This window comes from Hypanus sabinus, chromosome 20, assembly GCF_030144855.1.
Source record: "Hypanus sabinus isolate sHypSab1 chromosome 20, sHypSab1.hap1, whole genome shotgun sequence".
In the NCBI taxonomy this organism is placed as follows: Eukaryota; Metazoa; Chordata; class Chondrichthyes; order Myliobatiformes; family Dasyatidae; genus Hypanus; species Hypanus sabinus.
Genome location: NC_082725.1, coordinates 1,203,683 through 1,492,040, shown reverse-complemented (window position 1 = coordinate 1,492,040; position 288,358 = coordinate 1,203,683). Strand labels below are relative to the sequence as shown.

Here is a 288,358-nt window from a genome sequence, read left to right as displayed (position 1 = left end):
ATCATGGCTGATCATTCACTATCAATACCCAGTCCCTGCCTTGTCCCCATATCCCTTGATTCCCCTATCCATCAGATATCTATCCAGCTCCTTCTTGAAAGCATCAAGAGAATTGGCCTCCACCGTCTTCCGAGGCAGTACATTCCACACCTCCACAACTCTCTGGGAGAAGAAGCTCTTCCTCAACTCTGTTTTAAATAACTGACCTCTTATTCTCAATCCATGCCCTCTGGTACTGGACTCTCCCAACATCTGGAACATATTTCCTGCCTCAATCCTAAAAAAATCCTTTAAGTATCTTAAACGTTTCAATCAGATCCCCTCTCAATCTCCTCAATTCCAGCGTGTACAAGCCCAATCTCTCCAATCTCTCTGCGTAAGACAGCCCTGCCATCCCAGGAATCAACCTAGTGAATCTATGCTGCACTTCCTCAATTGCCAGAATGTCCTTCTTTAAACCTGGAGACCAAAACTGTACACAATATTCCAGGTGTGGTCTCACCAGGGCCCTGTACAAATGCAAAAGAACATCCTTGCTCTTGTATTCAATTCCCCTTGTAACAAAGGCCAACATTCCATTTGCCCTCTTCACTGCCTGTTGCACTTGCTCATTCACCTTCATTGACTGGTGAACTAGGACTCCTAGGTCTCTTTGCATTTCTCCCTCACCTAACTCGACACCGTTCAGACAATACTCTGCCCTCTTGTTCCAGCTTCCAAAGTGGATAACTTCACATTTATTCACATTGAATGACATCTGCCAAGTATCTGCCCACTCACTCAGCCTATCCAAGTCTCCCTGTATTCTCCTAACGTCCTCTTCGCATGTCACACTGCCACCCAGTTTAGTATCGTCAGTTTAGATCTGTCTTCACCAGGGAGGACCAGCAATCTCCCAGATGTATGGATGGGCCAGGGTCATAAGATATCAGAGGAATTGAAACAGATTGACATTAGGAAAGAAACTGTGATGAGTAGACTGGTAGGACTGAAGGCTAATAAATCCCTGGGTCCAGATGGTCTGCATCCGAGGGTTCTAAAAGAGGTGGCTCAGGAAATTGCGGATGCATTGGTAATCATTTTCCAATGTTCCTTAGATTCAGGATCAGTTCCTGAAGATTGGAGAGTGGAAGGGAGGGAAGGAGAAAACGGAGAACTATCGCTCTGTTAGCCTAACGTCAGTCGTGGGGAAGATGCTTGAGTCCATTATTAAGGACGAAATAGTGGCACATCTAGATGGCAGAAATAGGATTAGGCCGAGCCAGCATGGATTTACCAAGGGCAAATCATGCTTGACTAATCTGTTGGAGTTTTTTGAGGGTGTAACAAGGATGTTAGACGAGGGTAAGCCAGTAGATGTTGTGTACCTAGATTTTCAGAAGGCATTCGATAAGGTGCCACATAGGAGATTGGTGAGTAAAATCAGAGCTCATGGCATTGGGGGCAGGGTTTCAACATGGATAGAAAACTGGTTGGCAGATAGAAAGCAAAGGGTAGCAGTGAATGGGTGTTTCTCAGACCGGCTGGAGGTGACTAGTGGGGTAACACAGGGCTCTGTATTGGGACCACAGCTCTTTACGATTTATGTCAATGATTTAGATGAGGGCATTGAAAACTATATCAGCAAGTTTGCTGACGATACTAAACTGGGTGGCAGTGTGACATGTGAAGAGGACGTTAGGAGAATACAGGGAGACTTGGATAGGCTGAGTGAGTGGGCAGATACTTGGCAGATGTCATTCAATGTGAATAAATGTGAAGTTATCCACTTTGGAAGCTGGAACAAGAGGGCAGAGTATTGTCTGAACGGTGTCGAGTTAGGTGAGGGAGAAATGCAAAGAGACCTAGGAGTCCTAGTTCACCAGTCAATGAAGGTGAATGAGCAAGTGCAACAGGCAGTGAAGAGGGCAAATGGAATGTTGGCCTTTATTACAAGGGGAATTGAATACAAGAGCAAGGATGTTCTTTTGCATTTGTACAGGGCCCTGGTGAGACCACACCTGGAATATTGTGTACAGTTTTGGTCTCCAGGTTTAAGGAAGGACATTCTGGCAATTGAGGAAGTGCAGCGTAGATTCACTAGGTTGATTCCTGGGATGGCAGGGCTGTCTTACGCAGAGAGGTTGGAGAGATTGGGCTTGTACACGCTGGAATTGAGGAGATTGAGAGGGGATCTGATTGAAACGTTTAAGATAATTAAAGGATTTTTTTAGGATTGAGGCAGGAAATATGTTCCAGATGTTGGGAGAGTCCAGTACCAGAGGGCATGGATTGAGAATAAGAGGTCAGTTATTTAAAACAGAGTTGAGGAAGAGCTTCTTCTCCCAGAGAGTTGTGGAGGTGTGGAATGCACTGCCTCGGAAGACGGTGGAGGCCAATTCTCTGGATGCTTTCAAGAAGGAGCTGGATAGATATCTGATGGATAGGGGAATCAAGGGATATGGGGACAAGGCAGGGATTGGGTATTGATAGTGAATGATCAGCCATGATCTCAGAATGGCAGTGCAGACTCAAGGGACCGAATGGTCTACTTCTGCACCTATTGTCTATTGTCTATTGACAGACTGACTTGCTGAGGGGGTGGGGTGGCTCTGTTGGTGAGGAATGATATTCAGTCCCTTGCAAGGGAGGACATAGAAACAGGGGATGTAGAGTCAGTATGGATAGAACTGAGAAATTCTAAGGGTAGAAAGACCCTAATGGGAGTTATCTACAGGCCCCCAAACAGCAGTCTGGATGTAGGGTGTAAGTTGAATGAAGAGTTAAAATTGGCATGTTGCAAAGGTAAAGATACAGTTGTCAAGGGAGATTTCAACATGCAGATAGACTGGGAGAATCAGGATGGTACTGGACCCCAAGAAAGGGAGTTTGTGGAGTGCCTCCGTGATGGATTCTTAGAACAGCTTGTACTGGAGCCTACCAGGGAGAAGGCAATTCTAGATTTATTGTTGTGCAATGAACCGGATTTGATCAGGGACCTGGAGGTAAAGGAACCATTAGGAGGTAGTGACCATAATATGATATGTTTTAACCTACAATTTGAGAAGGAGAAGGGAAAATCAGATGTATCAGTATTACAGTTGAACAAAAGGAACTATGGAGCTATGAGGGAGGAGCTGGCCAAAGTTCAATGGAACAATACCCTAGCAGGGAAGACAGTGGAACAAAAATGGCAGGTATTTCTGGGAATAGTGCAGAAGGTGCAGGATCGGTTCATTCCAAAGAGGAAGAAAGATCCCAAGGGGAGTAAGGGGCAGCCGTGGCTGACGAGGGAAGTAAAGGGCAGTATAAAAATAAAAGAGAAGAAGTATAACATAGCAAAGATGAGTGGGAAACCGGAGGACTGGGAAGCTTTTAAAGACCAACAGAAGATAACAAAAAAGGCAATACGCCAAGAATAAATGAGGTACAAAGTTAAACTAGCCAAGAATATAAAGGAGGATAGTAAAAGCTTCTTTAGGTATGTGAATAGCAAAAAAATAGTTAAGACCAAAATTGGGCCATTGAAGACAGAAATGGGTGAATTTATTATGGAGAACAAGGAAATGGCAGATGAGTTGAACAGGTATTTTGGATCTGTCTTTACTAGGGAAGACACAAACAATCTCCCAGATGTAATAGTGGCCAAAGGAACTAGGGTAAAGGATGAACTGAAGGAAATTTATATTAGGCAAGAAACGGTGTTGGATAGACTGTTGAGTCTGAAGGCTGATAAGTCCCCGGGACCTGATGGTCTGCATCCCAGGGTACTTAAAGAGGTGGCTTTAGAAATCGTGGACGCATTGGTAATAATTTTCCAATGTTCTATAGATTCAGGAACAGTTCCTGCTGATTGGAAGGTGGCTAATGTTGTCCCACTTTTCAAGAAAGGAGGGAGAGAGCAAACAGGGAATTATAGACCAGTTAGCCTGACGTCATTGGTGGGAAAGATGCTGGAGTCAATTATAAAAGAGGAAATTACGATACATTTGGATAGCAGTAGAAGGATCAGTCTGAGTCAGCATGGATTTTATGAAGGGAAAATCATACTTGACTAATCTTCTGGAGTTTTTTGAGGATGTAACTATGAAAATGGACAAGGGAGAGCCAGTGGATGTAGTGTACCTGGACTTCCAGAAAGCTTTTGATAAAGTCCCACATAGGAGATTAGTGGGCAAAATTAGGGCACATGGTATTGGGGGCAGAGTACTGACGGATTGAAAATTGGCTGCCTGACAGGAAACAAAGAGTAGCAATTAACGGGTCCCTTTCGGAATGGCAGGCTGTGGCCAGTGGGGTACCGCAAAGTTCGGTGCTGGGACCGCAGCTGTTTACAATATACGTTAATGATTTAGATGAAGGGATTAAAAGTAACATTAGCAAATTTGCTGATGACACAAAGCTGGGTGGCAGTGTGAAATGTCAGGAGGATGTTATGAGAATACAGGGTGACTTGGACAGGTTGGGTGAGAGGGCAAATGTATGGCAGATGCAGTTTAATGTGGATAAATGTGACGTTATCCACTTTGGTGGCAAGAAAAGGAAAGCAGATTACTATCTAAATTGAATCAAGTTAGGAAAAGGGGAAGTACAACAAGATCTAGGTGTTCTTGTACATCAGTCAATGAAAGCAAGCATGTAGGTACAGCAGGCAGTGACGAAAGCTAATGGCATACTGGCCTTTATAACAAGAGGAACTGAGTATAGGAGTAAAGAGGTCCTTCTGCAGCTGTACAGGGCCCTGGTGAGACACCACCTGGAGTATTGTGTGCAGTTTTGGTCTCCAAATTTGAGGAAGGACATTCTTGCTATTGAGGGAGTGCAGCGTAGGTTCACAAGGTTAATTCCCGGAATGGCGGGACTGTCATATGTTGAAAGATTGGAGCGACTGGGCTTGTATACACTGGAATTTAGAAGGATGAGAGGGGATCTGATTGAAACATGATTGCACACATTGGAGGCAGGAAGCATGTTCCCGCTGATGGGTGAGTCCAGAACTAGAGGCCACAGTTTAAGAATAAGGGGTAGGACATTTAGAACAGAGATGCAGAAAAACTTTTTCACACAGAGAGTGGTGGATATGTGGAATGCTCTGCCCCAGAAGACAGTGGAGGCCAAGTCTCTGGATACATTCAAGAGTGAGTTAGATAGAGCTCTTATAGATAGCTGGGTCAAGGGATATGGGAAGAGGGCAGGAACGGGGTACTGATTGTGTATGATCGGCCATGATCACAGTGAATGGTGGTGCTGGCTAGAAGGGCCAAATGGCCTACTCCTGCACCTACTGTCTATTGTCTATTACACAGCTTTCTTCAGTCTGAAGGGAAAGAAAGCCAGTATCTCATTTTCAAAGATTGCAGCCACTTTACAATGCTGACCAAAGAATTGTGCAGATGAAGAGACAGTTTAAGACTCAACAAACGGTAACTATGATCAATCATCCATTAAAAGAATGCATAAAAAGAATGTCCCCAGGGCTGTGTGCTCAGTCCATTGCTGTTCACTCTGCTGACCCACAACTGTGCTGCAACACACAGCTCGAATCACATCAAGTTTGCCGATGACACAACCGTGGTGGGTCTCATCAGCAAGAACGACGAGTCAGCTTACAGAGAGGAGGTGCTGCAGCTAACAGACTGGTGCAGAGCCAACAACCTGTCTCTTAATGTGAAAAAAACAAAAGAGATGGTTGTTGACTTCAGGAGGGCACGGAGCGACCACTCCCCACTGAACATCAACGGCTCCCCGGTAGAGATCGTAAAGAGCACCAAATTTCTTGGTGTTCACCTGGTGAAGAATCTCACCAGGTCCCTCGACACCAGCTCCATAGCAAAGAAAGCCTAGCAGCGTCTCTACTTTCTGCGAAGGTTGAGGAAAGTCCATCTCCCACCCCCCATCCTCATCACATTCTACAGGGGTTGTATTGAGAGCATCCTGAGCAGCTGCATCACTGCCTGGTTCGGAAATTGCACCATCTTGGATCACAAGGCCCTGCAGCGGATAGTGAGGTCAGCTGAGAAGATCATCGGGGTCTCTCTTCTTGCCATTACAGACATTTACACTACACGCTGCATCCGCAAAGCTAACAACATTATGAAGGACCCCACGCACATCTCATACAAACTCTTCTCCCTCCTGCCATCTGGGAAAAGGTACTGAAGCATTTGGGCTCTCACGACCAGACTATGTAACAGTTTCTTCCCCCAAGTCATCACACTCCTCAATACCCAGAGCCTGGTCTGACACCAACTTAATGCCCTCTACTGTGCCTATTGTCTTGTTTATTATTTATTGTGATGCCTGCACTGTTCTGTGCACTTTATACAGTCCTGGGTAGGTATGTAGTCTAGTGTAGTTTTTTTTCTGTGTTGTTTTTACATAGTTCAGTGTAGTTTTTGTACAGTTTCATGTAGCACCATGGTCCTGAAAAACATTGTCTCATTTTCACTGTGTACTGTACCAGCAGTTATGGTTGAAATGACAATAAAAAGTGACTTGACTCGAGAAAGAGGTGACATAAGGTCAGAGAATGTCGAAACTTTGTCGGTGGAGTTACGAAATTGCAAGGGTGAAAAAAACATTATGGGAATCATATATAGGCCTCCAAATAGTAGCCAAGCTGTTGGGTTGAGATTGCAAAGGGAGATGGAAAGGTCATGTATTAAGGGTAATGTCACAAATGTAATAGGGAGCTTCAATATGCAAGATGCAGTTTCTTTCCCCCAAGCCATTAGACTCCTCAATTCCCAGAGTCTAGTCTGGTACCAACACACACACACACACACACACACACACACACACACACACACACACACACACACACACACACACACACACACACACACACACACACACACACACACACACACACACACACACACACACAGAGTGAAGGACCCCACATCCCTCACACAAACTCTTCTCCCTCCTGTCATCTGGGAAAAGTTACTGAAGCATTCGGGCTCTCACGACCAGACTGTGCAACAGTTTCTTCCCCCAAGCCATCACAGACTCCTCGATACTCAGAATCTAGACTGACATCTACATCATTTATTATTATATTGTAATTTGTCTTCTACTGTGCCTATTGTCTTGTTTATTAATTATTGTTCTGCCCTGCACTGTTTTGTGCACTTTATGTGGTCCTGTGCAGGTCTGTAGTCTAGTGCAGTTTTTATGTTGTTTTACATAGTCTAGTATAGCCTTGTGCTGTCTCACATAGTCTAGTGTAGTTTTATGTTTCATGTAGCACCAGGATCCTGGAGGAACGTTGTTTTGTTTTTACTGTGTACTGTACCAGCAGTCTATGGTTGAAATGACAATAAACTTGACTTAACTTGACAAATAAATTAACACAGCCTAATCAGGCATCACAAAGTGCCAAAGTTGTCTTGTAGTATTAGCTGATAAAAAAGGCAATACATGGCAAGTTCATCACAGCCACATCAAACCTTTCAATTCAGATTTCATAAATTATAAAATGTGATTTGTAATTTTAAAAGGAATTTTACCAAGGGGCATTGATTAACATAATTTTCTGCTACCTCACAGTATATAGTATTGACTGGAAATTTGATAACTTCATTGCTATCTAGAAGTTTCTAAGGAAAAATGGCATTGCTCAAAACAAAAACACTTGGAATAAGATAAAAAGCAGAGGCAGAGACGTTCCAATGTCCACTGGATCACTCTGGAAGCTGAGCTGATTTCAAGAAATCGAGAGAGGCTTCAGGCTGGGAGACAAAGTTTGGGTCCGGAGTGAGTTGTTGGTTAGCATGTTCTAGGCCTGGAGCCTTTTGTGGCAATGGTGCCCAGGTCCTAGTGCGGGGTACGATACGCTGATTGGACAAATTAAATGATATACTGGAAAGACAGGGCATCGGGATTGGAGGCGAGAGACAATTTCACTCACTGTCCCGCAATGTTCACTCCTCTCTATGGCGCTGAGGCAATGAGGACTGCCACTGTCTGCTGTACTCCATGCTCGCTAATATGATGAACTGATACCGAGGTTCTGGGCCTACTCTAGGCTGCCCCATGGTTCAGATCTAAGGACTCATTTTGGTTCAGAACGTGGTGCTCGCTTCTACTGCTTGCAGATTTGTGCTCCCCCCAACCCCCACTTCTGTGCATCAGGCATTGGTCTGTAATTTTTTTAATTGGGTTCTTTCAGGTTTCTTGCTTTGTGGCTGCCTGTAAGCAGACAAACCTCAAAGTTGTATAATTTATACATTAGAAACATAGAAAACCTACAGCACAGTACAGGCCCTTCAGCCCACAACACTGTGCCAAACACGTACTTATTTTAAAAATTACCCAGGGTTACCCATAGGACTCTATTTTTCTCAGCTCCTTGTACCTATCCAGGAATCTCTTAAAAGACGCTATTGTATCTGCCTCCACCACCAGCAGCCCATTCCAAGCACTCCCTGACATCCCTGAAAACTTACCCCTGACATTTCCTCTGTATCTACTTCCAAGCACCTTAAAACTGTGCCTTCTTGTGCTAGCCACTTCAGCCCTGGGAAAAAGCCTCTTTCCATCCACACAATCAATGCCTCTCATCATCCTATACACCTCTATCAGGTCACCTCTCATTCTCTGTCGCTCCAAGGAGAAAAGGCCAAGTTCACTCAACCGATTCTCATAAGGAATGCTCCCCAATCCAGGTAACATCCTTGTAAATCTCCTCTGCACCTTCTCTATGGTTTCCATGTCCTTCCTGTAGTGAGGTGACCAGAACTGAGCACAGTACTCCAAGTGGGGTCTGACCAGGGTCCTATATAGCTGTAACATTACCTCTTGGTTCTTAAACTTAATCCCATGGTTGATGACGGCCAATGCACCGTATGCCTTCTTAACCACACAGTCAACCTGTACAGCAGCTTTGAGTGTCCTATTGACTTGGTCCCCAAGATCCCTCTGATCCTCCACACTTACCATTAATACTACATTCTGCCATCATATTTGACCTACCAAAATGAACCACCTCACCAACCTCCATGCAGAATATGACCATATGACCTGTCTACAACTGCTCTTTGCATTCTGTAGGCAAGCCAGTTCTGGATCCACAAAGCAAAGTCCCATTAGATCCCATGACTCCTTACTTTCTCAATAAGCCTTGCATGGGGTACCTTATCAAATGCCTTGCTGAAATCTGTATACACTAGCATCCACTGCTCTACCACCATCAATGTGTTTAGTCACATCCGCAAAAAAATCAATCAGGCTCGTAAGGCACAACCTGCCTTTGACAAAGCCAAAGTACATTATCAAAGTACATTCTTTGATAATATACTTTGAATCTTGAAAAACAGGAATCTATGAGCATACAAGATCCCTCATGACTGACAGACTGATGGGGCAAAGGTATAAAATGATTCAGACCATTTATATAGAAGATAGAATGAATCAAGATGCTGCAGGAGGAAAGAATGGAATTTACAGGTAAAAGTTCATTGTCAGGAAGTTTTCAATAGCTCAGTGTTGTACTCCATGCTCTCTGCCATTCCACACAGGAGGTGTGGAGAGGTATGAAGAACATCACTGGCTTCAATCAGCCTAGCTGTAGAGCCTCGGAATGCAGCTGTGAATGGCCAATGAGTTAGGCCAATTATTCAGTAGGAATCCCATTCCGACATGTCCATCCATGGCCTCGAAGATCAAACTGGTTTTATTAGGAATCGATATTCCTTTTTTAATATTAGAAAATTGATTAACATAATTTATACTTCATCACCTACAACCCCAGAATGTGTTATCTCATTAGATGCTGAAAAAGCCTTTGATAGAGTTGAATGGACATATTTATTTAATGCATTGAGAAACTTTAATTTTAGTCCTAATTTTATATCATGGATTAAATTAATATATTATAAACCTGTTGCTTCTGTTCTTACAAATAATTATAGATCCTCTTTTTTTCAATTATCTCGTGGTACGAGACAAGGTTGTCCTTTAAGTCCTTTATTATTTAATATTGCATTAGAACCTTTAGCTATTGCTATTCGTGAGTCTCCTAATATTTTTGGTATTACCCGTAATGAGAAGTTATACAAATTATCGCTTTATGCTGATGATTTGTTGTTATATATTTCTAATCCTAGTAGGTCTATTCCTGCTATTTTATCCTTGTTGGCTCAATTTGGTAGTTTTTCTGGTTATAAGTTAAACTTAGATAAGAGTGAGTTATTCCCTTTAAACGCGCAAACTTTATTGAGTGATAGGATGCCATTTAAAGTTGTTACTGATAACTTTATCTATTTAGGTATAAAAATCACCAAGAAATATAAAGATTTATTTGGACTGAATTTTTTACCTATGCTTCATCAAATTCAGCAACTTACTACTAGATGGTCTCCCTTATTTTTATCATTAGTTGGTCGGATTAATGCTATTAAAATGATGATTTTACCGAAATTTTTATATTTATTCCAAGCTTTACCAATTTTTATTCCTAAATCTTTTTTTGATAATATTGATTCAAAGATTTCCTCATTTGTTTGGCAAAATAAAAATCCTAGGTTAAGCAAAAGGCAATTACAAAAGTCTAAAAAAGATGGTGGTCTAGCTTTACCTAACTTTAGATTTTATTATTGGGCGAATAATATTCGTAACCTAATGTACTGGAAACTAGATTTGGATTCACCTGTGTGCCCACAGTGGGTAAATTTGGAATGTAGTGAGGTTAAGGGATATTCTATATTTTCCGTTCTTGGTTCTTTTCTTCCTATTGATTTAGCCAAATTCAATAAACAGATATCTAACCCTGTTGTTAAACATACACTACGAATTTGGTTTCAATTTCGCAAATTCTTTAATCTGAAAAACTTTGCTTTGGACAGCCCTATTTTATGTAATTTTTTTTTTAAACCTTCATTGACAGATCAAGCTTTTAGTATATGGAAAAGGAAAGGTATAAAATGTTTTCGTGATCTTTTTTTTGAAGGTACTTTGATGTCCTTTGATCAACTATCCAACAAATTTGAATTACCTAAATCTAATTTTTTTAGATACTTACAAATTAGAAATTTCTTACATAAAATTCTTCCATCTTTTCCTAATTCAACTCCATCGGATTTTTCAGATTTGATTTTTACTTTTAATCCTTGTCAGAAGGGATTAGTAGCTTTTATTTATAACATGATTATGAAGATACAGCCAGAAATATCGGATAGAATTAGACAAGAATGGGAAAAAGAACTTCGATGTAATATATCAACAGATAAATGGGAAAAAATTTTACAAATGGTTAATTCCTCCTCTATTTGTGCTAAACATGCTTTAATACAATTTAAAATTGTACATAGAGCTTATATGTCTAAAGATAAACTTGCCCGATTTTATTCGCATATCAATCCTCAATGTGACAGATGTCACTTAGAAGTGGCTTCATTGACTCACATGTTTTGGACATGTCCCACTTTACATAACTATTGGAAGGACATTTTTGATGTCATTTCCTCAGTATGGAATATCGATTTACAACCCCATTTTATTACTGCAATTTTCGGTATACCAAATGAAGATGGCAATCAACTTTCCCCTTCAATCAGACGAATGATTGCCTTTGTAACATTAATTGCCAGAAGGTCTATATTACAAAACTGGAAAGAAGTAAATCCTCCTACTACATTTCAGTGGTTCTCCCAAACTATTTCTTATTTGAGTTTGGAAAAAATCAGAAGCACTATCTTTGATTCTTCAATTAAATTTGAAGAAACCTGGGGACCATTTATTCGACACTTTCATATGAATTAATTTGGCTTATTTCAGATCCTTTTCTCTACTTATACTTGTTCAGGTATGGAGTTCTGGAGTTCTTTTCTTGACACCTTTATATATTTATAAAGTGTTATTATTGCCCATGTTAGTGTTAGTTTAGTATTTTTTTTCATTATATATTTTTTCTCATATATAATTTCAATTTTTTTTTTCTCTTTTTTCGACGATTATTTTTGTTTTTCATATATATTTACATAGACTTGATTGATTTATGCACCTTTTGTTGATGGATGTTTTAATAGGATATTATTATCCTATTACTAATGTAATCTCAAGTTTATTGAATCTGTAATCTATTCATTATTTTGTGTTGTTTTTTTTTATATATGAAATTTAATAAAAAGATTGAAAAAGAAAAGAAAAAGTCCATCCATGGCCTCCTCTGCAGTCACAATGAGACCACACTCAGGTTGGAGGAGCAACATCTTCTATTCCATTTGGTTGGCCTCTAACCTGATGGCATGAATATTGATTTCTCTAACTTCCCTAATGCCCCCCCTAATAAAATCCCCATTCCCAATTTCCTCTCTCTCCTTATCTCCATATCTGCCAATCACCTCCCTCTGGTGGTCCTCCTCCTTCCCTTTCTTCCATGATCTTCTGTCCTCTGCTGTCAGATTCCCCCTCTCCAGCCCTGTATCTCTTTCACCAATCAACCTCCCAGCTCTTTACTTCACCCCACCCTTCACGATTTCACCCATGAGCTTGTGGTTCTTCTTCCCCTCCCCCAACTTTCTTACTCTGACTCCTCATCTTTTTTTCCAGACCTGATGAAGGGTCTTGGCCTGAAACATCAACTGTACTTTTTTTCCACAGTTGCTACCTGGCCTGCTGAGTCCCTCCAGCATTCTGTGTGTATTGCTTAGATTTCCTACATTTACAGATTTTCTCTTGTTTGTCTACAATAGGTTTGGAAATTACCCTCCCGTTCACAACTCATTGCCCTGCCATCCACACTTCCACATATCAACTGCTATCATCCTGATCTTCACCTTCTCCAACCCTCATCTACCACCAACTCCCCAGTCATCCTAGGCTCACCTTCACTACTGAGCAGATGCCAATGGCTCTGGGGAAACTCAGACATGGCAAAACATTGGGACAGGATGGTGTGAACCCCAAGTGTTGTAATGTGAGTATTATTAAAAGTAAGTTAATACTACCAGGGTTGGCGGGGTCTTTACTTCCGCTCTTTTTACTCCCGGTGTGCATTGTATATAGTTCCTCCACCCAGGCCACATGAGGTACCTGGAAGCCTCTGTCTTGTAAATATCATTTGCTGTCCCAGATAAAGATGCTCTTTCGGCCATTAAGTTGTCGAGTGGTCTTTTTGTAAAGTAGAAGTTACCACATATTTTTGGCAACAAGGTAAACTGGTTTTGTGGACAGGTTGGCCCCGTTTTTGAATGGGAGCTGTGAGCGGGCGACGAGCTTCGTGTTCGGATGGCTACGTTTGGAACAGTCAATGTGTTCGACGAGCAAATCGAGGGGTGGCCGGAGTACAAGGAAAGGTTGGGCCATTTTTTCTGTGCTAATGGAATTACTGAGGAGGCTAAGAAGCGCTCTATTCTCCTGAGTGTGTGTGGGGGGCAAGGACGTACAAGCTGATACGGAACTTAGCTACACCGCGGAAACCGGGAGAAATTCCGTAAGACGAACTGGTCAAGCTCGTGGGGAACCACCACAATCCGAAGCCTTCAGTGATAGTTCAATGGTTCAAGTTTCACAGCCGTGTCCGGAAGCCAGGTCAGTCTGTAGGCAATTTTGTGGCGGAGCTTTGGCAGCTGTCAGAGCATTACGATTTTGGAGCCGTGTTGGGTGACATGCTCCATGACAGATTAGTATGCGGCATTATAAAGGCCAGCATACCAAAAGCTTTCTTCACCATCCTATCCATATGAGATTCTACCTTTAGGGAACTACGCACCATTATTCCTAGATCACTCTTCTACTGCATTCTTCAATGCTGGCGGAGGAAGCTTTTGGTATGCTGGCCTTTATAAATCAGAGCATTGAGTATAGGAGTTGGGATGTAATGTTAAAATTGTACAAGGCATTGGTAAAGCCGAATTTGGAGTACTGTGCACAGTTCTGGTCACCGAATTATAGGAAAGATGTCAACAAAATAGAGAGAGTACAGAGAAGATTTACTAGAATGTTACCTGGATTTCAGCACCTAGGTTACAGAGAAAGGTTGAACAAGTTAGGTCTTTATTCTTTGGAGCGTAGAAGGCTGAGAGGGGACTTGATAGAGGTATTTAAAATTATGAGGGGGATAGATAGAGTTGATGTGGATAGGCTTTTTCCATTGAGAGTAGGGGAGATTCAAACAAGAGGACATGACTTGGGAGTTAGGGGGCAAAAGTTTAGGGGTAACAAGAGGGGGAACTTCTTTACTCAGAGAGTGGTAGCTGTGTGGAATGAGCTTCCAGTGGAAGTGGTAGAGGCAGGTTTGATATTGTCTTTTAAAGTAAAATTAGATAGGTATATGGACAGGAAAAGAATGGAAAGTTATGGGCTGAGTGAAGGTCAGTGGGACAGGGTGAGAGTAAGCCTTCGGCATGGGCTAGAAGAGCCAAGATGGCCTGTTTCTATGCTATAATTGTTATATGGTTTATTGGCTATAGCTCAGCGTTCAACACCATCATACAAAATCCTCCAAAACCTGGACCTCTATACCTCCCTCTGCAACTGGATCCTTGTTCCTCACCGGAAGGCCACAGTCTCCGTGGATCAGAAATAACATCTCCTCCTCACTGATAATCAACACTGGCACACCTCAAGGATGTGTGCTATTCTCTCTACACCCACAACTGTGTGGCTAGGCACAGCTCCAATGCCATCTTTAAATTTGCTAATGACACAACTATTGTTGGCAGAATTTCAGATGGTGATGAGGGGGCGTAAAAAAGTGAGGCATATCAACTAGTTGAGTGGTGTCACAGCAACAACCTTGCACTCAATGTTAGTAAGACCAAAGAATTGATTGTAGACTTAAGGAAGGGTAAGATGAGGGAACACGCACAATCAGAATTGTAAAGGGTGAGCAGTTTCATGTTCCTGGGTGTCAACATCTCTGAGGATCTATTGATTTAATTACAAACAAGGCACAACAGTGGTTTATAGTTCATTTGGAATTTGAGGAGATTTGGTATGTCACCAAAGACACTTGCAAAATTTCTACAGCTGTACAGTGATGAGCATTCTAACTGGTTGCATCATCAACTGCTATGGTGGGTCAACTGGACTCAATTGGAAAAAGCTGCGAAGGTTGCAAACTCAGTCAGCTCTATCCTGAGCACTGACGTCCCCAGCATCCAGGACAGCTTCAAACGGCGATGCCTCAAAAAGGCAGCACCTATCATTAAGGACCCCCATCACCCAGGACATGCCGTCTTCTCATTGCTATCATCAAGGAAGAGGTACATGAGCCTGAAGACATTCACTTAATGTTTCAGGAACAGCTTCTTCCCCTTTGCCATCAGATTTCTGAATAGACAATAAACCCATGAAAATTACCTGTGTATTTTCCCCTCTTTTTTTGCACTACTTATTTAATTTATTTTTTATATATACTGTACTTAGTTTAGTTTTTATTATAATGTATTGCAATGTACTGCTGCTGCAAAACAATAAATTTCACAGCATATGCCAGTGATATTAAACTTGATTCTGATAAATATGTGTTGGTATTTATGTACATTTTATTCCATGTTCATACTTTAACCTCTAACTTTATTTTTGTATAATTCTCTTATTCTTTATAATTGCCAAAGGCTGTGGTCTGACCAACACACCACAGCAAATTCATAATACATGTAAATGGTGAATAAAGTTGATCCTTGATCTTTGACCCTCTGATATACAGATAGAAAGTGGGTGAGCAGACTTTGACTAGGGACACCAGCAATCAATATTATTGCAGGACAAATCAGCTTTCCTATCATTGGTTTGGTTCTTTCATTTATTTACCCATGTTATCTACAAACACATACAATGGAACTTCATCATTTCCCATGATTTGAATACAAAATTAAAATAAAACAGTAGTTATTACTGTACCTATCCTCATTCTAGTTGTTGAGAGAGATAGATGAATGATGATTCACACTTCATTTCCAAATCATTTGCTTTATGCCAGCATACAAGTACAGAACCTTTCCTGTAAGCACAAAGTGGAAGAGATCCATTTGTAACAGGCTGCAGAGTCTATCACGGTGAATTATTTTACATTTAATATACACAAGTTCTGACAATTCTGAATGTTGTTGTCCTCCTATGTGGTCAGGCTGACTCAACCAAGGCAGACTAATGGACAAACGCTCCCTGGATGCCTCTTACACCTGTGACACAGTGGCCTCAGGCTTTTCTTAAGAGCTGCATGAAGAGCTAAGATAGGTAGCTGTCATCCCGATGACAGATGCCTTAGTCAGATTCGGCTCTACAATGTTCAAAAGATTTTAAACTAAAATACAGTATATGTTTTTATTATTTATATATTCCACTGCCCATAGAGTATAAGACCAAAAGACAAAAAAGCAGGATTAGGCCATTTGGCCCATTGAGACTGCTCTGTCCTTCATCATGGCTGATCAATTTCCCTCTCAGTGCCCATCTCCTGCCTTCCCCCCAATAACCCTTCATGCCCAGACTGATCAAGAGCCTATCAACCTCAAATACAGCCAATGACTTGGCCTCCACAGACACTCGTGGCAACAAGTTCCACACATTCACCATTCTTTGGCTAAAGAAATTTCTCCTCATCTTTCTAATTGGGCACCCCTCTATTCTGAGGCTGTACCCTCTGGTCCTAGACTCTCACACCATAGGAAGCATCCTCTCCACATCCACTCTATTGTGGCCTTTCAACATTTGATCAATTTCAATTTGATACACCCCCACACTCCACCATTCTTCTGAATTCCAGTGGGTACAGGCCCAGAGCCATCAAATACTCCTCATTGGTAACCCTGCCACGCCTGGAATCAATATTTTACAGCACATTTCACTTAGCCTTCATGCTCCCCACCTTCCTCCCTGACCCACATTGACTCCTAGTCTTCAAAACAAGTTTAAATATTTAGAGCTGGTGTTGAAACTTTTCCTATCCATGTGACTAACTCCTACCTTATGAATTGTCCCTTGCTGCATGTGTCACTCCACCAACAGCACCCCTGTAAAGAATTAAGGTCACTTGCCACTATAGAGAAATTCTATTCACAGCCTACCTTATTGTCACCTTGTACCTTTATTGTCTGCCTGCAGTGCACTTCCACTGTTAACTGTTGCATTGTTATTGCTTTTCCCTTTTATGACCTGATGCACTGATGTCATAGTCTTACAGTCATAGAGAAATACAGCACAGAAACAGGCCCTTCAGTCCATCTAATCCATGCTGAGCCATTTAACTGCCTAATCCCATCAACCTGCACCCGGACCATAGGTCTCCATACCCCTGCTGTACACGTCCCTATCCAAACTTCTCTTAAAAGTTGAAATCAAGCTCATTCGCACCACTTGTACTGGCAGCTCGTTCCACATTCTCACGTCCCACTGAGTGAAGAAGTTTCCCCTCATGTTCTCCTTAAACTTTTCACCTTTCACCCTTAAGCCATGAGCTCTGGTTATAGTCCCACCCAACAGCAGAAAAAGCCTGCTTGCATTTACTCTATTTATACTTCTCATAACTTTGTAACCCTTATCAAATCTCCTCTCAATCCAAGGAATTAAATCCTAACCTATTCAATTTTTCCTTGTAATTCAGGTCCTCCAATCTGGCAACATACTTGTAAATATTCTCTGTACTCTTTCAACCTCACTAACACCTTTCCTGTGACCAAAACTGCATTCAACCCTTCAGATTAGGTTTCACCAGTGTTCATACAACTTCAACACAATCCTATCTCCTATACTCAATACATTGATTTATGAAGGCCAAAAGCTTTCTTTATGATCCTATCTACCTGTGATGCCACTTCCAATGAATTATGTACCTGTATTCCCAGATCCCTTTGTTTTACCACACTCCTCAGTGCCCTGCTGCTCACTGTGTAGGACCTAGCCTGTTTGGTCCTACCAAAGTGCCATACCTCACATTTGTCTGCATTAAATTTAATTTGCCATTTCTTAGTCCATTTTTCCAGCTGATGCAGATCCCTCTGCAGGACATGATAATCTTCTTCATTGCCACCCACCTGCAGATTTGCTGATCCAGTTAACCACATTATTATCCAGATCATTGATACAGATGATAAACAACAAAGGACCCAGCAACAATCCCTGCAGCACTCCACTATTCACAGGCCTCCAGTCAGAGAGGCATTTGTCTACTAATACTCTCTGTCTTCTCCCACAAAGCCAATGTCTAATCCACTTTACTACCTCATCTTGAATGCCAAGGGACTGAGTCAAATTCCTTCCTAAAGTCCATGTAGACAACATCCACTGCCTTGCCTTCATCCACCTTCCTGGTAGCTTCCTTGAAAAACTCTATAAGATTGGTTAGACCTGAGCCACCACACTCAGAGCCATGCTGACTATCCTTAATTCGTCCATGTCTATCCAAATACTTATAAATCCAGTCTCTTACAATATCTTCCAATAACTTTCCCACAACTGATGTCAGATTCACCAGCCTATAAATTCCTGGTTTATGTTTAGAGCTTTTCTTAAACAGCAAACTACTTCGGCTATCCTCCAATCCTCTGGTGTCTCTCCTGTCGCTAAGGTTGTTACTAGCGCCTCAACAATTTCTGCACTTGCTTCCCTTAGAGTTCCAGAGAACATCTTGTCAGGCCCTGGAAATTTATCCATCCTGATTTGCTTCAGGACAGCAAACACCTCCTCCTCTGTAATCTGTACAGGGTCCATAAAGTTGATGCCACTTTGCCTCACTTTAGATTGTATCTATTTCCTGCGGAAATACAGATACAAAATAAATATTAAGATCTTCCCCATCTGTTTTGGCTCCACACATGGATTATCATTCTGATCTTCAGAGACCAATTTCGTCCTTTGCAATCCTTTTGTTCTTAACATATCTGCAAAATCCCTTAGGATTCTCCTTCACCTTGTCTGCTCGGGCAACCTCGTGTTTTCTTTTAGACCTCCTGATTTCTTTCTTAAGTGCTCTCTTGCACAGGGGCCACAAGAGACAGATAAATAGGTGACTGTCAGGAGAGGGAAGGGAGAGCACCAGGTAGTGGAGAGCACTCCTGTGGCCGTTACCCTTAACAGTAAGTGCTCCATTTTGAGTACTGTTTGTGGGGGGGTTGGTGGGAGACCCTGCCTAGGGGAAGCAAAAGTGGTTGTGCCTCTGGCACTGAGTCTGGCCCTGTGGCTCAGAGGGTAGGGAACAGAAAAGGACGGCAGCAGTGATAGGGGACTCTATGGCCAGGGGAACAGATAGGCAATTCTGTGGGTGTGAAATGAAACACAGATGGTAGTTTTCTTCTCAGGGTGGTGATGGTTTGGAAAACATCCACAATATCCTGAAATGGGAGGGTGAACAGCCAGAGGTCATGGAACATATTGGTACCAACGACATAGGTAAAAATAGGTAAATAGGTCCTGAAAGCAGAATACAGGGAGTTGGGAAGGAAGCTGAGAAGCTGGACCTCAAGGGTAGTAATCTCAGGATTACTGCCTGTGCCATGCAGCAGTCAGTACAGGAATAGAAAGAGGTGGCAGACAAATGCATGGCTGAAGGATTGGAGCAAGGGTCAGGGATTCAAATTCCTGGATCATTGGGACCTCTTCTGGGGCAGGTGTGACCTGTACAAAAAGGATAGTTTGCACTTGAATCCGAAGGGGAAAAATATCCTGGTGGGTAGGTTTGCTAAGGCTATTGGGGAAGGTGTAAACTAGATTTGCATGGAGGTGGGAACCAAAGTGAAGAAACAAATGATGGGGTGGTTGGCACACAGGTAGAGATAGTCTGTAGGGAGTTTATGAGGGAGGATAGGCAGATGATAGAGCAAAGATGCATTCAGCCTGATGGTTGGAGATATGTTTATTTTAAGTTAAGGAATATCATTAACAAGGTGGATAAACTTAGAGCATGGATCAGTATGCGGAACTATGATGTGTTGGCCATTACAGAGACTTGGAATTCTCAGGGGCAGGAATGGCTACTGAGTGGGCCAGGCTTTAGATGTTTCAAAAAGAACAGGGAGGAAGGCAAAAGGGGTGGGGGCGTGGCATTGCTAATCAGGGACAGTGTGACGGCTGCAGAAAAGGAGGAAGTCATGGAGGGATTGTCTACTGAGTCACTGTGGGTGGAAGTCAGAAACAGGAAAGGGGCAAGAAGTCTACTGGGTGTTTTTTATTGAACCCCCCAATAGTAACAGAGACATCAAGGAGCAGATAGGGAGGAAGATTCTGGAACGGTGCAATAATAGGACACTCAAAGCTGCTGCGCAGGTTGACTCTGTGGTTAAGAAGGCATTGGCCTTCATCAATCATGGGATTGACTCCAAGAGTCATGAGGTAATGTTGCAGCTATATAGGACCCTGGAGAGACCCCACTTGGAGTACTGTGCTCAGTTCTTATCACCTCACTACAGGAAGGATGTGGAAACCATAGAAAGGGTAGTGAGGAGATTTACAAGGATGTTGCCTGGATTGGGGAGCATGCCTTATGAGAATAGATTGAGTGAAGAAAGCAACCCAAGTTTGTTCAGCCTCATGATAGCAATTGCTATCTAAACCAGAAAGCATCCCAGTAAACCTCTGCATCCTCTCCAAAACATCAATATCCTTCCTATATTGGGGCAACCAGAACCATAGAAACATAGAAACATAGAAAATAGGTGCAGGAGTTGGCCATTCGGCCCTTCGAGCCTGCACCGCCATTCAGTATGATCATGGCTGATCATCCAATTCAGAACCCTGTACCTGCTTTCTCTCCATACCCCCTGATCCCTTTAGCCACAAGGGCCATATCTAACTTCCTCTTAAATATAGCAAATGAACCGGCCTCAACTATTTCCTGTGGCAGAGAATTCCACAGATTCACCACTCTCTGTGTGAAGAAGTTTTTCCTCATCTCGGACCTAAAAGGCTTCCCCATTATCCTTAAACTGTGACCCCTCGTTCTGGACTTCCCCATCATCGGAAACAATCTTCCTGCATCTAGCCTGTCCAAACCATTTAGAATTTTATACGTTTCAATAAGATCCCCCCTCAATCTTCTAAATTCCGGTGAGTATAAGCCTAGTCAATCCAGTCTTTCTTCATACGTAAGTCCTGCCATCCCAGGAATCAATCTGGTGAACCTCTATTGCAAGAATGTATTTCCTCAGATTAGGAGACCAAAACTGTACACAATATTCTAGGTGCGGTCTCACCAAGGCCTTGTACAACTGCAGTAGAACCTCCCTGCTCCTGTACTCAAATCCTTTTGCTATGAATGCCAACATACCATTTGCCTTTTTCACCACCTGCTGTACCTGCATGTACCTTCAATGACTGGTATACAATGACACCCAGGTCTCGTTGCGCCTCCCCTTTTCCTAATCGGCCACCGTTCAGATAATAATCTGTTTTCTTGTTCTTGCAAACAAAGTGGATAACCTCACATTTATCCACATTAAATTGCATCTGCCATGAATTTGCCCACTCACCTAACCTATCCAAGTCACCCTGCATCCTTTTAGCACCCTCCTCACAGCTAACACCGCCGCCTAGCTTCGTGTCATCTGCAAACTTGGAGATGCTGCATTTAATTCCCTCGTCTAAATCATTAATATATATTGTAAACAACTGGGGTCCCAGCACTGAGCCTTGCAGTACCCCACTAGTCACTGCCTGCCATTTTGAAAAGGTCCCGTTTACTCCCACTCTTTGCTTCCTGTCTGCCAACCAATTCTCTATCCACATCAATACCATACCCCCAATACTATGTGCTTTAAGTTTGCACACTAATCTCCAGTGTGGGACCGTGCCAAAAGCCTTTTGAAAATCTAAATATACCACATCCAATGGCTCTCCCCCTATCCACTCTACTAGTTACATCTTCAAAAAATTCTATAAGATTCGTCAGACATGATTTTCCTTTCACAAATCCATGCTGACTTTGTCCGATGATTTCCCCTCTTTCCAAATGTGCTGTTATCACATCTTTGATAACTGACTCTAGCATTTTCCCCATCACTGATGTCAGACTAACCGGTCTATAATTCCCCGGTTTCTCTCTCCCTCCTTTTTTAAAAAGTGGGGTTACATTAGCCACCCTCCAATCCTCAGGAACTAATCCAGAATCGAAGGATTTTTGAAAAATTATCACTAATGCATCCACTATTTCTTGGGCTACTTCCTTAAGCACTCTGGGATGCAGACCATCTGGCCCTGGGGATTTATCTGCCTTTAATCCCTTCAATTTACCTAACACCATTTCCCTACTAACATGTATTTCCTTCAGTTCCTCTATCTCACTAGACCCTTGGTCCCTTACTATTTCTGGAAGATTATTTATGTCCTCCTTAGTGAAGACAGAACCAAAGTAGTTATTCAATTGGTCTGCCATGTCTTTGTTCCCTATGATCAATTCACCTGTTTCTGACTGTAAAGGACCTACATTTGTCTTGACCAATCATTTTCTTTTCACGTATCTATAAAAGTTTTTACAGTCAGTTTTTATGTTCCCTGCCAGCTTTCTCTCATAATCTTTTTTCCCTTTCTTAATTAAGCCCTTTGTCCTCCTCTGCTGGTCTCTGAATTTCTCCCAGTCCTCAGGTGTGCTGCTTTTTTTTGCTAATTTATATGTTTCTTCTTTGGACTTGATACTATCCCTAATTTCCTTTGTCAGCCATGGGTGCACTACCTTCCCTGGTTTACTCTTTTGCCAAACTGGGATGAACAATTGTTGTAGTTCATCCATGCGATCTTTAAATGCTTGCCATTGCATATCCACCGTCAACCCTTTAAGTATCATTTGTCAGTCTATCTTAGCTAAATCACGTCTCATACCTTCAAAGTTACCCTTCTTTAAGTTCAGAACCTTTGTTTCTGAATTAACTATGTCACTCTCCATCTTAATGAAGAATTCCACCATACTATGGTCACTCTTACCCAAGGGGCCTCGCACGACAAGATTGCTAACTAACCCTTCCTCATTGCTCAATACCCAATCTAGAATGGCCTGCTCTCTAGTTGGTTCCTCGACATGTTGGTTCAGAAAACCATCCCACATACATTCCAAGAAATCCTCTTCCTCAGCACCCGTACCAATTTGGTTCACCCAATCTATATGTAGATTGAAGTCACCCATTATAACTACCGTTCCTTTATTGCACGCATTTCTAATTTCCTGTTTAACCATATGCAATACTCCATGTGGCCTAACTATAATTTTATAAATCTGCAATATAACCTCTTGACTTATAAACTGAGTGCCTCGACTAATAAAAGCAAGGATTCCATAAGCCTTCTTAACTGTCCTATTGACCTGTGTAGCCAATGTCATGGAGCTATGAACTTGGACCCCAAGATCTCTCTGCTCAAGGATCTGTTGAGGATCTTGCCTTTAACAGAGTACTGTATCCTTGCATTTGCCCTACAAAGGTGCAACTCCTCATACTTATCTGGGTTAAATGCCATCTTCCACTTCTCTGCCCATATCTGCAATTGATCTATATCGTGCTGTATTCTTTGCCAGTCTTCTACACTATCCACAACTCCACCAATCATGGTATCGTCTACAAATTTACTAACCTACCCATCTACATTTTCATCCAGGTCATTTATAAACATTACAAACAGCAGAGGGCCCAGTACAGATCCCTGTGGAAAGCCATTAATTACAGACCTCCAGCTTGAATAAGTCCCTTCAACCACCACCCTCTGTCTCTATGTGCAAGCCAGTTCTGAATTTAAACAGTCAATCTGCTGAGGACTCCATACACAATGCTAACCATTTAACCTACTCTAAGATCAATCTAACCCTTCCCTCCCATATCACTCTCCATTTTTCTAACATTCAGGTGCTTATCTAAGTGTCTCTGTAATGTCCCTAATGTATCAGCCTCCACCATGAAGCCTAGCTGTGTGTTTCACACACCCACCACTCTCTGTGTAAAAGCCTACCTCTGACATTCCCCCCCATACTTTCCTCCTATCACATTAAAATTATGCCCCCTTTTATTAGCCACTTGTGCTCTGGGAAAAAGTCTGCATCTATCCACTCTATCTATGCCTTTCATCACTTTGTATACTTCTATCAAGACGTCTCATCCTCCTTCGCTCCAAAGGGAAAACCCCTAGTTTGCTCAATCTTTCCTCATAAGACATGCTCTCTAATCCAGGCAACATCCTGGCAAAGCTCCTCTGCACCCTCTCTAAAACTTTCACATTCTCCTATGATGAAGTGACCAGAATGGAACATGGTTCCTTAAGGTATTGTAATTATAGTCAGGGGTAGTAATGGGGACAAGCTCCCACTACCTATTAAATGCTCCAAATGTCATGTACCTCAAACAGCCTTTGACAACTAAGTCCAGCTCCTGGCCGTCACGTGTGGCTTAGCTACTAAGCCCAGTGGAACTGTTTCTAGTGACAGAAGGGGCAAAGGCGGGTGACTGGTACCTTAAAATCGGGCGCTTCAGGCATATGGGGTTCATCAGCCGCGGTTGGCAGCTCATCTAGGAGAAGGAAAACTCTGATCTCAAACCTCCTCTGCTTTGTGGCTACACTCATTCATGGGGAAGGCTTCAGGAGTAAGCACTGATGGAAAATCCAGAGTTGGAGTCCCTAAGACCATTCTATATTGAGTTCAATGTTCACTAGCAGCTCCTGCAATGCTGCTGGTGCCGAACTGTATCAGTCTCTGACATCCCATTGGGTTCCTCAGATGTGTAGAGAGGGGGAGCTTGCTACATGAGCAACAGTTTGCTCTCCTTATCGTACTGCCCATGCTTGCATACCTAGAAAGCCAGGGTGCAACATCCATGGTCAACCCTGACCGACGGAGACCTCACTCAGAATGGAACATAATATTCCAAGTATGGGACTCTTGCCCACTTTTCATGCAACAGGTCTCCATCAACCCTCACCTGGCATATGCCAGCTTGCATTCCTCCTCCTCCTTCTCCCCCCACCTTCTTCTACCCATTCCTTTCCAGTCCTGATGAAGTGACTCAATCTGCTTATTCCTCTCCATAGATGCTGATTTCCCCCAGCACTCTATGTGTATTACTTTGGCTCTCCACTGCTGCTGACTCTGCATTCTCTTTGCATTTAGCAGCAAATCTGAGCTGTAAACTCCTCACATCTCCTCTGTGCTAAATAATGGAGTTTAGCTGTGTTATTGCAGGGACTAGCATAGATAAAATAATTCTATAATCGTTATTCAAAATATAATTATTCATGAATAAGAGGCCAAGGGAATCACTGAATTGAAACAATAATTATGCCTGTCCTTTTATGAAGCACAATTACTGGTTTTGGAATGAATTATCAGTGGGCTTTTTTCTATTTGTCAAGTTACAATTTTTCTGCAAAATTCCTATCTGTGCTCATTATTGTGCAATAGAATGTGGCCCTAGAATTATAAGAATAACGTTGTTACATCATAACAAAACTGGTCCTTAAATACTTCATCTGTGCAGCAAGGTGGAGTGACAATGTGACAGTCAAGGTGAATATGAAAAAGTTTATTCAGAAGTTTTTTTCCATTGAGAGTAGGGGAGATTCAAACAAGAGGACATGAATTGAGAGTTAGGGGGCAAAAGTTTAAGGGTAACATGAGGGGGAATTTCTTTACCCAGAGAGTGGTAGCTGTGTGGAACGAGCTTCCAGTAGAAGTGGTCGAGGCAGGTTGGGTATTGTCAGTTAAAGTAAAATTGGATAGGTATATGAACAGGAAAGGAATGGAGGGTTATGGGCTGAGTGCGGGTCAGTGGGATTAGGTGAGAGTAAGTGTTCGGCATGGACTCGAAGGGCCGAGATGGCCTGTTTCCGTGCTGTAATTGTTATATGGTTATATAAGTTAAACTATGGAAGATCCCAAAATTAAGAACAATAGCAATTGTGGAATAATTGTTTAGCTGTGGAAAATTACATTTCCATATCTTTAGGAAGATATATTCTGGTTATTTTTCTGCATCAATATCATATTCATTGAATGTATTTTTGAGTGAAATAGTACAGGGCATGTTTATTTGTGTTTAAGAGGCAATCACATAACTCACTGATCTTCCATATAAATTAGTTACAGACAGTAGCAACTGATATAAGGTAATTTGGGTGAAACAGATCCTTTAAACTCCTGACTATAGTTTAAAATTGTTAAATATTTTACTTCAGTTTTTGTACAAACATAATCACTTCCAGTGACAAGGTTGTGCCTGGTTAAACATTTCAAATCCATCAAGAATAAACTGAAATATATGTAGCTCTAAAGAATATATAGGCAGCTCAGCATAATTATTTTATCATGCTCGACCAATATATAAATTGATAAATTAAAGAATAAATATTCAGATTTTATAAATTAGTGTATGAATGTTCAATGTAAATTTACTATCCAAGTACATATATGTCACCCATGTACAACCTTGAGATTCATTGCCCTGCAGATATGCTCAATAAATCCAAGAAACATAATAGAATCAATGAAAGCCTGCACTAATAGGGCGGACAAACAACTAATGTGTAAAACACAACAAACTGTGTAAATACTTTTGCCCTAGTGCATTGGATGTCTATCAGTCTTTGTGTGTAGTTCTTCATTGATTTGATTGTGCTTCTTTGTTCATTTGTGAATGGTTGCAAGAAAGAGAAAAAAGGGAATAATAATAATAATTATTATTATTTTTATAAATACCAGAACTAGAAGGGTTCCATGGGAAATACAGAACCAGATGGTTAACACAAAAATATCAAAAGTACATAATAAAAGACCAATAAATTCAATACAATAAATGCAGAAAATGCCAAGAGAAACCAGAAATAGTCCAACACATTACAAGATCCTGCAGCAGTTTAACTCAATCTGATTATTTACACTGGAACAATCAAGTTGCAAACAATATTCCCCAAAATCTTGCATTAAAATACCAATTCATAAAAGAAACCATATCTTACTACAAATATAAGCTTCACAAATTATATTATGACCAATGCCTTATTACGAGGACAATCCATAATTATAGAGGATTAACTAGCAACAACAATTTACTTAATATATATATAGTCATTCCAAACACACATAACATACAGAAATCAATGTGACAAACAACAGAAATATGCTGAAATAAAAGATGAAATTGAAAGATTTTGGAACATGAACAGGGTGTGTACCTTGCCCCAATGGTAATATCTACAAATGGTATCATCCCAAAGTCACTACACATTAGCATTAAACAATTAGGCCTACACAGCAATATCTATGTAAATGTCCAGAACCCACAATACTAAACACCACCAGAATAGTCCGAAAGTTCCTAGCAGTTGGGTAATGATTGTACTTGGCTATGCCTGTACCTCAGGTTTTACCAGCTTGAGCTGGAAAAATATAATAATAATAGCAATAAATAAATAAATACATTAATAAGCAATAGGCATCAAGAAAATAAGATGAAGAGTCCTTGGAAGTGACTCCATAGGTTGTGGGAACAGTTCAGTCATGGGGTGAGTGATGTTATCCCCACTGGTTTAGGAGCCTGATAGTTAAGGGGTAATACTGTTTCTGAACCGGATGTGGGACCTGAGGCTCCTGTATCTCCTTCCTGTTGGCAGCATGAGAAGGGAACATGGTCTAAATGGTGGGTCCCTTGATGATGGATGGTGCTTTCTTGTGATAACATTTCTCATAAATGTGCTTAATTGTGGGGAGAGCTCTGCCTGTGATGGACTGGGCTATACGCAAGACTTTCTATAGATTTTTCCACTGGTGTGGAATACATTATATACATATACATTACTCCAAAGACTTCAAATTATTGATGTTTTGGGCTATAACCCTGCCTTGGGAAGACGTTGGACGGAATCTTCAGTCTGCAAACAGAAAACATTTGTAATGATGAGTCATCACACTTCTGTTTTACATGTCAGTAAAAGCATCAGAATTAGATTTTTTATTCATAGAGCAAATATTATATTGATTAGCTTGTTCAAGTAATGAGCAATTGAAAGAGCAGCAATAGATTACAATAGAAAGCAGAGACAAGCATTAAATAATGACCTACCAGGATGTACAAGGATATCAATGTGATCCTGCCCTCTCTCCATCTGCTAAAAACAGTGCAAGTACTTTAAATTATACAGTTCTCATTATGCACTTGGGACATGTACACCTCCAGTTATGTGTCACTGGAACCTTTAATTTATCACACTTGCAGAAATTTTTGATCATTGAGCTCACTTTAACAGAAAAAATAATGGTGTTGAACAGAAAATACTGATATGTAAATACACAGCATACAAGCATTTAGTAGAACAGAAATTAATCAATATATGATGTGCAGTTTTGGTTGCACCAGTATTGAGTAGATTAAAAGGTCAGAAAACATTGTTGGCTGAATGGCCTGTGCTGTGCTGTGATGTTCTGCATTGTGTGTATTTCAAACAACAAACAGCACACTGGAGCAAGTCAGCAGGTCGAGCATCATCTGCAGGAGGAAAGAAATTGTTGCCATTTTGGCCAAACATCTACATCAGGAACCATATATCTATTTTTTTAATGTATTTATTTTTATTTAGCGATACAATGCAGAGCAGGCCCTTCTGACACTTTGAGCCACACCATCCCAGCGGGGCCCAACAACCCTGAAACCATATGCTATTCATGGGACAATTCACATTGAACAATTAATCTACCTGGTGCATCTTTGAGCTGTGGGAGGAATGGGAGAAAAAACACACACATTCCACAGGGATGACATACAGAATAACTCTGCAACTGAACTCCAAACTCCAGAAAGCACCAAGCTGTAATAGCGTCACGCTGTTTTTCAGTGAATCTACTTTATTACTTTGTTCTACTGTGAATGCCCACAAGAAAATGAATTTCAAGGTTGATAATAAATTTATTTTGAACTTTGAAATATGAAATACTTTACCTCAGTCCAGATTCAGTACATTTATGATATTGAGCACATTGAAACTTAGCCTTACTCATTGCTCTGGCATTTACTGGAGTATGTTGGTGAAGGCTGACATTTAGGAAGTTTACTATATATAATCAAAACCATCAAATTCAATGCTTAAAGAGTGGAACCTAACCTTCTGCTGACACACAATTATCAATCCTATTTATTTAATTCATGATACCACTCAGAGTTGGCCCTTTCTGCCTTTCCAGCCAGGCTGCTCAGCAACTACTGGCAAACCCGATTAACCCCAACCTAATTATAGGACGACTTACACTGACTAATTCACCTATTCAGTACATCTTTGGACTTGGGGTGGGGGGGGGGGACCAGAGCACCTGGGGAAAATCCATACAATCCACAGCAAGGACATGCAGGCGTTCAGCAACAAACTGAAAGTTTCTTAAAAAGCGTTTTATGGTCGGATCCAACATGGACCAGCTTTCTGTCTTCCAGTTAATTCATATATACTCTGCTTTTATTGTGTGAAATCTTCCAGCTCATGTTTGTTATTAATATAGATCCTTGTGTTTATTATTAACATAGATCATTATTGTGAAGTTAAAGGATGTTTACATGAATTGCTATGAAGAATGTTGCACCTGTCCTTACGAGAAATGAAATTGAAACACTAGTCTACACCGACTGTTTCCTGACAAGTTGATGATGACCATGCATTAAATTTGAGACTTTATAAGGCATTGGTAAGACTGCAGTTAGAGGATTATGAGCAGTTTTGGGCTCCTTATCTAAGACAGAATGTGTCGGCATTGGAAAGAATTCAAAGGAGGCTCACATAAATGATTCAGAGAATGAATGGGTTAACATACAAGGAATATTTGATGGTTCTGGGCCTGTACTTGCTGGAGTTTAGAAGAATGAGGGGCAGGGGGTGGGGGGGGGAATCTCATTGAAACCTATCAAATATTGAAATACCATTATAGAGTGGATTTGGGGAGGATGTTTCCTACAGTGGGGAGGAGCAGCGGGCACAACATTAGAATAGAGATGAGGAGGAATTTATTTTGCTAGAGGGTGATGAATCTATAGAATTCATTGCCACAGTCAGCTATGGGGACCAAGTCATTAAGTACATATATTTAAAGTGGAGGTTGCTAGGTTCTTGATTAGTCAGGGTGTCAAAGGTTACGGGGAGAAGGCAGGAGAATGGGGTTGAGAGGGATAATAAATCAGCCATGATGGAATGGTGGTGAAGAATCAATGGGCTGAATGGCCTAATTCTGCTTCTATGTCGTATTTGGTTTTAATTTAATGTGAGAACGATGTCAAATAGCACCATTGAAGGAGTCCCAAATGAAAACAGGGTCTGTAAGGAGTCCGAGCACTGGTTTGCTTTCACAGAAGTACATAAGAATGGTATGAACCAGGCATATCCTAGTCCAGGGGTCGGCAACGTTTACCACTAAAAGAGCCAATATGGACCCATTTCCCACAGAAAAGAAAACACGGGGAGCCACAAAATGAAATAACACTGCATACAACGGGTTTTTTTTTGCCTTTATGCTATGTATAAACAAACTATAATGTGTTGCATTTTTGAAATTGATGAACTCCTGCAGAGAAAACGAAATTACATTTCTGCATGCAACAAAAACATTTTGAACTCCGAAAAAAAGACGTTGGGTTGAAGGTTACTACATAGTTAGCCTACCTTGGATCGAAGAATTAAAAGAATGCGCGCACTGGCGAGTGTCAGGCATTGGCAGTTGTGATGTATATTAATAGCGATAAAAAACACGTTGTAGCGGTGTAGCGCTACACGCAGCGCTAAAATAAAGACTGCAGTCAAAGGTAACTTTATTCGAACTAAACAGCCTTGCTTTAAAGCCTCGCTCAACCCGTCCCCGTGGGCGCGGATGCTCCAAAAGACACGTACTCACAAACCCCCGTAGGCTATCTCCCTTAGTCGGAACGGTGGCTAATTGTGAGCCGGATCGGATGTGCCAGGAAACGGTGTCTCCGCAAAGTTTTCATATTGTACAAGATCACCATAATCTTCAAATTTCGAATTACATTTCAAAAGCTAACAAACCACGGGGAGCCGCATCACAGAGATCAAAGAGCCGCATGTGGCTCTGGAGCCGCAGGTTGCCGACCTCTGTCCTAGTCTATCAAATGTCCTGTGCCTGAGTTGAATGACAAAAGGCACAGTATCTGTGAGACAAAATCTTCATCAGTCAACATTCCACAGCGAAACTTTGCATTTGCTCTGCCTGTGGTTTATGCATCTCTGGTAAAGTATACAGATTCAGAGATCAGTAGGAACTTTATTCACCATATTATATACAGTTAATATAGAGAGGGTGCAGAGGACATTTATTAGGATGCTACCTAGATTAGAGATTAGGTCTTAAGAGAATAGGTTCATTTCTGACACCTTCCTCCCCTTTCTCGAGCTCTCTGTCTCCATCTCTGGAGACAAACTGTAGACAACATCTTTTATAACCATATAATAATTACAGCCTGGAAACAGGCCATCTCGGCCCTTCTAGTCTGTGCCGAACGCTTACTCTCACCTAGTCCCACCAACCCGCACTCAGCCCATAATCCTCCATTCTATTCCTGTCCATATAGACAATAGACAATAGACAATAGGTGCAGTAGACCATTCGGCTCCTCGGGTCTGCACCACCATTCTGAGATCATGGCTGATCATTCACTATCAATACCCAGCCCCTGCCTTGTCCCCATATCCCTTGATTCCCCTATCCATCAGATATCTATCTATCTCCTTCTTGAAAGCATCCAGAGAATTGGCCTCCACCGTCTTCCGAGGCAGTGCATTCCACACCTCCACAACTCTCTGGGAGAAGAAGCTCTTCCTCAACTCTGTTTTAAATAACTGACCTCTTATTCTCAATCCATGCCCTCTGGTACTGGACTCTCCCAACATCTGGAACATATTTCCTGCCTCAATCCTATCAAATCCTTTAATTATCTTAAACGTTTCAATCAGATCCCTTCTCAATCTCCTCAATTCCAGTGTGTACAAGCCCAATCTCTCCAATCTCTCTGCGTAAGACAGCCCTGCCATCCCAGGAATCAACCTAGTGAATCTACGCTGCACTTCCTCAATTGCCAGAATGTCCTTCCTTAAACCTGGAGACCAAAACTGTACACAATATTCCAGGTGTGGTCTCACCAGGGCCCTGTACAAATGCAAAAGGACATCCTTGCTCTTGTACTCAATTCCCCTTGTAACAAAGGCCAACATTCCATTTGCCCTCTTCACCGCCTGTTGCACTTGCTCATTCACCTTCATTGACTGGTGAACTAGGACTCCCAGGTCTCTTTGCACCTCTCCCTCACCCAACTCTACACCGTTCAGACAATACTCTGCCCTCCTGTTCCTGCTTCCAAAGTGGATAACTTCACATTTATTCACATTGAATGACATCTGCCAAGTATCTGCCCACTCACCCAGCCTATCCAAGTCTCCCTGCATTCTCCTAACGTCCTCTTCGCATGTCACACCGCCACCCAGTTTAGTATCGTCAGCAAACTTGCTGATATAGTTTTCAATGCCCTCATCTAAATCATTGACATAAATCATAAAGAGCAGTGGTCCCAATACAGAGCCCTGCGGTACCACACTAGTCACCTCCAGCCAGTCCGAGAAACACCCATTCACTGCTACCCTTTGCTTTCTATCTGCCAACCAGTTTTCTATCCATGTTGAAACCCTGCCCCCAATGCCATGAGCTCTGATTTTACTCACCAATCTCCTATGTGGCACCTTATCGAATGCCTTCTGAAAATCTAGGTACACAACATCCACTGGCTTACTCTCATCTAACATCCTTGTTACACCCTCAAAAAACTCCAACAGATTAGTCAAGCATGATTTGCCCTTGGTAAATCCATGCTGGCTCGGCCTAATCCTATTTCTGCCATCAAGATGTGCCACTATTTCGTCCTTAATAATGGACTCAAGCATCTTCCCCACGACTGACGTTAAGCTAACAGGGCGATAGTTCTCCGTTTTCTCCTTCTCTCCCTTCTTGAAAAGTGGGATAACATTAGCCACTCTCCAATCTTCAGGAACTGATCCTGAATCTAAGGAACATTGGAAAATGATTACCAATGCATCCGCAATTTCCTGAGCCACCTCTTTTAGAACCCTCGGATGTAGACCATCTGGACCCGGGGATTTATTAGCCTTCAGTTCTACCAGTCTACTCATCACAGTTTCTTTCCTAATGTCAATCTGTCTCAATTCCTCTGATATCTTATGACCCTGGCCCATCCATACATCTGGGAGATTGCTTGTGTCCTCCCTGGTGAAGACAGATCTAAAGTACGCATTAAATTCTGTTGCCATTTCCCTGTTTCCCATAACAATTTCTCCCAATTCATTCTTCAAGGGGCCAACATTGTTCTTAACTATCTTCTTTCTCTTCACATAGCTAAAAAAGCTTTTGCTATCTCCTTTTATATTCCTGGCTAGACTGAGCTCATACCTGATTTTTTCTCTCCGTATTGCTTTTTTAGTTAAGATCTGCTGTTCCTTAAAACTTTCCCAATCATCTGTATTCCCACTCATCTTAGCCCTGTCATACTTCTTTTTCTTTAATGCTATACAATCTCTGACTTCCTTTGTCAACCACTGTGGCCCCTTCCCCCTCTTTGAATCCTTCCTTCTCATTGGAATGAACTGCTTTTGCATCTTTTGTATTATGCCCAAGAATATCTGCCACTGCTGATCCACTGTCTTTCCTGCCAGGGCATCCGCCCATTTAACTTTGGCCAGCTCATCCCTCATGGCTCCGTAGTCTCCTTTATTTAATTGCAACACTGACACCTCTGATCTGCCCTTATCCCTCTCAAATTGTAGATAATACCTATCCAATATACCTATCCAATCTTTTTTTAAATGACAATATCGAACCAATTCCCACCCTGTCTCCTGGAAAAATGTTATTTCTTTTAATCAGTTTCTTCATCTCCATCCCATCTGTTCCCAGGATGAGGCTTTCCAGTCCAGGACATCAGAGATGTCCTCCTTCTTCAAAGAATGGTTTCCCTTCTTCTACCATAGATGCTGCCCTCACCTTTATCTCCACCATTTCCAAAACATCTGTGCCCACCTCATCTTCCTTCTGCCTTAATAATGATAGGGTTCCTCTTGTTCTTACCTACCACCCCATGAGCCTAAGGCAGAAGGGATGAGTTCTACAGCTCTCATTACATGCACGTGCAGTTCAACTCTTTGAGTGAAAATGCAAAAGTTTCAAGTTAATAACTCATCTCTTTCTACATTAGGCCATGAACTTATCAATTACCCCTCGTAAGAACAAATTAAAGGAAGCATGGGCAAGTATAGCACCATCATCTGAGTCAACAGAGTCAGAGTGGTGACCTTAAGGCTTAGCTCTTTGAGGCCTCACTCAGAGAAAGCAAAGAAATGAAAAACTGAAGTTTTTCCCTCTCTTCTTTATATCTGTTCAGCTAGGACAGCAGAGATGTCAGGCAAGATAGTGTAATGCTCCTCTTGATGAAGGCAGAGAGTCTTCCAGTGTCCCCGACCACTACAACTGTGAGAAGTGCATCCAGCTGCAGCTTCTAACGATCCATGTTAAAAAGTTGGAGCTGGAACTGGATGAATTCCAGATCATTTAGGAGGCTTAAGGGGTGATAGATAGGACATATAGGGTGGTAGTTACACCCAACGTACAGAACAATCAGGAAGGGGAAAGGGTTTAAGGAGCCAGTACAGAGTATGCCTATGGCCATCCCTCTCAACAATATGCATCACACTTTGGATACTGTCGTGGGGGGAGGGGTCAACCTAGCAGAGCAAAGTCACAGTGGTCAGGTCTCTGGCACTGAGTCTGCCTCTCTGACACAGAAGGGAAGGGGGAAGAAGAGGCACACTGTGGTGATAGGGGATTTGTTAGTTAGGGGAACAGACAGGTGGTTCTGTGGGTGGGAACAAGACAACCAGATGGTATGTTGCCTCCCAGATGCCAGGGTCTGGGAATGGGAGGGTGAACAGCCAGAAGTAATGGTCCATGTAGGTACCAATGACATAGGTAGACGAGTGATGAAGTTCCACATAGAGTGTTCAGGGAGTTATGTGCCAAGTTAAAGGACAGGACCTCCAGGGTTGTGATGTCAGGATTGTCACCCATGCCACATGCTAGTGAGGCCAGAACTAGGAAGATTATACAGCTTAACATGTGGCTAATGAGTTGGTGTAGGAGGGAGAGCATACAATTTTTAGATCATTGGGCTCTCTTCCTAGGAAGGTGGGACCTGTACAGAAGGGATGATTTACACCTGGAGGGGGACTAATATCCTAGTGGGAAGGTTTGTTAATGCCGCACAGTGGGATATAAACAAGTTGCAGGAAAATGGGAACCACAGTGCCAGAACAGTTAGTGGAGAGATTGTGGAGGTAGATGTAGGTCAGACCTTGGACACAGTTAGGAATCAAAAGGTTGAGCATGGTGCAACAAAATTGAAAAGGGTAAATAGAGGATTGAAAGTGTAGTATTTGAATGTGCACAGTATATGGCATATGGTAGATGAACTTCAGCACATTGCAGATTGGTAGCTATGATGTTGTAGGCATCACTGAATCTCGGCTAACGGAAGATTATAACTGGGAGTTTTATATCCAAGGATACACCTTGTATCAAGAAGACAGACAGGAAAGCAGAAGGGGTGACGTAGCTCTGTTGGTAAAAATTAAATCAAATCATTAGAAAGAGGTGACGTAGGGTTGGAAAGTGTTGAATCACTGTGGATAGAGCTAAGGAACTGGAAGGGTAAAAAGACCCTGACGGGAGTTGTATACAGATACCCAAACAGTAGTAAGGATGTGGCTTACAAATTACAGCAGGAGATAGAAAATACAAGCCAAAAGTGTAATGTTACAATATTCATGCAGGACTTCAATATGAAAGTAGATTGGGAAAGTCAGGTTGGTGCTGGATTACAGAAGTGTTATTTCTAGAATGCCAATGAGATGGCTTTTTAGAGCAGCTCATGGTTGAGCCCACTGGGGGATCAGCTATTCTGGATTGGGTGTTCTGCAGTGAACCAGAATTGATTAGAGAGCTCAAGGTAAAAGAACCCTTTGGGGAAAGTGATCATAATATGATCGAATTCACCCTGAAATTCGAGAAGGAGAAGCTAAAGTCAGATGTATCAGTATTACAGTGGAGTAAAGGGAATTACAAAGGCATGAGAGAGGAGTTGGCCAGAACTGAATGGAAAAGAACACTGGCAGAGATGATGGCAGAGTAGCAATGGCTGGAATTTCTGGAAGTAATTTGGAAGGCACAGGATATATATATCCCAAAGAGGAAGGAGTATTCTAAAGGAAAGATGACTGTGATTAACAAGAGAAGTCAAAGCCAACATAAAAGCCAAAGAGACAGTATATAATAGAGCAAAAATTAGTGTGAAGTTAGGTAATTGGGAAGTGTTTTAAAACCAACAGAAGGTAACTAAAAAAGTCATTAAGAAGGTAAATATGAAATACGAAAGTAAGCTAGCCAATAATATTAAACAGGATACCAAAAGTTTCTTCAGATATACAAAGGAACTTCTGCTCAAGAAGGTGTCTGAATACAATGCTCCTTTGGTTGACATCTTCTGGATAGATCATGAAACCAGCTTTTCACTTCTTTTATGTTTGTTTCTTGACTTGAATATGATTCTGGAACTGTTGGAGCCCATGTTTCACATGGTCTTCTACACCACCTCCAAAGCCAGTATATATTTCCTCAAGTAAGAAGACCAGAACTGCACACAGTACTCCAGGTGTGGCCTCACCAGTACCCTGTACAATTGCAGCATAACCTTCCTGCTCTTAAATTCAATCCCTCTAGCAATGAAAGCCATCATCCCATTTGCCTTCTTGATAGCCTTCTGCACCTGCAAAGCAACCTTTTGTGATTCATGCACAAGCACTCCCAAGTCTCTGCACAGCAGGATGCTGCAATTTTTTTTACCATTTAAATAATAACATGATCTTCCATTTTTCCTTCCAAAGTGGATGACCTTGCATTTATCAACACTGTACTCCATCTGCCAGACCCTTGCCCACTCATTTAATCTATCAATATCGCTTTGCAGACTCTCCATATCTTCTGTACAATTTGCTTTTCCACTGAATTTAGTATCATCAACAAACTTAGATATACTATACACAGTCCCCTCTTTCAGATCACTAATGTATATCGTCAACAGTTGTGGACCAACTTCCACAGCACACCACTCACCACTGATTCCCAACCAGAGCAACAGCCATATATCCCGAATCTCTGCTCTCTATTAGCTAATCAATCCTCTATCCATGCTAATACATTGCCCCTAACTCTATGCATCCTTATTGTATGGATAAGTCTTTTCTGTGGTACCTTATTGAATGCTTCCTAGAAATCTAAGTAAATAACGTCCATCTGTTCCCCTCTATCCACTGCACTTGTTATATCCTCAAAGAACTCCAGTAAGTGGAATGAGCTTCCTGTAGAAGTAGTAGAGGCCAGTTCAGTTGTGTCATTTAAGGTAAAATTGGATAGGTATATGGACAGGAAAGGAGTGGAGGGTTATGGGCTGAGTACGGGTAGGTGGGACTAGGTGAGATTAAGGGTTCGGCACGGACTAGGAGGGCCAAGATGGCCTGTTTCCGTGCTGTGATTGTTATATGGTTATATGGTTATATGGTTAAGTTTGTCAAACAGGATCTGCCTTTGCTGAATCCAAGCTGCATCTGCCTGATGGATCCATTTCTTTCCAGATGCCTTGCTATTTCTTCTTTAATGATAGCTTCAAACATTTTCCCAACTACAGATGTTAAAATAACTGGTCTGTAGTTACCTGCCTTTTGCCTACATCCTTATTCTGAACAATGGCATGACATTTGCCATCTTCCAACCTGCCCAGAGTCCAGAGAATTTTGATAACTTATCACCAAAGCCTCTACTATAATTTTTGCCATTTCTTTCAGTATCATGGGATAAATTCCATCAGTACCAGGGGACTTGTCTATCTTCAGGCCCACAAGTTTGCCCAGAACTACTTCTTTAGTGATAGCTATTGTATCGGGGTCCTCACCTCCCATCCCACCCATAATATCTCTTGGGCATGTTAGACGAGTCCCCCACTGTAAAAAAAATTGACACAAAATAGCCATTCAAAATCTACATTCACTTTAGCCACCTTTTTCCGCTTTATATAATTATAAAAGCTTCTACTATCCATTTTTATATTTTGTGCTTGTTTATTTTCATAATCCATCTTCCCTTTTTTATTGCTCTCTTAGTGATTCTTTGTTGCTTTTTAAAGGTTTCCCAATCTTCCAGTTTCCCACTACTCTTGGCAACTTTGTACGCATGAGCTTTTAGTTTGATGTCTTCTTTTATTTCATTAGTTATCCAAGGCTGGCTTTCCTCACCCTAACTGTCCTTGCTTTTAACTGGAATATACTTTTGTTCCATTGTTCCTCAATTGCCCCACCATATAGCCTGTGTTTCCAGTCTACACTGGAAATCCAAGTGTAATCCAAGCCAAATCCTCCCTCATCCTGCTGTGGTCTCCATTGTTTAGACATAATACACTGGTTTTCAATCGAACTATTACACCCTCCATTTGTATGAGATTCCCAGTTACAAGATCACTAATTTTACCTGTCTCATTGCACAGGACCAGACCTAAGATAGCACATTCCCTTGTAGGTTCAATAACATGCTGTTCAAGAAAGTCACACACACAATACGTGTGGGATGTGATGTTGAGGCTCTATAAGGCACTCATGAGATCACACTTGGAGTATTATGTGCAGTTTTGGGATCCTTATGATAGAAAGGATATACTAACATTGGAGAGCGTTCAGAGAAGATTCAAGAGAATAATTCCTGGAATGAAAGGGTTACCGTGTGAGGAACGTCTGGCAGCCCTTGGGCTGTATTCCCTGGAGTTCAGGAAAATGAGGGGGGGGGGGGATCTCATAGAAACATTCTGAATGTTAAAAAACCTGAACAGATTAGATATGGCAAAGTTATTTCCCATGGTAGAGGATTCTAGGACAAGAGGTGATGACTTACAAGAATGAAGGACATCCTTTTAGAACTGAGATGTGGAGAAATTACTCCAGTCAGAGGGTGGTAAATCTGTGGAATTTGTTGCCACAAGTGGCTGTGGAGGCCAAGTCACTGGGTGTATATAAGGCAGAGATAGATAGGTTCTTGATTAGCTAGGGCATCAAAGGGTATGGGGAGAAGGCAGGGGAGTGGGGATGATTGGAAGACTTGGATCAGCCCATGAGTGAATGGTGGAGCAGACTCGATGGGTCAAATGGCCCACTTCTGCTCTTATATCTTATGGTCTAATACACACACACACACACACACACACACACACACACACACACATAAATATACACTTTGAAACAGGCATTCAATGGGCCAATTGGCCTTCCACATTGTTGGCAAAAATGAGCAACAAGTTGTCCCAAGTGACACAGAGAACAAACTACCAGCACTTATGTCACATTAAATTGATAAATAAACTTTACACATAATTATAAAAAATATTTAGAAGAATGATCCATACAATGCATTTCATTCTTGTATTGACAGTTAAGGCATTACTATGTGTTCTATTCTATTCCTTAACATCAATCGGACTCTTGTCAGTCATGTGACCCCGAGATAATACAGTACAACAATAATTGACAAGACTCCACTCTCCAATCCCGCACCTTCCTCTTTAGGAGAAGAACCATGTACTGCGGCTCTTCCCCACTGAGCTTCTGTGTGTTCCTCAGCACATCTTCCTTCGCTCTGGAATGTGCCGTCAGCAGCTTTCCTCTACAGAAATCTTGACGTACTGGCACATCAACAAGTTTCAGGCAGTTTAAAGGGGGTCTTAAACTGCATTTGATGATCTGTCAGCAACACTTGATGTCCATTTGTGTGTGCCCCTGGGAGCAGTCTGTAGATCCGAGAGTCCGTTGTCACACAGCTGCTTGGGATGTACAGTGGACAGGCACTCGATGGGCTGAATGGTCTTCTTCCACATTGATGGCAAAAATGAGCAATAAGTCATTCAAGTGATAGAGGACAAACCACCAGCACTTAAATCATATTAAATTGATAAGTAGCATAAACAATCTGTAAAAACAGCATAAATCTCATACAGCGAGGATTGTGGCTGGAAATTCCTTCAGATATTCTTTAATTGAGAGTCTCATTTGCTTTTCAATTTTTCCATTTGCAATCGTAAATTAACTACACAGCAACAACCAATTAACCAATTAACTGAGGCCCCAGGAAATGAAGTGACACTAGATGTCATGTTGAGTCCCAGCACCACAGCTACATTTTCCAAAAATTAGCTTCACTGGAAGTGTACAGTTGTTAAGCCAAATATGTGGCTGCAGACTGTCGAAAATCATGTTCTGGAACTAGAGGATTTGAAATAATGGCCCAAAGGACACACAATTTGATGCAGTCATCCAAATGAAAACATTTTTGCTTGCTATAAACATTTAACACCGGACAATGTTAAAATTATGCAAAGTAAGTTCAAGTTCACGTTCACATTTGGCAGTCATTCAATCTCACACACACGAATACAATCCAATGAAACGGCATTCCTAAGGGGTCAAGCTGCTAAAACGCAGTACTAACAGTCACACACAGAACTATAGTTACCATAGCAGAAAAGCATACAATTATAAACAAATAATCTAGCCCAAGTCCCTGAGTGGCACAGCCTGCACATTAATGGTGCATGGGATGCTGCCCTGGATCCATATCTCAAAGAACAGGCAACACAACAGTTCCTCATCTCACACAGGGTCAGTTACAGACTAACTCAACCCAGTTTGCATACCCACACATTAGTGCAGATTACTACCTTTGTCATCATTATCTGATCATTCTGTTATTACACACAATGAACTAGACTAACTGAGGGTACACAATGAAAATAGGATCACAGAAAACTCACCTGGAACGTCAGCTGGCCAAATTTCCTTCTGTTTTAAAATAAATAAAAATAATCACTCCTCGACTGTGGATATTGTTGGCATGGCTGGGACTGACTGCAAATCATAAAAACAACTCATCTGCAGGTGTGTTCCCGTGACACTGCAGTCGATGCATTGAACAGATACTCTCTGAACTGTTAGATAAGGGGTAACTGAAACTTAACCTAATAAACAGAAAGATTTGATGGCGACAGTGAATTAACCCTGAGACGAGGACACTACCTATTTTACAGGAATTAACCCGGAGATGAGGGCACCACCCATTTTACAGGAGTTAATCTGGAGATGAAGGCACCGCCCATTTTACAGAAATTAACCTGAAGACAAGGGCACCGCCTATTTTACAGGAGTTAATCCGGAGACGAGGACACCACCCATTTTACAGGAATTAACCCGGAGACGAGGACACCACCCATTTTATAGGAGTTAATCTGGAGATGAAGGCACTGCCTATTTTACAGGAGTTAATCCGGAGACGAGGGCACAACCCATTTTACAGGAATTAACTGGTAGATGAGGGCAGCTTCTATTCTACAGGAATTAACCCTGAGACGAGGGCACCGCTTATTTTACAGGAGTTAACCCGGAGATGAGGGCACGGCCCATTTTACAGGAGTTAATCTGGAGAAGAGGACACCGGCCATTTTACAGGAGTTAATCCGGAGTCGAGGACACCGCCCATTTTACAGGAGTTAATCTGGAGATGAGGGCACAACCCATTTTACAGGAGTTAATCTGGAGATGAAGGCACTGCCTATTTTACAGGAATTAACCCGGAGACGAGGGCACCACCCATTTTACAGGAGTTAATCTGGAGATGAAGGCACTGCCTATTTTACAGGAGTTAATCTGGAGATGAAGGCACCACCCATTTTACAGGAATTAATCTGTAGACGAAGGCTCTGCCCATTTTACAGGAGTTAATCTGGAGATGAGGGCAGCTTCTATTCTACAGGAATTAACCCTGAGACGAGGGCACCACCCATTTTACAGGAATTAATCCGGAGAAGAGGGCACCGCCCATTTTAAAGGAGTTAATCCGGAGAAGAGGACACGGCCCATTTTACAGGAATTAATCTGGAGACGAAGGCACTGCCTATTTTACAGAAATTAACCTGGAGATGAGGGCACAACCCATTTTACAGGAGTTAATCTGGAGACAAGGGCACAACCCATTTTACAGGAATTAATCTGGAGACGAGGACACCGCCCATTTTACAGGAATTAATCTGGAGACAAGGGCACCACCCATTTTACAGGAATTAATCTGGAGACAAGGGCACCACCCATTTTACAGGAATTAATCTGGAGACAAGGGCACCACCCATTTTACAGGAATTAACTGGTAGATGAGGGCAGCTTCTATTCTACAGGAATTAATCTGGAGAAGAGGACACTGCCCATTTTACAGGAGTTAATCCGGAGACGAGGACATTGCCCATTTTACAGGAATTAATCTGGAGACAAGGGCACCGCCCATTTTACAGGAGTTAATCCGGAGACGAGGACATTGCCCATTTTACAGGAGTTAATCCGGAGACGAGGACACTGCCTATTTTACAGGAATTAACCCGGAGACGAAGGCACCACCCATTTTACAGGAGTTAATCCGGAGACGAGGACACTGCCTATTTTACAGGAATTAACCCGGAGACGAGGGCACTGCCTATTTTACAGGAATTAACCCGGAGACGAAGGCACCACCCATTTTACAGGAGTTAATCTGGAGAAGAGGACACTGCCCATTTTACAGGAGTTAATCCGGAGACGAGGACACTGCCTATTTTACAGGAATTAACCCGGAGACGAGGGCACTGCCTATTTTACAGGAATTAACCCGGAGACGAGGGCACTGCCTATTTTACAGGAATTAACCCGGAGACGAGGGCACTGCCTATTTTACAGGAATTAACCTGAAGATGAGGGCACGCCCATTTTACAGGAGTTAATCCGGAGACAAGGGCACTGCCTATTTTACAGGAATTAATCCGGAGACAAGGGCACCGCCCATTTTACAGGAGTTAATCCGGAGACAAGGGCACTGCCTATTTTACAGGAGTTAATCCGGAGACAAGGGCACTGCCTATTTTACAGGAGTTAATCCGGAGACAAGGGCACTGCCTATTTTACAGGAATTAATCCGGAGACAAGGGCACCGCCCATTTTACAGGAGTTAATCCGGAGACAAGGGCACTGCCTATTTTACAGGAGTTAATCCGGAGACGAAGACACCGCCCATTTTACAGGAGTTAATCCGGAGACAAGGGCACCGCCTATTTTACCGGAATTAATCCGAAGACAAGGGCACTGCCCATTTTACAGGAGTTAATCTGGAGATGAGGGCAGCTTCTATTCTACAGGAATTAACCCTGAGACGAGGACACTGCCTATTTAACGTGAATTAACCTGGGGAAGAAGGCACCGCCTATGTTACAGGAATTAACCTGGGGAAGAAGGCACCGCCTATGTTACAGGAATTAACCTGGGGTAGAAGGCACCGCCTATGTTACAGGAATTAACCTGGGGAAGAAGGCACTGTGTATTTTACAGGAATTTATCTGGAGACAAGGGTACCACCTATTTTAGAGTAATTAACCCAGAGACAAGGGCATAAATGGGTACACTGGAGCTCTACAGAAGAAGAAGAAAACCTTTAACTCTGAGTGGAGTCATCGGGATGCCATCGTGATGGCACTTTTTTTAGCAGGCTTTTTTGTTTTTACAAGGCCGAGCATGGGAGCCTTCGCTCCGAAGTCCGGTGCTGATGCCACTATGCCACCAGCCGGCTATTGGAGCTCTATGCTGAATGCAAGACTTCACAGTAACTACCAACATGTGCCTCCGACGTTCCCAGAGAAAATGGAGTCATTGATTTGTTTATGAATATAACAAGTGCTAAGGTACAGGGAAAAGCCTATTTATGTTTACTCCAGCTATACACCTAATTTTTAATATGTCTATCAAATAAGGCCACTGACCATAATACATAGGAGCAGAATTAGGCCATTTGGCCTGCTGAGTCTCCTCTGCTTTTCAATCATGGCCGATCCTCTTTCTCCCCTCTGCTCAACCCACTCCCCACCCTTCTCCCAGTAGCCTTTGATGCCATGTCCAATCAAGAACCTATCAAACTCTGCCTTGAATATACCTGACCACGGCCTCCATAGCAGCCTGTGTAATAAATTCCACAAATTCACCACCCTCTGGTTAAAGAAATTTAATAGACAATAGACAATTGGTGCAGAAGTAGACCATTCGGCCCTTCGAGCCTGCACCGCCATTCTGAGATCATCTACTATCAATACCTGTCCCCATATCCCTTGATTCCCCTATCCATAAGATACCTATCTAGCTCCTTCTTGAAAGCATCCAGAGAATTGGCCTCCACTATCTTCCGAGGCAGTGCATTCCAGACCCCCACAACTCTCTGGGAGAAGAAATTTTTCCTTAACTCTGTCCATAATGACCTACCCCTTATTCTCAAACCATGCCCTCTGGTACTGGACTCTCCCAGCATCTGGAACATATTTCCTGCCTCTATCTTGTCCAATCCCTTAATAATCTTATATGATGCAATCAGATCCCCTCTCAATCTCCTTAATTCCAGCGTGTACCAGCCCAGTCTCTCTAACCTCTCTGCATAAGACAGTCCAGACATCCCAGGAATTAACATTGTGAATCCATGCTGCACTTCTTCTACAGCCAGGATGTCCTTCCTTAACCCTGGAGACCAGAACTGTACACAATACTCCAGGTGTGGTCTCACCAGGGCCCTGTACAAATGCAAAAGGATTTCCTTGGTCTTGTACTCAATTCCCTTTGTAATAAAGGCCAACATTCCATTAGCCTTCTTCACTGCCTGCTTGCTGCACTTGCTCATTCACCTTCAGTGACTGATGAACAAGGACTCCTAGATCTCTTTGTATTTCTCCCTTACCTAACTCTACACCGTTCAGATAATAATCTGCCTTCCTGTTCTTACTCCCAAAGTGGATAACCTCACACTTATTCACATTAAACGTCATCTGCCAAGTATCTGCCCACTCACTCAGCCTATCCAAGTCATCCTGAATTCTCCTAACATCCTCATCACACGTCACACTGCCACCCAGCTTAGTATCATCAGCAAACTTGCTGATGTTATTCTCAATGCCTTCATCTAAATTGTTGATGTAAATTGTAAACAGCTGTGGTCCAATACTGAGCCCTGTGGCACCCCACTAGTCACCACCCGCCATTCCGAGAAACACCCATTCACATCTACCCTTTGCTTTCTATCTGCCAACCAGTTTTCTATCCATGTCAATATCTTCCCCCCAGTGCCATGAGCTCTGATTTTACCCAGCAATCTCCTATGTGGGACCTTATCAAATGCCTTCTGAAAATCGAGGTACACTACATCCACTGGATCTCCCTTGTCTAACTTCCTGGTTACAACCTCGAAAAACTCCAACAGATTAGTCAAGCATGATTTACCCTTGGTAAATCCATGCTGGCTCGGCCCAATCCTATCATTGCTATCTAGATATGCCACTATTTCATCTTTAATAATGGACTCTAGCATCTTCCCCACTACTGATGTTAGGCTGACAGGACGATAGTTCTCTGTTTTCTCCCTCCCTCCTTTCTTAAAAAGTGGGATAACATTAGCCATTCTCCAATCCTCAGGAACTGATCCTGAATCTAAGGAACATTGGAAAATGATTACCAATGCATCCGCATTTTCCAGAGCCACCTCCTTTAGTACCCTAGGATGCAGACCATCTGGACCTGGGGATTTGTCCACATCCCTGTTTTAAATGGATGTCCCTCTATCCCGAGGCTGTGCTATCTTGTCCTAGACTTGCCCACCATGGGAAACATCTTTTCCATATCTACCATGTCTAGGCCTTTCAACGTTTGAAAGGTTTCAATGAGATCCTCCTCATCCTTTTAAATTCCAGCAAGTACAACCCCAGAGCCATCAAACGTTCCTTGTATGATAACCCTTTCATTCCTGGAATCATCTTTGAGAACCTCCTCTGAACCATCTCCAATGCCAGCACATATTTTCTTAGATGAACAGGCCAAAACTATTCACAATACTCAAGGTGAGGCCCAACCAGTGCCTTCTAAAGCCTCAGCATCACATCACTGCTTTTTTATTCTAGACCTCTTGAAATGAATGCTTACATTACATTTGCCTTCCTCACCACTGACCTTACCTGCAAGTTAAATTTTAGGCTCTGTTGGTTAACTTTGATGACTACTGGTGTTCCACAGGGTCTGTGTTGGGACCAATTCTTTTCTCATTAGATGTCAAAGATTTGGGTGACAGAATTGATGGCTTTGTTGCAAAGTTTGCAGATGATATGAAGATGGATGGAGGGGCAGGTAGTTTTGAGAAAGTAGAGAGGATACAGAAGGACTGAGACAGATTAGGAGAATGGACAAAGAAGTGGCAGATGGAATACTATGTCAGGAAGTTTATGGTTACGCACTTTGGTAGAAGAAATGAAAGGGTTGACTATTTTCTAAATGGAGAGAAAATACAAAAAAAAACTGAGGTGCAGAGAGACTTGGAAGTTCTTGTGCAGGATTCCCTCAATGTTAGTTTGCAGGTTGAGTCTGTGGTGGGAAGGCAAATGTTAGCATTCATTTCAAGAAGACTAGAAAATAAAAGCAAGGACATAATGTTGAGACTTTATAAAGCACTGGTGAAGCTTCACTTGGACAATTGTAAGCGGGTTTGGATGCTTTATCTTAGAAAGGATGTGCTGAAACTGGAGAGGGTTCAAAGGAGGTTCATGAAAATTATTCCAGGATTGAATTGCTTGTCATACGAAAAGCGTCTGATGGCTCTGGGCCTGTATTCACTAGAATTCAGAAGGAATGAGAGGTGACCTCATTGAAACCTATTGAATGGGGAAAGACCTTGATAGAGTGGATGCATAGAGTACGTTTCCTGTGGTGTGAGAGTCCAAGACCAGAGGACAGCCTCAGAATAGAGGGGTGCCCTTTTAGAATGGAGATGAGGAGGGATTTCTTTAACCAGAGAGTAGTGAATCTGTGAAATTCTTTTCTACCGCAGCTGTGGAGGCTGAGTCTTTATGTATACTTAAGGCAGAAGTTGGTAGATTGTTGATTGGTTGGGGCATGATGGGATCCCAGGAGAAGTCAGAAGATTGGAACTAAGAGGAAAAATGCATCAACCATGATGGAATGGTGGAGAAGACGTGGTGGGCCAGACTTAAAAGATCTTAGAGTAATTTTTCATGCTTTGCACTCTACTGCCACCTCAAAACAAATTTCACAACATATATCAGAGATATTAATCCTGATTCTGTTTTTGAAGACAGAATCACACTTGTGATTTCAAGTGTCAGTCAGCTGAGATAAAGGCTACATATAGAACAAGCCACTTGATGATTATTCACTGGATTCACATTTATATGACCTGATTCACATTGCTCTCCATCCCCAGTAAATGCATTCAACATTATGATCTAACACATGCAATCATTTTTGCTATTCAGAATCTGGACAACACCTGAGTGCTCAACAATTGTGACACCGTTTGTGAAAATTCATTTAACAGATCCATTCCATTTAGATGGACTGTGATCTGCTGTCACTCTTTCTGCCAATACACTGTTTGACAGTCTTTGAGTTTTAACTCCCTTCTGCATCAGGTAATAAACCGTTGTTTAGTTTGATCAATTCCACTTTCTGCTTCATCAGATCACCAGATGATCAGAGACAAGTATCGGACAGTGTACAGTGCAACTCTCTGCTGTAAGCCCTTGTTAGTCACCCCTCACTGATGGGCTCTGACAACTGATGGTCACAGTTCTGAAAGAGAAGCAGCAGCTTGCCAACGTCAAACCACAAAAGCAATTAAATGCCAAGAGGTTATTACGTTAGCACACAAGATGTCACATCACATAATGTTTACAATTAATAGTAAATAGATACTGATATATGATTTTTTCAAGAGTCAAAGAATACTACAGCACAGAAACAGGCCCTTCACCCATCTTGTCCATGCCAAACTATTAATTTGTCTCATAGACTCACACCTGGACCATAGTTCTCCATACCCTTCCCATCCGTGTACTTACAGTGCCTATAAAAATTGTTCATCCCTTCTTGGAAGTTCTCATGTTTTATTGTTTTATAACATTGAATCACAGTGGATTTAATTTGATTTTTTTTGACACTGATCAACAGAAAAGACTTTCTATTCAAGTGAAAATAAATTTCTACAAATTGGTCTAAATTTAGTACAATTATTTAACATGAAATAATTGATTGCTTAATTACTCACCCCCTGCAAGTCAGCATATACCTTTGGCAGCAATTACAGCCTTGAGTCTGTATGGATAGGTCTCAAACACCTTTGCATATCCGGACACTGCAATTTTCCTCCCATTCTTCTTTACAAAACTGCTCAAGCTCTGTCAGATTGCATGTGGATTGAGACTGAACAGGCTTCTTCAAATCCAGCTACAAATTCTCAATTGGATTGAGGTCTGGACTCTGACTTGGCTACTCGAAGACATTAACTTTTCTGTATTTAAGCCATTCTTGTGTAACTTTGGCTTTATGCTTGGGGATCATTGTCTTATTGGAAAATAAATCTTCTCCCAAGTCACAGTTCTTGCAGGCTGCATCAGGTTTTCCTTCAGGATTCATTGCTGCATTCATTTTACCCTCTGCCTTCAGAAGCCCCACAGCATGATGCAGCCACCACCACGTTTTGTGGTAGGGATGGTGTGTTGTGTATGGCTTATGGTAAACGTAACATTTAGTCTGATGACCAAGAAGTTTCATCAGACCATAGAACTTTCTTCCAGATGACTTTTGGCAAACTCGAGCAGAGATTTCATTTAAGCTTTTTCCCAACAGTGTCTTTCTCTTTGCCACTCTCCCATAAGGCTGCAACTGGTGATGCTGCCAGGCAACAGTTGTATGCACAGTCTCTCCCATCTCAGCCACCGAATCTTGTAACTCCTCCACAGTTGTTGTAGGACTCTTGGAGGAGTGACTCTTGTGGCCTCTCTCATTAGTTCCCTTCTTGCACAGTCACTCAGTTTTTGAGGATAGCCTGCTCTCAGCAGATTTACAGCTGTGCCATATTCTTTCCATTTCTTGATGATTAACTTAACTGTACTCCAAGGGATACTCAGTGACTTGGAAATTTTCTTGTACCCATTTCCCGACTTCTGCTTTTCAATAACCTTTTCGTGAAGCTGCTTGGAGTGTTCTTTTGTTTTTGTGGTGTAGTTATTGCCAGGATACTGACTCATCACCAGTTGGACCTTCTTCTGACTTTTAGTGGTGGTTGGCAGTCCAACTTAAGGTGCATTAGCACCACCAGCTAGACTGCAGTGTGGTGTAGAGAGTTGGGAAATAAACCCCTCCCCCTAGTTCTTTATCAAGTGAAAACTAAATTACCCCAAAAAGCCCTATAGATTTTAAATAATGAAAGACAATATTGTGAATTAAAGTCACTTCCATAACTTATTAAAGATTTAAAATGAAAACTGTCAACCCCCAGTAAGACGTTTATTTATTGCTACCTGTAAATCAGATACAAGAACAGCCACGCCAGCGTTGCCCGTTAAATTATCTTTTGATCCATCAGTAAAAATGGTTAGCATCACAATCTCCTTAACATACTAATGAATCAACAAACTCTCAGGCGTATCAGCGTCTTTGGATTTCATTAAACCTAATGAAACCTAAACCTAAACCTGCAACCTAAAATCATCTAAAGCCAATGGAAAAGAACCATGGTGGGATTACCAAAAAAAAACACCAGTGGGACAAATTACATAATCCATCAAACACATATTCTTAGCATAGAAACATAGAAAACCTACAGCAAAATTCAGGCCCTTTGGCACAAAGTTGTGCCAAACATGTCCCTACGATCAGAACTGAACACAATACTCCAAGTGGGTTCAGAACAGGGCCCTATATAGCTGTAACATTACCTCTCGGCTCCTAAATTCAATTCCACGATTGATGAAGGCCAATACACCATATGCCTTCTTAACCACAGAGTCAACCTGCGCAGCTGCTTGGAGCGTCCTATGGACTCGGACCCCAAGATTCCTCTGATCCTCCACACTACCATGAGTCTTACCATTAATACTATACTCTGCCATCATATTTGACCTACCAAAATGAACCACCTCACACTGATCTGGGTTGAACTCCATCTGCCACTTCTCAGTCCAGTTTTGCATCCTATCAATGTCCCGCTATAACCTCTGACAGCCCTCTACACTATCCACAACACCCCCAACCTTTGTATCATCAGCAAACTTACTAACCCATCCCTCCACTTTCTCATCTGGGTCATTTATAAAAATCACAGAGTAAGGGTCCCAGAACAGATTCCTGAGGCACCCCACTGGTGACTGACCTCCGTGCAGAATATGACCCGTCTACAAGCATTCTTTGCCTTCTATAGGCAAGCCAGTTCTGGATCCACAAAGCAATGTCCCCTTGGATCCCATGCCTCCTTACTTTCTCAATAAGCCTTGCATGGGGTACCTTATCAAACGCCTTGCTGAAATCCAGATACACTACATCTACTACTCTTCGTTCATCAATGTGTTTAGTTATATCCTCAAAAAATTCAATCAGGCTTATAAGGCACAACTTGCCCTTGACAAAGCCATGCTGACTATTCCTAGTCATATTATACCTCTCTAAATGTTCATAAATCCTGCTTCTCAGGATTTTCTCCATCAACTTATCAACCACTGAGGTAAGACTCACTGGTCTATAATTTCCTGGGCTATCTCTACTCCCTTTCTTCAATAAAGGAACAACATTCACAACCTTCCAATCCTCTGGAACCTCTCCCGTCCCCATTGATGATGCAAAGATCATCGCCAGAGGCTCAGCAATCTCCTCCCTCACCTCCCAAGGTAGCCTGGGCTAAATCTCATCCGGTCTCGGCAACTTATCCAACTTGATGCTTTCCAAAAGCTTCAGCACATGCTCTTTCTTAATATCTGCATGCTCAAGCTTTTAATGACGATGAGCTAGCCACCCAGATCTAAAAACACTCTTGTGATGTTCCCAACAGTCTTCCAACACTATTCCTCTGCCCCCTCAAGTTAACCCAGTATGTTAACAACAACTTCATCCTCTGCAACTGTAAGGGTAATGTACCATCTCAACTGGTAATGCTGAAACAGGAGATGACCTTACTGCACAACACAGTCTTAAAGCCTGAGCTTGTATCACATACATTTTAAATTTGAAGATGAAGCTGATCCATAAGCCATAATCAAGTACTGATCTAATTAAACAAATATATAAAGTCAGAGATTTTGATGTAGCACCCCAAGAATACCCACATAGACACCCAAGGATATTTAAGGCCCCTTTACATTTGTCAATTACATTACTGATATGGTGCTTCCATGTCAGCTTATTATCCAGCTTCATGCCAAGAAATCTGACACTTGATGAGTTTGACTACACAATTTCAAATTGAGTGCAGGTCTGTTGATCAACTTTGTAAAACATACAACTTGTGTTTAGCTACTGAAAGCTTAAAACCCCATTTATTTTCCCATCATTTGATCTTATTAATTGTTAATTGCATCCTATATACAGTTAAATTGAAATTTTTTCTTCTGATCTGTAGAGCTCCATCATCTGCAAGAAGTGATTTACCCACCCCAGTGTCTATCTCGAAGAAAATATTGTTAATCATAATATTAAACTAATATTGCCTTGTAGAGTCCCATTTTCTATTTCATAGAAGCCTAAATATACCTCTCCTACCCTTACCTGCATAGACTGTCCAAATAAGCTACCCAGAAAAAAATTATATAGCCTTCCTCCCACTCCTTCCATAATTTAATCAAAAGACCCTCCATCCATAACATATCATACGCTTTTTCTATATCAAAATACTGCTGTTGCAACTTCTTCATTTACCTGCACTTTCCTAATATCATCTTTCAAACATAAAACTGGATCCAATGTCATTCTCCCCCTCCGAAATCCGCTCTGATAAAACGCCATTATCACCTCTTTTTAACAAAATGTAATTCAACCACTCTTACCATATGTTCCATAAGTTTACACAAATTGGATATTACAGATAGTTGTCTATAACTAGAAGGATCCGATGGGGGTTTTCCAAGTTTTAGAATATGCACTAATACTGCTATTTTCCATGAGGAGGGAAGATGGCCTAAATTCAAAATATGATTCAGAAATTTCAATATCATCTTGAGAGCTGTCAGCTATATGTTTAAATATACAATAACGTATATCATCCTTTCCTGGAGCCATCTAACCTGTACTATTAATAACTTTCATAAACTCTCACAGTGAAAACTCTGCATCACTAATACCATCATTGCTCTAGCTGGCTTCCAACACATTGGGGTTTATCCCTACATTGTTCAGCCTCTTCACTTAAATTATCTTGATGATGAATTGCAGCAAATGACTGAGCCAGTAACTCAACCTCGCTGTTTCAGTAACAATCATATTACCTTCTTTAATCAATACTGGAATGTTATTAGCTATGAATCTTCCTCATTTTTTAAAAATCATTCCCCAAACATCTCCAAGTTTAATACTCCTTCCAATCCTATCACAATATGACCTCCAGTAAAACTTGTTCGCAACCGTCACTACTTTCTTCACCATGGCCCATGCCCTTTTATACTTAATGCCACTTGAAGACTGATACTTCTTAACTTACCTAAACATTTTATTTCTCTCATTAATTGTTTTTGCACACTCTTCATTTCACCATGGTACAGCCTTTCTCCTATTAGTCCCCTCTGAGTCTCCAGAGGGTTCCTGTGCTGTGGAAGACGTCCTGCCTCATCCCTGTGCTGAAGACGCTGCGCCCCAGTGGCTCCAATGACTACAGACTGGTGGCATTGACCTCCCACATCATGAAGACCCTTCAGAGACTTGTTCTAGAGCAGCTCCAGCCTATGGTTAGGCCACACTTAGACCCCCTCCAGTTTGCCTACCAGCCCCGACTAGGAGTTGAGGATGCCATCGTCTACCTGCTGAACCGTGTCTACACCCACCTGGACAAGCCGGCCAGCACTGTGAGGGTCATGTTTTCTGACTTCTCCAGTGCGTTCAACACCATCCGCCCTGCTCTGCTGGGTGAGAAGCTGACAGTGATGCAGGAGGATGCTTCCCTGGTGTCATGGATTATTGATTACCTGACTGGCAGACCACAGTACGTGTGATTGCAACACTGTGTGTCAGACAGAGTGGTCAGCAGCACTGGGGTTCCACTGGGGACTGTCCTGTCTCTCTTTCTCTTCACCATCTACACCTCAGACTTCAACTACAACACAGAGTCTTGTCATCTTCAGAAGTTTTTTGATGACTTTGCCATAGTTGGATGCATCAGCAAGGGAGATGAGGCTGAGTACATTGCTGTGGTGAGAAACTTTGTCACATGATGTGAGCAGAATTATCTGCAGCTTAATGTGAAAAAGACTAAGGAGCTGGTGGTGGACCTGAGGAGGGCTAAGGCACCAGTGATCCCTGTTTCCATCCAAGGGGTCAGTGTGGACATGGTGGAGGATTACAAGTACTTGGGGATACGAATTGACAAAAAAACTGGACTGGTCAAAGAACACTGAGGCTGTCTACAAGAAGGGTCAGAGCCGTCTCTATTTCCTGAGGAGACTGAGGTCCTTTAACATCTGCCAGACGATGCTGAGGATGTTCTACGAGTCTGTGGTGGCCTGTGCTATCATTTTTGCTGTTGTGTGCTGGGGCAGCAGGCTGAGGGTAGCAGACACCAACAGAATCAACAAACTCATTCGTAAGGCCAGGGATGTTGTGGGGTGGAACTGGACTCTCTGACGGTGGTGTCTGAAAAGAGGATGCTGTCCAAGTTGCATGCCATCTTGGACAATGACTCCCATCCACTCCATAATGTACTGGTTAGGCACAGGAGTACATTCAGCCAGAGGCTCATTCCACCGAGATGTAACACTGAGCGTCATAGGAAGCCATTCCTATCTGTGGCCATCAAACTTTACAACTCCTCCCTCGGAGTGCCAGACACCCTGAGCCAATAGGCTGGTCCTGGACTTACTTCCACTTGGCATAATTTACTTATTATCATTTAATTATTTCTGGTTTTATTTTGCTATATCTCTACTCTATTATTGGTTGGTGCAACTGTAACAAAACCCAATTTCCCTCGGGATCAATAAAGTATGTCTGTCTGTCTGTCTGTCTTAATAGGAATCACTTCCACTGCAGTTTGATGAATAATATGACATAATCTTTCTTTGCAGAAATCCACATCTTCCTCATCATTCATCCCTGACAGATGTTCATCACATAAAACCTTAAACCTCTCCCAATTTGCTTTACCAAATTCCACCTCCTAAAAGCTGCCTCTTGTCCCCTATGTAAATCCAAACCCAAGCTTATAAATACAGGAAAATGATCACTCCCCAATGTTTCAACCCTCATGACATTCCACTCAAACACTCCAGCCAGAATGCTTGAAACTAAAGTTAAATCTGTAGCAGTTTCAAAACTATTAAGAACATTAAATATCATGCCTCTCCCATCATTAAGACATGCAATATGTTAAATATGTAAAAATTCTTCTACAATAAAACCATTACCATCATTCTGTGAACAACCCCACAATGAACTATGTGCATTAAAATCCCCACTCTATACAACCCTTAGTGAGATAGAGCTACATATGCTGTCGAACAATTCAATCAAGAGCTTTCCACAAGCGTTATAATAATTTACCACTTTAATGCCCCTACCTGTTGAATGAAATACTTCTACAAGTGCCTCATATACTTCACTTATATCCACAACTCTATGTCCTATCCTTTCCTCATAAAACTTGCAACACCACCCCCTCTGCCAGATAATGTATCACACCTAATTACAATATAATCCTGCAAAGAAAAACTTAACAACCAGGCTCCCTGAATACAAGTGGATTTGATAAATCAGAAGCAAATTTCTTAAAGTCTTGACCATTAGAAATCAAGCTTCTCACGTTCCACTGCAATATTCTGATACCCATTATGTACCTTCACAAGGAGACTGAAATACAGATACCCCACCCATCAGAGCTTCATTTACAGATTCCCAATATCACCTGTTGTACCCAGATACTTTACAGCAGCTTTCACAACAATTTTAATTTTCTCAGTACAACTAGATGTTTGAGCAGTGCAACTCGCCGCACCCATTATAAACATCACAAACTTAATTTTATCAACTAGTAAAGTATATTCAGTAAGAGAATTATGGTGCCAACATATAGCCTTGAACTTCACAGTCTATTCTCTGACTAATAATTCTTTATCAATATTCGGTTTAACTTTTTTGCATAGCTTCTGTATAAGACACTCCTAACTGTACTTTAACCTGTTGAACTTCAGCTGCCTTATTAAGCACTTCACATCCTCTATAAGCTGCACTATGTTCTCCTTTGCGATTACAACATTTAAACTTTACGCTTTCACAATCTTCATATTTATGTTCCCCACCACACTTACTACATCTTAGTTTCCCACTACATACTGCTGCAACATGTCCAAACCACTGACATTTGTAACATCTAAGCGGGGGTGGAATATAAGTTCAAACACAATAACTAACATAGCCCAAACTAACTTTATCAGGGAGCTCCACTTCATCAAACCATATCAATATAGATAAACTTTCCATCCTTTCCCCATTTCTGACTACTTGCAATCTCTTTACCTCCTTAACCTTGTCTCCTAATAAATGAGATTCAACCTCTTCTATCGAAATTTTCACCAGAACACCTGTTATAACACTCCTAACACCTCTATTTTCATTAGGCAAAATAGGTACTATCTTTTTGCCAAGTAAGGTCTTCAATCATAATGACTTCTCACACTGCTTTTTATCCTTGCACACAATTAACACCTTCCCTCCTCTTAAAGTATGAGCACAATCCATATTCCCTATGGACACTTTTAGCTCAGTAGTTAATTTAATAGGATTGATGGAGGGCAGATGTTCCGGTTCAAATTTAAACAATACCTTGAAGTTTTCTTTCATTTTTTTTAAGATTAGATTAGATTCAACTTCATTGTCATTGTGCCAAGTACAGATACAAAGCCAATGAAATGCAGTTAGCATCCAACCAGAAATGCTAAGAATAGTGGTATTTGTAACTGCGAATAAAAAGTAAGTGCTACAGCACACAAATATTAAAGTACAGAGACAGTACAATATGGGTGCAATACTGCTTAGCACTGTGATGTGAGGTTCAGCAGAGTCACAGCCTTAGGGAAGAAGCTCTTCCTGAGCCTGCTGGTGCGGGAGCGGAGGCTCCTGTAGCGCCTACCGGATGGGAGGAGAGTAAAAAGTCCATGGTTAGGGTGAGATGCATCCTTGATAATGCTTTTCACCCTGCCCAGGCAGAGTTTATGGTAGATGTTCTCAATAGTGGGCAATTGGGTGTCAATAATCCGCTGGGCAGTTTTCACCACCCGTTGGAGTGCTTTGTGGTCTGATACGGGACAATTGCCATATCACACTGAGATGCTGTTGTTAAGTATACTCTCAATGGTACAGCGGTAAAAGTCCGTCAGTATCCTGGGACAGAGGTGAGCTTTCTTGATGCTCCACAGGAAATAAAGGTGCTGTTGCATCTTTTTGATCAGGATGGAGGAGTTCAGGGACCGGGTGAGATCCTCGGAAATGTGGACACCAAGGAATTTGAAGCTTGATACACGCTCCACTACAGCTCTGTTGATGTAGATGGGGACTTGAGTGTGGCTCCTAGCATGCCTGAAGTCCACAATGATCTCTTTGGTCTTCTGGGTGTTAAGGGCCAGGTTGTTGTCGGCACACCACGTGGCCCGGTGTTGGACCTCATCCCTGTCGGCCATCTCGTCATCCCCTCTGATCAGGCCAACCACCGTGGTGTCGTCTGCAAACTTGATTATGGAGTTAGAACCATGTACAGGAACGCAGTCATAGGTGAAAAGGGAGTACAGAAGAGGGCTCAGCAAACAGCCTTGAGGCACGCTGGTGTTCAGGGTGAGAGTGGATGAGGAGAGGTTGTCTAACATAACAGATTGGGGTTCTGTTAGTCAGAAAGACCAAGGTCCAATTGCAGAGGGATGAGCTGATACCAAGCTGGTGAAGTCTGGCGATCAGCTTGGAGGGAGTCACAATATTGAATCCCGAACTAAATGCCGAACAGCATTCTGACGTAAGAGTTGAGGCCGTCCAGGTGGGTCGGGGCAGAGTGAAGTGCTGTGGAGATGGTATCCTCTGTTGACCTATTAGTGTGATAGGAAAATTGATGGGGGACCAGGGTCGTGGGCAGACAGGATTTCAGATGTGATATTTTCAAAATATCTGTCTCTTTCTCTCCATCACTTGAAATTATTCCAATATTCTGTTTCCTTTCCCATTTTCCAGATCTAGATTCAACTTCCTTCCACCTCCACCAGCGAAACCCACTCTCACCCAAACCCTGCATTTGCAGTAACTTTTCCAGATCCTCCCCCGTACCTGAACGTACACGGTTTCCCAACATCCAAACACCATTCACAGCCATCAGCACCAACCATCACTCCTCAAACCTAAACTGAGCCATCAGCCCCAGCTCCCAACTCAGCCTATCTCATCACCAGCTGGACCTTCCAGATACACCTATATTTTTACTACAATCAATTGAAACACCTTGACTGCACACAAGCATTAAACTAAATGTGTGACTTCTAAAACCAATTGGCTGCACCAGTGATGATTTGGTGTGTCATATTAAAGGAGGTGGATACTTAAGCAATCAATTTTTTTTGTGTTTTATATTTGTAATTAATTTAGATCACTTTGTAGATATCTGTTTTCACTTTGATAGGAAAAAGTCTTTTTCTAGAGTAACCCTCTATCAGTGAAAGCTCATCTGAGCTGAGGCTACTAGGAAGCGAGTCTCAACAGTAAAATATTCTCATTCTGGCTATTATTGCCACACATATTGGAACTGAACAGTTTTGGTACTGGTTTGGATACTAATGTGGAGAACTAGTGGTAGACCATGTTAGTATTCTTGGCATTGAAATTGATTTATTATTGTCACAAATGTTGAGATACAGTGAGAAGTTTGTCCTGCAAACTGTTCATACAGATCAGATCATTACACCGTGCATCGAGGTAAAACAATAACAGAGTGCAGAATGAAGTGTAGCAGTGACAGAAAGTGCAGTGAAGGTAATCAATAAAGTGCAAGATCACAGTGAGGTAGATTGTGAGATTAGGTATCCATCACATCATACAAGAGGATCATTGAAGAGTCTGGTAACAGTGAGATAGAAGCTATCCTTGAGCCTACTTTTGGTGCTTTCAGGTTTTTGTATCATCTAGCTGGTGGGAGAGGGGAGAAGAAAGAGCGTCTGGGAACAGGTGGGGATTTTGATTATACTGGCTGCTTTACTGAGGCAGTGGAAAGTTTAGACAGGATCCATGGAGGGGAGGCTGGTTTCCCTGATGTGCTGAGCTGCGTCCACAACTCTGTCTAAACTTCTCGCTGCCTCAGTAAACCACAGAGTCCATGAAGGGGTGGATCTCTCCACAGATGCTGCCTGATCAGCTGAGTGCTCTGAGCATTTTCTATTTCTGTTAAAGATTTCCAGCACCTGGAGTGTTTTGCTCCAGATAGCTCTGATTCAGACATGGTTTGCAAGTGTGGCCAAGCTGAAACAATAATTTTAAAACCTGAATGCATCTTCCTTAACTTCACACTTTTTTACTCAGGATATATCAGCCTCTCAATATTAAGACATTGTTCTCATAGGGGGAGTTTGCAATTCCTGGTCTTTGTAATCATTTAATTTACATACATTGGAAAACATTGTCCAATCCAACATGCTTAGTAATGTCTGTACTCACTCACTCCAGAATGTACTCACTGATTCACATGGCATTCATTTAGAGAGGACTAGAATATCAAAGCAAGGATGTAATGCTGAGGTTTTATAAGGCATTGTGCAGGCCTCAATGGACAATGCAAATACCTATGTCAGGATCCTGATGAAGCTCAGTGTTTAACACAATCATTCCTACAGTTCCGATTGAAAAACTCAAGAACCTCTGTACCTCCCTGTGTAACTGGATCCTCAACTTCCTAACCGAAAGACTTACAACCTGTGCAAATTGAAGATAACATCTCCATTTTGCTGACAATCAACACTGGTGCACCTCAGGGACGTGTGCTTACTCTCTACACCCATGACTGTGTGGCTAGGTACAACTCAAATACTATCTATAAATTTGCTGATGATACAACCATTGTTGGTGGAATCTCAGGTGGTGACAAGAGAGTGTACAGGAGTGAGATAAGCCTATGAGTGGAGTGATATCGCAGCAACAGCCTTGCACTCAGCATCAGTAAGACCAAAGAACTAATTGTGGACTTCAGAAAGGGTAAGACAAGGGAACACACACCTGTCCTCATAGAGGGATCAGAAGTGAAAAGGGTGAGCAATTTCAATTTCCTGGATGTCAATATCTCTGAGGAGCTAACCTGGACCCAACATATCGATGCAACTATAAAAAAAGCACAACAGCGGCTATATTTCATTTGGTATGTCAACAAAAACACTCTCAAATTTCTACAGAGAATTCTAACTGGCTGCATTAACATCTGGTGTGGGGGGAGGGTGTTACTGCACAGGATCAAAATAAGCTGCAGAGAGTTGTAAACTAGTCAGCTCCATCATGGGTACTGGCCACCATAGTATCCAGGACATCTTCAAGGAGCGATGCCTCATAAAGGCGGCGTCCATCATTAGGACTCCCATCAGACGGGTCACGTCTTCTTCTCATGGCTACCATCAAGAAGGAGATACAGAAGCCTGAAGGCGCACACTCAATGATTCAGGAACAGCTTCTTCCCCTCTGCCATTTGATTTTTGAAAGGACAGTGAACCCATGAACACTACCTCACTACTTTTTTATTTCTATTTTTGCACTTTTTATATATATATAAAACTGGTGCACCAATCGTGAGTTGGAGAGCGAGGAGACAGGAGGTGGCGCACAGGTCCAGGAGCAAAATTTAAAAGGGGAAAGCTTCACGGGAACTCAGCTATAGCTGGCACCCCAGTTGTGAGTTGGAGAACAGGGAAGGTTCAGGCATATAAGGGAGACACTGCCTAGCGGAACAGTCATCAAAGGAGCGGTCTGAGTCAGAGTGGTAGGGCTTTGGCTCATTCGGACTTCGGCGAGGTAAGTGAGTCAGTGGACTTTGTTTTCTCCTTGCATTTTTTTTGAGGAATAGACAACATGTCTGTAGGGTTAGTGCTTTGTTCTGGGTGTGAGATGGGGGAAATCCTGGGAATCTTCCAGTCTCCCGGGTGGCCACATCTGCACCAGGTGCACCGAGATGCAGCTCCTGAGAGACAGTGTTAGGGATCTGGAGCTGTGGCTCGATGACCTACAGCTTATTAGGGAAAGTGAGCAGGAGATAGATAGGAGGTACAGAGAGTTTGCCTAACTCCCGAGGCTGCAGGAATTAGACAAGTGGGCATCTGTCAGGGAAGGGAAGGGAAGAGCTCAGATAGTAGAGAGCACCCCTGTGGCCATCCCCCTCGATAATCGTTATCGTGTTTTGGATGCTGTTGAGGGGAGTGACCTGACAGAGGACGACCATGGCGATTGGGTTTCTGGCACTGAGTCTGGTTCCATGGTACAGATGGGAGAGAAGAAGATAAAGAATGCCGTAGTGATAGGGGACTCCATACTGAGGAGACCAGACAGGAGATTCTGTCAGCCTGATAGAGATACCCACATGGTGTGTTGCCTCCCAGCTGCCAGGGTACAGGATGTCTTGGATTGGGTGCAGAGTATTCTGAAGAGCGAGGGTGATCAGCTGGAAGTCTTGGTACACATTGGTACCAATGGTAGAAAAAAGGAGGAGGTTCTGAAGAGAGAATTCAGAGAGTTGGGAAGGATGCTGAAAGGCAGGACCTCCAGGGGAGCAATCTCAGGATTGCTGCCTGTGCCACGTGCTAGTGAGGCAAGAATGGCAAGATCAGGCTGAGAGATTGGCGTAGGGAGCAGGGCTTCGGGTTTCTGGATCATTGGGGCCTCTTCTGGGGAAGGTACAGCCAGTACATAAAGGACAGGTTACACCTGAACCCAAAGGGTCTAATACCCTAGCAGGCAGGTTTAATAGGGAGGGTTTAAATTGTTAGAGCTGTCAGGGGGATGGGAACCGGAGTGATAGGGCTGAGAAAAGAGAAAACAGAAATAAATCAAAGATAGCATGCAACAGAGATTATAGAAAGAACAGGCAGAAGATGAGGCATAATCACAGCCAGTGGGATGATTTACAACACAAAGCAACAAATACTAGACTGAAAATGTTATATTTGAATGCACGCAGCATAAGAAATAAAATAGACAATTTTGAAATTCAGCTGCAGATTGGCAAGTATGACCTTGTGGCCATCGCTGACACTTGGCTAAAGGATGGGAGCTGAATGTCCAAGGATATACCGTGTATCGGAAAAACAGGTTAGTAGACAGAGGGGGTGGTGTGGCCCTGTTTATAAGAAATAATATTAAATCATTAGAAAGGGATGACATAGGATCAGAAGGTGTAGAGTCTCTATGGGTTGAGTTAAGAAATGGCAAGAGTAAAAGGACCCTAATGGCAGTTGCATACAGGCCTCCAAACAACAGTCGGGATGTGGATTACAAATTACAGCAGGAGATAGAAAAGGCGTGTCAGAAAGGCAATGTCATGATAATTGTTGGGGATTTTAACACGAAATTGGATTGGGAAAACCAGGCCAGTACTGGACCTCTAGAGAGAGAATTTGTAGAATGTCTAAGGGGTGGCTTTTTAGAACAGTTGTTGTTGATCCCACTAGAGGATCGGCTTTGCTGGATTGGGTGTTGTGCAATGATCCTGAGGTGATAAGAGAGCTTTAGATTAAGGAACCCTTGGGAACAGTGATTACAATATGATCGAGTTCACTTTGAAATTTGAGAAGGAGAAACTAAATTCCAATGTGTCGGTATTTCATTGGAATAAAGGAAATTACAATGGCATGAGAGGAGAACTGGCCAAAGTTGACTGGAAAGAGACACTAGCAGGAAGGACAGCAGAGCAGCAATAGCTAGAGTTTCTGTGAATAATGAAGGAAGTGCAAGACAGATATATTCCAAATAAGAAGACATTTTCAAATTGGAGAACACTACTGTGGCTGACAAGTGTAATCAGAGCCAAAGTAAAAGCAAAAGAGAGGGCACACAAGGAAGCCAGAGATAGTTGGAAGATAGAGGATTGGGAAGCCTTTAAAAACTTGCAGAAGGAAACTAAGAGGCTCATTAGGAAGGAAAAGATGAATTATGAAAGAAAGCTGACAACTAATATCAAAGAAGATACTTTTTAAGTATATAAAGAGTAAAAAAGAGTTGAGGGTAGATATAGGACCAATAGAAAATGATGCTGGAAATATTGTAACGAGAGATGCAGAGATGGTAGAGGAACTGAATGCATATTTTGCATCAGTCTTCACAGTGGAAGACATCTGCAGTATACTGGATGTATACTGGGTGTCAGGGAAGTGAATTAGGCACAGTGAAAATTACAACTGAGAAGGTATTCAGGAAGATAAATGGTCTGAGAGTGGATAAATCTCCTGGACCTGATGGAATGCACCCTTGGGCTCTGAAGGAAGTAGCTGGAGAGATTGCGGAGGCATTAACTATGATCTTTCAAGAACGACAGATTCTGGCATTGTACTGGATGCCAGATGCTGGTTACCAGTGGAGTTCCACAAAGGTCAGTGTTGGGACTGCTGTTTTTTATGATGTATGTCAAAAATTTGGACTATGGGATTAATGGATTTGTAGCTAAATTTGCTGATAATACAAAGATAGGTGGAGGAGCAGGTAGAGGAAACAGAGAGGCTGCAGGGAGACTTAGATAGTTTAGGGGAATGGGCAAAGAAGTGACAAATGAAATATAATGTTGGAAAGTGTATGGTCATGCACTTTGGTGGAAGAAATAAACGGGCAGACTATCATTTAGATGGGGACAGAATTCAAAATGCAGAGATGCAAAGGGACTTGGGAGTCCTTGTGCAAGATACTCTAAAGGTTAACCTCCAGGTTGAGTCGGTTGTGATGAACGCGAATGCAATGTTGGCATTCATTTCTAGAGGTACAGAATATAAGAGCAGGGATGTGATGTTGAGGCTCTATAAGGCACTCGTGAGACCATACTTGGAGGGTTCAGAAAAGATTCATGAGAATGATTCCTGGAAAGAAAGGGTTACCATGTGAGGAACGTCTGGCAGCCCTTGGGCTGTATTCCCTGGAATTCAGGAAAATGAGGGGGGGGGGGATCTCATAGAAACTCTCCAAATGTTAAAAGGCTTGAACAGATTAGATATGGCAAAGTTATTTCCTAATGGTAGGGGATTCTAGGCAAGAGGGCATGACTTCAAGAATGAAGGACCTCCTTTTAGAACTGAAATGCGGAGAAATTAATTCAGTCAGAGGGTGGTAAATCTGTGGAATTTGTTGCCACAAGCACCTGTGGAGGCCAAGTCAATGGGTGCACTTAAGGCAGAGATAGACAGGTTCTTGATTAGCCAGGGCATTAAAGGGTATGGGGAGAAGGCAGGGGAGTGGGGATGACTGGAAGAATTGGATCAGCCCATGAATAACGGAGCAGACTCGATGGGCTGAATGGCCTTCTTCTGTTTCTATATCTTATGGTCTTGAATACCACTAACTGTAATTTATAGATTTGTGCAATTATGTATTATATTGGAGAGGGTCCGGAGTAGGTTCACAAGAATAATTCTGAGAATGAAAAGGTTAATATATGAGGAGCATTTGATGACTCTGGGCCTTTACTCACTGTAGTTTCTAAAAATGAGTGGGGGGGGGGTGGAATCTCATTGAAACCTATGGAATATTGAAAGGCCTAGATAGAGTAGATGTGGAGAGGATGTTTCCTTTGGTGGGGGAGTCTAGGATCAGAGGATATGACCTCAGAACAGAAGGACTTCATTTACAACAGAATGAGGAGGAACTTATTTAGCCAGAGGGTGGTAAATCTGTGGAATTCATTGCCACAGACAGCTGTGGAGACCAGGTCATTGGATTCATTTAAAGTGGATGTTGATAGGTTCCTGATTAGTAAGGGTGTCAATAGTTATGGGGAGAAGGCAAAAGAATGGGGTTGATACTGATAATAAATCAGCCATGATGGAATAGCAGATCAAACTCGATGGACTGAATGACTAATTGTGCTCCTGTGTTTCATGGTAAACAATAAGGGAAAGCATGCAGAAAATGTTAGAGTTTGATTATTTTAAATTGTGTCAATGGATCAGCACAGATGGTGTGACAGGACTAATTCCTTCAGCATGTCTGTGATTACGTTAGCTCACTAGGACTTAATGAATTTTTCAAGTTCAGAAGACAAATGATCTAATATAGGACACAGAGATGAACTGTGAAAGAACAACTAAATAGTTCCTTGTGAAGTCTTGGAGTTTCTGCCCTTTCTAGTGCTGAGAGAGGAGGGAAATCAAGTCAAGTTTATTGTCCTTTAACTATGTACATGTACAGTATATAATGTATATAGATATGAAACAGTTTGTCTAAATTGGGGTGTGAAGCACCATAATAACACCCATTACACAAGGTAACTTATGAAGGTAAGGTTAAAATCTACACACGAATCACATATAGTTAACAAGCTAAAGTGCATAAATTAAATATTGTAAGGTATGGAATAGATTAACTAATGACACAGAATACCATGCAGCAGGGAGAATGGAAGAATCCAAGTTATTGTATAGGCAGCTATTCGATATTCCTATAACAGCAGGACAGGAGCTGTCCTTGAGCTTGGTGATACATGCTTTCAAGCTTTTGTATTTTCTGCTGATGGGAGGTGGGAGAAGAGAGGCTGTCCCAGGCAGGTGGGTCTTTGATTATGCTGGCTACTTTACGAGGGCAGTGAGAAATGTTGATAAAGTCCATAGAGGGAAGGCTTTGATGTGCTGAGCTGTGAGAACAACTTTGCAATTTCTTGCAGTCACATGCAGTGCAGTTGCCATATCAAGTTATTATGCCTCCAGGTAGGATGCACTTTATGGTCTGTCAATAAAAAGTGGTAAAGGTTAATGGGGTATTTAAGTCATGTTCCCAAGCCATTTTGATTTTATCCACAGGGGCACGCCATAAGGATACTAATTTATCACGGATAAAAGATATTAAGCCTTTACCCAGTGGATTAATAGAAAGAAAGAAATCCATAGCATTTTTCTCGGGCATTTCAGGGAAGCTGGGAATTAAAGGATTGATAAAGTGTCTGATTTGGAGCTATCTAAAGAAGTGAGCATTAGGCAGATTGAACTTAACAGAGAGCTGTTGAAAGGATGTGAAGCGATTATTGATAAAAAGATCTTCAAAATGCCTAATGTCCTTTCTATACCAATCATAAAATGTTGAATCATACATAGTAGATAGAAAAAGATGATTATGTAAGGTAAGACTAGAAAGGGAAAAACCATAAAATTTCCTAAACTGGGTCCATATTCGCAAAGTATGTCTAACAAAAGGATTAACAATTGGTCTAGACAAACTACTAGGGAGTGTAGAACCAAGAAGTGCAGAAATAGATAGATCTTTAGTGGAATTCAGCTCCATTGCTACTCAATTAGGGCAATCAGATTGGCTATGAAAAAAAGACCAGAAGATAGGGCAACAAATGTTAGCTGCCCAGTAGTATAAACGAAAATTAGATAAGGCCATGCCACCCTCTTTTTTAGATTTTTGAAGATAAACTTTATTAATTCTAGAACACTTATTCTTCCACAGATAGGACAAAATAAATGAGTCTAAGGAATCAAAAAAGGTTTTAGAAATAAAAATTGGAATAGATTGAAATTAATATAAAAATTTAGGGAGAACGTACATTTTAATAACATTAATATGGCCTACCAAGGACATAGATAGAGGTGACCATTGTGACAGACTCTGTTTTGTAGTGTATAAAAGATTGGCAAAATTTTCACGAAAAAGATCTTTAAAGTTCCTTGTAACTGTAATACCAAGGTAAGTAAATTGATTATGGTTTGGGACTCGATTCTCAAATCGGTTAATTCAACTTCTCTCTGTGCTCGCCACTGCCTTTTACAGTTTAAGATTGTTCATATGTCCAAATCTAAATTATCTCGATTTTACCCTAATATTAGTCCTCTTTGTGATAAATGCAAAAGTGGCAAGGCCTCTCTTATTCATATGTATTGGTCCTGCCCTGGCTTAGAGAAATTTTGGAAAGATGTTTTTATAACCTTATCCTGTATTCTGAATCGCCACTTAGAACCTAACCCTTTAATTGCTCTGTTTGGTTTCTTGGGTGAGACAGATATACGCTTGAGTTTGACTAAATGTTGAATATTATCTTTTGCTTCTCTCCTGGCTAGACGTCTAATCTTCCTTAGGTGGAGAGATGTTGCCCCACCCACGCATGCTCAATGGCTTAACGATATTATGTCCTGTTTAGACCTTGAAAAAATTCATCATTCAATTCTTAATTCGGATATAAAGTTTCATAAGGTCTGGGGGCCTTTTATTGAGTATTTTCATAATTTTCCTCTTAATTGTTTTTTCTCAGTCCCTTGCTTTCAGCTTTTTTTTTGGTAGTGGGCATTATTATCTTCTGTTTTCAGGTGTATTTACAGTTTTGGGGGTTTGAATGTTCTGATTTATATTTTCTACATTTTGTTTTGGCTGGTCTGGAGTTTTTTTTTGTTGTGGGGCTTGGGGAGGACACTAACTTTACATGACTTCAACTTGGGTGCTTTCTCAATTATCTTATTTTGTATTATATTACTATTGTATGTTTATCTTGCACTGTACTAGTTTCCTACTTTGTTTTTGGTTTTTTTTTGTTTGTAGTGTTGTAGAAAATGCATTAAAAAAAAGGTTAATGGGGGCATTCCAAATTTCTTTATCCTGTTAGCAAATGTAACCACAATAAAACAAAAGAAAACTGGTTCACCAATGTCCTGCAGGAGAGAAGCTCCTCCATCCTCGCCTGTAGGCAATTCCACATCCATCAAATAGTTAATTGCAGCTGCATTTTACATTGACTAAGCGAGCCACCTTGAAATGGGGGTTAAGGTTGGGCAACAAAATTCTGGCCCTACCAATGTTGCCCACATCCACCAAAAGTAATAATAAACAAACAAACATAACTGTAGAATGGTTTGCATGCTGTAGGGGATAGATTTGAAGAGACGTTGGACAGAGTTGTACAAGATCATACAAGCCAAAGATAGAGTGGATAGCCAGAGACCTTTTCTCAGGGCAGAAATGGCTAATTCAAGGGAGTGTAATGAAGGAAAGAATGGGGGGAGGTGGGGGTTGTCAGAAGTCGTTTTTTTTAAACTCAGAGAGTGGTGGGTGTGTGGAACGCCCTGCCAGGAGTGGTGGCAGAAGCAAATACATTAGGGACACCTAAGAAACTCTTAGATAGGCATATGGATGATATAAAAATGGAGGGCTATGAGGGAGGGGAGGGTTACATTGATATTGGAGTTGGTTAAAGGGTCAGCACAACATTGTTGGCCAAAGGGCCTATACTGTAATGTACTGTTCTATGCTCTATATTGCGGAGCAGGCTCAATGGGCCAAATGGCCTAATTCTGCTCCTATAACTTATGGTTTTGGGTTTGTGTGGTGAATATTGAAATATGAGCTGCTGTCAAAGCAGAGCAGAAGTGCATCAGGGTTTTTGATGCCACAGACACTCCAGTGCAGGAGAATCAGGTGAAGTCGACAAGGGTTGTCAGCTGTGCTCTCTACAGACCTTGAACAACAACTCTGGAGTAGCACACCAACCCTCCTCCCTGTGGTTGGTACTCCCTCCTGTATCATCTGGGGCTGAAGTTCGGAGAGTTCAACCGCACAGTCCCACCAATCTGTTAAACACAAGAGACTGCAGATACTGGAAATCCAAAGCAACACACACAAAATGCTAGAGGAACTCAGCAGGCCAGGCAGTATCTATGGGGGGAAATAAACAGTTCAGCAGGACATTGCTTCTCCTATTTTGAGAGCATGGTCACAGCAGGGCCTTCCTACCAAATTTTCCAATTCCCAACACCAACTGCAGGCAGCTGTCTGTGAGAAAATCCAGATCTATCTTCGACAGCAGCTGTCATTACAATATAGTTGCATGAAAAATTCAAAGCTTAGAATTTCTCAATGATGATAAATATGATCGAAAAGTCAAGACAAACTGTTTGATTATTACCATGGTAATAATGCTGTTGAAGAGATCACTGTTAGCCCAGCAGATGAACTAGTCAGCTCTGTCCACGCCTTTGTAGGCGCAATGTCAATGGAAAAATCTCAGCTCCATTCATTCTCATTTCTAACATGGCAGTTTCTGGGAACAGATGACAGAAGGACACAGATGGATGTTCTGCGTTTTCACTTTTGTTCAGTAAGAATGTATTGAGACTTTTATAATGAATATTAGCATGCTCTGTGTGAATTTCACTTTATTGAAACTGATGGAATTCTCTCCTGGTTTTATTAATTTGTGTCATCTAACCAAGGTTATCTTGCATTAGCAGCAACAAATATTGCTTTGGATTGTTTCAAGGCAGCTGTTGAGGGCTAGTGTGATTAGGTAGTGGTCTGTATGTATAGGATCGAGGTTGACAGCAACAAGTGCTTTCTTGCATCCTTCCTTGTGTAATCATTGCAAACCTCAACAATACATTATTGGTTACAAAATTAAGATTTACTGGCTGCCTTGTCAGGAAGCTTTGCTAAAATCTGGAGGAAATCAGCCCAATTTGGTGGTACCAACAGATGAGAATGAATCTTGCTGCTGGGAGAATTGTGGGATTGATCTATTGTTACTAGAAGCAGTACAGTTGGATGGACCCACCCTCCACACAATTATTAGAATGAACACATTTCTGAAGTCAGACTGAAGTGACTTTCAGCTCTATGTTCAAAACTGATCTCATTGTGTGTTAACTTCATCAAGGGAAATGAAGAGCTGCCAGGAGACATGACAATTGGCACCAACTCCAGAGACCAATTCCAAGTGCTCATTTAGAAATCCATTTGGGAGATGAGAATATTATCACCAACTTTACAGGTTCCTTGTCTTATTAAGAGGCCTAGATGGAGCAAACATGGAGAGAATGTTACCTATAGTGGGGGAGTCTCGGATTAGAGGGCACAGCCTTAAAATAGAGGGGTGTCTATTTAGAATGGAGATGAGAAGGAATTTCTTTAGCCAGAAGGTGGTGAATATGTGCAATTCAATGTCATAAAGTCATCAAGTCATTGAGTATATTTAAAGCAGAGGTTGATAGGTTCTTGATCAGTCAGGGAATCAGACATTACAGGGGGAAGGGAAGACAATGGGGTTGAGAGGGATAATTTATCAGCAATGACAAACTGGCAGAGCTGACTCAATGGGCTGAATGGCTTGTTATGTCTTGTAGACAAGTAATTTCTGAGGATCTCATTCACTAAACTAAGGACAATGATGAAGTTGCTGAATATGTCAAAGGAATATGCTACAGTGCTCTATGATTCTGTTTAAGGCAAATCCAAGGGGGAGCATCTTCAGTAAGAGGGTGGTATGAGCAGTGGAAATGGTGGATCTGGGTTCAATTATAATATTTAAGATAGATACAAGGTCAATTGTAATATCTGAGAAAAGTTTAGATAGGTACATAGAAGAGAGAGGTATGGAGGGTCATGATCCAGGTATAGATCAATTGAAACTGGCAGAAACCCAGGCAGGCATTGTCTAGATGGGCTGAATGGCCTATATCTGTACTGTAGTGCTCTCTGCCAAATTTACTGAACCAAAAATTGTACAGTAAGCTTTTAGTCATTCTTGAGAATATCAAAGGTTTTTCATAGCACGTGAATTACCTTTGAAATTTAATAAGAAGTATTGCATAGACCATCCTAACAACTTTTTCACACAAAGCATGGTTCCACAAACAGCAAACGACACACACTATATTGGTTCTGCTTATGGAGTTTCAGTACTAACTATATATGTATTTGGTTGTGGTACTGGAAAACCAGGACACAAGACAGCTCGCCATTTGAACAACTGCTGGCATTGTGTTGCGTTTTGCCCAATTGTGACCATACGGGAAACTTTCACTGACCCTACATTCTGTTGACATCAGTCACCAGCTGTGGTCACATGCGCATCATCCACCAAGACAGGATCTCATTTCATTCATTCAATTAGCCAGCGTGAGAATGATGTCAGGAACGTTTTCTTTGGAGTGGCAGAGCTGAAGGGGGATTATGAGAGAGATACAGCTAAGGTAGACAGACAGTATCTTTTCCCAGGTTGAAATACCTAATATCCAAGAGCATGTATTTAAAGTGAGAGGGGGCAATTTCAAAGGAGATGTGAGTGAGGGGCAAGTTTTTTTTTACACAGGGTGGAGGGTGTCTGGAATGTGCAGGTAGAGGCAGAAACATGAGGGACTGTTTCGAGACATTTAGATAAGTATTTGAATGTGAGGAAAATGGAAGGATATAGATGTTGTGCAGGCAGAAGAGATTAGTTTAGTTAGCCATCTGCTCAACATTAAGGGCCAAAGGGCCTATTCCTGTGCTGTACTGTTCTATGTTCTGTGAATTAAAGGGTTAATGTGTGAGAAGCATTCAATGGCTGTAAGCCTGAGTGTGGAAGAATGAGAGGGGATCTCATTGAAACCAATCAAATATTAAATGGTGGAGCATACTCAATGGGCCAAATGGCCTAATTCTGCTGCAGTGTCTTAAGGTTGTATCTCAGAGGCTTGGAAACTCTCCAGGAAAGAGTCAAGCGACAACAAAAGAGGACAGCTGTCAGGGCCAACATGACAAGTCAAACCCCAAGCATGTGGCCATTGTCCAAGATTAATGACTTCCTGCATGGTCAAACTTATTTTCAAATCTCCTAGCAGCTGCACAGTTAGCTTCACCTGAAGGTCATGTAATACACATCACCACTCAGCATTGTTCGGCTGAAATGTTACTGAAACATTCACTTTGTTTCTGCACCCTCAGACACTGAGTGACCTGGTAAGTGTTTCTAGCATTTTAGGATTCAGGATTGGTTAATGTCATTTCCAGCACACAGGTGGAAAGGAGAACAAAATAATTGTTACTCCAGATCCAATGTAGCACAAAAAAAACAAACACCATAATAATACAAACACATAATAACCATGAATACATATACACACATTGATTGTATATTTGTAAAGTAAGGCTAGGCACAGGAGTCTGTACATAAAGTGATTGACAGGAAATGATAAAGTTGTGGAGGGGTGGATTGACCAGCCTTACTGTTTGGGAAAAGTAACTATTTTTGAGTATGGTGGTCCTGGTGTGGATGTTCCAACATGTTATTGCCTTTTTCAAGTAACAGAGGCATTTCAATCCAACAAAAGTTAAGGCTAAATGACATCAGGATATAGTTGGACAAATGTTTGGTCAAGAATGTAGTTTTAAGGGCTGACTGGAAAAATTGGGAGGGTGGTTGGTGTAGGGAGGGACTACTGGACTCTACAGCTCTGGTACCCAAGGTGGAGGGGTCTGCAAGAGAGGAGAGTTTAAAGCATGAATAGTGATATTGAAGATCTGGAAGGTCTGTTGGTGTGGGAGTTAGGGAGAAGCAAGAGCTTGGATCAATTTGATGGTTGTTGAGAATTTTAAAAAATGAGGACCAATGTCTGTGGCCCGTGTGGACAAGGCTATCAGGATCAGATCTGTGATCTAGGAGTGTGGTCAGTTGTGTGGACAAGAATATCAGGATCAGATCCCTCAGAATGGGAGTGTGGCCAAGAGTCAGAATCGGATCTGTGATCTGGGAGTGTGACCAAGAGACATAAGGCAGGCTTTATACCTGAAATATTTTTACAATTCTTTTACCCCCCCCCCCCAGAGTTGCTCGACCCACTGAGTTCCTCCAGCAGATCGGTTGTTGTTTTGATGAGGGTACAGGGTCAGAGGAAATTTGGCCTCTGACAATGGCAGAGTCGAGTGAGCTGGTGTTTGCACAGGAGAGACAACAATGATCATTTATTCATGTGGACTTTGCAAGTTCCAAACATGTGATTAGAGAGTTTACAGAATGTGAGATATATTACTCAAGCTAACAGCTACTTTGTATGATAACCAACATCTCCAGTATATAGTATGTAGGTCATTCATGTCTAGTGATTTACTGCAGTGTGAATTATGGGATGCCTTCACCTTTAACCTCCTGGTGCTGAGATGTCACCTGCCAGATTTGACAGTTCTGGGCCTCTGCTCACTGGTGTTTAGAAGAATAAGATAATAGACCATAACACAGTGTTCCCATGGAACACTGCGAGTCACGGCAGTCAACCAGAAAAAGGTGCTTTATTCCCACTCTTTGCTTTCCTGCCAATCAGCTAGTGCTCTATCCATGCTAGTATCTTTCCTGCAACATCATGGGCACTTATCTTGTTAAGCAACTTCATGTGCGGCGCATTGTCAAAGGCCTTCTGAAAATCTAAGCACACAACTTCCACTAATTCTGCTTCGTCTACTGTGCTCGGCTTTCTCCAAAGAATTCCAACAGATTTGTGAAGTAAGATTTTCCCTCAAGGAAACCTTGCTGACTGTGGCCAATTTTATCACATTCCTCCAAGTTCCCGGAAACCTCACCCTTAACAATCAACTCCAACATCTTCCCAGCCACTGACGTCAGGCTAACTGGTCTAGAATTTTCTTTCTTCTGCCTCCCTCCCTTCTTGAAGAGTGGAATGACATTTGCAATTTTCCATTCCTCCTGAACAATTCCAGAATCTAGTAATTCTTGAAAGATCATTACTAATGCCACCAAAGTCTCTTCAGCCCTCTCTTTCAGAACCATGGGGTGTAGTCCAAATAGTCCAATCACAAACAAGAGAAAATCTGCATACTGGAAATTCAAGCAAACACACGCAAAATGCTGGTAGAACTCAGCAGGCCAGGCAGCATCTATGGAAAAGAGTACAGGGTCCTGATGAGGGGTCTCAGCCCGAAACGTCAACTGTACTCTTTTTTATAGGTGCTGCCTGGCCTGCTGAGTTCCTCCAGCATTTTTTGTTGTTTTTCCAAATAGTCCAGCTGACTTACCTACCTTCAGCTCTTTCAGCTTCCCAAGCACCTTCTCCCTACTAATGGAAACTTCACTCACTTCTGCCCCGACACTCTTGAACTTTCAACGTAGTATCTTCCACAGTAAAGACTGATGCAAAATACAGAATCAGTTTGCCTGCATTTTGTTGCCCCCCATTACTCTCTCCAGCATCATTTTCCAGCAGTCCAATGTCCACTCTTGCTTCTCTTTTACACTTTATTTGATAAAAAAAATTTGGTATCTTCTTTGATATTGTTGGCTGGCTTACCTTCATATTTCATATTCCACCCCCATGGCTTTTTAAGTAGCCTTCTGTTGGTTTTTTAAAAAGCGTCCCAATCTTCTAACCCCACTAATATTTACTTTATTATATGCTTTTTCTTTTGTTTCTATGCTACCTTTGACTTCCCTTGTCAGCCACTGTTGTATCATCCTGCCTTAAGAATACTACTTCTAATTGGGATGTATCTATCCTGTGTCTTCAGAATTGCTCCCAGAAACTCAAGCCATTGCTGCTCTGCTGTCATTCCTACTAATGTCCCCGTCCAATCAAATTTGGCCATATCCTCTTTCATGCCATTTACCCCACTGTAGTACTGATACATCTGACTTTAGCTTCTTCTTCTCAAATTGCATGAATGATCTCATTTAAACCTATCAAGTGTTGAAAGGCCTAGAGTGGATGTAGAGAGGATGTTTCCTATAGTGGAAGAGTCTAGGACCAGAGGACACAGATAGAGTGGATGTGGAGAGGATGTTTCCTATAGTGGAAGAGTCTAGGACCAGAGGACACAGATAGAGTGGATGTGGAGAGGATGTTTCCTATAGTGGAAGAGTCTAGGACCAGAGGACACAGATAGAGTGGATGTAGAGAGGATGTTTTCTATAGTGGAAGAGTCTAGGACCAGAGGGATGTCCATTTCAAAGACATGAGGAGCAATTTCTTTAGCCAGAGGGTGGTGAATCTGTGGAATTCATTGCCACAGACAGCTGTGAAGGCCAAGTCATTTAGTATATTTAAAGTGGAGGATGATAGGTTCTTGATTAGTCAAGGAGGAGGTAGGAAAGTAGGTTTGAGAGGGATAATAAATCAGCCAGTAACATCACGGAGGTGGAGACTTAATAGGCTGAATGGCCTAATGCTGCTTCTTTGTCTTATGGCTCTGAAAAGGAGTGAGGAGGAAGGAGAGAAATGTGGTGAATTTGGTGATCTGAAAAGCATATAGATGGGTTGGAAGTGATGCAGGAGGAGGAGGAAGGCACTGAATGTCTGCTATCTTCAACGCTGCCTATCTTTCCTCTGAGGCAACACACAATCTATAGTTGATCATAAACTATAGATTCTGCTGATGCAAGAAATCCAGAGAAACACACATAAAATGCTGGAGAAACTCAGCAGGTCAGGCAGGCTCTGAGATCCTTCATCAGGACTGTCAGTAGCTGATCCTCCTCCTGCAGTGATGTGTAGCATTCCCAATGCATCAGTTATCAGATGACGTTGTGTGGGTAAGAGTCCAATGTTCAGGCAAATTAAAGTCAAAGAACACGCTGTACATACATGTTTCAGCGAAACGTTGACTGCTCATTTCAACAGATGCTGCCTGACTTGCTGAGTTCATCCAGCTTGTTTGTACATGCTGCACATACAAAAAGGTGCTGGAGAAAGGGCCAGTAACATCATGAAGCTTCCCATCCAACCTGCTTATAAACTATCCGTCTCACTCCCATCAGCATGCACTTCAGGACCACTAGATTCAAACAGTCCCTTTCCCCAAGCAGAAAGGCTGATCAACACCTCTACCCACTGTCACCTGCACCCACCCATTCTCACTGCAGCTAGCTCAGCTGCTCAGAACTCTTCATCCACCCATTCACTGACACACCATAACCACACTGACAGTCACTGTTAGTGTTTCCAACTGTCCTACTGCTAACGAGAAGAGCATCCACGTTGATCCCCAACTCCACAACACCCTGCAGTGTCGATCCCCAACTTCACAACACCCTGCAGTGTCGATCCCCAACTCCACAACACCCTGCAGTGTCGATCCCCAACTCCACAACACCCTGCAGTGTCGATCCCCAACTCCACAACACCCTGCAGTGTCGATCCCCAACTCCACAACACCCTGCAGTGTCGATCCCCAACTCCACAACACCCTGCAGTGTCGATCCCCAACTCCACAACACCCTGCAGTGTCGATCCCCAACTCCACAACACCCTGCAGTGTCGATCCCCAACTCCACAACACCCTGCAGTGTCGATCCCCAACTCCACAACACCCTGCAGTGTCGATCCCCAACTCCACAACACCCTGCAGTGTCGATCCCCAACTTCACAACACCCTGCAGTGTCGATCCCCAACTCCACAACACCCTGCAGTGTCGATCCCCAACTTCACAACACCCTGCACACACATCAGCCAACAACTCCACAACGTCTTATTCCCACATCGATCCACAACTCCAACAACACCCTGCACCCACATCAGCCAACAACTCCACATCATCTTGTACCAACATCAACCCACAACTCCCTGCAGTGTCATTGATTCACAACAGATTGCATCCACATCAATCCACACAACTAACAGAACTCCACACTCAACGGCACATTGGATATACCCTGTACCCACACCCAATGGCACTCTGGGTATGCCCTGTACCCACACCCAACGGCACTCAGGGTATTACCCTGAACCCAAACCCAACTGCACTCTGGGTATACCCTGTACCCACACCCAAAGGCACTCTGGGTATACCCTGTACCCACACCCAACGGAACTCTGGGTATGCCCTGTACCCACACCCAAAGGCACTCTGGGTATGCCCTGTACCCACACCCAATGGCACTCAGGGTATTACCCTGAACCCACACCCAACGGCACTCAGGGTATTACCCTGAACCCAAACCCAACTGCACTCTGGGTATACCCTGTACCCACACCCAATGGCACTCTAGGTATGCCCTGTACCCACACCCAACAGCACTCTGGGTATACCCTGTACCCACACCCAATGGCACTCTGGGTATGCCCTGAACCCACACCTAATTGCACTCTGGGTATACCCTGTACCCACACCCAACGGCACTCTGGGTATTACCCTGAACCCAAACCCAACTGCACTCTGGGTATACCCTGTACCCACACCCAAAGGCACTCTGGGTATACCCTGAACCCACACCCAACTGCACTCTGGGTACACCCTGTACCCACACCCAATGGCACTCTGGGTATACCCTGTACCCACACCCAACGGAACTCTGGGTATACCCTGTACCCACACCCAATGGCACTCTGGGTACACCCTGAACCCACACCCAACGGCACTCTAGGTATGCCCTGTACCCACACCCAACGGCACTCTGGGTACGCCCTGTACCCACACCTAATTGCACTCTGGGTACGCCCTGTACCCACACCTAATTGCACTCTGGGTATACCCTGTACCCACACCCAACGGCACTCTCGGTATACCCTGTACCCACACCCAATGGCACTCTAGGTATGCCCTGTACCCACACCCAACGGCACTCTCGGTATACCCTGTACCCACACCCAACGGCACTTTGGGTACACCCTGAACCCACACCCAACGGCACTCTGGTTATGCCCTGTACCCACACCCAACGGCACTCTGGGTACGCCCTGTACCCACACCTAATTGCACTCTGGGTACGCCCTGTACCCACACCTAATTGCACTCTGGGTACGCCCTGTACCCACACCCAACGGCACTCTCGGTATAACCCTGAACCCAAACCCAAACCCAACTGCACTCCGGGTATACCCTGAACCCACACCAAATTGCACTGTGGACTACACCCCAAGGACTACAGAAGTTGAAAGTGGCAGCTCGTCAGTGCTTTCTCAAAGTGAAATCAGTGATGGATGAGATAGATAGATACTTTATTCATCCCCAAGGGGAAATTCAACATTTTTCCAGTGTCCCATACACTTATTGTAGCAAAACTAATTACATACAGTATTTAACTCAGTATAAATGTGCATCTAAAATCACCCTCCCAAAAAGCATTAATAAATAGCTTTTAAAAAGTTCTTAAATAGTTTACTAAAGTGCATTGAGTGGTAACTTAAGCTCAGTCCTAACCCCGGATGCTGATGCAGCCTGTGAAGCCCACCTCTCTTGAATGATCATCTAAAAAAATTTCCCATACCAAAAAGGGTGATTTCAGTGAACAGGTGAACATTGACACCTTGGTCACCAACTCACAACATTGATGTGATCTACCGACATAAAGTAATTCCAGGTTGGAATTACTCGTGCTCCTAGCCTGACATTTTCTGAAAAATTATTGTTTTATGTCTTGAAAGCCAAAATCATTTTTCAGTGATAATACAGTGATGCTCTGGTATTCTTCCCTAGCTTGTAATTTTTCATCCTCAACTGTGACCCTCAGCTGCCATTTATTCCCTCCTGCATGTTTGTTTGCTAACTGCTGTTCCTACCGTTTGTTAGGAACCCTTTACACCTGAGCCAAACATTACCTGTTACAGGTTAACTCCAGTTGTACCACTAATAGTGACAGACCACACGCACTCAAGATTTATTGATGTCATCACAGCAGTGAGCACATTTTAATTCTTTATTTGGTGTATTGCTAGAACTGAACAGGCAAACCTTCACCAAAAGGGACCAGTATAATTTTCCTTATAAAGTAACTTCTAGTTCTTTTTCTTCCTCCTCAATTTTGATCAGTTGGTTTTGTTTTGTATTACGATGTTGGTTCAGTGGTTGTAGAATATATATAGGTTTAAACTTTCTTCCTTGGTCAGTCAAACACTTGAAGGTGATGCACCTTTCTCTACACAGGCCGTATGTTAAAGCGCAGCGCCCTGAGAAACTACCAAAACAACTCACCTGAGTGCAGGCCATGAAAAAGAATGTTTCATCTCATTGTGGAAAAGATCACGTCACCAACAGTCCTGGCTTTACCTTACAAATGTTTATTTTCAATGAAAAACATCACCTACTGAACTCTGCCCATGTATTAGACTAGTTACACAGTTTTTTTGGCAGAAAATGTATTTTTCTCAAATTAAATAGCAATCCAAAGACAAAAAAAACTTGACTGCTGTTACTCACAAGAAAGAAAAACACAACCACAAATTTATATTACCATGAAAAGACATCTTAGGTCCTGCATAAACTTTTGCTAAGCCTAACAAATCATCTTAAGCCCAGGATGAAGCCAATCTTCACTGATGCAATTAATGAAAATGGAATGCTAAACAAATTCAGGTAAGGTTTTCTGTTGTCTTTTTAACAGGCAGCTCTAGATTGGTTTCATTGACAAGGATGCTGGTTGCATGGTTTTCCTCAAGTGTCGAAGTACTGACTTCCTGAATGGAGTCGGTTTTAATTGTCTGAAAATAGTCGTCCTCTATCAGCTGCTCGGCCCTCAACCTGTCAACAGGACTGCAACAAGTCAACCTCAATACCAGGCTCCACAGTTTAGGATCCTTCAAAGGGAAATGAGAGGCAGATTTTCAGTGCAGTGCTAGGAAATTTTTCAGCCAAAAATATTCTCAATCCATTTGGTTTCAGTATTTCCTGGTAACTCCCACCCCTCTCTCACTGCAAGTAATTCAAGCAATTCAGAGGAACTCAGGTCAGGCAGCACCTTTTCAGAACAATGAATAGTCAATGCTTTGGGCTGAGACCCTTCATCAGGATGTAACTTAAGTAATAATTATTGCAAACTCAGCTGCGAAAGGAGGAGGATTGGAAATGGGGCTCGCAACCCCATCCAGTAGAAATCCAGAGCTGCAGAAACAGCAATAGAATCTCCAAAGACCTCATCTATTAGTGAGGAGGGATCACTGATGGGCTATAGTTGAAAGTAGGGGTGATGGGTTCAAGTTTCACATGGGACAACTGAGCAAAAAGCAGCATATTGCGGTCCCAGAGTTAGAGATACACAGCAAGGACACAGGCCCTTCGGTCCATGTGGATATTCTAACACCTACCTTCAGACTAAATCCATGCCAATTTACTTTATTTCTCTACCCATCCCCTATTCTCATTACAGAGGGCTTAAACACTAAGAGGTTCCTTAAGGTTGTCATATCTCCACTACCCCCAGCTAAGCTCCCCTTATCTATTAAATGCTCCCAATGGTCTGCATCTCCAATAGCCTCTGACAACCAAGTCCAGCACATGGCCTCTGCATGTGATCCTAATACACAGGAGCAGAATTAGGCCATTTGGCCCATCGAGTCTGCTCTGCCATTCAATCATGGCTGATCCTTTTTTCCCCTCCTCAGCCCCACTGCTCGGCCTTTTCCCCGAAAACCTTTGATGCCATGTCCAATCAAGAACCTAACAAACTCTGCCTTACATACACCCAACCACAGCCGCCTATGGTAATAAATTCTGCGAATTCACCACCCTCTGACTAAAGAAATTTATCCACAGCGCTGTTCTAAATAGATGTCCCAATATCCTGAGGTTGTGCCCTCTTGTCCTAGACTCCCCCGCCATGGGAAACATCCTTTCCACATCTATTCTGTCTAGGCCTTTCAACATTAGAAAGGTTTCAATGAAATCTCCCCTCATCCTTCTAAATTCCAGTGAGTACAGACCCAAATGTTCCTCATATGATAACCTTTTCATTCCTGGAATCATCCTTTTGAACATCCCCTGAACCCTCTAGAAAGCTCACATCCCTACTCTTGTATTCCAGACCTCCTGAAACATTGTATTTGCATTCCTCACCACTGACTCTACCTGCAAGTTAACCTTTAGGTTATTCTGCAGAAAGACTCCCAAGTATATTTGCATCTCAGAGTTTTGGATTTTCTCCCCGTTTAGAAAATGGTCTGCACATTTATTTTTTCTACCAAAGTGCATTTGAACATTGTATTTTATTTACCACTCTCTTGCCCATCCTCCTAAACTGTCCAAGTCCTTCTGCGGCCTACCTGTTCCCTCAACGCTACAGGCAGCAATCCAGAAATTACTACCCAGTAGGTCCTGCTTCTCAGCTTTCTACCTAGCTCTCTAAATTCTCTTTTCAAGAACTCTTTGCTTTTCTTTCCCACGTCATCAGTACCAATATGTACCAAGACATCTGGCTGCTCTCCCTCTCTCTCCAAGATGCTGGCTTAGATACTAAGCCTGGCAGAACAGTTTCTACCAACAGAAGGGGCAAAGGATGGTTACTGCTGCCCTAAAACCACTCACTGGGCAGATGGGGTCTGTCAGCATTGATTGGCAGCTCATCTAGAACGAAAGTGCTCATCTGAAACCTCTGCTGTCTTGTGGTCATACCCATTCATGGGCAAAGCTATGCAAATAAACCCCATGTAAAATCCAGAGCTGGAGTCCAAAATTCTAGTGCCAGTATACAGAACAAGGCAGATGAACTTGTGGCACAGTTACAGATTAGCATGTATGATGTTGTTGGCATCAATGAATCATGGCTGAAATAAGATTATAGCTGTGAACTTAATGTCCAACAGAAACATTATATTGAAAAGATGGGAAGGAAGGCAGATGGGGCGGGCATTGCTCTGTTGGTAAAAAGAAATGAAATAAAATCATGGAGAAAGAGGTGACATAGGGCTGAAAGGTGTTGAATCATTGTGGACAGAACTAAGGAACTGTCATAAAAAGACGCTGATGGGAGTTGTATACAGACCCCCAAACAGTAGCAAGGATGAGGTCTACAAATTACATGGGAGATAGAAAATGCATGCCAAAAGAGCAATGTTCCAATAGTCATTGGTGATTTCAACATCAAAGCTTCATTTTACATACAAGCTACATGCAAAGTATGCATGTACAATACAACTCTCATACTTGTCTTCTTCAGATAGCAGTGAAATGCAGAAAGATGCAGGTAAATTGGGAAAATCAGGTTGGCGCTGGATTCCAGGAGAGGGAAGATCCAGAGTGCCTACGAGACAGCTTGTGGTTGAGCCCACTAGGGGATCAGCTATTCTGGATTGTGTCTTCTACAATGCACCAGAATTGATTAGAGAGCTTAAGAGCCCTTATGGGCAAGTGATCATAATAAGTTCAAATTCACCCTGAAATTTAAGAAGGAGAAGCTGAAGTCAGATGTATCAGTATTACAGAGGAATAAAAGGAATTACAGAGGCATGAGAGAGGAGTTAGTTGGCCAGAATTGATTGGAAAAGAAAACTGGCATGGACGACAGCAGAGCAGCAATGGCTGGAATTTCTGAAAACAATTTGGGAGATGCAGGATATATACATCCCAAAAGAGGAAGATGTATTCTAAAGACAAGATGACACAACTGTGGCTAACAAATGAAAGCCAAAAAGAGGCCATTCACTACAGCAAAAATGAGTGGGAAGTTAGAGGATTGGGAGGCTTTTAAATACCAACAGACAGTGACTAAAAAGTCACTAAGGCAAAGATAGAATATGAAAGTAAGTTAGCCAATAATATTAAAGAGGATACCAAAAGTCTCTTCAGATACATAAAGCGTAAAAGTGGTGAAAGTGTATATCAGACCACTGGAAAACAATGCTGGAGACGTAGTAACAGGGACAACAAAACATCAGACAAACTGAATAAGTATTATGCATTAGTCTTCATTGTGGAAGACACCAGCAATATGATGGAAGTGCCAGATGTGAGGGGCCATGAAGTGTGTGAAGTTACTATTACTAGAAAGAAGCTTTGAGAAACTGAAAGGTCTAAAGGCAGATAAGTCATGTGGACCAGATGATGCTTACTCCAGAGTTCTGAAAGAGGCGGCTGAAGAGTTATAAAGGCATTAGTAATGATCTTTCAAGAATCACTAGATTCTGGAATGGATCTGGAAGACTGGAAAATTGCAAATGTCACTCCACTCTTCAAAAAAAGGGAGAGAGGCAGAAGAAAGGAAACTATAGGCCAATTAGTCTGACCTTGGTGGTTGGGAAGATGTTGGAGCTGATTGTTAAGATTGAGTTCTCAGGGTACTTAGAGGCAATGATAAAATCGGCTGTAGTTAGCATGGTTTCCTCAAGGGAAAATCTTGCCTAACAAATCCTTTGGAATTCTTTGAGAAAATAACAAGCAGGATAGACAAAGATGAATCGGTGGATGTGATGCAGAAACATAGAAAAACCTACAGCACAATACAGGCCCTTCGGCCCACAAAGTTGTGCCGAACACATCAACACCTAACAAATTACTAGGCTTACCTACAGCCCTCTATTTTACTAAGCTCCATATATCTATCTAAAAGCCTCTTAAAAGACCCGCCACCACCATTGCCAGCAGCCCATTCCACTCACTCACCACTTTCTGAATAAAAAAACCTACCCGACATCTCCTCTGTACCTACTCCCCAGCACCTTAAACCTGTGTCCTCTTCTGGCAACCATTTTAGCCCTGGGGAAAAGGCCTCTGACTATCCACACGACCAATGCCTCTCATCATCTTGTACACTTCTATCAGGTCACCCCTCATCCTCCTTCGCTCCAAGGAGAAAAGGCCGAGTTCACTCAACCTATTCTCATAAGGCATGCTCCCCAATCCAGGCAACATCCTTGTAAATCTCCTCTGCACCCTTTCTATGGCTTCCCCATCCTTCCTGTAGTGAGGTGACCAGAACTGAGCACAGTACTCCAAGTGGGGTCTGACCAGGGTCCTATATAGCTGCAACATTACCTCTTGGATCCTAAATTCAATTCCACAATTGATAAAGGCCAATACACCATATGCCTTCTTAACCACAGAGTCAACCTGCTCAGCAGCTTTGAGCATCCTATGGACTTAGACACCAAGATCCCTCTGATCCTCCACACTGCCAAGAGTCTTACCATTAATACTTTACTCTGCCATCATATTTGACCTACCAAGATGAACTACTTCACACTTATCTGGGTTGAACTCTATCTGCCACTTCTCAGCCCAGTTTTACATCCTATCAATATCCTGCTATAACCTCTGACAGACCTCCACACTATCCACAACAACTCCAACCTCTGTGTCATCAGCAAACTTACTAACCCACCCCTCCACTTCCTCATCCAGGTCATTTATAAAAATCACGAAGAGTAAGGGTCCCAGAACAGATCCCTGAGGCACACCACTGGTGACTGACCTCCATGCAGAATATGACCCATCTACAACCGCTCTTTGCCTTCTGTGGGCAAGCCAGTTCTGGATCCACAAAGCAATATCCCCTTGGATCCCATGCCTCCTTACTTTCTCAATAAGCCTTGCATGGGGTACCTTATCAAATGCCTTGCTGAAATCTAGATACACTACATCCACTGCTCTTCCTTCATCAATGTGTTTAGTCGCATCCTCAAAAAATTCAATAAGGCTCGTAAGGCACAACCTGCCCTTTATAAAGCCATGCTGACCACTCCTAATCATATTATACCTCTCTAAATGTTCATTAATCCTGCCTCTCAGGATCTTCTCCATCAACTTATCAACCACTGAGGTAAGACTCACTGGTCTATAATTTCCTGGGCTATCTCTGCTCTCTTTTTCGAATAAAGGAACAACATCCGCAACCCTCCAATCCTTGGGAACCTTTCCCGTCCCTATTGATGATGCAAGGATCATCACCATAGGCTCAGCAATCCCCTCCCTTGCCTCCCACAGAAGCCTGGGGTACATTTCATCCAGTCCTGGCAACTTACCAATTTGATGCTTTCCAAAAGTTCCAGCACATCCTCTTTCTTAATATCTACATGCTCAAGCATTTCTTTAATATCTACGTGCTCAAGCTTGTAACTGAATTTTCAGAAGGCCTTTGACAAGCTGCCACACGAGGCGGCTTAACAAGCTATGAGCCCATGGTATTACAGCAAAGATTCTAGCATGGATAAAGCAGTGGTTGATTGGCAGGAAGCAAAGAGTGGGAATAAAAGGAGCCTTTTCTAGTTAGCTGCCAGTGAATAGTGGTGTTCCACAGGGTATGTGCTGGGACTGGATCTTTTTACATAAAATGTCAATGATTTGGATGGACAATGGCTTTGTTGCAAAGTTTGCAGACAATATGAAGATAGGTGAAGGGGCAGGTAGTTTTGAGGAAGTTGAGAGACTGCAGAAGGACTGAGACAGATTAGGAGAATGAGCAAAGATGCAGTAGATGGAATACAGTGTCGGGAAGTGTATGGTCATGCACTTTGGTAGAGCAAGTGAAAGGGTAGATTATTTTCTAAATGGAGAAAAAAATACAAAAACTGAGCCGCAAGAGGACTTGGGAGTCCTTGTGCAGAATTCACTAAAGGTCAATTTGCAGATTGAGTCTGTGGTGAGGAAGGCAAATGCAATGTTCGCAATCATTTCAAGGTGACTAGAATTTAAAAGGAAGGATGTAATGTTGAGATTTTATAAAACTCTGGTGAGGCCTCACATGGAGTATTGTGAGCAGGTTTGGGCCCCTTAGATTAGAAAGGATGTGCTGAAACTGGAGAGGGTTCAAAGGAGGTTCACGAAAATGATTTCAGGATTGAATGGCTTGTCATATGAAAAGTGTTTGATGGCTCTGGGTCAGTATTCACTATTCAGAAGAATAAGGGGGACCTCATTGAAACCTATCGAATGGTGAAAGGCCTTGACAAAATGGATGTAGGGAGGATGTTCAAGACACAGCCTCAATTGATGGGCATCCTTTTAGAACAAAAATGAGGAGGAATTTCTTTGGACAGAGTGATGAATCTGTGGAATTCTTTGCCATAGGCAACTGTGGAGGGGATGAGAGGAAAATGATGCCATGATGAAATGGCAGAACTGCCAAATGGTCTAATTCTGCTCCTATATCTTAAGGTCTTATGATCTTATAAGGTAATCCAACATTGAGATCAACACTGACTGGCAACTCCTGCAATGCCACTGGTGCCAAACTGTATAGTTGTCTGCCATTCCTATGGATTCATCAGCTGCACGGGTTAACAGCTTGCTCTCCCTATTGTACGGCCCTGGCGTGCGTAACAGACAGGCAGCTTGGACACAACACCCAGAGTTGACCCTGAGCAACGTAGGGCCAAAAAAGAAAGAGCTACAAGGAGAGACTGAACATGCTGGGACTGCTTTGCTGGAGTGAAGCTGAGTGGTGACCTCATGTTGGTTTGTAAAAACAGGAGGGATATGGATAAGGTGGATGATCATAGTCTTTGCCTCCAAGACAGGGGAGCCTGAAACAAGAGGGCATAGATTTTCAAGAGCAGAAAGAACTGCAGCCATCTTTAATATTTATTTTATTTAGAGGTACAGCACAGTAACAAACCCTTCCTGTCCAACGAGCCCACTCTATCCAAGTACACTCATGTGACCAATTAACCTATGAACCCATGGCACGTGGGAGGAAACTGGAGCATCCAAAGGAAATCCACACAATCAGGTCACGAGGAGAACATACAAACTCCTTACAGACACTTGGCGGGTGGGGAGGGAAGGGGGAGGGGGTAATTGAACCCGGGTCGCTGGGGCTGTAGTAGTGTTACGCTTACTGCTACATTACTGTCTGGAAAATTACTGTTGGGTGTGATGTACCTCTTGAATGGCACAAATGTTAAAATACTCTGAATTTAAACAGTGATATTCATTATTAATTCATATACACTATTCAGATCACTCATATCTACAATACCATCAGGATTTAAACAGTAATATTCAACACTAACATGAGAATATCTGCAGATGCTGGAAATCATCAGGAACACCAATTCACTTACCATAGTCAGCTCACTCAAATCTACAGTACCATCAAGATTTACTGTGAAATCATTCCTTGAAAAGTTCAACTGCAAAAGAAAGAAATGGTATTGTGGTTTAAAATGTATACATTTCTTGTCCCTTTCATTAGAAACAATCTACTTAACATCTCAAGGCTTTTCTGGCCTTCAGAAGGAATACTCTTCATTCATAGAGAGGATGCTTCCACTCGTGGGGGAATGAAGGTCCAGAGGGCACAGCCTCAGAAAAAGATGTCTGTTCAGAACAGAGGTGAAGCGAGGGTAGTGAATCTGTGGAATTCAATCCCAGTCAGCTGTGGAGACCAAATAATTGGGTATATTTAAAGCAGAGGTTTATAGGTTCTTGATTACTCAGGGTGTCAAAAGACATGGGGAGAAGGCAGGAGTATGGGGCTGAGAGGGATAATAAATGGTGGAGCAGACTTGCCGAAGGGTCTTGACCCAAAACTTTGATTGTACTTTCTTCCACAGATGCTACATGGCCTGCTGAATTCCTCCGGCATTTTGTGTGTGTTGCTTGGCTTCCAGCATCTGAAGATTTTCTCTTGGCTGCTCCCATGTCTTATGGTTTTCATTGGTATTCACAACGGAAGCAGATTGGTTGCTGAGGAATTCAGAGGAGGTAGTCGGTGCCTTGGTACAGTTGAAGGTAGATAAATCACTTGAGCAGGTTGCTACGAGAGGCTGTGTTTCAGTACAGGCTAAAATTTCTACACCTGGGTCGGACACAGGTAAGGTAGATGACTGAATGACAGCAAATATGACCCTCCTTTTCACTAAAGGTTGCAGGGAAAAACCTGGTACCTCTAAACCTGTCAGAAGTAGGACAGACAGTGTAACACATTCTGAAGGACAGGAAGAATGGTTAACTTGTAAAGGCCAGGGCAAATAAGATGGCTCAGTTGGGGTCAACTCCTGTCTGACTAATTTGATTAAATTCTTTGAAGAGGTCACAAAGAATATTGATGACAGTAGGTAGCAGATGTGATTTACCTGGACTTTATTACAGTTTTTTACAAGTTGGGAGACAAGTCTAAAAGGTTAGGGCTTATGGGATTCAGGGCAAAGTGGATTTGAAACTGGCGTAACAAAAGAACATGGACGATGATGGTAAAGAGCTGTTACTGTCTTGGTACCGCACAGTCATCAGTCATTGTGATGTATGTGAATGAAGATCAGCAAGTATGCAGGTGACGTGAGGATTGGTGGAGATGTTGGTGGTGTGGAGTGTAGTTTTAGGCTGCAGGGAGATATCTGTTTGGTGGGTGGAGCTTAATCCACACAAACATCAGGTGATGCACTTTGGGATCACTAATGAGACTAGGACACAAAACATATGGTAACATGTTAGGGGATATTGAGTTATAGAGCAATCTCAAGAAGACAAATTTGAGATCCTTGAAGGTGATGGTGCAGGTAGAAAGGCATATAGGATCCTGATTTTCACAAGTCTGTGAACTAACAAGAGAAGTTATTCCAATTTTATAAAATTTTGCTCAGATCTCAGCTGGAAAACCATGTGCAGTTCTGGTTAACCCATGTCTGCTGGAGCCTGGAGGCCAGTCCTGGGGTTAAGGGACCGTGTACATGTGTATGTGCATGCATGTGTGGGTGGGAGGGAGGAAAGGGGCTTGTTTTGTTGCTCTACCGAGCATCGTGGGCATGCTACATTGGTGCTGGAAAGTGCGGTGACACCTGTGGGCTGTCCCCAGAACATCCTAGGTGTAAACAGTCAATGTTTTGGGCTGAGACCCTTCATCAAGACTAGAGAAAAAGATGAGAAGTCAGAGTATGAAGGTGGGAGGAGGAAAGGAAGAAATACAAAGCAGTAGATGATAGGTGAAACTGGGAATGGGGGAAGGGTGAAGAGCAAGCTGGGGTTGATTTTGGTGAAAGAGATAAAGGGCTGGAGAAGGGGGAGTCTGATAGGAGAGAACACAAGGCCATGGAAGAAAGGGAAGAGGGAGGCACATCAGAGGGAGGTAGTGGGCAGGTAAGGAGTTAATGTGAGAAGGGGAAATGGGGGGGGGCATTACTGGAAATTTGAGAAATTGATGTTCATGCCATCAGGCTGGAGGCTACCCAGACGGAATACAAGGTGTTGCTCCTCCAACCTGAGTGTTGCCTCATCACAGCAGTAGAGGAGGCCATGGACTGACATGCCGGAATGGGAATGGGAAGTAGAATTAAAATGGGTGGCCACTGGGAGTTCCTGCTTTCTCTAGCAGGTGGAGTATAGGTGCTCGCGGAAGAGGTCTCCCAATGTAGCTTCCTGTAAATTGATCAGTCCACGGCCTCCTCTACTGCCGCAATGAGGCCACTCTCAGGTTGGAGGAGCAACATCTTGTATTCCATCTGGGTAGCCTCCAACCTGATGGCATGAACATCGATTTCTCAAACTTCTGGTAATGGCCTCCACTCCACCCCCCAAACCATTCCCCATTCCTATTTCCTTCTTTCACCTTAACTCTTACCTGTCCACTACCTCCCTCTGATGTGCCTCCCCCTTCCCCTTTCCTCTATATTCTATCAGCTTCCCCCTTCTCCAGCCCTTTATCTCTTTCACCAATCGACTTCCCAGCTCTTTATTTCACCCCTCCCCCCACTTCCAGTTTCACTTTTCACCTACTGCTTTGTATTTCTTCCTCCCCCCCCCCCTCCCTTACTCTGACCTCATCTCTTTTTCTCTAGTCCTGATGAAGGGTCTCAGCATGAAACATCTATTGTTTACTCTTTTCCATACACACTGCCTGGCCTGCTGAATTCCTCTGGCATTGTGTGTGCATTGCTTCGATTTCCAGCATCTGCAGATTTTGTCTTGTTTGTGATTGGACATCCTTAGGTGTGTTGGTTTAAATGCTAATGATGTATTTCCACTGTATGTTTTGGCATATACATGACAAGTAAACTTGAATCTTGGTCACCACATCGTAGGAAGGCTATAGTTTGTGCTGGAGAAAAGATTCATAAGGATGCTGCCTGGATGGAACAGTTTGGTTCCAAGGAGAGTTTGGAGTAGTGGGTCTCTTCTCCCTGGAGCAGAGGAGGATATTAAGGAATGTGCCTGTGACATGTACACAATTTTGACTAAAGGGAACTGCCCCCTCACATCAAAGGTAGATGAAACAAGAGGGGAGGGGAGAAATTCAGAGGGAGTATGAGGGGGTGGTCTTTCTTCACCAGAATGAAGTCTGGGAGAGTGGCTGTGAGTCACTGCAAGCAGGTAAGAAGTATCCGGGATAAGACTTGAAGGGCTTGGCCAAAGAGGGTAATGGACCAGGTGCTGGGCAATGGGGTTAATATGGAAGAATGCCCACTGGTCAGCATGGACAAGTTGTGCTGAGTTCATAACTCCCTGAAAGTGGCTATAGTGGTTGATAGTGTAGTTAAGAAGGCATATGGCATTGTTCAAAAGTCAGGAGGTTATGCTGCTGCTTTATTAAACTCCAGTTAGGCTGCATCTGGAGTACTGCATACAGTTCTGAGGAAGGATATTGAGGCTTGAGAGGTTTACCATGATGCTGCCTGGATTAGAGGGTATGTGCTATAATGAGAGGTTGGACAAATGGTTGTTTATGTGGGGCAGCAGAGGCTGAGGACAGATCTGACGAAGTTTATAGGATTGATAAAGTAGACAGACAGTATTGTTTTCCAAGGGTTGAAATGTCTAATACCAGAGAGGGGGTAATTTCAAAGGAGATGTGAGAAGCAACGTTGTTTATTTGTTTAAACACAGGGAATGCCGGATGTCTGCAATGCACTACCTGGAGAGCTGGTAGAGGTAGAAACATTGAAACATTTTAAAAGACATTTAGATAGGCACATGAATGATGAAAATGGGGGGATATTGACATTATGTAGGCAGAAGAGATTAGTTTAGCTGGGCCATTTGATTTCTAGTTTAACTAGATTGGGACAACATTTTGGGCTGAATGGTCTGCTCCTGGGTTATCCTGTGCAATGTTCTACAATGTAGAATAATTGGAAAGGTAGGGTATGGACTGAATGGAGCAGTGAATTCTGGGCCTGAAAGCGTATCGAAGCGGCAGGTCCCGGGTCAGAGATCGAGGGACAACCTGAGGTTTAAGTACCAGGTCAGACTGGAAAGGACAGGTATGGGCTGAATGATGGTGGTAGGGCCTGAGAATGAAAATAAGGAATGACCCAGGTTTGGCCGTTTTAAGTGCCAGACCAGATTGAAAAGCTCAAGGTGTCAGGTCCAGGAGCGAGGGATGGGTCAGTGTTCAGCTTGCTGCTCCACGAGGTTTACTTGTCTCTGTGCTGAACTGAGGCAGCAGCCTGCAACTACCAGGTTCCTGAACCAGCTACACTGATGACTGGCTTCGAGGCTGTGGACTCACTTTTGTGAAACTCAGTTCTGAATGTTATTTGCTTACACAATTTTTTTCCCTCTGCTCATTGGGTGTTAGACGATCTTTTTTGTTCCAATGGGTTCTATTGGGTTTCTTTGTTTTGTGGCTGCCTGTAAGTGGACAAATCTCAAGGATATAGATAGTATACATACTTGTAATATACCTTTAACTTTGATAACACTCCAGGCATGGTCTCCTTGGGCTTGACACAGCAGCAGAATAATTTCTAACTCCATGTATCCTCATGTTTATAACCTTTATTTCAATGTGGTTACCATCAGATGGGTAGAGCATGCACCTTTGATTGGGCATGGTGCTCTATACTGTACCAGGGAGAGTATTTACCTTCAATCAGGTACAGAGCTCTACACTATACCAGGAGTATTTACCTTCGATTGGATATGATGCTCCAGACTGTACCAGGTAGAGTACCTTAATTCAGCAATGGTGCTGTAAATTGCATTAGGTAGAAATTGGAATTTACCCAGAGGAGCTGGTTTCCGTAAGCAAACATGTCAGATGCAGAATCAGCAGAATGACCGCTCCGGATCTCCGGTGCCACAAGGTCCAGTTTACCAGCCACCATCCAACTGACTTCACTGCGCTGATCCTGCCGGTAAAAAATATCTGGTAACAGTCATAGATCACATATATAACTCTTTGAAAATCATTTAAATAATTCTTTTGCAATCTACAGTGATATACTAATTAATAAGCTTTAATACTTTACACCACTTGATCAAAAGATTAGCCTCATTTGGCACACCTACATTGAAAAACTGATAGAAAAGCGTCATTTTCAGATGCTCGGGCAGCTCTCAAGTTTTGCCACATTTCCCACGCCAACATAACATGCCCACAGCTTATTAACCCACACCTGTATGTCACTGGAGAATGGGAAGAAACTCAAGCACCTGGAGCAAATCCACACATCAGAGGGAGAACACAAGAACTAAACCCCAATTGACCTCCATTGATACCCCTGACCCCCACCCTTACCCCCATCCCTATTATTTTAGTCTGGTTCTCTTTCTCTCTCTTTCCCCCCCTCACTATAATCTCGCCCCCCCCCCCCCAGCCCTACCTTTCTTTCTCTTTTATTTCCCATAATTCTCCACCTTCCCCCTAGCCCATTTCCCTCCAGCCTATCACTTCCCAGCTCTCTACTTTATCCCTCCCCCCACTTCTTATCCCCCCTCGACCATCCCATGTTACTTCACTCCTGATGAAGGGTTTCGGCCCAAAATGTCGTTATTACCTTCTCCCATAGATGCTGTCTGGCCTGCTGAGTTCTGCCAGCATTTCGTGTTTTTTTAACTAAACCCCAATTGCTGGCTTTTTATAGAGTTACAATAACCGTGATGCTACCATGCCACCAATGCCTGTACAGTGCTCAAGTGCTCAATTTTAACAGCTTGTAAAAGCATCTGAAACTAAAGATATTCAAAAAAGTGCAGGTACATATCATGCCATGTTTGGCTCTGTGTACTGAGATAAAGCTATATATCTGATCAAATTACATTTAACCTGCAACAACAGACCAGTTGATTGACAACTTTAAGTTTCTTGGATAAGGAGTGATTAACTCATGATAGTTTGAATATTCTTTAAGCTTCTAACACCAAGCATCCTAGCTTCTTTTATAAACATTTACTTTATTTAACTTAACTCAGATTTGTTCAGGTATGGTGCTTTATACTGTACTGGGTAGAGTATTTACCTTTGTTTGGGCACAGTGCTCTATACTGTACATAGTAGAGTATTTAAGCAAACAGAGATATTTAGATATGAGAGATGAGAGTGGATACAGGACTGCTAGAAAATGAGGTCAGAGAAGGAATAAAGAGGACAAGGAGATGGCAGATAAACTGAGTATTTTGCATGAGTCTTCACTGTGTAAGACTCCAGCAGTGCGCCAGATGATGAAGGGTGTGAGAGAAGAGAAGTGAGTGCAGTTACTATTACAAGGGAGAAGGTTCTCAAAAAGCTGGAAGTCCTCAGGATACACAAGTCACCTGGACCAAATGACTGCATCCTAGGGGTCTGGAAGAGGAAGCGGTAGAGATTGAGGAGATATTAATGATTTTTCAAAAATCATTGAACTCTGGCATGGTGCCAGAGGACTGGAAAATTGCAAATGTCACTCCAATCTTTAAGAAAGTTGGAAGGCAGCAGAAAGGAAATTACAGACCAGCTAGCCAGACCTCAGTGGTTGGGAGGATGTTGGAGTCAACTGTTTAAGGATGAGGTTATGGAGTACTCGGTGACACAGGACAAGACAGGACAAAGTCAGCATGGTTTCCTTCAGGGAAAATTTTGCCTGACTAACCTGTTGGAAATATTTGAGGAGATTACAAGTGGGAAAGATAAAGGGGATGCAGTGGATGTTGTACATTTGGACTTTCAAAAGGCCTTTGACAAGGTGCCACACGTGAGATGCTTACCAAGTTAAGAGACTATGGTATTACAAGAAAGTTACTGGCATGGTTAGAGCATTGACAGATTGGTAGGAGGCAGAGAGTGGGAATAAAGGGATCCTTTTCTGGTTGGCTGCCAGTGGTTAATGATGTTCCGCAGGGGTTGGTGTTGGGACCGCTTCTTTTTATGCTGAATATAAATGATTTGGATGACGGAATAGATGGTTTTGTTGCCAAGTTTGCCGATGATATGAAGACCAGTGGAAGGGCAGGTAGTGTTGATGAAACAGGGAGGCTGCAGAAGGACTTAGATAAATTAGGAAAAGTGGCAAATAAAATACGATGTCCGAAAATGCATGGCCATGCACTTTGGTAGAAGTAGTAAATGTGCAGACTATTTTATAAATGGAGAGAAAATCCAAAAATATGAGATTCAAATGTTATGTACCAGCAGCAATAGACAACAAATGGAGTCTGGTTTTGATGTTAAAACCACTTTCTTTATTAGTATCTACTCAAAATTTAGAATATCAAACAAAATAAACAGAAGTTAACAATGCTATGGTATATATGTGTGAGCGGCTCCCAGTCAAACTTAGGAACAATTATTTAAGTCTTAAGATTCAGACGGCAAAGTAGAAAGGTTCAGTAATCCACAGAATAAATGATGGGAGTGATGCACCATCAATAACTCACTCTGAGACGTAAGGTGAGATATTGGCTTTTATTGACTGGAAGAAGGAACAAGCTGTGAGTGACCACCATACTACATCCTGGAGACTGAGAGGCTGGGCTCAGGCCTTCATCGCCTTTATACAGGGGTCTGTGGGAGGAGCCACAGGAGCAGTCAGCAGGGGGCGTGTCCAGACAGGTATATGTAGTTCACCACAGGGAGAGATTTATAAATCCACATTAAAATGCAGAGAGAAGGCAATTTTGAAGAATTCCACAGATTCCACACTGGGTGAACAAAATAACAGTCATTGAAGATCTTATCTGTCAAATTGTTCCAAAATATCACAAAGTGACAGTCACTTTAACATAGGTGGTCACCACAGCACACCTGAATCCAGGTAAGGGTTAACGAAAGTGGCCGTCACAGAATACTCCAAAAGAATCCACATATGGATCATACGAAGTGACTGTCACACATCCAATCTATTAATCAACCCAATCTTTTGGGCATGGGAAAGTAACAGACTTTATCCATTTACAAGAAGTGCTGGAGGCACTGGTGATCCAAACCCTCCTCTCTCTCTCCTTTCTTACTCCAAGTCTCAGCGGTCCATCACAGCTTGTTATACTGATAGCATAGTCCCGCCTCATCCAAGGTGACAGTCCACAGTGAAGGAAACCTGTGGTCACGTAACACAAAGGGACTTGGGAGTCCTTGTGCAGAACATCCTAAAGGATAACTTGCAGTTCAAGTTGATGGTGAGGAAGGCAAAATGCAATGTTAGCATTCATTTTGAGAGCTCCAGAATACAAGAACAGGGATGTGATGCTGAGGCTTTATAGGGCACTGGTGAGGCCTTACCTTGAGGTATTGAGAACAGTTTTGGGCTCCTCATCTAAGAAAAGATGTGCCGGCATTAGAGAAGATTGACAGGAGGTTCACAAAGGATGATTCCAATAATAAGAGGGTCATGATTTGAGGAACATTTGATCACTCTGGGTCTGTACTCACTGGAATTTAGGAAGATGGGTGGGGGGGATCTAATTGAAACCTTTTGAAAGTTGAAAGGCTAGACAGAGCAGATGTGGAAAAGATGTTTGCCACTGTGGGGGTGTCTGAGACAAGAGGGAACAAACTCAGGTTAGAGGGTGCCCAATTAAAACAGTGACAGAGAAATTTCTTTAGCCAGAGGGTGGTGAATTTGTGAAATTTATTACCAGAGGCAGCTGTGGAGGCCAGGTTGTTAGATGTATTTAAGACTGAGCTTGATAAGTTCTTGATTGGACATGACATCAAAGGTTACGTGGAGAAGGCCAGGGAGTGGGGCTAAGGAGGGGAAAGAAGGATCAGCCTTGATTGAATGGTGGAGCAGACTCAATGGGCGAATGACCAAATTCTGCTCCTATATTTTATGGTCTTAATATATTACATTCTGTACATAGCTCAGCATCTTGACCTCCAAATTTCATAGCAATAGTACGAGTGTCAAAGGCTATGGGGAGAAGGCAGGAACATGGGGTTGAGAAGGATAATAAGGGGAACTCTCAAGATGGCTCTCATGGTGTGAAGCTGAATTAGGCTTTGCTCCAATCCTTTTACTTCTTTTACCTGCAATCACCCCCCAACTGACTTATTTATACCTACATTAAAGGGGTTGATCATTTAAGATATACTTTTAGACTTTTTGAGTTTTACTTTCAATTTGTTAAAATGACTGGGAGACCACGAGGAACTAAAGCAGCAAAAGCAATTAAGGAACCATTAACTTTGGATGCAATCGGGAAACTTCTGGATGAGAGACTGGAGGAAAAACTTAGCCCAAAATTTTCCCAGCTTGACGAAACTTTAAAGACGGTCGACGTAAGTCTTCAATTGCTTAAATCGAAAATCTAACAAGAAGCAGCAAGAATTTCAGATCTCGATGAAGCCACTCATCAAAGCGATCGTACAATTGAAACTTTGGAACAAAAGCTGTCTTCGACTTCTCAAATGTTGGAACGCAACAAATACAAAATTATTGATCTTGAAAATTGATCTCAAAGACAGAACCTGTGGATAATCTGGCTCCTGGAAGATGTCGAGAAGGGCGATCCTGTTGAATGTGTTCGGCTCAAAGGTTCTGGATACCCCTCCAGTGATCGACCACGCGCACTGCATTTCTCACTTAAAACCAGTTCCAGGCGAAAGGCCAAGGCCAGTTATCCTCCGTCGTCACTATGCTCATATTAAAGATCGTCTGATTCGAGTTGCCCAACAAAAGGGGATGATCAACTTTCAAGAATTCAAATTTCGTATCATGGAAGATTTTAGTCCTGAAGTTTTGAGGAAAAGAATGGCTCTTAAATCAGTGATGTCAGAATTCTTTCGGAAAGGCTTCAAACAAGTGCTGTTATTCCCAGCGCATCTGAGAGTCGTTCTTCCGGATAATTCTCACCGGCTGTTTAAATCTCCAGCTGACGCCCAAAGATTTCTCGAGGAATATCATCCTTCTGCTATAAGCTGATTAACATATTGTATTTTTATTATCTGTCTTTATCTGTTTTTAATGTTTTTGCTTTTTTTTTAAAGCTAACAATTAGCTTATAGATTCGGACCTTTCATAATATGAAGATCTCTGTGTGTTGTCCGATAGTGCAACTACTTTTTACATGTCCAAGTAAATGTTTGTTTTTGGTCTCTTTCAAGACTTCTTTTGATTTCGAAAGCTAATTAAATGTTTTAAGTTTGAATTTATTTTTGTTTTATATCTTTTACGTTGGAGCATTCAGTCTTTTTTTAAATTTCTTTTTTCAAGATGTCATTTCTTCTTCCCATAAGACCTTAATTTCTTGGACATGTCACATCCATTTGGGTGTGTCTGTACAAGAGTGCTGGTGTCTTATTGAAATATTTGTATAATGTTACCCTGTTTTATGCTCTAACAGTTTAGTTTTTTTCTCTTAATCTTGTCTTTTTTGATATTAATTTTACAGTCTTCTTGTTATAGTAACCCTTTGTTTTTGAATAGGGGTGGTTTGTGTCTTTTTTTTCTTACTTTTTTTGAGCTGCCTTCTTGAGAGATAGGGGTAAAATTAGTGTTAGTCTGCTTGCTGGCCCTTCTCTGGCTCTTTCTTGGGTTTTTGCGGGTGAGGGGAGGGGTTTATCTTTTTTTTCGCTTAGTTTTTCCTTCATGGGCTGATTTGAAACTACCAAAATGTCTGAAGTGTCATAACTTCCAGTTCCTCTTTGAACCTGCTCTCCTCTTCTGGATTCATGAGTTTACTTTCTGTTTAACCTTGTGCGTCTATTACGATAAACATTACCAATATGGATAAGACTTTTAACTTTGTCTCTTAGAATACAAATGGTCTAAACCATCTGATTAAATGGAAAAAAATATTTAAAGTATTCCATAGAATGAATGCCAATATTATTTTTGCACAAGAGACTCATGTGAGGAAAGAGGATAGTCAACTTTTTTTAGGTTTTGAAAGGAACAACAGTACCATTCGAATTCCCAAGCTAAAGTGAGAGGTGTTTCTATTTTTATAGACTCTTCAACCTCTTTCATTCATTATGAAACAATTTCAGACCCACAAGGATTTTTGCTTCTCACTGGTTTACTTTTTAACCAAAAAGTTGTTTTGGTTAATGTTTATGCCCCGAATATTGATTGTCTTGAATTTTTTAAGTGTTTATTCACATCCCTTCCTAATTTAAATGAGTATATGCTGGTAATGGGTGGGGATTTTAATTGTTGTTTAAATCCCTTGATGGATAGATCCAAGTCTAACCAGGTTCTTCCAAATAAATCGGCCTCTCTCATTAACTCCTTTATGGTTGATTCTGAAATTTCTGAAATTTGGCAATTTCTACATCCTAAGGATAAAGAATTTTCATATTTCTCTCATGTTTATCATAATTACTCAAGAATTGACTATTTCTTTATTGATCATTGTTTACTTCCAGACATTATTGACAGTAACTATAATTCTATTACTATCTCTGACCATGCACTTTTGAAACTATCTATTAAGACAACGGATTCATCCTCAAGTGTTAAACCATGGCGATTCAACTCTACTCTACTTCAGGATTCAATAAAGCTCTAACTTTGTTAGACCACAAATTGATTTGTTCTTTTCAACAAACTCTACCGAAGAGCTTTCTAGTGGAATATTATGGGACACCTTTAAAGCATTTATTCATGGCCAAATTATTTCATACTCTGCTGGAGTCAGAAAACAAATTAACACTGAAATACTTATGTTGGTTGATAAGATTAAAGAAATTGATAAGACGTATTCTGTGACTCCTAGTAAGGAGCTTTATAAAAAGAGAGTTCAACTTCAAATGGAGCACAGTTTGCTATTATCCTCTTTGATTGAAAATCAATTAATTAAAACTAGGACTCAGGTTTATATACATGGGGATAAATCTGGTAAATTATTGGCTGATCAATTGAAAATTGCTTCAGTTAAACGTCAGATCATCAAGATCCGTAAATGAGATGGTACTCTGATGGTTGATCATAAAGAGATAAACAAAGCCTTTCAAGAATTTTATAACTCTTTATATCAATCAGAATTTTCTGACGATTCTTCCATAATGAATGAATTTTTAAGGAAACTGAATATCCCGAAATTAACAGCCGAGGATTGTGTATCAATAGATGCACCCATTACGGAAGATGAAATAAAAGAGGCTATTTTTTCAATGAATTCAGGTAAAGCCCCTGGTCCGGATGGTTACACTGTGGAATTTTAAAATCTTTTTCTTCTATACTTTCTCCTTGGTTATGTAAAATTTTTAAAGACCCATTACCTGTAGGTAAATTACCACAATCTTTTTAAAAGCTTCCATTTCTCTAATTCTTAAAAAAGACAAAGATCCTATTGAATGTGCATCATATCGGCCTATATCTTTGCTAAATGTGGATTTCAAGATTTTTACCAAAATTTTGGCCGCCAGATTGGAAATTATTTCCTCAAATTATTTCTGAGGACCAGACTGGATTTATTAAAAATCATTATTTATCTTTTAACATTAGAAAATTAATTAATATAGCTTATACTCCTTCAACTAGGATCCCAGAACGTGTTATTTCCTTGGATGCTGAGAAAGCGTTTGACAGAGTTGAATGGCCATATTTACTTAGTACGCTTCAGAATTTTAATTTTAGCCCGACATTTATATTGTGGATTAAATTAATATATTATAAACCTTTGGCTTCATTTCTTACCAATAATCAAAGATCTCCCTTTTTTCAGTTGTTTCGTGGCACGAGGCAAAGCTGTCCTTTAAGTCCTCTACTATTTGACATTGCTTTGGAACCCTTAACCATTGCTATTCATGATTCACCTAACATTTTTGGTATTACCCATGGGGAAGGGACAGATAAGCTATCATTATACACTGATGATTTGTTACTATATCTCTCTGACCATGAGAGATCTATTCCTGTTGTTTTATCTTTGCTTGCTCAGTTTAGTAGCTTTTCTGGCTATAAACTGAATCTCAATTAGAGTGAATTATTCCCATTAAATGCGCAAGTTTCAATTTATAAATATCTACCATTTAAAGTAGTTACAGATAACTTTACTTATTTGGGTATTAAAATTACCAAGAAACATAAAGATTTATTCAAAGTTAATTTTTTACCCTTCATTGACCAGATTAAGCAACTCGTTACTAGATGGTCCCCATTGTCTTTGTCATTGGTTGGTCAAATCAATGCTATTAAGATGATAGTTCTACCTAAATTTTTATACTTTCTTCAAGCATTACCAATTTTTATTCCTAAATCCTTCTTTGATATTATTGACTCTAAAATATCTTCGTACGTATGGCAGAATAAAAATCCTAGATTAAGTAAAAAAATATTTACAGAAGTCTAAGATGGAAGGTGGTTTGGCTTTGCCGAACCTAAGACTTTATTATTTGGCAGTTAATATCCAATATTTAATATTTTGGACACAGGACTCGGTGGCGATACAAAGCCCACAATGGGTAAGTCTGGAGTGTAAATCTGTACAAGATTTTTCATTGGTCTCTATCTTAGGGTCTTTGCTTCCCTTTGTCTTTTTTTAAATGGAATAAACAAATGACTAACCCTATAGTTAAATATACATTATGAATATGGTTTCAATTCCGTAAATTTTTTGGTTTGAATAAGTTCATTTTATCAAGCCCTATTATATTTCTTTTTCAGCCCTCTGTTATGGGCCAAGCCTTTGTGCTATGGAAAACGAGGGGTATAACATGTTTTCGTAACTTATTCTTAGATAATTGTTTCATGTCCTTTGAAAAGCTGTCTAATAAATATAATTTGCCTAGAGCCCATTTTTTTAGATATTTACAAATTAGAAATTTTTTGAATAATATGTTACAATCCTTTCGAATTCATGCCAAATTGGCATTACGGAAAAAAATCTAGGTTTAAATCCCTATCAGAAGGGTTTAACAGCCATCATTTATAATATGATCATGAAAATACAGCCAGGGATATGATAAAATTAAGAATGAATGGGAAAAAGAACTTCAATTTCCCTTGCCTACAGAGCAATGGGAGAAAATTTTACAGTCAGTTAACTCCTCTTCTATTAGTGCCAACCACGCCCTAATAAAATTCAAGGTGGTACATAGGACCCATATGTCTAAGGACAAACTTGCTCAATTTTATTCCCACGTTAATCCAATCGGTGATAGATGCCATTCTGAAGTAGCCTCTTTGACCCACATGTTTTGGTCTTGCCCTTGCTTGCAAAAGCAAATGGTATCATTTCAACAGTTTTGAGTATTAATTTGCAACCTCATCCTATTGCTGCAATTTTTGGCTTACCAATGGTGGATAACAGTTATTTATCCCCTTCAGCTCGACGGATGATTGCATTTGTTACATTAATGGCCAGAAGATCCATTCCACTGAACTGGAAAGAAATTAATCCCCCAACTACATTTCAATGTTTTTTCCCAAACTATATCTTGTCTGAGTTTAGAAAAAATCAGAAGTGTAATTTTTGACCCTTCGGTCAAATTTGAAGAAACCTGAAGACCATTTATTCAACATTTTCATATGAGTTAAACTGACCTTTCCCAAACCTTTTTCTTATCATCTTTAGTTATTTGGATAGAGTTGTGGAGTTATTGACACTACTGTGTATACCTGATATGATACAATAGCCCATGTTGGTTAGGTTAGCTGGTGTTAGCTTTTTTTGGGGGGTTATATTTTTGTAAATACAGTATGAGTTTGGGAGGTTATTATATCTGTGTTATTAACTGTTTATATTTGCATTCAAACTTTATTAATTATGTATTCTCAAGCTCTCTGTATTTGTTTTTTTCTTATGTTTTGTTTGAAAAATTAATAAAAAGATTTAAAAAGAGAGGGATAATAAATCACCCATGATGGATTGGCAAAACAGACTCGATGGGCTGAATGGCTTAATTCTGCTACCCTGCCTGAAGGCTTTAATTCGGGGCAGGTAATCAATGCTGGCCTTAGCAGTAATACCCACAATCACTGAATCAGTTAAAATTCTCCTCTATAAATATTAAAGTAAACCCAACTACTCACTGGAGTTTTGGTGAAATCAAAATCTCCAACGATTCCACGCTGACGGTTAATGACAAACACATTGTGAGGGTGTAAAGCGCCATGGACAATGTTTGAGCGATGAAGTGTTTGTAGACCAACTGCAACATCTCTCATCACTGTTATAATCTCCTTCAAACAGAAAGGACAATGCAGGACAAATGTTAGAACAGAGGTACATACACTAATTACTGAGTGCAGGTATGGGATTTCAGATTGCACTCAGAGCATTGCCAACCATCCACCTACATCCCCAACGCCCGAATCTAAGATTTACTCAAATGCAGATTAAACTCACACACACCCATGACAAGCAGAAATGGGAGATTCTGATACCTTATCATACACCATTTTAGACCAATGTCATATTATACAGAGCTGTCCAAGTTGTTGACCCCACCATTGAGCACATCTACAAGGAGTGCTGCCATGGGAAAGCGGCATCCATCAAGGACCCCACCATCCAGGCAATGCTTTCTTCCCACTGCTGTCATCGGGCAGGAGCTCAGGACCCACACACTAGATTCATAGAACCATAGAACACTACAGCACAGTACAGGCTATTCAGCCCTCCATGTTGTGCTGACCCATATAATCCTTTAAAAAAGTACTAAATCCACACTATCCCATAACCCTCCATTTATCTTTCATTCATGTGCCTGTCCAAGAGGCTCTTAAATACCCCTAATGTTTTAGCCTCCACCACCATCCCTGGCAAGTCATTCCAGGTACTCACAACCCTCTGTGTAAAAAAACTTACCCCTGATGTCTCCCCTAAACTTCCCTCCCTTAATTTTGTACATATGCCCTCTGGTGTTTGCTATTGGTGCCCTGGGAAACAAGTACTGACTATCCACCCTACCTATGCCTCTCATAATCTTGTAGACCTCTACCAAGTCCCCTTTCATTCTTCTACACTCCAAAGAGAAAAGCCCCAGCTCTGCTAACCTTGCCTCATATGACTTGTTCTCCAAGGCAACATCCTGGTAAATCTCCTCTGCACCCTCTCCATAGCTTCCACATCCTTCCTATAATGAGGTGACCAGAATTGAACACAATACTCTAAGTGCATTATGAAAGTGAAACAGTTATTACTCCTCGGTCATCAAGTTCTTGAACGAATGTGGGTAACCTTACTCATCTTGACACTGAATGGATCGCACAACCAACAGACACACTTTCAAGGACTCTACAACTCATGTTCTCAGTATTTACGCTTTTTTAAATTTTAGTTTACATAATTTGTCTACTTTTGCATGCTGGTTGTTGGTCAGTCTTTATGTATAGACTTTCATAAATTCTATTGTATTTCTTTATTTTCCTGTAAACGCCTGCAAGGGAATGAATCTCAGGGTGGTATTCGGTGACAGAATCGGTGATAAATAAATTTACTTTACTTAGCAATACATCACAGAATGGCCTTTCGTCCCTTCAGCCGCACCACCCAGCAAGCCACCAATTTAACCCAAGCCTAATTACAAGGCCTTTACAATGACCAACTAACCTACTAATCCATGTCTTTAGGCTATGGGAGGAAACTAGAGCACCCAGAGGACACCCACGTGAACATGGGGAGAACGTACAATAACTGGAATTGAACTCTGAAATCTGGAAATCTCAAGCTGTAACAGCATTGTTGTGGCCTTTGATTTTTGACTTTTTTGCCAATAAAACGTGCACAAAATGCCTCAAGTTAACAGTAGCAGAGCTGTTACGTGCAGCTTAACAGTAGCAATGGCTTCCAATAGCCCGGAAATAAAAATTGCATAATTGCATTATTTCAACAGTACTGGATCACCACACATCAAGCAGTAGAACTGCACAATGCCAAGACATCAATCAATTTAATTTAGTACTGTGGAACATCTAAAAACACTTCTAAGAACCTACTTTTTAAAGCATGGCCTCCTTATAGGATTAACTTAAGGCCTGTTGATGTTTATAACAGTTATACAATTTAGTATATTCAATTATATTTTATTCTATATTTGTTCTTACTGATGATTTTTAATTTCTTACATTTTTATTACTATATTGATTTATCTTTACAATCTATGTAAAGAACTTTGAGCCTGCATCTTAATGTATGAACGGTGCTAAAAAATAAAGTTATTATTAATCTCAGTGCCATCATCAAAATGACTGATACTAGAAGGTATAGCTTTAAGCTGAAAGGAGAAAGCTTACAGGAAGTTTCTGTGGCAGATGTGTTGAGCAGGTACAATTGCAGCATTTAAGGAGTTATTGAGACAGGCTCATGAAGAGGCAGGGAAACAAGGGATACAGGCTGTGTGCATCATGGTCAGTACAGACACAGTGGGCCTTTCCTATGCTATAGTATGATTTAGACCATAGAAATGTATAGTATGGACAGTGCACCGAAAGGACTTTCCTATGCTGTACCACTATTTAGAACGTGGAACTGCACAGTCCAGTACAGTTCCACATCCTAAATGACAGTTTCTGACAAAACCTAACAATGCACTGAGCATTTTAATGAGCATCTCCATGATGTCACTTCCTGTAGGTGTGGGCTCATCATCACAGAGGTCATGACATTCTCCTCATTTCATTCAGACCAAGCCTTACTGATGAAGCACACTGTAGCTTAGAAAACAGTTCTATCAGTCCTGTCACTTTTCTTTCTGAAAAGTTCTCTGTCTGCCCAAATGTGAGTTTATGCTATATAGACAATAGGTACAGGAGTAGGCCATTCAGCCCTTTGAGCCAGCACTGCCATTCAATGTGATTATGGCTGATCACCCACAATCAGTAACCCGTTCCTGTGTTCTCCCCATATCCCTCAACTCCACTATCTTTAAGACCTCTATCTTGAAAGCATCCAGAGAATTGGCCTCCACTGCCTTCTGAGGCCAAGCATTCCATAGATCCACAACTCTCTGGGTGAAAAAGTTTTTCCTGAACTCCGTTCTAAATGGCCTACCCCTTATTTTTAAACTGTGGCCTCTGGTTCTGGACTCGCCCAACATTGGGAACATGTTTCCTGCCTCTAGCGTGTCCAATCCCTTAATAATCTTATATGTTTCAATCAGATCCCCTCTCATCCTTCTAAATTCCAGTGTATACAAGCCCAGTCACTCCAATCTTTCAATATATGACAGTCTCGCCATCCCGGGAATTAACCTCATGAACCTACGCTGCACTCCCTCAATAGCAAGAATGTCCTTCCTCAAATTTCGAGGCCAAAACTGAACACAATACTCCAGGTGTGGTCTCACCAGGGTCCTGTACAACTGCAGAAAGACCTCTTTACTCCTATACTCAACTCCCCTTGTTATGGCCAACATGCCAATAGCTTTCTTCACTGCCTGCTGTACCTGCATACTTACTTTCAGTGACTGATGTACAAGAACACCTAGATCTCATTGTACTTCCCCTTTTCCTAATGACACCATTCAGATAGTAATCTGCCTTCCTGTTCTTGCCACCAAAGTGGATAACCTCAACATTTATCCACATTAAACTGCATCTGCCATGCATCTGCCCACTCACCCAACCTGTCCAAGTCACCCTGAATTCTCCTAACATCCTCCTCATATCTCACACTGCCACTCAGCTTTGTGTCATCTGCAAATTTGCTAATGTTACTTTTAATCCCTTCATCTAAATCATTAATGTATATTGTAAATAGCTGTGGTCCCAGCACCGAGCCTTGCAGTACCCCACTAGTCACTGCCTGCCATTCTGAAAAGGACCCGTTAATCCCTGCTCTTTGTTTCCTGTCTGCCAACCAATCTTCTATCCATGTTAGTACCCTACCCCCAATGCCATGTGCTCTAATTCTGCCCACTAATCTCCTATGTGGGACCTCATCAAAAGCTTTCTGAAAGTCCAGGTACACTACATCCACTGGCTCTCCCCTGTCCATTTTCATAGTTACATCCTCAAAAAATTCCAGAAGATTAGTCAAGCATGATTTCCCCTTCGTAAATCCATGCTGACTTGGACCGATCCTGTTACTGCTATCCAAATGTGCCGCTATTTCATCTTCTATAATTAACTCCAGCATCTTCCCCACCACTGACGTCAGGCTAACTGGTCTATAATTCCCTATTTTCTCTCTCCCTCCTTTCTTAAAAAGTGGGATAACATTAGCCACCCTCCAATCCTCAAGGAACTGATCCTGAATCTATAGAACATTGGAAAATGATTACCAACGTATCCATGATTTCCACAGCCACCTCCTTAGGTACCCTGGGATGCAGACCATCAGGCCCTGGGGATTTATCAGCCTTCAGTCCCATCAGTCTACCCAACATCATTTTCTGACTAATGTGAATTTTATTCAGTTCCTCCATTACCCTAGGTCCTCTGGCCACTATTACATCTGGGAGATTGTCTGTGTCTTCTCTAGTGAAGACTGATCCAAAGTACTTGTCTAATGTGGATGAGTAAATTTATTATCAAAGTGCATATATGTCACCATATACTATGATGATTTTATCATATAAAGCAGTTGCACTTGGACAGTTCCACTCTCTTGACCTTGGAGGTCCGGGCCTGGTGGCATAAACAAGTGTCACAAACTGGGGCTTTTTTGGTTGCAAGTGGATGACCATGACATCTTCTGTACCTCATCCCCTTCAGAAACATGTCCCTGGCTGTTGGATCTCATCCACCATTCCGCCAGAGCTGGCTTTACATATTTGGACTGGTTTAGTCCCCCGTTGAAGTGGTATACTGAATATGGTCACTGTCGCATGCAAACAGCTAACTAAAGCCACTGGTGAGAGCAGGCTATCCAGTGGGGAACAAAGGTAACATTCAAGATGATTATCTATACCCTTAAATTCTTCATAGTTCCTAACTTGAAGTAGTGAAATCATTTCCTTTTCACTCCTGTCCATTTCTGGTATCTCCAAGCCTGAATGCTCAAAACTGCAGAGAGCGAAGGAGTTTTATTGTTTATTTCTCACCAATGACAAAAATTACTTCTTTCTGAAAACATGCTCAACTGATATAATTTAAAAACTGTTCACTCTAAGTATGGTGTAGTGTCTAACAGCCACACAAGTGCACGCATCTGACACTAGTTAGAAACTGTTTGAAAACAGTCTCCTGTCGCAATTAAGTGGCATAGTGCCCCAAACAGGAAAAGGGAATCCTCGCTACTTTATGGACTAGTTTTCGTTCTTTAAGAGTTGTTGCAAATAAGCAGATGTTCCAATTAACCAATGGCCCAATTAAATGGACTCCATTGTATAGGTCACCATATACAACCCTGACATGCTTTTTCTTGCAGGCATTCACAGTATATACAAAGAAACACACTATGGTGGACAAACTAATTAAAAGGTTCAGTCTGTCTTGTGTCTTTCATAGAAAAACACAGGATACACTTTTGCCACTGATCTCTGGAAAAGACTGACGATTATCTGAAATATCAGTTGTTTAAATAGTCACTGAATTGGATTTGAGCTCTTGGTTAACACATTCTAACAGCTTTGTCAATGCAACAAGATGTTTTCACCATGCTCTGGCTAGAGAAATTACTTATCTCCACTCTGAAAGGAGCCCTCCTCCATTCTAAAGCTGTGTCCTCTGGTCTTAGACTCCCCCCACCGTAGGAAACGTACTCTCAATATCCACTCTATCAAGGCCTTTCACCATTCACTTTAGCCAGAGAGTGGTGAATCTGTGGAATGTGTTGCCACCGGCAGCTGTGGAGACCAAGTTTTTATCTACAAACCCCATTTCCAGAAAAGTTGGGATATTTTCCAAAATGCAATAAAAACAAAAATCTGTGGTATGTCAATTCACGTGAACCTTTATTTAACTGACAAAAGTACAAAGAAAAGATTTTCAATAGTTTTACTAAGCAACGTAATTGTATTTTGTAAATATACACAAATTTAGAATTTGATGGCCGCAACACACTCAACAAAAGTTGGGACAGAGGCATGTTTACCATTGTGTTACATCACCTTTCCTTTTAATAACACTTTTTAATTGTTTTGGAACTGAGGATACTAATTGTAGTAGATTTGCAATTGGAAATTTTGTCCATTCTTGCTTGATATAAGACCTCAGCTGCTCAACAGTCCATGGTCTCCGTTGTCTGATTCTCCTCTTCATGATGCGCCATACATTTTCAATAGGAGATACTGGCAGCAGGCCAGTCAAGTACACGCACTCTGTGTCTACAAAGCCACTCTGTTGTAGCCTGTGCAAAGTGTGGTCTGGCATTGTCCTGCTGAAATAAGCATGGACGTCCTGGGAAGAGAGGTCGCCTTGATGGCAACATATGTTTCTCTAAAATCCTATTATATGCCTCAGAGTCAATGGTACCTTCACATACATGCAACTCACCCATGCCGTGGGCACTGATGCACTCCCATACCATCACAGATGCTGGCTTTTGCATCTTTCACTGATAACAATCAGGATGGTCGTTTTCATCTTTAGCACGGAGAACTTGACGCCCATTTTTTCCGAAAACTAGCTGAAATGTGGACCCCACCTGACCCCAGCACACGGTTCTGCAGTCTTTCGGTCCACCTGAGATGAGCTCGGGCCCAGAGAACTCGCCGACGTTTCTGCATAGAGTTGATGTATGGCTTCCTCCTTGCGTAATACAGTTTCAAGTTGCATTTCTGGATGCAGCGACAAACTGTGTTAAATGACAATGGTTTTCCGAAATACTCCTGAGCCCAGGTGGCTAGAATTGCCACAGTTGCAGTGCCGCCTGGGGGCTCGATGATCACGTGCATTCATCAGTGGTTTCCGATCTTGCCATTTACGCACTGAGATGTCTCTGAATTCTCTGAACCTTTTCACAATATTATGTACTGTAGATGTTGAAAGACCTAAATTCTCTGCAATCTTGTGTTGGAAATATTCCTTTTGAACTGACTAACAATTCTCTCACGAATTTTGGCACAAAAGGGTGAGCCACAACCCATCCTTGCTTGCAAAGACTGAGCCTTTGATGGACGCTACTTTTATACCCAGTCATGATACCTCACCTGCCACCAATTAGCCTGCTTAATATGGAGTCTTCTAAACCGGTGTTACTTGAATATTCTGTGCACTTTTCAATCTTATTTTAACTCTGTCCCAACTTTTGTTGAGTGTGTTGCAGCCATCAAATTCTAAATTTGTGTATATTTACAAAATACAATTAAGTTGGTCAGTAAAACTATTGAAAATCTTTTCTTCGTACTTTTGTCAGTTAAATAAAGGTTCACGTGAATTAACATATCACAGATTTTTGTTTTATTGCATTTTGGAAAATATCCCAACTTTTCTGGAAATGGGGTTTGATAGGTTGATAGATTCTTGATTGGTCAGGGCATGAAGGCATACAGGGGGGAAAGGCATGAGATTGGGGCTGAGAGGAAAACTGGATCAGCATGATGAGATGTAGGAGCAGACTTGATGGGCCAAATAGCCTACTTCTGTTGCTCCTATATCTTAGTCTTACAACAGAATCAACACCAACTTGGGTGTTCAACCAGAGTGCAGAAGACAATAAACTGCAAATACTAAAATAAATAATAATAATAAATACACAGGCAATAAATATCCCAGATCACAAGGTGAGGAGTCCTTGAAAGGGAGTCCATAGTATGTGGGAACATTTCAATAATGTTATCCCCTTTGGTTCATCTTATTTTTAAACTTAATAGTGTTTGACATTCCCCTTTCAATTACTTGTTAAGCAAAGGTGCTGGCACATACTTTTCTGTTTGACTTTGAAGACCCACTCAATGAACACATGAAACTCACCACTGAGTTGAGGGGGTTGGTGTCCTGTACCTCCTTCAAAGAGCATCCTGGGTAAAATGGCACCAAAACATAGGCCACCGGCTCAGACTGAGAGGAAAATATTGTACAGAAATCACAATAAAGCAACTATAAAGAAATTTTTATTCTGTTTAAGCAATAGCTTAAATTTACAGTTGATAACATTTACAGATGTACTCTTATTGAATGTAGAGCCATAATCCTATTAGCACATTAACAGCTCCATTAGTACTTCTGTTTTGAACTCTTAAGTATTATCAGCCCAGTAAATTTTACATCCAACTGTTCCAGTTTTCCTTGTGAAATCATCAAGATATCTCTGACAATGAAAACATTTCCAGACCCTGTACCTTGGAGCTCCTTGCCACTTGCTCCTTCGTTCTGCAAAATTCCGAAACACAGGGAAGAGTGAATGCACTACCTACGCAAACTAGTTCAATCCCCCTGCCAGGCAGTGAGTGAACAGAATTTTGCAAATACATAGCTCTCTTCAATCCTGGGCTCACCTTCAGAACCCATTGTGATGAGATCTGAAGGATTATTCTAAAGTGGACTGTTCCTTTAACAAGAGAGAGAGGGAGCAAACAGCTTGTGTGCTATTTCAGCAGCAGGGAGAGAGAGAAAGTCTGTGAGTCGCCTTGGAACCTGAAAGGCGGAACTATATGATGGACAGTTTGTGTTCCGCACTTGTGAGATATATATAAGGTCAGTTGACTTTTTAATCAGACACACAAGAGACACACAACACGCCAGAGGCAAGGAGGACACTGGTGAGCTTTGTGTGCCCACGACAAGGGTGGGGTTTTTGCTCAGTGTGGACAAAGGAGTGACCGATGGGGAGCTATCGGTGTTTAACCCTCGCCTGGCTTGATAGCTCACTGTGGAAAACCGGCATTCCTCTTTCTGTGGTCACAAGTTGGTGACTTTAAATAAGTTTTGGGAGCAGGAGAACGACATGGAGGATTGGCATTGGAAGACAAACCAACTCTCTATCTCTCTCTCTCTCTCCAACTCCACTCAAATCAAATTCCAGAACTGAACTGATTACTTACTAGACCACCGTAAGACTGTATCACCTAACCTCCTGAGCTGGGAAGCTTGGGAACTTTATTTACTCACTTATATATGCATATCCTCTGCTAACCTGTTTACCTTATCTCATTTTATATTACTTTATTCACGTAGTTACTAATAAAAAAGATTTTATAACGGAAGACTCAGACGCCAGGTGTGTACATTTCTGCTGTTTTTTTTTAAACCCATTACGGGGTATGTAACACCATATACCAAAGATTTGTAACATCTCCTTAATTCCCACCCCGGCTGGAGTGAACCATGACTCACCCACCTACTGCTAACATCCACAGCCATGCTTTCCTGATCAATGCCAAATCCTCTATAACTCAGTTAATATTAATTACTGTTAGTTGTATCCTCTCTGTAGGATTTCAATTTTGCTCAACCAATATTTTTCCTATTCTGAAATCCAGATTGTTACTGAACAATTCTCAGCCTTGTGTTTAAATCCTCCTTCCTTTAGCTTTCTTCAATCATCCTGACCTACCTGTTGAGCCCTCCCTCATTCCTTCCATTATCCCTTTATGGATAGATTTGGTCAGTTACCTTGGACCGCATTATATGTATGTATGTATGTATTTATTTATTTATTTTCTCTCTCCTTTGCTTCTTCCCCTAGTGCAGAAACTGCAAGGGTTGTAGCAGAGATATTTTAAAAATCCTACCAGCATGTGAGGTGCCAGAGGATTGGAGGATAGTGAATTATGTTCCATTGTCTAAGAAAAGCTCTAAAAATAAACCAGGAAATTATAGGCTGGTGAACTTGACGTCAGTAGTGGGTAAGTAATTGGCAAGTATTAAGGGACTGGATATACAAGTATTTGAACGTAAGACAGCAGAGCAGGATTGGGTCAGTCGGGCCATCAAGTCCGATTCCGTCATGGCTGATTCATTTTCCCTTTCATTCCTATCCACCTGCCTTCTCCAGTAACCTTTGACACCCTTATCAATCAAGAATATATCCACTTCCACTTTAAGTATCTCCAATGACTTTGCCTCTACTGCCATCTGTGACAATGAATTCCACAGATTCATCACCTTCTGGTTAAAGAAATTCCTCCCCATCTCCGTTCTAAAGGGATGTCCTTTTATTCTGAAGCTGTGCCCTCTGGTCTTAGACTTATCCCATGATGAGAAAGAACTGCCCTATCGAGCCTTTCAAAATTTCATATAGCACCTTGGATAGAAAGGGAACAATTAGGGATAGTCAACATGGTTTTTTATGTGATAGGTCATCTAGTAGTGTGCCAGATGTTGAAGGGTGAAAGGCAGGAAAACTGGAGTGCAGTTACATTACAAGGGAGAAAGTGCTCAAAAAGCTGAACGATCTAAGGGTATGTAAATCACCTAGACCAGATGAACTGCACCCTAGGGTTCTGAAAGAGGTAGCAGTAGAGATTGTGCAGACATTAGTAATGATCTTTCAAAAATCATTGGGCTTTGGCATGATGCCAGAGGACTGGAAAAAGACAGCAGAAAGGAAATTATAGACCGATTAGCCTGATCATATTGGTTGAGAAGATGTTGCATCAATTGTGAAGGATGATGTTATGGAGTATTTGGTGACACAGAACAAGATGGGACAAAGTCATCATTGTTTCCTTAAGGGAAAATCTTGCCTGAAAAACCTGTTGGAATTCTTTGAGGAGATTACAAGTAGGATAGGTAAGGGGATGCACTGGATGTTGTATATTTGGACTTTCAGAAGGCCTTTGACAAGGTGCCACACATGAAGCTGCTTAACAAGTTGAGAACCCATGTCATTACAGAAGAATTACTAACATAGTTAGAGCATTGGCTGATTGGTAGGAGGCAGTGAGTGGGAATAAAAGGATCCTTTTCTGGTTGGCTGCCAGTAAATAGTGACGTTCCACAGGGGTTGGTGTTGGGGCCACTTCTTTTTATACTGTATATCAATGATTTAGATGATGGACTAGATGGCTTTGTTGCCAAGTTCGCAGATGATATAAAGATTGGTGGAGGGACAGCTAGTTTTGGGGAAACAGGTAGGCTGCAGAAGGACTTAAAGAGAAATTAGGAGAATGGGCAAGAAATGGAGAGAAAATCCAAAAATTTGGAAGTTCTTGTGCAGAACAGCCTAAAGGTTAACTTGTAGGTAGAGTTGGTGGTGAGGAAGGCAAATGCAATGTTAGCATTTATTTCAAGAGGTTTAGAATACAAGAGCAGGGATGTGATGCTGTGGCTTTATACAGTATTGGAGAGGCCTCACCTTGAGTTTTGGGCTCCTCATCTAAAAGATGTACTTGCATTAGAGAGGATTTGGAGGAGGTTAACCAAGGATGATTCTGGGAATGAAAGGGTCATCATATGAGGAACGTTTGATAGCTCTGGGTCTGTACTCACTGAGGATGAGGGAGGGATCTCACTGAAGCTTTTTTGAATATTGAAAGGCATACACAGAGTAGATGTGAAAAGGGTATTTCCCATGGTGGGGGAATCTAGAACAAGAGGGCACAGCCTTAGAATAGTGGGACATCCATTTAAAACAAAGATGCGGAGAAGTTTATTTAGCCAGAGGGTGGTGATTTTGTGGAATTTATTACCACAGACAGCTGTGAAGGCCAGGTCATTGGGGGTATTCAAGGCAGAGCTTAATAGGTTCTTGATTGGACACAGCATCAAGGGTCATGGGGAGAAGACTAGGGAGTGGGGCTGAGGTGGGGAAAAAAAGGATCAGTCATGATTAAGTGGCGGAGCAGCCACAATGGGCCAAATGACCTAATTCTGCTCCTATATGTCTTACAGTCTTATGTTTAACCAATCTTGTAGAGTTTTTTTTGAGGAGGTTACCTGAAAAGCTGATGAAGATAAACTAGTGGCTATGCCTACATGGACTTCAGCAAAGGCATATGACAAGGTCCCTCATGGGAGGTTGAGTTACTCAGCATTCAGAATAAGGTAGTAAATTGGATTAGAAATTGGCTTCACAAGAGAATCCAGAGAGTGTTAGTAGCTGATTGCTGTCTGACAAGGATGTTGTCAGGACTTGAGGTCCTTAAGTTACAGGGAAAGGCTGAATAGATTAGAACTTTATTCCTTAGAATGTGGGGTTACAAAATTATGAGGTGTACCGATAGGGTAAATGCAAGCAGACTTTTTCCACTGAGGTTGGGTATGACTAGAACCAGAGATCATGGGTTAATGATGAAAGGCAGAATGTTTAAGAGGAACATGAGGGGAACTCAGAGGGTGGTGAGCGTGTGGAACGAACAGCTAGAGGAAATGGTGGATATGGGTTCTATTTCACTATTTAAGAGAAATTTGGATGGGAGAAGTGTGGAGGCTATGGTCCATGTGCAGGTTGATGGGTGAGACAGATTAATAATTTGGCACAGATTAGATGGGTCAAAGGGCCAATTTCTATGCTGCAGTATTCTATGACTATATGACACTTCCAGCTCCCCCACCCCCACACCTGGATTCAAGTTAATCCATATCTTCAATAAGTGTTTGGGAACCCACCTTCACCTTTGATTGCTTTAAATCATCACATCCATTTTTGAGCATCAGGAAAAGAAAGCCTTTTCTCTCTCAAGGCTGTTTCTGTTTTTAAACTTCCTCGTTTATCACATTTATTCTGCTTTCACTAACCTTGCAAACAAACATGCCCAGAATTCGTAGAAGTCCAGAGTTCTCGTTCAATACAGACCAGGCCCGGTGATATTCAGCTGCCCTCTCTATCATGTAGGCCTCTGTGGTATAATCCACAGAGTATCCCTATCAAAATATATCACATTAATCTGCAGACATACAACAAAAACTCTCAAGTGCTGTTTGCAACAACTGAAGAACTCAACACCAATCTGAATAGAAAGTCACAAAAAGGAAAACACCAGGCATTTTCTGGACAGGTTTCATAGTTCAAAGAAAATTTATCATCAAAATATATACACTGTCCCAGAAGACTCAAAGATTGCAAATGTCACTCCACTCTTTAAGAGGGAGGAAGGTAAAAGAAAGTAAATTATAGGCCAGTTAGCCTAACATCAGTGGCTGGACAAGTGTTGGAGTCTACTATTAAGGATGAGGTTTCAGGGTACTTGGAGACCAAAGATAAAATAAGTCAAAGTCAGTATGTTTCTGTCAAGGGTAATCTTGCCTGACAAATCTGTTAGAGGTCTTTGAGGAAATAACAAGCAGGGTGGAGAAAGGAGAGGCAGTAAATGTCATTTACTTGGATTTCCAGAAGGCATTTGACAGGGTGCCACATGGGGCTGCTTAACAAGATAAAATCCTACAGTGTTACAATAAATGTACTGGCACAGATAAAGTAATGGCATGAGACAGTGCGTGGGATAAAGGGGGCCTTTTCTGGTCAGCTGCCAGTGACTAGTGGTGTTCCTCAGGGTTCAGTACTGAGACCACTTCTTTTCACATTGTTTGTCAATAATTTGGATAATGGAATTGATAACTTTGTGGCAAAGTTTGCAGATGATACAATGATAGGTAGAGGGGTAGGTAGTGCTGATGAAACAATGCAGTTGCAGAAAGACTTAGACAAATTGGAAGAATGGGCAAAAAAAAGTGGCAGATGGAATACAGCATTGGGAAATGTATGATGATGCATTTTGGTAAAACGAACAATAGTTCGTTTTACTACCTAAATAGGGAGAAGGTTCAAACATCAGTGGTGCAGAGGTACTTGGAAGTCCTCATGCAGGACTCCCAGAATGTTAGCTTCCAGGTGGAGTCTGTGGTAAAGAAGGCAAATGCAATGTTGACATTTATTTCAGGGTACTAAAATATAAAAGCAAAGAGATTATGCTGAGTCTTTATAAGACACTAGTCACACTGCACTTGGAGAACTGTCAACAGTTTTGGGCTCCATATCTCAGAAAGAACGTGTTGTCATTGGAGAGAATCCAGAGAAGGTTCATGAAAAAGATTCTGGGAATGAAGGAGTTAACATATGAGGAGGATTTGGCAGCTTTGGGTCTGTACTCACTGGAATTTAGAAGAATGCAGTGGGGGGATCTCACTGAAACCTAATGAACATTGAAGGACTAGATAAGGTGGATGTGGAGAGGACATTTCTTATGATGGGTGCATCCAGAATTAGAAGGCACAGCCTCAAAATTGCATGGTGATGCTTTAGAACAGAGGTAAGGAGGAATTTTTTTTATATATAGTCAGAGTAGTAAATTTGTGGAATGATCTGCCACAGACCGTGGTGGAGGCCAAGTCTATGTGCATATTTAAGGCAGAAGTTGATCATTTCCTGTTTGATCAGGCCATCAAAGCATATGGCGAGAAGGCAGGTGTATGTGGTTGAACAGTATCCGGGATCAGCCATGATGGATGGTAGAGCAGACTCAATGGGCTGAATGGCCTAATTCTGCTCCCGTGTCTCTTGGTCTTATACAACCTTAAGATTTGTTTTCTTGTGTGCATTCGCTATATATATATATATGTATGTGTGTGTGTTTGTGTATATATATATGAAAAACAATATAATGGATGAAAAGCTGAACACAAGACAATCACTGTACAAAAGACAAAAACTGTGCAAAGACAAAAAAAACAAAATAGTAAATCAGCAATAAATATTGAGCATATGAGATGAACAGTCCTTCAAAGTGAGTCATTGGTTGTGGGTACAGTTCAGTGTCGGGTGAGCAAAAATAAGTGAACACACACGAGTGTTGCTCACCAAAACAGTACCTACCTTTAAGAGAATTCTCTTGGATTTAACTTCAGAGCACACCACCGATCGCTTGCTACTCAACTCTCTCAGAGGCTCACGATCAAACAAACAACGCTCCAAGCTTTCATTCAGAAGTCCAGCAGACTGCTAAGAAAACAAAGAGAAGGATTTGGCTAGGATTTAAAAGAACAGTGGATTCCAGTTAATTGGGCCATCAATTAGTCAGGGCAGCCACTTAATTCAGAACCTCAAAGAACAAAAACTAATCCAGAAAACTGTTGGGAATCCCTTCATTTATCTGGGACACTACACCACTTAACTGAGACAGGAGACTGTTGTCAAACAGGTTCTAACTAGCATCATTTGCACACATTTGCGTGGCTGTTAGACGTGACACTGATTAGCGCAAACAGTTTTTAAATAGCGTCAGTTTTGTGCGTTCAAAAAAGTGATTTTTGTCACTGATAGTTGGCTAAATAAAACAGCAAGACAATTCGAAACTGCAGATTCAAACATTCAGTCTTAGAGATGCAAGAAATGTCCGGGAGTGAAAATGAAATGATTTCACTACTTCAACAAATTAGGAAATGCGAAGTATTTGAAGGTATTGACAATCACGCTGAATGTTACAATGATTGACAGCATTGAATGAGGGCGGTCCAATATTTGCACGAGGTGTCTGTGCTGATTTTGTTCACTGTGTACACTGGACAAATTCCTCCATCGATAACTATTAGGAACCAATACAATTTTTTATAGTACTGTACTATTATTGGTAGTGTTCTAATTTAAGTATTTGATTTAAATACATAATTTGTTACTCTGTTTGTCTTTTTTATACCTTTTTAACTATTTCCACGAAACTTCAGTTAAGTGGGGTAGCCACTTAAATGGGTTAAAATGTACTCGTCTCAATGAGTCCCAATTAACTGGATTCCACCGCATATGCAATTAAGTGAGAGTGTCAAGCAATCTGTTAAAAAGATAAGAGTGCACATCTTCTTAAAGAGTGTGACATTTTTGTAAGGAAGACAGAAAAGTGCTTTATCAGACATTGGTCAGGTTGCACTTGGGAGTATTGTGGCAGTTTTTTTGGCCCCTTATTTAAGAAAGGATGTACTGACATTGGAGGTCTAGAGGAGGTTTATGAAAATTATCCCAGGAATGAAAAAATTAATGTACAAAGAGCATTTGATGACTCTGGGCCTGTACTTGCTGTTGTTTAGAAGAATGATGGGGGATCTCATTGAAACCTATCATAGACTGAAAGGTGGATATGTGGTGGGAGAGTCTAGGACCAGAGGGTACAGCTTCAAAATAGAGGGACATCCATTTAGGACAGAGATGAGGGGGAATTTCTTTATCCAGAAGGTTGTGAATCTGTGGAACTCGTTGCCACAGAAGGCTGTGGAAGCCAAGTCATTGGGTACATTTAAAGTAGAGGTTGATTAGCCAGGGCGTCAAAGGTTATGGGAAGAAAGCAGGAGGATGGGGGTTGAGAGGGAAAATAAATCAGCTATGGTAGAGCAGATTCAATGGGCCGTGTGCATGTGTATGTGTAGAGAGAGATAGATCAGAGATAGAGAGAGAATAGAAATAAAAAAAGTAGTGAGGTAGTGTTCATGGGCTCAAAGTCCATTCAGAAATCAGATGGCAGAAGGGAAGAAGCTGTTCCTGAATTATTTGTGTATCTTCAGGCTTCTGTACTTCCTTCCTGATGACAACAGTGAGAACAAGGCATGGCCTGGATGATGGAGGTTCTTAATGATGGGTACTGCTTTTTTGACACATTGAACCTTGAAGATGTTCTGGATACTACAGAAGCCAGTACCCATAATGGAGCTGAATCAGATTACAACTCTCCATAGCTCACTTCGAACCTGTGCAGTAGCTTCTCCACCCCCCATCCCCCATACCACAGTGATGCAGACAGTTAGAATGCTCTCCACAGTACATCTGCAGCAATTTGAGTGCTTTTAGTGACATAGCAAATCTTCTCAAACTCCTAATGAAATATAGCCGTTTTTGATTTGTTGGGTCCAGGTTCGATCCTCAGAGATATTGACACCCAGAAACTTGAAATTGACTATTTTTTCCACTTCTGATTGCTCTACAAGGACTGGTGTGTGTGTGTTCCCTCTTCTTACCCCTTCTGAAGTACACAATCAGTTCTTTTGTCTTACTGATGTTGAGTGCAAGGCTGTTGCTGTAATACCACTCAACTAGCTGATCTATCTCACTCCTGTACGCCCTCTTGTCACCATCTGAAACCGCTAACAATGGTTGTATTGTCAGCAAATTTATAAATGGCATGTGTGGCTAGGTACACAGTTATAGATGTAGAGAGATTAGAGCAATGGGCTAAGCACACATCCCTGAGGTGCACCAATGTTGACTGTCAGTGAGGTGAAGATGTTTTCTCTGAAGACTGTGGTCTTCTGGTTAGGAAGTTGAGGATCCAGTTGCACAGGGAGGTAGGTACATTGACCCAGGTTCTGGAGCTTTTAGATCAGAACTTTAGCAATGATAGTGTTACATGCTGAGCTATAGTCTATGAACAGCATCCTAACAGAGATATTCGTATTGTCAAGGTGATCCAAGGCTATGTGAAGAACCAATGAAGTTTGTGCCCACCACAGACCTAATGTGGTGAGAGGCAAATTGCCGCGGGCCAACGTCCTTGCTGAGACAGGAGTTAAGTCTAGCCGTAACCAACCTCTCAAAGCACTTCATCACCAGAAACAAGTACCACTAGACAATAGTCATTAAGGCAGCTAACCTTGTTCATCTTGGGCACTGGTATAGTTGTCATTTTGAAGCAGGTAGGAACTTCTGACTGTAGCAACGAGAGACTGACATTGTCTTTGAATACCCCTGCCAGTTGGGTTGGTACAGGTTATCAGAGCCTTACCAGGTACTCCACTGACAGCCTGACAATGTCCCCTCTAAGGTGTGCACATCTTTTGTTACTAGCGCAAAAAAGGTTGTCACCCTCTACCTCATTGGTACGTTAAGTATATTTCGGGATTGTACACAATCACATTTCCTTTTCCGGTTTCTGATGTGGACTGTGCTGACAACGTGGAGTTGGTGATGATTTGACTGCAGATTTTAGAACTGGCTTATTTATACAGTTTTTACTGAAGAAGTTACTCAGAGCACACACGTTGTTGTCACTGGGCAAAAAAAATTGCAAGGCGCAAGATTTTTGTGTACACTGGTCATTACAAATTAGAGGGAACATTGCAACCTGATGTTGACCTCTGAGACAGAGGTCACAGGGTCACCAGGTGCCAAAGGGATCCTCATATTCGTAGTTTTATTCTCCCTTTCAAAGCAAGCATAAAGACATTGAGCTCATCCGGGAGTGAAGCACCACACTGCCATTCATGGTGTTAAGCTTTGCTTAACAAGGCAGCAATGGCCTGCAAACCCAGTCAAAGTTGACATAATTATCACTAAGATATTCAATAGGGCCATTAGCTTTACACATGGCCTCTACAGTGGGCTTTGCCAGAGTAAAAGGGAAATCATGTACATGTGGGTACAGGTGTGTAGAGGTATGGAGAGGAGGGGAAGGGATCATACCCTGGCAGTGGGTTGGGGTGTGGGGTCCAGGTATGTGATGGGAAAGGTTTATGTTCTGGCATTTGTTTGGAGGATTGTTGGTGTTCAGGGTCAGCCCCCACCCCCCAGCAGATTTCATTGACTGTTTGCTTATGCAGGAATGCCTTGGGACCACTGCAGACTACCCAGCAAACAAAAATCTTGGAGCGATATCCAGAAGCATTGAGGCATGACAGCAAACATAGTAAGGAAGGTCTCAGAATGAAGATGGCAGAGTTCATGACTCTGTGATGTTTCATTTTACAGAATAATTGGATTATGTAGAACACAGAATATTGCATCATCCAATCTAATTTCTAGACAATTAGATTTCAGAGAATCAAGAGTTTCTATAATTAATTGCATTTGATGTTTTCCGGTTTGAGCACCCAATAACTTAAATAATATATCTTGAAAACGTGCCCTCTACACATAGAGTTCAATCATAGAGTCAGAGTGGCATACAAAATGCTGTAAGGATTCAGATCAGGCAGATTCTATTATTCTTCTTAACCATCAGCCCTACTGGCCACCAACAGCCAGTCTTTCAAGTTGTCCCCAGGGGTAGCCCATCTTCAAAGATCCTTCCTCTCCCAGGGATGAAGTCTTTGGAGCTTCTGTTGGTGTTTCTGTAAATCTGTTTTTTTTTAAAAAATGGGATGTGACTGCTAACCCCACAGTCAACTCTCCTCCTCTCCCAGCCAGGCTTGGAACTTTCCGTGGCAGAGTTCCAGTACTTATGGAGAGGGATAAACAAGTTAATGTTTCACGCTGAGACCCCTCATCAGGACAGAACCATCCAAAGGCTCTTGGCCCGAAACGTCAACTTCCACTCCACAGATGCTGTGACACCTACTAAATTCCTCCAGCATTTTGTGCCTGTTGCTCTGGATTTCCAGCATCTGCAGAATCTCCAGTGTTCATCACTCAGTTAGTCAGTATTTGTAGCCGAACAGTTAGGACACATACGGTTTGGCACTGAAATTCAATCAGGTCAATAAAAATTTACAATAAAATGCTTTGGGGCAATAATCCCCCCCCCCCCAGTTTAAAAAGGCCAAGAACATGCAAGAATTTATCCAGTGGACATTTACCGCTCCGTACCATATAACTCTTGATTGCAGCCTCAGGATGGAGGAGGGCAAGCTCAGGAAACCAATTCTGAACAATATTGGCAAGTCTCTCCTGTCGAGGAAAAACACAGCCATTCAACTGCCACGTCTAACAAATCCATAGAACTGCAGAAACTATTTCTCTTGATATTCTAACAAATTTGTAATTAATTACAAATGTAAACTTCTTGGAAATAGTTGGATAAATAAAACATACTAAATTGAGTAAAATTAAGCACTTTTCATTTCTTTACTTTTGAGTACACTGAAATCAAAGTAGATTTATAATCAAAGTACATACACGTCACCATATATGACCCAGAGATTCATTTTCTTGCAGGCATTCACAGTAAAAGGAAGAAATACACTAGAACTCATGGAAAACTACACATAAAGCCTGACAAACAATGTGCAAAAGACAAATAGTGCTAATAAAAATAAGTAATACCAAGAAGGTTGCTCTTTAAGGTTGTTATAGCCAGGTGTGGTGATAAGCTCCAACTACCTATTGAATGCTCTCAGTGGCTGCATCTCCAATAGCCTCTGACAGCTCCTGGCTTTGCTACTAGGCCCAGTGAAACTGCTTCTATTGACAGGAGAAGGGACAAAGGTGGGTAACTAGCACCTTAAAACTAGTCGCTTCAGTCAGATGGGGCTTGTCAGTCAGAGAAGGGGAAGAAAAGGCTCCAATCCCAAACCTCCGGTGCCTTGCTGCTGTATCCGCTCATGGGGAAGCTCTGGGAGCGAAGGCCAGCAGAAGGTCTAGAGCTGGAGTGTCTAAGGCAGTCCAAAGTCAAGCTCAATGCTGACTGGCAACTCCTGCAATGCTGCTGCTGCTGAACTGTATACGTCTGGATTCAGCAGCTGCATGGAAAGGGGAGCCTGTCCATGGGCAAGCTTGCTTTCCATATCATACTACCTTGGCTTGTGCATCACATAGACAGCTGGGACATACCTTGGAAAGAATTTCTTCAGCCTCCATACAATATGGCACACTGGGTACGCTATCACAGTTGATACAAGGGACTTGTAAAACTTGGGTGTGACATTTTCATTTAACACTATGTTACTCTTGATATGTTTGTGTTCTCAAATGCCATCTTTGAACACTGCTGTGGCATAATCTAATACCTTTCCTAATTTGCTTTCAACTGACTATTTCAGGGGATGCTCCAATCAAAATGTAGCTGCCTCAGTCAATTACCATCTCAGAAAGCTGGCCCTCCTGTTTTTAACCACATACAAACCCAATGTGGATTGTTGGTTGTTGTATTTCACTGTTCCAAATGCCATTCCCACAGGAGTTATCTTTTCTCCAGTAGAAATTCTTAGCTGTATAGCTATAGGCTTCAGTTTAAGTGTCTTTGAAATGCAATTAAAATTCATTTTGTGGAATGACTGAAACAGCCAAGCCAGTGTCCAACTTCATTCTAATTAATTTGCCGTTCACTTCTGGTGTAAGCCATATTGCTTGTCCCTTGTTGGTTTTCACATTAGAAGTCTCAAGACTATCCAGTCCTGTGTCACTTTCATCATCACCAGATTTTTTCATCAACAGCATGCAGATTCATACTCTTTTTGGAACTGCAGCTTGGTTTTTTATATTTTTTTCTTCCCTGTGCAGTCCATTTATTTTTGTCTGCTCAACATACTCTTGGTATGTGTCCTACTTTGTTGCAATTTCTGCAAGTTTTACCTTTAAATCTGCATTAGTCTGGCATATGTGAGCCCCTGCCACAACAGTAACACCATTTGTTTGACCAGGATAGTTTCTACTTATATATTGGAATTTTGTTCATGCTCACTTTCATTACTGACTGCAACTCAGTTGAGTATCTGGTTGCTGTTTCCATTAATACAGCTATTTCAACTGCCATTTAAAATGCATGCTGTGCTTTAGTTGGGAGGCATTTTTGAATGCTCTCTTACAAGATTCCACCAACTAAGTGATACGTCAGGGCATCATTAAGCCTATGGCTGAACTACGAATGCTCAGACAATTTCTTCAATTCATCCACAGATACTGAAATGGGCTCCCCTTCACTTTGATTCCACTTATGAAACCTAAAGTATTTTTGCAAACAACAATGGTTTTGGTTCTAAATGTTCCTGCATTACTTTCACAATATCAGCAAAGCTCATTTCGGCTGGTTTAGTTGGAGCAGTCAAACTTCTAAGCAAACTTTTAAATCCAATGCCCTCAACAAATTCAGCCTTACCAATGCCTTGTACAATTTTAACATTACATCCCAACTCCTATACTCAATGCTCTGATTTATAAAGGCCAGCATACCAAAAGCTTTCTTCACCACCTTATCCACATGCGATTCCACCTTTTGGGAACTATGCACTATTATTCCTAGATTACTCTGTTCTAATGCATTCCTCAATGCCCTACCATTTACAATGTATGTCCTATTTGGATTATTCCTACCAAAATGTAGCACCCCACACTTAGCAGCATTAAACTCCAAATGCCATTATTCAGCCCACTCTTCTAACTGGCCTAAATCTCTCTGCCAGCTTTGAAAACCTACTTCATTATCCACAACGCCATCTAGCTTAGTGTCATCTGCATACTTACTAATCCAATTTACCACCCCATCATCCAGATCATTAATTATATACAAACATTATTGAAAACTACACCCCAGATCCATTCAAATTCACTAATAAAAAATTTTCACGTAATCTTGAAATAGAATTTGAAATTGTATCTTTTAATAAAACACAACCATCAGTAGATAATTCATTGTTTTTTCCTTGAAAGCTGGGATTTAAAAATTGATAAAGGATTATTTATTTATTTATTTATTTTGATATTATAATAATAAATAATAATAAACAGATGAACTATACACAAGGGGTGTTGGCAAAACCAGTAGATACCATCTCCTTCCATTTGTGTTTGATATTTTCAACTTTATGTCAACAATATGACTTTTCAGTAAATTTACTCTTTTCACATTTAATACAATTTCTGTCATATCCCAACTGGAACTACTCAGTTATTCTGGCATTGAGTTTTAAAATTCTTACATATTCTTTTCTTTCACAGCAGATTTCTTCATGGACCTCATCTCTAAGTTTCTGAACTTCTTCTTTGATTTTTTGAGTCTTCACGTCATCAAAATGGCCCAACTACAGGAAGAAATTGTACATGTATCTGTGCACGAGTAACAATATACCTTCTGTAATTTATAAATCCATGTAACCACACATCACATTAGCTCTGTACAGTATATCCTTCACCACTATTAAAGCAGATTTAGTTGTAAAGTCAAACCTGTTTCAAAAGGTGAGATTGTAAATGGATTACATTTGCAGAGTTGCCACTGCATTACTTATAGGGCCTCCAAGCCATCATGCTTGTGCTAACCATGATGTGACCAGCATAGCGGTTAATGTAGAGCTTTGTAGCACCAGCATTCACACAGCTGTCTGTAAGGAGTTTGAGCATTCTCCCCATGACCACATGGGTTTCACCCTAGCTGCTCCGGTTTCCTCCCACAGTCCAAAGATGTTTGTGTTAGGGTTAGCAATTTGTGGGCGTGCTATGTTGGCGCCAGAAGCCCCCAGCACATCTTTGGATTGTGTTGGTCATTCACACAAAATAATCATTTCACTCTATGTTTCAATATTTCATTGTACATTGACAAATAAAGCCGATCTTTAATCTTCACCTTTAAACTGGCAACACAATACATAAACCAAAACACAAAATGTTGGAGGAACTCATACAGTAGCAATGGATAGCAATAAGCAGTCGACGTTTTGGGCCAAAATCCTTCATCCTTCATCAGGTCTTCATCAGGACTGGAAAGGAAGGGGGAAGAAGCCAGAAAAGATGGGGGGGGGAGAAGTACAAGCTGGCAGGTGATTGGGGAAAACAGGTGAGGGGAAAAGGAGATGAAGAAGCTGGGAGCGGATAGGTGTAAAAGGTAAGGGTTGAAGGAGAGGAGCATGGACCATGGGAGAAAGGGAAGGAGGACAGGTACCAGAGGGAGAAGGAAGGTGAAAGTGAATGTGATGGGTAGGCTTTGTGGATTGGTGAAATGAACAGAACAGGTAGTGGGGCCAAAAGGATAAGGGAAAACAAAGGCAGGAGGGAATAGAGGTGTGTCTTTATTGGAAATCAGAGAAGTGGCATCAGGTTGCAGAGGGCCAAAATGGAATACAAGATGGTGTTCGTCCAACCTGCGTCTGGCTTCTACTTGGCAGTGGAGGAGTCTGTAGATAGGCACGTTGACATGGGAATGGCAACTGGGGTACATGGAAGTACATAATCACCACAACCCTAAAACCAATTACCTTCCAAAATTTATCTTGACAAATACTCTGATGAATTTCTTTCCTGAGATCTATTTTTCAGTATAATTTCCAAGTTCAATTCAGAAGCAGTGAAGGCAGGTTGAACAATTATCACCTTCCTGTTTGTGCGAAAAACGGCTGCCACCTAACTGTCACAGATCTTCATTTGCAGTTAATGTTTGCCATGTCTCAGGATGGTGTCTGGGGCTTTGCAGATTCACCTGTTTTTCCAGTGTCAGGCCAATGATTCAAAAAGAGAAGATTTAGTCAATGGTCCACAACTCAATGAAAAGGGTTGGCTTCACAGACACTGTCTGCCCTGTCCCACGTTACCTGCAGTGCTTTGCCACAATCAAATTACAAGTAAGGCATCGCAATTCTGGTCACCTAACTACAGGAAAGATAGCAATAAAATTGAAAGAGTACAGAGAAAATTTACAATAATATTTCCAGGACTTGGGGACCTGAGTTATAAGGGAAGGTTGAACAGATTAGGACTTTATTCCCTGGAATGTAGAAGAATGAGGAGAGATTTGATAGAGGTATACAGAATAATGAGGGGTATAGATAGGGTAAATGCGAGCAGACTTTTTCCACTGAGGATGGGTGAGACTACAACTAGAGGTCATGGGTTAAGGGTGAAAGGTAAAATGCTTAAGGGAAACCTGAGGGGAAACTTCTTCACTCGGGGTGGTGACAGTGTGGAATGAGCTGCAGTGGTACACGCAGATTTGATTTCAACATTTAAGAGAAATTTGTATAGGAACATTGATGGAGGGCTATGGGGTGCAGGTCGCTGGGACTAGGCAGAATAACAGCTCAGCCCTTACTGCATGGGCCTGTTTCTGTGCCATAGTCTCTATGGCTACAATTTTTGCTTTTCAACCACCTTAACAATGCATTTGGAACTGTACAAGATACAACATCCTGTAAGCAATCAAAGTTATACATTACATCTTCAATGTTGTTCTTTTCAACCAGTTTCCACCTCAGCTGAGCTTTAAGATTCTTCACTGAACTTCTGATCAACAGCAGATGTTCAACATTGGGACTAGTATTGAACCACTGCCCAACTTGTTCCTTAAACTACAGAAAGAGAAAAGACAAACTATTAATTTGGAAGGTACCAAAAATACACCAGTGTATTTTCTGTAGACCTCATTCTGTAAGGTGGACATACAGTAATGCTATCATATATACTGTACATCCTGTAACATATGCGCAAACTATCAAAACATTTATCATTCTTACAAAGCTTTCATTGGCTGTAAGTACAGCAGACACTGAAGACTGGCATATGCTGCTATTAATAAACAGATTTAGTGTTTAGTTTGGTTCCTGAAGATTGTTATAGCTGGGGGTTGTATGGGGACAAGCTCCCACTACCTATTAAATGCTCCCAATGGTGTGCGCCTCAAATAGCCTCTGACAACCAAGTCCAGCTCCTGGCCTTCACGCATGGCTTAGCTAAGCCTGGTGGAACTGTTTCTACATAGGAGAAGGGGCAAAGGTGCCTTAAAACCAGTTGTTTCAACAGATGGGACTCATCAGCCATGGTTGGCAGCTCAACTGGGAGAAGGAAAACTCTGACCACAAACCTCCACTGCCCTGCAGCTACACCCACTCATGGGAGAGTGGGTATGAGATGTGAATTAGCTAAGATAGACTGATAAATGATACTTAAAGGGTTGACGGTGGACATGCAATGGCAAGCATTTAAAGATCGCGTGGATGAACTACAACAATTGTTCATCCCAGTTTGGCAAAAGAATAAACCAGGGAAGGTGCACTCGTGGCTAACAAGGGAAATTAGGGATAGTATCAAGTCCAAAGAAGAAACATATAAATTAGCAAAACAAAGCGGCACACCTGAGGACTGGGAGAAATTCAGAGACCAGCAGAGGAGGACATAGGGCTTAACTAGGAAAGGGAAAAAAGATTACGAGAGAAAGCTGGCAGGGAACATAAAAACCGACTGTAAAATCTTTTATAGATATGTGAAAAGAAAAAGATTGGTCAAGACAAATGTAAGTCCTTTACAGTCAGAAACAGGTGAATTGATCACAGGAAACAAAGACATGGCAGACCAATTGAATAACTACTTTGGTTCTGTCTTCACTAAGGAGGACATCTGGAAATAGTAAGGGACCGAGGGTCTAGTGAGATGGAGGAACTGAGGGAAATACATGTTAATAGGGAAGTGGTGTTAGGTAAATTGAAGGGATTAAAGGCAGATAAATCCCCAGGGCCAGATAGTCTGCATCCCAGAGTGCTTAAGGAAGTAGCCCAAGAAATAGTGGATGCATTAGTGATAATTTTTCAAAACTCCTTAGATTCTGGATTACTGAGGATTGGAGGGTGGCTAATGTAACCCCACTTTTTAAAAAAGGAGGGAGAGAGAAACTGGGGAATTATAGACCGGTTAGTCTGACATTGGTGGTGGGGAAAATGCTAGAGTCAGTTATCAAAGACGTGATAACAGCACATTTGGAAAGAGGTGAAATCATCGGACAAAGTCAGCATGGATTTGTGAAAGGAAAATTATGTCTGACTAATCTTACAGAATTTTTTGAAGATGTAACTAGTAGAGTGGATGGGGGAGAGCCAGTGGATGTGGTATATTTAGATTTTCAAAAGGCTTTTGACAAGTTCCCACACAGGAGATTAGTGTGCAAACTTAGAGCACACGGTACTGGGGGCATGGTATTGACGTGGATAGAGAATTGGTTGGCAGACAGGAAGCAAAGAGTGGGAGTAAATAGGACCTTTTCAGAATGGCAGGCAGTGACTAGTGGGGTACAGCAACACTCAGTGCTGGGACGCCAGTTGTTTACAATATATATTAATGATTTAGACAAGGGAATTAAATGCAGCATCTCCAAGTTTGCGGATGACACGGAGCTGGGCGGCGGTGTTAGCTGTGAGGAGGATGCTAAGAGGATGCAGGGGGACTTGGATAGGTTAAGTGAGTGGGTAAATTCATGGCAGATGCAATTTAATGTGGATAAATGTGAGGTTATCCACTTTGGTTGCAAGAACAAGAAAACAGATTATTATCTGAATGGTGGCTGATTAGGAAAAGGGGAGATGCAACTAGACCTGGGTGTCATTGTACACCAGTCATTGAAGGTGGGCATGCAGGTATAGCATTAGGTGAAAAAGGCAAATGGTATGTTGGCATTCATAGCAAAAGTATATGAGTACAGGAGCAGGGAGGTTCTACTGCAGTTGTACAAGGCCTTGGTGAGACCGCACCTAGAGTATTGTGTGCAGTTTTGGTCTCCTAATCTGAGGAAAGATGTTCTTGCCATAGAGGGAGTACAAAGAAGGTTCACCAGATTGATTCCTGGGATGGTAGGACTTTCATATGAAGAAAGACTGGATTGACTAGGCTTATACTCACTAGAATTTAGAAGATTGAGGGGGGATCTTATTGAAACGTATAAAATTCTAAATGGATTGGACAGGCTAGATGCAGGAAGATTGTTTCCGATGATGGGGAAGTCCAGAACGAGGGGTCACAGTTTAAGGATAAAGGGGAAGCCTTTTAGGACCGAGATGAGGAAAAACTTCTTCCCACAGAGAGTGGTGAATCTGTGAAACTCTCTGCCACAGGAAACAGTTGAGGCCGGTTCATTGGCTATATTTAAGAAGAAGTTAGATATGGCCCTTGTGGCTAAAGGGATTGGGGGTATGGAGAGAAAGCAGGTACAGGGTTCTGAGTTGGATGATCAGCCATGATCATACTGAATGGCGGTGCAGGCTCGAAGGCCTACTCCTGCACCTATTTTCTATGTTTCTATGGGGAAGGCTTCAGGAGTAAACCCAGAGTAAAAAATCCGGAGCTGGGGTTTAAGGGAGTCCTAAACTGATTTCAACGTTGACTGGCAACTCCTGTGACGCTGGTGGTACCGAACTGTATTGGTCTCCAGCGTTCCTTTAGGGTCATCAGATGTGTGGAGAGGGACAGTGTGGTGAACTACATATACCTGTCTGGACGCGCCCCCTGCTGACTGCTCCTGTGGCTCCTCCCACAGACCCTGGTATAAAGGCAATTGAGGTCTGAGCCTGGCCTCTCTGTCTCCAGGATGTAGTATGGTGGTCAACCACTGCTTGTTCCTTCTTCCAGTCAATAAAAGCCGATATCTTGCCTTTACGTCTCAGAGAGAGTTATTGATGGTGCATCAGACAGCTTGCTCTCCATATTGTACAGCCCATCTATACAGCTCATACACAATATCCATGGTCGATTCTGACCGACGGAGGCCCTCACACTCCATATTTAATTTCCTTTGCATTTCTTCTGCCTGCTTGCTTCAAAGTGATTGGCACTCCCATGACAGATCAAACAAAGCAGGGTTACCTCAATGGCCTTCAGTTCCATTGTCACACAAATACCTGTCCAATATCTAGCTCTCAATACAAGGAGGTCATGGTTATTTTTGAACATGGGTGTATATTCACATTCTATCCATAGACTGCATTTGTGATAAACCCAGTCTGTTCGTGTGTTTACTTATGTGTCCCTGCAGCTGCCTTTCCAAGTTCTCTCACCTGTGGCATTCCCAAAAGGACTGGAAGAAATTACTCTACCCTTCTAGGAATGTTGATGAAGATTTGATCCAGATATGAATAAAGTTGCTCCAGCTTCAAACTTTGAGGCACATGCACAAATAACATCAGCAGACTAGTTATTACGGAGTTTGAAACAAAGGATCACAAGCAGAATCCACCAGAAAGATAAACCGCTTTAATCTTCAGCATCTCTGCATGTTGACTGGAGTCTCCTTTGACAGTGAATGATCAGTGTCCTGATTTAGATAGGCTGACCACATTACCACATTTGTGGCTCTCACAACTCTGACTGACAAGGCCTTGCTTGTCCCTACTAAGATTCTATGTCAAGTGACAGGGAGATGGATGAATACATCCCTTATTTTGGTAGGCACTTTTTTTTTTACTGACTGAGGAGGACTAATATTCTTGCAGGAAGGTTTGTTAACGCTGCATGGTGGGGTTTAAACTAGAGTTGCAGGGAGATAAGAACCACAGTGCCACAACAGTTAGTGGAGCGGTTCTGGAGTCAGATGTTGGTAAGACTTCAGACAAAGTCAGGAATCAAAAGGTTGAGCATGGTGCGACTAGTATCCTGAGCTGTGTATATTTCAATGCGAGAAGTATCAAAGGAAAGCTGGATGGTAGTGCTGAAGATGAGGAAGCTGGTTTGCAAACAAGCAATGTGTAATGAGAGGAGGCCATTGACTGGACAAAATTGCAGTCAACAGGATGAACTGCAACATAAAAGGCAGACAAAATTGAAAAGGGTGAACACAGGACTTAAGACGTTGTATCTCAATGTGTGCAGTATATGGAATAGGATCGAATGACTTGCAGCACAGATACAGATGGGCAGATATGAAGTTGTATGCATTACTGAATCATGGTTGAAAGAAGGTTATTGCTAGAGACTTAACATCCAAGGATACACATTGTATCAAAAGGACAGGCAAAAAGGCAGACGGTTTTGCTCTGTTGGTTAAAAAAAAGAAATCAAATCCTTAGAAAAAGGTGGCATGGGGTCAGAAGGTGTTGAACTATTCTGGATAAAGCTAAGAAACTGCAAGGGTAAAAAGACTCTGATGTGAGTTGTATACAGATCTCAAAACATAGTAAAGATGTGGCGTACAAATTACAACAGGAGATAGAAAATGCATGCCAAAAGGGCAATGTTATAATAGTCATGGGGGATTTCAATATCCAGGTAGATTGGGAAAAAAATCAGGTTGGTGCTGGATTCCGGGAGGGGGAATTTCTAGAGTGCCTATGAGATGACTTTTTAGAGCAACTTGTGATTGAGACCACTAGAGGATCAGCTATTCTGAATTGGGTGTTGTGCAATGAACCAGAATTGATTAGAGGTTAAAAAGAACTCTTAGGGGCAAGTGATCATAACATTCACACTGAAATTTGAGAAGGAGAAGCTAAAGTCAGATATATCAGTATTGCAGTGCAGTAAAGGAAAATATAAAAAACTGAGGTGTGAGGGGACTTTGGAGTCCTTGTTCAGGATTCCCTATAGATTAATTTGCAGGTTGAGTCTGAAGTGACGAAGGCTAATGTAATGTTAGCATTCATTTCAAGAGGACTAGAACATAAAAGCAAGGATGAAAAGCTGAGACTTTATAAAGCACTACTGAGGCCTCACTTTAGAGTATTGTGAACAGTTTTGGGCCCCTTATCTAAGAAAGGAAGTGCTGAAACTGGGGAGGGTTAGAAAGAGGTTCACAAAAATAATTCCAGGATTGAGCGTCTGATGGCTCTGGGACTGTATGTGCTGGAATTTAGAAGAATGAGGGACGACCTCATTGAAATCTATTGAATAGTGAAAGGCCTTGATCGAGTGGATGTGGAGAGGATATTTCCTATGGTGGGAGAGCCTAAGACCAGAGCAAACAGCCTCAGAATAGAGGGGTGTCCTTCTAGAACAGAGATAAGGAGGAATTTCTTTAGCCAGTGTGGTGATTCTGTGGAATTCCTTGCCACAGGCAGATGTGGAGGCAAAGTCTTTATGTATATTTAAGGCAAAGGCTTAATTCTTAATTCTTGATTGGTCAGAGCATGAAGAGACATGGGGAGAAGGCAGGAGATTGGGGCTGAGACAAAAATTGGATCAGCCATGATGAAATGGTGGAGCAGACTTGATGGGCCAAATGGCCCAATTCTGTTTCTATACCTTATGGACTAGAAAAAAAAAGAGCAGCTGGAGGATCTCAATTGGTCAGGTAGCATCTATGAAGGAGAATAAACAGTCAAAATTTCTGACTGAGGCAGGAATCAAACTTGTGTTTCAGCATTGCAGAGGACCTCTCCTGAAACACCAAAGCCCTTGAATAGAAAAGCCAACAAAAAGTAGTGGATACAGCTCAGTCTATGATGGGTAAAACCCTCTCCATCTCTGAGCACATTGCATGGAGCTCTGTCGCAGGAAAGCAACATCCATCATCAAGAACCCCTGCCATCCAGGCCATGCTCTTGCCTTGCTACTGCCATCAGGAAGGTGGTGCAGGAGCCTTAGGTCCCACACCACCACATTCAGGAACATTTATTATCCTTCAACAATCGGGCTCGTGAACTAACTGGATAACTTCACTCACACCCATACTGAACTGATTTCATGACCTGTGGACTCAGTTTCAAGGACTCTATATCTCATGCTCTCAATGTTTATTGCTTATTTATTATTCTTTCTCTTTTTATATTTGCAGCTTGTTGTCTTTTACACATCGGTTGTTTTTCCATCTTTTAGTATGCATATTTAATTGATTCTATTGTGTTCCTTTGAATTTACCATCAATGCTCACAAGAAAATGAACCTCAGTATAGTATATTGTGCCATATGTATTTTAATAATTAATTGACTCTGAACTTTGAAACCTAACTGTTGGTAATTGAACATACTTACATCAGTATCAATATTCAACACAGCAAAAAAGCAAATGGAATTCTGCTCCACATTTTCAAACTGTTGAGTTTTCTAAATGACCGTTTTACTTTTGACAATTAGGGATGTTTAGAATGAAGTTCAAAAGAAATTATTGCCATTCTAGAAACAGAAAGTGGCTGTGAGAGGTTTATCACTTGTCATAACATTACCTGAACACTGTCAGCATGTCTGCGTTCAATAATCGAAAGCAAGCCCAGTTCCTCTTCAATCTTCTGCATCACTTCGTTGAAGGCACCATGGATAATCTTATTATCAGCTTCACTGCTTTGCTTTTAAATAGGATTTTTAAAGACGTTATGAATTTACCCAAATGAAAGTTCGCGCATCCCATTTGACCCTTACCAATTTTTAATTGATCATTGTAGAGTGCGTTCTATCTGGATTTCAGAAAAATGCAGAGTTCTGGACACCGCTCAGCACACCACAGTGACAGGTATTAATATCAGGGTTTAAGACATTTCCCATTGCCAGCATAATGAAAACATCAAACTACAAAAGATACTCATTGGAAAGTGAAAAGCATTGTAGCTTAAAACTTACTGTAGGAAAGGTTGCGGGGAGAAGGCAGGAGATTCAATTGGGAAAGTACACAGATGCAGTAGCTTATCATTGTGCAAGGCCGCTGAGAAGATATAAAAAGTGAGGAGTTTCTTTCAGCTGGAGATTCGATTGGGAGAAGTGCGCAAACGCAGTAGCTCGTCATCACGCAAGACCACTGAGAAGGTTCCGGGATAAAAGGGAGATGCTGCCTAGCGGAACGGTCATCGAAGGAACAATTGTCAGAGTAGCATGAGTCAGAGTAGTAGGGCTTTGGTTCATTGGAGCTTCGGCAAGGAAGGTGGTAAGGTACTTTCATATCTCCTTTTTTCCTTTAACTAAGAATAGTGGGTATGACTGCAAGACCAGTTTTCTGCACTGGGTGTCAGATGTGGGATATCCGGGAGACTTACAGCCTCACCGATAGCCACATCTGCGCTAAGTGAATTAAGCTACAGCTCCTTAGAATCAGTGTTAGGGAACAAGAGCTGCAGCTTGATGGCCTTCGGCTTGTTAGGGAAGGTGAGGTGATCGATAGGAGCTACAGGCAAGTAGTCACACCAGGGCCACAGGAGACAGATAATTGGGTGACTGTCAGGAGAAGGAAGGGAGAGCATCGGGTACTGGAAAGCACCGTTGTGGCTGTCCCCCTTAACAATTTTGAGTACTGTTGGGGGGACAAACTTCCTGGGGGAAGCAACAGTTCTGGCCCTGTGACTCAGCAGGGTAGGGAACAGAAGACAATGGCAACATGTCAACGATGGGGACTCTATAGTCAGGGGGACAGATAGAGATTCTGTTGTTGGGAAAAAGAAACATGGATGGTAGTTTACCTCTCAGGTGTCATGCTTAGTGATGTTTCTGAATGTGTCCACGATATCCTGAAATGGGAGGGTGAACAGACAGAGGCTGTAGTATATATTGGCACCAACGACAAAGGTAGAAAAAGGGAGGTGGTCACTGAAAGCAGAATACAGGGAGTTAGCAAGGAAACTGAGAAGCAGGACCTCAGGGGTAGTAATCTCAGGATTGCTGCCTATGCTAGTGAGGATAGGAATAGAATGAGGTGAAAGATAAATATGTGGCTAAAGGATTGGAGCGGGGGCAGGGATTCAAATTCCTGGATCACTGGGACCTCTTCTGGGACAGGTGTGACCCGTACAAAAAGGACAGGTTGCACTTCAATCCAAGGGTGACCAATATCCTGGTAAAGGGGTTTGCTATTGCTATTGGGGAGGGTTTAAATTAGATTTGCAGGGGAGTGAGAACTTAAGTGAAGAGGCAGAGGATTGAGTGGTTGACAAACAAGTAGAGACATCTTGTAGGGACTTTGTGAGGAAAGATAGGCAGATGATAGAGCAAAGATGTACTCAGCCTGATAGTTTGAGATATGTCTATTTTAATGCAAGGAGTATCATAAGCAAGAAGGATGAACTTAAGAGCATGGATCAATATGTGGAACTGTGACGTTGTGGCCATTACAGAGACTTGGGTGTCTCGGGGGCAGAAATGGCTGCTGAGTATGCTGGGTTTAGATGTTTCAAAAACAACAGGAGAGGGTGGCAAAAGAGGAGGGCATTGCTAATCAGGGACAGTGTCACGGCTACAGAAAAGGAGGAAGTCATTGAGGGATTATCTACTGAGTCACTGTGAGTAGAAGTCAGAAACAGAAAGGGGGCAAAAATTCTACTATTTTTATAGACCACCCGCTAGGGACACTAGGGATAGGAAGGCAGATTCTGGAATGGTGCAATAGGGGTCAGGGTACGGGATGTTTCAGATCATGTCCAAGATAATTCTGCAGTGGGAGGAAGAACAGCCAGAGGTTGTGATACATACTGGTACTAATGACATAGGTAGGAAAAGGGAAGAGGTCCTGAAAAAAGACTACAGAGAGTTAGGAAGGAAGTTGAGAAGCAGGACTGCAAAGATAGTAATCTCAGGATTAGTGCCTGCGCCACAAGACAGTGAGTATAGGAATAGGATGAGGTGGAGGATAAATGCATAGCTGTGGGATTGGAGCAGGGGACAGAGATTCAGATTTCTGGATCATTGGGACTTCTTTTGGGGCAGGTGTGACCTGTACAAAAAGAACGGGTTGCACTTGAATCCCAGGGAGACCAATATCCTGGTGGGAAGGTTTGCTAAGGCTACTGGGGAATGTTTAAACTAGAATTGTTGCAGGGTGGGAACCAAACTGAGGAAACTGGGAAAAGAGTCCACTTGCTCACAAATAGAGAAAGCAAGGAGACAGTGTGTGAGGGAGGATAGGCAGCTGATAGAGAAGGGATGTGCTCAGACCGAACGTTTGAGATGTGTTTATTTTAACGCATGGAGTGCTGTGAACAAAGCAGATAAGTTCAGAGCACTACTTGGAGCTATGATGTGGTGGCCATTACAGAGACTTGGATGGATCAGTGACAGGAATGGTTACTTCAAGTGCCAGGTTTTAGATGCTTCAGAAAAGACAGGGAGGGAGGCAAAAGAGGTGAGGTCGTGGCACTATTAATCAGAGATAGTGTCGCGGCTGCAGAAAAGGTGGACGCCATGGAGGGATTGTCTACGGAGTCTCTGTGGGTGGAGATTAGGAACAGGAAGGGGTTAATAACTTTACTGGGTGTTTTTTTACAGGCTGCCCAATAGTAACAAGGATATAGAGGAGCAGATAGGGTAACAGATCCTGGAAAGATGTAATAACAGAGTTGTCGTGATGGGAGATTTTAATTTCCCAAATATCGATTGGCATCTCCCTAGAGCAAGGAGTTTAGATGGGATAGAGTTTGTTAGGTGTGTTCAGGAAGGTTTCTTGACGCAATATGTAGATAAGCCGACAAGAGAAGAGGCTGTTCTTGATTTGGTTTTGGGAAATGAACCTGGTCGGGTGTCAAATCTCTCAGTGGGAGAGCATTTTGGAGATAGTGATCATAATTCTATCTCCGATACAATAGCATTTGAGAGAGATAGGAACAGATAAGTTAGAAAAGTATTTAATTGGAGTCAGGGGAATTATGAGGCTATCAGGCAGGAAATCGGAAGCTTAAGTTGGAAACAGATGTTCTCAGGGAAAAGTATGGAAGAAATGTAGCAAATGTTCAGGGGATATTTGGGTGGAGTTCTGCATAGGTACATTCCAATGAGACAGGGAAGTTATGATAGGGTACAGGAACCATGGTGTACAAAGGCTGTAATAAATCCAGTCAAGAAGAAAAGCTTACAGAAGTTTAAGAGAGCTAGGTAATGATAGAGATCTAGAAGATTATAAGGCTAACAGGAAGGAGTTTAAGGAGGAGTTTAAGGAGGAAATTAGGAGAGTCAGAAGGGGCCATGAGAAAGCCTTGGGAGGCAGGATTAAGGAAAACCCCAAGGCACTCTACAAGTATGTAAAGAGCATGAGGATAAGATGTGAAAGAATAGGATCTATCAAGTGTGACAGTGGGGAAGTGTGCATGGAACTGGAGGAAATAGCAGAGGTACTTAATGAATACTTTGCTTCAGTATTCACTATGGAAAAGGATCTTGGTGATAGCAGTGATGACTTGCAGCAGACTGAAAAGCTTCAGCATGTAGGTATTGAGAAAGAGGATGTGCTGAAGCTTTTGGAAAGCATCAAGTTGGATAAGTCGCTGGGACCGGATGAGATGTACCCCAGGCTACTGTGGGAGGCGAGGGAGGAGATTGCTGACCCTCTGGCAATGATCTTTGCATCATCAATGGGGACGGGGGAGGTTCCAGAGGACTGGAGGGTTGCAGATGTTGTTCCCTTATTGAAGAAAGGGAGTAGAGATAGCCCAGGAAATTATAGACCAGTGAGTCTTACCTCAGTGGTTGATAAGTTGATGGAGAAGATCCTGAGAGGCAGGATTTATGAACATTTGGAGAGGTATAATATGATTAGGAATAGTCAGCATGGCTTTGTCAAGGGCAGGTCGTGCCTTAAGAGCCTGATTGAATTTTTTGAGGATGTGACTAAACACACTGATGAAGGAAGAGCAGTAGATGTAGTGTATATGGATTTCAGCAAGGCATTTGATAAGGCACCCCATGCAAGGCCTATTGAGAAAGTAAAGAGGCATGGGATCCAAGGGGACATTGCTTTGTGGATCCAGAACTGGCTTGCCCACAGTAGGCAAAGAGTGGTTGCAGATGGGTCATATTCTGCATGGAGGTTGGTCACCAGTGGAGTGCCTCAGAGATCTGTTATGGGACCCTTACTCTTCGTGTTTTTTTTTATAAATGACCTGGATGAGGAAGTGGAGGGATGATATAATAAATTTGCTCATGACACAAAGGTTGGGGGTGTTGTGGATAGTGTGGAGGGCTGTCAGAGGTTACAGCAGAGCATTGATAGGATGCAAAACTGGGCTGAGAAGTGGCGGATGGAGTTCAACCCAGATAAGTGTGAAGTGGTTTCTTTTGGTAGGTCAAATATGATGGCAGAACATAGTATTAATGGTAAGACTCTTGGTAGTGTGGAGAATCAGAGGGATCTTGGGGTCCGAGTCCATAGGATGCTCAAAGCAGCTGCGCAGGTTGACTCTGTGGTTATGGCGGCATATGGTGCATTGGCCTTCATCAATCATGGAATTGAATTTAGGAGCCAAAAGGTAATGTTGCAGTTATATAGGACCCTGGTCAGACCCCATCTGGAGTACTGTGCTCAGTTCTGGTTGCCTCACTACAGGAAGGATGTGGAAGCCATAGAAAGGGTGCAGAGGAGATTGACAAGGATGTTGCCTGGATTGGGGAGCATGCTTTATGAGAACAGGTTGACTGAACTCAGCCTTTTCTCCTTGGAACGATGGAGGAGAGGTGACCTGATAGAGGTGTATAAGATGATGAAAGGCATTGGTCATGTGGATAGTCAGAGGCTTTTTCCCCCAGTGCTGGAATGGTTGCCACAAGAGGACACAGGCTTAAGGTGCTGGGGAGTAGGTACAGAGTAGATGTCAGGGGTAAGTTTTTTTTACTCAGTGGTGAGTGTGTGGAATGGGCTGCCAGCAACGGTGGTGGAGGCAGATACGATAGGGTCTTTTAAGAGACTTTTAGATAGGTACATGGAGCTTAGGAAAATAGAGGGCTATAGGTAAACCTTGTAATTTCTAAGGTAGGGACATGTTCGGCACAACTTTGTGGGCCGAAAGGCCTGTATTGTGCTGTAGGTTTTCTATGTTCTATCATAGGGTTGTTGTGATGGGTGATTTTAACTTTACTAATACTGACTGGCATCTCCTTAGAGCAAGGGGTTTAGATGGGGTGGAATTTGTCAGGTGTGTTCAGGAAGGTTTCCTGACGCAATATGTAGATAAGCCAACTAGAGGAGAGGCTGTACTTGATTTGGTATTGGGAAGTGAAACTGGTCAAGTATCAGGTCCCTCAGAGGGAGAGCATTTTGAAGGTACTGATTACCATAGTGCTGGAGAGGGATAGGAGCAGATAATTTGCAAAAGCATTTAATTTGGGTACGGGGAAATATGACACTGTTAGGCAGAAACTTAGGAACATAAATTGAGAGCAGATGTTCTTGGGGAAACGCACACCACAAATGTGGAAAATGTTCAGGGAACATTTGCACAGTGTTCTGCATAGGCATATTCCATTGAGGCAGGGAAAGGATGCTAGGTAAAAGAACCACAGTGTACAAAGGATGTAGAAAATCTAGATAAGAAAAGAAAACTTAAGAAAGGTTCAAGAAACTGGGTATTAATAGAGTTCTACAAAATTACAAGGTTGCCAGGAAGGAGCTTAAGAATGAAACTAGGAGAGCTTGAAGGGTCCTTGAGAAGGATTAAGGAAAAACCCAAGGCATTCTTCAAATATGAAGAGGAAGAGGATGAGCCATGTGAAAATAGGACCAATCAGGAGTGAGAGTGGAAACATGTGCATGGAGTCAGAGAAGGTAGCAAAGGTGCTTAATGAATACTTTGATTTAGTATTCACCAAGGAAAACGACTTTGGCAATTGTGGGGATGACTTACAGCAGACTGAAACGCTTGAGCATATAGACTTTAAGAAAGAGGATGTGCTGGAGCTTTTGAAAAGCATTAAGTTAGGTAAGTCACTGGGACTGGATGAGATATACCTGGTCTACTGTGGGAAACAAGGGAGAAGATTGCTGAGCGATGATCTTTGCATCATTGATATGGACAGAAGTATCAGAGGATTGGAGGGTTGGAAATGTTGTTCACTTGTTAAGGAAAGGAGTCGAGATAACCCAGGAAATTATAGACCAATGTGTCTGACTTCAGTGGTGGGCAAGTTGCTGGTGGAGATCCTGAGAGGCAGGATTTATGAGCATTTGGAGAGGCATAATCTGATTAGGGAGTCAGCAAGGCTTTGTCAAGGGCAGGTTGTGCCTTCCAAGCCTGTTCGAATTCTCTGAGGATATAACAAAACATATTGATGAAGGTAGAGCAGTAGATGCAGTGCATATGGATTTCAGCAAGGCATTTGATAAGGTACCCCAAGCAAGGTTTGTTGAGAAAGTAAGGAGACATGGGATCCAAATGGACCTTGCTTTGTGGATCCAAAACTGGCTTGCCCACAGAAGGCAAAGGACAGTTGTAGATGGATCATATTCTGCAGGGAGGATGGTGACCAGTGGTCCTCTGCAGGGATCTCCTCTTTGTGATTTTTATAACTAACCTGGATGAGGAAGCAGAAGGATGGGTTACTAAGTTTACTGGTGACACAAAGGTTGGGGGTGTTGTGGATAGTCTGAAGCGTTGTCAGAGATTACATTGCAACATTGATAGGCTGTAAAACTGGGCTGAGAACTGGCAGATGGGGTTCAAAAAGCCTGAGGCTTTTTCCCAGGGCTGAAATGGCTAACATGAGGGGGCATAGTTTTAAAGGTGCTTGGAAGCTGGCACAGAGGGGATGTCGGTAAGATTTTCCACACAGAGAGTGGTAAGTGTGTGGAAAGCACTACTGGTGATGGTGGAAGTGGATATAATAGGGTCTATTAAGATACTCTTAGATAGGTACATGGAACTTAGAAAAATAGAGGACTATGTGCTAGGGAAATTCTAGGCAGTTTTGAGCATAGACCATGGTTACATGGTCAGAACAACATTGTGCTGTAGATTTCTATATTCTAAAAAGGATGAGGTTGAGAGGGGTAATAAATCTGTCACGATGGAATGATAGAGCATACTCGATGGGCTTAATTCTGCTCCTACGTCTTACAGAAAAGCCAGCTCAGTAAGATCAGTCTATTTGATTTTTGTACATAAATACCAAAAAATACAGTACATTTTGCAAATAGTAACAAGTCATGAACTTACTGCGAGAGACATTTCAATTTCTTTGTCTACATCATGTTCCGCTTCATCCAGCAAAATCTTGACACTTTTACTATCTTCCTCTGAGGACCAGGAATCTCCAGATTCCAGCTCAAAAAACTAGAGAAGACAACAAAACTTGTTTGTAGCTTCAGGGCACACTGAAAACACAATCTAATGAGTGAAACTTCAGCAAACAGAAGTAAAGACACAAATCACCCACAGCACAGAGATAGCACTATGGACACCTGATGGGCAGAATAGCCTATTCCTGCTTGTCTGTCTTACGGCATTCACTCAAATCACTACAATTCTAATATCTGTATTTTTATATGGATATAAGTTATTCAAGCCTTGTACAAAAAATACTGTCAAAATTATATACAGTGGATTCCAGTTAATCAGGTCCAGTACATTTTTGGCCCCATAATGCCAATACTACTGCAGTACTACATAACCATATTAGTTCCTAATAGTTATCAATGGAGGAATTCATCCTTGTTGCATCCTTTTGACTGTAAATGAACAAAATCAACACAGACACCCAGTGTAGATAACGGGCTGCCCTCAGACAATGCTTTTGACAATTGCATCCTCCAATTCCTCATTTTAATCATAACAATCAAGATGTTACCTTCAAAGTAATTCGATATCTACAAATTCTTCGTATTCCCTAACTTGATGTAGTGAAATAATTTCTTTTATCTCCTGGCCATTTCTGGTGAAACACTGCTGGTTTCCTTGGCTGCACAAGTCTTGGTAAGACACACTCCAGTGCCCCTAAACCTGTCGGCTTGAGATGACTCTCACACTCCAAACGCCGGTTTCTGTGGACGGCACACTACATATGATTAAAGGAATATTTATGAAACTTACTTAAAGGGTTAGTAAAGCAAAGGGGGGTCAAAAGGGCCCATTTTAATTAAACAGTCGATGTGCACAAGTTGGGGCTCATCTTGAACTTCCCTGTCACTCATGCACTGGGCCATTGGTCTGCGTGAAAGCACACACCACCTTCCGAACGTCGCTCGTAACCCATCTCAAACAAATGGGTCTCCTGCTGCGTTGTATCCTACGACCAGTCCTCCCCAGCATCTTCTCTCTTCATTTCCCGCCAAACAAAAGTTCCAAGACCAACCTTAGTGTCCCTCACCAGAAAAATCTCCACCCCCCAGTTCCACAATCCTAATTGGATGGCACACATTCCTCATCTTCAACAATAACCCACACAGGCTGAAAACAGAACAGATGCTCTGACAGGACTGCTAAATTAAATACCTACAGCATAACAGTAAAGATGTAAACCAGGGCATTACACTGGCATTTCCAAGCCTGAATACCTGAAACCGCAGTGAGCAGAACAATTTGGAATTCTTACTGCTTATTTCTTGCCAATCATCACTGCCAAAAATGGCTGCTTTCTGAACACACACACACAACTGATGCTATTTAAAAAATGTCCACTCTTTAACGGCCACACAAATACGCAAACAGACACTAGTTAAAATTGTTCAGCAACAGTCTCCAGCCCCAATTAAGTGGCAAAGTGGCCCAAATACACATGTGCAACCCCAGCTATTTTCTCGATTAGTGCCCGATAAATGGTGGTCCAATTAACTAGAATCTGCTGTATTTAATTTCTAATTATCTGTCTATTGAATGATCCCAGAGTATAAGATATACTCTTCTCCTAGCACTCTATCTTATTACAACTTTGCACCTCTGTCAATTTACACTGCACTTTTTCTCTATTATTCAGCACTGTTATGGTTTTACCTTGTTCTAGCTCAATGCAGTGTGTAATGATTTGTTGTGTATGGACAGCATCCAAGACAAGATCTTCACTGCATCTCAGTACATGAAACAATAATAAATTTACTTACTAATGTTAAAACAAAACTCTCAGCAGGACAGGTACCACTGACAGAGAGAGAAAAGAACCATCAATCTGAAACATGAATTGTTCTTCCTCTCTTCAAACACACAGCCAAAGCTTCCTGTTTTCATTATATATTTCTAGTTTCCTGTTTTCATTACTAATTATACTTTGTATTTGGAAAATGAATTTCAGTTATGAGGAAAATCGGTGTCACATCTCTCCAGGAGTTCCCAGTCAACAGACTCTTTGCTCAATGGTACTCATCCACGGCATAAAAAAAGATTGGGAACCCCGGTCAAGACTCTCCAACAATGTAACTGGTGTAGAACAGGAGTGTAGAATTCAGGGGAGAGGCAGCAGGACAGGGGACAGAATACAGGCTCACACTTGTAGATAGTATAGAACAGGCACACTGACAGAGCAGAACCAAAAAAAAAGAAGTCAAGAACAAGACCGCTCACATGGTGGGATGACCGTGATTACGGTGGAATGAGATGTAAAGTAAATATGTGCTATATTAGACCATAAGATAGGAGCATAATTAGGCTGTTTGGCCTATTGAATCTGCTCCGTCAACATTATATAATCATAGGTATATTCTTTGTTACAAGTATATTATATAAACTACCTTCAGGTTGGCTCTCAATAGGTAGGGATGTCGTGATCAGCCATCACACTTTATCATGGTTTGTACAGAAAAGGAGTTATTGTCAAGTCATGAGCAGCGTAAAATGTGCTGCAAGAACTTGCCAAGCCAAGCAGCCCTCCATATAATGCGACTGTTCAGGTAAAATGCTTTCTAATTTAATGTTCTATCCAGATTCTGCAACTAAGAGAGGCTTTGAACATCTACTTCTCCTCACCCACCAATGCTTCAACAGTTAAGAGGTTTTGCCAGAAGCAGTGTCCTGCAACTTGGCTTCTGCTTATCCCTCACATGAACTAAACGTTTTCCCACATCATTGTAACTCAAATCAAAACACCGTTCTCTGAACTTGGGTATAGATAGGGTAAATGCAAGCAGGCTTTTTCCACTGAAGTTGAATGAGACTAGAACTAGAGGTCATGGGTTAAGGTTGAAAGGTAAAATGTTTAAGGGGAACTTCTTCATTCAGAGGGAAATGCAAATGTGGAACAAGCTGCCAGTGGAAGTGGTGGATGCAGGTTTGATTGCAACATTTAAGCGAAATTTGGTAGGTGCATGGATGGGAGGTGTATGGCCAATGGGACGAGGCATAATAACAGTTCAGCAGAGACTAGATAAGCCAAAGGGCCTGTTTCTATGCTGTAGCATTCTGTAAGTTTACAAAGCTCCAGATAGGGTAGCACAATACAGTTCTGCCCATGATGGTGTGGGATTCCTCCAGACACTCCGATTTCCTCCCATAGTCCAAAGAGGTACCGGATGGCAAGTTGTAATTTATTCCATGATTAGGCCAGAATTAAATCAGGGGTTGCTGAATGGTGTGGCTCAAAGGGCCAGAAGGGCCTATTCCGTGCAAAATCTCAGTTAATCAATAAACAAACATAAATCTACAACCCAAGAATCAGTCAAACAATGCTTGTACTTACAATGATTTACAAATTAGAAAGAAATTAAATGTAAAGCAAAGCAGTAAATTGTTGCAGCTGAGAACATGAACCACATACTTACCTTTGCAGTGTTATCAAACCATTCCGAGAGCACCTGCAGGGATTTGGCTGTTCTATCCCTTGTGTTGTTGGACTCCTGCAACATACTGTCTCTCCACTCAATAAACTGATCAAACATTCTGTCCGAGCTGTGCGTGCTCTCATACAGGCTATAGACAGAGCTCAAAGTGCAAGTTAAATGCTAGTGATAGATAAACAGGAGTTATTACACTACAGTCATCAATTTCACACCAACATTTTTACTCAAAAAGAACAGACTGGAAAATATATGACCATATGATATATAACCACTATTAGAAAGTAAGCATTTAAATTTGTCCCCTTATCCAAGAAGAGATCTGCTGACATTGGAGAAGATCCAGAGGAGGTTTACAAGAATGATTGGGAATGAAAGGGTTAACACTGAGGAGCTTCTGATGGCTTTAGGCCTGTACATGCTGGAGTTTCTCACTGAAACCCAGCAAATATTGGAAGGCTAGATAGATTGGACATGGAGAGGATGTTTCCTATAATGAGCAAGTCTAGGACCAGAGGACACAGCCTCAGAATAGAGGGACATCCATTTTGAGCACAGATGAGGAGGAATTTCTTCAGCCAGAGGGTGGTGAATCTGTGGAATTCATTGCCATAGACGGCTATGGAGGTCAACTCATTAAATATATTTAAAGCAGAGGTCGAAAGGTTCTTGATTAGCAGGGTGTCAAAGGTTTTGGGGAGAAGGCTGGAGAATGGGGCTGAGCGGGATAGTAAACCAGCCATGATAAAAAAGTGAAACAGATTCGATGGATTGAAGGGCCCAATTCTGCTCTAACATTGTGTGGTCTAAATAGTCAACATTTTGGGCAGAGAACCTCAACAGATCTCATTAGAATGGTAGTGCCTCACCAATTCAGTGGTTTAGCTCTCTAAAACAGTACATTTTGTCACTCAAAGTTACACACACAAAATGCTGGAGAATTAAAATGTTTGGCCACCAGGAAATCTCACTTGTGGCAGATGGTGCAGAGGCGCTCGATGAAGCAGCCCTCCAATTTACATCTGACATCACTAATATAGAGAAGGCCACAGGGGGATATTCTTTAATATTTCTTATTGTATCTTGTGCTGCAGATTTCTATGTTCTATGTACCTTACAGTAATTTACGTATTACACTATACTGTTGCTACAAAGCAACAAATTTCATGACACTTCTGATAATAAACCTGATTCTGATCAAAGTTCCTTTTCCATCTGCTCACATCCCAAAGGGACCCAGTCACATCAATCTGAAGAAATACCTCACATTATCAGAGTGAACTGGACCTGGAGAATTCAGTGGGAATTGGAGCTTGTTCCATGTTCACTAAGAGAAGTCATCGCATTCCCACTGAAAGACACAATCAGCTCCTCACAAGGAGACTTCAAGAAGGCTATTCTCATTAGCAGCTGGAGGGACACGAATGGCTCGCCATTGTGACAATCTAACCCAGTGCTGCTTTAGGTGATGGGATTATTTCATTTCACTTCTGCAGGTCAAATCACGTGAGGAAAATAAGAAAACAAGGAAATAAATTATCTCATCTTGCACTGTGAAGCTGATCTACTGTATTACATAAAACAGATGTGTAATGCTGTCTGCACACAGACATTTTCCCATTTACATGTTCACAGACCAAGGCCAATGAAACTGATTGCAGTAACAATGACCATTTCCAATAACGTAAGTTTTGACTTTTAGCCCACACAGAACTGAAAATTTAGCACTAAAATAATGTTATTATTGAAAATATCTGAAATTCTGACCTTCAGAGCATTGACACGATCTCTGATGGGCACCACGTCAACTTCTGAGGTGAAATCCTGAGCTGCGGCATAAAGTTTGTTACGCATCTCGTTACGCTTGTCGATGAGGTCGTGTACTTCACCCTAATGATTGTAATTAGATTTCCACCAATTACCGCATGACACTCAATTATAGCAAACACTCGCCACTGATCACAGCTCAGTAACCTGCAAAAAGTGGTTTTGTTAAGATACAAGACAAAAGATTCAGATTTACTTGTCACCAGTACATCAAGACATAGTGAAATGTGTCGTCTGCCACATTCTGGGGTCAACATAACCTACCCATAATGCTCAGAACAAGCAACAGTGCAACAACCCTATTCCTCCCAGACTCGCTGATGATGTGATCCAATCACGTCCACATCGCTGGCCTTCAAATGCAGAGCAGAGTCCTAAAATCCAGCCTGTCCTCCAATTCCCCCACATCCCTGTCTTGAAACACTAACATGACCCCTAACTCCCCCATCTCCAAATTGTTCTTACAAATGTAAAAATACCTCAAAAGTAACAAGCCACTGGGCTCGGAGTTCAGAGATGCTCTGTTTCTCACGTCACAGAAATTACGTGACTGTGCTGAATATTTCTTGCTTGCTGAGCTCCTGGTGTGAGGCTGCAGATCCAAGTTCATCATCTTTGCTCAACTCTGAATTTAATTGCTTACAAGTACATTAAGCCAGGGATTTGGGACTCTCAGCTCCTTGGTGCTGTGACATCATGAGTGCTGGAACTGGAACTGCTGTTGGAATTCTGGGAGGTGGGAGGTTGTAGAGACTTGGGGACTGATGCGGCCATTGGGACAGATGTGCCATGTAACAGACATACCATTGGCTGGCATTGTGTACATACAGGTACAGGTTTCCCCCCCAATCCGAAGGTAGAGTGTTCATATGAAACCGTTTGTAAACCGAAATGTCGTAAAGCAAAGAAGCAATTACCATTAATTTATATGGGAAAAACTTTTGAGCGTTCCCAGACCCAAAAAAAACTACCAAATCAAACCAAATAACACACAAAACCTAAAATAACACTAACATATAGTAAAAGTAGGAATGATATGATAAATATACACCCTATATAAAGTAAAAATATTGTATGTACAGTGTACTTTCACTTATCAAAATCAGGAAGACAGTGAGCCAAAATCGATTTGGAGAGAAAAGAAAAATCTGCACGTACACACATGTGCAGGTACACGCCTATGCATGTACGCGCATGCGCAAACAACTGCCCACACAAGGTTTCACGGTCATTGTAGTCTTTCTCGGAGTAAACACATGTATAAAGTGGGCGTCTTTTTTTTGTAAAAGCGAAAATCCTCTTTGGTTAGCGAAAACAGGTACAAATGTAGGTCTTTCGTAACAGCGAGTTGTCGTAAAGCAAACATTCCAAAAACGGGGTACACCTGTAATGTGTCTGACTCCCTCAACACAATTCCTGGGTGCGCCTTGTCTCACCAGATGTACAGAGCCACCAGAGATGTTGGCATACTGAGAAGGGTGAGTGCAAGTAATCGTTTGAACCTTCAACATCAACTCCAGTATCACCAAGTCTCATGGCAGTGGGTTATGCACGGGCAAGAAATGGTCCTCCTGTTAGCATGACTGTGGTGCTAAATGACAGATTTAATACAGATCTGTTGATTGAAAACTGAGTTATAGGTGGTGCTGAGGCAGAAGCAGCATTATATCTCACACCCTACCATCACTGATGCCAAGAAACCAATCCTGAAAAAGTGAGGGCCAAAGGGTACAGGCCTGGGACAGCACCACTAGTAGTAGTAGGCAACCATTGATCCCAGCAGATCATGGGTTTGCACCTCTGGTGGACTGCGTCCTCTCCAGGGTACAGGCCTGGGCAGGAGGATTTGAAGAACTGGTTGTCGCCCGCACAGCAGGTTTCCCTCTCCACATCACTGACGTAGTCCAAGGGAAGGGCAAGTGTTGATACAGCTTAGCATCAGTGTCGTCACAGAGGTTGCCAGAGAGAAGTTGTAAACAACATCAAACTGCCTTAGGGACCCGAGCTCCAGATTTCTTCCTCAGGGTTTACTCCGAGAAGCCTTTCTCATGGGTGGGTATGGCTGCAGGACAGCGGAGGTTTAAAATCAGAGTTTTCTGTCCCCCGGGTGATCTGCTGTCCAATGCTGACGAGCCCCACCTGCCCGAAGCCCCACAGCACCACAAAAGCATTTCAAAACCAGCATCCAGTTTGGAAAACCAAGCTTGGACCCCGATAGGGATAGATGAGCACAAGTCACTGTCAACTGTAACATAAGCAGCACAGAATAAAATCCGTTTTAACAATTTTGGCGGGCAAGTGCCGATCATGCCAGCAAATAAAATCATTAGACAAATCGTCATGCATCCAAAAGAACCAAACTGAAAGTGACCATAGACAGAAGGGATTAGATTGAAAAAACTAATTACTCTCCTTTTCATTTCTAAACAAAACCCCTTCATGGGGAATATCCAGAGAATGGTGCTGACAGGCACAAAAACATTCTGATTCAAATTCCAGAGGGGAAAAAAATGTGTCATGTTCAAAGATGGAAATTTGAAGGGAAATTATATTTTCCATAGCTGAAGTAAAGGAAATCTCTTCTCAGATATGTCAGAATCTGGAGACAATTGTCAATGACAGATTCTTACACTAATTACCCTTCTAGTACAATAACATAATGGACAAGTCCCTTCGCTTATCCATCAACAACCACTCAGGGACCTTCTCATCAATGGACTGCAAGAATTTTTAATTTTGTGGTGTTCGAAGATTCAATGATTCAAAGTACAAAGTATGTATACAACCCTGAGATACAACTTCCCTCAGGCAGTAACAAAACAAACACTAAGGAACCCACTCAAAGAAAACATCAAACATCCAATGCACGGAAAAACAAATCACGCAAACAGCAAAAAGTGAACAATACACAGAATATCAAGTATCTAAATATTAAACGGGCCAGGAGTGTTTAGCTTAGTTCAGTTGAGACCCGAAGACTTAGGAGCAGAATTAAGCCTATCAAGTCTGCTCCATCATTTCATCATGGGAGATCCATTTTCCTTTACAACCCCAATCCCCTGCTTTATAACCATATAACAACTACAGCATGGAAACAGGCCATCCTGGCCCTTCTAGTCCATGCTGAACTCTTACTCTCACATACCCTTTCTCTCCATAACCTTTCATGCCTTGACTAATCAAGAACCTATCAACTCCTGCCTTAAATATACATAAAGACTTCACAGCTGCCTGTGACAATGAATTCCACAGATTCACTACTCTCTGGTTAAAGAAATTCCCCCACATCTCTGTTCTAAATTGCTGTCCCTCTATTCTGAGGCTGTATCCCCTGATCAGACTCTCCCAGCAAAGGAAACATTCTCTCCACATCCACTCTATCGAGGTCATTCAACAGGTTTCAATGAGGCCATCCCTCATTCTTTGGAATTCCAGTGAGAAGATGCCCAGAGCTGTCAATCATATCTCATACGATAAGCTTTTCATTGCCAAAATCACTCTTGAGAAACTCCTCTCAATCCTCTCCAATCTCAGCACATCTTTTCTTAAGGAGCCTCAAAACTGCACACTATACCCCAAGTGAAGCCTTGCCAGTGCTTTACAAAGTCTCAGCATTTTATCCTTGCTTTTATATTTCAGTCTTCTTCGAAATGAATGCAAACATTGCATTTGCCTTCCTTACCACCAATCAACCTGAAATTTAACCTTTAGGGAATTTTGCACAAGGACATCCAAGTCACTTTGCATCTTGGATTTTTAAATTTTCTTTCCACTTAGAAAATAGTCTATGCTTTTATTCCTTCTAACAATGTGCATGACTATACACTTTCCCATTCTGCATTCCGTTTGCCACTTCTCTGCCCTTTCTCTTAATCTCCGAGGACCTAAGTCACCAAGGACTTCTACAATCTCCCAGCTTCAATATTACCCTTGCGCCTCCACCTGTTTCTGTATCATCTGCAAACTTGGCCACAAAGCCATCAATCCCATCACCCAAATCATTGACATACAATGTAAAAATAAGTGGTCCTAGCACTGACCCCTGCAACGCATCACTAGTCACTAGCAGCCAATCAGAAAAGGCTCATTTATTCCCTCTCAGTAGTAGTGAGGTCGGGGATGGCATTAAACAGGAAATTAGAAATGTGTGTAGTTAATGGGTGACTCCAATCTACATATAGATTGGGTGAACCAAATTGTTAAGGGTGCTGAGGAAGAGGATTTCTTGGAATGTATGTGGGATGGTTTTCTGAACCAACATGTTGAGGAACCAACTAGAGAGCAGGCTATTCTAGATTGGGTATTGAGCAATAAGGAAGGGTTAGTTAGCAATCTTGTCGTGCGAGGCCCCTTGGGTAAGAGTGACCATAATATGGTGGAATTCTTCATTAAGATGGAGAGTGACATAGTTAATTCAGAAACAAAGGTTCTGAACTTAAAGAAGGGTAACTTTGAAGGTATGAGACATGAATTAGCTAAGATAGACTGGCAAATGATACTTAAAGGGTTGACGGTGGACATGCAATAGCAAGCATTTAAAGATCGCGTGGATGAACTACAACAATTGTTCATCCCAGTTTGGCAAAAGAATAAACCAGGGAAGGTAGTGCACCCTGGCTGACAAAGGAAATTAGGGATAGTATCAAGTCCAAAGAAGAAACATATAAATTAGCAAAAAAAAGCAGCACACCTGAGGACTGGGAGAAATTCAGAGACCAGCAGAGGAGGACAAAGGGCTTAATTAGGAAAGGGAAAAAACATTATGAGAGAAAGCTGGCAGAGAACATAAAAACTGACTGTAAAAACTTTTATAGATACGTGAAAAGAAAAAGATTGGTCAAGACAAATGTAGGTCCTTTACAGTCAGAAACAGGTGAATTGATCATAGGGAACAAAGACATGGCAGACCAATTGAATAACTACTTTGGTTCTGTCTTCACTAAGGAGGACATAAATAATCTTCTGGAAATAGTAAGGGATCGAGGGTCTAGTGAGATGGAGGAACTGAGGGAAATACATGTTAGTAGGGAAGTGGTGTTAGGTAAATTGAAGAAATTAAAGGCAGATAAATCCCCAGGGCCAGATGGTCTGCATCCCAGAGTGCTTAAGGAAGTAGCCCAAGAAATAGTGGATGCATTCAAAACTCCTTAGATTCTGGATTAGTTCCTGAGGATTGGAGGGTGGCTAATGTAACCCCACTTTTTAAAAAAGGAGAGAGAAACTGGGGAATTATAGACCGGTGAGTCTGACATCAGTGGTGGGGAAAATGCTAAGGTCAGTTATCAAAGATGTGATAACAGCACATTTGGAAAGAGGTGAAATCATCAGACAAAGTCAGCATGGATTTGTGAAAGGAAAATCTTGTCTGACGAATCTCATAGAATTTTTTGAAGATGTAACTAGTAGAGTGGATGTGGTATATCTAGAGTTTCAAAAGGCTTTTGACAAGGTCCCACACAGGAGATTAGTGTGCAAACTTAGAGCACACGGTATTGGGGGTATGGTATTGATGTGGATAGAGAATTGGTTGGCAGACAGGAAGCAAAGAGTGAGAGTAAACGGGACCTTTTCAGAATGGCAGGCAGTGACTAGTGGGGTACCGCAAGGCTCAGTGCTGAGACCCCAGTTGTTTACAATATATATTAATGATTTAGACGACGGAATTAAATGCAGCATCTCCAAGTTTGTGGATGACACGAAGCTGGGCGGCGGTGTTAGCTGTGAGGAAGATGCTAAGAGGATGCAGGGTGACTTGGATAGGTTAGGTGAGTGGGCAAACTCATGGCAGATGCAATTTAATATGGATAAATGTGAGGTTATCCACTTTGGTTGCAAGAACAGGAAAACAGATTATTATCTGAATGGTGGCCGATTAGGAAAAGGGGAGGTGCAACGAGATCTGGGTGTCATTGTACACCAGTCATTGAAGGTGGGCATGCAGGTACAGCAGGCGGTGAAAAAGGCAAATGATATGTTGGCATTCATAGTGTTACGTATTCAGGCAACCATAAATATATGAGTTCGGCAAGGGTTTTATGTAACAAACAACACGTTTATTAAACACAGAAAACAAACCCCCCAAAAGTAAACAAACACTACAGTAACCGGAAACAGCTGCGGTGCGGCAGCCCAAACAGTTCTTAAAGCGATATTGCAAAAACAGTTCTTTTTTTTTAAACTTTTTTTATTGCATTTTTAAATGGTTACAAAGTATGAAAAAACAATGTATATAACCCATACCCCCTCCCCTTAACCCCTCCCCCCTAACTGCCCTATAGAAAAAAAAAGAAAGAAAGAAAGAAAGAAAGAATGCCTGGTTGTTGGAAGATCTCCACATGCTCCATGGAATTTGTAATAACTTTAATATGTATATTTATTTCTTTCCCCTAATAACCAATTGTTTCATCTTCAGAGCATCTATATATTTAATCCTGTCTTTTGTAAATAAGGGCTCCAAAAAATTGCACTGGCAGTAGCCAAAAAAGCTATTGCAGTTACTTGGAAATCGGATACACATTTAAGTATAGATTCTTGGAAGAAAGAAATCTATGGTTGTATTCCATTAGAAAAAATTACTTATAATTTAAGAGATAAATATGAAACATTTTTGCAAAAAAAGTTCTTAAAGTGATATTGCAAAAACAGTTCTTTAAAGTGGTATTGCCAAAAGTTCGATATGCTCACAGTCCACTTAGAAGGAGAGACTTTATAGGACGATTTAGGTTCTCTTTCACGTCACTTGCTTCAATCCCCGACGTCGAACTTCCCACGAAGAATTTACGAGACAGAACGGCTTAAAGGCACTGACCTTTCCTTCTCCACTACCTTCAATCCTTTCTGGTTACCCAGGGATTAACACGAAGGTAGTCAACGAAATCCTTCCGTATAAGGATCAAACAAAAAGGTCGAAACCCGTTTCACCATGAAAAGCAATTCTCCTCGATCTTTAACTTCCGAACTTCGATCTTCACTCTCCACTAATTTCCTCGAACTAACAGAATCATAAAGAACCTGCTGGCGATGACCTTTTAAACTTTAGGCATTAAATAAAACTTCATCTTTCAACTAAACTGCGTCATCACTTAAAACACGCAGTGGCATGAAGTCAACCTGGCAAATACAGCCACGAACTGCCCCTCCTCACAGGGTGGGGTCTACCTTTTATAACCTGTAAAAAAAAACCTGTCACATGATCTCTACTGGCGGGAAAATGACGTCACTCTGCCATCACAAGACCATTACCTCAAGTCCAGTATAACTTCAACCCCAGTCATGTGACAAGGGCACCACTGTCATGTGTCACGAGTACGTAACACCTCCTTCCAAAAAAACATTTTTGGTCTGACAAGAACAAAAATTTTTAACAATTGCTTACAAGAAAAACAAAGGTATAAATTTTATAACATACACAATATACAATACCATCATATAACAGCTTATAACTCAAAATACAGTAGGAGTGTCACAATTGAAAAAAAAACCACTCCATAAAAAAAATTACAGTGTACATTCAACATCGAGATAGACAATCAGCAACCACATTATCTTTACCTTTAATATGAGTTATCACAATATTGTACTCTTGTAACATCAAACTCCAATTTAATAATCTTCTGTTTGTGTTTTTCATCTTACTCAGAAAAACTAACGGATTATGATCAGTGTAAACAATAAGTGGTTTTTGAGTTGTATCAACATATACCTCAAAATATTCCAAAGCTAAAACAAGAGATAACAATTCTTTCTCTATTGTCGAATAGTTTCTTTGATGCTTATTAAATTTCTTAGAAAAGTAAGCTACTGGATGATCAACCCCATCACCCTCATTCCTTTGCATTAATACTGCTCCTGCAGCCTCATCACTAGCATCTTTATCATACCAAGTCTTCATTTTCTCCTGAGCCAACTTTAAATTTTCCTTAGCTAAGCTACAAGCTTTATGTAACCTGTCCTTAAATTTCAAAACATAGTCCAACAAATTAGTGTGTACTTCCTTACTAATCCACTGTTCTTTCAATAAAGCTAAAGGTCCTCTAATTCTATGCCCAAACACAAGTTCAAATGGACTAAAACCTAAAGATTCCTGTACCGATTCCCTTACTGGAAATAAAACTAAGTTTATACCCTCATTCCAGTCACTTTCATTTTCCACACAAAATGTCCTAATCATATTCTTGAGGGTAGAATGAAACCTCTCCAAGGCACCTTGCGATTCTGGATGGTATGCAGACGAAGTGATTTGCTTAGCTCCCAATTTATAAACTATCTGTTGAAACAATCCAGACATAAAATTACTGCCTTGATCAGTTTGTATCTCCTTAGGTAATCCAAAATAAGTAAAAAAATTTATAAGGGCCTTTGTCACAGTCTTAGCTTTTATATTCCTAAGTGGTACTGCCTCTGGAAACCTAGACGAAGTACACATGATAGTCAACAAATACTGATAACCAGTTTTTGTCTTTGGTAATGGACCAACACAATCTACAATAACTTTAGAAAATGGTTCACCAAATGCTGGGGTAGGTTGTAATGGAGCTACTGATGTAACTTGATTTGGTTTACCCACAATTTGACAAGTATGGCACGTTTTACAAAACATCGCCACATCTTTTCTTAGACCAGGCCAGTAAAAATGTTTTAAAATCTTGTCCACAGTTTTCCTTACCCCTTGATGTCCACCTAAAGGCACAATATGAGCTAAAGTCAAAATCTCATTTCGATAAACTTTCGGAACAACTATCTGGTAAACAACATTCCAATCCTCACTTGCAGGAATTGTAGGCGATCTCCACTTCCTCATCAACACTCCTTTTTCCAAGTAATATCCTACTGGCACCTTATCAATTTCACTATCTAGTAAAACCTGCTCTCTTAATTTTATAATCTCAGAGTCTCTATTCTGCTCTGCTATCATCTCCTTCCGAGACAAAGATAAATCTTTATAGTCAGACTTACTCCAAGAATCTTGTTCAAACAACGAAGATAAGAAAGTCTCTGACACATCCTCAAAACTCGAATCCTGAGTTGAACAGTCCTGAGTAACAACCTCATTCTGCGCATCAACCTTTTTAGCCATAGCTCTAGTCACAACACAGGAAGAATCTGTGTTAAAATTCAACTCTGGTTCCTCTGACTCCATTGTCAAATGCACTTCAGGAAAAACTTGTCCACCTGCCAAGTCATCACCTAACAATAAAGAAATACCCCTGACAGGTAAGCTATGCTGTAATCCTACTTTAACAAATCCTGTAACTAACCCTGACTTTAAATTTACTTTATGTAAATGTACAGGCATAAAATCACTTCCAACACCTCTTATGTAATTTACCTCACCAGTATCAGACTCTTCATTAAACTTCAACACACTGTCTAACATCAGTGATTGAGAAGCATCAGTATCCCTAAGGATTCTTATTGGCACCAGAGTAGATCCTTCCTTCAAGGATACAAACCCTTCAGTTATAAAATGATCATATCCCTTTTTAACTTGGTCAGACTCTAACAAAGCCTCATTTGTGTTTATCAAACCCTGTAACTTTACAGGTGCTTCAGTATGTTGCACACAAGCATCTGGAACTGCTTCCTTCTCTTTCTTTTTCAATTTGAAACAGTTAGCTATTACATGGCCAGGCTTCTTACAATAGTTACAAATAAGACCAAACTGTCTTTCCTTTCTCATCAACTTTCTCATTAACCTCTGATTTAATTTCAGATTTACCTGGAGTCTCCATGTTATTTTTCCTCTTAAAAATTCTGCCCTGAGGAAATTTATTCTTATGGATCAAAACATACTCATCAGCTAATCTAGCACAGTCCTGCAATTTATCAGTATCCTTCTCATTTAAGTAGGTCCTTACTTCAACAGGAATGCTTCTTTTAAATTCCTCCATTAAAATCAGCTCTCTCAATGTATCATAGTTCCCACTTACATTTTTAGAAGAAACCCATCTCTCAAAACACATAGCTTTATCATAGGCAAATTCCACATAAGTTTTTTCCACAGACTTTTTCAAACTTCTGAATCTTTCCCTATATGCTTCTGGGACTAACTCATATGCGTTTAAGATATGCCTCTTTACAATATCATAATCAAGTGCTTGCACAGCTGTTAAAGCTGTGTAAACTTGTTGTGCTTTGCCTTTAATTACACTCTGTAACAACACTGACCATTTATCTTTCGGCCACTCTGACATCCGAGCAATAGTTTCAAAATGTTGAAAATACCTTTCCGCTTCTGTTTCACTAAATGGAGGGACCAATTTAATTTCTTGACTAGCAACAAGCGGTTTTTTAGAACCAGAAGACTGATTCCCAGACTTTAATTCCTCCATTGCATATGCAAATTCTCTCTTTTTCTGATCCATCTCCAATTTACACCACTCCAAATCAGCTTTGCTTTGTTCCAATTTCATTTGTTCGATTTGCAACTGCATCTCCAGATTACTTATTAGAAACGACTCTAAAACCGAATCATCAAAAACACCCGAGACCACATAGTGTGACGCGATTTTTCTCTGTATCACAGCCTTAGATGTAGTCTGCAAAATACCTTTAAGTTGCAATCTACTAGCTATCTCAAACACCTCAGTTTTTTTCGCCTTCACCAACACCTCTGCAGCTGGCAAAGCCAGAAACTCATCAATATTCATTGCTGCCGAATACCACAAGCCAAACAAAAGAACCGAGTAATCCCGGTTTCCAAAACACCGATTTAAAAGTTAGCAAGCATTTAAACCAAACGATCCAATCCAGACGCAGCCCCCATATTTAATGTTACGTATTCAGGCAACCATAAATATATGAGTTCGGCAAGGGTTTTATGTAACAAACAACACGTTTATTAAACACAGAAAACAAACCCCCCCAAAAGTAAACAAACACTACCGTAACTGGAAACAGCTGTGGTGCAGCAGCCCAAACAGTTCTTAAAGCGATATTGCAAAAACAGTTCTTAAAGTGATATTGCAAAAACAGTTCTTTAAAGTGGTATTGCCAAAAGTTCGATATGCTCACAGTCCATTTAAAAGGAGAGACTTTATAGGACGATTTAGGTTCTCTTTCACGTCGCTTGCTTCGATCCCCGACGTCGAACTTCCCACGAAGAATTTACGAGACAGAACGGCTTAAAGGCACTGACCTTTCCTTCTCCACTACCTTCAATCCTTTCTGGTTACCCAGGGATTAACACGAAGGTAGTCAACGAAATCCTTCCGTATAAGGATCAAACAAAAAGGTCGAAACCCGTTTCACCGTAGAAAGCAATTCTCCTCGATCTTTAACTTCCGAACTTCGATCTTCACTCTCCACTAATTTCCTCGAACTAACAGAATCATAAAGAACCTGCTGGCAATGACCTTTTAAATTTTAGGCATTAAATAAAACTTCATCTTTCAACTAAACTGCGTCATCACTTAAAACACGCAGTGGCATGAAGTCAACCTGGCAAATCCAGCCACGAACTGCCCCTCCTCACAGGGTGGGGTCTACCTTTTATAACCTGTAAAAAAAACCTGTCACATGATCTCTACTGGCAGGAAAATGACGTCACTCCACCATCACAAGACCATTACCTCAAGTCCAGTATAACTTCAACCCCAGTCACGTGACAAGGGTACCACTGTCATGTGTCACGAGTACGTATCAATAGCAAAAGGATTTGAGTACAGGAGCAGGGAGGTTCTACTGCAGTTGTACAAGGCCTTGGTGAAACCGCACCTAGAGTATGGTGTGTAGTTTTGGTCCCCTAATCTGAGGAAAGATGTTCTTGCCATAGAAGGAGTACAAAGAAGGTTCACCAGATTGATTCCAGGGATGGCAGGACTTTCATATGAAGAAAGACTGGATTGACTAGGCTTATACTCACTGGAATTTAGAAGATTGAGGGGGGATCTTATTGAAACGTATAAAATTCTAAAGGGATTGGACTGGCTAGGTGCAGGAAGATTGTTTCCGATGTTGGGGAAGTCCAGAACGAGGGGTCACAGTTTAAGGATAAAGGGGAAGCCTTTTAGGACCGAGATGAGGAAAAAAACTTCTTCACACAGAGAGTGGTGAACCTGTGGAATTCTCTGCCACAGGAAACAGTTGAGGCCGGTTCATTGGCGATATTTAAGAGGAAGTTAGATATGGCCCTTGTGGCTAAAGGGATCGGGGGTATGGAGAGAAAGCAGGTACAGGGTTCTGAGTTGGATGATCAGCCATGATCATACTGAATGGCGGTGCAGGCTCGAAGGGCCGAATGGCCTACTCCCGCACCTATTTTCTATGTTTCTATGTTTCTCTCTCTGCCTCCTGCTAATCAGCCACGGCTTTATCCATGCTAGAATCTTTTCTGTAATACCATGGGCTCATAGCTTGTTGTCAAAGGCCTTCTGAAAATCCAAGTATACAACATCAACCGATTCTCCTTTGTCCATCCTACTTGTTACTTCCTCAAAGAATTCCAACAGATTTGTCAGGCAAGATTTTCCCTATGCTGACTAGGGCCAATTTTATTGTGTGCTCCAAGTACCCTGAAACACCACCTTAACAACAGACTCCAACATCTTCCCAGCCACTGAGGTCAGGCTAACTGGCCTATAACTTCTTTTCTTCAGCCTCCCTACCATCTTGAAGAGTTGAGTGACATTTGCAATTTTCCATTCCACCAGAACCATTCCAGAATCTAGTGATTCTTGAAAGCTCATTACTAATGGCTCCACAATCTTCGCAGTCACATCTTTTAGAACCCTGGGGTATAGTCCAACTGGTCCAGTGACTTATCTACATTCAGACTTTTCAGCTTCCCAAGCACCTTCTTCCTAGTAATGGCAACTTCACACTCTTCTGCCCCCAACACACTTACATACTGTCAGTGTCTTCCACAGTGAAGACAGGTGCAAAATATTTATTCAGTTCATCTAACTTTTCCCTGTCCCCCATTGCTACCTCTTCAGTGTCTTTTCCAGCAGTCCAATATCTACTCTTGCCTCTTTTACTCTTTATGTGTTTTTAAAAAAACATTTGGCATCCTATTTGATATATTAGGCGAGCTTACATAGAACTGCACAGCACAGCAACAGGCCATTTGGTCCATAATATTATGCCAAACCAGCTAAAAAGCCAATCAGAAGCACCAACACACTAATTCCTCCAACCTACACCATGTCCATATCCTTTCATCTTCCTTACAATCACCAGTCCATCTAAACATCTCTTAAAATCCTCCAATGTATTTACCTCTAACACTATACCAGGCAGCATATTCCAGGCATCCACAACTCAGAATAAAAACATGCCCTTTAAACCAGGCACCATCCTGGTAAGCAACTTCTGCACCCTCTCCAAAGCCTCAACATCTTTCATATAGTATGGAAATCAGAACTGTATATAATTCTCCAGATGTGGCCTAAAGTTGCAGCATAACCTCATGACTTTTAAACTCAATGCCTCAACTAAGTCCAATGCCCACTCCCCTCCAACAGTATTCAAAGCAATAAAACTGTTGTTGAGGGTATAGCCTCTGCACTGACTCCTTAACCCATTTCCCCTTCCTGACTGCCACCTAGTCTCCTATGTCCTGCACCTTGGGTGTAATTACCTATCATATGTCCTATTTATCACCCCTTCAGCCTCCCAAATGATCTGGAGTTCATCCAGTTCCAGCTACAACTCAACACAGATTGTTAGGAGTTGCAGCTGGATGCACTTCTCACAGCGGAAGTTCTCAGGGTCTCCCTGCCTTCTCACATCCCACAAGAGGAGCATTTCACTATTCTGCCTGTCAACTCTACTGTCCTAGCCAAGCAGATATAAAGATGGGAAGGAGGAAAGAAAACTTGACCTTGAACTTTTCTTTTTTTTTTTGGTTTCTCTGACTGAAGCCTCAAGATCACCACTCAGATGACAGCCACTGCAACAGTGGCTGCTGCGTTTGCCCCCACCTTCCTTTAATCTGCTCTTGTTCATCAATCTCAAATACCTACTGGTCACTGGTCAGAGCTCTATTGCTCTGCTGAGACTCACTTGCTGCTGCTTTTTTCTTAAACTTGGGCAGTGGGCCTGATTGAAATCCCTTCCTCTCAATTTTTCCATGTTGGTATTGGTGGCTGGTCAATGTTCTATTACACCTTGCTCCTATATCTTATAGTATGAAATGAGTCCAAAGCCCCAGACACTAGATGTCATACTACAGAGTCCTCCGAAACAAGTCCAAAGCTGGGGACACTAAACATCAAACCGCACAGTCCTCCTCCAACAGATGACGTCTGCGTGGACATAGTCAAAGTGCTGATCTTAAGGCTCCATCTCTGAGGTTTCACTCAGAGGAGGCAAAGGAAAGAAAAGCTCGTTTTTTTCTTTGCTCAGCTAGGACAGTAGTGATGACAGGCAGAATAAAGAAATGCTCCTCTTGTGGGATGTGGGAAGGCAGGGAGACCTACAGTACCCCTGATCACTACAACTGCGAGAATTGCATCCAGCTGCAGCTCCTAAAAAAAACACATGAAGGAGTAGGAGTGGAACTGGGTGAACTCCAAATCATTCGGGAGGATGAAGGGGTGATAGACAGGACATATAGAGAGGTAGCTACACTCAAAGTACAGAAAACAGGAAACTAGGTGATAGCCTCAACAACAGGTATATCACTAGATACTGTTGGGTTGGGAGGGGGGGGAGAGAGATGAATGAACAGAGGAAAGTCACAGTGGTCGGTTCTCTGGCACTGAGTCTGCCTCTGTGACTCAGAAGGGAAGGGGTAAGAAGTAGTACACTGCAGTGAAAGAGAATGTATTAGGACAGGAGGTTATGTGGAAGGGAATGGAATTCCCAGATGGTGTGCTGACTGCCAGGTGCCAGAATCGAGGATATCTTGGATTGAGTCCTCACTATAAAAGAAGTTTCGTCTAGCGAGTGGCCATCGTGAGAGCATATGTTCTGGTCTTGTCCTCTTTTGGAAATATATTGGAAAAATATTTTTGATATTATTTCAGCAGTTTTGCATATTGATTTACAACCTCACCCTATTACTGCAATTTTTGGATTACCAGTGATGGACTCTAGTCAATTATCCCCTTAAGCTTGCTGTTTGATTGCATTTGTTACATTAATAGCCAGAAGATACATTTTATTTACCGTAGATTCCGGACTACAGAGCGCACCTGATTAAAAGCCGCACGCTCTAATTTTAGAAAGAAAATCAATTTTGTACTTGTACAAGCCGCACCGGATTTTAAGCTGCAGGTGTCCCACGTTGTAATATGAGATATTTACACAGAAAGATATTACATGTGAGGATTTTTTAACTTTTAATTAAATCCGTATGGTAACATAAACAAATACATATTGCAAATGCTTTTTTTCGAACAGTGCCTGTAACACAGCTACTTTTAAATATACGTACGTATCGGTAACACACAAATTACGTTGCGTATACTTTTTTAGTGAACAGTGCACGAACAACATTCCAGTATCTCCTAATGACTGGTAAAAAAAATATATATACTGCAGCCTACCAGGAAAAGTTATTGATCGCCTTCTTCATCTTCCTCCTGCGCACTAAAACCATCAAAGTCCTCTTCTTCAGTGTCCGAATTGAACAACCTCAGGATCTCATCACTCACTTCAGTCTCTTTGTTGTCGCTCTCACTTGAGCGCATGCGGTCCTCTTCATCATGCAGCAGTCCGGCCTTTCGAAACCCGCTGGTGATGGTGGATGTTGTGACACGGCTCCACGCATTTAGGATCCACTGGCAGACTCGAGTTAAAGATGCTCTTCGCATGTGTCCTGTTTTGGTAAAGGATTTCTCACCGCTCGTCATCCAAGCCTCCCACTCAACGCGCAGTGCCACTTTAAATGCCCGGTTCACGCTGATGTCCAGTGGCTGCAAATACTTCGTGGTGCCCCCAGGAATCACAGCTGGAATTGAGTTTGTACTCTTGATGGCAGCTTTCACTGAACTTTCATTGTCAGCCGCTTAAAAAATCACCATCGGTGGAAGCTTTAGTCCGGATGCTGTGCAGCTCAGAACACAAGTAAAATGCGTTCTCTCATGGCCACTTGTTTTCAGTGTGATGGACGAGTCACCTTTTTTATTAACAGTCCGAGTGAGAGGCAGGTCAAACGTCAAAGGTACTTCATCCATATTTATGATATCATCTGGCCCGATGGAATTCTCCGCTATCTTTGTTTGAGTGAATGTGCGGAAGTTAGCAAGATTTTCCTCGTGGTGTCAGGAGGGAGCTGCTGACGCAGAGTTGTGAGTACCCTGACGGACAGGCCTTTTCATCTCATAAATCTAAAACACCCGATGGCCCACCTCTAAAATTTTCGATTTTCATTTTGGTGGCGATTGCTTTAGCCTTCAGTCTGATCTGCATGGTGGAAACATTGCGGCCGCCTGCTCTCTGTGTGTTAACCCAGTCTTCAAGAAAGTTTTCAAGTTCGGGCCATCTGCTATGATTACCTCTGAAAGCTTTTGTCGTCTTTTTGCATTGACTCAGTTCTTCACGCTGGCGTCTCCACCGTCTCACCATCGATTCATTTATGCCAAGATTATGTGCAGCAGCTCGATTTCCTTCTTCAACCGCCAGATTGATCGCTTTTAACTTAAAAGCTGCATCAAATGCTTTTCTTCGAGTGTTTTCCATGTTGATGAGGGTGAGTACAAATGACTGATTTACAATAATTTAATTGTGAAAGTGCGCTTGATTCATCGTACAATTTCATTGGACCTCTGTGAACTACTCATCAATTTTATTGGTCTACTGTTACAAGGCAAAATGTTTTTGGCGGCATGAAAAAAAAACATGCATTAGCCGCACCGTAGTATAGGCCGCAGTGTTCAAAGCGTGGGAAAAAAGTAGCGGCTTATAGTCTGGAATTTACGGTAAATGGAAAAATTTGAATCCCCCTACTACATTTCAATGGTTTTCCCAAACTATAACATGCTTAAACTTGGAAAAAATTAGGAGTGGCACTATCGACTCTTCGATTAAATTTGAAGAAACTTAGAAACCATTTATTCAACATTTTCACATGATGTAAGCTGACCTTTTCTGAGTCCTTCTCAATTACTTTTTGTTCGTGTATAGAGGAGCGGAGTTAATGACAAATAACGATTTTAACCGATGAAATAAGGCAGCCCAGCTTTTGTTTAGTTTTGTTTTTTTTTGTTAGTTTAGAGGATCTTTTTCTTGTAAAGGATCTTTTTTCTTTGAATCTTTCTCATTTTTAGTTACTAGGAGATTGGGAGGCTTAGATTACACATGTTACTTGGAGTCTGTTTCTGTATACGTTAACCGTTATTAATGTAATCCCAATCTTTTTGTATCACTATCATTGTGTTTATATATTTGAAACTTAATAAAAAGATTGATAAAGAAAGAAAGAGAAGGAGAGGATTCACAGGCTTTTTTGTTTTTTTTAAACGGCCAACCAATTGGGAGCGGAGTATCTGAAGACAGCCAGTCAGCTAGAGCACTAGAAAAGCAGTTTCATCTAGCAAAGCAGCTGTCGTTGTAGTGGCCATCATCGGAGTGGACTGAGTCAGAGTGGAATGGCTTTGGCTCAACAGTCTTCGGCATGAACAGGCAGAGGCAAGGGTAGGATCTGGTAAGTTTTGTTTTGTTAGTTTAGAGTACAGAGAATGGCAGGCAGGATGTTGGAATGCTCCTCTTGCAGGATGTGGGAAGTCAGGGAGACCTCCAGTATCCCTGACAATGATACCTGCAAGAAGTGCATCCAGCTGCAACTCCTAACAAACCACATTAGGGAACTAGAGCAGAAGCTGGATGACCTCTGGATCATTCAAGAGAATGAGAAGATTATAAATAGTTTCAGGGAGGTAGGTACACCAAAGGAGCAGCGCACAGGTAATTGGGTTACTGTCAGGTGAGGGAAAGGGAAAGGGCATGCAGAGCAGGGCTCCCCTGTGGCCATTCCCCTCAACAAGTATACCGATTTGGATACTGTTGTGGGGGATGACTTACCTGGGACAAGCTGCAGCAGCCGGATCTCTGGCACTGAGTCTGGTTCTGCAGTGCAGAAGGGGAGGGGGGTGGTGGGGGAAGAAGAGGAGAGCGGTAGTGATAGGGGACTCGATAGTTAGAGGTACAGACAGGAGGATCTGTGGTCATGACAGAGACTCCCAGATGGTTTGTTACCTCCCGGGTGCCAGGGTCAGGGATGTCTCTGATCGTGTGCACAGCGCAGGAGAGTGAACACATCAGTACCAATGACGTAGGAAGAAAGAGTGAGGAGGTCCTGATGAATGAGTATAGAGAGCTTGGTAGGAAGTTAAAAATCAGGACATCTAGGGTAGTAATCTCAGGATTGCTACCTGTGCCACGTGCCAGTGAGGGTAAGTGTAGGATGCTCTGGAGGATGAACACGTGGCTGAGGAACTCGTGTAGGGGGCAGGGTTTCAGAGTTCTGGATCATTGGGACCTCTTCTGGGGCAGGTGGGACCTGTACAAGAGAGATGGGTTACACCTGAATTACAGGGGACCAATATCCTCACAGGGAGGTTTGCTAGTGCTATTGGAGAGGGTTTAAACTATGTTTGCAGGGTGATGGGAACCAGAGTGCCAAAGCAGATAGTGGAATGGGGGATGAAAATAAATGATGTTAAAAGTTCATGCAAAGACAGAAATAGAAGGGTTATGTGTGGTGGTAATAATCTTCTGAGGTGTGTCTATTTCAATGCGATGAGTATTGTGGGGAAGCCAGACGAGCTGAAGGCATGGATTGACACTTGGAATTATGACGTTATAGCCATTATTGAAACTTAGCTACAGGAGGGGCAGGACTGGCAGCTTAATGTTCCAGGGTTCCGATGTTTCAGACTCGACAGAGGCAGAGGGATGAAGGGTGGAGGGGTGGCATTGCTAGTCAGCGAAAATATTACAGCAGTGCTCAGGCAGGACAGATTAGAGGGCTTGTCTACCGAGGCTATATGGGTGGAGCTGAGAAACAGGAGAAGTATGACCACATTAATGGGGTTGTATTATAGATCACACAATAGTCAGCGAGAATTAGAGGAGCAAATCTGCAGAGAGATAGCAGACAACTGTAGGAAACAAAGTTGTGATAGTAGGGGATTTTAATTTTCCACATATTGATTGGGACTCCCATACTGTTAAAACCGGTTAGAGTTTGTAAAATGTGTTCAGGGAAGTTTTCTAAATCAATATATAGAGGTACCAACTAGAGAGGATGCAATATTAGATTTCCTATTAGAAAACGAGTTAGGACTAGTGATGGAAGTGTGTGTTGGGGGGGAACAATTTGGGTCTAGTGATCATAACGCCATTAGTTTCAACTTCATCATGGATAAAGATAGATTTGGTTCTCGGGTTGAGGTTCTAAACAGGAAAAAGGCCATATTTGAAGAAATGACAAAGGATCTAAAAAGCGTGGACTGGAACAGGTTGTTCTCTGGCAAGTATGTGATTGGTAAGTGGGAGGCCTTCAAAGGAGAAATTTTGAGAGTGCAGAGTTTATATGTTCCTGTTAGGAATAAAAGGCAAAGTGAATAAGAATAAGGAGCCTTGGTTTTTGAGGGATATTGGAAATCTGATAAAGAAGAGAGAGATGTATTACAGGTACAGGCAGCAAATAAGGTGCTTGAGGAGTATAAAAAGTGCAAGAAAATACTTGCATTTTTGCAAGTATACTTGCAAGAAATCAGGAGGGCTAAAAGAAGACATGAGGTTGCTTTGGCAGTCAAGGTGAAGGATAATCCTAAGAGCTTCTACAGGTATGTTAAGAGCAAAAGGATAATAAGGGATAAAATTGGTCCTCTTGAAGATCAGAGTGGTCGGCTGTGTATGGAAACAAAAGAAATGGGGGAGATCTTAAATTATTTTTTTGCATTGGTATTTACTAAGGAAACTGGCAAGGAGTCTATGGAAATAAGGCGAACAAGTACTGAGGTCATGGAACATATACAAATTAAAGAGGAGGAGGTACTTGCTGTCTTGAGGCAAACCAGAGTAGATAAATCCACAGGACCTGACAGGGTACTCCCTTGAACCTTGAAGGAAACTAGTGTTGAAATTGCAGGGGCCCTGGCAGATATATTTAAAATGTCGGTATCCACGGGTCAGGTGCCGGAGGATTGGAGGATAGCTCATGTTGTTCAAAAATCCGGGAAATTATAGGCCGGTATGCTTAATGTAGGTAAAGTATTGGAAGGAGTACTAAGAGATAGGATCTACAAGTATTTAGATAGACAGTGACTTATTAGGGAGAGTCAACATGGCTTTGTGCATGGTAGGTCATGCCTAACCAATATATTAGAGTTTTTCAAAGAGGTTGCCAAGAAAGTGAATGAAGGGAAGGCAGTGGATGTTGTCTACATGGACTTCAGTAAGGCCTTTGACAAGGTTCCACATGGGAGGTTAGTTAGGAAGATTCAGTTGCTAGGTACACATGGCAAAGTAGTAATTTGGATTAGGCATTGGCTCAATGGGAGCAGTCAGAGAGTGGTTGTGGAGGATTGCTTCTCTGAGTGGAGGCCTGTGACTAGTGGTGTGCCATAGGGATCAGTGCTGGGTCCATTGTTTTTTGTCATCTATATCAATGATCTGGATGATAATGTGGTAAATTGAATCAGCAAATTTGCTGATGATACAAAGATTGGAGGTGTAGTGGACAGTGAGGAAGGTTTTCAAAGCTTGCAGAGGGATTTGGACCAGTTGGAGAAATGGGCTGAAAAATGGCAGATGGAGTTTAATGCAGTTAAGTGTGAAGTATTGCACTTTGGAAGGACAAACCAAAGTAGAACACACAAGATAAACAGTAGGGCACTGAGGAGTGCAGTAGAACAGAGGGATCTGGGAATACAGATAGACAATTCCCTAAAAGTGGTGTCACAGGTATTCAGGGTAGTAAAGAGAGCTTTTGGTACATTGGCTTTTATAAATCAAAGTATTGAGTATAAGAGTGGGAATGTTATAGAGAGGTTGTATAAGGCATTGTTGAGGCAGAATTTGGAGTATTGTGTGCAATTTTGGTCACTGAATTACAGGAAGGATATTAATAAGGTTGAAAGAGTGCAGAGAAGGTTTACAAGGATGTTGCTGGGACTTGAGAAACTGAGTTACAGAGAAAGGCTGAATAGGTTAGGACTTTATTATCTGAAGTGTAGAAGAATGAGGGAAGATTTGATAGAGGTGTATAAAATTATGATGGGTATAGATAGATTGAATGCAAGCAGGCTTTTTCCACTGAGGCTAGGGGAGAAAAAAAACAAGAGGACATGGTTTAAGGGTGAAAAGGGAAAAGTTTAAAGTGAACATTGGGAAGGGCTTCTTCACACAGAGAGTGGTGGGAGTGTGGAATGAGCTACCAGTTGAAGTGGTGAATGCAGGCTCACTTTTAACATTTAAAAAAAACTTGGGCAAGTACATGGATGAGAGGGGTATGGAGGGATATAGTCCAGGTGCAGGTCAGTGGGACTAGGCAGAAAAATGGTTTGGCACAGCCAAGAAGGGCCAAAAGGCCTGTTTCTGTGCTGTAATGTTCTATGGTTCTATTCTTAGGTATAAGGGTGAACAACCAGAGGTCATGGTCCATGCAGGTACAAATAACATGGGTAGGATGAGTGACAAAGTTCTGCATAAGCGTTCAGGGAGTTAGGTGCTAAGTTACAGGACAGGACATCCAAGGTTGTGATCTCAGGATTGCTACCCATGCCATGTGCTAGTAAGGCCAGAACTAGCATTGCGGATGTTGTTCCCTTATTCACAAAAGGCAGTAGAGATAGCCTAGGAAATTATAGACCAGTGAGTCTTACTTCAGTGGTTGGTAAGTTGATGGAGAAGATCCTGAGAGGCAGGATTTATCAACATTTGGAGAGGTATAATACAATTAGGAGTAGTCAGCATGGCTTTGTCAAGGGCAGATCGTGCCTTACGAGCCTGATTGAATTTTTTGAGGATGTGACTAAACACACTGATGAAGGAAGAGCAGTAGATGCAGTGTATATGGATTTTAGCAACGCATTTGATAAGGTAACTCATACAAAGCTTATTGAGCAAGTAAGGAGGCATGGGATCCAAGGGGATATTGCTTTGTGGCTTGCCCACAGAAGGCAAAGAGTGGTTGTAGATGGGTCATATTCTGCAGGGAGGTTGGTGACCAGTGGTGTGCCTCAGGGATCTGTTCTGGGACCCTTACTTTTCGTGATTTTTATAAATGACCTGAATGAAGGATGGGTTAGTAAATTTGCTGATGACACAGCAAAGGTTGAAGGTGTTGTGGATAGTGTGGAGGGCTGTCAGAGGTTACAGAGGGACATTGATTGGATGAAAAACTGGGCTGAGAAATGGTAGATGGAGTTCAACCCAGATAAGTGTGAAGTGGTTCATTTTGGTAGGTCAAATATGATGGCAGAGTATAGTATTAATGGTAAGACTCTTGGCAGTGTGGAGGATGAGAGGAATCTTGGGGTCCGAGTCCATAGGACGCTCAAGCAGCTGTGCAGGTTGACTCTGTGGTTAAGAAGGCGTATGGTGTATTGGACTTCATCAATCGTGGAACTGAACTTAGGAGCCGAGAGGTAATGTTGCAGCTATATAGGACCCTGGTCAGACCCCACTTGGAGTACTGTTCTCAATTCTGGTCACCTCAGCACAAAGGATGTGGAAGCCATAGAAAGGGTGCAGAGGAGATTTACAAGGATGTTACCTGGATTGGGGAGCCTACCTTATGAGAATAGGTTGAGTGAACTCCGCCTTTTCTCCTTGGAGCAACAGAGGATGAGAGGTGACCTGATAGAAGTGTATAAGATGATAAGAGGCATTGATCGTGTGGATAGTCAGAGGCTTTTTCCCAGGGCTGAAATGGCTGCCACAAGAGGGCATGGGTGTAGGTACAGAGATGTCAAGGGTAATTTTTTTTTTTAAACAGAGAGTGGTGAGTGTGTGGAATGGGCTGCCAGCAACGGTGGTGGAGGCGGATACAATAGTGTCTTTTTAAAGACTTTTGGATAGGTACATGGAGCTTAGAAAAATAGAGGGCTATGGGCAACCCTAGTAATTCCTGAGGTAGGGACATGTTCAGCACAACTTTGTGGGCCAAAGGGCCTGTATTGTGCTGTAGGTTTTCTATTATACAGTTTAATATGTGGCTAAGGAGTTGGTGTAAGAGTGAGGGTGAAAGAGCTTGACAGAGTGAATGTTTCCTATGGGAGGGGAGTCTAAGATCAGAGGATACAGTCTCAGAAAAGAGGGCCGTGCCCCTGTGGATAAAATTAGAATGGCTTGGGAGCATGATTTAAATATCTCTTTATCTGATGAGACTTGGGACTCGATTCTGAAATTGGTTAATTCAACCTCTCTTTGTGCTCGCCATTGCCTTTTACAATTTAAGATTGTTCATAGAGCCCATATGTCTAAATCTAAATTATCTCAATTTTACCCTAATATTAGTCCGCTTTGTGATAAATGCAAAAGGGGCGAGGCCTCTCTTATTCATATGTACTGGTCCTATCCTAGCTTAGAGAAATTTTGGAAAGATGTCTTCATAACTTTATTCTATATTCTGAATCACCACTTAGAACCTAACCCTTTAATTGCTTTGTTTGGTTTTTTGGGTGAGACAGATATACGTTTGAGTTCGACTAAGTGTCGAATATTTTCTTTTGCTTCTCTCCTGGCTAGACGTTTAATCCTCCTGAGATGGAGAGATGTTGCCCCGCCCACGCATGCTCAATGGCTTAACGATATTATGTCCTGCTTAGACCTTGAAAAAAATCATTATTCAGTTCTTAATTCGGATATAAAGTTCCATAAGGTCTGGGGACCTTTTATTACTTTCATAACCTTCCTCTTAATTAAGGGTTTTTTTTCGGTCCCTTGCTTTCAGCTCTTTTTTTTTGTTAGTAGGCATCAATATCTTCTGTTTTCAAGTGTATTTACAGTGTTGGGAGTTTGAATGTCCTGATTTATATTCTCTATATTGTGTTGTGGTTGGTCTGGAGTTTTTTTGTTGCGGGGCTTGGGGAGGATTCTAACGTTACATGACTTAAATTTGGGTACTTCCTCAATTATCTTTTTTGTATTATATGATTATTGTATGTTTATTTTTGCACTGTATTAATTTACTTCATTTTGGTTTGGGGTTTTTTTCTATCTGTAGTGATGTAGAAAATGCATAAAAAAACAATTAAAAAAAAGAAAAGAGGGCCATGGTTTTAGAATGGATACAAGGAGGAATTTCTTTAACCAGAGAGTAGTGAATCTGTGGATTTCTTTGCCACGGACAGCTGTGGAGACCGAGTCTTTATGTATATCTAAGGCAGAGGACGATCAATTCTTGACTGGTCAGGGCACCAAGGGCTACAGGGAGAAGGCAGGAGATTGGAGCCAAGAGGAAAATTGGATCAACCTTGATGAAATGGCAGAGCAGACTTAATGGGCCAAATGCTTCTATACCTTATGGTCTAAAACAAGACTAGCAAGGCATTTGATAAGGTGTCACACACAAGACTGCTTAACAAGATAAAATCCTATGGTGAAGTCCTGTCAGAGGTTTCAGCCTGAAATGTCGACCGTACTTTTTCCCCATAGATGCTGCCTGATCTGCTGAGTTCCTCCAGCATTTTGTGTGTTGCTCAGATTTCCAGTATCTACATATCTTCTCTTATCTATGCTGTTACAGGTAACATACTGGCATGAATAGAGGAATGGCTGACAGGCAGGAGACAGCAAGTGGGAATAAAAGGGGCCTTTTCTGGTCGGCTGCCAGTGACTAGTGGTGTTCCTCAGGGGTCAGTATTGGGACCACTACTTTGTTTGTCAATGATTTGATAATGGAATTGATGGCTTTGTGGTAAAGCTTGCAGATGATACAAAGATAGGTGGAGGGGTAAGTAGTGCTGAGGAAGCAATGCAATTACAGCAGGACTAAGAATTAGCAAAAAAAAAGTGGCAGATGGATACAGTGTTGGGTATAATGATAATGCATTTTGGTAAAAGGAACAATAGTGCAGACAATTATATAAATGGCAAGGAAGTTCAAACATCAGAGGTGCCCAGGGACTTAGCAGTCCTTGTGCAAGACCCCCAGAAGGTCAATTTGCAGGTAGACTCTGTCATAAGAAAGGTAACTGCAATGTTGACATTTATTTCAAGGGAAATAGAATATAAAACCAAGGAGATAATGTTGAACAAGAGAAAATCTGCAGATGCTGGAAATGCAAGCAATAGACACAAAATGCTGGAGGGATTCAGCAGGCCGGGCAGCGTCTATGGAAAAAAACAGTCAACGTTTTGGGCCGAAACACCTTCAGCAGGACTGCAGGAAAAAAAGAGGAGGAGGAATAGATTTGGGAGAGGGGACAGAGAAACACAAAGTGATAGGTGAAAACAGGAGGGGGAGGGATGAAGTAAAGAACTAGGAATTTGAATGGTGAAAGAGATACAGGTAGTCCCTGAGTTACGAACTTCCAACTTACGAACAATTTGTACTTCTGAACCGAGGAAGGAGAATGCTGTCCATCATTTTAAGTCGGATCGCGATGCCGGCCGCCATTTTAAGTCGTTGCCATTAACACTGTGTTGAATGTGTAACTTTGTATTTGGCTTAAATTTTTCTTAGTGAGATTCTCCTTGACGCCCCCCACCCCCCCACCTTTCCAGTCGGCTGGTGGCACAATGAGATCACCGCTGAGCTCGAGAGCGGAGGTTCCCAAGTTCGATCCAGTGACAGACCGCTCCCGAGTGTGCTTTCATTCTGGGCTGGTCTGATGTTGTGCTCACAACTCAACCTCATAAAAAGAACACTGCCACCTCCAGTTTAAATTCCCCACGCAGAATATTGTGGAGGATCAAATACCCAAACCCAGCACAGCCCCCACCTGTCCTTTAACCTGTCTCAATGCGGTGGACTTTAGGACCCAGGGAATTCAGTGCAGTGGTCCTTAGGACCCAGCGGAGCTCGAGACCCATCGCCCACAGTGTTTCTGTTCCATTGACAGGAAGCAATCATGATTGAAAATAAATTGGAATCAATAAAGCATTTGGAAAGAGGTGAAACGTCATCGGTCATTGGAAAAGCATTAGGCTACAGTCAGTCAACAATCGGAACAATTTTAAAGTGTTACGCACTCATGACACATGACAGTGGTACCCTTGTCACGTGACCGGGGTTGAAGCTATACTGGACTTGAGGTAATGGTCTTGTGATGGCGGAGTGACGTCATTTTCCCGCCAGTAGAGATCATGTGACAGGTTTTTTTTCAGGTTAAAATAGGAAGACCCCACCCTGTGAGGAGGGGCAGTTCGTGGCTGGATTTGCCAAGTTGACTTCACGCCACTGTGTGATTTAATGTGATGACGCAGTTTAGTTGAAGGATGAAGTTTTATCTAATGCCTAAAGTTTAAAAGGTCATTGCCAGCAGGTTCTTTACGATTCTGCTAGTTCGAGAATCAGTGGAGAGTGAAGATCAGAGTTCAGGAGTTAAAGATCGAGGAGAATCGATTTCTATGTTGAAACGGGTGGACCTTTGTTTGATCCTTATTTGGAAGGATTTCGTGACTATTCTCGCGTTAATCCCTGGGATTACCAGAAAGGATTGAGGATAGTGAGGAAGGAAAGGTCAGTGCCTTTAAGCCGTTCCGTTTCGTAAATTCTTCGTGGGAAGTTCGACGTTGGGGATCAAAGCAAAGCGACGTGAAAGAGAATTTAAATCGTCTTATAAAGTCTCTCCTTTTAAATGGACTGTGAGCATATCAAACTTCTGGCAATACCACTTTAAAGAACTGTTTTTGCAATATCGCTTTAAGAACTGTTTGGGCTGCCACACAGCAGCTGTTTCCGGTTACGTTAGTGTTTGTTTACTTTTGGGGGGTTTGTTTTCTGTGTTTAATAAACGTGTTGTTTGTTATAAAAAACCCTTGCTGAACTCATATATCTATTGTTACCTGAATACGTAACAAAAGGATAAAGTGAGAATAATGGAGCATGTGAAAGGCCCTGCCCCGATGAAAGCTACAATTATTACTAAGCAACACAGTGGTTTAATTATTGGAATACATACGTTTCTTAAGTGTTTTATATGCATAGAGAGGTAAAATATATACTATATACTAAGACAAACGTTTGACTAACTGATACTAAATAATGTACTTGTTCCGACTTAAAGACGGACTCAGGAACGGAACTCGTTCGTAACCCGGGGACTGCCTGTAAAGGGCTGGGGAAGGGGGTCCGATAGGAGAGAACACAAGGCCATGGAAGACAGAAAGGTGGTGGGGGGGGGAGGCGATGGGTAGGCAAGGAGATAAGGTGAGAGAGAAAATGGGATGGGGAATGGTGAAGGGGTGGGGGGGGGGGTAAGAATTACCGGAAGTCGAGAAATTGATGTTCATGTCATCAGGTTGGAGCCTACCCAAACGGAATTCAAGGTGTTGTTCCTTCACCGAGTATGGGCTCATCGTGACAGTAGAGGAGGCCATGGATTGACATATCGGAATGGGAACGGAAGTGGATTTTAAAATGGCCTGCCACTGGGAGATCCTGCTTCCAGTGCCACTCAAAATGGTCTCCCAATCTACGTCGGGCCTTACTGATATACAGGAGCCTACACTGGGAGCACCAGACACAGTATATGACCCCAACAGACTCAGGTGAAGTGTCGCCTCACCTGGAATGTCTGTTCTGGTAGTGAGGAAGGAGGTGGAGGGGCAGACGTAGCACTTGTTCCACTTTCAAGGATAAGTGCTAAGAGGGAGATCATTGGGGAGGGACAAATGGACAAGGGTGTCGTGTAGAGAGCAGAAAGTTGGGGGGTGTGTACCTGGTGGGATCCCGTTGGAGGTGGTGGAAGTTTTGGAGAATTATGTGCTGGATGCAGGGGCAGGTGGAGTGTTAGGTGAGGACAAGAGGAACCCCATCCCTGGTAGGGTGGCGGGAGGATTGGGTAAGAGCAGACATGGGTGAGATGGAAGAGATGTGGTTGAGGGCAGTGTTGATGGTGAAGGAAGGGAAGCTCCTTTCTTTGAAAAAGGAGGACATCACCTTCATTCTAGAATGAAAAGTTTCATCTTGAGAGCAGGTGCTATGGAGATGGAGGAATTGAGAGAAGGGGATGACATTTTTACAAATATAAGGGTGGGAAGAAGTATAGTTTGGGTAGCTGTGAGAGTCTGTGGGTTTATAATAGACATCAGTAGATAAGCTACCTCCAGATATAGAGACAGTGAGAGCGAACAAAGGGAGGGAATTGTCAGAAATGGACCAAGTAAATTTGAGAGCAGGGTGGAAGTTGGAGGCAAAGTTGACGAAGTCGACAAGCTTGGCATGGGTATAGGAAGCAGCACCAATGGAGTCATTACAGCATAATGTAGCACAACGCTGAGGCTTCATAAGACACTAGTCAGGCCACACTTGGAGTATTGCCAACAGCTTTGAGCCCTGTATCTCAGATAGGGTATATTGTCACTGGAGAGAGTTCAGAGGAGGTTCACAAGGATGATTCCGGGAATAAAGGGATTAACATATGTTTGGCAGCTTTGGGCCTGTACTCACTGGAACACACCACCAAAATGTAACTGCACACAGTTCAGTAGAAGAAGCAGATTTAAAAGTAGTTGTTCAGTGAACTGCCTTGCAGAGTGTCACCGCTGGTCACTGGCACCATCTTGAGATGTAACACACCAAAAATTTAAGTTGCTCTGTTCTCAGAACGTGTATTTACTGAGATCCAGTGCAGACTAGGTCCAGCAACCACTGAGTTAACCCTAGTCTAATCCAAGGACAACTTACAATGACTAACTAACCTATCAACTGGTATGTCTTTGGACTGGGAGGAAAGTAGAGGATCCAGAGGAAACCACGCAATCAAGGGGAGAACATACAAACTCCTTACAGACAGTAGTAGGAACATCTCCCCGAGAAACGAATTACAGGACCATTGTTCTGACATTTCCTTGATGTGGTCTGCAGTTCAAAGCAGAGACAGGGTAGATGTGCTAGAAGATAATTTCCCATTGCTACCCCCTTATCAATGCTCACTGTATAAACAGGAGTAATTTGTAGAGTGCAGGGACAAGAGACTTCAGCATCTTAACACTGGTCATGAGCGTTTATATAACCATATAACAATCAGAGCACGGAAACAGGCCATCTCGGCCCTCCTAGTCCGTGCCGAACTCTTAATCTCACCTAGTCCTACCTACCCGCACTCAGCCCATAACCCTCCACTCCTTTCCTGTCCATATACCTATCCAATTTTACCTTAAATGACACAACTGAACTGGCCTCTACTACTTCTACAGGAAGCTAATTCCACACAGCTATCACTCTCTGAGTAAAGAAATACCCCCTCGTGTTTCCCTTAAACTTTTGCCCCCTAACTCTCAAATCATGTATGAAGTGAAATATATATATATATGTATATATATGAAATATATATACAAATATATGTGAAGTGAAAGTGGAACTCACAGCTCAGCTCTTGATCTAACAAGCATCTGATTTGATTGCTTTTTAAAGTTATTTCCCTTCTCTGTACAGGGTGATTGTGTATGCAAAATAATCTGGACAGGGACCAAGTGGATCAATCATATTCCCACCTGCATCCTAGGATTCAAAAAGAAATTTCACTGTACATACAACAGCATATTGCTGATTATATCAACAAAATAATCTTTCTGAAACGGAGGTTTTTGACAGTACCATTACAATAGATCAACTAAGAAATAAACAGTGGATTAATGCAATAGGTTACAGTAATTCATCACCATATTCTATCAAAGTAGTACACCATCACTTAACTAGCAAAAATAAATGTCCATCTCACCAGTGAATTGCATTTCTTAAGTGTTTCTTGAGTAAAGTTGTATTCATTCCAAACATTTTCAAGATGCTTCATTGAGCGTGGCATATGAATGCGTCCCTCAGTCATGACCTTCATTGCATGGACAAGGTCGTTTCCAAATCGATTCACATTTAACTCACTCCTGCCAATCAAACAACAATGTAGTGTGATCTTCACAATAGCATAGGGAACTCTCCAAGAAGCACACATAATAAAGTGGCCATTTTATTAGGTACACCTCAACACTATGCAAATATCTAATCAGCCAATCACATGGCAGCACCTCAATGCATAAAAGCATGCAGACACGATCAAGAGGTTCAAACATCAGAACAGGGTTAAAATGACTTTGACCGTGGAAGGATTGTTGGTGCCAGATGGGATGGTTCAAGTATCTCAAACTGACCTTCTGGGAGTTTCACACACAAGTCTCTACAGTTAACCGAGGAAAAACATCCAGTGAGTGGCAGTACTGTGGGCAAAAATGCCTGTTAATGAAAGAGGTCAGACTAGTTCAACCTGGCAGGGGGGTGACAGTAACTGAAATAACCAGGCATTACAACAGTGTTGTGCTGGAGACCATTCTGAACACACAACACGTCGAACCTTGATACGGATGGGCTACAGCCGCAGAGGACCACACCGGGTTCCACTCCTGTACTTAGTAAAGAGACCACAGTGTAATTTCATAAACCTTTTTGTGTGATACAAGTACAGAGATACTGAGTATAATAGTTATCGATACTGAAGCTGCACAACTTTTGCAAGAAAGGTGATCCATATTTGCTCCATCTCTCCTACTCATCACAAATACCATGAACCAATCAATTATTCAATTAAACTTCAGCACCAATTAAACAATTTGGCTCAATCAGAAGAAATTCTCAATTTCACTGCTGAACAGCACTGACCCGGCACGTGCACAGTGCCTCTGATGCAGAACATCCTGATGCATTTGATAAGCCTTTCAGAGTGCCAAATTTATAAGACGTCACATTACACTGCAAACATCAAATAATAAAAGCCATAAGAGATGAAGTTCACGTCACAGAGTGCCTGCGCTTAGCAAGAAGAGTGAACAGCTGGTCTCAGAAATCTGGACAGGACAGATTTTCAGAATTGTAATATTATCACTGAAGTACATCATTAAATTCATTGTTTGCAGCAGCAATTACAGTGCAATACCCAAAGTTATAAATTACAATAAAAATATTACGAGAGTAAAATAGAGAGCAAAACACTTGATTGCAAACAGAAGATATCAGCTCCTTCCTTCTTTCCCACCTCTTTCAACTCAGACGGCTGAGGAACTTTGGTATGGCCCCCCCCAAATCCTAAGAACTTTCTACAGGGGCACAAATGAGAGCATCCTAACTGGCTGCATCACTGCCAGGTATGGGAACTGTACCTCCCTTAATCGAAGGACTCTGCAGAGAGTGGTGTGGACAGCCCAGCGCATCTGTAGTTGTGAACTTCCCATGATTCAAGACATTTATAAAGACAGGTGTGAAAAAAGGGCCTGAAGGATCATTGGGGACCCGAGTCACCCCAACCACAATCTATTCCAGCTGCTACCATCCGGAAAATGGTACTGCAGCATAAAAGCCAGGACCAGCAAACTCCAGGACAGCTTCATCCACCAGGCCATCGGACTGATTAACTCATGCTGATCTGAGTGTATTTCTATGTTACATTGACTGATCTATTTATTATAAATTACTATGATTGCACATTGCACATTTAGACTGAGACATAATGTAAAGATTTTTACCTCCTCGTGTATGTGAAGGATGTAAGAAATAAAGTCAATTCAGTTCAACTGGTGCTAATTATTCCGAAACAACAAATGCCCAAGCACTGATCAGTCAGTGTCAACAAGGCTGAATTCACAACTTTAATTCATTGGAATTGGAGAAGAAATGCTGCAGTCAGACTAAAGAAGGCTTTAACACTAAGACCTTAAGACATAGAAGTAGAATTAGGCCTACCAAGTCTACCATTTCATTATGGCTGATCCATTTCCCCCTCAGCGTAAATCTCCTGCCTTCGCCGCATAACCTTTCGTACCCAAACTAATCAAAACCCTATCAATCTCTGCTTTAAATACACCCATTGACTTGACCTCCACAGTCACCCAGGGCTACAAATTCCAGAATCATCAGCCTCTGGCTAAAAAAAATTCCTCATCTCAGTTATAAATGGATATTTCCACTATTTTAAAGCTGTATCCTCTGGTTCTAGACTCCTCCACCAAAGGAAACACCTCTCCGCATCCACTCTATCTCAGCTTTTCAACATTTGAAAGGTTTCAGTCAGATTCGCCCCATACCCCACTCCACCCAAATGTTCTGTCTTCCAGTAAGTATAGGCCCAGAGCCATCAGATGCTCCTCATGTGATAAGCTTTTCAATCCCAGAATCATTATTGTTAACCTCCTCTGGACCATCTCCAATGTCAGCATATCCTTTCTTAGAAAAGAGGCCCAAAACTGCTCACAATACTCCAAATGAGGCCTCACCCGTGCTCTATAAAGCCTCAACATTACATCTCATTTTCATAAGACCATCTCATTAAATAGCTAGGGTTGGAAAGAATTATCATTTTTTACAACGAACATCAAATGAAAAACTTAACTTAAAGTGAAGAGATTAATATAATGAAAATCTAAGGATATTAGCAGGTTGCTGCCCAATTGAACTCGTTGGACTCTGAATGATTTGCGTTTAGTACCAGAAATAATTATTTTCATTGGACCATCTGTTAGCCACTGGTTAAAAAAAAAATAATAATTATAACCCAAGAATGGAAGGATTTGGTTTATTCAGACATTAAAAAAACACCCAGAAATGTGATTAAATTTAACTAAGAATTTCAGGTATCATCATGAAAGGCATGGAAGAAGAAAATGGAGGAGGCCATGAAGAGCTGATACAAAACACACGATTCAGGAGCTGTGTGCAGCATTGGGCTTTGGGCTAGAGAGGCCTCGACAAAGATACAATGAGACTGCTGTATGGAGAGCATTTTTCATGAGAATAATATAGATAATGGGATAGAAAGTCAAATTTAAGATAATTATCATTCAACCATACATTGATACAGCCAAACAAAACAGCCTTCATAAGAAAATAAAAACATAAGAAATAGGAGGAGGAGGAGGAGGAGGAGCAGAAGTGGGCCATTTGGCCCATCGAGCCTGCCCTGCCATTCATTAAGATCATGGCTGATCTGTCCGTAAACTCAGCTCCACCTACCTGCCTTTTCCCCATAACCCTCAATTCCCCTACTATATAAAAATCTATGTAACTGCATCTTAATATATTTAGTGAAGAAGCCTCAACTGTTTCCCTGGACAGACAATTCCACAGATTCAACACTCTCTGGGAAAAACAGTTTCTCCTCATCTCCGTCCTAAATCTTCTCCTCTGAATCTTGAGGCAATGTCCCCTAGTTCTAGTAGTTCTTCCTCTGGGGGCAAGGTGCAAAACATACAAAGCACATTCAAAATAGTGAGCAAAAAAAAATATTGCTACGTAAAAAAATACATATAGTCCAGAGTGCTGAGCAACATGTCCCACAGATTGATGGTACAGTTTCCCAGCGGTGCGCAGACGCACAAAAATCCAGCCTGTCAATCCACCGATTGACCACTGAAGAAGACAGCCCCCAACCATACACTGACACCACACTGTACTGCCTCCGGCGTCTCTTCACGTGTACTGCAGCAGTAAGCCAGCCCACAAGCTGAGACCTACTCCTTGCTACAACTGAGGCCATGTAGCTCCCACACCAGCAGTCACACCACCCAGCAAAGGAAACAGGACTGTGGCAACTTACATTATCAATGTCTAACAGGGCCTTGTAATCCTTTTGTGCAGGACAATCACCTACAGTTGCATTGTATGCCACCTTTGCCACCAACTCCAATACCTTCAAGTAGCAGGCTGGTTTCTACCAACGAGCAGCTCACTGATGCAGTGGACTGGCTATTCTGAAGCTTGAGTCCAGTATGCTCTTGCGATCATAAAAAATATATTTAACAGAACAAAAACACCTTTGATTAGTCCCTGAGAGGTCACTACGTCTGAACTTGCCGTTATCTTACTGGCACATATCAGCTGGAAAAGGTATTTCAAAAACATGAAAAAGATGTGAAGAACAACACACACAAAATGCAGAAGAAACTCAGCAGGTCAGGCAACATTCATGGAGAGGAATAACTAGTCAATATTTCAACTCTTTATTCCCCTCCATAGATGCTGTCTGACCTGCTGAGTTCTTCCAGCATTTTGTGTGTATGTTTCTCTAGAAATTCTTATGTGTCTTTATTTCAAGACCAGATGCTGCACACTTGCATGTACTCCTTTGAGAAACACTGCTCAGAACAAGCCAAAAGAAAACATATGAAGGTCAGAAATTCAGCTTTGTCCTCCTTGGCCAACTGTCCTACCAAGTAACCCTTTTAAATATATGTATACAACATCTCACCGATTCACAAGATGGCATGTGATCTGTAGTTTGAGGAAAATGGAATAAAACATTACAGCACAGTACAGGCCCTTCATCCCACAATGCCGAGCTGATGTTTTAACCTACTCCAACATCAATGTAGCCCTTCCTTCCTGTGGTGAACTATGTGCCTGTCGGGACACGCCCCCTGCTGACTGCTCCTGTGGCTCCTCCCACAGGCCCCTGTATAAAGGAGATCTGAGGCCTGACGCTCGGCCTCAGTCTCCAAGACATTGTATGATAGACACTCACTCCTGGTTCCTTCTTCCAGTCAATAAAAGCCGATATCTCGCCTTACGTCTCAGTGTGAGTTATTGATGGTGCATCACTTCCTACATAGCCCTCCATTTTTCTATCGTCCATGTGCCTATTTAAGTTTCTTAAAAGTCCCTAATGCATCTGCCTCTATCACCACTCACGAAAGGGCACTGCACATACCCACCACTATGTTACCTCTAACATAACCTTATACTTTCCTACAATCACTTTAAAATTATATCCCCTTGAGTTAGACATCCACACTGGGAAAAAGTCTCTGCTGTCCACTTGATCTAGGTCTCTTATCATCTTGTACACAAACCTGTTTGCAGAATGACAAGGAATTTATTGATGTATAGTCACATTTAGTGGAACACTGATTAGAGGTTTACAGAACAGCATCAGTGACTGCATGCTAGATGTGAAGAAGAATCACATGACTGCACACTAGACGTTTGGAGAACAGTCACTGTACAATTTATGCATCATCAGCACCAGTAAACAAAAATAAACAACATAACGATATTACTAAAATTGCATTTGAAACCTGCTAAGGTAATGTCTTACCTAACCTGTCTCAGTTTCTGAACTTTCTCTGCCAAACGTTTGAACTTCGTTTCAATGTCATGGTTTTGTTCATCTGCCAATTTCAGTTCTGCCTCTTGATGCCATTTTAATTCTTCGTCCATTTTCTGAATGAGTTTAAGAAAAAGATAATGTGTACTTTAAATCTCTACTATTGTTGCAAAAACATAATATTATGCATTAAATTGAAAAAGGAAATTTTAAGTGAGCTCTTTCTATCTCACAAAGTCTACAAGTGGAATGAAACTTGTCATGGGAGCCCTCAATTGTTCTCCATGACCTCTACATCACCTCCACTCTCTGACTTCACCCTCAATCCTTCTCCACGACCTCTAAACCACTCTTCCACTCCGAGTTCATCTGTTTTATAAACAGATGGTGGGAATCCAGAGGAACGCACACAAATGCTGGAGGAACTCAGGTGAGCCAGCATGCAAGGAGGGGGATGAACAATCTATGTTTCAGGCCAAGACCCTTCATCAGGACTGGAAAGGGGGGAGGAGCCAGAATAAGATGGTGGGGAAGGGCAAGGAGGTGACAGGTGAGACGAAGTGAGAAGTAAGGTGGGTGTGGGAGGGGATGAACCAAGAAGCTGGGAAGTAGTTTCCCTGTAGTTGCAGTAGTTCAGAATCTCCTCTCCAAATACTTTCAATGACTCTGTATTACAGGGTTTCTGGTGTAGACAATTCCAAAGATTCAGTACCTTCTGAATGATGACATGCCACTGCTTTAGCCTGGTGGTGGTGTATCTGCGGAATTCATTGCCACAGAGAACTCTGCAGGCCAAGTCCTTGGGTATACTTAAAGCAGAATTTGATAGGTTCTTGATTAGTAAGGGTGGCAAAGGTTACAGGGAGAAGGCAGAAGAGTGGGATTCAGAGGGATGATAAATCAACCATGATGGAATGGTGGAGCAGACGATGGGACAAATTGCCTAATTCTGCTCCTGTGTCTTATGGTCTTACTGACATTCCTCACCACAACCTGAAATCTGTGATCCCTTAATCTAAAAGATCCGTCGTCTGACTTTTGATGCCCTCACTGAGGGAAACGTCTCCTTGGTATCCACTCAGTCAATTGTCCTCAACAAAGTAAATATTTCAGAAGGATCAGAGTTGGTTTCTGTGCTTTAGTGAGCCTGGGCTCGTCCAGCTCAACTTCACTACAAACTTAAACCTTTTCTTGCCAGGATCATCCGGGTGGATTTTTTCCCACTGCTTTCAACGCGAGTACATCCTCCCATGCCAAATCACCGCCTCTCAGTCACAACAGATTTGTGAAAACGGTGGCAGTCTGCAGATGTGGGTGAAGATTAGACCTACTGGTGTCAGCAGGATCCATGTTATCATGGGGCCTTAATTAAATCGGCAGTCAATGGCCTCCAGTAGGGGCTGATGTTGAAGAGAGTCAAAATTCGAGATTCTAGATTTAATGTCATTTCCAGTACATAGTGTACAGGAGAATGAGATAATTGCTACTCCTGATCCGATGCAGCGCATACAAAAGAAACAAATGCACAAAATAGCTTTATACATATATTGATTATGTATTCACTAGGCACAGGAGTGTCTGTACATAAGGTGACTCTGACAGGAAATGATAAAGTGGTGGTGGTTAGTGTGTGGAGGGGTGGTCAGTGTGGGCGGAGGGGTGGTCAGTGGGGTGGAGGGGTGGTCAGTGGGGCGGAGGGGTGGTCAGTGGGGCGGAGGGGTGGTCAGTGGGGCGGAGGGGTTGACCAGCCTCACTGCTAATACTACAAAAAGACTCTTTGGCCCAACTGGTCCAGGCTGACCACAGCCTGTGTCCATTCCACAGCCCTCTAAACTCATACCCTTTATTCACCTATCTAAATGCCTCAGAGATGTTCCTTGCTATTGACAATATTCAGTAATGATCCGGATGATGGGAATGAATTACGGGATAATCCCAAATGCCGGGTAGTTGCATTGTGAAGGACGTCATCAAGTTTATTGTCATTTAACTACATACATATATACCGTTAAATGAGATGTTTCTCTGGACCAGGGTGTAAATCTCAGTAGTACACTTAACACACAAAAAGCACACAATAACTTATGAAAGTAAGGTTAAAATCTACAGATGAATTACACAGAAGTAAACAAACTAAAGTGTGTAAATTAAACATTGCAAGGCACAGAACAGATAAGCCAGCGACACATTGAATGCGATAGGGAGCTTAGAAACCCAATGGCCTGAAGGAAGAAATGTTTACCATCCTGACCGTTCTTGTTTGTATGCATCAGAGACTTGTGCCTGATGGTAGAAAGTCAAAGAGGATGCTGGATGGGTGGGATCCTTAACAGTACTAAGGGCTCTGCATACACAGCACTCCTGATAAATGTCCCTGATGGATAGTAGGGAGACCCCTATGATCTCCTTGGCCATTCTCATAATCTTTTGGAGGGACTTTCGGTCTGAGGTCCATTTGCACCCACACCAGACAGAGATGCAACTTGTCAGGATGCTCTCAACTGTGCCCCAATAATATGCAGTTAAGATGATGGGGGGGGGGGGGGGGGGAGTGTGGGAAAGAGAAGCTTGCTTGCTTCAATCTCTTTAGGGAGTAGAGGCACTGCTGTACCTTCTTGGTCAAGGAGTTGATCCACAAGACCATAATATATAGGAAGAGAATTAGGCCATTTGGCCCATCAAGACTGCTTCATCATTTCATCATGGCTGTTCCAACATTCCTCTCAGCCCCAATCTCTTGCCTGCCCCACCCCAAATATACCTTTATGCCCTGACCAATCAAGAATCCATCAATCTCTGCCTTAAATAGGCAGACTTAGCTTCCACAGAGATTCACTACTATCTAGCTAAAGAAATTCCTCATCTCCATTCTAAAAGCATCACCCTCTATTCTGAGCTGTGTCCTCTGCTCTTAGACTCTCCCACCATAGGATACATCCTCTCCACATCTACTTCTTCAAGGCCTTTCATCATTTAATACGTTTCAATAAGGACACCCCACACTTTACTGAATTCTAGTGAATACAGGCCCATAGCCATCAAATGCTCTTCATATGACAAGCCATTCAATCTTGAAATCATTTTTGTGAACCTCCTTTGAACCCTCTCCAGTTTCAGCACATCCCTTCTAAGAATAAGGGGCCCAAAAACTGCTCATAATACTCCAAGTACTCATAAATCTCAACATTACATCCTTGATTTTATATTCTAGTTCTCTTGAAATGAGTGCTAAAAGCACATTTGCCTTCCTCACCAGACTCAACTGCAAATTAACCTTTAGGCAATCCTGCAAAAGGACTCCCAACTCCCTTTGCACTTCAGTTTTTGAATTTTCTCTCCATTTAGAAAATAATCAACCCTTTCACTTCTTCTACCGAAGTGCATAACCATACACTTCCCAACCTGTATTCCATCTGCTATTCTTTGCCCATTCTCCTAATCCAAGTCCTGCAACCTCTCTATTTCCTCAAAACTACCCTGCCCCTCCCACTCTTTGCTTCCTGCCAATCAGCCACTGCTTTATCCATGCTTGATTCTTTCCTGTAACACCATGGACTTGTAAGTTGTTAAGCAACCTCATGTGTGGAACCTTGTCAAAGGTCCTATCCTGCTTGTTACTTCAAAGAATTCCAACAGATTTGTGAAGCAAGATTTTCCCTCGAGGAAACCCTGCTACTGCCTATTTTATCATGTACCTTCAAGTTCCCGTAAGATCTCATCCTTGATAATTGACTCTAACATCTCCCAATCACAAATAAGAGAAAATCTGCAGGTGCTGGAAATTTAAGCCACACACAAAATGCTGGAGGAACTAGGGAGCTAGGGCTTTACTCTTTGGAGAGAAGGAGGATGAGAGGAGACATGATAGAGGTGTACAAGATATTAAGAGGAATAGACAGAGTGGACAACCAGCGCCTCTTTCCCAGGGCACCACTGCTTTACAGGAGGACATGGCTTTAAGGTAAGGGGAGGGAAGTTCAAGGGGGATATTAGAGGAAGGTTTTTCACTCAGAGAGTGGTTGGTGCGTGGAATGCACTGCCTGAGTCAGTGGTGGAGGCAGATACACTAGTGAAGTTTAAGAGACTACTAGACAGGTACATGGAGGAATTTAAGGTGGGGGGTTATATGGAAGGCAGGGTTTGAGGGTCGGCACAACATTGTGGGCTGAAGGGCCTGTACTGTGCTGTACTGTTCTATCTATCTATCTAACTCAGCAGGCCAGGCAGCATCTATGGAAAAGCGTACAGTTGACGTTTCGGGCTGAGACCCTTAGGCAGGACACTCCCCAAACACTGAAGTCAGACTAGCTGGCCTATAACACACACAAAATGTTGGTGGAACACAGCAGGCCAGGCAGCATCTATAGGAAGAAGCACTGTCGATGTTTCGGGCCAAGACCCTTCATCAGGACGCGAGGGTCTTGGCCCGAAACGTCGACAGTGCTTCTTCCTATAGATGCTGCCTGGCCTGCTGTGTTCCTCCAGCATTTTGTGTGTGTGTGTGTGTGTGTGTGTGTGTGTGTGTGTTTGAATTTCCAGCATCTGCAAATTTCCTCGTGTTTGCTAGCTGGCCTATAGTTTCCTTTCTTCTGTCTGTCTCCCTTCTTGAAGGATGCAATTTTAGTCTTCCAGAACCATTCCAGAATCTAGTGATTCTTGAAAGATCATTACTAATGCCTCCACTATCTCTATAGCCACCTCTTTCAGAACCCTGGGGTGTTCACCATCTGGTCCAGGTGACTTATCTACCTTGAGACCTTTTCCCAAGAACCTTCTCCCTAATAATGGTACTTTGCGCATTCATGACCCATGACATCTCCAACTTTCACCATACTGCTAGTGTCTTCTACAGTGAAGACTAATGTAATATACTTTTTCAGTTCATCTGCCATTTCTTTGTCTCCCATGACTACCTCTTCAGCATCATTTTCCAACTGTTCTATATCCATTCTCACCTCTCTATTATCCTCTTTAACATTATTGGCTAGCTTATTTTTGTATTCCATCATTACCTTCTTAATGGCTATTTTTTTAAGTTGGCTTCTGTTGGTATTTGTAAGTTTTCTGATCCTCTAACTTCCCACTAATTTTTGCTCTATTATATGCCCCCTCTTTGGGTTTTATGTTGGCTTTGACTTCTCATTAGCCACCGTTGTGTCAGTTTGTCTTTAGGATACTTTTTCCTCTTTGGAATGAATATATCACGTGCCTTCTGAATTGTTTCCAGAAATTCCAGCCATTACAGCTCTATCATCATCCCTACCAGTGTTCTTCTCTAATCAATTCTGGCCAACTCCCCTCATGCCTCTGTAATTCCCCTTACTCCACTGTAACTTTTTTAACTTTAACTGTTTAAATTTCAGTGTGAATTCAATATTATGTTCAATTCCCCTTAGTGTCCTTTTACCTTAAGCACTCCAATCAATTCTGGTTCATTGCACAACCCCCAATCCATGAATAGATGACCCCCCCCCCCCCCAGTGGGCTCAACCACAAGCTGATCTAAAAAGCCATTTTGTAGGTATTCTAGAAAATGCTCCCTCTAGGAATCCACCACCAATCTGATTTTCCCAATCTACCAGTTTCCTGAAAATCCCCATTACTATTATAATAACATTGCCCTTTTGGCAAGCATTTTCTATCTCCCATTTTAATTTGTAGACCACGACCTTACTGTTGTTTGTGGGGGGTGGGGGGGAACGGTGTCTGTATACAACTCCCCGGTTTTACTTCGAAGGTACATTTTATTTTCCATTTCAGTCTCCAGCAACGTCCCAAGTTGTTCACAATGTTAAATATCTCCAGCATACGGCATACAGGTAGATTTTCAATAAAAATCGGAAACTACACTCACACACACCCACTCACTCCATGTTCAACCCAGAAGTCCCCTGTATATGACTCCCATCAGGGTCTTTTTACCCTTGCAGTTTCTTATCTCTAACCACAATGATTCAACACCTTCTGATCCCATGTCACCTCTTTCTAATGATTTGATTTCAATTTTTACTAACAGAGCCCCCTCTACCTTCCTGCCTGTCCCTTCAGTACAATATGTATCTTTGGATATTGAGCTCCCAGCTATAATTTTTCAGCCATGTTTCAGTGATGCCTACATTATACATATCAATCTGCAACTGTTTATCTACCTTATTCCGTATATTGTGCACATTTAAATGTAATACATACAGTCCTGTAATCACACTTTTCGATTTTGTCCGCCTTTTACGTTGCAACTCATCCTGTTGACTGCAATTTTGCTCCATCAACAGCCCCTACACATTGTCTCTGTTTGTAAACCAGCTACTTCATCTTCAGCACCATCATCCACCTTTCCTACAATAATTCTTGCATTGAAATATACACAGCTCAGGACATTAGTCACACCATGCTTAACCTTTTGATTCCTAACTTTGTCCGAGGTCTTAGCAATACCTGCCTCCACAACCTCTCCACTAACTACTTTGGTACTATGGTTCTCATCCCCCTGCAGCTCTAGCTTAAAACCTACCATGCAGCAGTAACAAACCTTCCCAACATGGGTAGCAAGCCTGAGATCACAACCTTAGGCGGTCCTGCCCTTTAATTTAGCATCCAACTCCCTATGCATAATCTCATCACTCATCCTACTCGTCCTACACAGACAATGACCTTTGGTTGTTCACGCTCCCACTTAAGAATGCTGAAGACTCAATCACAGATGTTCTGCGCCTGACACCCAGGAGGCAACATACCATCCAAGAATCTTGTTCACACTCATAGAACCTCCTGCTGTTTCTCTAACAAATTCCCCATCCTCACAATGTGCCTCTTCTCCTCCCTTCCCTTCTGAGTCACAGAAGCAGATTCAGTGTCAGAGACCCAACCACTGTGACTTTCCTCTGTTAGGTCAACCCCCCCCCCCCAATAGTATCCAAAGTGACAAACCTTTTGCTGAGGGGGATGGCCACTGCACTGACTTCTTAACCCCCTTCACGTTCTTGACAGTTTCCTGTGTCCTGCATCTTGGGTGTAACTACCTCTCTATGTGCCCTATCTTCAGCCTCCCAAATGATCCAGAGTTCATCCAGTTCCAGCTCCGACTCCTTACCATGGAGTGGTAGAAGCTGCAGCTGGATGCACTTCTCGCAGCAGTAGTCAGACGTTGGAGTTCTCACTGCCTTCCCACATCCTGCAAGAGGAGCATTCCACTATCCTACCTGGCATCTCTACTGTCCTAACTGAGCAGATATAAAGAGGGCAGAGTCTAGGATGATGGCACCTAACAGAAACTCCTTCGCTCGCATCTTCGGAAACCGCTCTATTTCTATCTTTACTATCTCTTTTTTCCCCCTTGTCAAAGTTACTTTGAAGACCCTGACCTGGAGTTACACACTGACTACGGTTCTTTGTGGAAATGGGACCTGTTCTCAGGGCCTCATGACCGGCCGCTTACCCATATGCCAAGGACGCAGCCTGGAAGACTAGTGCACCTTCAGGGTGTCGAATTTTTGTGGCTCTGGAGGCGGACAATTCGAGGTTGGTGCAACCGCCTGATGTGCCGTGGGACTGCAGGGAAGATCAAAAGCAGCAAGCTGGCTTCCGGCTGTGTGGGGACACCTCTTTTTCCTTTATGTGCAAGAGAGAGCACGAGAGAGACTGTGGTATGTCGGATTACCAGGTAAATGTGTAGTCTTTGGGGTACTGCAAGTCTGTGTCTTAACTGATGCTTTGCTGCACACTTGAGTGTTTGGTTGGGGGGGGGGGGTGCCAATGCTTGTTTGCTGGTGGGGAGGGGGTCGTTGCTCTGATGCTGCTTATGCATGGGAGGGGGGAGCTGGGGGGGGGGCTTTGGGGTTCTAACATTTAACTGTCATTTATTCTTTGGGCCACTCCTGTTTTCATGAATGTTTGCAATGAAAAAAAATGTCAGGATTGTATACATTTCTCTGACATTAAGTGTACCTATTGAAAAAACTTAACTTTGAACTTTTCTTTTGCTTTCCCTGACTGAAGCGAAAACCTAAAGCCTCAAAATCACCTTCCTGACTGTGTCCACTCAGACGACAGCTGCTGCGCTTGCCCCTGCCATCCTTTAATTTGCTCGTTAATCAATCTCAAATGCAGATTGGTCGCTGGTCAAAGCTCTATTATGCTGCCATGACCCACTCACTGCTGCCTTTTTCTACTCAAGCAGTGGACCGGATTGAAATCCTCTCCTCACAATCTTCTGATGTCCGGGTTAGTTGCTGGTCAGTGCTCTATTACACATCCATGTTGTGAACTCCCAGGAACTCAGTGCACTTAACTCTCTCCATGGAGGGGCAATGTTGCACAGAGGGGAATGGCTCATCTGCACCTTCCTAAAGTCACAATCATTTTCTTGGTCTTCTCCATGTTCATATTTAGGTTGTTCTTCTCACACCAGAACAACAGCCGCTCCACTTCCTCCAACTCGTCATCGTTGTTGAAGAAGCCAACCATGTTTTGTCATCCGCCAACTTGGTGACACGGTTTGAGCAACAGTCACACGTTAGCAGTGAGCTGAGCTGAACACACTGGGTGGTGCACCATTGCTCAGCATAATGGGACTAGAGATGTTGCTGTCCAAATGGACTGAGTGCGGTCTTTCTCTTAAGTACAGGATCCAACTGCACAGAGAGGTGTTGAGACCTCGCAAGGACAGTTTTCACACCTTTTTCTGGGGTATGATGGTGTGAAACACCAAACTGAAGTCTATTAACAGCAGTCTCACGTATGAGACCTCATTTTCGAGGTGGGACAGGACAGAGTGTATATTTAGACGGAGACGTAACACAAAGATTTTTACTCATATATATGAAGGATGCAAGTAATATAAAGTCAATTCAATTCAAAAACTGTTGCATCATCAGTGGATCGATTCAAGCAATAAGCAAACTGGAAAGGTTCTAATGTAGCTGGGAGTAAGGGAGCCACTCAGAGCACTTCCTGTCCAGCTACTTCCGAATACTGCCATTTGAGGGCAACAAGCCCATGTTTACCAAATGGTCAATTTAAACTTACTATCAACTGTTTGGCATTGGAGTTGGTTTATTATTGTCACATGTACTGAGATACAGTGAAAAACTTGTCTTGCATACAGTTCATACAGATCCTTTTGTATAGGTCATACCTTGTATAGAAGGGATCCCAGTGATCCAAAAATCTGAAACCCTGCACCAGTTCCTCAGCCACACATTCATCTGCCAAATCATCCTATTCTTACCCTCACTGGCACACAGTACAGGCAGCAATCAGAGATTGTTACCCTGGAGATCTTGCTTTTCTGCTTTCTATCTAGCTCTCTAAATTCTTTCTTTAGGGCCTCCTCTCTTTTTCTTCCTTTGTCAATGGTACCGATAAGTACCAAAACTCCTGGCAGCTCACCCTCTCCCTTTAGAATGTCATGGACCCAATCTGAGATATCCCTGACCCTAGCACCTGGGAGGCAACATACCACTCGAGTGTTTCTATTGCATCCACAGAATCTCCTCCTCTATGGAATTTCCTATCACCACTGCATTCCTCCTCTGTTCCCTTCCCTTCTAATCAACAGCACCAGATTCAGTGCCAGAGATCAGGTCTCTGCAGCTCCCCCCTCCCCAAACAGTGTCCTCAACAATATACTTATCATTGAGGGAAGAGCCACAGGGTTACCCCACTGGTTGTCTATTCCCTTCCTTCTTCTGAGTCACCCGTACTCCTGCCTCCTGCAACCTTTATCATCTCCACATTGTCCTGCTTGAGCTAAAGGTCACCAAGTAGCAGCTCCAGAGCATCAAGCTGCAGCTTTCAGTGGACGTGAGCGTACTTTTAGTTGGCGCTGCTGCTGTATTAGTTGTGTTTCCAGCAAATGGCATTCCCGCAGATACACAATGCTTTTTTCTCTCAACCTTTCATTTTGATTCTCCAGCCGTCTCTGATTGGAGTGCACCCTGATCACATCGTGCTTCTGCACGTGGCCGTGCGATTTTTTCTCCCTGAAAAGAGCAATTTGAAAGTAACCAAAATATGTTAAGATCACCATGTCACATTCTGTCACTCTTTCTGCATTAAATCTCCCAAATTCAACGCCAAGCCAAGAATATCAAACACAGACCATAACAGCACAATAGAGGTCTTCCAGTTCATAATGGTGCGCTGACATTTTAAACTACTCCAAGATCAATCTAACTATTCCCTCCCATATAGACCTCCATTTCTCAATAATCTCTGTGCCGATCCTAGAGATGTTTTAAATGTCCCTAATGTATCTGCCTCTACCAGCAGATCAGCACTGTGTTCCACACAGCCAATTCTCTATAAAAACTTAATTCTGACATACCCCCTATATTTCCTTCAATCATCTGAAAATGATGCCCCCTCATATTAGCTATTTCCACTCTGGGGAAAAGCCTCTGGCTGCCCACTCAATCTATGCCCCTTAGGATCTTATACATCTCTATCTTTGGAGTGTGGGAAGAAACCCATGCAGTCACAGGGAGAATGGAGAAACATCTTATAGACAGTGGAGGGAATTGAACCCCAGCTCCAGTAACATTGTGTGCTACCCAAAATTAAAAGCCATGTGTACCCTGTACAGCAATCAACCCCACTGTGCACATCCATACAGCTCAAAGCCCAGTGGGTCAGGGATCTCTGAAGAAAATATGTGCTGTTTGTGGATCAGAGGTAAGGTCCCCAATGACACTTCATTACAGAGTAACATACATGTCATGCCACTTGCTGGAGTTCATCTCTGAAATTCAGCTTTGCCCTGTACCATGAAGCTCCCATTTACACCTCCCTAAATAGTCAGAAATATTTAATTTCAGAAAACTGCTAAAAATGAACAAAATTCCTCTGAAAATGAAAACTGCCCCAGAACTAACAAGGTAGCTCTTCAGAACCACAACAGTGACTAATGTCATATTGGTCACATTTAATAACTTTAACCAATGTACAAGTTTCACTCAACTGATCTAACTATCACAGAGAGTTACTGTACTCACAGTGCATACATAAGGACATTTTTCCCATCCACCCTTTGTTCTCTGCGTTTATATTCTCCAGAATGCATTTGATGTTTGGAATTGATTCCTAGATGAACATTTTTTGATTCCAGTACATTCTTCACTTTCAGTGAATGACTGCTGAATCTGCCTGCATTCCTGCCAGCAATCAACAAGTTTGCATCAGTCTTCAATCTATCCAAATTGTGATTGGAAACAACTTCACAATTTTCAGCAAACCCCTTCTGCAGAACTTCCTGGCCAATGTTGAGGGAATCACTCTTGGCATCTACGAGAAAGGTTCCATCCTGAGTTCGATCTCTGTGACTGATTCGGATTATTTTGTCATTAATCAAACTGGCCAGAAATTTTCTTCCCTAAAGAAAACAAAGTATTTGATCAATTACAATGAATAAGCTAATCATTTACTGCAATTACAGAATACAAAGTGTTTTATATAGATACATTTACTTTGGGATTAGGCAATGCTTTAAAGTTCAAGCAAATCCGTTATTTCAGTACATCAATGTCAACATTTACAATCCTGACATTCACTTTCTTGCAGACATTGTCAAGAAAATACAGAAATAACTGGTCCTGAACCTGGTAATATGGGATTTAAATTCTTGTGTGCCTGCTGTTCTGAGGCTGGAAACAAAATCTAGATAAAAATTGTATAATTAGCTCAAAAAAGGTGCAAATGCATCTGCTGGACTGTGGTGAACACAGTAATATACACAGGAGATTTAGTAGGTACTGGAAGTCCAGAGTAACACACACAAAATGCTAGGAGAGCTCAGCAGGTCAGGCAACATGATGGAAATGAATAAACAGTCGATGTTTCAAACCAAGACCCTTCATCAGGAATGTACGTTGTTACAGTCTTTCCCTGAGAACTGCAAGGATGAGACTCAATTGTTTCATATTAAATTCACCTCTTAAGTTTTAAATATTCTCACCATATCAGTCTCACTTATGGCAAACAGCAACTTTAAATATTTCAACAGGTTCTCCCAGCCTGTCCCTCGACCTCTAGAATCTAACTCTGTCCCTGGTTTGCCCTATTAGCCTCAATAAGACCAAAGACATAAGAGTAGAATTAGGCCATTTGGACCATTGAGTCCGCTCTGCCATTTCATCAATCTCCTGCCCTCCCAACCCCCCGTATCCATTCATGCCCTGACCAATCAATAATTTGTCAACCTGTCCCTTAAAAATACATAAAAACTTGGCATCCACAGCTGCCCGTGGCAAAGATTTCCACAGTCACAACTCTCTGGCTAAAGAAATTCATCCTCATCTCCATTCTAAAAGGACGCCCCTCTATTCTGAGGCTATGTCTTCTGGTCCAGGACTCTCCCCACTATAGGAAACATCCACCCTATCAAGCTCTTTCACCATTCAATGAGGTCACCCCTTATTCTTCTGATTTCTAGTGAATACAGGTCCACAGGCACCAAATGCTCTTCATCTGACAAGCCATTCATTCCTGGAATCATTTTTGTGAATCTCCTTCGAACCCTCTCCAGTTTCATAAAGGGCTGAAACTCCTCACAATACTCCAAGTGAGACCTCACCAGTGCTTTATAAAGTTTCAACATTACATCCTTACTTTTATATTCTAATCCTCCTGAAATTAATGCTGACATTGGGGTACTTGTAGACGAATGATGAAATAAAACAAAGTCACCATGGTTTCTGTAAAGGGAAATCTTGCCTGACAAATCTGTTGGAATTGTTCAAAGAAGTAACAAGCAGAGTGGATAAAGGAGAGGCAGTGGATGTAATTTACTTAGATTTTCAGAAGGCATTTGATAAGGTGCTTCACATGAGACTGCTTAACAAGATAAAATCCTATGATGCTACAGGAAAGATATTGGCACGGATAGAAGGAACGTCTGACAGGCAGGAGGCAGTGAGTGGGAATAAAGGGGGCTTTTTCTGGTTGGCTGCCAGTGACAAGTGATGTTCCTCAGGAGCCAGTATTGGGACCACAACTTTTCACATTGTTTGTCAATGATTTAGATAATGCAATTGATGGCTTTGTGGCAAAGTTTGTGGATGATACGAAGACAGGTGGAGGGGTAGGTAATGCCAAGGAAGCAAAGCGATTGCAGCAAGACTTAGACAAATTACAAATTACTTAGACAATGGGCAAAAAAGTGGAAGATGGAATACAGTGTTGGGAAATTATGTTAATGTATTTTAGTAAAAGGAACAATAGTGCGCTATTACCTAAATGGTAAGAAAATTTAAACAGTGGTTCAAAGGGACTTAGGAGTCCTTGTGCAAGGTTGAGTCTGTGGTAAAGAAGGCAAATGCAAAGTTGGCATTTATTTCAATAGACAACAGACAATAGGTGCAGAAGTAGACCATTCGGCCCCTCGAGTCTGCACTGCCATTCTGAGATCATGGCTGATCATTCACTATCAATACCCAGTCCCTGCCTTGTCCCCATATCCCTTGATTCCCCTATCCATCTTGAAAGCATCCAGAGAATTGGCCTCCACCGTCTTCCGAGGCAGTGCATTCCACACCTCTACAACTCTCTGGGAGAAGAAGCTCTTCCTCAACTCTGTTTTAAATAACTGACCTCTTATTCTCAATCCATGCCCTCTGGTACTGGACTCTCCCAACATCTGGAACATATTTCCTGCCTCAATCCTATCAAATCCTTTAATTATCTTAAACGTTTCAATCAGATCCCCTCTCAATCTCCTCAATTCCAGCGTGTACAAGCCCAATCTCTCCAATCTCTCTGCGTAAGACAGCCCTGCCATCCCAGGAATCAACCTAGTGAATCTACGCTGCACTTCCTCAATTGCCAGAATGTCCTTCCTTAAACCTGGAGACCAAAACTGTACACAATATTCCAGGTGTGGTCTCACCAGGGCCCTGTACAAATGCAAAAGGACATCCTTGCTCTTGTACTCAATTCCCCTTGTAACAAAGGCCAACAACTCCAGGATAAGGAGTTTGTGGAGTGTCTAAGGGATGTATTTTTGGAACAGCTTGTGCTTGAGCCAACCAGGAATGAGGCTATTTTGGACTTGGTGATGTGTAATGAACAGGAATTGATAAGTGATCTTGAAGTAAAGGAGCCATTAGGAAGTAGTGATCATAACATGATAAGTTTTTATCTACAATTTGAGAGGGATAGGGGCAGATCAGAGGTGTCAGTGTTGCAATTAAATAAAGGAGACTACGGAGCCATGAGGGATGAGCTGGCCAAAGTTAAATGGGCGGATGCCCTGGCAGGAAAGACAGTGGATCAGCAGTGGCAGATATTCTTGGGCATAATACAAAAGATGCAAATGCAGTTCATTCCAATGAGAAGGAAGGATTCAAAGAGGGGGAAGGGGCCACAGTGGTTGACAAAGGAAGTCAGAGATTGTATAGCATTAAAGAAAAAGAAGTATGACAGGGCTAAGATGAGTGGGAATACAGATGATTGGGAAAGTTTTAAGGAACAGCAGATCTTAACTAAAAAAGCAATACGGAGAGAAAAAATCAGGTATGAGCTCAGTCTAGCCAGGAATATAAAAGGGGATAGCAAAAGCTTTTTTAGCTATGTGAAGAGAAAGAAGTTAGTTAAGAACAATGTTGGCCCCTTGAAGAATGAATTGGGAGAAATTGTTATGGGAAACAGGGAAATGGCAAGAGAATTTAATGCATACTTTAGATCTGTCTTCACCAGGGAGGACACAAGCAATCTCCCAGATGTATGGATGGGCCAGGGTCATAAGATATCAGAGGAATTGAGACAGATTGACATTAGGAAAGAAACTGTGATGAGTAGACTGGTAGGACTGAAGGCTAATAAATCCCCGGGTCCAGATGGTCTGCATCCAAGGGTTCTAAAAGAGGTGGCTCAGGAAATTGCGGATGCATTGGTAATCATTTTCCAATGTTCGTTAGATTCAGGACCAGTTCCTGAAGATTGGAGAGTGGCTAATGTTATCCCACTTTTCAAGAAGGGAGGGAAGGAGAAAACGGAGAACTATCGCCCTGTTAGCCTAACGTCAGTCGTGGGGAAGATGCTTGAGTCCATTATTAAGGACGAAATAGTGGCACATCTAGATGGCAGAAATAGGATTAGGCCAAGCCAGCATGGATTTACCAAGGGCAAATCATGCTTGACTAATCTGTTGGAGTTTTTTGAGGGTGTAACAAGGATGTTAGACGAGGGTAAGCCAGTAGATGTGGTGTACCTAGATTTTCAGAAGGCATTCGATAAGGTGCCACATAGGAGATTGGTGAGTAAAATCAGAGCTCATGGCATTGGGGGCAGGGTTTCAACATGGATAGAAAACTGGTTGGCAGATAGAAAGCAAAGGGTAGCAGTGAATGGGTGTTTCTCAGACTGGCTGGAGGTGACTAGTGGGGTACCACAGGGCTCTGTATTGGGACCACAGCTCTTTACGATTTATGTCAATGATTTAGATGAGGGCATTGAAAACTATATCAGCAAGTTTGCTGACGATACTAAACTGGGTGGCAGTGTGACATGCGAAGAGGACGTTAGGAGAATACAGGGAGACTTGGATAGGCTGAGTGAGTGGGCAGATACTTGGCAGATGTCATTCAATGTGAATAAATGTGAAGTTATCCACTTTGGAAGCTGGAACAAGAGGGCAGAGTATTGTCTGAACGGTGTCGAGTTAGGTAAGGGAGAAATGCAAAGAGACCTAGGAGTCCTGGTTCACCAGTCAATGAAGGTGAATGAGCAAGTGCAACAGGCAGTGAAGAGGGCAAATGGAATGTTGGCCTTTGTTACAAGGGGAATTGAACACAAGAGCAAGGATGTTCTTTTGCATTTGTACAGGGCCCTGGTGAGACCACACCTGGAATATTGTGTACAGTTTTGGTCTCCAGGTTTAAGGAAGGACATTCTGGCAATTGAGGAAGTGCAGCGTAGATTCACTAGGTTGATTCCTGGGATGGCAGGGCTGTCTTACGCAGAGAGATTGGAGAGATTGGGCTTGTACACGCTGGAACTGAGGAGATTGAGAGGGGATCTGATTGAAACGTTTAAGATAATGAAAGGATTTGATAGGATTGAGGCAGGAAATATGTTCCAGATGTTGGGAGAGTCCAGTACCAGAGGGCATGGATTGAGAATAAGAGGTCAGTTGTTTAAAACAGAGTTGAGGAAGAGCTTCTTCTCCCTGAGAGTTGTGGAGGTGTGGAATGCACTGCCTCGGAAGACGGTGGAGGCCAATTCTCTGGATGCTTTCAAGAAGGAGCTGGATAGATATCTGATGGATAGGGGAATCAAGGGATATGGGAACAAGGCAGGGACTGGGTATTGATAGTGAATGATCAGCCATGATCTCAGAATGGCGGTGCATACTCGAGGGGCCGAATGGTCTACTTCTGCACCTATTGTCAATTGTCTATTCCATTTGCCCTCTTCACCGCCTGTTGCACTTGCTCATTCACCTTCATTGACTGGTGAACTAGGACTCCTAGGTCTCTTTGCATTTCTCCCTTACCTAACTCTACACCGTTCAGACAATACTCTGCCCTCTTGTTCCTGCTTCCAAAGTGGATAACTTCACATTTATTCACATTGAATGACATCTGCCAAGTATCTGCCCACTCACCCAGCCTATCCAAGTCTCCCTGCATTCTCCTAACGTCCTCTTCGCATGTCACACTGCCACCCAGTTTAGTATCGTCAGCAAACTTGCTGATATAGTTTTCAATGCCCTCATCTATATTTCAAGGTGAATATAAAAACAAGGCGATAATGCTGAAGTTTTATAAGGTACTAGTCAGGCTGTAGTTGGAGTATTGTCAACAGTTTTGGGCCCCTTATCTCAGAAAGGATGTGTTGTCATTGGAGACAGTCCAGAGGAGGTTCACAAGGATAATTTTGGGAATAAAGGGGTTAACATATGAGGAGTGTTTGGCAGCTTTGGGCCTGTACTCACTGGAATTTGATAGAACGCTGGGGGATCTTTATACTCACTTCCAAGGAATGAAGAGCGACATTGAGTCATTGAGCACTGTGGCACAGGAACAGGCCCTTCAGCCCATCTAGTGCATACTGAACTGTTATTCTGTTGAAAGTGGGATGGGCAAAGCTGTGGGGGGCCCTAGCCATGGACGGGCATGGTCCTATCTTGTCCAACTGGTTTATCTACCTGTTCAGTGTAAAGATTAAGATTAACTCTACTTGTCACATGTACACTGTAACATCAAAATGTACAGTGAAATTCATCACTTTTATCAACGACTGATATAGTCCACAGATCTGCTGGGTCACCACACTTCCACGCCAACATAGAAGGCAGAAAACTCACTAACCCTAACCCTTGGAATGTGGGTGGAAGCCAGAGCATCCTCTCTACCATTTAGCCCTGCTAATTCCACACACATATGTAAAGGGATGTTATCCATGGCAACAGAGAGACAATCAGCCAAGTGAGGAGCCTTGGAAATCTGTAAGTTTACAATGTGGAATGGGGATCAGCCAGTTAATTGTCACCAACACGGCATCTGAATAAAGAAGCAAATTGGTCAGTAAATTTGTAAAATATTTGTCAAGTAAAATAATGACACAAAAAAATGAAACGGTACTGTAGTAGTTGGCATAATGCTGTCCAGTGCCACCAATCGGGATTCTGTCTGTAAGAAGCTTGTACGTTCTCCCCATGACCATGTGGGTTTCCTCCTGGTGCTCTCATTTCCTCCCACAATACAAAAATGCAGGTTAGAGTTAGTGAGTTGTGGAATGCTATATTGGCATCACAGACATGAAGGCAGTTGTGGGCTGCCCAGCGCAATCCTCGCTGATTTAATTTAACTCAAAATGACGCATTTCACAGTATGTGTTGATGCTTTGATGTCTATGTGACAAATAAAGCAAATTATTACCTGATCTCTTTCAAAATGCAGAAAATAAAACACCAAAATTTAAAATGATTTTTTTTCATGCTAACCTGCTAAAAGAACCTTAGCAAAAGCTAAGCGCGAGACAGGCAAACACTTGTGGCACTGATCTGACACCTAGTGGTTGAATAAGAGCATTGCTATCCTATTTTCAGAGTACAAAGCATTTCTGTTCAGAAATAAGCTCTGCAATTAAGAATAAAATGCAAGTTAAAATCAGAGCAGAGTCAACAATTTCCACTAATTATGGAAGTGTGTAACGTTCATTACAAGTTCTCTATCAGACAGACTATTATACCCAAGACCGGGGAAGTAGGTCCACAGATGAGAGCATCTCTGAACATCAGTACCAAGGGGAAGTACACAGCCAACATTATTCAGAAAGTGACCTGCACAACGTCATTTTAGCAGCACTCAGGTGGAATCAAGACAAGTCACCTTTAAGTAAGTGACTTCCCCTACCTCCAAATGTGCTGAAAGATCTCAACTGGGAGAGATTTGACTGAAGGTCTGCAAGTTCTTGGTTCAATCTCAGGTTTTGGCAGTTTTGGGATTGCATAGTAGAGCTGCAGTCTGTGTGACACGGTTACAGCTCCAGTGACCTAGGTTTAATTTCCACCACTGCTTGTGAGGAGTTTCTAAGTTCTCTCTGTGACAATGTGGGTTTCATCCCACATTCCAAAAAGATGTGCAAGTTGGTAGATTAGTTAGTCACAAGGGTGTAATTGGACAGTGCTGACTCATTGGGCTGGAAGCACTGCAAGTCTGAATAAAATACAGTTGCAATGCTGGGGGAAAAACAACACACTCAGCAGTTAGTCTCCAAATTCCCTGTCAGATGTGCATGGTTCTTCAATCAGACTTTCCACTGTAATTCTGAGCAATGAGCATCCCACTCCAGAGTAACACATGGCTCTCTGCCAGTACTTAATTCATTAAGGCTCCGTCTGCAACCATCTCCATAAATGACTTGCTGATCGACAGCAACTAATGTTATTTCCAAGTCCAATGCCATCTGACTGTACACATATACAATGAAGTGAAGGTAGGACCACGTTGCACCCACACAACATATCACACACAGCACACAAAACAAACTATTACCATAAATAATTCAAAATGCATGTTGTGAACAGCACAGGTAAACAGTGAACAACTCGCCGTCCTAGTGATGAGACCTCACTGGTGGCAGTGTAGTTATTAGTTTCTTCTGGGTGAAGAAGCTGTTACCCAGTCTGACAGTTCTAGTCCTGATGTTCCTGTACCTCCTTCCTGATGTTAGTGGGTCAAAGAGATTGTGTAATGAGCAAGAGGGATCCTCAACAATGCTTTGGGGCCTTCGTCTGCTCCCAGTAACTGTCTCAAATAGGGGGCGGGGGGAGGAGACCCCAGTAATCTTCTCAGCGGTTTTCAAACTCAGACATGCATGTCAAATTAAACTTTAACTGGAAAGAAAGCCCATGGCTCCCCTGTACAATGGGACACATATCCAGAGATTCAAAGGATGATAATCTGAAGCAAATCACACTGTTGGAGGACGCCAGTGGGTCAAGCAGCAAGCAAGGGGAAAATGGATGGTCAATCTTTCGATCAAGATCTGGTATGTGTTGAGTAGGGGAAAGGGATGGTCGATCTTTCTATTGAGATCAATATCCAGCATCAGGACAATCAGTTTGTTAAAAGGTTTTATATGATGCAGTCAGTTTGTTAAGTATCATTCCCTCGCCAATGTTCACTACAAAATGTCAAAGCAAATATAGTAAATGCACACGTGATTGTGAGTTGTGCTTCGTCACTTGCAGAATAACTTTCTCCTCATAGTTATAGTCCTGTGGTGGTAGAGTCCAAGACCAGAGGACACAGCCTCAGAATAGAGGGGCATCCTTTTAGAACAGAGATGAGGAGGGATTTATTTAGCTAGAGTGGTGAATCTGTGGAATTCTTTGCCACAGACAACTGTGGAGGACAAATCTTTATGAATATTTAAAGCAGAGGTCGATAGATTCTTGATTGGTCAAGGCAGGAAGTTATACAAGGAGAAGGCAGAAGATTGGGACTGAGGGGAAAATTGGATCAGCCATGATAAAATGGTGGAGAAATCTCAATGGGCCAAATGGCTAATTTCTGCTCCTATATCTTATGGGCTTAAGGATACAGGCCCCTCAGCCCAATCAGTCCATGCTGACCATAGCACCCATACAGCTAGCCCCAATTTCCTGCAATTGGCCCAGATACCTTTATGCTCCACCCCTCCAAGTACCTACCTGAGAGCTTCTTGAATGATACTATTGTACCTGCCTCAACCACTCGCTCTGGCAGCTCCTTCCATTTATTCACTACCCTCTGTGTGAAACATATTTCTTCTCTCACCCTAATTCTATGACCACTGATTTAGGACTCCCCCACCCTGGGGAAAATAACATTCCATTCACCTTTTCTATGACCCACATAATATTTAAACATTTCTACAAGGTCACCCCTTATTTTCCTACACTCCAAGGAATAAAGAACTGAGGCCCTTGAGTCCAGGCAACATCCTTGTAAATCATTTCTACTCTTTAACATCTTTCCTATAACAGGATGGCCAAAACTGTACATATTACTCCAAACATGGTCTCACCAACAACTTGACCAACTATAACAAGTTCTCACCTCTATACTCATTGCCCTGACTAAAGGCCAGTGTAATAAACACCATCTACCTGTGATGCCATTTTCAGTGAACTTGCTGTCCTTTGTCTATCTGTTCCATTGCACTTCCTGGTATCCGACCATTCATGATACATCCTGCGCTGGTTTGACTTTCCAAAATGTATCAGCTCACACATTATCTGGATTGGCCACTCCTCAGCCCAATTCCCTAACTCACCAAGATTCCTCCCTAAATCAACAATAACCATCCTCATTATCAACAACACCTCATAACATTGTGTCATCTTCAAACTTACTGAGCATAAAGTGGTCGAGTGTTGCCCTTTGAAATATCAGATAAAGGCTAGTTTATTCAATTTTAGAAAGAGGAAGGATACATCTATCCCTTTACATTTGTATTTATTCTTTCTTTCTTTTTTCAATCTTTTTATTAAGTTTCAAATTAGTAAACATAACAATAATGATAATGATACAAAGAGATCGGGATTACATTAATAACGGTTAACATGAACAAATACAGATTCCAAGTAACAAATGTAGTTTCGCCTCCCAATCTCTTAGTAACTAACCATGAAAATGATATTTTATAGAGAAAAAGCCCTAAACTAAACTAAAAAACATAAAGATTGGGCTGCCATATTTCATCGGCTAAAGTTATAACTCGTTGTTAACTCTGCTCCTCTATACCCGAGCAAAAAAACTACTAAAAAAGGATTCAGAAAGGGTCAACTTATGTCATATGAAAATATTGAATAAACGGCCTCCAAGTTTCTTCAAATTTAACCGAAGGATCCATAATACCATTCCTAATTTTTTCCAAGTTTAAACATGCTATCGTTTGGGAAAAACCATTGAAATGTGGTAAGGGGATTGGAATATTTCCATTTAAGTAAAATGGATCTTCTGGCTATTAATATAACAAATGCAATTAAACGACAAACTGATGAGAATAAATGACTGGACTCTATCACTGGTAGTTCAAAAATTGCAGTAATGGGATGAGGTTGTAAATCAACATGCACAACTACTGAAATAATATCAAAAATATCTTTCCAAAATTTTCCTAGGAGGGGGCAAGACCAGAACAAATGTGTCAAGGAAGCTACTTCAGAATTATATCTATCACATACAGGATTTATATGGCAGTAAAAATGAGCTAACTTATCCTTGGACATATGAGCGCTATGAACCACCTTAAATTGTACCAAAGCATGTCTGGCACACATTGAGTAAGTATTAACTAGTTGAAGAACTTTCTCCCATTTCTCTGTAGATAAAGATATTTGAAGTTCTCTTTCCCACTCATTCTTAATTTTATCAGAAGTACCTAAGCATATTTTCATAATTAAATCATAAATAAATGCTACTAAATTCTTCTGATATGGATTTAAACTTAAATTTTTTTCTGTAACTTCAATTTGATGCGATATCAGAAAGGTAACTAAAGTAGTGTTCAGAAAGTTTCTAATCTGTAAATATCTGAAAAATTGTGATCTAGGCAAATTATATTTATTAGACAACTGTTCAAAAGACATAAAACAACCATCCATGAATAAATCACGAAAAAATGTTATTCTCTTTGTTTCCATAAAAGAAAAGCTTGATCAATTCTAGATGGTTGAAAGAAAAAATTAGATATAATAGAACTTGACAGAATAAATTTATTCAATCCAAAAAATTTACAAAATTGAAACCAAATTCATATTGCATGTTTAATTATTGGATTTATCATTGGTTTATTCAATTTAGTAAGTGCAAAGGGAAGCGCAGCTCCTAAATTAGAAGCCAGTGAAAACCCCTGTGCAGACTCCTGGTTGAGGTTCATCCATCGTGGACATTGAGTTTCATCTAGCTCTTGGGTCTAAAACGTTAAATATCGAATATTAATTGCCCAAAAATAAAATCTAAGATTCGGCAAAGCCAAACCGCCTTCCTTTTTTGATTTCTGTAAATATTTCTTACTTAACCTGGGATTTCTATTCTGCCACATACATGAAGAAATTTTAGAATCATTGTAATAACATCAAAAAAAAGATTTAGGAATGAAAACTGATACCGCCTGAAATAAATACAGAAATTTAGGTAAAATAATCATCTTAACAGCATTAATTCAACCAAAGATAAGGACAATGGGGACCATTTAGTAAACAGTTGTTTAACATGATCAATAAAGGGTAAAAAAATTAATTTTAAATAGGTCTTTAGGCTTCTTAGTAATTTTAACACCCAAATCAGTAACCAACCTAAATGGTGATTGTCTACAAATTGGAACTTGCATATTTAATAGGAAAAGCACACTCTTGTTAAGATTCAATTTATAAACCAGAAAAACTATTGAACTAAGCAAGTAGTGTTATTACTGCAGGAATGGATTTCTCTGGGTTAGAGATATATAGTAATGGGTCATCTGCATATATTGATACTTTATGCATCCCATTCCCATGAATAATGCCAAATATATTGGGTGGATCATGAAGAGTGATTACCAAGGGCACCAGGGCAATATCAAATAGTAAACGGCTTAAAGGACAACCCTGTCGAGTACCTTGAAAAGTCTTAAAAAAAAAGATAATCTCTGATTATTGGTAAATAAAGTAGCTAAAGGTGTAAGATATATCAATTGAATCCAAGATATAAATTTTGGACTAAAATTATATTTCTCAAGTATATTAATTAAATATTCCCATTCAAGTCTGTCAAACGCCTTCTCGGCGTCAAGCGAAATAACACATTCTGGAGTATTAGATGAAGTAGTGTATACAATGTTCATTGACCTCTTAACATTAAAATGTGAATAATGATTTTTAATAAATCCTTTCTGATACTCAGAGACAATTTGTGGCATTATCTTTTCTAATCTAATAGCTAATATTTTGGAAAAGATTTTAGAATCCACATTCAACAAAGATATAGGTCTGTATGATGCACATTCAATGGGATCTTTGTCTTCTTAGGAATTAAAGAAATAGATGCTTCATAAAAGGATTGTGGTAGTTTACCTACTAATAAAGCATCTTTAAAAATTCTACATAACCAGGGAGAAAGTAAATCTGAAAAAGATTTTTAAAATTCAGCTGCATGCTCATCCGGGCCAGGTGCTTTACCAGAGTTCATTGAAAAAAAATTGCTTTCTTTATTTCCTCTTCAGTAATGGGTGCATCTAATGCTAAATGTTCATCAGATGGTAATTTCGTTATATTCGGTTTCCTTAAAAATTCATGCATTATGGTAGGATCATTAGGAAATTCTGATTGGTATAAATTGGTATAAAATTCTTGAAAAGATTTATTAATTTCATCATGGTCAACCATCAAAATACCATCCTGTCCACGAACTTTATTAATCTGACGTTTCACTTAAGCAGCTTTCAATTGGTTAGCCAATAATCTACCTGATTTATCACCATATATATAAAACTGACTCCGTTTTAAGTAATTGATTTTCAATCGGGGATATTAATAACAAAGTATGTTGCATCTGAAGTTCAACTCTCTCTTTATAAAGCTCCAGATTGGGAGCAATAGAATGTTCTTTATCAATTTCTTTAATCTTATCAACCAATGTACATATTTTGTTATTAATTCATTTTCTCAATCCAGCAGAGTATGAAATAATTTGCCCACGGATATATACTTTAAAGGTATCCCATAATATCCTGCTGGAAATTTCCTCCATTGAGTTATTTGAAAAGAAAAATGCAATCTGTTCTTCAATGAAATTAACAAAATTTAAATCCTGAAGCAAAATAGAGTTGAACAGCCATTGTCTAATACTAAAAGTTAAATCAATTAATTTAATTGATAATTTCAAAGGCGCATGATCAGAAATGGCGATTGCATCATACTCACAGGCAATGACAGATGAAACTAAATCAAGAATCAATAAAGAAGTAATCGATTCTAGAGTAATTATGTTATACATGAGAAAAGAAAGGGAACCCTATCATTAGGATGTAAAAACTTCCAAACATCTAAAATTCACAAGTCAACTAAAAAGGAATTAATAAAAATAGCAGATTTGTTTGAAAGTACCTGATTAGGCGCAGACCTGTTCATCATAGGATTCAGACAACAATTAAAATCTCCACCCATTATTAACATATATTCATTTAAATTGGGAAATACAATCACCATAGAGAAACTGAGGAAGAATGACAAAGCACAGATCCTATGCTCCAAAAAAAAGGGCAGGTTAATAATAATTAGAGATGTGCAAACATTAATGTTTTATTGCCTACTTGAAACCTTTACTCAGTGGCCACTTCATTAGTTAACTCCTGTACCTAATAAAGCGGCCACTGAGTGTCTGTTGATAGTCTTCTGCTGCTGTAGGTTTGATGTGTTGTGCATTCAGAGACACTCCTCAGGACACAACTGTTGTAACACGTGGTTATTTGAGTTACTGTCATCTTCCTGTCAGCTTGAAGCAGTCTGGCCATTCTCCTCTAGCCTCTATCATTAACAAGACATTTGTGTTCACTGGATTTCTTCCCCCACCCCCCAGCATTCTCTTTAAACCAGGGTTCCCCAACCTTTTTTATGGAATGGACCAATACCATTTAGCAAAGATCTGTGGACCCCAGGTTGGGAACCTCTGCTCTAAACTCTAGGGACTGTGTGTGAAAATCCCAGAAGATCAGCAGTTTCTGAGACACTCAAACCACCCCATCTGGCACCAACAATCATTCTACAGGCAAAGTCACTTGGATCATATTTCCTCCAATTCTGACATCTGGTCTGAACAACAATTGAACTTCTTGATCATGTCTGCATGCTTTTATGCATTGAGTTGCTGTCACAAGATTGGCTAATTAGATATTTGCATTAATGAGCAGGTGTACAAGTGAACTGAGTGGCCACTGGGTGTATCTGTTTACTCTGGTAAATACATTCATTCACACATCTCTTCCTTCTCATTTAAACACTGTTTAAAATAGTAATTCAGTTGATTAAGTTAGGCTTGTTGTAATAGCTAATAGGATTTGTCCAATAAGATGCCCCGGAATATACTAGAGAGATTTGGGTAGCTATTTTCTAGAGAGCGCAGGAGTTTTGAAAGAAAGAGAAAGAAAGAAAATGAAAATGAAAATGGAAAACAGCCAAAACAGAAGAACACGAACTCATTTGGAAGGACAGATACTGTTGTCGGAAAATCCTCATGCAGACTTTGGTCTCAGAAAACTTTTAATTAGCTAGTTCTCACAAAACCTTGGAGAAAGTACAACACCTTAAATATTGTGCGGATATTTATCTGTCCTTCACTTGGACTGTGTTTTAGGTAGAATTGTTCAGTACCATAAGTAAACGAAGTGTAGCAAACTGGATTGATTACTCAACATTGAGCTCCAATGATTAGGTGCACAAGTAGGTTAATTAATATGTGTACTGGGCCCTTTTTTTATTTTGTTTGTTACAGTTTTAAATATTTTGTCAATACTACTTTAAGCTGCTATTGGTGTGAGTTAAATTATTGTGTTAAATAAAGTTGTATGGGTGTGTCAGAGCTCATACAAGTAACAACACTACTTTCCCTTAAAGGAACATTCAAACTGTTATGTTTTGTATTTACCCAAATCATCTTTATTTATTGGAAATGGCCTTTCCATCATTATTCCATGCATTGTAGAGCTATGTAGAGCTAATACAGTACTAGCTAATTCATTACCAGCCTACAGTGAGAGGATTGCAATAAGTTATCTGCAACAGTGTTGTCTTAAATGGAGTTAGCTGCTCTGATCAACATCTAGTAATTGTAGTGAGATTCAGAAACAATCCTAATCAACATGCAAGCCCCCCCACCCCCACCGGCTTCCTGTCACACTTGCTATCAGAGGGTGCAGATACAGTACACCAAAATGACACACCACAGCCTATGGGCAAAACCACCAAAGAATGTACAGTCATGGCCCTATGAGGCCACAGAATAGGTCAAAGTAGTACAGTTCAGGACAGTTAATGTCATAGAACCTCCACAAATAATTCTTGTAATAAGTTCTGAGGAAATGGGTGCTTACCACCATATTAGAAAGCTGAGCCTTCAGACAAAGTCACAACAGCTCTACATGATGTTTTTCCACGGTTATATACAAGCATTTGATTCACTTATCACAAACTTCAGTGAAATAAGTCACTTACATTAATAACAACACACTCAAAGCTGTGCTGATGGCACCCAAGTGTCGTCACACATTCCAGCACCAACACAGCATGCCCACGATGTTCAACAAAACAACAGAGCACAACCAAATAACTGCAAAACAAGTTCCTTTCCTCTCTCCCCCACCCGCTCTTTCCTAGCATAGTTCACAAGTTGCATTCCATCAAAGAAAAGCAGATAGATTATGGATCAGATTTTACAGGACAAAGTCGGCAGTTCCAATGAAACTGAACATAGAACAGTACAGGCCCTTTGGCACACAGTGTTATGCCAACCTTTTAATCTATTCCAAGGTCAATCTAACATTTTCCTCCCACATAGCTCTCCATTTTTATTTCATCCATGTGCCTAACCAACTCAGCCATGGGCAGCCCCCAGCCTGACTGCGAAAGCAGGAGGGTTGGGCATGGGGTTAGCAACCCCATCCCGTAAAAATCCAGAGCTACAGAAACAGCAACCGAAGCTCCAAAGACCTCATCCCTTGGAGAGGAAGGATCTGCCTAGAAGACCTATGAAGCCATGAAGGCAAAATCCACAGGGCTGATCAACTTACATCCCAGGACAGAGGACTCTGAAGAGCTGCTATCAGCAGCCTGTGTCTCAGAATGGGGCATGGGATTAAGATGAAGAAGCTGGGACTGGTTCTGGGTGGGGGAAATCATGCCACAATAATGAGGCTCTTTTCCTCTGTACTAAATCAAAGAAATAGAACACTAGAGAGAATGGAAATCATTTTGCTCTTCAGCTGAAATAATTCAATTCTTGCAGATCAAACCTTCTTTACCAGAAATTTTCCCAGGTGTCAAGATGAATCCTATTTTTTTTAAAAAAATCTGCCTGCAAGCATGTCGTTTCACGAATACCAAAACTACTTCACACTACCTGTTCAAATGGAACAACCTCTTGCTTGGGTGGAACACGAAGACCCCAAAGCCTGTACTTGCTGGCCAGACCTGGATGCTGCAAATCTTCTGGCAGTTCAACGATACACGACTTGTTTAGAGTTTCAGAATTTCCATAATCAACATACATCATCAGGCACTGTAAAGAAGGTCAAATTTTGTGTTTATTTTTGTGAAATGATGCACAATTACATCAGTTGTCCAGAAGACTGAACTGTTGAATGAAATTTCCAAACTCATATCTGTATTCAATACTGGGCACAATTATCAAAGATGCCCAAGATTAGAGATATCAGAGCTATATCAACATTTCAAAGTACATTTATTATCAAAGAATGTATAAATTATACAAGCTTGAGATTTATCTGCTTACAGGTAGCCACAAAGCAAGAAACCCAAAAGAACCCAATTAAAAAATAATAAATAAAAGACCAACCCCCAATGCGCAAGAGAAAGGAGGAAAACCAACAAATCCTGCAAACAACAGAAGTAAGCAACAACATTTTAAACGAAAATGAGTCCTTAGATCCGAACCCCATAGCAGCCCAGAGCCTCGTTATTAGTTCATCATATTAGTGAACCCACAGCACAGCAGCCAGGGCAGTCGTCATAGGCTCAATGTCACGGAGAGAGGAGTGATCATTGCTGAGAGCGAGCAAAATTGGCTCCCATGTCCGATCCTGACACCCTGTCTTTCCAGTCTATCTGGGCCAGTGTTTAAATTGTCCAACCAATGTATGGTATCTTACATCAGTACCCAGGCACTGCTGGAGCAAAATGCTCTGGGCCTAGATCATGTTGCCCAGCGATGCACTCCAGGCCCAGATTTTGCCGCCTAGCCCGAAGTCACTTTTAAAAGTCCATGTGTATATTTAAGTCCACCTGGCACAGACACTAACAGACCTGTGACACACTGCTAATGTCTTCCACAGTGAAGACAGCTGCAAAGTACCCATTAAGTTCATCTGCCAATTCTCTGTTCCCATTACTACCTCATCAGCATCATTTTCCAGTGGTCCAATATCAACTCTCACCTCCCTTTTACTCTTTATATAATTGAAAAAGCTTTTGGGTATCCCTGCTTTATATTATTGGCTAGTGTGCACTCATATTTCATCGTTTCCCTTCTTAGTTTTTTCTAAGTTGCCTTTTGTTGGATTTTAAAAGCTTCTTAATCATTTAACTTCCCACTCACTTTTGTTACCGTATATGTCCTTCCCTTGGCTTTTATGCAGCCCTTAACTTCCTTTGTTATCCACCGTTGCCTACCCCTGCCATTTGAGAACTTCTTCCTCTGTGGAACACATCTATCCTGCGCCTTGTGAATTTTCCCAGCCATCTCTGCTCTGTCATCATCTTTATTAGTATCCCCCCATCATGCCTCTGAATTCCTTTATTCTATTGCAATACTGATACGTCTGTCTTCGGCTTCTCCCTCTCAAATTGCAATATGAATTCAATCACATTATGATCACTGTCTCTTAAGGGTTCCTTTATGTTAAGCTGACTAATATACTCAGGTTATTACACAACACCCAGTCAAAGATAGCTTTCTCTGAGTAGGCTCAAGTACAAGCTGCTCCAAAAAGCCATCTCGTAGGCATTCCACAAATACTATCTCTTGCAATCTAACACCAACCTGATTGTCCCAATCCCCTTGCATATTACAATTGTCCCTCCCCCATTACAATTGCATCATTACCCTTATTACATGCCTTTTCCAGCTCCCTTTGCAATCTGAACCCCACATCTTGGCTACTATTTGGAGGCCTATATACAATTCCCATAATGGTTTTTTTTACCCTTGTAATTTCTTAACTCCATCCACAAAGTTTCAACATTCTCTAACCCCATGTCAGCTCTTTCTAGAGATGTAATTCCATCTCTTTATCAACAGAGCCACATCACCACCTATGCCATCCTGCCCGTCCTTTCGATTCAAAGTATATCCTTTGATGTTAAACTCCCAACTATGGCCTCCTTTCAGCCACGACTCATTTTGAAGTTTCGATGTACATGTGAAAAATAAATCACATCAGCTAATCCCTGAAATGAAGTGCTTGAGCGAATGCAATTGCAATATTTAAGAGGCATTTGGCTAGGTACATGGAGGACAAGGGCTGAGAGTAAGGCAACTGGGACTAGTGGGTCAGCATAGGTGAGTTGGGCCAAAGGGCCTGTCTGCCTGCTGTTCCCCAGTTCTGGTTTGCAATACTACTTCCAGACATTTTGTTAGATTTAAATACTGGATGAATGCAGGCACGAGGGGGCTAGTACTGCCCTGCAGTGTACCGTTATTCATTGTGTAGCCAGCAGTCACAACCACACAATGTGTTTAACTACGTATTATTGCATCCAGCAGGGAGACATTGAACATTATTAGACACTTCTTTCTTTTACCAGAATTACCCCCATTACATCAGAGAGAAAAGATTTTGTTACCTCTCAAATAAATTTAACTATATTATATATTCGCACACATTACCCTGGAACATAGGAGAGTGAAGTTGTTGTTGCCATTTAAACAAATTCAATCATATTACATGATTGCACTAAAACTGACTTGGAAAAAACAATAAATATTTAAAATATGCACTACCTTTTCATTTGCCATGACTTTCTTCAGTTTACATCGATACCAACACTGGTCTTCAGTGTATAATCCACCATAGATCTGTCAGAATAACAACATTTACATTTTCAACCTGTATGACAGAAACATTTAATTCTACATAACACAAAACCTGCACACTCCACCCCGTCACCAGCACACAACTCCCCCCAATCCCCCAGTCCCCTAAACCATCCTGTTGTGTGCATGCACATATCCCCCAATCCACAAGTCCCCCCAATCTGCCCCTTCGCGCATGCACCCCCCCTTCACATTGCCGAGGCACACACACCCCCCCCACCAAATCAGCCAGTCCGCCCAATCTGCCCCGTCACCGGCGCACAGTCCTCCAACGTAAACACCACCCGTCTCCACCGTCCCCTCCCCCAATGCAGACGCCGGCCCGTCTCTGCCATCCACTCTCCAACAGAAAGTGAGGCTCGGAATGAAGCTCAACTCCATATACATCACGAATTTCGATCCAAGGTGCATGCTTGGTAGTCATTATCAGTAACATGGCTACAGACAGAATCGCTGCCTTTAATACTCTGCATTTAACCACTGGAGGTGCATGTAAGAACTGTGAGATGGGCTAAAAGATAGTTTCTGTAAATTGGCATCAAGATCAGCACAACACTGTGGGCCAAATGGCCTGTGTAGCGCTAATCTGTTTTGTGTATGCTTCGATTTCAGCAATGCTGTCCGCTTCTTTCTTTCACAAGCTTGTCACTTGTGATTAACAAACCCTCCCTTCATAGTTGCTATCAGCCTCCTCACCTCAACCCTCCCCACCCTCCATGGGCACCCCTGCCCCTCCCAACTCACCCGCAAACCCCCCTCCCCTCTCAACTCACCACAACACCCCTTCCCACACTCAGGAGCTCTTCCACCCATCTCTTCTGTGTTGGCCTGCTCCATGAACACTACTTTACTACTTTCCTCTTTTTGCACTATTTATTTGTAGTTTATAGTAATGCTTATGTTTCACACTGTACAGGATGTCCTTGATAATAGACTTGATTTGGGTTTCAATGAATTCAGTTTAAACGTGAAATACCTTTTCAGGAACCGGATCTCCAAACACTTTGGCAGCAAATGGACAAATTTCTGTCAAAGTAGAGGACATCTTCAAAAGGTCTTGAATTAATTCAATGCTCTAGAAATGAAACAGAAACAAGAAAGAATTCAGCAAATCACAAACATGACAGATTCTGCAGTCCTGACGAAGGGTCTCGGCCCGAAACGTCGACAGTTCTTCTCCTTATAGATGCTGCCTGGCCTGCTGTGTTCCACCAGCATTTTGTGTGTGTTGTTGTTTGAATTTCCAGCATCTGCAGATTTCCCCGTGTTTGCCCTTTAGATTCTGCAGATGTTGGAAATCCATAGCAACACACACAAAATGTTGGAGGAACTCTAGCATTCTGTGTGTGCTGCAAAGCAGATAACTTTGTGTTTAAATAAGATTTAAATTTAACAACACTTAAAACAGTTAATTACTCAGTGTGCTTGATCATTTTCGAGATTTAATTCCGGCCACTGGCATATCCTTCATAACTTACTCAGCATTAGGAAAGAAAGGTTAAAACCAGTCAGATACATTAGAAGCGTTTGATAAACTCTGAAACATATGAATGACAGAAAAATAGGGAGCTGGGTAGGAGATGCTAGATTAGACTGCTTAAGTGGCATTTTCTTTGCAGCTCAACAAATGACCCACCAGTATCATTGGAACTACTTAATACACCTCACTGTTCAGCATGTTTCTGAGTGGTCACAGTATGTAGTAAGTTGGTGTGGCCCCTGCAGGTTACACTGATATGATTCTAGAAACTTCTCTTGGTACTGCATTATTTGAATAGGGGCTATTGATTGCTGAACTTATCAGCCAAGTTGAATGGAATGTTTATGTGGAATAAGGAGAGCCCACCAAAGGAATCTGCCAATTTTGTGCTTCTTTCTCCCTTCACTTACTAGGCCTCTCCACCATCACAGTCTGTTTTCAATTTTCTTGTTGTATAGCTCCTAATAAAATGATTGTGAAGCAATAGGTTTTGTGCCTCTTCTGATTTCTGAAAGAACCTTGGATCAAAAACATCAGGATGCAACAAAGAGAAGCTTGAGACTGATCACTGAGTAGGTTAAAAGGTTAGTATTTAAAAACCTGGTGGGCCAAAGAGCCTGTACTGCTCCATGTTTGAATGACACATCACACCAAACAGTTCCTGCTACAGTCCAGTCTTCTGCCTCAGACTGAACAGTTCCTGTTATACTGTCCACATTCTTCTGCCTCACACCAAACAGTTCCTGCTACACCATCCACGGTCTTCTGCCTCCAACCGAATGGTTCCTGCTACAATCCACAGTCTTCTGCCTCAGACCGAACAGTTCCTGTTACACTGTCCACGTTCTTCTGTTTCAGACTGAACAGTTCCTGCTACACAGTCCACGGTCTTCTGCCTCACACCAAACAGTTCCTGTTACATTGTCCATGTTCTTTTGCTTCAGACCAAAGGTAACTCGTGTTGCTGTGCTCAACTCCATCCATGACTAGAGCTACAGCTGAAGGACCATAGAGATGATGATCACCTCACTCAGTCTATCTTCACATTAATGGTTCCAGGATGATGGCTTCTTGTTTGAAAGAGGCAGGATACACAAACAACTCATAAAACTCATGGAAAAAAGTCTCTATGTCGCTGAGACAATAATAGAACATTACAGCATAAAAACAGGCCTTTGGCCCATCTAGTCTGTGCTGAACTATTAAACTGCCAAGTCCCATCCACCTGCACCTGAAGCATAGCCCATCATACCCTCCGATCCTGTACCTATCTGAACTTCACTTAAATGTTGAACTTGAACCCACATCCACCACTTCCACTGGCAGCTCGATCCACACTCTCACCATCATTAGTGAAGAGCTCCCCCCATGTTTCCCTTAAACGTTTCACCTTAACCCATCATCTCAAGTTCTACTTTCATCCAACATGTGACTGAGAACAGCTCCAACACCTTTATCAAGTTTGCTGACGACACCATTGTTTGGGCTGTATCAAAGGGGTTGCTGTCTCAGCAGTCAGGAGGAAGAAAGAAAATGTGGCTGAGTGGTATAACAGCAACCTCTCAATGTCAGCAAGCCCAAGGAACTGACTGTAGACAGGAGAGGGAAACCAGAGGTCTATGAACATAGAACATAGACTGTTACAGGCCCTTCAGCCCACAATATTGTGCTCATCCTATCACCTACTCTAAAGACTGCCTAGAATTTCCCTACCACATAGCCCTCTATTTTTCTAAACTCCACATACCTATCTAAAAGGCTCTTCAAAGACCCTATTATATCCACTTCCACCACTACTGCCAGCAGTGCATTCCACGCGCCCACCACTCTCTGTGTGGAAAACTTAACCCTGACATCCCCTCTGTAGCTATTTCCAAGCACCTTAAAACTATGCCCCCTCGTGTTAGCCATTTCAGCCCTGGGAAAAAGCATCTGGCTATCCACACAATCAATGCCTCTCATCGTCTTATACACAGGTCACCTCTCATCCTCCGCTGCTCCAAGGAGAAAAGGCCAAGATCACTCAGCCCATTCTCATAAGGGATGCTCCCCAATCCAGGCAACATCCTTGTAAATTTCCTCTGCACTCTTTCTATAGTATCTACATCCTTCCTTTAGTGAGGTGACTAGAACACAGTACTCCAAGTGGGGTCTGACCAAGATCTTACATAGCTGTAAGATTACCTCATGGCTCTTGAACTCAGTCCCACAGTTTGACAAACTTCTATAGTGTGTAGTGGAGAGTATATTGACTGACTGCATCCCGGCCTGGCAAGGAAACATCAAAGCTTTTGTACAGAAAATACTACAAAAGGTCATGGATTCGGCTCAGCACATCACAGGTAAAGCCCTCCCAACCACTGAACACATCTACATGAGACACTATCAATAGGAAAGCAGCATCCATCAAAGATCATCTCCACCCAGGCCATGTTCTTTTGTCACTGCTGCCATCAGGTAAAAGGTACAAGAACCTCAGGACTTGCACCACCAGGTTCAAGATCAGTTACTACACCATCAGGCTCCTGATCAAAAGAGGATAACTAGACTCATCTATTGAGATGTTCTCACAACAAATGGTCTCTTTAAGGACTCTATCTTGTTATTTCATGTTCTCATTATTTATTACTATTTATTTATATTTGTACTGTTTGTTTTCTTCTATGCTCTACTCAATCGTTCATCGATCCTGTTTACAGTTACTATTCTATAGATTTGCTGAGCATGCCAGCAGGAAAATGAATCTTAGGGTTGTACGTGATGACATACATACTTTGATAATAAAACTTAGCTTGTACTTTTACTTTGAACCCCAGTGGAAAAGCCTGCTTGCATTTACCCTATCTAAACACTTCAATTTTGCATACCTCTATCAAATCTCACTTCAGTCTTCTACACTACAGGGAATAAAGTGCTAACCTATATTCAATCTTTCCTTATAACTCAGGTCCTCTAGACCTGGCAACATCCTTATAAATTTTCTCTGTAATCTTTCAACTTTATTTACATCTTTCCTGTAGGTAGGTGAATAAAATTACACACGATACTCAAATTAGGCCCCACCAATATTTTATGCAACTTCAACATAACATCCCATCTCCTGTACTCAGTACTCTGATTTATGAAGGCCAATGTGCCAAAAACTTTCTTTATGACACTATGTACTTGTGAAGGAATTCCCTCATTTTTTTTTTTACTATACATCTCAGTGCCCTACCGCTCACTGTGCAAGTCCTACATTAGTTTGCTCTCATATACCTTGTATAATTTATTGTATAAAGTAGAATTTTCAGCTCTATTTACTAGTGGCGTCACAATACTGCAAATGTGCAATTTCTTTAAATAACTGTAAAACAGAAAATAGTATTTTACTCAATACAAGTGCAATTAATTATGCATTACCTGACCCCAGAAAGTAACTGGGTCTTCAATATGACTTCCCACTACATCTTCAACTTTTACTGTGGTTGCGTGAACTCGGCCTTTTCTCCCTGGAGCGACGGAGGATGAGAGGTGACCTGATAGAGATGTATAAGATGTTGAGAGACATTGATCGTATGGATGGTTAGAAGCTTTTTCCCCAGGGCTGAAATGGTTGCCACAAGAGGACACAGATTTGGAGAGTAGGTACTGAGGAGATGTCAGGGTAAGTTTTTCTACTCAGAGTGGTAAGTGCGTGGAATGGACTGCCGTCAACGGCAGTGGAGGTGGATATGATAGGGTCTTTTAAGAGACTTTTGGATAGGTACATGGAGCTTAGAAAAATAGAGGGCTGTAGGTAAGCCTAGTAATTTCTAAGGTAGGGACATGTTCGGCACAACTTTGTGGGCCAAAGGGCCTGTATTGTGCTGTAGGTTTTCTATGGAAGTTAGAAACATAATATATGATTACCATGAAGCAGGTTTTAGATTTTTCCAGATGAAATTAGTATCATATAGCCTCTAACATAAATTAACTCAGTGAACTTTGCTGTTTATGCTGCTCCAGATATCCTCAAGATACAGCGCCGGAATTTGGGGTGCAATTCCCACCACTGCCTCTAAGGAGTTTGCACATTCACTCCAGAAACACAGTCCGAAAATGTCCAGGTCAGGGTTAGTATGTTGTGCCAGAAGCATATTATGTTTTGCAGAAGCACAGCAACACATGTGGGCTGACCTCAGTGTATCCTCAGACTGTGTTGGTCATTGACACAAGCATTGCATTTCACTGCCCATTTCCATGTTTTTGTGACCAATAAAGCAAAGGTTAATCCACTGGAACAGCAAACAATTCAGGTTCTGTATTTGCTTACACTCATCAGGAATGTGCAACTTAACAACGGATTTGAAGGCAAACTTGGGAGACAAAATGAATTATCAGGATGGGAACAGAGCACAGGACGCAGACTAGTAACTAGTTAACTAGTTAACAGGCAGCTGAAATTTAACACTGAGAAATGTTATACACTCAATGGCCACTTCATTATGTGCACCCCTTGCAGCTGCTTGTTAATAAAAATATCTAATCAGCCAATCATGGGGCAGCAACTCAATACATAAAAGCATGCAGACATGGTCAAGAGGTTCAGTTGTTCAGACCAAACACCAGAATGGGGAAGAAATGTGATCAGTGACTTTGACTGTGTAATGATTGTTGGTGCCAAATCAGAGTGGTTTGAGTATCTCAGAAACTGCTGATCTCCTGGGATTTATACACACACCAGACTCTAAAATTAATGGAGAATGGAGAATTTATGTGGGCAAAAACACCCTATTATTGAGAGGTCAGAGGAGAATGGCCAGAATGGTCCATCTCTGAACACGTTGAACCTTGAAGTGGATGGGCTGCAGCAGCAGATGACCACAAACATACACTCAGTGGCCACTTTATTAGATATGGGAGGCACCTAATGAAGTGACCACTGATTATGTTTTAGCCTAAAAGGAATAGGACCATAGAACAATACAGCACTGAAACAGGCCCTTCAGCCCTTCTTGGCTGTGCCAACCCATTTTTCTGCCTAGTCCCACTGACCTGCACCTGGACCACATCCCTCCATACCCTTCTCATCCATGTATCTGTCCAAGTTTTTCGTAACTGTTAAAAGTGAGCCTTTATTTACCACTTCATCTGGCAGCTCATTCCACACTCCCACCACTCTCTGTGTGAAGAAGCCCCCCTCCAACGTTCCTTTAAACTTTTCACCCTTAACCCATGTCCTCTGTTTTTTTTTCTCCCTTAGCCTCAGTGGAAAAAGCCTGCTTACATTCACTCTTTCTATACCCATCATAATTTTATATACCTCTATCAAATCTCCCCTCATTCTTCTATGATCTACAGATGTACAATTCTCTGAGAGGTACAAAGGATGGAGATCTGGCAATTCATACACCTAATTCATTGGAAGTGCAGGCCATGTAGAAAAAAGTAGTTAAAAATTAATCAAACTGGATCCTGACCTTTATGAACAGAGGCAGGGAAGATATGACAGAATTTTATAAATCACTAGTCCTAGCTCTACTGAAACACTTTGTCCAGTTCTGGGAGTGACACAGGAAAGGTGTTCATTTTGGACATTGGGGATACAAACCAAGAAAAGCCATTTTCATTGGCAGAGCAGTCAACAGTTAGAGGGACCAGAATAAAATGGCTAGTAAAAGAACCAGAACTACTTTAGCGAATATCTTTTTCCACAAGTGTTCAGAGTGTGGCAGGCATGGCAAGGTTTGTTGTAAAGGCAGGGTCAAAAGCAGCGTTCAATAAGGATCTGAATTTGGGGCAGCACAGTAGCATAGCGGTTAGCACGACACTTTACAGCACCAGTGACCAGGACTCAACACCTGGCACTGTCTGTAAAGAATTTACATGGTCTCCCCATGACCGCGTGGGTTTCCTCTGGGTGCTCCAGTTAACTCCCACAGCTGGTAGATAAATTGTCCTGTGATTAGGCTGGGGTTAACTCAGGGTTGCTGGGCAGCCTGGCTAGGAGGGCCGGAAGAACCTATTGAGCACAGTACCTCGATAAAAACGGTTATGCCATGACAATGTACAGAGCCTTTATTTAATGTGGCGCCAACTGAGTTACCAATGCCTGACAGCAGCACTATCCGTCTGTGGCTTTAGAATCATGATTTATAATTCAGTTTATTAACTACAAGCACTACTCCTGTGGCCAGTGAGGACAAAGAGCCGCAGTCTCTTCCCTCGCTTCCTGTAGTAACCCAAGGTATATCCCATCTTGTCATGGGGACTTTTTTAACTTAATGATTTTCAAGAGTTCCCACACTGCCTCTTTCTTAATATCAACATGTTACACCGTATCAGCTCATTCTATGCCGACCTTACATTCATCAAGATCCCCTCACTGGTGATACTGAAGCAGAGTCTTCATTAAGAACCTCCACTACTTACTGACCCCACACAAATGTTTCCTCTCATCTCTGATCAGTCCTACCCTCACTCTCATCATCCTTGTGCTCTTCACATGTGTAGAACACCTTGGGGTTTTCCTTATATCCTACTCACTAAGCTCTTCTCATGTTCTCCCCCCACCCAACTTCTAGCTTTCTCAAATCCATTTCCTGGCTGCCTTGTAACTCTCCAGAGCCCGGTCTGATACCTGCTTCCCAAACATCAAGTAAGCTTCTTTCTTCCACTTGACTAGATGCTCCACATCTCTTGTCAACAATGGTTCCTTAACTCTACCACCCTTTCCCTGCCTCAAAAGGACAAACCTATCTAGAACCTCATGCAAGTACCTCCACATTTCCATTATATATTTCCCTGAGAACATCTGTTCCCAAGTTCAAATTTAGGAAGATGATGCCTACAGCTGCAGTACTAGCGTAGTGTCACTGAGGTGGACATTGCAAAGTGCGTTTCTTCACATTCCTCTTGCATGGAACTTGTACTACATGGCAAATCAATGGATGCATCAAGGGCAAGAACCTGAAAATCTGACATTTTGTTCTCTACTAAATTAATAAACTGTTGCAACACACACAAAATGCTGTTGGAACGCAGCAGGCCAGGCAGCATCAGGACTAGACGAAGGGTCTCGGCCCAAAACGTCAAGAGCGCTTCTCCTTATAGATGCTGCCTGGCTTGCTGCATTCCACCAGCATTTTGTGTGTGTTGCTTGAATTTCCAGCATCTGCAGATTTCCTCGTGTTTGCTTAATAAACTGCTGTTGGTTTATTCTTAAAACTTTTGATCACAGAATAAATTAAGTTTGATCACAAAGCAGACAGTGTTGGAAAACCATTGAGAAACAGAAGAAGCAGGAAAGATCACCAAACAGGAGCCACAGCCACATATCACCGTCCTGCAAGTATGAATTACTGGAATATAGAGCCAACAGCTCAGCATGGGAAATAAGCTCAGAAATTTTATTAGCTTTTAATAGCTGAGATAAAACCAATGTAGACAGTGAGCCAGTCATCCTGTGTTCTATGCTCTGCCAATGACAATCTCACCTTATTTGACAAATAACCACCATGCCACCTGATTTTCCATTATCCTAATAGACAAGAATTTAACAATTTTAAATCAAAAGCTAAAGCCAACCTTTCATGATTTTCTTTGTTCAATAGTGTTTACAATCTGGTTATGATAAATAAAAAATAGTCAAGTTGACATGAGACACATGTATTGTCCGCATTTTCCAAGCCAGGCATATCAATGGGCTAATTCTGAAATCAACTTCTAAAACACAAGTGCTATTCCACAATTCACAACTCAAGCAGAAGGCCCCTTTAAAACATCAGTGTTAAATGTGTCACTTCATTTCTGATATAACATTATATCATTTAGTATCCAAACCGTGAAAGGTGACTTTTCCACACTTCCCTATAGCTCTTTATTTCTCCAAAACATGTAGGTCAGGGGTCAAAGATGAGGCTGACTTTATTTTCATTAATTTTTTTTTAAAGTTTAAAGATACTTCCAGCTCTTTGAGCCCAGCAACCTCCCTATTTAATCCTAGGCTAATCAATGAGTAATTAACCTACTAATCAGTAGGTTTTTGGACTGTGGGAGGAAACCAGAGCACCCGGAAAAAACGTGGTCACGTGGTGGTTGTACAAACTCCTTACAGATGGCACTAGAATTGAACTCCAAACTCTGACGCCACAAGCTTAATAGTGTCACACTAAGTGCCTCATATGGTCCTCTTCTTTCCAGCACCAGGACAATATTTCTGCTGGACCTGACATAATTATTTAATTATTGAGATGCAGCATGGAATAGGCCCTTCTGGCCTTTCGAGTTGAGTTGTCCAGCAACCAGATTTAACCCTAGCCTAACCATGAGATAATTTACAATGACCAATTAATCAGTGTGTCACTGGACTGAGAGATGAAACCCACGTGGTCACAGGATGAATGTACAAACTCCTTAAAGACAGTGATAGGAACGCACATGTCGAACTTATTACCACTCCTTTGGAAACATTAATAACGTAACACTGGCAGCATCAACCACAAGCTACACACCTCGTCTTTCAGAAACATCCGTTTGCCTTCCATCACCCATCTCCAGAATTTGCTGTCAGGGAAAAAATGCAGGGAAGTTATTACAGACCTGAGGTTGGAAATGTATGCATGCACACATCTGTGTCTGTAGAGGAAAGGGGCTTGTTTTGCTGCTGTTGTTTTGTTGTGTTCTGTGTTGTTTTACTGAGCATACCATCTACGCTGGCACTGGAATGTGTGGCAGTACTTGCAAGCTGCCCCCAGCATATCCTTGGGTGTGTTGGTTGTTAACACAAAAGACACACTCCATTGTACGTTTTGATGTACATGCAATCAATAAATGTGAATAACCTGTAGAAGCATGAAGACATTCGACACGAATTATCCCACTCATCGAATGGCTACAATGATGTAGTCCCGCTAATCGAACAGTTATAATGACGCAGTCCCACCAATTGAACAGCTACAACATTGTCAGTGGGCATGATGTATAATGTAACAATCCAAACACTTTCCATATTTCTTTATGATAGAGGAGGTCATTCAGCCTGCATGGTCTAACACCTTGCCCTACCAGTCTTCCCATTTCATCCATTAAATGTAACACTGTGCCACCCCGACTGCTTCCTTCTCCTGTACCTAACCAGGTACAAGCTCACTGCATCTCAAGACCAAGAACCTTGCTCTATACATCAGTAAAGAGAATATTAAAAGGCAATCTTATGAGAATAAAAGCCGCAGTTTCATTCTGAATTCTTCATGATTCTTTCCAATGATGTGAAGCAAATACTGATTTACTGCAATGCAGAAGTTGGCAAATTACCACAGGTCCTGCGCAGCTTACAGCTGACCTGTATACATTCCGTACGTATGGAGGGCACATGGGAGATCAGTGGGAAGAACGAGTCCGCTTCTGCCATGTGGGAACTTGGGTCACACCAAGGTCTAAATGGTTGAGTTAAACAAACTGCATTAATACACTTTGCCCTTGGTTGTCCTATGTTTTAGAGCACAAGACCACAGGACCACAAGACATAGGTTCAGAAGTAGGTCATTCAGCGCGTCAAGTTTTATTCAGATACATTGTCAGGTAGCCACAATTCCAACAGTTCTCAGGAATGGAACCCTGCTGTAACTTGGGGAGTACCTGTATGCAATGACATTACATTTTAAACCTAACATTATCAAAAGAAAATTGCATCTTAAACATTTGTTAAATTTATCCAGAGCTTTTTCATACACTCACAGGATATAATGAACTAACATGTAAATTTGAAAATTGGAAGTCCTAGATTGAGTGGATGTTGCAAGGATGTTTCCATTAGTGGGAAGTCTTGGACCAGAGAGTACAGCCTCAGAATTGAAGGATGCTGCTTTGGAACAGAGATGAGGAACTTCTTTAGCCAGAGGTAGTGCATCGGTGGAATTTGTTGCCACAGAAGGCTGCAAAGGTCAAGTCATTGGGTGTATTTAAAGCTGAAGTTGCTAGGTTCTTGATTAGTCAGGGTATTAATAGTTACAGGGAGAAAGCAGGAGAATGGGGTTGAGAAGCATAATTAATCAGCCATGATGGAATGCAGGAGCAGGCTCAATGGGCCAAATAGCCTGATTCTGCTCATATCTTATGGCCTTACAGAATTAAAAATCAGGTTTATTATCACAAGCATGAGTTGTGAAATTTGTGAACTTAGCAGCAAATAATACAATGCAATATATGATAAACGTAGAAAGTAAATCAATTACAGTAAATGTATATAAAATAATGTATATCACTTTTCTGAGGCACCACTCCTTGAAGATGTCTTGAATACTATGGAGGCTAATACCCAAAATGGAGCCGACTAATTTTATAACCATAAAACAACTACAGCACGGAAACAGGCCATCTCGCCCCTTCTAGTCCATGCTGAACGCTTACTCTCACCTAGTCCCACCTAACTGCACTCAGCCCATAACCCTCCATTCCTTTCCTGTCCATATACCTATCCAGCAAAGATGAGGAAATCTGCAGATGCTGGAAATTCAGACAACACACACAAAATGTTGGTGGAACACAGCAGCCCAGGCAGCATCTATAGGAAGAAGCACTGTCGACGTTTCGGGCCGAGACCCTTCGCCAGGACTAACTGAAAGGAGAGATACTAGGAGATTTGAAAGTAGTGGTGGGGGGGGGAATGCGAAATGATAGAAGACCGGAGGGGATGGGATGAAGCTAAGAGCTGAAAAGGTGATTGGTGAAAGTGATACAGAGCTGGAGAAGGGAAAGGATCATGGGACAGGAGGCCTCAGGAGAAAGAGGGGGTGGGGGAGCACCAGAGGGAGATGGAGAACAGGCAGAGTGATGGGCAGAGAGAGAGAAAAAAAAACAAATATGTCAGGGATGGGGTAAGAAGGGGAGGAGGGGCATTAACGGAAGTTAGAGAAGTCAATATTCATGCCTTCAGATTGGAGGCTGCCCAGCCGGTATGTAAGGTGATGTTCCTCCAATCTGAGTGTGGATTCATCTTGACAGTAGAGGAGGCCATGGATAGACATATCAGAATGGGAATGGGACGTGAAATTAAAATGTGTGGCCACTGGGAGATCCTGCTTTCTCTGGTGGACCGAGAGTAGGTGTTCAGTGAAACGGTCTCGCAGTCTGCGTCAGGTCTGACCAATATATAAAAGGCCACACTGGGAGCACCGAACACAGTATACCACACCAGCCAACTCACAAGTGAAGTGTTGCCTCACCTGGAAGGACTGTCTGGGGCCCTGAATGGTGATGAGGGAGGAAGTGTAAGGGCAGGTGTAGCACTTGTTCTGCTTACAAGGATAAGTGCCAGGAGGGAGATCAGTGGGAAGGGATGGGGGGGGACGAGTGGACAAGGGAGTCACGTAGGGAGCAATCCCTGCAGAAAGCAGAAAGTGGGGGGGGGGGAAGATGTGCTTGGTAGTGGGATCCCGATGGAGGTGGTGGAAGTTACGGAGAATTATACGTTGGAGCTGGAGGTCCCTTCCCACTGATCTCCCTCCTGGCACTTATCCTTGTAAGTGGAACAAGTGCTACACCTGCCCTTACACTTCCTCCCACACCATCATTCAGGGCCCCAGACAGTCCTTCCAGGTGAAGCGACACTTCACCTGTGAGTCGGCTGGTGCGGTATACTGTGTCCGGTGCTCCTGGTGTGGCCTTTTATATATTGGTGGGACCCGATGCAGACTGGGAGACCGTTTCGCTGAACACCTACGCTCGGTCCACCAGAGAAAGCAGGATCTCCCAGTGGCCACACATTTTAATTCCATGTCCCATTCCCATTCTGATGTGTCTATCCATGGCTTCCTCTACTGTCAAGATGAATCCACACTCAGGTTGGAGGTACAACACCTTACATACCGGCTGGATAGCCTCCAACCTGAAGGTATGAACATTGACTTCTCTAACTTCCGTTAATGCCCCTCCTCCCCTTCTTACCCCATCCCTGACATATTTGTTTTTTTTTTCTCTCTCTCTGCCCATCACTCTGCCTGTTCTCATCTCCCTCTGGTGCTCCCCCCTCCCCCTTTCTTTCTCCCGAGGCCTCCTGTCCCATGATCCTTTCCCTTCTCCGGCTCTGTACTACTTTCACCAATCACCTTTCCAGCTCTTAGCTTCATCCCATCCCCTCCAGTCTTCTCCTATCATTTCGCATTTCCCCCTCCCCCACTACTTTCAAATCTCTTGGTATCTCTCCTTTCAGTTAGTCCTGACAAAGGGTCTCGGCCTGAAACGTCGACAGTGCTTCTTCCTATAGATGCTGCCTGGCCTGCTGTGTTACACCAGCATTTTGTGTGTTTTGTTCATATACCTATCCAATCTTTTCTTTTAATGACAATAGCGAACCTGCCTCTACCACTTCTACTGGAAGCTCGATCCACACAGCTACCACTCTCTGAGTAAAGTTCCTCCTCGTGTTACCCCTAAACTTTTGCCCCCAACTCTCAACTCATGTCCTCTTGTTTGAATCTCCCCTACTCTCAATGGAAAAAGCCTATCCACGTCAACTCTATCTATCCCCCTCATAATTTTAAATACCTCTATCAAGTCACCCCTCAACCTTCTATGCTCCAAAGAATAACTTGTTCAACCTTTCTCTGTAACTTAGGTGCTGAAACCCAGGTAGTATCCTAGTAAATCTCCTCTGTACTTTATTTTGTTCACATCTTTCCTATAATTCGATGACCAGAACTGTACACAATACTCCAAATTTGGTCTCACCAATGCCTTGTACAATTTTAACATTACATCCCAACTCCTATACTCAATGCTCTGATTTATAAAGGCCAGCATACCAAAAGCTTTCTTCACCACCCTATCCACATGAGATTCCACCTTCAGGGAACTATGCTCAGTTCAGTTCAGTCTATTGTCATTTAGAAACCACAAATGCAATGCAGTTAAAAAATGAGACAACATTCCTCCAGAATGATATCATGAAAGCGCATGACAAAACAGACTACACCAGAAAATCCGCATAACGTTTGGTAATCCCCAAATCCAGAGTCTGGAGAGGCTGCTGCATATTAATATCGCACTACCATCTTAGCGTGTTCCCTGGAAAGGAGCTCCAAACCCACCAGACAAATCAAGACTACCCAGACACACCAAGTCAGGAGACCAACTCTACCACCCAACAAACTAAAAACTAAAGCTACAAGACCTACACAAAACCACATAATTACATATAGTTATAGTTAACATATAGTTACAACAGTGCAGACAATACCATAATTGATTAAAAAAAAGACCATGGGCACAGTAAAAATAGTCCAAAGATATTAAAAGACTATAAGTTCAAAAGAAACCACCACAGTTTCCACAAGTCCTCAGGGTCCCAATAGACTCATCATCCCACACAGGTGGCAGAAGGGAATATGGACTTCTAAAGCGCTGCTGGACTCAGCACACTCGTAGACGCAGCACACAATGAAAGCTCCATCGGACCCAGCCTCGCAGACGCAGCACACAGCAAAAGCGCCCCAACTGCAGCGGACTTCGAGTCCGTCGAACCTCCAAGCTTCCCCTCTGGCACAGCCTCTCTGAGCACCATCCTCTGCCAAGTGCACTACGACACCCCCACCAACGGCAACTTGACTCCGAAGACTGGGGGCCTGTTCTTCTCAGCAGAGACCCGGACCTCACAACAGCAGCAGCAACGAAGGCCTTCCTGGAGATTTCCAGATCCATTATTCCTAGATCACTCCGTTCTACTGCATTCCTCAATGCCCTACCATTTACCATGTATGTCCTATTTTGATTATTCCTACCAAAATGTAGCACCTCACACTTATCAGCATTAAACTCCATCTGCCATCTTTCAGCCCACTCTTCTAACTGGCCTAAATCTCTCTGCAAGCTTTGAAAACCTACTTCATTATCCACAATGCCACCTATCTTCATATCATCTGCATATTTACTAATCCAATTTACCACCCCATCATCCAGATCATTAATGTATATGACAAACAACATTGGACCCAGTACAGATCCCTGAGGCACACCACTAGTCGCCGGCCTCCAACCTGACAAACAGTTATCCACCACTACTCTCTGGCATCTCCCATCCAGCCACTGTTGAATCCATTTTACTACTTCAATATTAATACCTAACGATTGAACCTTCCGTGCGGAACCTTGTCAAAGGCCTTACTGAAGTCCATATAGACAATATCCACTGCTTTACTCTTGTCAACTTTCCTCGTAACCTCTTCAAAAAATTCAATAAGATTTGTCAAACATGACCTTCCACGCACAAATCCATGTTGACTGTTCCTAATCAGACTCTGTCTGTCCAGATAATTATATATACCATCTCTAAGAATACTTTCCATTAATTTACCCACCACTGATGTCAAAATTACAGGCTGATAATTGCTAGGTTTACTCTTAGAACCCTTTTTAAACAATGGAACCACATGAGCAATATGCCAATCCTCCAGCACCATCCCCATCTCTAATGACATTTGAAATATTTCTGTCAGAGCCCCTGCTATTTCTACACTAACTTCCCTCAAGGTCCTATGAAATATCCTGTCAGGACCCAGAGATTTATCCACTTTTGTGTTCTTTAAAAGTGCCAGTACTTCCTCTTCTTTAATCATCAGTTTCTATTACTACCCTACTTGCTTCCTTTACCTTACACAATTCAATATCCTTCTCCTTAGTGAATACCAAAGAAATTGTTCAAAATCTCCCCCATCTCTTTTGACTCCACACATAGCTGTCCACTCTGATTCTCTATTTTATCCCTATCCTTTTGCTATTAATATAACTGTAGAAACCCTTTGGATTTATTTTCACCTTACTTGCCAAAGCAACCTCATATCTTCTTTTAGCTTTTCTAATTTCTTTCTTAAGATTCTTTTTACATTCTTTTACGATTTTACAACTTTCTGTAGCTTCTTTCAGTCCCACTCCCCCTCCAATACCAAACAATGATACAGCCTGTCAGAATGCTCCCTCTGCTTCATCTCGGGAAGTTTTGAGTTTTTTTGGATGACAAACCAAATCTCTTCAAACTTCTCATGAAATATAGCCACTGTCTTGCCTTCTTCATAGTCACATCAATATGTTGGATCCTCAGAGATCTTGACACCCAAGAACTTGAAACTGTTCACTCTCTTCACTTCTGATCCCTCATCTTACCCTCCTGAAGTCCACAATCAGCTTTCGTCTTACTGATTTTGAGTGCAAGATTGTTGCAGCAACACTACTCAACCAGCTAGTATATCTTGCTCCTGCATGCCGTCTCATGTCCATCTATGATTACACCATCAATGGTTTAATCAGCAAATGTACAGATTTCCTTTGAGCTATACTTAGCCACACAGTCATGTGTATAGAGGGAGTAGAGCAGTGGGCTAAGCACACACCCCAGGTGCACCAGCATTGCTATATCTGTATCACAAAGGAATAAAGGGAATTACAGAGGCATGAGAGAGGAGTTTTCCCAGGTGGATTGGAGGATACTGGCAGGGATGTCGGCAGAGCAGTGATGGCTGAAGTTTCTCGAAATAGCTCACAAGGCGTAGATATGCCCCATAGAAAGTTCTCAAATGGCAGGGGTAGGCAACCATGGCTGACAAAGGAAGTTAAGGACTGCATAAAAGCCAAGGAAAGCAGTAAAAATTAGTGGGAAGTTGTTGATTAGGAAGATTTTAAAATCCAATAAAAGGCAACTAAAAAAGCTACAAGGGAAAAGATTAAATATGAGGGCAGACTAGCCAATTATATAAAGCAGGGTACCAAAAGTTATTTTTCAGTTTTTTTTTAATAGAGTAAAAGGGAGGTGAGAGTTGATATTGGACCACTGGAAAATGATGCTGGTGAGGAAGTAATGGAGGACAAAGAAATGGCAGATGAACTTAATGGGTACTTGGCATCTGTCTTCAAAGTGGAAGACACTAGCAGTGTACCAGAGGTCTGTGAGTGTCAGGGAATAGGAATGAGTGCCATTGCTATTGCAAAGGAAAAAGTGCTAGGTAAAATGAAGGATCTTAAGGTGGATAAGTGACCTGGGCCAGATGGACTACATTCCAGAGTCCTGAGAGAGGTTGCTGAAGAGATAACAGATGCATTGGTCATGATCTTTTAAGAATCACTTGATCCTAGCATGGTCCCAGAGGACTGTAAGATTGCAAACGTCACTCCACTCTTTAAGAAGGGAGGTAGGCAAAAGAAAGCAAATTATCTTTTCTTTTTACAGTATTTTTATTCAGAATTTAAAAAAAAACAAGATTTACAGAGTGCAACATCTACATCTCAACATAACTTGGGTACATTCACATATTGTAATAAAATTGATCAATTGTTATAGCATAACACATAAAGGTATACCACCCTGTAATCAAAAATTAGTCCTGACAAAGGGTCGTGGCCCGAAACGTTGACAGCGCTTCTCCCTATAGATGCTGCCTGGCCTGCTGTGTTCCACCAGCATTTTGTGTGTGTTGTTGTTTGAATTTTCAGCATCTGCAGATTTCCTCGTGTTTGCTCTTTAAATACAATGTTGGCATTTTTTCAAGGAGAATAGAATATAAAAGCAAAGAGATAATGCTGAGCCTTTACAGGACACTAGTCAGGCCATACTTGGGAGTATTGTCAACAGTTTTGAGCTACGTATCTCAGAAAGAATGTGTTTCATTGTAGAGTCCAGAGGAGGTTCAGGAGGATGATTCCAGGAATGAAGGGTTTAACATATGAGGACAGGTTGGCAGCTTTGGGCCTGTACTCACTGGAATTTAGAAGAATGCGGTGGGATCCCATTTAAACAATTGAATGTTGAAAGGACTGGTCAGGGTGGATGTAGAGAAGATGTTTCCTATGGTGGGGGTATCCAGAACTAGAGGACACAGTCTCAAGATTGAGGGATGACCCTTTAGAACAGAGGTAAGAGAGTAGTAAATCTATGGGATGCTCTGCCATAAGTCTGTGCTTATACTTAAGGTGGAAGTTGATTACTTCCTGATTGGTCAGGGTATCAAAGGGTATGGTGAGGTGAGAGGGCAGGTTAATGGGCCTGAATAGGATCTGGATCAACCATGATGGAATGGCAGAATAGACTTTATGGGTTGAATGGCCTAATTCTGCTCCTATGTCTTACGGTCAGCAAGGAGGAGACATTATCACCAAGCCATAGGAAGTCAAGGATTCAGTTGCAGAGGGAGGTACAGAAGACCAGGTTCTGTAGCTTATCAACCAGGAATGGGAGTGCTGGTTAAACACTGAGCTATAGTCAATGAACATACTGTAGTGCTGACATACTGCAGGTGTTGGTATTGTATAGTAGCAGATCTGAATCACTCCCACCACCAAGCACAACTTTCCCTCCCCACCCCCAAATTTCTACTTTCTGCAGGCCATCCATTTTAAATTCCACTGCCGTGATGCGGCCATAATTCGGTTGCAGGAACAACATCTTATATTGTTTGGGTAGCCTCCAACCGGATGTCATGAACATCGATTTCTCAAACTTCCAAAAATGCCTCCCACCCTTTCCCATCCCCTTTTCCCTCTTTCACCTCATCTCTGTGCCCACCCATCACCTCACTCTAGTGCTCCTCCCCCCTTTTTCTTTCTTCCATGGCCTTCTGTCTCTTTCACCAACTTCCCAGCTCTTTGTTTCATCCCTCCTCCTCCAGGTTTCACCTATCACCTGATGTTTCTCTCCCCTCACCACCTTTTAAATCTACTCCTCAGCTTTTTCTCTTCAGTTCTGCTGAAGGGTTAGGCCCAAAACATGGACTGTATTTTTCCCCCATAGATGCTGCCCGGCCTACTGAGTTTCTCCAGCATTTTGTGTGTTGCTCGGATTTCCAACATCTGCAGATTTTCTCATGTTTGTGACCGGATCATTCCCTTCAATGTGTAAATGGAAGTAAATGACAGTGCAATGGTTAACACAGTTTGAATACAGGTCATCAAATTTTAAGGAGTGTTGCTGCGTAACAGCATAGCCAAAATAATTGATCAGTTGATCAAAACTAGTGAAAATGAAGTTTGTGAACTATTCACACAGCCTATATAAACTGTGTATGGGGGAGGGTGTCAGAGGTAGGTGTTTTAAACAGAGTGGTGGTGTGTGAAACACTCTACCAGTGGTGGTGTTGGAGGCAGATACATTTGGGACATTTTAGAAACTCTTATAGGAACACATGAATGATAGAAAAATGGAGGGCTATGTGGGAGGGAAAGGTTAGATAGATTTTAAAGTAGGTTAAAAGATTGGCACAGCATTGTGGGCCAAAGGGCCTGTACTGTGCTGTAGTGTTCTGCATTCTGTGTTGTATACGAATCCAACATACTCTTAAAACCAGGAGCCGTTTCTTTTTCATTCATCCAGCTTTCAGAGTGACGTACATAAATGGACCACCTCCATTGTTTCCTATACAGATTAGGTCAACCACCTAAGATTGATGCAGCATTTCATAAACTCCAATCTGACTTTATGACAGCTCTGTTGTCACATCTTCACATCCTCTGCAAATCTATCTTTAATGTAAAAATGTTCTCCTGAAATCTCCCTACATCCTCCTCACAGCCGCTCTGCTTTTGAACTTCATCAATAAATGAGATGGGCAATTTAACTTCAATAAATTGCCCATCTCATTCATTGATAAAGAATGAATAACTGGGCCTATCTTTGAAGTTGAAACAACCTCCGAAATTGAAAATGACCAATTCCCATTATTCCATATTTAACTAATTATCACTCTACAACAATGCACTACTCCAAATAATGTCTTATACACATCTTACATATGAGTATAAATGATTATGGGGAAAGGGGAGGAGAATGGAGTTGAGTGAAATAATAAATCAGCCATGTTCAAATGCCAAAGCAGACTCAATGGACCAAATGGCCTAATTCTGTTCCATTGTATAAGTCTTATTGAAGTCCAATATACAAATCTACTGATTTTCCTTTATCTATTCATTTAATTACAAAGCATAATTGTTGTCTCCTTGCTTTTTAACTTTGATAATACCATTCTCTCTAATCTACAGATAGTTGCCCCGGAATTCAAGCGCCTGGAAGTTGTTGAGAAATGCAAGCACAAACTTAGGACGGTCCCAACGTATGCTCCATATGATGCATTCGAATTCTGCTTAGAAGTCTGGTGAACAGCCACCTTACTGACACTCTTCTGATCATCCAACTGCATACATCAAACGATTCCAGTTATCTATTCTACCAGTATGTCTGTCTAGGTACCATATCCAATGCGGACGGTGGTGACCATGGTTTTCACTAGTGACAACATCAAAAAACTCCTGCACATTTGTGAAATGTTCTGATAACTGTCCGCAGCCTGTTGATGGGTTGTTATGCTAATAGGCCCCTTTCCCTGAAACCTGAAACGTAGTGTTTTCTCTGTCATTGGCCTACGCACAACAGCAAACTCAGTCCACTTTACTCGGTTGTACATACTACACGCTGTTGACATCTGGACACCCGTAACTTACCAGCTCTGCAAGCCTCGGGGATAAAAATACCTTACATCAAATCTTGGTTCTATCAGAGAGCGGGACAGTTCCCCTCCGCCTGGATTCCCGCGTGGACGCGGCAGGCCAGCGCCAGAGGGAAGAGGGGCTGTTCCCTCCAACTCAATACCTCCCCCCCGGTCAAACAACTGAGATGAGGGTATACAATCAAACCGCCAGGATCTTAACATCTAACAGAAAATACTGTCATTGCCAAATGTAGTTACATTAAGCGTAGGAAAATCGCAAACAACGAAAAAAATAACAAGTCGAATCAGACAGTGAGAAAAGGGCCCTTTGGCCCAACCGTGCCGACCATTGACGCCGAAAGCATTCAGTAATTTAGTTACTAAATGTGAACGTGTCTTTCGTTTAGCATATGTATGGACACGTACTGTAAGTAAAATTGTGACGTGCCGAATAGCTCCAATTTGCAGCACGCTTAATGGCCGCTACTGTTATGCCATGAGTGCATTTTGGTTGCGACTTTAAGGCTATTTTCAAGATTTTGTAAATCTACAATTTACCACAATCCTGAAGCAGGGTTTTGACCCAAAACGTCGACAATTCTCCCCACCCGATACTGCTCGTCGCGCTGAGTTCCTCCAGTTCACTATTGTGTATGGTAATCGAGCACGGTCAGCCATTGGAAACCAATACCACTCACTACTGCCCACTGCCCGAATAGACAACAGTATATTCGAAAGGAATAGAACGTATATTCAGTGGGACTTTACTGGGTACACCTGCTCAATTAATGCAAATATCTAAGCTAATCAAGTGGCAGCGGCTCAATGCAGACATCCCACCATGAAAAAAACTCATTTCAGGGAGGTAGCACCACCACCCCCCCCCCCCCCACGCCCCGCTAATAGCCTCAATGCTAATAGTTAAATGCTAACACAAATAGTTTTTCTATTTCTTTTGCAAACTTTCCTTGTACTGTGATATGGCTTGCTTGGCAGATTTGAGCATTTTGCTGAAGTCTCAACTTCATAGCAGTCTGTGTCAATGAAATTGTTAATTTTGCAAGACATCAGATTCACAATTATATTACCATTGAGTTATTTTTTTATTCTATTACAACTTTAAGCAAATCTACAGGGAGTTTGGCCATCAATAGAGTAGCTCCTTAGCAGCTAGTTTAAATAATGTTAGCTATGCTAATAAATGAATGACACCTGTTAAACACCTCAATATGTCTTTTACAGCCATTTAACCCACAATGGTCGATAGAAAAGTCACTGTTACAAACAGTGCAGCAAGCAACACTGTCAGTATTTTTGATCCTATTAGACAGGAGTAGACTTTAATGTAGTCTGGGGTGAAGTACGTTTTATATTTTCTTTTTTTTTGGAACACTCTGCCATGACGCTGCAGGACATTAAACTGAAGAGAGAGAGAGAGAGATCGACTGTAAATCCCACCCACAGGGAAAACTGATAAGTCTACGTAGCACAGAGAGAGACCAATCAGAATTCTCTCCCTCCCCCCCCCCCCACCTTACTCACTCTCTCTCAAAGAAATCGATTTCCAGTATATTGTGCATAATTTGCAGGTGTCAGGGAGCCGCTATCAATATGCGGGAGACTCCTGGAACTTCCGAGAGAGGTCGAATGTCTGCTCAATACATAAAAACATGCAGACATGGTCAAGAGATTCAGTTGTTTACATCATACAGATTACAGTCAGCAATGGTTTATTGCAGGGATGGCCAACCTCTGGCGCATTGGATGATTAGAAATGGTGCATTGCACTCCAGTGATAGTAATAAAAAAGTAAACCCACTCATGCAAAAAGTATTAACCAAAAGCCGATTTGTAGAAAATAATCTAACAGGAATTCAAGTAGCTTAGAACTAGAAATGGGTTTTACTGAGAATAAATTTAAAACTTAGCAATTATTTTTAGTGATTTTATTTCATGCACATCTTTTGGCGAATGTTATCTTCTTTCACATTAATCTGTTTTCAATTAAAAAAATGTTCAATAAGTCAAACTAGGAAAGAAGGACTTTTGTTCTGCAGTCATTCCATAACTGTCATAACTGTTCATATGCATTTGATACTTGTTTGATCCTGAGACGCCAGGCGTCGCAGGTTTTTGCCAATCAGTTTACAATTGACACTCATGCACTGTGGAGTTGTGCTTTGTTCGTCTTTTGTGAACATTTGCAGTTTTCTACTTTTTCAAAAATTAAGCCTTGATTTTACATTCAGTTGCCCATCACAGTACAAAAGAAAATGAGCAAAAGAAAAGCAGAAAGTGATAGTAAGCATGAATTCAATGAACAGTGGGAAAATGAGTTCTTATTTATAGCAGGTCCATCAGGAAAACCGTTGTGCATTGTTTGTGAAAACACTTTCTCACATAATAGAAGACATGATCTTAATAGACACAACAAAACACAACATCAAACTGAAATAGAAGGAAAACTGAAGCTAGTGCTTGGGTCTGAGTTACAGAAAGAATATGTGATCAAGAAAAAGGAAGAAATCAAAAGAAGACAAAATACATTTGTTAAAAGTCTCATTAAGGTAAGTAATGTTTATCTTGCTTTTATATTAAATCAATATATCATGTAAAAATGCTAAATATGTCTATATTAACATATTTTACAAGAATTGAATGGGGGTACAAGAGTTGTATGGTGCATCTTAACTCATGCATGAAAAAAATTGATGCATAGAATGTAAAAGGTTGGCCACTCCTGGTTTATTGGGTTAACATTAGAAGGCATAAAGTTGGTCATGCAATATTGGTGACATTATAGTGTTGAGAGCACTGTATTCAGATCTTCATTTTTCAGTGGATAGGAAATGAATGGACACAAAATCTTGGGTTATTTTATGTGGATTATAGTCCCAGTGTACCTCTTTCTGTCACCACTCAATGGTCTTTGAGTTGGGCCTTCAGGAAAAGATCAATATAAGGAGTGATTGTTTATCAGTGGCACAGGAAGTTCAGCAGTATATTCAAAACAGATATTATGGATTCTTACATATCTACGCCATTGGTTCAGATAATCCAGTAATAGGTCAATCAAGTGTTTGTGTTTATATTCCAAATTTTCAGGTGACTATTAAGAAATATCAGTATTTACAGTATGTTTGAGATGGTTGCTATCATTTTAGCCCTGGAATGAGTTGAAGATGGATGCCCTGATTAGTGTATTTCTGAGCTTTGATTCGTTCTGTTTTTATATTGACTAAAACAGGTATTTCAAATTGTAGGCCAGACATTCAACTTGAGATTGGACAACATCTGTTTAGGCTGCAGGGTCTTTACTCCCCACATTGGGTTGAAAAAACAAGGTGGTAGGCATTCTTGCCAATCACTAAAATTGAGGATGTAAATGTAGTGGTGCCTTTGCATAAGGGGGAGGTGAAAGTCATAATTATAAAGTCAATTCGATCACTGTGGCACAAAGATGGTACAAGGAAGAAAAGGACTGCATTTATATAAAATTTAGAGGATAGTGGGAACTCAACTGGGTGATGAGTATAAAAGGAGGGAAGAAGTTATATTTACACATGTATGTATTGGACATAGTAGATTAAATATTTCCTTGTTCAGAATCAATATGCATGATAAAGGCATTTGTAGGGAGTGGACTTGTCAACAAATGTTGCAGCAAATATTGTTTGAATGCAGTTCCTCTGAGTGCAAAGGAAACATCTAATTGCTAAATTGAGATCTTTGGGACACACACAGTTTAACCTGGAAAGTTTGTTAGGATAGCACTACCATCATAATGTATGTACATAAGTGTACATTTGACTTTCTAAAAAGCATTAGAGTTTTTGATATTATTTGAATATTTTTGGAGGACTGGGATTTAGTGGTTATACTTCCTGTCTCTTTGCTCTACACTCCAACTCAATAGGTGGGAGTAATGCACCTTATCTTAGTTTACCCACTGCCATTAAAGTTTACAAGAAGAAGACGCTCAATTGTTCAGATGAAACATCAGAATGGGAAACCTATCAACCTTCACTTTAAATATTTACCCAATGACTTGGCCTCCACAACCATGTGTGTCAATGAATTCCACAGATTCACCACTCTCTGGTTAAAGAATTCCCCCCTCATCTCTGTTCTAAAAGCATAGCCCTCTATTCTGAGGCTGTGCCCTCTGGTTCCAGACTTACCCATTATAGGAGCCATCCTCTATCTTGGCCTTTCTATATTTGATGGATTTCAAAGAGATTCCCTCATCATTCTTATAAACTCCAGTGAGTACAGACCCAGAGCCATCAACTGCTCCTTTAATTCCTGGAGTTACTTTCATGAAGCTCCTCTGGACTTCCAAAGCCAGCACATGACTGGCCTTCAATCCGAAACACCATTCCCATATGATTTAACTTCTCAAATATCTAGGCTCCAAATTCCAGTATCTGTAGTTTTTTGTGTGACCATCTACCAATCTATGTTTTGAATTCAATCAATAGCAGATTCTCCTGCATAAAGATTCACTCATCCATGTGAACATGATGCTGTAGCCAAGGGAAACATTCTTCCTGCATTACTATTTCAGCCTTCCTAATATTGTGTGTCAATGAAGCTACATCTGAATCTTCCTTTAATGAGAGCATACCCTACTTTCAAAGTTCAAAATTCAGTGTAAATTATCAAAGTACATTTATGTCACCATATAAAACCCTGAGATTTATTTTTGTGGACACACAAGAAAGGACAAACAACTAGTGTGCAAAATGCAATAACTGTGCAAATACAAAAAGAAAAAATAATAATACATAAATAAGCAATAAATGTTGAGAATATAGTTGTAGAGTGCTTAAACTTGAGTCCATAAGTTGTGAAATTAGTGCAAAGTTGGGGTGACTCTGTATACTCCTCAAACTCTCTAGCATGTCAGGAGTTAAAAGATGTTACATCTTTACATCTTTGATTATAGATTTCAATGTTTGCCCAAATACTGATCAGTTGTTCACTGTTTTCTCTATCCTTTCTCATGAAATGGGCTCATACTTGAAAGCCTCCAAACTACGGAAAGCATTCCATAATCTTTCGAATTTTAGAAGATGTTGATTAGTGCATCCTTTATCCCCACAGCCACTTCATTCGAAGTCCTGAGATATTAATTATCAGTTCCCTTCTGTTAGCTTCTCAATCTCGAAAGGTGATGACCTTCCACACAGTGAGTGAGGAAAATGTAGGTGGTAGTACACAAGACCCTGTTGTACCTTTCTAGGTTGCAGAGATACTACAGAGAATCCTTGGCAAGTTGCTGCGGTGAACTTTGTAGATGGTAACAGTTGATTAATAGTGCAAGAATGAAAAAGGAAGGGGATGTTTGCAGTAATAAGTAATTGACCAGGCTGTTTTTTGACCATGTGCCATTAGCCATTAGAGATATGCTTCTATAGATATTGCTAAATAACAAGATTCATACTTAAAACTGCACTACACAGAAAAACTTACTATTTCTCTCAACAGATTTGCAGTACCCTCATAGCAGAGAGAATTACAGCAAAGTTTATCAGATTTATCTTTTCATAATCTGCTTTGCATTTTTTGAATTTTCATACCCAAGATGTTTATTTTTATCAGGATGACAATATCAAATGTAGGTAGTAATGTTGGTGAAACTAATGTGACTGTTTCAACTCTGACATAGGTATAGCATAAATCTGTAGTGTTTATTCCAGAGGATGGGCCACTGATAGTACTCAGTGTACAAGGGGAAAAAACAATTAATGGTGTGTATGTTCTTAGGATTTTCTGTTTTTTGGTCCTTTTGAAGGCTTTGTCAGTTGTGAAGTTTCACCTTTAGGTGCAGAAACCCTTTTTTGACCATTCGTAGCCTTTTCCAATTTGAGCTGAAATAGAAAAGAATTGTAAATTAAAGGTCATAGTAAATGGAATCATTTAATATTAACAGATCAAATCCACAATCAGATTTAATATCACTGGCATATGTCATGAAATTTATTGCTTTGTTACAGCAATACTTTGCAATACATTATTATACAAAAACTAAATTGCTTATACTATAAAAGGAAGTATATAAAATTAAATTGAACAAGTAGTGCAAAAGAGAGGGGAAAATACTGAGGTAGTGTTCATGGCTTCCTTGCCCATACAGAAATATGATAGCAGAGGGGAAGAATCCATTCCTGAAATGTTGAGTATGTGTCTTCAGGTTCCTGTACCCCTCCCTGATGGTAACAATAAAAAGAGGGCACGTACTGGGTGATGGAGGTCTTTAATGATAGATGATACCTTTTTGAGGCATTGCCTTTTGACCAAAAAGTAGCCATTACTGCGCAATTGCCATTGGTAGTTTCAAACAACATAATTAGAGATTTGCCTCAAAGATCCAGCTCAATAATTTGCAGCTTTGCCATGTATCTGTGGCAAATGTTGTAGCACCAGCCACTTCATGTAAGTTTGCAGGTTCAGCCCCCATTACCATATTGTACTGTGCTGCTATTGTTTAATGAAATGTGCTATGCTGCTGTCTGTACTGTAATGTACTGTGCTGTTTTGTACTGTAATGTACTGTGCTGATGTTGTGTAAGACCATAAGATATAGGAACAGAAGTGGGCCATTTGGCCCATCGAGTCTGCTCCACCATTCAATCATGGGCTGATCCAATTCTTCCAGTCATCCCCACTCCCCTGCTTTCAACCCATACCCTTTGATGCCCTGGCTAATCAAGAACCTATCTATCTTTGCCTTAAATACGCCCAGTGACTTGGCCTCCACAGCCGCTCGTGGCAACAAATTTCACAGATTTACCACCCTCCACATCTCAGTTCTAAAAGGATGTCCTTCAGTCCTGAAGTTGTGCCCTATTAACCTAGACTCCCCTACCATGGTTAATAACTTTGCCATATCTAATCTGTTCAGGCCTTTTAACATTTGGAATGTTTTTATGAGATCCCCCCTCTTTCTCCTGAACTCCAGGGAATACAGCCCAAGAGCTGCCAGACATCCCTCATACGGTAACCCTTTCATTCCTGGAATCATTCTCGTGAATCTTCTCTGAACCCTCCAATGTCAGTATATCTTTTCTAAAATAAGGAACCCAAAACTGCACACAATGCTCCAAGCATGGTCTCACGAGTGCCTTATAGAGCCTCAACATCACATCCCGGCTCTTATATTCTGTACCTCTAGAAATGAATGCCAATATTGCATTCTTCACAATCAACTCAACCTTGAGGTTAACCTTTAGGGTATCCTGCACAAGGACTCCCAAGTCCCTTTGCATCGCTGCATTTTGAATTCTCTCCCCATCTAAATGATAGTCTCCCTGTTTATTTCTTTCACCAAAGTGCATGACCATACACTTTCCAACATTGTATTTCATTTACCACTCCTTTGCCCATTCCCCTAAACTATCTAAGTCTCTCTGCAGGCTCTCTGTTTCTTCAACACTACCCGCTCCTCTACCTATCTTTGTATCATCACTGTAATATACTGTGCTGTTGTTGTGTACTGAAATATACTGTGCTATTGTGTACTGTAATGTACTGTGCTATTATGTACTGAGCTGTTGTGTACTATAATGTACTGTGCTGCTGTTGTGTACAGTACTGTAATGTACTGTATTGTTGTGTTTGTAATGTACTATGCTGCTGTGTACTGTAATGTACTGTGCTGCTGTTGTGTACTGAAATGTCCTGTGCTGTTGTTGTGTAATGTAATATACTGTGTACTGTAATGTATTGTGCTGTTGTGTACTATAATGTTCTGTGCTGCTGTGTAATGTAATGCAATGTTTATGCTACTATTGGATAGGAGATAGGTAAAACCAGAAGGTTATCCTTTGTGCACAAATAATCAGAACATAACACTGTTAGAAAGTCTTGAAGGGGACTTAATGAAGGATTATGAGGGTATGCATGAAATTCCAAACATGTCTCTGGGCCTGGTTGATCAACAAATTTTAATTGTTAACACTTGGTCTATAAAACCTTCCGGTTTCAAGCCTTCACCCTGAAATTAAGTAAAAATGTGAAAATAGATTGCTACTCCACAGCTCAAAAGACACACCTCTGTGATGTATTGGCCTAATTTTTTGCTATATCACTTTCAATAACTGTTCTCTTTGTGTGTTATTAGTCTCTGTCATAGAGAGCATCAATATCTTATTGTAATTAGTGTCAGGTTTCAGAAGTAATCCTTCAGTTCTGGAATTCTGACCAATATTTAGTCCTTAATCATTAAATCAGTTAATCCATTTCTTTTCAAATCCCTATTTGCGGGGGCTCATTTAATACAAATTAGCTGCCACATTTCGTCAAGTATAGTGATGATAATACAGCAAATCAAAACTTCACCAACGATGAGAAACTTTAATACGTAAACTAAGGCCACTGACAGTTCCACATAAAATATGGGCACACAAAAAGAAAAATAACCTAGTTTAAATCTGGTTGGAAATTTTGTAAGAATAGTTGTACCACTCTGAAGTTTAAGTGCAGACCGCTGTTTATTCCAAAAGCTGTATTGTTATCCTCTGAGATGCATCTCTATTTATTCTGCTATTATAAACATACCCGCTCTTGATAGCGGCTTTCGAAGTAAGCCATGTCTCGTTCCTCGGCTGTGGGAAGGTGGGCAAATCGACTTAGCCCATAAACATCTGCAGAAGAAGAGGAAAAAACTGGTTGTTGACAGATATGAGAAAAAGCAGTGATATGACTGTTTTGTGCAACTGGCCAGTTAAAGTGCTGAAGCAACACACACCGTTTCACTCCGTGCTCAGTAATCCGTCCAAATCAATGTGAGCGACCAAGGACAAGAGGTGGATTCCAGCTCTCTGTAGTTTAATCCACCCATCCCCCAATGTTTGCATTTAGGATCATGGAGCAATACAGGCCTTTAGCCCACAGTGCCCATCCAGCCCACAGTGTGAATCAAGCCCACGGTGCCCACATTGCCCACCAACCCATGGTATGTGCCCAGCCTATTGTGTGAACCCAGGCCACAGTGCCCATCCAGCCCACAGTGTGAATCAAGCCCACGGTGCCCACATTGCCCACCAGCCCACAGTGCCCACCAACCCATGGTATGTACCCAGCCAATTGTGTAAGCCTAGCCCACAGTGCCCACCAACCCATGGTATGTACCCAGCCCATTGTGTGAACCCAGCCCACAGTGTGAATCAAGCCCACGGTGCCCACAGTGCCCACCAACCCATGGTATGTACCCAGCCCATTGTGTGAACCTAGCCCACAGTGCCCACCAACCCATGGTATGTACCCAGCCCATTGTGTGAACCCAGCCCACAGTGCCCATCCAGCCCACAGTGTGAATCAAGCCCACGGTGCCCACAGTGCCCACCAACCCATGGTATGTACCCAGCCCATTGTGTAAACCTAGCCCACAGTGCCCACCAACCCATGGTATGCACCCAGCCCATTGTGTGAACCCAGCCCACAGTGCCCATCCAGCCCACAGTGTGAATCAAGCCCATGGTGCCCACAGTGCCCACCAACCCATGGTATGTACCCAGCCCATTGTGTGAACCTAGACCACAGTGCCCACCAACCCATGGTATGTACCCAGCCCATTGTGTGAACCCAGCCCACAGTGCCCATCCAGCCCACAGTGTGAATCAAGCCCACGGTGCCCAGTGCCCACCAACCCATGGTATGTACCCAGCCCATTGTGTGAGCCTAGCCCACAGTGCCCACCAACCCATGGTATGTACCCAGCCCATTGTGTGAACCCAGCCCACAGTGCCCATCCAGCCCACAGTGTGAATCAAGCCCACGGTGCCCACAGTGCCCACCAACCCATGGTATGTACCCAGCCCATTGTGTAAACCTAGCCCACAGTGCCCACCAACCCATGGTATGCACCCAGCCCATTGTGTGAACCCAGCCCACAGTGCCCATCCAGCCCACAGTGTGAATCAAGCCCATGGTGCCCACAGTGCCCACCAACCCATGGTATGTACCCAGCCCATTGTGTGAACCTAGCCCACAGTGCCCACCAACCCATGGTATGTACCCAGCCCATTGTGTGAACCCAGCCCACAGTGCCCATCCAGCCCACAGTGTGAATCAAGCCCACGGTGCCCACGGTGCCCACCAACCCATGGTATGTACCCAGCCCATTGTGTAAACCTAGCCCACAGTGCCCACCAACCCATGGTATGCACCCAGCCCATTGTGTGAACCCAGCCCACAGTGCCCATCCAGCCCACAGTGTGAATCAAGCCCACAGTGCCCACTTTGCCCACCAGCCCAACTGAAGTACACAAGTCATCAAACTTTTCTAAAAATAACCTTTCATTTTGATATTGTCATACTTTTTCATTAATAATGGGTTAAATAAGCAAATTATTCTGATACATTTTCAACGCCAACCTCAAGCTACTTAGGAGTTCTTAATGATTGATGTGTTTTACTCAAGGTTATTAATGTTTCAAATTCTCTACTTAGAGTGTGTGGATACTCAATCATTCAGTATATATAAGAGGAAGATTGATAGATTTATGCAAATTAAGTTAATTAACATAATTACAATCAGGTTTATTATCACTGACTTATCTATATAACACAATGCAAAATAACTGAGCTGAAGTTGATGCCTTTTTTGATGAACTATAAGACAGACGAGCAGAATTATGCCAATCAGCCCATCGAATCAGCTCTGCCACTCTATCATAGTTGATTTATCTGGATACGCCCTCTCAACCCCATTCTCTTGCCTTCTTTCAATAACCTTTGACCCTCTGTCTAATCCTATCAACCTCCTCTTTAAATATACACAATGACTTGGCTTCCACAGCTGTCTATGACAATGGTTTCCACAGATTCACTACCCTCTGACTAAAGAAATTCCTCCTCATCTTTGTTCTTAAGGGATGTCCTTTTATTCTATTGATGAGGGTCAGTTAACATACTTCATAGTCTTACATTTGGCTGATGCAGACAAGAAACTCTCATGGTTATTTTGCTTTCCAAACCCCACCAGACTCCTGTGGGCCAGTAGCCTTTCCTCTGTAGACTGTACTGTTTGTGTACAAATCTGTCCTTTTAATTTCTATCTGATTACTGTTTGAAGTGTACAATAGAAGAGATCGATAGGAGAGAAAGTAAGAGGTTAGTAGGGCAAGAGGAGACATGAAGTGTTGTTGGAAAGCAGGATTGAGCAGAATCACGACTCTATGTATGTTGAGTGGAATTGGGGAAAGAGCTGGCCCCTTCAGGGCTAGTGAGGAAATCTATGTGTGGAGCCAGGGGATATGGGTCACCAAGAACGCTCACCTTTCTGAGGAGGCTGAAGGGAGGTGGACAATACACATCTAAAGTCATGTCATTCTACGAATGCGTAGGAGAAAGCATCCAAACAAGCTGAATCACTGCAAAGTATGGAAACTGCACTGTGGCAGAAAGGAAGACATATATTCAGAAAGGTGCCTGAAAAGGGCCAGTAGCAACATGAAGGATCCCACCCACTCTTCTCGTGGACTGGATAGTCACCAGGGAGGACACTATCTAGCATCCAAGCCAAGACCACCAAACTCCAAAGCAGTTACTTTTCCCAAGAGGTAAAGCTGATCAACATTTCCACCCACTAACCCTATCCTCCCGCCTCTCCACACCCTCAAACACCACTACTTTATCATTTCCTGTCAGAGTCACTTTCTATGTACATAAACTATCTTATGTATTTATATTTATTGTGTTTTTCTCATTATTATTGTGTTCTTTATCTTATTGTGTTTTTTTTAAATCCTACTGCTGTGGATCTGGAGTAACAATTATTTCAATATCCTTTACACTTGTGTACTGAAAATGACATTAAACCATCTTGAATCCTGAATCTCAAATAAATGCTTCTCATCAGTATTCACCAGGGAGATGTGGGGGATGGAGAGCTGGTGAAGGAGAGGGCTGCCAATACTCTGGAACATGTTTGTGTCAGGAGGGAGGAACCATCTGTAGTGTAATGAGAGATAGATCCGCAGGATCTGGGATCTCTTCCAGGATATATGGAGAGCAGGGCAGGGATTGCTGGATCTCCGATGGAGAGTTTTGCATCTTCATTAGCCTCAGGTGATGTACTGGAAGATACCAAATATTGATCCCACATTCATAAACAGCAGAAGCGATAAGAGGGGGAAAGATTTAAAAGGGACTTCAGAGTCAACATTTCACACAGAGGGTGGTGCCAGAGAAAGCAGCTGAGGCAAGTACAATAGTATCATTTAATTTGGATCAGGTGACTTGTGTGCAAAATAGTCATCAATAATAAATCTGGAAGAATGCAATTATGTTTTCTTGTTTTTTGACTTACCATCTGTTGGTTTTCCTGCATTTATTGCATCTATTTGTGGTGCGAAAGCTCTCAGGAAAGGGTGGTCCATAGAAGTAGAAGGTGCATCAAGAATTTCATTGCTTGGTGCTCCTGAAAAATAATGGGGGTTGTAAAATTTAAATAATTAAAACCAGAAGACACTAGGTCTGTGTATTTTTAAGCAACCATTCAATGAGCTACCTATCATACTTACAGCATTGGTAGGCAGTGCCACCTGCAAACACCAGCAGCAACCCCAGGAACACAGAACCATAGCTTTACTTCAATGTAACTTCCCCCCTCATGAAGGATAGCACTGGGGGATCAGCAGTGGATAGAGTCAGCAGCTTTAAATTCCAAGCTATTAACATCTTGGATGACCTGTCCTAGAGACAGTATAGAAGCAATCACAAGGAAAGTGCACCAGTTTATTTAAAAGGTTAAGGCAGTTTGGCTAATCACTGAACACCCTAACAAATTTTGTAGATGCACTGTTGAAAGTATCCTCACAGGTTGCATCTGGAATGGCAATTTGAATACACAGGAATGCAAGAAGTTGCAGAGAATAGTAGACTGTACCCAAAACATAATGGGTACATCCCTCCCTACCATCAACAGTATCTACAAGAGGTACTGGCTCAAGGAGTCAACAACCATCATTACAGTCCCCACCATTCGGGTCATGCCATCTTCTCACAGCTACCATCAGCCAAGGGTAACAGAAGCCTGACGCCCTACACCATCAGGTTCAAGAATAGTTACTTCCCTTCAAACACTTGGTTCTTGAAACAACCAGTACAAAGTTAATCTATACCTCAGTATAGCAAAGATATGACAAACTTGCTCTACAATAGACTTGCTTTTTGATCTATTTGGCTTCTTTCTTGTAAAATTTGCATATAATGTATGGTTGATATTTCTTCTTGTGAATGCTGCTTATCTAATGCTATGTGCATGTAATGCAGCTGCAAGTAAGTTTTTCATTGCACCTATGCACATGTGTACTTGTGCATGTGACAATAAAGTATTTTTCTTAACTATCATTAGTATCAGAACTGAAACCTATCTTTTATGTCATTGAGACCGACAGCAAGGGAATTGAGTAGTCTTGGTTGGAGCGCAGACCAGGCCTTCATGCCACAGGGTTGCCTGCTGCAGCGCCCAGGGAAAAAACCGCTGGAGGCAATGTGGGAGAGAGCAGAAACATGGCAGTCATGCTGGAGTCTGTGCTGGGTTAGGTGATGGCTCCTCTCATTAGTGCTGTCCTCCAGTGTTCGGTTAGTGGAAGACAAAGCTGCAACTTTTCTGCAACTGCACTAGCACTTGATGAGCGAACAGCTGCGGACTTTTTCTTGCCAATAATATCCATGTACCATCAATCTACAAGATGTGACACTAAAGGACTTGGGCCATATGCTTTGTTGTGTGTGACTATATGCATGTTCCCTGGGTTGAGTGGGATCTTGGATCAGCCATCATGAAATGGTGGATCAGACTCAATGGGCTGAATGGCCTAATTCTACAGTGTCTTATCACCAAACAGTTATTACACATAGGACAATCCATAATAACCATCCAGATATAATAATTCAGGATAAACAAGCAAGAGCAACTTAATTAATAGATATAGCCATTCCAAACACAAATAACTTACAGAAATCAATAAGTGAAAAACACCAGACATATACTGAAATAAAAGAGGAACTTGAAAGATTTTGGAACATGTCCACACGGTAGGCTTATTCAGAAAGTCAGAAGGCATGGGATCCAGGGAAGTTTGGCCAGGTGGATTCAGAATTGGCTTGCCTGCAGAAAGCAGAGGATTGTAGTGGAGGGAGTACATTCGGATTGGAGGGTTATGACGAGTGGTGTCCCACAAGGATCGGTTCTGGGACATCTACTTTTCATGATTTTTATTAATGACCTGGATGTGGGAGTAGAAGGGTGGGTTGGCAAGTTTGCAGATGACACAAAGGTTGGTGGTGTTGTGGATAGTGTGGAGGATTGTCAAAGATTGCAGAGAGTCATTGATAGGATGCAGAAGAGGGCTGAGAAGTGACAGATGGAATTCAACCCGGAGAAGTGTGAGGTGATACACTTTGGAAGGACAAATTCCAAGGCAGAGTACAAAGTAAATGGGCAGGATACTTAGTAGTGTGGAGGAGCAGAGGGATCTGGGGGTACATGTCCACAAATCCCTGAAAGTTGCCTCACAGGTAGATAGGATAGTTAAGAAAGCATGTGGGGTGTTAGCTTTCATAGAAACATAGAAAATAGGTGCAGGAGTAGGCCATTTGGCCCTTTGAGCCTGCACTGCCATTCAGTATGATCATGGCTGATCATCCAACTCAGAACCCTGTACCTGCTTTCTCTCCATACCCCCGATCCCTTTTGCCACAAGGGCCATATCTAACTTCTTCTTAAATATAGCCAATGAACCAGCCTCAACTGTTTCCTGCGGCAGAGAATTCCACAGATTCACCACTCTCTGTGTGAAGAAGTTTTTCCTCATCTTGGTCCTAAAAGGCTTCCCCTTTATCCTTAAACTGTGACCCCTTGTTCTGGACTTCCCCAACATCGGAAACAATCTTCCTACATCTAGCCTGTCCAATTCCTTTAGAATTTTATACGTTTCAATAAGATCCCCCCTCAATCTTCTAAATTCCAGTGAGTATAAGCCTAGTCGATCCAGTCTTTCTTCATATGTAAGTCCTGCCATCCCAAGAATCAATCTGGTGAACCTTCTCTGTACTCCCTCTATGGCAAGAATGTCTTTCCTCAGATTAGGGGACCAAACATTGCACACAATATTCCAGGTGCGGTCTCACCAAGGCCTTGTACAACTGCAGTAGAACCTCCCTGCACCTGTACTCAAATCCTTTTGCTATGAATGCCAACATAGCATTTGCCTTTTTCACCACCTGCTGTACCTGCATGCCCACCTTCAATGACTGGTGTACAATGACACCCAGGTCTCATTACATCTCCCCTTTTCCTAATCGGCCACCATTCAGATAATAATCTGTTTTCCTGTTCTTGCAACCAAAGTGGATAACCTCACATTTATCCACATTAAATTGAATCTGCCATGAATTTGCCCACTCACTTAACCTATCCAAGTCACCCTGCATCCTCTTAGCATCCTCCTCACAGCTAACACCGCCGCCCAGCTTTGTGTCATCTGCAAACTTGGAGATGCTGCATTTAATTCCCTCGTCTAAATCATTAATATATATTGTAAACAACTGGGGTCCCAGCACTGAGCCTTGCAGTACCCCACTAGTCACTGCCTGCCATTCTGAAAAGGTCCTGTTTACTCCCACTCTTTGCTTCCTGTCTGCCAACCAATTCTCTATCCAAATCAATACCATACCCCCAATACCGTGTGCTCTAAGTTTGCACACTAATCTCCCGTGTGGGACCTTGTCAAAAGCCTTTTGAAAATCTAAATATACCACATTCACTGGCTATCCACTCTACTAGTTACATCTTCAAAAAATTCTATAAGATTCGTCAGACATGATTTTCCTTTCACAAATCCGTGCTGACTTTGTCTGATGATTTCATCTCTTTCCAAATGTGCTGTTATCACATCTTTGATAACCGACTCTAGCATTTTCCCCACCACCGATGTCAGACTCACCGGTCTATAATTCCCCAGTTTCTCTCTCACTCCTTTTTTTAAAAAGTGGGGTTACATTAGCCACCCTCCAATCCTCAGGAACTAATCCAGAATCTAAGGAGTTTTGAATGCATCCACTATTTCTTGGGCTACTTCCTTAAGCACTCTGGGATGCAGACCATCTGGCCCTGGGGATTTATCTGCCTTTAATCCCTTCAATTTACCTAACACCACTTCCCTACTAACATGTATTTCCCTCAGTTCCTCCATCTCACTAGACCCTCGGTCCCTTACTATTTCCGGAAGATTATTTATGTCCTCCTTAGTGAAGACAGAACCAAAGTAGTTATTCAATTGGTCTGCCATGCCTTTGTTCCCTATGATCAATTCACCTGTTTCTGACTGTAAAGGACCTACATTTGTCTTGACCAATCTTTTTCTTTTCACATATCTATAAAAGCTTTTACAGTGAGTTTTTATGTTCCCTGCCAGCTTTCTCTCATAATCTTTTTTCCCTTTCCTAATTAAGCCCTTTGTCCTCCTCTGCTGGTCTCTGAATTTCTCCCAGTCCTCAGGTGTGCCGCTTTTTTTTGCTAATTTATATGTTTCTTCTTTGGACTTGATACTATCCCTAATTTCCCTTGTCAGCCAGGGTGCACTACCTTCCCTGGTTTATTCTTTTGCCAAACTGGGATGAACAATTGTAGTTCATCCATGTGATCTTTAAATGCTTGCCATTGCATATCCACCGTCAACCCTTTAAGTATCATTTGCCAGTCTATCTTAGCTAATTCATGTCTCATACCTTCAAAGTTACCCTTCTTTAAGTTCAGAACCTTTGTTTCTGAATTAACTATGTCACTCTCCATCTTAGTGAAGAATTCCACCTTATTATGGTCACTCTTACCCAAGGGGCCTCGCACGACAAGATTGCTAACTAACCCTTCCTCAATGCTCAATACCCAATCTAGAATGGCCTGCTCTCTAGTTGGTTCCTCGACATGTTGGTTCAGAAAACCATCCCGCATACATTCCAAGAAATCCTCTTCCTCAGCACCCTTACCAATTTGGTTCACCCAATCTATATGTAGATTGAAGTCACCCATTATAACTACTGTTCCTTTATTGCACGCATTTCTAATTTCCTGTTTAATGCCATCCCCAACCTCACTACCACTATTAGGTGGCCTGTACACAACTCCCACCAGCGTTTTCTGCCCCTTAGTGTTATGCAGCTCTACCCATATCGAATCCACATCCTCCAGGCTAATGTCCTTCCTGTCTATTGCGTTAATCTCCTCTCTAACCAGCAATGCTACCTCACCTCCTTTTCTTTCCTGTCTATCGCTCCTGAATATTGAATATCCCTGAATGTTGAGCTCCCTTCCTTGGTCACCCTGGAGCCAGGTCTCTGTAATCCCAACTATATTATATTCATTAATAACTATCTGCACATTCAATTCATTCACCTTGTTATGAATGCTCCTCGCATTGACACACAAAGCTTTCAGGCTTGTTTTTACAACACTCTTAGCCCTTATACAATTATGTTGAAAAGTGGCTCTTTTAGCTTTTTGCCCTGGATTTGCCTGCCTGCCACTTTTACTTTTCACCTTACTACTTTTTGCTTCCACCCTCATTTTACACCCCTCTGTCTCTCTGAACTTGTTCCCATCCCCCTGCCACATTAGTTTAAAGCCTCCTGAACAGCAGTAGCAAACGCTCCCCCTAGGACATTGGTTCCAGTCCAGCTCAGGTGCAGACCGTCCTGTTTATACCACTCCCACCTCCTCCAGAACTGGTTCCAATGCCCCAGAAATTTGAATCCCTCCCCCTTGCACCATTTTTCAAGCCACGTATTCATCTGACACTCTGACTAGCACGTGGCACTGGTAGTAATCCAGAGATTATTAACTTAGTGGTCCTACTTTTTAGTTTATCTCCTAACTCCCTAAATTCACCTTGTAGGACCTCATCCCATTTTTTTACCTATATTGTTGGTACCGATGTGCACCATGACCACTGGCTGTTCACCCTCCCATTCCAGAATGTCCTGCAGCCACTCAGAGACATCCTTGACCCTTGCCAGGGAGGCAACATACCATCCTGGAGTCTCGTTTGCGGCCGCAGAAACGCCTATCTATTCCCCTTACAATCGAATCCCCTATCACTATAGCTCTCCCACTCCTTTTCCTTCCCTCCTGTGGCGCAGAGCCACTCATGCTGCAATAAACTCGGCTGCTGCTGCCTTCCCCTGATGAGACATCTCCCCCAACAGTATCCAAAACAGTATATCTGTTTAGGAGGGAGATGACCTCAGGGGACTCTTGAACTACCTGTCTACTGCTACTCTGTCTAGTGGCCACCCCTTCCCTTTCTGCCTATGTAGCCTTTACCTGCGGTGTGGCCAACTCACTGAACGTGCTATTCACGACTTTCTCAGCATCATGGATGCTCCAGTATGAATCCAATTGCAGCTCCAGACGCTCAATGCGGTCTGCCAGAAGCTGCAGTTGGACACACTTCCTGCACACATAGTCATCAGGGACACTAGAAGTATCCCTGATTTCTCACATGCTGCAGGAAGAAGAAACCACGGGGCCGATCTCAGCTGCCATGACCTACCCAATACTTGCCTCAACTTTTGAAACTTTCTCCTTTGAAAGGAACTTACCCGGCCTTTCCTCACTTGGAGTGAAGCTCGTCCTCAGCCTCTTCTAGTCAAAGCCTAAAATCTCCACTCCTTTACTGACTGCTTTCCACAGGCCGCTCTGCTTGAGCTACCCCTCTATTTATTTGTTTGAGCTTTTCAAACTGCTTGGTCACCTGACCTCGATAGCCCAATCAGCTTTCTGCTGAGTCTGAGCTATTCAAATCTTGATTGACTTGATTGCACAGTCCAACTGCCAAAACTGCCAGAATCTCTCGAGTCAAAGCCTCAAATCTCCACTCCTTCACTGGCCCACTCACTCAATGGCCGCTTTCCACTTAAGTCGAGGGATAGAGTTTAAGAGTCATGAGGTAATGATGCAGCTCTATAAAACTCTGGTTAGGCCACACTTGGAGTACTGTGTCCAGTTCTGGTCGCCTCACTATAGGAAGGATGTGGGAGCATTGGAAAGGGTACAGAGGAGATTTACCAGGATGCTGTCTGGTTTAGAGAGTATGGATTATGATCAGAGATTATGAGAACTAGGGCTTTACTCTTTGGAGAGAAGGAGGATGAGAGGAGGCATGATAGAGGTATCCAAGATATTAAGAGGAATAGATAGAGTGGACAGCCAGTGCCTCTTCCCCAGGGTACCACTGCTCAATACAAGAGGACAAGGCTTTAAGGTAAGGGGTGGGAAGTTCAAGGGGGATATTGAAGGAAGGCTTTTTACTCAGAGAGTGGTTGGTGTGCGGAATGCACAGCCCGAGTCTGTGGTGGAGGCGGATACACTAGTGAAAATTAAGAGTCTACTAGACAGGTATATGGAGGAATTTAAGGTGTGGGGGGGGGGTTATATGGGAGGCAGGGTTTAAGGGTTAGCACAACATTGTGGGCCAAAGGGCCTGTACTGTGCTGTACTATTCTATGCTCTATGTGCAAGGTATACATTGTTCCGATAGTAATATCTACAACTGGTGTCATCTCAGAGGCACTACACAACAGCATTAAACAATCAGAACTCTACAGTAATATCTATGTAAATCTTCAGAAAGTCACAATACTAACAACTGGAAAGGTCCAAAAGTTCCTAGCAATTGACAAATGAGTGTGCTTGGTCATGTCTGTACCTCAGGTTTTACCAGTTTGAGCTGAGAAAAAGTTAGTAATAATACTTCCTGTGCAATAAGTCTGATACAGCTTCTGAGGGTATATTTTCATCTACGAAAACATGATTCAGCACTCTCAATGAGCATATGCAATTCTGATAAGAAACATACACTACTAAACTTAAATAAGAGCTTCTGCTGCTGAGGCCTCCATCAGTCAAAGCTGACCATGGATATTGCATCCTAGCTACCTAGATAGACAATCCGGGCAGTACAATATGGAGAGCAAGCTGTTGCCCATGTAGCAAGCTTCCCCTCTCCATGCAACTAATGAACCCAATGGAATAGCAGAGACTGATAGTTTGATACCAGCAGTGTTGCAAGAGTTGGCCAATCAGCATTGAGCTCAAAATAGGACTGCCTTAAGGACTCCAGCTCCAGATTTTTCCCTCGGGGTTTACTCTCGGCGCCTTCCCCATGAATAGGTATCGCCGCAAGTCAGCATAGGTTTGAGATCAGAGTTTTCCTTCTAGATGAGCTGACAAGCCCTATCTGTCCAAAATAAGAACACAATCCAGAAAATGAAGATGTCATCTCTATTGATGAAAATGTTAATCAATGGAAGAGCATGACCCCCCCCCCCCCCACCACCATGGAAGACATCCTCACAATCTGAGCAGACTAGATGTCAACAAGGAAGCATCGAACACCTGGCTCAGAGTTATAGAGGAAATGCAGTGCAGGTAGACAGTAAGGTGCATTGTCACAACAAGGTAGATTGTAAGGTCAATAATCCATCTTATCGTATTAGGAGGCCATTCAAAATTCTTGTATCAGCAGGGTAGAAGCTGTCTTTGAGCTTGGTGGTGTATGTTTTCAGACTTTTGTATCTTCTGCCTGATAGGAGGGGGAGGAAAGAGAATGGCCGGGGTGGGTAGGGTCTTTGATTATGTTGGCTGTTTTACCAAGGCAACAAGAAGAATAGACAGAATCTATAGAGAGGAGGTGGTTTCCATGATATGCTGAGCCACATCCACGTTGCTCTGTGTTTCTTGCAGTCATGTATGGACTAGTTGAAATACCAAGCTGTTATATAGGATATGTTCTATGGTTCATCGATAAAACTTTGTAAATTTGACAAGACCATGCCAAATTTCTTTAGCCTCCTGAGAAAGTAAAGATGTTGGTGAGCTTCCTTGGCCATGGCATCTACTTGTCTGGCCCAGGACAGGATATTGGAGCTATTCACTCCTAGGAACCTGAAGCTCTCAACCTACTTAACCTCAGCACTATTGCTCTAGACAGGAGCATGTGCACCGATCCACTTTCTGAAGTCAATGATCAGCTCTTTTGTTTTGCCGACATTGTTGTTATGCCACCATGTCACTAAACTATCTATCTCCTCCTGTACTCTGACTCATCATTATTTGAGATACAGCCCACTATAGTGTTATTGGTTCACCACAGCCGCAAGTAAAGGAGCTGTGAAACCCAGCACAACCTGCACCAGGAGATAAATGAACTTCTTCTGTGAGCCTGATGGAGTTAGAGCTGAATATGGCTTCACAGTCATGAGTGTACAGGGGTAGAGTAGAGGGCTAAGGATTCAACCCTACAGAACACCAGTTTAGAATAATCACAGTGGAGGTGCTGCATGTCCTTCCTGATTATGGCCTGTTGGTCAGGAAATCAAGGATCTATTTGCAGAGGGAAGTGTTGATTCACAAATTTCAGAGTTTGGTGATGTTTGCTTGGAACTTTTTGGAATCTCAGAAATTTATGCAATTTATTGCATATTCTTAAAAGCCAGCTAATCTTCTTCAATACAAGTTTTAACACTGGCAACAACTGTAACTATAAAGAATAATAGAGGCATTGTCAACTTTAAATGAAGGATCACCAATCATTTCTAAAATAATTCACACTTTTCTACTTAAGTTTATCTTATCCAAATTACTTGTTCAAACTCATTTTTCTCAAAACTGTCTCAGTTGCTCCTTATTGACAATAACTGGACCCAGATTAATTAATAACACAGAAACAGCTCAACATTTAAGAACATCCTCTCAACATCTATTCATTACATATTGTTTCTTTAGATTTTTATCTTTTTCCTCAGTCAATAGCCAGACAACTAAATTCCTCTGTTATATTATTGCATTTTTTCAGGTGTTTTAATCTATCAAGGACATCAATAATAATATTCAATTGATTTTGTTGCAAGATCTCAACCTAGACCACACTTCCTCCACTATCCCAAAAACTTTTTTATATTTTTACTGAGGAACCATGTCTTAATTTAGACAAATATCAATTAATCAGCTTATTTTGTATCACTCTTCTAGTAATTACATATTAGATATTTAATTATGCAATCATAGTGAATATGACAATTTTCTAAAGGAAGGTAATAGTCAATTCTCTCTTCAGTTCTACTATTTCCTACCTTGCACTTAAAAAATTCAGACCAATGAAACCACCAACCTATTCCACTTGAGTCTAGTCGCATGTATCCTTCTGCCAGTGCATTAAATCCAGTCAGTCCACCCATGGCAGCATAGGGAACATCAGGCCCCACAGATCGTCCTCTGGCCAAACGTTCTGCTTTTGTCTCAACTATCATTGTATGAGCATACATTGGTTCACCACAGCCGCAAGTAAAGGAGCTGTGAAACCCAGCACAACCTGCACCTGGAGATAAACAAACTTTTTAACTTCGACATGGAAAATCACATCAAAAACACAGATTGGAATGTGGAACAATGTACAAAGAGAAGATTCCTTAGTAAAGGTAAATAACTACATAATATTTCAATCACTCATCCTGTCTTATCACAATACATCTGAAACAAAGGGATTCAATTCTAAGTTTGAAATGAACCAAAAGAATTAATCAGCAAACCGCCCTGATGACAGGATGCGTAACAGTTTTCTAGCATTTGTTTACCAGCTATTGACAGTTTTTTATTGGCTTTTTTCCAGTGATTTGAGAAAACAATTTGTATAGGTTAATGCTTATTGATCACCTAATAATAATTGATATTATAATACAATCCACAGCTTGTACTCTGGTTAGAGAAAAGCAATAGCAAGGGCACCACAGCACATTATCAATGTGCAGATGTCAGAATGCTGTTCTATTTAAAATACAAGTTTTGCTTTTGCTTCTCAGAAATAGACTGCAGTTTGATGTACTGCATCTGATGCTGATTTTTTTTCAAAATGATTGGTTGTCCATTGTCTCTGACAATGACAGGGAACCTGTGTGGGAGAGTTTCTAAAGTGGAAAAGCTGTTGCACTGGGGCAGTTCTACTCTCATGACCTTGGAAGTCTGGATCCTGTGGTACGAGTAGTCATCACAACTGATACCATAAATGATACTATAAATTACAAAATAAATAGTGCAAAAAGAAGTAATGAGGTATTCAGAAATCTGATGGCAGAGTAAAGAAGCTATTCTGAACCATTATGAGTCATAGAATCATAAAGTACTACAGCACAGAAACAGTCCATAAGGCCCATCTAGACCTTGCTGAACTATTATTCTGCCTTGTTCCATTGACCTGCACCCAGACAATAGCCTTCTATACCTCTCCCATCCATGTACTTAACCAAAATTCTCTTACATGCTAAAATCAAACCCACATTCACCTCTTGCACTGGCAGCTCGTTACACACTCTCACCACCCTCTGACTAAAGAAGTTCCCCTTCATGTTTCCCTTAAATATTTTACCTTTCACCCTTAACCCATAACCTCTTCAGGCTGCTGTACTTCAGAAGAGGTCTAAAAACAGTCTGACAGTTATTGATTAGTAAGAGCTTAATAGAGTGGATCTGGAGAGGATGGTTCCTATGGTGGGGGAGTCTATGACCAGACAGCCTCAGAATAGAGGGACGTCCATTTAGAACAGAGATAAGGGGGAATTTCTGTAGCCAGAGGTTTGTGAATCTGTGGAATTTGTAGCCACAGGCAGCTGTGGAGGGCATGCCATTTGGTATATTTAAGGAAAAGGTTGATAGATTCTTAATTAGTCAGGGTATGAAGGGTTACGGGAGAAGGCAGGAGACTGGGGCTGAGAGAGAAGTGGTTCAGTCATGATGAAATGGCAGAACAGACTCAATGTGCCAAACAGCCTAATTTTACTGCTATGTCTTATGATCTGATGGTAGTTTATTATCTCTGTTAACACTTCATTAAAAGATACATTTAAAGCACAAAATTCACTGTTTTGCCATGAGTTTAATTCATACCAACTATGAAAAAGCAGCAGGAGCAGGTAATTGATGGAATTATCTAAGGAGTGACACAAATCTATGGGGAAATATCTCACACTGACATTTAAATGTATATCTGCCCCAAATCTGAAGTTCGTTCCATGTTCATGCATACAGTAACTTAGGCACTGCCAACTTCAACATTACAGGCAGCTCAGTGACACAGCGAGGAGAGCTCTCACCTCACAAATACACATACACATTGAGTAACATAGACACTCCCAGCTTCAACATAACGGACAGCTCAATGACACAGTGAGGAGAGCTGCCACCTCACAAATATGCACATATCTTCTAGTTAAGATGGTGCTACCAAACATGTGTGACAGCTCACTGGTGGTTAAAAAGGCAAGAAATTCAACCAAAACCTTCACTAAAAACACCTTTTCTGAGGTAAATGTGTTAAATTGTCACCTCAAACAGTGAGGAGGTGAGCAATGGCAAGGCGAGTTTGGGGGATGAACAAGATGGTGTGTTGCAGAATCAATACAGATAGAATGAGCCATTTGGAAAGGAGAAGTGGAAGCAGAGGAGATTCGATGCCTGTACTACTGGCCTGAGTCTAAGGTTGGATCACTCTGGATGCCAAGCTGATTTGAAGACCTTGAGAGCAGCTTTGAGCCGGGTGCTGAAATCTGCACCCAAAGCGAGACATTGGGCAGCGTGGTCTAGGCTCCAAACCCTTTGCAGTAGCCAGATTCAAGTGCAAGGTACAATCTATTATTCATATCCAGATTGGAGGCAAGAGCTGATTTTGCTTAGTCTCTGCAATGATGTTCACTCCTCTTTCCAGGACACCAGAGCCTTTTGCTGTTCTGTTGTTTGGTCAATTTAAACACTGGCCCAGATAAATTGAAAAGACAGGGTGTCAAGATCCAAGGTGAGAGGTGATTTCACTCAATCTCCATGGCACTGAGGTGTGGTAAACTATGTATACTTGTCTGGACACGCCCCTCTGCTGACTGCTCCTGTGGCTCCCCCCACAGACCCCTGTATAAAGGCGATTGGGGCACTGCTCCTCCCTCAGTCTCAGAGATGTCCCTTTTGCTGCTAATAAAAGCCTATCATTCACTTCCTATCTCCGAGAGTTATTGATGGTGCATCGATTTTATTAGAAGCAATTTTAAAACATGGAGAGCATTTTACAACCCAACAGATTGGATCTTGACCCTCAATGCCGGGAAGCTGGCAACGCTTTCGAACTCTGGCTAGCATGCTTCGAATCATACCTGGAGGAGATGCATATAACTGAGCCTGTCACGCTGTGCAGTGTTTTCCTCTCCAGAATCAGTCCAAGGGTCTACTCCATGATCAGGGACCAAACGGACTACCGGGGTGCGATGGATGCCCTCAAAAGGCAATACCGGCAGCCGGTGAACACCATCCATGCAAGACATCTCTTAGCAACACGGCGGCAGCGGGCCAGAGAGTCAAGCACTGAGTTTGTCCGGGCCCTACAGACACTCGTGCGGGCCTGCGACTGCAGGGGACTGACAGTGGAACAGCATGCAGAGCTGCTGGTAAGAGATGCCTTTGTTACAGGGATCAGGTCAGTGTATGTGCACCAGCGGCTGCTGGAACATGCCGATCTTACCTTACAGTCGGCGATCGAGCTGGCCGACACACTGGAGGCTGCTCTGCACAATCCTGACACTGTCCAGGCATGCGATCTCCTGCCAGCCCCGTGGACGTTTGCAGACCCCGCAACCCGCCGGCGAATCAACCACAGCTGCTGTCAGTTGCAAGTCTGCGCAGTGTTACTTCTGCGGACTCGTAAAGCACCCCAGACAACACTGCCCGGCCTGAGAAGCTATCTGCTCCAGCTGCGGAAAGAAGGGCCACTTCACCAAGGCCTGTAAGTCAAAGTGGGGTCAAGCAGCGCCGCATGCGAGCCCTGGGGGTCGCCATCTTGCCTGCTCGCCATGTGCAAGGCATGGGGGGCGGCCATCTTTGTCGGCGCCACCTCGCCCCACCTCCGACCCACGGGTGCTTACCAGGCACCAAGACGGCAATGCAACTCTGGCCTCCGTGACCCTCGACCAAAGCACTCCACACCAGCTCACAAGGTCAATGATGGACATCCTGGTGGAGGGGCGCAGGACTAGCTGCCCGCTTGACACGGGCAGCACTGAGAGTTTTATTCACCCGGACACGGTGAAACACTGCGGACTCATGACACGGCCAGTAAACCAGAAGGTCACCATGGCTTCTGGATCGCATTCCACAGACATCCTGGGGGGTTGTGTAGCGACATTGGTGGTGCAGGGCACAGAATATCAGGACTTTGCGTTACTGGTCATGCCTCAACTGTGTGCCCCTGTGCTATTGGGGCTCGACTTCCAGAGCCACCTGAAAAGTGTGACACCTGAAAAGTATGAGGGGCCCCTCCCACCAATCACTGTCAGAAATCCTCAGTTCTGTGGGACTTCGTCACAAACCCCGCTACTGACCACACACACACACTGACCCGCACATCCCACCCAACACCATGCCTACAGCTGCGCTACAGACACCACTTGCAGCCTCTCCACCCTCAAGATCCCTCCCCCACCGCTGTTCACCAACCTGACCCCCGTCTGTAAACCTGTGGCAACTAAAAGCAGGAGGTACAGCGTGGGGGACAGGGCCTTCAATAAGTCGAAGGTGCAGCGGCTACTCAGGGAGGGGATCACTGAGTCAAGCACAAGTCCTTGGAGGGCCCAGGTGGTTGTTGTTCGGACAGGGCAGAAAAATAGGATGGTCGTGGACTATAGCCAGACCATCAATAGGTTCACGCAGCTTGACGCGTACCCCCTACCCCGCATCGCGGATATGGTCAATCAGATAGCTCAGTACAAGGTGTACTCGACCATAGACCTAAAATCCGCTTACCATCAGCTCCCCATCCACCCGGAGGTCCACCCCTACACTGCCTTTGAGGCAGGCAGCAGGCTCTATCACTTCCTGCACTTCCCCTTCAGTGTCACGAATGATGTCTCTGTCTTCCAGAGGGAAATGGACCGGATGGTGGACCAGTGCCAACTGAAGGCCACGTTCCCATATCTGGATAACATCACCATCTGCAGTCACAACTGGCAGGATCACAACTCCAACCTCCAATGATTTTTCCAAGTGGCCAAAGCTCTTAACCTTACCTATAACAGGGACAAGTGTCTGTTCGGAACCACCCAACTTGCTATCCTTGGGCATGTCATGGAGAACGAAGTCATTGGCGCTGATCCCGACCGTATGCGCCCCCTGTTGGAACTCCCTCTTCCCACCACCCTCAGAGCCCTCAGATGGTGCCTGGGCTTCTTTTCCTATTACGCCCAATGGGTCCCCCATTACGCAGACAAGGCCTGCCCCCTGGTCAAGTCCACTACATTTCCCCTCTCAGCCGAGGCCCACGAGGCCTTCAGCCGCATTAAAGGGGACATTGCCAAAGCAACGATGCATGCGGTGGACAAGACCATTCCCTTCCATGTAGAGAGTGACGCCCCCGACTTCATGCTGGCTGCTATCCTCAATCAGGTAGGAAGGCCGGTAGCATTCTTCTCTTGTGCCATTCAAGGCCCTGAAATTCGGCACTCCGCGGTGGAGAAAGAAGCCCAGGCCATAGTGGAAGCTATTAGGCACTGGAGACATTATCTTGCCGGCAAAAGGTTCACCTTGCTGACCGACCAGCGCACAGTTGCGTTCATGTCTAGCAACCAACAGCGGGGCAAAATCAAAAATGATAAAATTTTAAGGTGGAGAATAGAACTCTCCACCCACAACTATGACATCCTGTACTGGCCTGGAAGGCTCAATGAGCCCCCTGATGCCCTATCCCGGGGAACATGTGCTAGCGTGCAGCTCGACCGGCTATACGCCCTCCATGCAGATCTTTGCCACCCGGGGGTCACCCAGCTTTACCATTTCGTGAAAGCCCAGAACCTGCCTTACTCCCTTGAGGAAATCTGAACGATGACCAGGGACAGCCAAGTCTGTGCTGAGTGCAAACCGCACTTCTACCATCCTGAAAAGGCACAACTTATCAAGGCCACCCACCCCTTGACTGAGCGACTGAGTGTCGTCTTTAAGGCCCCCTTCCCTCCACCGACCACAACAGACAATAGACAATAGGTGCAGAAGTAGACCATTCGGCCCTTTGAGCCTGCTCCGCCATTTTGAGATCATGGCTGATCATCTACTATCAATACCCGGTTCCTGCCTTGTCCCCATATCCCTTGATTCCCCTATCCATAAGATACCTATCTAGCTCCTTCTTGAAAGCATCCAAAGAATTGGCCTCCACTGCCTTTCGAGGCAGTGCATTCCAGACCCCCACAATTCTCTGGGAGAAGAAGTTTTTCCTTAACACTGTCCTAAATGACCTACCCCTTATTCTCAAACCATGCCCTCTGGTACTGGGCTCTCCCAGCATCTGGAACATATTTCCTGCCTCTATCTTGTCCAATCCCTTAATAATCTTATATGTTGCAATCAGATCCCCTCTTAATCTCCTTAATTCCAGTGTGTACAAGCCCAGTCTCTCTAACCTCTCTGCGTAAGACAGGCTGGACATCCCAGGAACTAACCTTGTGTATCTACGCTGCACTTCCTCTACAGCCAGGATGTCCTTCCTTAACCCTGGAGACCAAAACTGTACACAATACTCCAGGTGTGGTCTCACCAGGGCCCTGTACAAATGCAAGAGGATTTCCTTGCTCTTGTACTCAATTCCCTTGTAATAAAGGCCAACATTCCATTAGCCTTCTTCACTGCCTGCTGCACATGCTCATTCACCTTCAGTGACTGATGAACAAGGACTCCTAGATCTCTTTGTATTTCTCCCTTACCTAACTTTACACCATTCACATAATAATCTGCCTTCCTGTTCTTACTCCCAAAGTGGATAACCTCACACTTATTCACATTAAACGTCATCTGCCAAGTATCTGCCCACTCACCCAGCCTATCCAAGTCACCCTGAATTCTCCTAACATCCTCATCACATGTCACACTGCCACCCAGCTTAGTATCATCAGCAAACTTGCTGATGTTATTCTCAATGCCATCATCTAAATCGTTGACGTAAATCGTAAACTTTCTACTTTCTCAACATAATCGACAAGTACTCGCGGTTCCCCTTTACCATCCACTGCCACGTCCATCATAAAAGCCCTGCGCCAGCTCTTCATTCTGTATGGATATCCCTGCTATATCCACAGTGATAGAGGGTCCTCATTTATGAGTGATGAGCTGCACCAATACCTGCTGGCTAGGGGTATTGCTACTAGTAGGACCACGAGCTATAATCCCCGGGGAAATGGACAGGTGGTGAGAGAGAGAATGCCACGGTGTGGAAGGCCACACTTTTAGCCCTTAGGTCAAAGGGATTGCCGGTCTCTCGCTGGCAGGAGGTCCTCCCAGAGGCACTCCACTCCATTCACTCCCTGTTATGCACGTCCACCAATGCCACCCCTCATGAGCGACTCTTTTCTTTTCCCAGGAAGTCTGCCACTGGGACCACCCTACCGGCTTGGCTGACGTCCCCAGGGCTGGTGCTGCTCCGGAAACATGCGAGTAGGAATAAATACTCCCCGCTGGTGGAGAGGGTTGACCTACTTCATGCAAACCCCCAGTATGCCTACGTGGTCTTACCTTATGGGCGGGAGGACACAGTCTCCGTGCGCAACCTGGCGCCCGCAGGAGCACCAGACCCCTACCCCGAACACTCCATGGTGACTATGAACCCAGTACCCACTGATGTATATACCCATGAGACACCGCGCACGCCAAGCCCTACACAGACGCCTCACGACACTCCCATAACCGGGCGCCATGCACATGCATGAAGGATTACTGATGCCTAACGGGCTGGCACCTCAAGTCAGGCTGGAGCCAGCACAACCACCGTCACCGGTGCTACGTAGATCACAGCGACAGACTTGATCGCCCGATAGACTTGACCTGTAAATATACTTGTAAGAAACTTTGCCCTGTGGGGACTCTCTTTTAAAACAAAGGGGTGGTGAATGTGATAAACTATGTATACCTGTCTGGACACGCCCCTCTGCTGACTGCTCCTGTGGCTCCTCCCACAGACCCCTGTATAAAGGCGATTGGGGCACTGCTCATCCCTCAGTCTCCAAGATGTCCCTTTTGCTGCTAATAAAAGCCTATCGTTCACTTCCTGTCTCCGAGAGTTATTAATGATGCATCATGAGGATATGAAGACTGCCCTGGCTGCCCGCTAATATGATGAACTGATAAGCAAGGCTTTGGGCCTACTCCAGACTGCCCTAGGGTTTGGATCTGAGGGCTCAGTTTGGTTCAGAATGTTGTTGTTCACTTCAGTTGTTTCATGATTTTTGAGGCTTTCTCCCCCCTCTCTTTCGCATTGGGTGGTGGTCTTATTTTATTGTGCTTCTTTCGGGTTTCTGGCTTTGTGGCTACCTGTCAGCAAACAAATCTCAAGGTGTATAATTTATACATTCTTTGAACATACAGTAACATAGGTGAGCTGTCACTTCACAAATACACACACATACAGTAATGTGGGCACACCCGGCTTCAACTTTACAGGCTGCTCAGTCTTTTAGAACACAAGTCGATAGCCCTCATTCAGTCCTGACATTAGATGCAGTCTTTGTAGATCTTGATGTTCTGAATGTTCCATTGGATTTCTTTAAAATATGGTTTATGCTCTTTACAAACATATATCTTTCAGAGCAATATAAATCAATGGAGCCAAGCTTTATTTTTAAACCAGATTAGAATTTAGTTTTGTTCCAGGGTTTCATCCTGAAACATCACAGTTCCTTCAGCCTCCCCACCCACAGATGCTGAGATTGTCACTCTATAATATTAGTTATGAAGGTTTGGGAAAGTTACTTTCTAACAATAATCACAATGCTAGAAAGAAACATGATTTATCTTATAAGATTAGATTAAAAAAAACTTGAGAAATACAAGACATAATTAATAAGACATAGGAGCAGAATTAGGCAATTTGGCCCATCAAATCTGCTCAGCCATTTCACCATGGCTGATCCAATTCTCTTCTCAACCCCAATCTCTTGCCTTCTCTCCATATCCTTCATGCCTTGACCAATCAAAAATCTATCAATCTCAGCCTTAAATAGGCAGATTTGGCCTCCACAGCTGCCTGTGGCAAAGAATTTCATAAATTCACCACTGCCTGGCTAAAGAAATATCTCTTCATCTCTATTCTAAAAGGATTCTCGCCCTATTCTGAGATTGTGTCCTCTGATCTTAGATTCGCCCACCATGGGAAGCATCCTCTCTACATCCACTCGAAAGGCTTTTCACTATTTGATAGGTTTCAATTAAGTTACCCCTCATTCTTCTGAATTCATACAGGCCCAGAGCCATCAAACGTTCTTCATATGACAAGCCATGTAATCCTGGAATCATTTTTGTAAACATCCTTTGAACCCTCTCTAGTTTCAGCACATCCCTTCTAAGATAAGGGCCTCAAAACTGCTCACAATACTCTAAGTGAGGCCTCACCAGTGCTTTATAAAATTTCAACGTTACATCTTTGCTTTTATGTTCTAGTCCTCTTTCAATGAATGTTAAAATTGCATCGCCTTCCTCACCACAGACTCAACCTGCTAACAAACCTTTAAGGAATCCTACACAAAGATTCCTAAGTCTCTTTGCACCTCAGTTTTTGTATTTTCTCTCCATTTAAAAAATAGACAACCCTTTCATTTCTTCTACCAAAGTGTATGACTCTACACTTCCCAACACTGTATTCCATCTGCCATTTCATTGCTCATTCTCCTAATCTGTCTACCTTCTCTACTTCATCCAAACTACCTACCTTCTATCTATCTTCTTATTGGCTGCAAACTTCGCAACAAAGCAATCAATCCCATCATCCAAATCATTGCCATATAATGTAAAAAGAATTCGTATCAACACAGACCCCTGTGGAACACCACTAGTCACCAGCAGCCAGCCAGCAAAGGAACTCCTTATTGTCACTCTTTTCCTCCTGCCAATTAGTTACTGCTTTATCCATGCTAGCATCTTTCCTGTAATTCTATGGGCTCGTAGCTTGTAAGCAACCTCATGTGAAGCACCTTTCAAAGGCCTTCTGAAAATTTAAGTGATAACATCAACCAATTCTCCTTTGTCTATCCTATTTGTTATTTCTTCAAAGACTTCCAAAGATTTGTCAGGCAAGATTTTCCCCTGAGGAAACCATACTGACTATGGCCTATTTTATCACATGCTTCCAAGTACTTTGAGACCTCATCTTTAATAATCAACAACATCTTCCCAACCACTAAGATCAGACTAACTTGCCTATAATTTCCTTTCATCTGCCTCTCTCCCTTCTTGAAGACTGGAGTAACATTTACAATTTTCCAGTCCTCCAGAACCATTCCAGAATCTTGTGATTCTTGAAGGATCATTACTAATGCCTTCACAATCTCTTCAGCCACCTCTTTCAGAAAGCTGGGGTGTATATCATCTGGTTCAGATGACTTATCTACCTTTACACCTTTCAGTTTCCCAAGAACCTTCTCTTTACTTACGGTAATTTCACACAGTTCATGATCCCTGGCACCTGGAACTACCACCATTCTGCTAGTGTCTCCCACAATGAAGATTGATGCAAGATTGAATGTGTGGCTGAGGAGTTGGTGCAAGGGCCAGGGTTTTAGATTTTTGGATCATTAGGATCTCTTCTGGGGAAGGTGGGACCTGTACAGATTGGATGGGTTGCACCTGAACTCGAGGGGGAGCAATATCCTTGCAGGTAGATTTGCTAGCATGGTTCGGGAGGGTTTAAACTAATTTGCAAGGGGGATGGGACCCAGAGCGATAGAGCAGTGAAAGAAGTGCATGGAGTAAAGCCAGATCTAACATATAGAGAAGCTTTGAGGAAAGAGAAGCAGAATAAAGGGTGTAAAGGTAGTAAGGTAGAAGGGCTAAAGTGTGTGTACTTCAATGCAAGAAGCATCAGGAACAAAGGTGATGAACTGAGAGCTTGGATACATACATGGAATTATGATGTAGTGGCCATTACAGAGACTTGGCTGGCACCAGGACAGGAATAGATTCTCAGTACTCCTGGATTTCAGTGCTTTAAAAGGGATAGAGAGGGGGGAAAGGGGAGGAGGGGTGGCATTACTGGTCAGGGATACTATTACAGCTACAGAAAGGATGGGTATGTAGCAGGATCCTCTTTTGAGTCAGTATGGGTGGAAGTTTAGAACAGGAAGGGAGCAGTTACTCTACTGGGAGTATTCTATACACCCCCTGGTACACCAGAGATACCAAGGAGCAGATTGGGAGGCAGATTTTGGAAAGGTGCAAAAATAACATGGTTGTTATCATGGGTGACTTTAACTTCCCTAATATTGATTGACACCTGATTAGTTCCAAGGGTTTAGATGGGGCAGAGTTTGTTAAGTGTGTCCAGGATGGATTCCTGTCACAGTATATTGACAGGCCGACTAGGGGGAATGCCATACTAGATCTAGTATTAGGTAACGAACCGGGTCAGATCACAGATCTCTCAGTGGGTGAACAGCTAGGGGACAGTGATCACCGCTCCCTGTCCTTTAGCATTATCATGGAAAAGGATAGAATCAGAAAGGACAGGAAAATTTTTAATTCGGGAAGGGCAAATTATGAGGCTATAAGGCTAGAACTTGCGAGTGTGAATTGGGATGACATTTTTGCAGGGAAATGTACTATAGACATGTAGTCGATGTTTAAGGATCTCTTGCAGGATATTAAGCATAAATTTGTCCCGGTGTGGAAGATAAAGAATGGTAGGGCGAAGGAACCATGGGTGACAAGTGAGGTGGAAAATCTAGTCAGGTAGAAGAAGGCAGCATACATGAGGTTTAGGAAGCAAGGATCAGATGGGTCTATTGAGGAATATAGGGTAGCAAGAAAGGAGCTTAAAAAGGGGCTGAGAAGAGCAAGAAGGGGGCATGAGAAAGCCTTGGTGAGTAGGGTAAGGGAGAATTCCAAGACTCTTCTATTATGTGGAGAACAAAAGGATGACAGGAATGAAGGTAGAACCGATTAGAGATAAAGGTGGGAAGATGTGCCTGGAGGCTGTGGAAGTGAGCGAAGTCCTCAATGAATACTCCTCTTCGGTATTCACCAATGAAAGGGAACTGGATGACGGTGAGGACAATATGAGTGAGGTTGATGTTCTGGAGCATGTTGATATTAAGGGAGAGGAGGTGTTGGAGTTAAAGTACATTAGGACGGATAAGTCCCCGGGGCCTGATGGAATATTCCCCAGGCTGCTCCACAAGGCGAGGGAAGAGATTGCTGAGCCTCTGGCTGGGATCTTTATGTCCTCGTTGTCCATGGGAATGGTACTGGACAATTGGAGGGAGGCAAATGTTGTCCCCTTGTTCAAAAAAGGTAATAGGGATAGTCCGGGTAATTATAGACCAGTGAGCCTTACATCTGTGGTGGGAAAGCTGTTGGAAAAGATTCTTAGAGATAGGATCTATGGGCAGTTAGAGAATTATGGCCTGATCAGGGACAGTCAGCATGGCTTTGTGAAGGGCAGATCATGCCTAACAAGCCTGATAGAGTTCTCTGAGGAGGTGAACAGGCATATACATGAGGGTAGTGTAGTGGATGTGATCTACATGGATTTTAGTAAGGCATTTGACAAGGTTCCACACGGGAGGCTTATTCAGAAAGTCAGAAGGCATGGGATCCAGGGAAGTTTGGCCGGGTGGATTCAGAATTGGCTTGCCTGCAGAAAGCAGAGGGTCGTAGTGGAGGGAGTACATTTGGATTGGAGGTTTGTGACTAGTGGTGTCCCACAAGGATCGGTTCTGGGACCTCTATTAAAGGCCTGGATGTGGGGGAAGAAGGGTGGGTTGGCAAGTTTGCAGATGACACAAAGGTTGGTGGCGTTGTAGATAGTGTAGAGGATTGTCGAAGATTGCAGAGAGACATTAATAGGATGCAGAAGTAGGCTGAGAAGTGGCAGATGGAGTTCAACCCAGAGAAGTGTGAGGTGGTACACTTTGGAAGGTCAGACTCCAAGGCAGAGTACAAAGTAAATGGCAGGATACTTGGTAGTGTGGAGGAGCAGAGGGATCTGGGGGTACATGTCCACAGATCCCTGAAAGTTGCCTCACAGGTAGATAGGATAGTTAAGAAAGCTTATGGGGTGTTAGCTTTCATAAGTCAAGGGATAGAATTTAAGAGTCGCGAGGTAATGATGCAGCTCTAAAAAACTCTGGTTAGGCCACACTTGGAGTACAGTGTCCAGTTCTGGTCACCTCAGTATAGTAAGGATGTGGAAGCATTGGAAAGGGTACAGAGGAGATTTACCAGGATGCTGCCTGGTTTAGAGAGTATGGATTATAATCAGAGATTAAGGGAGCTAGGGCTTTACTCTTTGGAGAGAAGGAGGATGAGAGGAGACATGATAGAGGTGTACAAGATATTAAGAGGAATAGATAGAGTGGATCGCCAGTGCCTCTTCCCCAGGGCACCACTGCTCAGTACAAGAGGACATGGTTTTAAGTTAAGGGGAGGGAAGTTCAAGGGGAATATTAGAGGAAGGTTTTTTACTCAGAGAGTGGTTGGTGCGTGGAATGCACTGCCTGAGTCAGTGGTGGAGGCAAATACACTAGTGAAGTTTAAGAGACTACTAGACAGGTATATGGAGGAATTTAAAGTGGGGGGTTATATGGGATGCAGGGTTTGAGGGTCAGCACAACATTGTGGGCTGAAGGGCCTGTAATGTACTGTACTATTCTATGTTCTATACTCATTCAGTTTGTATGCCATTTTGTTGTGCCCCATTACTACCTCTCCAGCATCATTTTCCAGTGATCCAATATCTACTCTCACCTCTCTTTTACACTTTATGTATCTGCAGAAACTTTTAGTATCCTCTTTAACATTATTGGCTGGCTTACTGTCGTATCCCATGTTTACCTTCTTAATGACCTTTTTAGTTGCCTTCTGTTGATTTTTAAAAGCTCCCAATCCTCTAACTTCCTGCTAATTTTTGCTCTATTATATGGCATGTTTTTGGCTTTAATGTTGGTGTTGACTTCTCTTGCTATTCCCGGTTGTTTCATCTTTCTTTTCAAATTCACTCATATTATGATTACTTGCTCCTAAGGGTTCTTTTACCTTAAGGTCTCTCATAAATTCTGGTTCATTGCACAATCCAGAATAGCTGATCCTCTGGTGGGCTCAATCACGACCTGCTCTAATAAACATCTCATTGGCAATCTAGAAACTTCCCCTCCTGATAGCACCAACCTAATTTTCCCAATTTACCTGCATATTGAAGTCCTCCATTGACCATTTGACACATTGAGTCTGCTCCACCATTCCATCGTGGCTGATTTATTATCCTTCACAACTGCATTCTTTGGGCTTCTCCCCATAACCTTTCACTCCCTTACTAAAGAAAAACCTCTCATTCTTCTGAACTCCCGTGAGTACAGACCCAGAGCCATCAAACTCTCCTTGTATGTTTAACCCTTTCAGAATACTGTAATGATCTATACTCACACTTGTTGCATTTGTAAGGTGCCAGTTCATCATGGTCATCTGCATAATGCTTGCACCTGCAGCGGACTGGCTGAGTTCCATTCAATGGAATGTAACTATAAGCGATACACCTGCATCCCGTCACTCTGCACGGCAGCAAAATGGGACGCTCTGTTGGAATTTCTTTAAAATCTGTTTTGTGTTGTTTATATCTTTAGGAACAAAATGCACACATTTCATAAATGTTGAATAAGTAATTTGAAAGTAACAATCTAAATTTTTAACAACATATGTACAGTACAACTTCATGTACACCTATTAACATTAAAAATGAATATGCCTTTGGGAACTATGAAATGTCAGTGCAATTTTGTGTTATAATTACAACTTTCTGTACTTGAAGTGCTCAAACTGATAGAAAGGTGTAATTGCAAGCAGGCATTTTTTCTGGGATTATCCAAATCGAAGTTAGCTGTGAAATTATATTGATATAAAGGACAAATTAGCTAACTTTTAAAAATGAAATATAATAACTGTATTCAAATAAATTCACTTCACTTCACCCATAAACAACCCACAACGTGGACCGAGAATGCAATCTAACACAAGATTACTCATATTTGGATCTGCTCTATAAAGTCAGTAACACAGAGTCTAAGGCCAGCATTTTGTGTTTTTATTTATTTCCAGCATCTGCAAATTCACTTGTGTTGTCTAAGGCAAGAGTTTCATTTTTTATTTACACTATAAAGGGGGATAACTGAAGCAAGCACATCACTTACAGGGATACTTGCATTAAGTAAATGTTTAAAGTAGATCGATTATTCTAATTTTTCAGTGACTGAAATAATTTTGTGTACAATAGCTAACAAATGATTCATAAGGTGCTTGAAAAAATAGGTAATGATAATATTAAATGTACGTACTGAGGTGTGCAGGAAAGAGAATTGGAGGGGAAGACAACAAGCAGAGCCAAAGGGCTGACCTAATGATCCTAGTGTTTAGATCCTAAAATCGGAACAGATTAGGTGCATAATCAAGAAAAAAGTTAAACGTCAAAGTTCGAAATGCAAAGGAAATTTATTATCAAGGCACGTACAGTATATGTCACCATAAACAAACCTGAGATTGTTTTCATGTGTATTCACAGAAAATACAAAGAAACAATAATAATAGTAACAATAATAATGATCAATAAATATCAAGAACATGAGATGAAAAGTAATTGAAAGTGAGTCCATAGGTTGTGAGAACAGTTCAGTGATGGGGTGAGTAAAGTTATCCCCTTTGGTTCAGGAGCCTGATCGTTGATGGGTAATAACTGTTACTGAACCTGGTGACGTGAGACCTGAAGCTCCTGTACCTTCTTGCAAGAAGAGAACATGGCCTGGCTGGTGGAGGTCGCTGATGGTGGATGCTGCTTTCCTGTGACAGCGTTCCATATAGTTGTGCTCAATGGTGGGAAGGGCTTTACCTGTGATGCACTGCACATATCCACTATGTTTTGTAGTATTTTCTTTTCATGGGCATTGGTGTTTCCATATCAGGCTGTGATGCAACCAGTCAATATACTCTCCACAGCATATCTGTAGAAGTTTGTCAAAGTTTTAGATGACATTCCGAATCGTCGCAAACTTCTGAGAAAGTGGGTGCTTTCTTTCTAATGGTAATCAAGAATGAGAAATAAATAATGCACTGAGATACACAAATGGTTGCTATAACGAATGTGGCAATTGTGTGGCTAGAAGAGCCTCCATCCCTACCGATGTTTGGCCTGCACCATGTTTAGCCTTCATAGTGTTTGCCTTGCACAATCTTGGTCTCCACAGTGTTGGCCTACACTGTGTTTGGCCTGCACACTGTAACTATCATTTACTCTTTCCATCACTGTCAGCTTTCTGCGATTGAGGTATGATTTTAAAATCACAATATCATATCCAATATCATATCATAAACCAAAATCAGTCTATTGTCCTCACATTGTGCATGCCAACAATGATGGCTATTAGGTTTTCAATTAGCCAGGACATCAAAGGGTATGGGGTAAGGCAGTGGAGTGGAGATGACTGGAAGAATTAGATCAGCCCATGTTTGAAAGGTGGAGCAGTCTCAATGGGCCAAGTGGCCTACTTCTGCTCCTATATCTTATAGTCTTATTATACTAATCGCATTCAGCCCATGTCCCTCTAAGCCAGTGCTTCCCAACCTTTTTTATGTCATGGACTCCTACCAATAACCAAGGACCCCATGGACTCCAGCTTGGGAACCCCTGCTCTATACCTTTCCTACCCAAGTAGTGTCCCTTAAATGATGTAATTCTACCAATCTACATTATCCCCCTCTGGCAACTCCACAATGAGAAAAACTTATCCATCCTTGAAATTTCTCCACTGGAAAAACTTGTGCCCTCTAGCTCTGTACTCTGCTGCCCTGGAAAAATGTTGGACTATCTATCCAGTCTATGCTCCTCATACTTCTATAAACTTATATAAGAATAAGCCTGTCTATCTAATCTCTGCTCATAACTACTGCCATCCATTTCAGGCAACATCCAGGTGAATTCCTTTTGCACTCTCTCTATTGCTACCACATTGGCCAGTACAATAAATGCAGTCTGATCTATGTTTTATATAAATGCAACATGATGTTCCAATACCCCAGCCTATGAAGGCCAGAGTACAAATGTATTTTTCACTATCCAATTCATCCTTGTTGTTGCTATCTGGCAGTTGTGGACTTGCATTCCATGGTCTCTCTTTGAACATCAACAAGTCCAAGATCCCTGACATTTACTTGATATCTCAACACATAATAAAATGCTGGGGACCTCAGCAGGTCAGGCAGTATCTATGAGAGAAATACACAGTCATCAGGACTGGAAAGGGTCTCTGACAGAAACATAGATGCTCTATTCTTCTCCATAGATGCTGCCTGATCTGCTGAGTTCCTCCAGCATTTTGTATGTGTTCCTCTTGATTTCCAACACCTGCAGAATCTCTTTGTCAACATAGTATTTGTCAAGTCAAGTTTATTGTCATGTATACAGCCAAACAAAATGAAGTTCCTCTAGAACAGGCCAAGTCAAGTCAAGTTTAATATAATTTAACTGTGTGCGTACATGTTTTCCATCAAACAAGACAACGTTCCTCCAAAACAGGCCAAGTAAAGTTTATTATCATTTAACTATATACATATAGTTAATAATAACAGGGGATAAGAAGATGGCAGATGAACTAAATGAGTATTTTTCATCAGTCTTTACTGTGGAAGACACTAGCAGTGTGCCGGATGTTGTAGTGTGTGAAGGAAGAGAAGAGAGTGCAGTTACTATTACAAGGGAGAAGGTGCCCAAAAAGCTGAAAAACCTAAGAGCACATAAGTCACCCAGACCAGATGAACTACATCCTAGGCTTCTGAACGAGGTAGCTTTAGAGATTGTGGAGGCATTGGCAATGATCTTTCAAAAATCATTGGACTCTGGCATGGTGCGAGAGAAGGGGAAAATTGCAAATGTCACTCCACCCTTTAAGAAAGGAGGAAGACAGCAGAAAGGAATTTATAGACCAGTTAGCTTGACCTCAGTGGTTGGGAAGATGGAGTCAATTGTTAAGGATGAGGTTATGGAGTACTTGGTGACACAAGACAAGATAGAACTAAGTCAGCATGGTTTCCTTAAGGGAAAAACTTGCCTGCAACCTGCTGGAATTCTTTGAGGACATTACAAGTAGGATAGGTAACGGGGATGCAGTGGAAGTTGTATATTTGGAGTTTCAGAAGGCCTTTAAGGCTGTTTACCAAGTTAATAGCCCATGGTATTACAGGAAAGTTACTAACATGGTTAGAGCATTGGCTGATTGGTAAGAGGCAGCGTGTGGAAATAAGAGGATCCTTTTCTGGTTGGCTGATAGTGACTAGTGGTATTCCACAGGAATCAGTGTTGGGACCACTTCTTTATATACTGTATATAAATTATATAGATGATGGAATAGATGGCTTTGTTGCCAAGTTTGCAGATGATACAAAGATTAGTGGAGGGGCAGGTAGTGTTTAGAAAACAGTTAGGATGCAGAAGGATTTACACAGATTAGGAGAATGGGGAAGAAAGTGGCAGATGAAATACAATGTTGGAAAATTCATGGTCATGCACTTTGGTAGTAGAAATGAATGTGTGGGCTATTTTCTAAACAGGGAGAAAATCCAAAAATCTGGGATGGAAAGGAAGTTGGGAATCATTGCGCAAAACACCCTGAAGGTTAACTTGCAGATTGAATTGGTGATGAGGAAGGCAAAGGCAATATCAGCATTCACTTTAAGAAGTTTTAAATACAAGAGCAGGAATGTGATGCTTTATAAGGCACTGGTGAGGCTGCACCTTGAGTATTCTAAACAGTTTTGGGCTCTTCATCTAAGAAAAGACATGCTGGCATTGGAGAGGGTTCAGAGGTATTTCATAAGGATGACTTCAGGAATGAAAGGGTATCATACAAGGAACATTTGATGACTCTAGATCTGAATTCCCTATAATTTAGAAGAATGGGGGGGGGATCTCATTGAAACCTTTCGAATGTTAAAAGGGCTAGAGAGAGAAGATGAAGAAAGGATGTTTCCCATGCTGGGCAAGGCTAGAACAAAAGGGTACAGCCTCAGGATAGAGGGGTGCCCTTTCAAAACACAGATGTGGAGAAATTTCTTTAGACAAAGGGTGGTGAATTTGTGGAATTTGTTACAAGATGCAGTCATGGAGGCCAGGTCGTTGGGTGTATTCAAGGCAGAGATTGAAGGTTCATGATTGAAAATGGCATCAAAGGTTACGGGGAGAAGACCGGGGAATGGGATTGAGGAGAGGAATAAAAGGATGAGCCATGATTAAATAGCCTAATGGCCTAATTCTGCTCCTATGTGTTATGGTCTTATGGCCTTACATGTATACCATCAACTGAGACAATGTTTGTCTGGAATAGGCCAAGTCAAGTCAGGTTTATTGTCATTTAACTATAAACATGTATACCTTCAAATGAGACAATGTTTCTCTGAACCAGGGTGTACACAATAAAATCTACAGGTGAATTACACATAAATAAACAATGTAAAGTGCTTAAATTAAATATTGTCAGGTACAGAACATATTACGGTGACACTTCAAATGTGGCAGGAAGTTCAGAAGCTCAATGGCCTGAAGGAAGAAACTGCTTCCCACCCTGACCATTCTTGTTTTTATGCATCGGAGTCTCCTGCCTGATGGTAGAAAGTCAAAGAGAATGTTGGATAGATGTGTGGGATCCTTGATAATACTGAGGGCCCTGTGTACATAGTGCTCCTGATGAATGTCCCCAATGGCTGGTAGAGAGACCCCTCTGATAGTCTCAGCTGTTCTCACTGTCCTTTGCAGGGATTTAATGGTCCAATGTTCAGCTGCTACCATACAAAATGGAGATGCAACTTGTCAGGGTGCTCTCAATTGTACTCCTATAAAATTCATTTAAAATGTCAAGTGAACCTATTATTTTGACTGGGCATCCAGTCAAGAATCAGGATCCGGCACATCTAATTTCTGTGAAAGTGCTTATTGAATTTAGCCTATTGAGCTTGATTGAAATGTTGAGAGATACAAGAATGAAATCACTCACCCAAAAGATACACTGAGTTTAAAAATATAAGAACAATAAAACAAAAAATATTTAAAATACTACCTGTGCCGGCAAAAACAGAGTGTTTCTGGGCCAACTAATTTGCAGTCGATCCCACTGGGTGATGTCCAGCTAACAAAAAGGCGATTTTGTAATCTTATTGGCAGCACTTCTATCTTGTACCTCTCATATTCCTCTGGTGAAAACAGGGTCCCTCCATCATCCTCACCAACAATCCTAAAGAAAAAGTAAGTAACAAAATAAGGCTCTTGTCACCAGTTCAATCAATCAATAGAAATTAGGACCATAGCTAGGTTTAAAGAATATTATGTCTTCACATGATTGACAGAAGAGGTGTTGGATTGTTTCCAATAGTTAATAAAATGTTTCATGGGTTATTGAAAGTAACTTATTAGATGCCGGAAGCGGTGTGGGAGGCAGAGGCACAGCTGGCGCACTAAATTCTGTGCTGAGTTAGGACTGGCGGTTCCCATCCTTGCTGCCCTCCAGTGTGTACTTTGTTGAAGACAGACTGGATTGTGTTTGTCTGTGGCTGCACAAGCATGATGAGGAACTGCTGCATGCTTGTTCTTGCAGAAACAATGCTACAGCGCAACATCCCATGTACAATTAATCTATAGGCCATGCCACTCATGGACTTGGATATATTTTTAACATAACTATATGAGCTGTGTGTGACTGTTGCTAATGGGTTTTGCACCTTGGCCCTAGAGGAACACTGTCTTGTTTGGTCATATTCATGCATGCGGTTGAATGACAATTAAACTTGAACTTGAAATTTTTGAAGTTGAAGAACAATGTATCTGAGATGCAGATCATGAATTTCACCGACCCAACCGACTGTAATGATGCTAAACCTGTGTCAATGTTTTATGTGCAGTAACAAACACCATGCAGGAGGAACTCAACTGGTAAAACAGCAACTGTTTGACCTGCAAACTGTTCCTTCCACAAATTGTGGTTCCAGATTCCAGCATTTGCAGTTTCTGTTTTACATTCTTTTATATTTTTAAGTATTTTTAAAGATATCCCTTTTTTAATGAATAAAAAATGTATTCATTCTTTTTGTAAAAAAGATTGCTGGTGCTTTTTATTAATGGTGCAGGCCTCTGAAGAAAGCTCAGTTGGCTCAGGCTGATAATGAATATGTTTAATTTGCAAATAGAAACATAAAAAATCTACAGCACAATACAGGCCCTTCAACCCACAATGGTGTGCTGAACATGTACTTTCTCTAGAAATTACCCAGGGTTACCCATACCCCTCTATTGTTCTAAGCTCCATGTGCCTATCCAGGAGTCTGGATATCATATCCGCCTCCACCACCATCATCGGCAGTCCATTCCAAGCTTTCTCCACTCTGCGTAAAAAACTTACCCCTGACATCTCCTCTGTACCTACTTCCAAGCACCTTAAAACTGTGCCCTCTCATGTTAGCCATTTCAGCCCTGGGAAAAAGCTTCTGACTGTCCACACCATCAATGCTTCTCATCATCTTATACACCTCCATCGGGTCACCTCTAAATCTCCATCCCTCCAAGGAGAAAAGGCTGCATTCACTCAACCTATTATCATAAAGCATGCTTCCCAATCCAGGCAACATCCCTTTAAATCTCCCCTGCACCCTTTCTATAGTTTCCACATCCTTCCTGTAGTGAGGTGACCAGAAATGAGCACAATACTCCAAGTGGATTCTGACCAGGGTCCTATATAGTTGTAACATCACTTTTTGGCTCTTAAACTCAATCCCATGGTTGATGAAGGCCAATGCACCATATGCCTTCTTAACCACAGAGTCAACCTGCGCAACAGCTTTGAGCATCCTATGGACACAGACCCCAAGATCCCTCTGATCCTCCACACTGCCAAGAGTCTTACCATTAATACTATATTCTGCCATCATATTTGACCTACCAAAATGAACCACCAAAGGTAAATGCAGCAGGCTTTTTCAACTGAGGATGGGTGAGACTACAACTACAGGTCCTGGGTTAAGGGTGAAAGGTGAAATATTTGAGGGGAATACGAATGAGAATTTCTTCAGTCAGGTTGCCGAGAGTGTGGAATGAGCTGCCAACGTAAGTACTGGATGTGAGTTCAATTTCAATATTTAAGAGGAATTTTGATAGGTGTATGGATGGGCTGTGTATGGAGGGCTATGGTATGGGTGCTGGCCAATGGGACTAGGCAGATTAATGGTTTGACATAGACCAGGTGGGCTGGCAACTTCTCAGGATGTCAAAACATATGGAATCTACAAGGAACTAAGCACTTTTTATTCTACACACACAAAACATTGGTGGAACACAGCAGGCCAGGCAGCATCCATAGGAGAAGCACCGTCCTGACAAAGGGTCTCAGCCCAAAATGTCAACAGTGCTTTTCCCATGGATGCTGCGTGGCCTGCTGTGTTCCACCAGTGTTGTGTGTGTGTTGTTTGGATTTCCAGCATCTGCAGATTTCCTCGTGTTTACTTTTTATTCTATCAATTTTTATGTGGTATTCCAACTATTTTTGGTCATTTAATTTGCCAATCTTAAATTAAGTCTGAAGACCACCATACTCACTGAAATAGCTTTCTTTCATTTCCTGATTTATTTTCTATCCCAGGAGTTTCCAGCCTGAGGTCCATGACATAAAAAAGGTCAGGAGACTGGTGATTGGGGCCAGTGAACAACTCACATCAGTAAGGTACAACTTTTGGCTTTTAGTAGCTCCACCTATATTGATTTATCCATAAGAAACTCTTTGTTTTATGGAATGGATCAATTGTCTCTTATTCATTGCCTTTCTTTCATCCCTTTTATCAAGGTTACCTTACCTATTCTTCCACTTAGCTCATTTTTTTTGTCTCCCCAGTTCATATCTGCTGGACAACTATAAAATATTTCACCAATTCTATTTGAAATAACTTGTCAGCTGAAGTTTGACTCAGAAACACAATTGACTTTTTATTATGTAAATCTATTTGTCCATAAGACTATAAGACATATAAGAATTATGCAATTCAGCCCTTCAAGTCTGTTCCACTTTTCAATCATGGCTGATTTATTATCCCTCTCAAATCCATTCTCCTGCCTGCTTCCTGTAACTTTTGATGCCCTTACTAATCAAGAACATATCAACCTTCACTTTAAATATACACAGTGACTTCGCCTCCACAGCTGCCTGTGGCAATGATTTCCACATATTCACTTCCCCCGGCTAAAGAAATTCTCCCTCATCTCTGTTCTAAAGGGATGTCCTTGTATTCTGAGGCTGTGCCTCTACTCATAGACTCCCCCCAGTACAGGAAACATCCTCTCCACATCCACTCTAGGCCTTTCAATATTTGGTAGGTTTCAATTAGATTAATTAATTTTCCAAGATCGTGACGCAGCTTGCAGCGGCCACTCCGGAGCTGATTATCTGTTATTTGTGAAGCGGGGTGCCGTGCGCAATCATAATCGATTGAAAACTGACATGGGAGCACGGAGGAACATCAAGAAATCTCCAGGAAGACCTTCTTCGTTGCTGCTGCTGCTGCTGTGAGGTCCGGGACTCTGCTGGGAAGAACAGGCCCCCAGTCCTTGGGGTTGTGTTGCTGATGGCCGTTGGCGGGGCCGTCTTAATACGCTCAGCAGAGGATGGTTCTCGGAGAAGCTGTGCCAGAGGGGATGGTCTTCGGCTCGGAGGTTCGACAGACTCGGAGTCCGCTGCGGTCAGGTTGCTTTCGGTGTGTGCTGCGTCTGCGAGGCTGGGTTCAACGGAGCTTTCGTTGTGTGCTGCGTCTGCGAGGCTGAGGCGGGCAGCGCAATGGAAGTCCATAGCGGGGGTATTCCCGACTGCCGCCGGCGTGGGATGACGAGTCTGTCGGGACCATGGGGACTTGTGGAAACTCTGTGGTAATTTCTGTTGAACTTATAGTCCTTTAACATCTTTGGACTATTTTTACTGTGCCCATAGTCTGTTTTTTATCAATTATGCTATTGTTTGCACTGTTGTAACTATGTGGCTTTGTGCAGGTCTTGTAGCTTTAGTTTTTGGTCTTGTTTGTCTGGTGGATTTGGAGCTCCTTTCCTGGGAACGCGCTAAGACGGTAGCGCGATATTAATACGCAGCAGCCTCTCCGGACTCTGGATTGGGGATTGCCAAACGTTATGTGGATTTTCTAGTGTAGTCAGTTTTGTCTTATGTTTTTGTGATATCATTCTGAAGGAACATTGTCTCATTTTTTAACTGTATTGCTTTTGTGGTTTCTAAATGACAATAAACTGAATCTGAATCTGAATAATTATTTAATCTGTTCTGTTTTTATGAAACATTAATTCATAAGAATAAGACGGGTAAAGAGGGGCTGAGCTTGAACTTTGGTCTGTTATTTAACATGTTTGTGACTGACTTTTTACCTCAACTTTATCATTCTCATACCACTTGATTCCATCAGCATCAAGATGGGTTATGGTGTTGAGGATGGTGGCAGGAGTCTTGTGAAATGTCCGAACAGAAAAAACTGTATATTGTGGGAGAGGATCAGCAGTTTACTTCAAGGGGAATAGAATATAAAAACAACAAGATAATGCTGAAGCTTTATAAGACACTAGTCAGGCCACACGGAATACCGTTCATAGTTTTGGGCCCCTTATCTCAGAGAGGATGTATTATCATTGGAGAGAGTCCAAAGGAGGTTCACAAGGATGATTACTGGAATGAAGGTGTTAACATATGAGGAGCATTTGGGAGCTTTGGACCTGGACTCACTGGAATTTAGAAGAATGTGGGGGATCTCATTGAAACCTACCGAATGTTTAAAGGACTAGATACAGTGGATATGGGGAGGATGTTTCCTATGGTGGGGGTATCCAGAATTAGACAACAGATTGAGGGGCAACCTCTTAGAACAGAATTAAGGAGTAATTTTTTTAGCCAGAGTGATGAATCTGTGGAACGCTCTGCCTCAGACTGCGGTTGAGGTAAATCTATGGGTATATTTAAAGCACAAGTTGATAGTGTCCTGATTGGTCAGAGCATCAAGGGGTGTGGTGAGAGGGCAGGTGTAAGGGGTTGAATGAGATCCAGGTTCAGCCATGATGAAATGGCGGAGCAGACTTATTTGCCTGAATGGCCCAATTCTGCTCCTATGTCTTATGGTATCATAACTTTGTTGCTATTGTATTCTATACCTCTGTTTACAAACACAAGATAGTGTATCATTCTTATAACCACTTTCTCAACAACCCTGACACTTTAAAATATGTAATCTTTGAATGGTGTCATCTAGGTTATGTTGCTTGCTTTCCATTTTCCCACAAAAATGTGACATTTAATATTTCTTATTCTTAACTTTAACCTGCCATCTCGCTGCCTATTTCACCAGCTTGTCTATACTGCCATTAAGATATTATTACGTTTCTCGCAGTTCGTTACATCTCTGCTTTTTATGCCATCTCCGTGATTGGAAATTGTGCCCTACACATCCAAGTCCAAATCATTAATACATGTTAGAAGCAGTGGTGATAATACTGACCCAACAGAAATTCCACTACAAATAGGTTTCCTGTTACTTAAGCATGCTGCTGCAGTCATGGTTTTTCTGTGACCTACAATCTGGATGACAAGCCAATTATATAACAACATATCTATACCTTTTGAAAGTCACAGAGTTAGACCATAAGACATTTTAGCAGAATTAAGCCATACAGACCATCGAGTCTGCTCTGCCATTCTATCATGGCTGATCCCAGATCCCACAACCTCATACACCTGCGTTCTCGCCATGAGACCATAAGACATAGCAGCAGAATTAGGCCATCTAGCCCATCAAGTCTGCTCCGCCATTCAATCATGGCTGATCCTTTTTTTCTCCTCCTCAACCTCAGTTCCCAGCCTTCTCCCCGTAACCTTTGATGTCATGTCCAATCAAGAACCTATCGATCTCTGCCTTAAATACACTCAACAACCTGGCCTCCGCAGCTACTGATGGCAACAAATTCACCACCCTTTGGCTAAAGGAATTGCTCTGCATCTTTATTTTGAAAGGGCGACCCTCAACCCTGAGGCTGTGCCCTCTTGTCGTAGACTTTCCCACCATGGGAAACATCCTTTCCACACCTACTCTGTCTAGGCCTTCCAACATTCGAAAGGTTTCAATGAGATGCCCCCTCATCATTCTGAATTCTAGCAAGTACAGACCCAGAGCCAACAAATATTCCATGTATGATAACCCTTTCATTCCTGGAATCAGTCTTGTGAACTTCCTCCAGACCCTTTTCTCCTGCCTCATTTTCTAGCAGTCCTATATCCACTCTCATTTCTCTTATTTCTCTTTCATCTTTAACATATTTGAATAAAAACTTTTAATATCCACTTTGATTCTTTGCTAGCTTGCTTTCATGTTTTATCTTTTACCTTCTAATGATTTTTAATTGCTCTCTGTAGGTTTTTAAAAACTTCAAAATACTCTAATTTCCCACTAATTTTTGCTTTGTTGCATGCCCTTTCTTTTGCTTTTACAATAGTTTTGACTTCTCTTGTCAGGCATGGTTGTACTATTTTACTATTTGAGTATTCCTTCATTTTTGGAATACACATGTCTTGCATCTTTCTCATTTTTCACAGAAACTCACAACATTGCTGCTCTGCTGTCATCCCTGCCAGCAGCTCCTTCCAGTTTACTTTGGCCAACTCCTCTCTCATACCACTGTAATTTACTTGACTAAAATATTGCTACATCAGACTTTACTTTCTCATATTGTGATCACAAGTTCCTAAGGGTTCTTTTACTTTAAGTTCATTAACTGTCTCTGGTTCATTACATAACACCCAATCCAGTACAGCTGATCCCCTAGTAGGCTCAGTGACAAACCTCTCTAAAAAGCCATCTCTTAGACATTCAACAAACTCACTCTCTTGAGATCCATTACCAACCTGATTCTCCCGATCAACCTGCATGTTAAAATCATCCATGACTACCAGAACATTACCTACCCTTTTGACTCACTTTTTCTATTTCCTGTTGCAACCTGTGGTCCACCTCCCAGCCACTGTTGGGAGGCCTGTATATAAATGCCATCAACTTCCTTTTACCCTTGCAGTTTCTTAACTAAACCCACAAGGATTCAACATCTTCCGAACCTACATCACAACTTTCTACTGATTTGATGCCATTCTTTACCAGGAGAGCCATGCCAACCCCTCTGCCTATCTTCTCTCCCTCCAATATAACGTGTAACCTTGGACATTCAGCTCCCAACTACAACCATCCTTCAGCTACGATTCACTGATGGTCACAACATTGTACCTGGCAATCTGTAATAGTGCAACAAGATCATCCACCTTATTTCTTATACTACACACATTTAGATACAACACCTTGAGTACCGTATTTACTTTCCTTTCTGATTCTGCATCCCTAATGTTTTGATACTCAGCTATATCCTTTGATTCTCTGACTGATCAGGAAACTGTCAACTTTCGCATTAAATATACCTACAGACTTGGCCTCCACCACAGCCCGTGGCAGAGCACTCCAGAGATTCACTACTCTCTGGCTAAAAAAATTCCTCCATACCTCTGTTCTAAAACATCATCCCTCAATTATGAGGCTGTGCCCTCTAGTTCTGGATAACACCCACCATAGGCCTCATCCTCTTCATATCCATCCTATCTAGTCCTTTCAACATTTGGTAGGTTTCAATGAGATCCCCCCTGTGTTCTTCTAAATTCCAGTGAGTGCAGGCACAAAGCTGCCAAATGCTCCTAATATATTAACCCCTTCAGTTCCAGTATCACCCTTGTGAACCTCCACTGAACTCCCTCCAATGACAACTCATCCTTTCTAAGATACTGGGCCCAAAGCTGTGTCAGACAGACAGACAGACAGACAAACATACTTTATTGATCCTGAGGGAAATTGGGTTTTGTTACAGTCCCACCAACCAAGAATAGTGTAGAAATATAGTAATATAAAACCATAAATAATTAAATAAAATAAGTTAATTATGCCAAGTGGAAATTAGTCCAGGACTATGAATGTAAGGAAGGACAAGCTGGATATAACTATAGACAAAGGAAAGAATTAAGTTGTACCACAGAGGCAAAATTCACAAGGGGAAGAATGAAGGTGCTGTATTTAAATGCACGTAGCATTCGAAATAAAGTGGGTGAACTACTGGCGTAATTAGAAATTAGTCGGTAGACATTGTGGGCATCACTGAGTCGTGGCTGACAGAAGGTCATAGCTGAGAGTTTAACATCAAAGGATATACTTTGTATCGAAAGGACAGGCAAGAAGGCATTGCCAGTGGTGTGGCTCTATTGATAAGAGATGGAATTACATCTTTAGAAAGAGGTGATATAGGGTCAGAGAATTTTGAAAACGTGTACGAGGAATAGTTCACAAGGCTTAGGATAGCTATGTCCCACAGAAAAAGTTGTTTTCAAATGGCAGGGTTAGGCAACCATGGCCAGCAAGGAAAGTAAAGGACTGCATAAAAGCCAAGGAAAGGCTATATAAGATAGCAAAAGTGAGTGTGAAGCTGTATGATTGGGAAGCTTTTAAAATCCAAAAGGCAATGAAAAAAGATGAAACATGTGGGCAAAATGGCCGATAATTTAAAGCAGGATACAAAAAGATATTTCAGTTATGTAAAGAATAAAAGGGAATTGACAGTCGATATTGGACCACTAGAAAATGATTCTGATGAGGTAGTAATGGGGGACAAAGAAATGGCAGATGAACTTAATAAGTACTTTGCTTCAGTCTTCACTGTGGAAGATACCAGCTGTATGCCAGAAGTCCGTGAGTATTAGGGAGCAGAAATGAGTGCCATTGCTATTACAAATGAAAAGTGCTAAGCAAACTGAAAAGCTGTAAGGTGGGTAAGTCACCTGAACCAGATGGACTACGTCCCAGAGTCCTGTGAGAGGTTGCTGAAGAGATAATGGATGCATTGGTCATGATCCTTCAAAAATCACTTGATTCTGGCGTGGTCCTGGAGGACTGCTAGAATGCAAATGTCACTCCACTCTTTAAGAAGGAAGGAAGACAAAAGAGAGGAAATTGTAGGCCAGTTTGTCTAACAGTGGTTGGAAAAGTGTTGGAGTCTATTATTAAGGGTGAGGTTTCGGGGTACTTGGAGACTAATGCTAAAATAAGTCAAAGTCAGCATGGTTTCTGTCAAGGGAAATTTTGCTTGGGAGATGTTGGAATTCTTCGACGAAGTAACAAGCAGGGTGGACAAAGGAGAGGCAGTGGATGTCTTTTATTTAGATTTTCAGAAGGAATTTCAAGAGCCTTGCAAGAGGCTGCTTTAGAAGATAAAATCCTTCGGCGTTACAGAAAATATGCTGGCATGTATAGAGGAATGGCTGACAAGCAGGAGGGGGTTTTTCTGGTTGGCTGCCAGTGACTAGTGGTATTTCTCACGTGTCAGTATTGGGACGGCTACTTTTCACATTGTTTGTCAATGATTCGAATAATGGAATTAATGGCTTGGTGGCAAACTTTGCAGATGATACGAAGATAGGTGGAGAGGTAGGTAGTGTGGTTGAAGCAGAACTTAGACAAATTAGAAGAATGGGCAAAAAAGTGTCAGATGGAATACAGTGTTGCAAAATGTACAATCATGCATTTTGGTAAAAGGAACAATAGCGTAGACTATTATCTAAATAGGGAGAAAATTCAGTTCCAGATGTTCAAAGAAACTTCAGAGTCCTCATGCAAGACTCCCAGAGGGTTAATTCACAGGTTGAGTCTGTGGCAAAGAGGCAAATGCAGTGTTGACATATATTTCAAGAGGTATAGAATATAAAAACAAGGAGATAAGGCACCAGTCAGGTCGCACTTGGAGTATTGTCAACAGTTTTGGGCTCCTTATCTTAGTAAGGATGTATTGTCATTGGAGAAAGTCCAGCGGAGATTCATGAGGATGATTCCAGGAATGAAGAGATTAACAAATGAGGAGTGTATGGCAGGTTTGGGCCTGTACTCACTGACATTTAGAAGAATGCATGTGGATCTCATTGAAACCTATCAAATGTTGAAAGGACTAGGAAAGATAGATGTGGAGAAGATATGCCCTCTGCTGGGGATATCCAGAACTAGAGGACAGAGCCTCAAAACCTTTTAGAATGGGAGGATTTTTTTTTGGCCAAAGAGTAGTGAATATGTGGAATGCTCTGCCACAGCTTGCGGTGGAGGCCAAGTCCAGGGGTATATTTAAAGCAGAAGTTGATAGGTTCCTGATTGGTCGGGTCATTAAGGGATATGGTGAGAGGCCAGGTGTATAGGGTTGGATGGGGTTTAGGATCAGCCATGGTGAAATGGCAGAATGGACTCGATGGGCTACATGGCCTGATTCTGCTCCTATGTCTTATGGTCAAAGTGTGGCCTGAATAGTGTCTTATAAAGCCGCAGCCTTATCTCCTTGTTTTTATATTCTATTCCCCTTGAAAAAAATGCCAACATTGCATTTGTCTTCTTTACCACAGACTCAACCTGTAAATTAACCTTCTGGGAGTCCTGCACAAGGATACTTCACCTGTGAGTCGGCTGGTGTGGTATACTGTGTCTAGTGCTCCCAGTGTGGCCTTTTATATATTGGTGAGACCCGATGCAGACTGGGAGACCATTTCGCTGAACACCTACGCTCTGTCCACCAGAGAAAGCAGGATCTCCCAGTGGCCACATGTTTTAATTCCACATCCCATTCCCATTCTGATATGTCTATCCATGGCCTCCTCTACTGTCAAGATGAAGCCACACTCAGGTTGGAGGAACAACACCTTATATATCGGCTGGGTAGCCTCCAACCTGATGGCATGAATATTGACTTCTCTAACTTCCGTTAATGCCCTTCCTCCCCTTCTTACCCCATCCCTGACATATTTAGTTGTTTGTTTTTTTCTCTCTGCCTGTTCTCCATCTCCCTCTGGTGCTCCCCTCCCCCTTTCTTTCTCCCGAGGCCTCCCGTCCCATGATCGTTTCCCTTCTCTAGCTCTGTATCCATTTTGCCAATCACCCTTCTGGCTCTCAACTTCACCCCACCCCCTCCGGTCTTCTCCTATCATTTCGCATTTTCCCCTCCCCGTCCCACTTTCAAATCTCTTACCATCTTTCCTTTCAGTTAGTCCTGACGAAGGGTCTCGGCCCGAAACATCGACAGCGCTTCTCCCCATAGATGCTGCCTGGCCTGCTGTGTTCTACCAGCATTTTGTGTGTGTTGCTTGAATTTCCAGCATCTACAGATTTCCTCATGTTTGACTTTTTTTAGCATTAGTTTTTGAATACCCCGAAACCTTGATAGTATTAGAATGCACCACTTACCCAGCCACTGAGGTTAGGCTAACTGGCCTAAAATTTCCTTTCTTTTGCCTTCCTCACATCTTAAAGAATGGTGTGACATTTTCAATCTTCCAGTTCTCTGGGACCATGCCAGAATCAAGAGGTTCTTGTAAGATCAATTACTGGAAGTTCAAGAAATCAATGTTCATGATGTCAGGTTGGAGGCTACCCAGACGGAATATAAGTTGTTGCTCCTCCAACCTGAGTGTGGCCTCATTGCAACAGTAGAGGAGGCCAGGGATTGACATGTTGGAATGGGAGTGGGAAGTAGAATTGAAATTGGTGGACACTGGGAGATTCTTCTTTTTCTGGTGGATGGAGTGTTGGTGCTCGGCGAAGTGGTCCCCCAATCTAAAGTCAGGTCTTACCGATATACAGCAGGCCACACTGGAGGACTGGATACAATAAAATAACCCCAACAGACTCACAGGAGAACTATCACCTCACCTGGAAGAACTGTTTGGGGCCCTGAATGGTAGTGAGGGGGGAGGTATAGGAGCAGGTATGGGACTTGTTCTGCTTGCAAGGATAAGTGCCTGGAGGGAGATAAGTGGGGAGGGATGAATGGACAAGTGCATAGGGAGCAATTCCTGCAGAAAATGTTGGGGGGTTGTAATACCATACACTTTTCCTACTGACCTGAGTTCCAGCTTTCGTAGTTACAAGATCTCAAGATCTCTCTGTTCAACCACACTCCCAGGACCCTGACATTTGCTGTCCCCGTTTAACTTCCCAAAATACATCTATTCACACCAGTCTGAGTTTAATCACCTTTCCCACTTCCCCAGGTGATCTACCGACTGTTGTAACACGTCCACCACACTACCAATATTGGTGTTATCTGCAAACTTACTAATCATACCACCTTCATTCTCATCCAAATTAGTAACATATAAATGAGACAGAGGTTCCAGCACCATCCCTACCCCCCCCCACCTCATAAAACAACATTCCACTCTCACCCTCTGCCTCTCTTGACTAAGCTGATTTTATTACAAATTCACCCTGGATCCTGTTTTCCAACTTATCATACGGGACCTTGCCAAAGGCCGTATTAAATTCCATGTAAACATTTTCGCTTCTGCCCTCGTCAATCATCTTGGCCACCTCTTTTAAAACTGCAATCAAATTCATGAGACGTGATTTCCCACACATAAAGTTATCCCTAATCTGTGTCATTGGGTCATAGAGCTCACAGTACAGTGCTTTGCCCCCCTCCCCCACAGGCTCCACGATCCCTTTTCACGGGTCCCCAGCCCCGGTGGTGAGACCCAGGCCGCGACCTGTGAGATGTGACCCGGCAGTCGGTGGCTGGGGCCGCTCCCTCACCTCCGATACTCCAAGTAGGAATCAACGGCCCTGTTCGGGTTCACCGGCTCCATGGCAGCTTGGTAACCAGGCAACGGGGTCGCCCGGCTCCATGGCAGCACTGTAACCAGGCAATGGAACCATCCGGCATACACTGCGCATGCCCGAGCAGGGGCGGGGCCTCTGAGTGGACTATCAATCGTTGGGTTGCTGTCAGTCACACTACACAGCAGACTTGCTGTAATGCAGCGACTGTCAGTCACTGCACCAAAGCACCGTGAAGTTCAATCACTGCATTAATATTGTGTATTGGTCACCACTATAGGGGTAATACTCTATACAATTCATGTACTTTGGTCACTCAAATTCTAGATATGGACAAAAAAGTAACAGATGGAGTTTAACCTGGCCAAATGTGAAATGATGCACCTTGGTAGGTCAAACGTAAAGAGACGGTACACTACTCCCATTATAGGAAGGATATCGAGGCTTTGGAGAGGGTGCAGAAAAGGTTTATCAGAATGCTGCCTGGATTAGAGGACATGTGCTGTAACAACAGGTTGAACAAACTTGGGTTGTTTTCTCTTGAGTGGCAGAGGCTGAGGGGAGATCTGATTGAGGTTTATAAGATTATGAAAGACAGTATTGTTTTGCCATGAGAAAGCAGAGGACCATGAACCAGTCCTCATCAGGTGGTATTATCAACTGTCTTAGGACCAGCATGTAGGCAGATCCTCTACTTTCTTATAAGTTTGCTCTGATTCAGCAAAGTCATCAAAAACTCTGGAACTTCTGTAGATGTACAGTGAAGAGTATCCTGATGGGCTGCATCATGGCCTGTTATGAAAACGACAACGCCTGTGGATGGAGTAGTGGACACAGCCCAGTCCACCCATTTGTTCTCCTCGTCCGTTTCTATCCCACTTTCATTACCAGGTCTCATCACCTGCCCCATGAATTCCATCCATCTGCCTCTTATCACTCCCTGAGCTGTTTCCCCTTTCCTCTCCTACTTGTCCAAGATTCTCTTCCTATCACTTACACGAAAGAGAGCAGTAAATGGTATGGCTAAGGAGAACAGTTAATGGCCTAATACATTACCACATGCTGTATGACTAAGCATGCAGCATCAGGTAACAAAACATTGAGCCATATTCATTTGTCCTGATCTGCTGAAGGTTCTATAATGCGTAGTCAAAACTACCCAATGCTTCACCAATAATACCAGCCTACTGACCATCAAAGACATATATACAGAAAGATGCTGGGAAAAGGCCAGCAATGTCATGAAGGATCCCATCCATCCTGCTCACAAACTGTTTGTCCCTCTCCCATCAGGGAGGAGGCTACATAGCATCCACACCAGGACCACCAGACTCTTCAAGTTACTTATTCAAGTAGTAAGGCGGATCAACACCTCCACCCACTAGCCCAGCCCTCCACATCCCCAAACACCACTACTTTATCATTACTGTCAGAGTCACATTACTGTACAGACTCTCCAGTATCTAGTAACAATTTATGGACATACAATCACTCTGTATAGATTATGTAGTTATGTTTATTGTGCTTTTTATCTTACTGTTTTTGTGGTGCATTGGAGCATAAATAACAATTATTTTGTTCTCCTTTACACTTGTGTACAGGAAATAACATTAAACACTCCTGAATTTTCCTTATACCTAGTGTTTGCTTCAGTACTGAATAGATTGTAATGTATGGTCTTTGACTTTGGTTACCAGTAGTGATTGTCTCACTAATTCATTTTCCTTGGTGTGGATGTTCTTATTATTTGGACGGACTGCCTTTACATTGTTCGTGCACGCCTTTATTTTAGTGCACACTTTTCTGACATCCATTGAGCGCTCCATTATTTTCCCACTCCCATGACCACCCACCTCCTCCATTGCTGACACCCCTCCACATCTCCTCTCCCCTCCCTCCCCGATGTCGCTGCGAGATCCTCCCTCTCCCTTCCACACCCCTCCCCTATCCCTTACCTCCCCCACCCACATCTCTCCCCCGATGTCGCTGTGACATCCGCTCTCTCCCGTCCACACCCCTCCCCTATCCCTTACCTCCCTCACCCACATCTCTCCCCCGATGTCGCTGTGAGATCCGCTCTCTCCCCACCCCTCCCCTATCCCTTACCTCCCCCACCCACATCTCTCCCCCGATGTCGCTGTGAGATCCTCCCTCTCCCTTCCA

The 288,358-nt window shown here is 42.1% G+C and overlaps 2 protein-coding genes across 2 annotated transcripts; both read right to left on the bottom strand.

Annotated features, from left to right (window-relative positions):
* Positions 1–78,093: 78,093 nt before the first annotated feature.
* LOC132378711 (serine/threonine-protein kinase 31-like) lies at positions 78,094–229,364 on the bottom strand. Its single transcript, XM_059945812.1, has 25 exons — positions 229,296–229,364; positions 220,450–220,501; positions 215,378–215,493; positions 211,472–211,570; positions 210,403–210,477; positions 207,784–207,942; positions 191,197–191,573; positions 190,017–190,185; positions 180,197–180,321; positions 174,845–175,004; positions 144,999–145,121; positions 143,217–143,396; positions 139,687–139,803; positions 134,574–134,600; positions 132,016–132,135; positions 125,317–125,448; positions 123,091–123,192; positions 120,044–120,124; positions 115,355–115,480; positions 113,281–113,406; positions 108,574–108,660; positions 100,807–100,956; positions 90,640–90,765; positions 85,762–85,830; positions 78,094–78,567 (listed from the first exon to the last, which is right to left on the bottom strand). The coding sequence occupies exons 1-25, from the start codon at positions 229,362–229,364 to the stop codon at positions 78,343–78,345; spliced, it is 3,192 nt and encodes a 1,063-aa protein (XP_059801795.1). The 3' UTR covers positions 78,094–78,342.
* Positions 229,365–237,067: 7,703 nt separating this feature from the next.
* fam221a (family with sequence similarity 221 member A) lies at positions 237,068–287,577 on the bottom strand. The gene is made up of 7 exons (XM_059944934.1): positions 286,172–287,577; positions 273,562–273,735; positions 267,893–268,083; positions 253,581–253,787; positions 243,716–243,826; positions 239,962–240,047; positions 237,068–237,272 (listed from the first exon to the last, which is right to left on the bottom strand). Exons 1-7 carry the CDS (start codon positions 286,222–286,224, stop codon positions 237,165–237,167), a joined length of 930 nt encoding a protein of 309 aa, XP_059800917.1. The 5' UTR covers positions 286,225–287,577; the 3' UTR covers positions 237,068–237,164.
* Between the last annotated feature and the right edge of the window lie 781 nt (positions 287,578–288,358).

What these genes read in the sequence shown, in the direction of transcription:
- LOC132378711 (XM_059945812.1), bottom strand. Translation starts at nt 229,364, where the DNA reads ATGTTGTTCCTGCAACCGAATTATGGCCGCATCACGGCAGTGGAATTT. An exon ending in TGGGCATGTTTGTTTGCAAG is followed by an intron (nt 108,661 to 113,280) that starts GTTAGTGAAAGC and finishes TTTTCCTCTCAG; the next exon opens with TCTGAGCCGGTGGCCTATGT. An exon ending in TTGATTTCACCAAAACTCCA is followed by an intron (nt 90,766 to 100,806) that starts GTGAGTAGTTGG and finishes TTTTACCGGCAG; the next exon opens with GATCAGCGCAGTGAAGTCAG.
- fam221a (XM_059944934.1), bottom strand. Translation starts at nt 286,224, where the DNA reads ATGGAGCCGGTGAACCCGAACAGGGCCGTTGATTCCTACTTGGAGTAT. An exon ending in TCCTACTTGGAGTATCGGAG is followed by an intron (nt 273,736 to 286,171) that starts GTGAGGGAGCGG and finishes CTTTTTCTTTAG; the next exon opens with GATTGTTGGTGAGGATGATG. An exon ending in ACCTTACAAATGCAACAAGT is followed by an intron (nt 253,788 to 267,892) that starts GTGAGTATAGAT and finishes GTTTATCTCCAG; the next exon opens with GTGCAGGTTGTGCTGGGTTT.